This window comes from Symphalangus syndactylus, chromosome 3 (assembly GCF_028878055.3).
Source record: "Symphalangus syndactylus isolate Jambi chromosome 3, NHGRI_mSymSyn1-v2.1_pri, whole genome shotgun sequence".
NCBI lineage: Eukaryota > Metazoa > Chordata > Mammalia > Primates > Hylobatidae > Symphalangus > Symphalangus syndactylus.
Window position 1 is genome coordinate 45,528,471 of NC_072425.2, and position 260,541 is coordinate 45,789,011.

At 41.8% G+C, this 260,541-nt stretch overlaps 4 protein-coding genes and 1 long non-coding RNA gene across 21 annotated transcripts; 1 reads left to right on the top strand and 4 right to left on the bottom strand.

The window, feature by feature from the left end:
- Nucleotides 1-30,379: 30,379 nt before the first annotated feature.
- On the bottom strand, nt 30,380-32,148 carry LOC129478482 (keratin, type II cytoskeletal 8-like). Its single transcript, XM_063636635.1, is given in 3 exon segments — nt 30,380-31,841; nt 31,844-31,974; nt 32,090-32,148. Coding segments are annotated over 3 exon segments (1,569 nt in total). The 3' UTR covers nt 30,380-30,462.
- A 19,015-nt stretch (nt 32,149-51,163) lies between these two features.
- LOC129479112 (uncharacterized) lies at nt 51,164-97,003 on the bottom strand. The gene is made up of 3 exons (XR_008656562.2): nt 95,459-97,003; nt 54,175-54,249; nt 51,164-52,899 (listed from the first exon to the last, which is right to left on the bottom strand). It is a non-coding gene; the product is annotated as an uncharacterized lncRNA (long non-coding RNA).
- A 5,918-nt stretch (nt 97,004-102,921) lies between these two features.
- SEC61B (SEC61 translocon subunit beta) lies at nt 102,922-167,913 on the bottom strand. Of its 3 annotated transcripts, none has more exons than XM_063636198.1 (6): nt 167,819-167,913; nt 130,148-130,261; nt 111,358-111,622; nt 111,081-111,178; nt 105,413-105,514; nt 102,922-103,198 (listed from the first exon to the last, which is right to left on the bottom strand). In XM_063636198.1, exons 3-6 carry the CDS (start codon nt 111,358-111,360, stop codon nt 103,111-103,113), a joined length of 291 nt encoding a protein of 96 aa, XP_063492268.1. In that variant the 5' UTR covers nt 111,361-111,622; nt 130,148-130,261; nt 167,819-167,913; the 3' UTR covers nt 102,922-103,110. The 3 variants fall into 3 exon arrangements, with proteins under 3 accessions (XP_063492268.1, XP_063492269.1, XP_055127665.1); XM_063636199.1 differs by lacking the exon at nt 130,148-130,261 and adding an exon at nt 139,286-139,370; XM_055271690.2 differs by lacking the exon at nt 130,148-130,261.
- ALG2 (ALG2 alpha-1,3/1,6-mannosyltransferase) lies at nt 111,621-116,356 on the top strand. The gene is made up of 2 exons (XM_055271688.2): nt 111,621-112,174; nt 114,870-116,356. Exons 1-2 carry the CDS (start codon nt 111,827-111,829, stop codon nt 115,770-115,772), a joined length of 1,251 nt encoding a protein of 416 aa, XP_055127663.1. The 5' UTR covers nt 111,621-111,826; the 3' UTR covers nt 115,773-116,356.
- A 12,229-nt stretch (nt 167,914-180,142) lies between the features above and the next one.
- On the bottom strand, nt 180,143-226,824 carry TGFBR1 (transforming growth factor beta receptor 1). 15 transcript variants are annotated; one of them, XM_063636877.1, is made up of 10 exons: nt 214,518-214,619; nt 212,709-212,844; nt 204,712-204,957; nt 201,065-201,307; nt 195,704-195,934; nt 191,078-191,245; nt 188,889-189,045; nt 187,179-187,303; nt 186,004-186,134; nt 180,143-184,626 (listed from the first exon to the last, which is right to left on the bottom strand). In XM_063636877.1, exons 3-10 carry the CDS (start codon nt 204,845-204,847, stop codon nt 184,501-184,503), a joined length of 1,317 nt encoding a protein of 438 aa, XP_063492947.1. In that variant the 5' UTR covers nt 204,848-204,957; nt 212,709-212,844; nt 214,518-214,619; the 3' UTR covers nt 180,143-184,500. The 15 variants fall into 15 exon arrangements, with proteins under 15 accessions (XP_063492947.1, XP_055127692.1, XP_055127684.1 ...); XM_055271717.2 differs by lacking the exon at nt 214,518-214,619 and adding an exon at nt 213,121-213,231; XM_055271709.2 differs by lacking the exons at nt 212,709-212,844; nt 214,518-214,619 and adding an exon at nt 226,639-226,824 and having other exon boundaries at nt 201,065-201,295.
- Nucleotides 226,825-260,541: the final 33,717 nt, after the last annotated feature.

The window sequence follows — 260,541 nt, forward strand, 5'->3', positions numbered from 1 at the left end:
TACAGCATTGACTGAAATCTACCTTCCTTCAGTTTCTGCTACATGTCCTTGCTTAGGGCCACATGCAACCAACCCAATCCCTTCTTCCTCTAATAGCACTTCAAGGTTTGAACGGAAGCCCTCTGTCTTCCTTCTGTGTCTTTTGCAGCCTAATCATCCCTAGTTTCTTCTGCCTTTTTATCATCCATGGCTGGTTTCACTCTCTGGCTTTCAATTCTTGGGTGAAGCTGGGTCATCGGGGAATTTTGAAAGAAGTATCAACTACTGTCAGTGACATCACTGGGCATTTGTGTTGAATAAATCCTCATCCCACTCGTTGATAGACTCTACCAGGTGCTGGAGACATTTGATGATTGCGTGATTTAGAAACATTCTTGAAAAACCCGCCCAGTGACTAATGAGGTGTTTACCTGTAATTACCTCAGAACAAAGGTTAAGCACTTTGGAATATTAAAGACATTTTAGAAGATTATTTTGAAAATTTGCAAGAGGGGAAATATGAGAACATCTGTTCTTAAAATCCTTGTAAAATATTCATGTACAAATAACTTAAAAGTACGAAATACTGAATTTCTTTGGAGTCATTTGGGTATGTGAGTTCAGGAAGTCTCAGCTGGGAAGAGAGAGAAATTTTCCTAAGAGTTCTTCCTGAATCTTTTTATTTTACAATTTTCTTTATAATACTACACCTTTCCTCAGGGATTATTGCCATGATATTTAAATAGGGTTTTTTTGTAATAAGAGTTTTTAAAAATAGATTTTTCTTGGCAAGGGAGAGGAGTTCTCTTGGAACTGTTCTAGTCTTTGAGATAAACATTATGTAAAGGAGTGTTTATGCCATGAACCCAGAGATTCACCTGAAGCACTGTCATGCCCTCTACAGAGCAGTTTCACATTCATGAGTTTCATTCCAGCCACGAATATAGGCAGGCCCTCGAGAGGCCCCTGGTTCTTGGATGTTTTGCATCCTTTCTAATGCCTGTGTTACTCTCCATTTAAGGTGTCTCACAGTGACTTTTCAGTAAGGTTGAGACAGAATTCTCTCAGATACGAAAGGACCTCCAGCCTTCTTTTATATGCAATTCTGGATGGCAGTGTTTGGAAACATAGCCTGGATTCTACTGAAAGATGAATTGCTGACCTAATCTACTTTATAAAATTTATGATGTCCAAATAAGATTGCAAAAATTTAGGGTGAATTTTTCCAATTAAATTTGAATTTCAGATAAACAAGCAATCTTTAGTAAGTATGTCCCAAATAATGTATTCAATCTGGCATCCCTATGCCCAAACTCAGTGTCAACTGCCCAGTGCTCATTTCACTAATGAGCTTTAGAAAATTCTCCATTATGTGTAATAGAGATTTGGAAAAACTGCATCTATTTTTCAAATCTCTATTAAAGGCATAACAAATCATTTCTTGACAAAAGAAATAAGTGCCAATTGAGGCATATGGCCAGTCTCATCCAATGTATGTGCCTTGCACGAAATTGGAATCTGGGCTTCCACTCATTTCTTAAGAGCTGATAATTAGGGGAAACCACAAATAAGCTCAAAACAAAAAAAGATGAAAGAGTAAGGAAATGATCTCAGCACCGAAAGAATGGTAAGGAGGTCAGAGATCTTGTGTTTTAGTCACTGTTGTTTCCCCCCACATCGAACGCTGTCTCTAATACACAATAAATGCCTGTACAATAATGTATAGATGAACAAATGAATGAAAATATGCTCGAAGTCTCTTTTTTAAGCCACAGCTGCAGTATATCTAAGGGCCTTTCAGATCTCATTGATGCCTTAGGCTCTAAAATAAGAGACTAATTAGGCTTTAAAATGTGTGGCAGTATGAGTGACTGAGTTTTGATACAAAACAACTTTCTCTTTCCTAAATAGGACTCTGCTTCTTACCTGAGATAAAATAGGTAAAATAGACTGAAGTTTAAATGTGAAGCTGTATAACTGTTCCCAGTATAGGCATTCATGATGAAATAGTTTCAGAAACATTGACCACCACCAACACCCCCACCTGACATACAATTCCCTGTGAAGGAGGGATACTCCATGTGGAAATGTTAAAGTGTACAGCAGGACACCAGGGACAAGCAAATCTTAACGGAAGGAATGGAACAAAGTGGAGCGAAGCTGGGATGTGACAGTACAGGATGGTACTATGTTATACTGGTCCATCTGATCAATGTAAGAAATTGAATTGTATTGTATTTGTTTGGAAATGTATTACCTATTCATCCTTATTCAAAAATAGACAAGAAATGACATAACCAAAATACATGTGCAAGTATAATTTAAAATATTAAGAAGGGACAACCTATTAGATATTTGAAGTCAACTGACCTGTTGCCTTGAGGTCTTTTTAAGGCTAAAATATACAGCTTCTTCAACTATTCTCTGTACATCGTGGTGTCAATACACCTCTATTCTTTGTCAGTACCTTAACACACTTGTGCTTATAAATGACCCAGTTATCATGTGAAACAAAAACCTGGCCACAGAACAATGGATAACTGGAAGATCACCCTCCTTGATCTAGGCCCCATACCACTCAATGCCTCCTACTTTGTGTGGCAAAAAGGTGACACCTACTGTGTCACCTTTTGATTAGGATGGTGCAAAAGTAATCGTGGTTATCATCAGGAACTTTACAGGAAAAAGTAATGGTGAAAACCACAATTACTTTTGCATCAATCTAATAGCAAAAACTCCAGCTGTATAAAAGGTTTACTTTATGTTATTGTTGCTTATTATTGAATGAGTGTAAAAGTTAATGTGTCAAGATAACATTTTAAAGTATTTTAATGTGTTTTTTTCTCTCACTTTTTTGAACATCAAATCTATCCTTTTCAGCCAGAGGTTCATTGTCTTGAGCAGACGAAGGATTTTTAGAGCTGGAGTGCAAAGAGAAAGATGTCAGTTCAACCTTTAACTTACAAATTAGGAAATTAAAACTGTGAAAATCAAGAATTTCATTCTCAAAAACAAAGTTTTCTTGGGAGAAGAAAAGATTTATGGTATGGTGCTTTTTCATAAACTTCTGAGCAGGTAGAATGCAGGATATGAGTAAGAGCAGGAAATAAACACATTTCCTAGATAGAAGGAGAGTGTTGGGAGATGGGGAGAAGAGAACAAGAGAGTTGAGACTTGGCTGTGGTCTTTCCTTACACATCCATATATCCCAGAGCCAAGTCTACCCCTTCTTCCCCCCTCCTTAGCATGGTGTCTGGGAGTTGGGGGCCCCACATGACATCATGGTTTTAGAGGGTGGGTGCCTGGCTGTGCTTCTTCCAGATGCTCACTGGCCCTTGTGGAGGGGACTTGTCCTGTTGCTCTTTGGGTGTTGGTCTCTACCCAAACTGCGTGCACTATTGATGCTCATTGTTTGTGCCATGGTCTCCAGTTACAAGCTCACTCCTCTCACAGAGCTCTCCAACCTGACTCGAGGCCTCTTACACTCTACTGGCCTTTCCAGCATCCCTGAGTACCCCCAGAAGAGCTCAAGAGAATATCTCGACCTCCTCGGAAGCACAAGAGGTGATGCGATACTATCCTTGTACTCTGTACCTAAATACGCCACACCTGTGCATCTCCTCTACTGTGGTTGGCCCATGGAGCTCAAGACACCTACAAGGCCATGTTCCCCTAAGATTCCTGATGATCACTGGAGCAAATCTCCACACCCTTAGTTCTGGGGTTACAAACCTGTCTGGGGTTCTCTGTCAATCACCCAGGCTTTTAATTAAACAATATTAATTACCTAACTTAAGTATGATATACATTTAAGTATGGCTTAAGTGTACAGTTGGATGGATTTTCACATCCACTTAGACCAGGAAATAGACTATCACTAGAAAGCCCCTAATGCCCCTCCCATTTATTAACACACCCTTCCCAGAGCACCACTACTCTGCCTTCTGTTGCTGTAGATTAGTTTTGATTACTTTGAACTTTGTACAACATGTATTGTTTTGTGTCTGGTTTCTTTCACTTAATATTGCATTTATGTTGTTACCTGTAGCTATAGTTATTCGTTTTCATTGTTGAAGAGTATTCTATTGACTAAATATACCACAATTTCTTTATTTTCCCTACAACTGATGATGGATATTTGAGTTGTTTACAGTTTGTTTGGTTCTTTTTGACTCCTTAATATAAAATGAGAGTTTACAGTTTTTGGCTATTACAAATAATGCTGCTGTGAACATTCCTGGTGATGTTTTATGAAACCCATATGTACACATTTCTTTTAGGGTATCATAAAAGTGAAACCTAAAAGTGAAATTGCTACTGGGTCATCAGCTATGTGTATGTTCAGCTTTGGTAGTTACTGACAAACTACCAAAACAGTTGTATTACTTTGACCTTCGGAAGTTGTCATTTTTCCCATTGATTGAATATCAGTAATTTTAAATACCAGTAATTTTAAATACCAGTAATTTTAAATGGCTTAACCCCCAAATTTACATTCTACCAGCAATATTTGAAAGTTTCAGTTGTGCCATATCCTCACCAACATGTGATACATACTCTCAACGTTTTTGACTTAGCCATTCTAGTGAATATGTCACATTGTCTCTTTGTAATTTTAATATCTGTTCTCCTGATGATTGATGAATAATCGTGAGCCCTTTTTCATGTTTATTGGCCATTTGGATATCCTCTCTTCTGAAGTTTTGTTCAAGGTTTTTCACATTTTTTAAACATTGCATTGTCTATCTTTTTCTAACAGTACATGTTTCTTTAATATTCTTGACACAAGTTCATTGTCAAATACATATTTTACAAATATCTTCTCCCACTTAGTGGTTTGCTTTTCACTCTCTTAATAGTGTGTGTGATGACAGAAGTTTTTTTTTTTTTTTGAGGCAGGGTTCTGCTCTTGTTGTCCAGGCTAGAGGGCAGTGGCATGATCTTGGCTCACCACAACCTCCGCCTCCCGGGTTCAAGCGATTCTCCTGCCTCGGCCTCCCTAGTAGCTGGGATTACAGGCCCCTGCCACCACACCCGGCTAATTTTGTTCTTTTTAGTAGTGATGGAGTTTTTCCATGTTGGTCACTCTGGTCTCGAACTCCCAACCTCAGATGACCCGCCTGCCTCGGTCTCCCAAAGTGCTGGGATTACAGGCGTGAGCCACCATGCCCGGCCTCAGCAGAAGTTCTTAGTTTTAATGTAGTCCAACGTCCTAATATTCTCCTTTCTGTTCAGTGCTACTTCCACCCTAATGTTTAAGAGCACTCAGTCTACCCCAAAGTCATCACTCTATTCTCGTGTGTTATCCTCTAGAAGCTTTACAATTTTAACTGTCACATTTATAGCTATAATCCACTTGGAGTTGATTTTGCATAAGGTGTGAAGTAGATGACAAGATTCATATTTTTTCCATATGGATACCCAGTTGACCCAGAATCATTTATTAAAAAGACCAATCTTTTCTGACTATATTGCAATGTCCCCTTTGTCATAAATAAGGTGACTGTACATGTATGAGTCTATCTCTGGCCTTTCTATTCTATCCCTCTGGGTTGTCTGTCTCTCTCTGTACCAATATGATGCTCTTATAATTACTGTAGCTTTATCTGATGGTGTAAGTCTTCCAATTTTGTTCTTCAAGATTGCCTTAGGAATCTGGGCCCTCTGTGTCTCCATATAATTTTTGGAAGCAGCTTATTAATTTCCCTACACACAGACACAAATCTGCTAAAATTTTGATTAGGCTTATAATAATCTACAAATTAATTTGAGGGAAGTGATAATATGGAGTCTTCTAATCTGTGAATGTGGAATAGGCCTCCATTTGTTTAGTTTCTCTTATGAAGCAGTAAATGCTTCAAGAGGAAAAGCAATGCAGAACGCTAGGCTCATCTCAATGGATTTCCCTTCTTTCAATGATCTTGACCATTCAATCAGTAGTTTATTGATACCTTCGAATAGGTATTTTTTTCCCTAGTTTAGGGGTATTTCTTTTTGGAAAGTAATTAATCTGATACAAGTGAAGGTGAGTAAAAGATGAAAAGTAGGAGTGGAGTAAGTTAGGACTCTGGTACTCAACAGAGGTGAGTTCAGATCCAAGTTTTGCTATTTACTATATCTGTGACCTTAGCAGGCCTCAATTTCCTTTAAAAACAGCTACTCAGAGAGGCTGAGGCAGGAGAATTGCGTGAACCCAGGAGGCGGAGCTTGCAGTGAGCCGAGATCGCGCCACTGCACTCCAGCCTGGGCGACAGAGCGAGACTCCGTCTCAAAAAAAAAAAAAAAAAAAGACACAGAGGTGGCCGGGCACAGTGGCTCACGCCTGTAATCCCAGCACTTTGGGAGGCTGAGGCAGGCGCATCACGAGGTCAGGAGTTTGAGACCAGCCTGGCCAACATAGTGAAACCCTGTCGCTACTAAAAAATACAAAAAAATTAGCCGGGCATGGTGATGGGGACCTGTAATCCCAGCTACCCAGGAGGCTGAGGCAGGAGACTCGCTTGAACCTGGGAGGTGGAGGTTGCAGTGAGTCGAGATCTTGCCATTGCACTCCAGCCCAGGCAACAGTGTGAGACTAAGATTCCGTTTCAAAAAATAAAATAAAATAAAAATAAATAAAAAGCACAGAGGTGGCTAGGCACAGTGGCTCATGCCTGTAATCCTAGCACTTTGGGAAGCCAAGGCAGGTGAACTTCTTGAGGCCAGGAGTTCGAGACCAGCCTGGGTAACACAGCAAAACCCTGTCTCTACTAAAACTCTAAAAATTAGCCAGGTTTGGTGGTGTTCTATAGTCCCAGCTACTTGGGAGGCTGAGGCGTGAGAATCACTTGAACCCGGGAGGCAGAGGTTGCAGTGAGCCGAGATTGCACCACTGCACTCCAGCCTGGGCAACAGAGCAAGACTCTGCTTTTTAAAAAATACTTAAAGAAAAGCACAGAGGTGGAAGATATGGGATGTATTCAGGAATAGCTGTTTGAGCAAAGAATAATGGAAGAGAAGATGAGAAATGCAAGAAGTCCACATAATAGTGACAATTGGTTGTGTGTTCACTGGGCACGAGGCAGAGTGCTATGAGACACTGGTGTCCTCGCACCACAGATGAAGAATCTAAGAATTAAAGAGTAACATCCCAGGTTTCAGGTAATACCAAAAAGTGATGAAGGTGGGATTTCAGTCCAGGCAGCCTGATTTAGGATATTTGCTTCTAGCCAGAGACTTCAGCAGCGGACTATGAAGTTTAAACTTTATTTTACATTCACTAGAGACCTATCAGATTTCTTTAAGGTTGGAATAATATATGAATTAGGAAGGTCATACTGGCCATGCTTGAAAGGTGAATCAATCTCTCAATATACTTTTTATATTTAGATTTCTATGTCCTTGTCCAGTATTGCTTAAACAAAATAATACAAACAAAATAATATTTCTGAAACTTCTGCAATAGTAAGTTATGTATCTAAAGAGACCCAAACGTTATCCATTTTCTTGGTTTTATTTTTCTGTCTTGAATTCTGGGTTCATAATTTTTACCAAAAAAAACCCTACTGCTTCTTGAGAAACGGATATGTGTGACATATATCTTCTATATATATTTATGTTCCTTTCTGACCTATTTCCACATGTTTGAGATTGCTAATTAGCTATCTTGTTTTCATGTTTATTATTATTATTACTTTTTAATTGTTAAAAGAAAATCTCTCAATCGCATAATCTTGTCAATACTTCTGTGCCTGCTTTCTTGGCTTGGGGGATTTTAGGTGCTACAGAGTTTTTTTTTTTTTTTTGAGATGGAGTCTTGCTCAGTTGCCCAGGCAGGAGTGCAATGGCGTGATCTCGGCTCACTGCAACCTCTGCCTCCCAGGTTCAAGCAATTCTACTGTGTCAGCCTCCCAAGTAGCTGGGATTACAGGCACCTGCCATCGTGCCTGGCTAATTATTGTATTTTTAGTAGAGACGGGATTTCGCCATGTTGGCCAGGTTGGTCTTGAACTCCTGACCTCAGGTGATCTGCCCACCTCGGCTTCCGAAAGTGCTGGGATTACAGGCATGAGCCACCGCGGCTGGCCCAGATATTTTTAATGAATTATTTTAATTTCTCTGGTTGTGAAAATAGTATGCATTTTTAGCTTATTTTATGTGAACATCATCTTTTGGTGATTAATTCTTAATCTATTATTAGCTTTTTCTCTTTCCTTGTTGTTATTCCATTTGTTCTTTTCATTAAAACTTCATTGTTGTCTGCCTTTTGGCAGAGACATTTTAGCTTTGCATATTCTAAGTAGGTAATATTATCTAATGTTATTTCTTACATACTTAAATACTGCATAAATTTATTACCTCTAAAAAATTGGACCAATATTGTTATCTTCTTTTTTTTTTTTTGATACCTATTGTCTTAGGCTTGATGTTGAAACCCTCTGTTAACTTATAATGATAGTTTCACTATTTGCTACTTAATTTGCTTGCTTCTCAGAGTATTTGACTGGCTTGTGAATTTAATGGATTAGTTGCCTCTTGGGTCTATTATTAAAGTGATTTTTTTAATCGGTTGATGATGAGGATTTTCAACATGATTTTATACGCTCTACAATAATGATGATAACAACAATAATAGCAACAATAATAAATTTGAGTGTTTATTATGGTTCTGGCTCTGTGCTAAACGCTCTGCAGACATCACCTCAATTAATCTTCCTAAAATAAGTATTATTAGTCCATTTACTATATGATAATACTAAGCCAGACACTAAGTGGCAGAGTGTGATTCAAACCCAGGTCTTTCCAACTCCAAAGCCTGTGTCTGCTATATTTCACTTTAGCCTCATGTGACCCGGTGGCTTTTCAATAACACTGAAAATTTGGCTGAGCTCATCCTCTCTGGTCTTTGACTTCATTTTTTGTGACTTTCTCTTTATTCAGTTTTGCCATATAAAACCCAACATTTGCTGGGCATGGTGGCTCATGCCTGTAATCCCAGCACTTTGGGAGGCTGAGGCAGGAGGATCACTTGAGCCCAGGAGTTCAAGACCACCCTGGGCAACATAGTGAGACCCCATCTCTAAAAAAAAAAAAGAAAAAAGAAAAATAAAAAAAAGAAAACCCAACATTTCTTTCAAGCCAATAAAATAAAAAAACTAGTAGGAATCTTATGGCAAGAATTAAAATGAAAATTCAGAGTTTCCAGTTATACTTGAGCTATATTTTAAAATCCACACAATGTATTGACTTCCTTGGGTTTAAAATTATTTCGAAATTTCTTAGCATACATACTTGGCTTTGCTTTGAATGTTTCTCTGTGCTGTTTGGCATGTAGGTGCCTGTAGATGTAGTTAAACGTGGAGAGAGTTGCTGTTTGTCACTGTTTTGATGGAAGCTCTTATTCTGCCTTCTGGAAGCAAAGGAGAATGGGACAAGAACTTGATGTAACACGTGTCCCAACCCCTGGTCTTGCGCCACAAACACGACCCCAAATAAAAAAGCAATGTTTTCAGAGGACCATCTGGAAATGGTGGCCCTGCTCACCTGGGGCCTCAGTCTCCTGGGAGAGGCCACCCACATCTGCATCCACATGTTGACTGCCCCTTTGCTCCTGTGCAGCCTGCTGCTAGCCAGAGCCTGGATTTCTGTAGAGAAAGCCTCTTCCTGGTCTTCTTGGTCAACAGAGAGGCTCCCCATGGCTGAGCATTGGGCTGTTAGTTTGGCTAAATTCCATCCTCTTGGTTTAGGTCAGTTGTCCCACCCTGTCCAATAGTTTAGCCACGACTCTTTCTTTTGTTTCATCTTTGAAACTCTAACACACACTTTTTTACCTCTTCACCTAGACTTTATTTACAATCATTAACAGGTCCAAAGATGGAGTTTGGAGTCATAGAAAAATTTTCCCTGCAGGTTTACCCTGAGTAATGAACAGGTTATGGATTCAATTGTGCTTTAGAAAAAGCATCCAGCTCTCAAAAAATTATCTGGATGACTTGATGATGCCAAGATATAGAGATTTGGCAGCTCCTCTCTGCCAGTCCACAAAAACAAAAAGAAACAATATTTATTTGCTAAGGCTTAACAGAACCAGCTAACCCAGGAACCACAAGTGTGGATTCATATAGATCATCATGCCTGGTAACCGGTGCTAGAAGTTTTTCAGGATTGCTTGCGTGTCATTTAGAGAGGTGACATGGTATAGTGGAGCCACCGGAGAGAGTTTTAATTGTATTTAACTATGTCTCCACATCAACATATGTGGGTTTAATTCCTAGATCCTCACCAACTGTCATAAAGTTTTTTTATAAACCTAAGCTTCCTCTATTATAAAGTGCGGAAAATATGACTTACCTCCTAGGGTTCTTATGCACCAGATAGCTTACCCCACAGAAAGTTTACAGTGCCCAGTTTTCTGGAACTGACCCTTCATCACTTTCCATTTTTTTAATTTCTTACTTCCTTTTTTATATTGTTAAAACTTCATGTTCTTTCACTTTTCAAATGTACATGATCTTTTATAGCGTGTAGTCTTTCAGGGAGATTTAATTCTCCAATGACTCAGAATCACTGAGCCCAAATCCCTGCACTTTTCTAGTACACTAAGGTGAAATGTAATTAGTCTGGGAGACTTGAATCCACTCCTCTCTCTTCCTTGGTCTCAGGTTTCCAATCCCTTCTAATTATATTTGCCTGATCTTTTCCAGTTGACATCTTCTTCTCAAAGGAGACATTGGACACAGAATGGAAAGGAGTAGTTTTGTTGTCTCTCTTTTACCTAGAGTTGTGGACCATCTGACCTTTATGTGGTGAGCAATATTCAGCCATTTCTGGGTCTTCTGGACATGAGACACGCCAGCACCCCTTCTGGCACTTAGCTGAAGACAGCCTTTGTGGTTTTTTTCTGTTCGTTCTAGCAAATCTCAGATTCAGTAGGGTTGTATCCTCTATGGCATGACCTTCTAAATCTCTGCTGTTGTCTTATTTTTGGCTGTTTCAGAGTTTCTGCTTCCATCTGCGTCCAAAAGCCTAGTAAAATATGTGTTTGTCAAGAAAGACCTCAGGGCCACTATACTAATATTAGAGGCTACTACTATTAGAAGAGTTCAAGCAGAAAGGATCACCATCCACCATTAACCTTTAACCTTCTTGGTTTCTCTTCCCTCTGCGTGTATCTCTCAATATATCTATGTATCCCTGTGTCTGTCACTCTCTCCCATCCAACAATTCTGCTTGGACCATTTTTACCACCATTGCGTCTGGTCCTCCTAGCTCTTCCAGCTGAAGGGTAAACATTTTCTCTTTCCCTGTAATTCATATAAGACACCAGCCTTCTCACAACTCCTTCAACTCAACAAGCTCCTCCCTGCCTTGGGACCTTTACACATGCTGCTCCTCATCTGGAAACTCTCTGCGCCCTCCCTCCATCCGCAGCATCATTTCCCCAGTGCAGCCTGACTCTTCCTCTAGCTTCTCTCTCCTTGCATCCTTCAGGTCTCAGTTTGCATATCATTTCCTTAAAAGGGCTTTTCTGACCCGACCTCCCCTCCCCTAATCCAAGCTATATCCTCCATGCCCTTCTCAATCATGTCACTTCTTTTCCTTCGTACCATCAATCACATTTCTAATTATAAACATATATATGTCTGTTGGTTTCATACCTTCCTCTCCCACTTAGACTGTAAGCTCCATTAAGGGAGAGGCTTACTTGCCATTGCAACCCCATACCCAGCCCAGGGCATATAAAGCTTGCAATACGTATTTAATTGAATGGATAAATTAACGATCAAATGCTGAACATTTTAGGATCATTTTCCCTAGAAAAAAAGAAAAATAATAATAAATTTTTAAAATGCAGCACCTGAAGAATTTCAAGGATGTGAAACATGTATATTTACTAACAATTGAACCCAACTAGCTTGACTGTGTTGTCACATAGGGGAAACTAGCACTAGGGTGCCAACCATCTCAGTTTGGGACTGTCACAGATTTAGCACTGAAAGTCCTTCATCCCTGGAAACCCACAATCCCAGGCAAACCAGGATGGCTGGTCATCCTATACAACACAGCCCTTGTCTTAAGCCCACCTGGATAAGAGGATAAGAAAACTTTCCGACCTCTGAAGGTGTTCTTGCAGCACCAAGACTGATTAATTTTTGTGGATCTTGTAGCTGTGTAAAAAGTCTTGTCTTCCCTTTCCAGGTAAAGGTGTGTTTTGGCTTGAAACCAAACCTAGGGTTGGGCTCTTATTTTTGGAATAACTCAGGAACCATTCACTGCATTTTTTTCTTAGAGTGGCCGTCGCCAAATATGGTACTATTTTTATTATATTGAGACATACAGGATAGAATTTTTCTTTTTCCATATGTTAAGGTATTTTATTTACACAGGGACTTCAAGAATTTTTGGCCACTAATTATCCTGATGCAACTTTATTTGGGTTTCTCTTTGCAGGTGTTCCTGGGCTGTTTCTATGATAGTTATTCAGGAAACTTATTGTAAGAATTTTCCTTTGTTTTCTTCCTCTTTTCCTCCTATTTTCCTTTTTGCTTCCTTCAAATTTACCTATAGCTTGGAGAACATCTCTCCTCTGCCAGTCCTCAAGACTGTCTCTTGTTTCAAAGCCCAACTTATGGAATTTCTTGGCTTTGCTTGTCCTTACCCTCTCATCTGCAAGACTATTTTCTATTGCTTCCTGTTGGCTGGTAATGATTTCCAGTTTGCCAATTATTGTTTCTAATGTCCTTTTTATAATTCCTTGAAGCTTATGATTATAAAAAGGGGTTGCGTCAAAATCTCCCTGTTTCTGAATTTCTGAGAAATGCTTTGTGAACCATGTCTTTTCTCTAGTTTTCTTGTCTGCTTTAATTTTATTCCATTTTATAATGGTAATTACTAATAATACCACTCAAAGGTGTCTTCTTTCATTTTGTCACCCTTTTTTCCCTTTCTCAAATTAATGTGTTAGCTGGTCTACTATTTTCTTTCTTTAGAGGTTTGCCTGCCTTGTAACCCAGCAGTCCTCATGACCCCTCCCCTGCCTTGAGTTTTTATTGAGTTCTATTCTTACGGGGGAAAAATCCTACAAATTTGAATGCAAAGGCTCACAATTCATTCTAACCATATCTTTTCATTTTTGCCATTTAGAGTTGGGTATTGAGGCAGAGTCCACAGCAATACTATTCCCTGTGTGGCATCTTCTCTGAATTTTACACAGAGGCATTTAGGAGCATCCTTATCCTGACCTGAACTCAGAGCGATAAAGTGATATGATGTGTTATAATGTCTGGTCAGGACTTGGGAGAAAAAAAATCCCGGGGTAGTTATCTGAAATAGGAGCTGTGTGAGATAAGGTATCCAGCACTTGGCTACCACAAGGACTGTTTCCAGCTCATGAATAATCAAGTCAATATGAAAATCTTAATAATCAAAATAACTTGCAGACACAAACTCAGAGGTTTGGTGATATCTCATGATTTTTCCTTGAAACATGCCAAACACTATTTTTATTGATTTCAAGAAACAGATACACATCCAGGAAGGCTTCAGTAGTGGGAAACTTATTGAAAGGGTGCAATAGCAGCTCTGAACCAATACTTGCCTAGCTCTTCCTCTCTCTCACTCTCTCTCCCACCTCCACCCCACCCTCTCTCTCAGAGTTTCTGCTATGTCTTGATCTCTCCCGTTCAACTGCCCTAAGCAAAGTCTGATAGGGCCAGATGATTGGCACCAGGAAGGAGTTTCTCTATTAGTCAGCCTTTAGCTCCAGCTGGTCAAATCAAGACAGCAGAATTTGTCCTGCTCAAAGCATAAGGCTTTATATGTCATAAAAAAAAATGCTAAGAGGCTACTTTTCTTGGAAAAGAGCTGCGTAACTGGCACCTTTAAGGCTGTGTCAGGAAAAAAGTCAGAAAATGAACAGATGATAAAGCAAACAAACTAGAAGTTCAAACTTAGAAAATGGGGGAAAGTGACTTTCTGAATTTTTCCTGCAACATTTATTGCTGTCATATGCCTCCATGCATTTTGCTTTGATGTATGAGGTTGAACTAAGAAATAAATATTTGATCATTTTCCCTTACAAAAATGGCTATTTCACCAGTTTAGATCTACTATCTCTGACTTGAAATACTATTAGTTTCTTCTGCCTGCTTTTTGTATCCAATTCCTGCCTGTCTTTTCATGCCCAATTCAAATGCTAATCCACGATGATACCTCCCTCGAGTTGCCCAGAAGGAAACATGCTTCCCTCCCAAGTCTCTGCAAATCATCTGTTAATTTATTGTGAGCCTAACCACTGTCTCCGTGGTGTTGTAGGCATTCTCTTCCAGAGCTGATCTCAATATCTAACCATGAACTTCATCTTTGTACCCATCTCCCCACTTCCCCAGCATCTTCTAGCACTATATCTGGCACAGAGGAAGAGCTGGGAGTAGGCAGAATGATGATTAATATGTTACTTTACATGGCAAAAGGGAATTAAAATTTCAGATGCAATTAAGGTGGTTAATCAACTGACCTCAAAATAAGTGAGATTAACCCAGTGGGCCCAGTCTAATCATATGAGTCCTTAAAAGTGGAAGAAGAGGCAGAAGAGAGGGGCAAAGTGATGCAATGTGAGAAGGACTCAACCCACCATTACTGGCTTTGAAGATAGAGGAGGGGGCCATGAGCCAAGAAATGCAGGTGACCACTAGAAACTGGAAAAGGGGTGAAAATGGATTCTCCTCTAAAGCCTCCAGAAAGAATACAGCCCTATCAACACCTCGATCTTAGCCCAATGAGACCTATGTCTGACTTCTAACTTACAGAACCATCAGATAATACATTTGTGTTGTTTTAAGCCACCCTGTTTGTGGAAATTGTTACAGCAGCAATGGAAAGCAACACAAAGTTCAATAAATATTTGTTTAATTAATCTTTTGTAGTGATTTTTAACCATTTTATTTCTAAAACAGGTATTATATCAACTCAAATCTCACAGACAGTCGTATTTAGAAACATTTTGTTTATGGAGATAGAAGAAATATACATTTTCTTTCTTTTCATTCATATATACATTCAAACAATTTTTTTAAAGCTTAAAGAAGGAGAAAAGGTCATTCACAACCTCACTGAGATCTAACTACTTTCAATTTTTCTTCTTTTCCATCCCTGATTGTAGGTGCAAATAATTTTACTATTAAAGTCATAGCAGAAATATAGATGAATATTCTTTTATATTTAATATTGCATGATAAATATTTTCCATAGTTCTGTTGTTTTCATAATTGCAATTATAATCATTGCTTTATATTATTCCATTAAGTGGGGGCACCAAAATTTACTTCTGTTCCTATTCCGTGAATCAGTTGAGTTGTTTCAAGCATTTTTCCTTATACTTTAAGAAAATATTAGACCAGGCACTGTGGCTCATACCTGTAATCCCAGCACTTTGGGGACGCATTGCTTGAGGTCAGGAGTTCAAGACCAGCCTGGCCAATACGGTGAAACCCTGTCTCTACTAAAACTACAAAAATTAGCCAGGTGTGGAGGCACACACTGGCAATCCCAGATACTCAGGAGGCTAAGGCATGAGAATCCCTTGAACCCAGGAGGCAGAGGTTGCAATCAGCTGAGATTGCACCACTGCACTCCAGCCTGGGTGACAGAGTGAGACTCCATCTCAAATTAATTTTTTCTTCATTTAAACTTTTATTTCTTTTGAATTATCTGCAAAGCAGATTTCCATAATTGGAATAACTAAAAGAAAGAATCAGAGTGGCAGCTCTGGCTCTTGAAGCTCACTAAGGTAATTCCAAGAAGACTGGAGAGGAGTTTTCTAGTTTCACAATTATTTTTGTCAGCATTTGGGGTCTAGAGTAGTTGCTTATATTGCATTGCATTGATTATGATTATGAAATGTATAAATGCATTTATACGTTTGTTATTTTATTAGTTATATTTTTTAAGAAAAATATGCTTATAGCTTTTGTTCACTTACCTGTTAGAGACTTGATTATTTTCTTATAAATAACTTTTTAAATACTCTTTAAAAAATGTAAATCTCAACTTTCTGTCAAATTTATATACATGTTTTGTCATCTAGTTTGCTTTACAATTTTAGCTACATAGGTTTGCATTTATAGCTTATTTGCTAGTGTCATTTTTTTAGGAAAAATAAATCAAATCAAAATATCAAAAACAAAATGAAAATTTATGTTATCTGAACTCTATGTAGTGGATTAGGCAATTTAGAATAAATCTAAAAGTTTGAAAATATTATATGAATAACCTGTATGGTAGCTTTAAATTTTAGTCTGATAATGCATTATATAATTTATAATAAATATACATTTATTATTTGTTACAGAACCTCTGTAGCTCATTTAATTTTTGTATCTCTTGACAAAGCTATAATTTGAAAACTAGCAAAGTCTATTTTAAAATTAAATTAATTCAGGGAAAACTAACCTCTACTTTTTTTCTTAACATGTTTTTCTAATTCCAAAAGTAGTATGTGTTTATTTTACAAAAATTAAAAATGACAGAAAAGAATTTAAACATAAATAAATTTCAACCCGGTGCTCATCATACAGAAATACCTCCTGTTAACACTGAGGTGTATTCTTTCAATCTTTTTGCCAACTGTGTGTGTATAAAAATATTAATTAAATTTTGATTAGGCTATTTTGCATCATATTTTTTTACCTAATATTTTTGATGAGAGTTTTTCCGTTTTATTAAATACGTTTGAACCAATTGGATAATGCACTCTTAAAGGAAGCCTTCTCATTCCTTAGCTGAAGAGCGAGTCCATTTTTTTGCCCTGGATTCTGAGATCGAATTCATTGAGACTCCCAGGAATAGCCAACCACAGAAAGAGATGCCTGTTGTGGAGAACCAAAGCTTTCCCTACGGCAGCTCTATGTCACACACTCCACCAATTCTGTCCACCTCCCAGAAGTCCATGCACATTGTGTTCTGAGGTGCTACTTATTTTTAGGTAATGTTTTGCTCCTGCTTCTGCAGCTGTTTTTAATCGCAAGCCTTGGGCACTACATCCTAAAGAAACTCTGGCAGAGACAAAGGTGAAAAGAAGGAGGGAGAAGGACATGTCCAAACATTTTGGACATGATATTGACAGAAAAGGAACTTATCCCCATAGAATTTCACATTTATTACTGTGCCATAACAGAAGTAGTTGAGGTTGCAAGACCAGACAAGCCTTGGCTGGAGTCCGCAGTCTCCCTCTTAATTGCCAGTTGAGTGACCTCGGAGAAGCCACTTAACTGAATTCCAATCTTCTCCATATAACAGTAAATAGGCCAAGTTATAAGGGTTCAATGACTATGTAAAACTGCCTTTTAAACTATAATAACCATTCCTGTACCTTTAGTAGAGAGGAAGAGGGAGCTTCTGAGACATCCTTCTTATGTTCCTGTTATTTATTAGTTACAGTTTTACCAGTTTACAAACAACAAAATGAACAAGGTAATGCTAGCAGCTATAAGGTAATGCTAGCAGCTATAACAAATTCCCAAACTCCAGTGGTTCAATACAATAAAAGTTTTTTCATTCAGGTGAACATCCAACACAGATATTGACAGTTGGTGGGCCACCTTCTGGGAACCCAAAGTCTTTCCATCTTGTGGTTCTGTCCTTGTCTCTTAGGGCTTCAGGGTCCTCTTCATTCTGTTAGCAGACGAGGAAAATGAAAGAAGAAAGAAGACATACACTTACTTCTTAACCGCCACAGCTAGAAAGTGACATTCATCAGTTCCATTCACATTCTCCTGGAGAGAATCCGTTTCATGACACACCTTACTTCAAAAGAAGCTGGGAAACACAGCTCTAAGTTTGGTGAGAAGCTAGCCAGCCTGCCACATATACAATGTAATTAATAGAAGAAAACACAGCTAAGTCTTCTCTTAATGTCGTCTATAGGTTCTTGGAAACTGTGACTTTAAGCAAAATGACATACTGTATGCTGTAGGAATTTAACTCTTGTTTATATCAATTAGCCTATGGTAAAATTGGTTCTATTACACTGTACATCATTTTGCTTAAAGTTGAAGTTTCCAAGAACCTATCAACGACATTAAGTGAGGATTTACTGCATATGCCAAGAATAGATGCTAAGATTGAGCATTACCCATAGTTTGGGCTAAAAGTGAATTCAGTGTTTCTCTTTGTGACCTTTCCAGCATATTCTGGTAGCCTTATTTACAGGGGTCTTCAGAAGAAGACTACATTTGTTGATGCGCTTCTTCGTTGATTATTCATTCATTTGTAAAAGAATTTGTCAAGCACATTCTCTGAGCAAATAACTTATACCCAAGAAAATTGATAGATTGGGGGCTGAGAGCTCTCCCTTTGCTGTGGGGAGGATGTCGAGACCCCTTGCTTCCTCTCTCAGACATGCTGCAAGCGGCCGAGAAGAAAGCCGCTGTACTCATATGCCTCTGCTCCATTCTAACACAGAACACAGATTCTGAAGTTTAGCTGCTGGCTCAGCTCTAGCCTCTGCCTCTGATTAGCTGTGTGGCCTTGGGCAAGTTATCTATCCTCTCTGGGCCTCTGCTTTCTCATCTGTAAGATGAGAATGAATGAGGGCGAGTTTGTAAAGCTCTTTGGCACAGTGACTGGCACACATGGAGGGTCCTATGCATTAACTCTACGACCACCATCACTGCCTCCTGCCATCCACCCACACTGCACGCAGATCTCTAACAACCCCCACTTGAACGTGCAGGTTGGAGAATTGGACGAAGAATTTGTTATTCAAGTAAATAACTTTTCCTGAATCCACTAACTGTGAAATCTGCCAGTGAAGATGTGCGAAGTGTGATTATTTTGATGATGGAAAATTGGAAAGAGAATGCTCTAAATCATGGCTTGCCAATTCATTTCATAGACAAATATAATATTAATAGATATTTATTAAATGATCATTAAGCCCGCTCTTGTGAAAAGTGCTAAACTGAATTTTTTACACGTTCGCTTTCACTTAATTCCCACAGTAACCCTGTGAAATGGCCATTATTCCCTATTTTACAGAGGTGAGTAGTGATAACGACCAATATTAGGATCAAAGGGGCTTAAAATTTGTCCAAAGTCACACAGCTGGTCAATAGTCAAGTCAGGATTTGAGCCCAGGGCTGTCCAGCTCCGGGTTTTGCCCTGCTCACTGGGTGCGCTGCTTCCCGGGTTCCTTTAGTGAGGCTCTCTCTTGGGTATGGCAGAAAAGAGTCACAGTGTTCACATAACACTCTATCATTTTCAAATGCCATGCTTATGTTAAATCCTTACAGCACCCTGTGGAATAAGGGAGCTGGGATTGCTGACCACATTTGAGAATGAGGAGAAACTGAGACACAGGGAGGCCTGTCAGGTGTTTCGTGAGGGAGTGGTCAATAACAGTAACAGCAACATTTACTGAATGCTAACTACATGCCTGGCATAGCAATAAGTACTTTACGTACATTTCATATTTAGTGCCCTTAAAATCTCCATGAGACAGGTGCCTTTATTATCTCTATTTTACATATGCAGAGACTGCCACTTATATATTGGAATCCTATGCCAATCATCTAGCATACAATGAAGAAAACCAAAAAATAAAAAAAAATTTCAAACCTAAAGCAACTGAGAAATTTTGTCTTCCATGCATCTTATCTGGGTGGGGCAGGGGGGAAGCATTTATTAATACATATTTCCTGAGCATCTACTTTGTGATCTACATGCAGCAGTGCCTAGGCAGACAATTCCCCTGAGCATCGAGTGACAGCTTACTAGGAAAAAACAGATAATAACAAGGAAACAAATTGGTCAACAACATACTTTCTGATAGAAATAGTACCACAGAGGACATAAAGCAGGCCAAAGGAGCAGAGAATGACAGCAGGTGACTAGTTTAGATAAGGTGGTGATAAATTCAGGTGCCTGCGTATTAATAAGCATCCAGCCACACAAACACCTCGGGGAAGGAATTCCAGGCACAGGATACAGGAAACGTATTGGTTTTGAAGTGACAAAGCTTGACATGTTTGGAGAAGAGTAAGATGCCTAAGGTGGCCATAGATTATATTTAACAATGAAATGACATTAGAGCTGAGAACAAGGAGAATAAGAATCATCAGGGAGTGGTGGCCAATTGTCACTTGCAAACATAGAGGCAAACATCCTAAATTATAAATATTAGCAAATAAAATCCAAGAGTATATTAAAGAATACATTTTTTTTTCCAAGGAGAGCTTAGCCCAGGGATGAAAGACATTTCAACATTAGAGAAATTCATCCTGCAATTCAGCACAGAGATTAAGGAACATTAATTACCTCAATAAATACAAAAAGCATTCAATAAAGTTCAACATTCAGAATTAATTTCTTAGAATCTCAGTAAGTCAGAAATAGAATGCAAGTTCCTCAACATAAAAAATGGCTATCAGAAACCTTCAGCAGTTAAATACTTAATGGGGAATTCTTAGAAGCATTCCCACTAAAGATAAGTGTAGGACAGAATTGATTGCTGTCATAGGTACTAGTCATTCGTGTTCTGGGGGATCAAAAGATAAGAAAATTAGAGATATAAAGATTGGAAAGAAAAAAACAAACTTTTACTCTGTGCAGATGATTGCCCACTTAAAAAAAATTCAAGCCAGGTGCAGTGGCTCACGCCTGTAATCCCAGCACTTTTGGAGGGCGAGGCGGGTGGATCACGAGGTCAGGAGATCAAGGCCATCCTGGCTAACATGGTGAAACCCCATCTGTACTAAAAATACAAAAAATTAGCTGGGTGTGGTGGCGGGCACCTGTAGTCCCAGCTACTCGGGAGGCTGAGGCGGGAGAATGGCGTGAACCCGAGAGGCGGAGCTTGCAGTGAGCCGAGATCGTGCCACTGCACTCCAGCCTAGGCGACAGAGCGAGACTCAGTCTCAAAAAAAAAAAAAAAAAAAAAAAAAAAAAAAAAAAAAAAAATCAAGAGAAACAACTGAAAGCTGTTAGAATAAAAAAGTTCAAAAAACTGTGGATAAACACATCAACATAATTCATTCAATAGGCTTCCTATAAACTGGTACTAATTAATCTGATAATTTTAAGGGATTCCATTTACAACAAAAAATCTAGAAAATAAATATAATTTTTAAACTGTACAAGATCTATTTAAAGATAACTAAAAAATGTACTTAATGATGTGAACCTAAATACATGAAGTAATAAACCATATTCCTGGTTGGGAATTTCAAGACTTGATATTGAAAATACACTGATTTTTGGCCGGGCGCGGTGGCTCACGCTTGTAATCCCAGCACTTTGGGAGGCCGAGGCGGGCGGATCACGAGGTCAGGAGATCGAGACCACAGTGAAACCCCGTCTCTACTAAAAATACAAAAAATTAGCCGGGCGTGGTGGCGGGCGCCTGTAGTCCCAGCTACTCGGAGAGGCTGAGGCAGGAGAATGGCGTGAACCTGGGAGGCGGAGCTTGCAGTGAGCCGAGACTGCGCCACTGCACTCCAGCCTGGGCGACAGAGCTAGACTCCGTCTCAAAAAAAAAAAAAAAAAAAAAAAAAAAAAAAAAAAAAAAAAAAAAAAAAAAAAAAAAGAAAATACACTGATTTTTCCCACATATATCCATCAATGCAATTTTGATCAAAATTCAATAGCATTTTTGATTTTTTTTTTTGACACATAGTCTCACTCTGTAGCCTGGGCTGGAGTGCAGTGGCGCGATCTTGGTTCACTGCGGGCTCTGCCTCCCGGGTTCACGCCATTCTCCTGCCTTAGCCTTCAATGGCATTTTTAATTCGGGTCTTATCCTACCATATCCTACCAGGTGTCAAAACACATTTTATGCTATAGTAATTAAAATGGTCTATTATTGGTACAGACATTGATAAACTGATCAGTGGAACAGAATTAAAAACCTAGAAACCAACTCAAGTATATATGAAAATTAAGTATACAATAAAGATGGTAGTTGAAATTAATGGAGAAACAATAGACTAATTCACAAGCGGAAGTGAACCGATTAGCTATTCATTTGGGAAGAAATTGTATTAGATTCCTAATTCACACCATCCATCCCCAGGAAACAACTTTTAGATGAATTAAAGAGCAAAAACATAAAAATATTAGAAGAAAACATTGGTGAAGAAAACTGGTAAATATTTTTTTAACCTAGGGTGGCAAGGGTTTCTAAGCGAGAGACAAAATCCAGGAACTATAAAATAAATGTTTCCCAGCCAGGCCCAGTGGTTCGTGGCTGTAATCCCAGCACTTTGGGAGGCCGAGGTGGGAGGATCAGGAGGTCAGGAGTTCGAGATGAGCTTGGCCAACATGGTGAAACCCTGACTCCATTAAAAATACAGAAATCAGCTGGGCATGGTGGTGCACATCTGTAGCCCCAGCTACTTGGGAGGCTGAAGCAGGAGAATTGCTTGCACCTGGGAGGTGGAGGTTGCAGCGAGTTGAGATTGTGCCACTGCGCTCTAGCCTGGGCGACAGAGCAAGACTCTGTCAAAAAGAAAGAAGAAAGAAAGAGAGAGAGAAAGACAGAAAAAGAGAAAGAGAGAGAGGAGGGAGGAAGGGAGGGAGGGAGGGAAGAAGAAGGAATGATGGAGGGAAGAAAGGAAGGAAGGAAGGAAGGAAGGAAGGAAGGAAGGAAGGAGGGAGGGAGGGAGGGAGGGAGGGAGGGAGGGAGGGAGGGAGGGAAGGAAGGAAGGAAGGAAGGAAGGAAGGAAGGAAGGGAGGGAAGGAGGGAGGGAAAAATAAAGAAAGAGAGAGAGAGAAAGAAAGAGAAAGAAAGAGAGAAAGAGGAAAGAAAGAAAAAGAAAGAAAGAAAGAGAAAGAAAGAGAGAGAGAAAGGAAGGAAGGAAGGAAGGAAGGAAGGAAGGAAGGAAGGAAGGAAGGAAGGAAGGAAGGTTGGTTTCCCAAATTTAACCTCATAAAAATTGTAAAATTCTTTAATTTAAAATACACCATAGGCCGGGTGCGGTGGCTCACGCCTGTAATCCCAGCATTTTGGAAGGCCAAGGCGGATGGATCACGAGGTCAGGAGATCGAGACCACGGTGAAACCCCGTCTCTACTAAAAATACAAAAAATTAGCCGGGCGCAGTGGCGGGCGCCTGTAGTCCCAGCTACTCTGGAGGCTGAGGCAGGAGAATGGCGTGAACCCGGGAGGCGGAGCTTGCAGTGAGCCGAGGTCGCGCCACTGCACTCCAGCCTGGGCGACAGAGCGAGACTCCATCTCAAAAAAAAAAAAAAAAAAATACACCATAAGGCAGGTTTAAAAGTCTGGGAAACAATACTTGCAACATACTTAACAGGTAAATGATTAGTATATGGAGCATATAAAGAATTTCTAGGCCGGGTGCAGTGGCTCACGCCTGTAATCCCAGCACTTCGGGAGGCCAAGGAGGGTGGATCACGAGGTCAGGAGTTCAAGACCAGCCTGGCCAAAAACTACAAAAATTAGCCAGGTGCGGTGGCAGGTGCCTGTAATCCCAGCTACTCGGGAGGCTGAGGTGGGAGCATTGCTGCAACCCAGGCAGCGAAGGTTGCAGTGAGCCGAGATTGCACCACTGCACTCCAGCCTGGGAGATAGAGAGAGACTCCGTCTCAAAAAAAAAAAAAAGAGTTTCTAACAGAGGAAAAAGACAAATCCTCAGAAAAATTTGAGAAGGAAATAAACAGGCAATACACAGAAAATATACACACAATGAGCACGCAAAGCTGCATATCACAACTAGTGAGAGAAAAGAGAATTATTTGGTAAAAAGTAAAAAGATAGATGTCAATCGTTGGTGAAAATGTGAAGAAAGAGACGTTCTCAAGGCCCATTCTGTGTGTAAACTCGTGAAGCTAACCGATGAAGTCCACTTGAAAATGCCCATCAAATTTTAAATTGCACATATCAATTGACCCGACCCTTCTACTTCTAGGACTTTTTCCAAATGAAATACTTGTTTGTGTGCCCCACACAACATCCCGTACATGTATACAAGAATTTCATCACAGTATTGTGTGTAGTAGTAAAAAATTAAAATCTTCTAGCTTACTGTCAATAAGGAAGGCAATAGTTAATTATGGTATATTGATTCCATCCCAGGCACCTCTGATTCATCATTCTCACAAAAGACTTCAAGATTCTCTCCTATCATTTATGACATTGGCGTGCACACTTCCTCGTTATAGACAAGTCGATGATATAAAACAAACAAGGCCAAAGGTGTCTGGGCAGGCTTTCTGAAGGCATGTCTTCCTTACATAGTTTGCCTGGCTTACCACCCCTCCACTGACCACCCCCCCACCCCCAACCCTCCTGTAGCCTAGATGGAAAAAGAATTTAACTTGTAATACAACCTCAATACATGGCAGTCTATTCATCATTCCTTAAATAATTACAAGCCTATAGGAATCAATAGTTAAGACCCCAAAATAAAATTCAGAATTGCAATATCACTATTTCCAGTATTATTAAAATAACTAGCATACACAATATTTTGAAGTTATCAAGTACTTCCAATGTAGATTTAAATGATTTTTACAACATCCCTGTGAGTTGTACAAGACAAATTTTTATCCCATTCCATAAGTAAGGAAACTAACGTCCAGAAAAGGAATGTGATTGACCCAAATCCCATAGCTAATAATAGGCAGAGCCAAGATTGAGTGTTAGCTTTCTGACTGTGAAACATCTGCTCTTTATACATAAATCCAGCTCATGCCAATATAATTAGTAATATCCCATTTATCCAGATTCTAACCTGGTAAATTTAATGCTCAGGAACATTTACCCTCACCCAGAAATGCCCCTAATGCCCCTGTAGCAGCCCCCAGACCAACTCTCTTAAAGTGTCCCCCTGGAGCCAATTCCTTTTTTCAGGAGGCCCTGACTCAAAGGCTTTTGCCTCTAGTCCAGGAAATTGTTGCCAATCAGACTCATGGGTTTCCCTGCCCCTGAAAGATCAGAAATAGAGAATTTGAGTGGGTGGGAGTGGGGGCAGGAGGAACCTTTAAGAAGCAAGCTGTGCTATCCTCACTGTTTTTACTCAAACGTGAATCTTTGTTCTCTGATGCAAATTTTGAGAAGTTGGTGCCAATCTGCTCTGAACAAAAGAATTCTGGTCTGAACAAACAAAATTTGGGATGGGAAATCTGGCTTTCCTAGTTGCGCTTTTGACCATCTGCCTCTACCCACCACCCACCACACTGGATCTCTCCCAAAGGTAGCGGTGAGCTTTGAGGAAAACTTCCCAGCCTGCTTACCAGTAATGGAAGTCAAAGAGGTCCAAGGGTATCAAATGTCAAGGTTGCTAAAATAACGTCCTTACAATGCTTAGGAGGTTGAACCAGCTGACTCTAAGAGCCTTCCCTCCACACCTCAAAGACCTTAGTTAGAGTCCTGTGAAAGAGGGAGGCCTTGATTTCAATGGATATTTATCAAAGGCCTAATCCTCTACTTCCTCTAAATAAAATTTTCTATTTGCTTTGTGTATATAATATTGTATTAATGGTATTATTTTAAATATATTTTTTATTAAGCAAATCATTGTTTAACAAAAGTGTACCTTTTCCTTGTTCTCATCTCTCAGCCATATACCAAAAAAACTGTAAATGGATTAATTTTTTCCATAACACTACATTGAATGTTATAAGCATTTGTTCCAATTGACATAGATTTTTAAAATAATTTCAGTAGCTGCATATTTCATTCCATAGTTATACCTCAGTTTATTTAACAAGCTATTGTTGGATATTGAATTTTTTCATAATTTTAGCAAAATTATAAATAATGCCTCTATGATGATCTTTGTGAATAGGCCTTTATTTTCTATTGAATGATTTACTTACTCTAAAATTCTAGGAGGAAAAGTATTGGATTGAAGGATATATGAGTATCTTTGTAGTTCTTCCTAATTTGGGCAAACATTTAAAATGAAAGTCAGTCCACCAACCTCAGTATTGGACAGTGAGTGACTTCAATTTTGCTGCTGTTAATCACAACCATATTTGTAAGGTTTTTTCACAGTTTAATATTTTCTTCCTCTAGCCTTTGTTTAGTTGTATCTACCTTAAAACAGCTTCACTTATCTTTCTCACAATCATAAGGACAGGGGCATTTTAAAATGTGTGTGTGTGTGTATCTGATATTTATGTTCAGTTGAAAAAAATATGACCTAGCAGCTCATATGGTAAATATGAAATAAAGAAGTCAGCCAGCGTATATATCTGCCACTTTCAATAATGGATTGTTCTCTGGAGTCAAAGGAATGAACCTTTGTATCTAAATGCCTCCATCACTGATTCCAAATGCCCATATGCCTGAAGGGAGTCAGCATGGTTATTAAAAAAAAAAAAAAAATCCAACCCCGTCTCAGCCCCATTGAATCAAAATATCGAGGAGGGACATGAGTATCTGTTTGTGTAAGCTGGAGTTGGGCAGGATTCTAAGTAAGCATCCTAGGTGATATTTGTCAGCAGGGACGTTTGGAAACACCTGGTTTAAACCTTGGGACATTGGGTGAAGATCACAGGGCATCAGATTTCTAGTTACCTGAGAGAATTCCAAAGAGTCAGACCCACCTAATGGTAGGGGAGGCAACTTATTCCAGGGAGGCAACTTATTCCTGAGAGGCAACTTATTCCTGTCAATGAAGTGTTTTTTTGGAGACCAGATTACCACAACCATCTCTCAGGAAGACTCCTTTGAGTTTGGGAGCATTCTCTGACCATGGCACCAAAACTCTACAGAGCATCTCCTATAAGCAGGCAGAACTAGAGGACTTTAAGTGTCTTTTCCACCCTAGCACTGCTTGATTCTGCGATTTCAAATAATAAAACAAATAGTTCACTAATGTAGCTTCAGTATTTTCCTATTTATCTCTCCAAGAAGACATAATATAATCTTTTGATTTGTAATAGAACTGGAAAGTAAAACTATCTTTGACTCATAATACTCAGGATATTCTAGGGTTTTTTTTGCCATCCTCCCCTTTGATGTTCAAATCCCTATTACAACACCCCAGTAAGTGATCCTCCAGCCTCCAGTGAAGACTTGGTGACTTAGCGCTCCCTAACTCCATAACAATCCTTTTGTAGGACCATGAAAATCATCATCTTTACCAACAATGTACACAAAATCCCATCAATTGCATAGGGGGAGGGAAAACTGAGTCACTGGCATAACCGAGGCCAGAGTCTTGCCTCTTGATTCCTAAGTCCCTTTCTGTGGGTTCAAATGGTTATATCTGTTTGGGGTGTAAAGGAGGTCAAATCTGGGAACCTGTTCTCTAAAGAAGTAACCACCAAAGTGCTGTGTGTTGAGCCTAAACATGTATAGATTTTAACCTCCTTGAAACTCCTCTTACTTAATCATCATTGCACGAAATGTGCAGTGAACTGTGAAGATCTGTGAAACATGGGGGGAGGGAAGTGAAGAGAAGGGAGGGGATCACAACCTGTACCCACCCTCCTCAAAGCACCATCTGCACCAGCAGCAGCAGCATCCCCTGGGATGTTTGAAATGCAGAATCCCAGGCCTCCAGCCCTACAGAATCAGAGCCTGCATTTTGACAAGTTCCCCAGGTGATCTGCAGGCACAGCACACTAACATTATATGACTCACAGAGATAAAGAATGTTATTTAATATTTTTTTCTGATTATAAAAGTGGTAAAAACTCATACTAGAAAATTTGGAAAGCATCCCCCCATCCCCATTTGGGTCCTTGAGGGAAGAGGAAGGCGGCTTGCATGGAGGCATAAGCAATAAGGCTCTTACACTTGGTGATTACAACACCTCTCCTGGGTCTTTCAGTAATTAAGAGAGCAGTTATGTTAAGTCCAATATGACTGGCCTGGGGTAAGGTGGGTGGCAGAGTGGAGAGGGGAATAAAAGAATTACTAGTATAACTCCAAAAAATAACATGGAGTACTTACAACTTTGTGGGCAGGTGGTTTGTAAACCACAGCGCAGGTAGGAAAATATTTCTCTTCTTGCCCATGACTTTCATCTGGACTGATGCTAAGCCTTAGGAGAGGGGTGCTGGGAATTATCCAGATCCATTAACTCAGCGGAGCCAAGTGCTGCCGAGGAAAGGTAAGTGGGACTCCCAGGATGGTGGAGATACGAAAGGAGGTGGTTAAAGGATGATGGTGCTCTTTGAGAGATGAGGACAAGGAAGATCAGGGTCAGGAAATGGGATCTGCTTCACTTCCCTTGAAGGTAGTGTATTAAAAAAAAAAAAACGAACTGTAAAATATTTGAAGAGATTTATTTTGAGCCAAATGTGAGGACCACGACCCATGACACAGCCTCAAGAGATCCTGAGAACATGTGCCCAAGGTGATTGGGTTACAGTTTTGTTTTATACATTTTAGGGAGACATAAGACATCAATCAGTTCATGTGAGGTATACTACACATTGGTTCAACCTGGAAAGGCAGGACAACTCAAAGCAGAGGCTTACAGGTCAATGGTGGATTCAAGGATTTTCTAATGGGCATTTGGTTGAAAGAATTCAGTTACTATCTCAAGATCTGGAATCAACAGAAAGGAGTGTCTAGGTTAAGATACGGGGTTGCGGAGACCAAGGTTGTTATTATATAGATGAAATCTCAAAGGCAGCCTCCCTTAGAGGCTATAGATGGCACCTTTAACAGGTGCTAGACTCTCAGCTAATCTCTTCAGGATCAGAAAAAGACCTGGAAATGGAAAAGAATCTCTACAGAATGTAAATTTCCCCCACAAGAGATGGTTTTGCAGGTCCCTTTCAAAATATGTCAAATAAATATATTTTGGGGTAAAATAGCTTGATACTTTAAAGGGCCTGCTATCTGTCATGTGATATTATACGAGAGTCAGGTTAGAATTTGGTGCCTTATTGCTACAAAGAGTCTGTTTTGTTGGTCTTAAGATCTCTGTTTTAATATTAATGCTGGTCAGCTGTGCCTGAACTCCAAAGGGAGGCGAGCATAATGAGGCATGTCTGACCCGCTTTCCATCATGGCCTGAACTAGTTTTTCAGGTTTCTTTGGAATCCCATTGGCCAAGAGGAGGGCTCCATTGAATCCACTGTGGGGTTTTTTGTTTGTTTCTTTGTTTACAATAGGAAAAGCAGATACTGAGCAGACCTTTGAATCATTCCCTTTGGCGGGGGGTTGGGGGGACTCCACTGACTAATCTATATCCCCATGGCAGAGGCTGCAGTGAGGAGAAGCCTATAATCAGAAGAGGTTGTCTCCACACTCCAGCCTCTCCCATTTCCTCCAGTCTCTAGAGCTAAGGAAGTAGTTAGTCCAAGCTCAAATTCTTTTTGTTTTGTTTGGTTGGTTGGTTTTTGAGACAGGGTCTCTGATGCCCAGGCTGGAGTGCAGTGGTGCCATCACGCCTCACTGCAGCCTCGACCTCTGGGCTCAAGCAATCTTCCTGCCTCAACCTCCCAAGTAGCTGGGACTACACGTGCAAGCCACCAGGCTGGCTAATTTTTGTATTTTTTGTAGACAGGTCTCGTCATGTTGCCCAGGCTGGTCTTGAACTCCTGGGCTTAAGCAATTCACTGGCCTTGACCTCCCAAAGTGCTGGGATTATAGGCATGTGCCAACATACCCAGCCCACTAAGCCCAGATTCCATACACAATGTTCATAATTTATTCAATTAATCGTGTAATATTAAAATACTCCCACACAGTTAAAAGTCCCTTGAAAACATCATTTTAAAGATGGTATCATTATCATATTTTATTTAAATATTTCCCATTATTGGAGTGTTAGACAATTTCTCTTTTTCACCACATATATGATGCTGTAATAAACATCTTTATCCACATAACCAATGACTTCCTTTTTCATCTAGGCAAACTCTCTTAAAATCAAAGTGAACCATACATATGGAAAAGTGCAAAAATCAAAAGAGCACAGTTTAATGACTTTTCACAAAGTGAATACCTCACAGAACCACCATCCAGATCAAGAAACAGAATATTGCTAGAACCCAAGGCCCTTTTGTGTCTCCATCTAATCACTACACTTCCCCTCAGAGTAATACTATCCTAACATTAAGCATCATTGGATTAAATTTTCTATAAATTCAAACATACATTATGTTTTTATGATTGCTTATTTATCTTATAAGGTATAAATACAAATATAAATTATATTTATATATTTACTAATATATTTCATACTTATATATTTGTTTTAGATACATTTTAATGTATTTTATGTCATCTATATATAAATATATATTTGAATTTTATACAAATTCAAGCATAAAACTGTGCAGATTTTTTTTTCAGAGCTAGCTGAGGTGATTTTGGACAAAAAAAAAAAGCAGTTGAATTGTTTCGTAGCTGGAGGCATGGGCAAGGGGGGTGCCCAGGGAGTGAACTCCCCCGAACGTGGGCTGAGGGCGAGGGCTGAGCCTGAGGTGGATCTCCTGTTCCCTGTGCTTCCCTCACAGCGGACTCCCTCCCCGGCTCTGGGTCAGCCAGGAGGGGCAGGCTGGGAGGGGCTGCCGCAGCTGTTCACTCGGACAGGACGTCAGAGGACTCGGACTCCAGCTTGCCATCATGGGTCTCCATCTTCTTCACAACCACGGCCCTGGTGGAGCTGGTGCGGCTGAAGGAGCTGGAGCCCGAGCCAGAGCCAAAACTGGAGCCCAGGCGGTAGCTGATGCCGGGGCTTGTGAGGCCCCCATAGGCCGAGCTCAGCCCACCTGCATAGCTGCTGGTGGTCTTCGTATGGATACTCACGTTCTGCATCCCAGACTCCAGCCGGCTCTCCTCGCCCTCCAGCAGCTTCCTGTAGGTGGCGATCTCGATGTCCAGGGTAAGCCTGACGTTCATTGGCTCCTGGTACTCAAGCAGCTGCCCCGTCATGTCCTGCTTGGCCCGCTGCAGGGCGGCCTCCAGCTCGGACAGCTTGGCGTTGGCATCCTTAACAGCCAGCTCCCCACGCTGCTCAGCATCTGTGATGGCGGCCTCCAGGGAAGCCCTCTGGCCTTTGAGGCCCTCGGTCTCAGCCTGGAGCCGGCTGATGTTCTGATTCATCTCGCAGATCTCGGTCTTTGTGCGCAGTAGGTCATCCCTGTGCTTCCCAGCCAGCGTCTGCATCTCCTCATACTTGATCTGGTACATGCTCTCAGCCTCAGCCCGGCTGCAGTTGTCAATTGCCTCGTACTGCACCTTGACCTCAGGGATGATGCTGTCCATGTCCAGAGAGCAGCTGTTGTCCATGGACAGCACCATAGACATGTCGGTGATCTGGGACTGCAGCTCCCGGATCTCCTCTTCATACAGCTGCCTGAGGAAGTTGATCTTGTCAGTCAGCCCTTCCAGGAGGGACTCCAGCTCTACCTTGTTCATGTAAGCTTCATCAACATCCTTCTTGATGAGGACAAATTCATTCTCCATCTCTGTATGCTTATTGATCTCATCCTCATACTTGTTCTTGAAGTCCTCCCCCAGCCCCTGCATGTTGCCAAGCTCTGCCTCCAGCTTCAGCTTCTTCTGGCCCAGAGTCTCCAGCTGCCGCCTAAGGTTGTTGATGTAGATCTCCAACATGTTGTCCATGTTGCTCCGAGCCGTCTTCTGCTGCTGCAGGAGGCTCCACTTGGTCTCTAGCACCTTGTTCTGCTGCTCCAGGAAACGTACCTTGTCGATGAAGGAAGCAAACTTGTTGTTGAGGGTCTTGATCTGCTCCTTCTCCTGGGTGCACATGGCCTGGATGTTGGGGTCCATCGCCAGGTTAAGGGGGCTCAGCAGGCTCTGGCTGACCATGATGGCGGTGATGCCTCCCATGCCACTCGCCCCACCATAGCCTCCACCCAGGCCACCCCGAAAGCTGCTGCTCCCCACTCGGGAGCAGCTCAAGGAGCTGATGCAGACGCCAGGCCCACTCAGCAGCTACTGAAGGCCCAGGGGCCAGAGGTGGACACTTTGAAGGACTTCTGGGTCACTCTGATGGATGTGATGGAGGCAGGAGTCAAGGCAGGCAGGCCGAGCCAGGTGGAGATTCCAGAAGGAGTGGAGATGGGGCTTTTTTTATGAGATGCGGTCTCACTATGTTACCCAGGCTGGTCTTGAACTCCTGGGCTCAAGCAATCCTCCCACCTTGGCCTTCCAAAGGGCTGGGATTACAGGTGTGAGCCACCCTGCCTGGCCTAGATTTTGCATCTGGTTCCTCTGCTCAACATTGTTTGTAAGATTCATCCATGATGTTTTTCTTGTAGCAATGATTCACTTTCATTGCTGTATATTATTCCATTGGGTGAATACACACAACTTTTCTTTTGTATTTTGTTCAGTGTTTCTAGTTCTTAGCAGGAGCATTAGGCTGCTACAGGCTACTCAACCATGGCCAGAAGCAGAAGTCCACTTATTTATTTTTGTTAAATTCTAAGAAGTAGAATTCCTGGGCAAAAAGAATATTTTTTAGGCCATTGATGCACGCTGCTCATTGTTTTCCACAAAAGCTGTGACAATTTACACTCAGGAAAAAATCATGAAGTTCTTCTGAGGGATGAGCATCAAGAGTCATCCTAATAATAACAAAAAGTTTTAAATCTTACTAATAGTACTTAATAGTGTCAATATTAAGGCTGTTTCATATATAAATTATAAATATTAAAATGCTGGTATCATATTTCATAAAGTTTTTTGTGCCAATTTATTACTTAATTCTCACAAAACTCTGAGAGGTAAATTTTATTGCTGTCTCATTTTAAAGATGAAGGAACTATGGCTCAGAAAAACTGAAGTGTCCTGTCTATGTCGCCTGACTAACAGCCAACAGATAGTCTTCCTTACCCATGGCAGGCTACACCTTACCTAAATTGCTGAAGAAGCATCCCAGATTCTTCAGGCTAAAATAGGTACCAGGGAGAAGGACATGTCGCCCTTTCGTATGGAAATGAGCATCCTTCAAAGCCCAGTTCAAATGACAACCCCTTTCCCAAGGGACTCTTCCTTCCCTACCCACCCTATTGGAAGTAACACAACCACAACTTCCTTCTGGAAGCCACATCCCTATACTGGAAAGGGGCCCTTGCCTACAAGACCCTGGAATGTCATTGCTGAGATCATTTAGTCCAGGGATTACAAATAGGGAGCACATACCAGTGAGGCTCCCCGCTCCCTTGTCAATGGCAGACATAACAAATCAATCACCATCTAGCCACTGTCTCCCATGCTGAGTCCATCTGAGACCATCTCACCCTCAGGTACCACGCTGGCTTTGTCTCTGTTCCTTGTGAATGCCAAGTTCCATCCCACCTTGTGACCCACACATTGGCTGCAGCCAGATCTCCTCATGACTGAGTTTTTCTTGTCCTCTCAGGTCTCAGCTCAAATATCATCTCCTGCTGATCCCCCCCAAATCTAAGGTAGCATCACCTTCCCTGATTTGTCTTCTCTTATGATCATTTTTAAATTTAATTTATTTAGCTGTCTGTTTTTATAGTTGTTGTATCCTGAGAACTGAGCCTCTTCTAAGTTGTTCACCTATTCCCCAGTGCCTGAAAGAGTCGCTGGTACTCAGCAGTTGCTCAATTAGTAATTGCTGAATGAGTGAGTTAATCAAGATGCAATTTTCTGCAGAGTCCAGGTATGACCTGAAAAGCCTTCCCATCACAGTGTTACAGCCATTCACTACCAGGAATCAGAAGTAAAATGTGGGATAAAATATTTTTGCCATGCCTAACTTCCTTAATTCCCCATTTTACAGATGGGAAAACTGAGGCCCAGAATAAGAGACATGCCTTTCCCAAAACTACAGAACGAGAGAGGGGCAGAGCTAGGACTGACACCAGCTCCTCCCACGCCCCCATCCTTCCTGCTCCTCCCCAGCACAGGGAAATGCTGGAAGAGCTGTCATAATGGCTCAGCCGCAAAGCAGAGGATCCTGGCCAAGGAGCTCTGGAGCTTGCCTATGAATTACACACCTAATTACCAGCTGCCTTTTTTTTTCTATTCTGTGGGTAAAGGTCTGATCACATAGAAGATTCTCCCTGTGTTTCCGTGGATACCAAGCAATCTAATTTCAAACTCCCTTGCAAATGGCAAGTGAGTGAACTTAATTTTAATAAAAACAAGGAAAATCATATGTGTGAGCTTAATAAAATCTAATTTGGGCAATTTAGAGCTCAGAAAATAAAGCCTTTATGTAAAAACTAGCAATTAGCTTTATGAAACAATACAGTGAACCTTGGCATAGGGGAGAGTTGGGAACTGGAAGACTCAAGGATAAGGAAATGTGGCAATAATATAAGAAAGCTAAAGGGGCAGGGAGCCTGGTTCTTGGGGTCAGAGCGGTCAAGTTCAAGTACACAAGCTACCACTTCTTAGCTCTGTGACCCTGAGAGAGTTGCTTTTCCTCTCTAGACCCTACTGTCTAAATCCTAGTGTCTTTGTTTGTAAAATGAGGTTAATAAAACCTCCTTGACCTAGTAGAATGGTTGTAGACACTAAGAAAACAAATAGGCAAGAGCTTTGTAAAAGTGTCCAGCAATTGTTATCTCATCATTTGTGCCATCTAACATTCTTCCCAGCAAAGAGAGAAGAGAAGGCTAGTGGAGCCTATCACCTGGATTGGGGATGTAGGATGGAGTGGTGTTACTGGAAAGGGGTCCTTATCCAGACCCCAACAGAGGGTTCTTGGACCTTGCACAAGAAAGAATTTGGGGCAAGTCCAAAAAGTAAAGTGAAAGCAAATTTTAAAAAATAAAAGAATAAAAGAATGGCTACTCCATAGGCAGAGCAGTGGTGTGGGCTGTTCGACTGATTATACTTACAGTTATTTCTTGATTATATGCTAAATAAGGGGTGGATTATTCACGAGTTTTCCAGGAAAGGTGTGGGCGATTCCTGGAACTGACGGTTCCTCCCCCTTTTAGACCATATAGGGTAACTTCCTGACATTGCCATGGCATTTGTAAACCGTCATGGCACTGGTGGGAGTGTCTTTTAGCATGCTAATGCATTGTAATTAGTGTATAATGAGGAGTGAGGACGACGAGAGGTCACTTTCAACGCCATCTTGGTTTTGGTGAGTTTTGGCCAGCTTCTTTACCGCAACCTATTTTATCAACAAGGTCTTGTGACCTGTATCTTCTGCTGACCTTCTATCTCGTCTTGTGACTAAGAATGCCTAACCTCCTGGGAACGCAGCCCAGTAGGTCTCGGCCTTGTTTTACCCAGCCCCTGTTCAAGATGGAGTCGCTCTGGTTCAAATGCCTCTGACAGTGGGGGTAGAGGGCAGGTATGCAAACTTCCACATTCACCTTGCATTTAGATGTCGCAGACCTATGGCACACTGCTAGAGGTTACTCCCAGAAGTGGTTTACAGGAGCCAGAAGCAAGTCAGAGTGAGCCTGGGGGAAGACCTGAGGCTCTTGACATGTAATCGCTGTAGCCCAGCACATCTGCACCACTGACAGGTCCCATTTACATAGAGATCTCTACAGGCAGGTTGTATTATTCCCATTCTACAGAGGAGGAAAATGAACCACTGAAAGACACAGCAGCTAAACTCAGGTCACACAACTAGTTGACACAGCCAAGGCTCGAGCTAGGTTTCCTGATTCCATCCTCCAGCCCCGCTTACCAGCACCTCCCATGGTTACAAAAGCAAGTGACTGTGAGAGTGAGAACCTGCTATATCTGTTGTGTCCCTTCTTCCCCAAGGGCATGTGCAGCTTCTATCAGAGTTGCTAGGAGCCACATCCGCAAAGAGCGTGGTCTTCATCACACATCACTCCAGAAGCAGTGGCTTTTCCACTCCAGGCAGAAAGCAATTTTTTCCTAGTGCCTTCCCAGAAGCAAAGTGGATAATTAATTGCACTGAATAACACATTAAATGTACTAATAATTGGGTAGTCACAGCAAAATGATTACTTTGAAGAAATATTACCAATTCCCTGTTGTACTTAACATTTCTCCTTATTTATCATTACCATTTTAATCAATAATAGTCACAATACTAATAAATCCATCTTAATTTTAATTGTTTTCAATTTGATGTACCAGTACTTGAGTATTCTGAGCATACTTCATTATTTATATTAATTTAAGAACACTTAAAGGCAAATTACGTAGTTTGTACTTTCAAGTAGGTAGGTAATTATGACAAAGTTTCTCTAGATTCAGCATTTTCATGCACTGAGCAGTGTGAGGTGTCAGGTGTCTGCCCGTTTCTGTTAGGCTCAAGGGTCAGGGATGGAGAGGATAAAGGAAGACTCTCAAAGCCTCCACTTGAATTAGCATATTCTGGCCTTTTAGAAGAGTTTTGGGTCCCTGAAAGTATTATTAATAGCTCAATGGCTTTGCCTTTACTTATGTTGTCTAGCCATGAATACAGCATTCATCCATTCATTCACCAACGCCCAGGGCCAAATACTGCGCTAACACCAGAAACAGAAAGATAGAGTGAGAAACTTAGAAAGTGCGAGAAAGGCTGGCCGTAGTCAAGAGTTGGAAAAGGTAAATAACATGTAACTGAAGGAATCAAGGAGTGCTTCTGGGAGGCAGAGGCGTTTTCCTTGGTCTGGAAGGGTGGGTAACATTTGTTAGGGAAGTGAGGGAGTGGACTCCAGCTTTGGCAGAAAGCCAGTTAGGAGGCTCTGGCAGAATGGGGGTTTTTCAAAGTGACACTGGAGCTAATGACAGAGAAAGGTTCAGAAGGAAGAGCCACGGCCAGTGTAAAATTGACCCTTGGACCTGGCTTCGAGTGGATGATTGGGAGTTAGTGATGCCAGAATGGAGAAAGAGGGAAGCCAGGAGGAGGAAGCCAGGTGGAAGAGGTAAAAAGATGGGTTTCTTAGGCAATCACTAAGTTCTGAGGGCCACAGAGTAGCCGGGGGAGAAATCTAGCAGGTAAAGTGGAGAAGCTGACTACAGCCCAGAGGAGTAGACAGCACTGGAGAGAGGGTCTGGAAACCCTCTGGTAGAGAGTCCCATGGGTGAGAAGGGTGACAGTCACAGCTCTTGCCTCTGTGGGCTTCACTTCACAGGTATGTATAAACTGGCCACAGCCTCACAGACTTCAAGCCCCCTTGGAGGGCCCAGCCAAGAAAGTTTCTTCTCCCCTTCTCTGTCCAGCACCAGCATAAAGGGCACATCTTTTTTAATCAAATTGTACTGACTTGAAATTGCACAACTGTGTTGTCAATGGCCCTGTTTTGTGAGGACATCCTGCTGCCTGAAGGGGAGGGTGCAGGGGCTAACATGACTCAGAGAAGTCATGCTGATAATGTGGAGATTAACAGCAATGGATGGGTCTGTGTCTCCACTCTGCATGGCTGGGGAATCAAGGTCCTGGCACCAGCAATGATCTGCTAGGGTGTTGCAACTGGTGCTAATGATTTCTAGAAACCTAGAAGTTATAGGAGAGGAATTTAATGGGAAAGAGGCTCCACCTCCTGGTAATACTCAAAACCAACATTTCTTCAGCGCTTTACAGTTTATAAGCTTCTGTCAGCTTTTAAAATCTCATTTAACTCTCTATCTTGATCTGGGTGGTGGTTACCAGCTGCACATGTATGTAAAAAAAAAAATCATTGAGCTTATAGTTAAGATTCATGCACTTCAGTCTATGTTATTACTGCCATTTAAATTGTGTAAATAAATACATGGATAAATAAATAACCTCTTCTTTAATTCTTCTAACCATCCTATGAAGTTAGCAACTTTGTTATCCACAAGTGAAGGAACCTGAAGCTGAATGACTCACCCTGGATCCTGGGCTGATGAGTGAAATGACTAAGCCAGAATGGACTGGCATGGATTCCTCTGGTGCAATTTGAATAACAGGGATTATAACATCAACAGGGCTTGGACGGACTGAAGAGGGAGCAATCGTGGTGCCAAAGGGCCCTTTGGAGGTCTTTGGGGATGAGATCTGCCGTCTCCACCTGGCCCTCCCTTTCCCTGGGACACAGGTTTGACTTGGGCAGATATCTTTCTAAGTGCACATTTTCTATTGAACCACAACTCAGGGGCAGGGAAAGTTCCAGGAGTCTGCATCTCAGGAGTCCTCCACGTTGTTCCCCATTGGTCTCTCAAAGTCCCCTTGGAAATTTGCTCAAAATGAATAATACCAAGTAAAACCATCCTGGCGTTGTCATTATACTTTCCTGTTCTTTCAAAAAGGAGCCGCTAACAAGCACCAGAATCTACTTGGCCCTTGGACCTCTGAAAGGGAATAGGAAGCCTGTCCTCCTTCCTGCCTGTGGGAAACAGACTCTTAAAACTAACAAACAAAATGAAGACAATAGCATGTGACAATAGAAGAATGTGCAAAGTGGGAATCCCAAGCAGAATGTAACCAACTCCGCTGGGAGTGTCCAAGGAAGGCTTCACACACAAGGGGTGTGACTTGATTTATGCTTCTAAGCATAAATGAAAGTTTGGTGAGCGGAAAAGAGGAATATGCATTCCAGGCACCAGGAACAGCGTAAGCAAACACCCAGAGGCAAAAGCATATCAGATGAGGTTGGGGAGAAATCATGGGTAGTCAGAAGGGCCCAGGAATCTGGTTCCTTTCTTTACATACAAGAACTCCATTAAGGATACCCTTGTGCCTCACTGATTAGAGAAGCCTTGGAGTAGAAGTGCCTGTGGTCTCAGTGGACCTTTAAAAAGGTTTGCAATTCAGATGTGGCAGCCTTCTGTTCTTGTCCTTATGTCCATGAACTCCACAGGACTCAGAAATTCTTAAGTTCAACCCCACAAAATGTTAACGATTTAGCTTTCTCTTGGCTAATCCAGTTTGCAGCCTCCCCATATTCCTCTGCTTAGCAAAGCCCATGCTTAGGAACCTGACCTCCTCCAGGTTTCCAGCCCATTCTCAACTTAAAAGGAGGCAGAGTTTGGATATAGTATTTTCCCTGTGCCAAATAGCATAGTAAATTCATGCTTAACATATTTGTGTGCAACACGCATTTGAAGAATCTTCCAGAAACATGTTCTGGAAACAAGAGACTGCCAATAGCCAGGCCCTGATTTGCCACGCCCTGGAGTGGAGCTTTCTAGTAGAGCCATTCATGCAGTTGCTGGTCCTACCTTTGATATTCGGAAACTTTTTTCTTTGGTACCTGAGAAAATTAATCCACTCCATTTCTCTCCAAGTTTCCAGCATCAAGATGGGATTGAATCTCTGTCAGGTATCAGCTTTCAATGTGATGAATGGGCTCTTCGTTTCTGCCTTCATGTCTGGAAGGTCCAGATCCCCAACTGGGATGACCAATCCACCTGGGGAAATGGCATTTGACAGACCCACAGCTTCCTGGGGCCACTAGGGATAAGGTTGCAGACAGGGCTCAGGACAGAAAAAAAAAAAATTAACATCTTTTTGCTCAATCTAGATGTCATTTGAAACAATATTCTTCAAGCTCTCTACCCTGGGGATTTATTAAGTTATCAGTAAGCAACTCTGAAATAAACCACACTCATGGCTTTATGTTCTTTCCCTGCCCCACCCCCAACCCAGACTTCTCCCCCACTTAACCTGATACATTCCAGGTAGGAAAGAGGGAGGACAGGACATGTGGTCTGCAGATCAGAGTTCAAATCTCCTCTCAACCAAGTTTATTATTATGTGGTTTCAGGCAAAACTCTCTGAAGAGCCTGTTTTCTCACCTGCAAAATGGATGTGAAAGTACTTCCCCAGGGTTGATTGATTTATTCATGTATTATTCCTCTAATTCACTGTATGCTTCTGTGCCAGACCCAGTTCTACAGGCTGGGAGTACAGAGATGACTCTCACCTGCCCCCACTCTCTGAAGGTCAAATGAGAGAATGAATGCACCCATTGCTTTGTAAATCACACGCATCTTAATTATCAGTCCTACTACGGTGGTCTGACACTCAAAATGCTTGTAATAGGAAATCACGACAATGATTAAGAGTGAAGGCTTTGGCACGAGACCTGGGTCACTTACTAGCCGTGTGACTAGCATAAAATCCTTAAGCTCTCTAGCCTTGGTTTCTTCATCTACAAAATGGGAATAATAACAGTACTTTCATCAGAGGGCGGTTGGAAGGAGTAATAACGCACCTGAAATCATTTAGAGAATTGGCTGGCACTTATTAAGTGCTCGACAACTGTTAGCTATCATTGTCATACTCATTCTCATTAGGATGATAATGATGTTCATTATTTTAAGAGCTGACAGTCGAGCACAGCAGTCCAAAACCACTTTCCTCGCCCCCGGAAGGAGATGAGAGTGAAGGAGCTGGCGCATTGACGCGCGCGCCTGGGGCGCCACGTGGTGACATGGGTTTCTCCTGTTTATCCCTCGAGGCTTCCTTTCAGCGTCTTCTTCCCCAGCAGCTGCTCTGTCAACAGTCCATATGCTGCCTCGGCTACGGAGCAGCTTTCAAGAGGGGGCTGCCAACCCCGTAGGAGAACTTTGAAGACAAGTTCAGGGGCACGCGTGCTGGGGCGGCAGTCACCCCGCCCCCGCGAGCCTTGGGCCCTCCCCTCCCGCCCGGCCTCCCCGCACCCCTTCTGGTGGCGGAAGTGGAAGGGGGCGGGGGGGGGCGCAGGCAGCCGGGCCTGGTTCCGGGGAGGGTGTGCGCGTGGCAAGGAGGCCAGCTGGAGGAACAGGAGGGGACAGATGCCATGGGGGCCCGGATTTGTTCCTGCAGGAAGAGTGCAAGGAGCTAATTGTCTAATTACCCAGGAGCGGTTTCTCCGTGGCCCTGCCACGCCGTGTGGAAAGAACTCCAGTTTGTGCATGTCAAACAGTCGGTGGGCGGCTCTGGGGAGGAAAGGGAAGGCGGTCCTGAGCCTGGATTTCTTCCAGGTTTGTACTGCAGAGTCACTTCTAGCTCTGGACCCCGAAGCCTTGCAAATACTGCTTTGAAAAATTCAATCATAGGCTCTACATCCCTTCAGCTTAGCTGGCTGTTGGAGAAAATTATATCCGCTGCTTTTCTCTTCCCCCACATCACCCTCAACATAAACACACACACACACACATACACATACACACACACACACACACACACACACACCCCTTATACCCTGCCATTGGTCATTTACACTGAGCAGTAATCTAGTTTCCAATCCATTCTTTAAAATGTGAAAGTCCTTGAGTCCTGGCTTGGTTCTTTCCTATGCGGGTTCCCAGCATTTTCCTACTGTCAGGACTTTGCTATGCTGGGCACGCCATCTATGTGCCCTTTTTATGCAGCCCTTTGTAACCAGTGCCTTCTGCATCATCCTTCAGGAGCCAGTTTTGCACTCTGTAGTCCCAGCTATTTAGGAGGCTGAAGAGGGAGGATCACTTGAGCCCAGGAGTTTAAGGCTGCAGTGAGTTGTGATTGTGCCTCTGCACTCCAGCCTGGGCTACAGAGCGAGGCCCCATCTCTAAATTAAAAGAAAAAAATCCACCTTTCCTTAGGCTTTCATTATATATAATGTGATATGTACATACGTATTATGTTTCTTGTCTGTCTTTAATTTCAGACTATTTTGTATGAAAAGAAACGTAATTGGCCTCTGTGCAGCACCTTCCTTTGTTCAAGAGACTTCCACTCACACTCTTCCATCTCTACCTCCTGAGTGACAACCTGTGAAGTGGGCAGTGTCCACTTCACAATGCAATGTGGTGTTAGATAAAGTATTTACAGATCACTCCAACATGCTGTGTACATTGGGGTAGCCCTTGAAACACGGGAGTCTAGACCTTATTTAGCACTTGCAGACACATTTCTCAAGTCCTGGCAGTTGACCACTGCTGGGATCACCCTTTCCAGGCTCCTACCACCCCTTCAGAGAATTCTGGCCTCATAATCTCACACCCAATACACGTGAGTGTAACAGTAGGAACTGCATCGGTTGTATGTAAAAAAGATGCAGTTACCATGTGTTTAACCACATCTGTAGGTGCTTATTTTTTCTCACATAACAATTCTAGATTGTCACCTCATAGTTGCAAGATAACTGCTCACTTCTAGCTGCACACTCATATTCCCTAAGGAAAGGGGAAAAAAGGAAGCAACAAGATGGAAGAGGCAGCCACCCTATCAGGAAAGCAACATCACCAAAATAACCAGCAGCTTTCCAGTTATATCTCTCTGACCAGAATGTGTCATATGGCTACCCTCAGCTGCAAGGGAATCTGGGAAATGTAGTTGTTTAGTCGGGCACCTTGTCAACCCAAACAATATCAGTGTTCTATAAATAAGAAGAAAAGGGAGAAGGATACAAATGTATGGTGATCTTAAGGTGTGCCGTCCTCACAAGAGAATAGGCTGTAGGAGGTCAAGGAACATATTGGTTTATGCTCACGATTTGTGTCCCAGAGCCAAGCCCAGTGCCTGGCACACAGTGGGTGCTCCATAATATGTTTGAAATGGGGGAATGAGCCTGAGCAACATGGGGAAACCCCATCTCTACTAAAAATACAAAAATTAGCCAGGCGCGGTTGTGCATGCCTGTAGTCTTAGCTACTCGGGAGGCTGTGGCAGGAGGATCACTTAAGCCCTAGAGGTCGAAGTGCAGTAAGCTGTGATTAAGCCCCTGCACCCCAGCCTTGGTGACAAAACAAGGCCCTGTCTCAAAAAGAAAATAAAAATAATAAATGGGGGAATGAATGAATCAATGAAATGACTACTAAAGTCATCATTATTAAGGTATTTTAAGTTCTAAATTGGCTTAAATCTCAGGCCCCTAAAACCCTTCCACACATCTGGTATTTGTCAAAGTTCAAAGGCTTCTGACATTCCAGCTTCTTCCCGTGTCCTCTGTGTACTCTGTGTGTCACTTGGATAACCACTAACACCCATTATCAGGTCACAATAAATCAAATCTGCAGCATTTCATTCTGGGTTACCTGGAATATAGCCCTCATATTCATAAATTAATAGCCAATTATGGAGCATGAGATAAATAATCCCCAGCATCAATACATATCATCCATAATTACAAAGACAGGATCAGGTGTATCCATGCTTAACACTTGGCTGGAATTCCCATTTTTAATGCAGGTATTTATTGCCACATACGTATCATTTTGAGGAAAGGGTAGTTTTAAACCGTTTAATAGAAAAGACACCTACATAGATAAGAAATCCCTCTTCATAAAATGCTGTAAATTTGATAAATAAATAAAAGCATAAAATTTAGCCAGAAGTTTTCCCTTTGATGAATGGGTTTTAAAATACTTACAGTATGTTTTTAAATGACAGAAAAAAATAGGACACCCAAATCAGATCTAGAAACCCTTCAAAAGAGATTACATTTTAGGTGAACTGTTTATAGAAAAAGCTGGCTTTCATTAACTTAAACCTCCAGGAACTGGTTCTGTGGGCTCTGGGAGGAAAGATGGTCCCGGGCCATTCCAGAAGAGGTCAGGATGTTTTGATGACCTCTTCTTTCCATAATGGACAGCAGTGTCTCAGTGTCAGAGCTGGGGGATACAGGGTCAGAGTTGGAGGTTTTCTGTGTTCTTAATGGTGCCCAGCAACGGTGTTGACTAACCCATTAACTTAACCCACCAACCGTACTTCATTACAATACATTCAGAATTTCACTGAAAGACACATGGATTCTTCAGGAGATTCTTACTCCTTGAACCTCAGTTTCTTCATCTGTACAAAAAGAATAAAAGTAGCCATTCTGTGTGCCTTTTCAGTGTAGTTGTGAGGATCACATAAAGAGAACGTGAAGCAAACTATCATACCCATCATCTCACATCGTTACCCATTTGTGTGTGTGTGTGTGTGTGTGTGGCAAGAGCAGTGAAAATCTACTCATTTAGCAAGAATCCCATACATGAAAACATGGTGTAGATGGTAACATGCTGTACCAGCGAGAGAGGTTTTTAGGATGGGTAATGATTTTCACAGGAAGTATCTTAGTGGGATTGTTTGGGTTGGGGATCATACATTCCCAGCACTAAACATGGCATATCTGTTGGATATCAATGGGATGCAGGGTTGTACTCACTTACACTCGAATAAGGAAGGACCATTGTCACACTAATAGGGGCTGTGTGATGCCCAGAAGTCTAGATGTCTGAGCTCTCCTTCTGCACCTGCCACTCTCTTATCCTGTATGTTTGAGCTAGTTATTTCCATGCTGTGATTCTCAGTCTTCTCATCTGAAAAAAATGGAGGTGTCGAACTAACAAATCTCTGGGGAGCTGTTCTGGTTCTAACCTAGTAATTCTGATACTGCAGAATCCAGGATCCCAGTGTGTGGTGGGATCGGGGACCTGTTCAGATGGACATCGACTCTGAGGCCATCTGAGACCCTTTCTGGCTGCCCCTGCCCTGCTCATCAGTGTCTCTCAGAAGATCTTCTCTAGCCTCTTGGGGGTCCTCCCCGAACAGCTCAGGAACCTCGACAGCCTCTGAAACCAGCCAAGTTAAGGGTCTTAGGACAGGGCTGAAACACCACCTCTGTCTCAAGCTTGGTGCTGTCTACAAAGAGCCTGACTGGGGGACATCAAGGCAACCTTCCCTGACTTCTTCAAACAGTTCCAAAAGCCTGCAAAAAGGTGCTGGCTTTTTAAGAGAAGTAATTTCTGTGGCTCTCCACTCTAGCCACATTAGTCATTCAAGTGTTGAGGGACAATATAAATTCCTGTCATCCTACTTTATGTGACCACTAAGATTTATTCCAAGCGACAGGTCATTAACGTCTCTTCTCTTTATTTTTTTTCTCAGATTCACTGAAAATTCATATTTCTGCTTTGTTATAGACTGCTAACAGCTATGTTTTTGGTCAGAAAGTCAGCAATAAATCTGAATTTAATAAACTGACAAAAGACCACTATCCCAGAGACGGTCTGAGCCCACATTCCTCCTTTCCTGCCATACAAATGCTTTTGTACTGAGATATCTTCCACATAAAAGCTATGTTCACCATCTTAATAGTCACCTTCCCCCCACCCCCTTAGATGTTTTACAGTTTCAAGGCTGACTACATAATTATGGATTGTCAGAACCTGAAGGCCCCACAACAATCGTAGTGGGTGGGGAAAGACCTGAACTCCAGGCTCAGCCATTCCCCTGCCATGAGACCTTGGACACGTGCTGAGCCTCAGTTTCTTTATCCATAGAATGGAAATCATAGTCCTCATCCCATCTGCCTCTCAGGGGACCATGAGGATTAGATTCAAATGAGAGCAGGATGGAAATCATGAAGCTCTATGCAATTAGGGGTCAGGGATTGTGACTGCTTTTTGGTTGTAAATGTTCAGCATGTTAGAGCCAGTACGCATGTTAGAGATTCTTCACTTTACAAAAGAACACTGAGGTCACAGCAAGCGGACCTCTCCCCTCAGGGAACCAGATTCTCCTCTCGGGTATTTTTTCTATTACACAATAGTCTCCCCCAAATCTCACGTATTTGCTCTTGAAAAAGGGTTTAGAGGAGGGGTTCTCTGAAGTTTCCTGGAAAGCCTCACTCCACTACAGATTGCTTGGATAAGGAGGCTCTAAGAACTTTCTGGCTGGGACCAGAGTCATTATCATGTCTTTGTTTACCTCCAATCCGTTGTGAGCACCTTGAGGGAAATTCTTGCATAAAGTAGGCATTAGGGAATGACTATTTGAATGAATTCCAAATTAGTCCAAGGGTGCTAATGTTCTGGCTAAACTCCAGATAGCATTCTGGGTTATTGGGAGGCACCTATCCTAAGATCTGAGCATCCCTTCCAGAAGGCAGCAAAACTATCCCTTAGAAAATGGAAAGCCTAACCCCTTCCTTTCAGGGACTTTCAGATGCACTCTAAGAACTACAACTACTCCAATCCCCAAAATTGTGGACCAGAATGAGGACTTTTAGGAGATTAGCATGCAGACAAATACATCAAGCCTTCTATAAACTTCTACCTTCAAACTCTCTATAAACTTCTGTCTGGCTTTGTAAATAACAACCATATAAAAATTTTCCCAATAAACACTGGAAGCAGAAATGAATACACATTTCCAAGGACCTGTTTCTGACTAACTGAGCAAAGCTTATAAAAGTTATACTGTGTGCTTTGTCAGTTTTTTTACTATTTCATAACGTCATCCATAAACCCAGAATAATTCTTATTTACCAACTCTCTCACTGCATGATTTTGCAGTCTCCAGCCAAAACTTGATGCAAATGGTGAAAAAATTAATTCTATTGAATAAAATTAGAAAGCTCTAAAATTAGGGTGGTTTAAAAAAAAGAGAATGGGCTGCCCTGAGTAATAGCGAGTCTCCCATAACTGGAAGTATGTAAGCAGAGAATAGAAAACTATCTGCAAAATGGTCTAAAAGAGGAATTCCTAAAATTGGTGGGAAATTGGCTTAGACAACCTCCAAGTCTTTGCAAATCAGAAGTTCTGGGAATTGAAGATGTTGGTTCCCCGCAAAGCTTTTCTGCAGGCCCAGTATCTGCCAGGCTGTGTGCTGGGAAAGGATGAAGTAGACCCAGCTCCTAGTGATGCTAAGTGAAACCCCAGTGTGATGGTTAATACTGAGTGTCAACTTGATTGGCTTGAAGGATGCAAAGTATTAATCTTGGGTATGTCTGTAAGGGTATTGCCAAAGGAGATTAACATCTGAGTCAGTGGGCTGGGAAAGGCAGACCCACCCTTAATCTGGGTGGGCACCATCTAATCAGCTGCCAACACAGCTAATATAAAGCAGTTAGAAAAACGTGAAAAAGTTAGACTGGCCTAGCCTCCCAGCCTACATCTTTCTCCCGTGCTGGATGCTTCCGGCCCTCGAACGTTGGACTCCAAGTTCTACAGTTTTGGGATTTGGATTGGATCTGTCCTTGCTCCTCAACTTGCACATGGCCTGTTTTGGGACCTTGTGATCATGTGAGTTAATACTTAATAAACTCCCCTTTATATATGTATTTATTTATATATTTTTATATATATGGGAGTTTAAGTATTAATAAGATTATATAAATATATATCCTATTAGTTCTGTCCCTCTAGAGAACCCTGACTAATATAGCCAGCTTAGTGAGAAGACAGACAAGCCAGCAGCTAACTCCAGTGCAAGGCAGAATGGTGTACATGTTGGAAAGAGGTGACCAACAGCCAGCTATGAGTTTGAGGGATAGTTATGATGAAGAACCACCCAGAATTGGAGGAAGTCCCCATAGCCTGCTTCCTTGAGTTAGAGGGCTCTGGTTATGGGGAAATTGTCTATATATAATAATACTTTTTATTGAGCATTTATTAGGTGCCAGACACTTAGCCCACTTGTTAGTTAATAGGCATAACAGTCCGAGGTAGATACTACTGTTTTCCCCTATTTTACATATGAAGAAATCAAGGACAGAGAGGGCAAGTAATGTGCCCAAGGTCACATACCCTAATACGAGGTCAGCCCTGTTGTGAAGCTAGGCAGTCTACTTTCAGCCATTGCTCCTAATGAGGCTGCTATTCTCAATGCCTCTAGAAGAACGATGAAAGGTTTGGACCAGGCTGTCTGTAATGCCTGGCCTCCCGAAACACCAGGAATGTCCAGTACTACCCCTCCAGGATGGGGCTGAGAGGAAAGCAGGATTTCCTGGACCAGGTGAATCCAGCATCCATATTAACTTCATTCTCCCAAGTATGGATTCCTGAGCCTTGAACTCCACGGTATCTCTAAGAAGCCTTCTCACACACACCTTCAACTTCCTAAAGCTCCCCATGAATCCAGAACAGAAGAGGAAAGCCTCATTCTAGGATGCCCACATCCACATAGATTTTTCCGTAAACTCCCTCAACTTTCAGCTAGAATTAGATCTGGTTTCTGAAATCCAGACCATGAAGGGGTGGGGCGAAGTTCTGGGAGGGCCAATCTGGGAGTGCCTGGTACACACAGGGAAGGTGCTTCCATTGACCTGGACAGGTACTGGGACAAAGTAAGAAGACAGGTGAGCTACAAGACCATCAGGTAGCCCTCAGTACAGAGTCAATAATGAGACTGCAGCCTCACAGGGTGTGGGGGCTTTACAATATCAGTTTAGTGAAGCTGGAGTTGTGTTTCTTAGAATTCCCTTCTCTGGGTTGTGCCAGGTCAGCTTTGGCCACAAGTACATTTTGCAAGAGATTCAGAACAAGGAAAGGCAGCAGCAGCCACATTCTTGTTATGTTCAGAGGCCAAGGCAGGGCACAAGCCCTCACAGACATAGTCACATATCTTCTGGGTGGTGTGGGCCAGCATTGGGACCTGCGGCCTCCCCCAAGCCCACCAGTTCCTGCAGATGCTCTCGTTTCAGCTCCCCTGATCCCTGGGCCAGTTCAGCATTTTGCTTTTGCTCCATGAGAAAATGCATAACTTCTGTAAATCATCCCCCTCATCAAAGTTGGAGTCTTGGGCGAAGTGAGATACCAGTGTGGATTCCACCCCATTCCCTGAGTTCCAGCCGATCCAGTTTATCCTCAGTTCCCCACTTCCTGTCCATCATTTCTTCCCCACTTCTGTATCTGATGCTGACTTCAGGCCCCAGCACCAGACACAGAAATAATGGCCTTGCATAGACGAGTCCCCGCAATTATATAAGATGAAATGTCTATAGCCAACCCCTTACTGTGTCTATCTCACCAAGTGGCTCTGCTTCTCTGACTGAACCCCAGGTGATATGAAGAGGAAAACAAGGCCAAGCCTGGCAGAATGGAGGGAGGGATAGGCTCGATTCCAATTCACAGCAGAAGTAGATTTGTCTGGTGCAGGACCTGATGTAGCTCTTGGGCTTCTGAATGTGGGCTAATTAGCTGTCTTGTGAAACTATTGATCTCAGAACCTGAAGAAGACCCAACCAGTCAAGGAGCAAATGGCTTCAGTTAATGGAAGGCTGGAATTAGCTGGGGTCACCTCAGAACTTTTGTATGACTTAGATACAGCACTATAGCTGCTACAGACACCACACACACACACACACACACACACACACACACACACACAGAGAGAGAGAGAGAGACACAGCATCTATAGTCTTCCGTAGTCAAGCAGTACTTTCGGTGGCTTTCTTTTACTCCTTTCTCCCTTCTTCCCTTTTCCTTTGAGGTGATGCTTTAAGTTTCAATGACTTTCTTAAATCCTAAAAAATATTATCTGTCCAAGTAGAGGACAGCTCGTGCACCTGGAGGAGGCCACTCATGTGTGGTCCTGGGAGGGCCAGCCAAACTCTTCTGGCCTCAGAGAACCTGCAGGGGAACAGGAGTAAGGTAACTACTCTTAGTCCCCGATGTGACAAGAAGCTGCTCCTTGGACCTGTGGGCAGAAGCTTGCTCCCTCTGCTCAGAAGCAGAGTGACCATGGCCGTTTTATTCACCACTGTCCCTTAAGACCAGAATTGCCTAGGCCCTGCTGGCACTGGAAAGATCCCAGTGATTTTACCCAACAGTTGACCTGACAAAATCATGAGCAGGTTAAGGAAAAAATCTCTTTCAGCCAACACTCAATAACCAGAACAAAGGAGACACAGCAGAGTTCAACAAGCAGGGGACCCACTGGAGCAGGATGTCAGAAGACTCAGGTGAGAATATTAAACAGCAATCTAAGAGAAGCTCTCGAGGAGATGCAATTGAAGAATAAAAATCACTTTCTAGGCTGGGTGCGGTGGCCTGTAATCCCAATGCTTTGGGAGGCTGAGGAGGCCGGATCACTTGAGGCCAGGAGTTCAAGACTAGCCTGGCCAACATGGTGAAACCCCGTCTCTACTAAAAATACAAAATTTAGCTGGCATGGTGGTGGCTCATGCCTGTAGTCCCAGCTACTGGGGAGGCTGAGGTGGGAGAGTCACTTGAGCCTGGGAGGCGGAGGTTACAGTGAGCCATGCCACTGCACTCCAGCCTGGGCAACAGAGCGGAAGTCTGTCTCAAAAATAAATAAGTAAATAAATAAAAAGCACTTTTTAGGTACAAACAATACAGCATTCTCATCGAAACTTTTAATACCTAAGCTGAAAGAGAAGATAGTCATTTCTGAAAATGGACTTAGTAGCCTTTACAACAGAGCAACAAATGTAAAAAGACAAAAATCGTGAAGGGAGAAGATGCAAAACACTTGAAGACCTAAGTTGCAAGTAATAAGCATTTCTGAAGAAGAGAAGGAAACAGATGAGATGATCACAAAAACTAAACAAATAATAAAGGATTTTTTTATCTAAAGAAAGATTAATTTCAATATTAGGAGAGCTTTTTTAGTCCCATAATAGACTAATTAAAGAGAGAACTAGAAACCTTGACATAGCCTAATTTTTTTGAAAAGTCTCAAATTCCAATTTCACCACTGTTTAATCACTGTTTTTTCCCTGACAATCAACAGAAAGAAGAAATTAGTTAAAAAGAAAACAGAAACAGAAACAGACGAGCACCCAACTTTCTAATTGTAATACAGCAAGCTAGAATAACACCTATGTGGAAAAATAAAAATATTTGCAGATATGCAAGGATTCTTAGGGTGTGTCATCCATCTACCCTTGCTGAGGGACATACTTGAGAAAGTACACTAACCAAAAAAACCATTCAAGCAGGAAGATTAAGTAGATTAAGCAAAAACACTGGGGAGCAGCACTGACAAGAATGCTTAGTCACAGCGGGCATTTATTCTGATCTGATAGGTGGGTTCCTGTCAATACCGGCTGTTAAATGTTCTTAATATTGCATATATATAAAATATATATGTGATATATTATATATATGCATGCGTGTATGCATATATGAATAATATGAATGGGGACTTTTATTTAAAGTTTTAAATAAGAGGTTTTAGAATAGGGAAAAGGGAATAGCTGTGATGGTTAATTTTAGGTATAAATGTGATTGAATTAAAGGATGCCTGGATGACTGGTAGGGTGTTGTTTCTGGGGGTGTCTGTGGGGGTGTTTCAGACATGTGAGTCACTGAAAGGAAGACCTGCCCTGTGGGCCCGGTTGTAACAAGAAGATGGAAGGAGGACTCTCTCTCTGTCTGTCCCCCACCCCCCTACCCCCACCACCTCCCTTCTGGAGCTGGAGCAAACCTCTTTCTCCTCTTGCTGTCAGGCATTAGACTCCAGGTTCTTTGGCTTTGGGACTCTGGGACTTGAACGAGTAGCCTCCCTGGTCCCTCATACTGGGAGCATCCCTGGTTCTAAGGCCTCTGGAACTAGACTGAGCCAGGCTATGCGCTTCTCTGGTTCTCCAACTTGTAGATGGCCTATTGGGAGACTTCTCAACTTCTGTGATCATGTAAGCCAATTCCCCTAATAAATTCCATTTCATAGATTCTCTTGGTTCTGTATCTCTGCACAACCCTGACTAATACAATAGCCTAAACTAAATGTTTTAAACTATTTGAGCAAGAGCTGGAAAAGAAAATTAAGGGAAAGTTTGAGAGTAAAGAAATAAAGCATTTCTAATGATTTCCTTTCATTTTGCTCTTAGTACAGAGGGATAGGTAAATAAACAATTTGTTGGGAGCAAGCTGATAATTGCTGTCATAATCAGACATAAGAGATAAAATATGTTCAATGATGATTCTTGGGGCTAAAAAAGTAACCACTTGCAGAATTGAAAAGCAGAGAAATACTTCAAAATTAGCAAGAGGAAAAAAGAGGGGTTAAATGACAATTTACTCAAGCTAGTAAATTAATTAATTAAAGGAAAAAAAGGAAGCAATAACAAAGTAAAACACAGAGAAACATAAAATTACATGTAAGGATATTTACTATCCTAAATGCAGATGGTCTGAATTCCTTTACTGAAGTACAATATATTGAATTAAAAAATAAGAAATACACTTTAAAAGATAGGAAGTAAGTTAAAATAAAGGGATACCAAGCAAATTCAAACAAAATGAAAGCAAAAGTTGCAATAGCATATCACACAAAATGCATTTAAGTTCAAAACATTACAAAGGATAAAGAAAATGAAAAGTCATGAAACTTTCTTCCCCCTAAAAAGTCGCAGCTAAATATAAGGCAAAAACTCATAGAAATACATGGAGAATTTGATTTTTAAAATACAACTCCTGTGGGAGATTTTAATATGCTATTTTCAGAAAGTGATAGACCTAAGCGTAAACAAAACAACAAGAAAGGCAAGGACCTATATGATATAACCACAATTAACAATATACATCAGGCCAGGCGTGGTGTATATCTCAAGGTGCTGTAATCCCAGCACTTTGAGAGGCCAAGGAGGGTAGATCACAAGGTCAGGAGTTCGAGACCAGCCTGATCATGGTGAAATCCCGTCTCTACTAAAAATACAAAAATTAGCTGCGCATAGTGGGCTCATCTGTAATCCCAGCTACTCAGGAGCCTGAGGCAGGAGAATTGCTTGAACCTGGGAGGCGGAGGTGGCAGTGAGCCGAGATCACACTACTGCACTCCAGCCTGGGTGACAGAGCGAGACTCCATCTCAAAATAATAATAATAATAATATTTATATATATAATATATAAACATATATATATAAACAACTCATATGAATACATAGAAAATTTGTGGTTCTACAGATATAAAAAAACACATTTGCCTTTTGAGCACTGAAGTATTTATAAAAATCAATCAGAAGTTGGAGTCTGTCTAATGGTCCCTCAAGATTAGGTTTCACATTCTCAACCAGAGAACTACAAGATGCTTCTGAGTGTATTATAACTGGAGGCACATGTTGTTTTTCTGTCCTTCACTGGTGGCATTAATTTTGATCACTGATCAAAGTGTTGTCCAATTTTTCTACTGTGACTATATACAGGACTATTTGTTGTCCAATTTCTCTACTATAACTACACACAGTTCTCACTACATTTAATATCCATTGATGATTCTTGCTTGAACCAGTTTTATTATGATTTTTGCAAAATGATTATTTAACTCCAGTACTCTCTCCACATTATTAGTTGATATTAGAAAATGCCCTCATTTTTTCAGAGCTTGTTTGGAGGTTCTATCAGGGGAGTGCAGCTACTCATATGCCCTTGATTGAAGACCAGTCCTCCTCTATTGGGGATGGTCGTCCTCTTCAACCAAAGATGCGGCTTCTGGAGGGAGGAACACAGAACAGTGAGGGAGGAAGGGGACACCTGCCTAGGCAGCCAGATCAGCCAAACAACCCTGGCCATCAGTGGGGCAACAGATGTCACAGCCAGGTTGCCCTCACATCTGGAAAATGCCTTCTTTTTTTAAAAAAAAAAAATGAAGACTTAAAATGAGTACTTATCTTAAGAAACTAAAAAAAGGGAAAACAAAATAGTAAAAAAGTTTGAGGAATGAATTGATAAAGATAAAAATGAAAAATAATGAATAGAATAAAAGAGTATAAAGCATAAATAAATTCAAAATCTGGGTTTTTTTAAACCACTATATGAGGCATTTTTCTTTTTAAAAAGTATATTTTATATTTTTCAGTTCAGGGATTTCCATTTGGCTCTTCCTTAAAATGATTTCAATTTCTGTTTTAGATTCAAGGGGTGCATGTGCATGTTTACTACCTGGGTATAATGCATAATGCTGAGGTTTGGGGTATGATTGATCCTGTCACCCAGGTACTGAGCACAGTACCCAATAGTTGGTTTTTCAACCCTTGTCCACCTTCCTTCTGTAGTTCTACTGTTGCCATCTTTATGTCCATGAGTAAAAATGTGTATTTTTAAAAGACACCAACAGATCAACTGCTCACTAGCTTGATTGAGAAAAATAAAAACAGCAAAAAATACATGCAGGAAGAATGACAAAGGATATAAAGACAGAGATATCAAATTGTAAGACAATAGTATATGCAATTGTATGAAAACAAATTTGAAAATCTAAGGGGATGGATAAATTTTTGCCAAATGAAAATGACAAAAGTAGACCCAAGAATAAGTTTTTTTTAAAAAGCCCAACTTGTAAGGACCAAGACTTTAGATAACATTAGAATGTTTATTAAAATTTCTATTTTTAAAAGGCATCAGAACCAGATGGTATAGCTGAGCTCTCTCCAACCTTTAAATAATAGATAACTCTAATGTTATTTAAACTATTCCACTCAATAAAAAAGAAAAGTTCCCTAGTTCATTTTATAGTGGTAACACAACTTAAATTTTTAAAAATATAATATTTAAAATAGAATTATCAAACACTTATAAATATATATAAACATTTATAAAAAATTCTAGCAAATCTAATTCACAATCAAATATCTACTAATTTAAGAAGAAAAATATGTGATTAAGCTAGACGCTAGGAAGATATTTAATGAAAAATAATAGTATTTTACACTCTCCCAATTGAAAATAAAGTTCTAAGTAGAAAACAAATAGTAGAAGGCTATTTACCCAAAATCTACACAGTACAGCCATCCAAATCAGGAACAATACACGGGTGCCTTCTGTCACTTTTTTGTCCTCCTTCTTTGAAGAAAAAAAATTAAATCATCGGAGTGAATATTGAAAAAAATTAAATCTATAAATCATATAATTATAACCATTTTAACCCAAGAGACTCTTATAAATAACTTCTGTAATTAATTAGAGAATTTGGTAAAGTGGCTTGATTGAAGATAAATATATAAAAATTAACATATTTTCCATCTGCTAGTAGTAACCAGTTAGAAAAGAAATTGTGGGAAACATCAAATCCTTAGTAACAATAACTATAAATGTACAATATTTTGTCAGAACAGAACTAGATCTATGTGAAGAAAACCATAGAATCCTATTTAAGAACACATCACAAGAATTGAGCATACTTGTATGATGGTATTTGTGTATGTTTATGTTTACGTTTTTTCTCTTTTAATGGATTCAACTTACCAGAGATTTGTCTATTTTAAAGAAATCTGCTCTTGGATTTTCTGTTTCCTAATTTACAAATTGCTACTTTTAACTTTAACTATTCACTCTCTACCATTGAATTTAATTTAATACTTTTGGCATTACTTTAAGAAGGCATAATATTGCATTTTACCTGTGACTAAATTATTTACTTTTATATCTACAATTATTTAGAATTATAAATTTATTATTGCTCCAAATATAAGTAGCACTGAAAGGAATACCTCTGAGTAATTATTTCAGATGAGGAAGTATGTTTAAGGCTGTCTTAGTCTATTTGAGCTGCTATAACAAAATATCTTAAGACTGGGTAATTTATAGATAACATAAATGTATTTCTCACAGTTCTAGAGGCTGGAAGTTCAAGATCAAGACACCAGCAGATTTGCTGTCTGGTAAGGGCCTGTTCCTCATAGATGATGCCTTCTTGTTGTGTCTTCACGTGGTAGAAGTGGCAGACAAGATTCCCTCAAGCCCTTTCATAAGGACACTAATCCCTTTAATGAAGATGGACCCCTTATGACCTAATCACCTCCCAAAGGCCCCACCTCTAAAGCCATCATTTGTGGAGTTAGATTTCAACACATGACTTTTGGAGGGACACCAACATTCAGACCCTAGCAATGGTATACTTTCCAAGACCTTTTATTTCGTGTTTTTTTTATTTTATTTTTATTTTTTGATTGCTTCACATATGGATATCTCAACTAAGTTTAATTCTTGGGTCATATTATTTTTATTTTAAGCTCTATATGTATTAGCTCATGGGATCTAGAAAAGCATCTCTTAAAGTATGTTTGACAGAACACTGGTCTTACATTATGTTTCTGAGAAAAAGAATCTGACAGTCAAAATGTCTGGGGAGTGCTTCGTGTGTTGTGCGTAAATTTCTAATATTCAAATATTTAGCATGAACACAAAAAGTCTGAAAACCACTGACCGAGGACTTCATATCTGGTAAATCCCCACCTTTGGGTGTGCATCATACCTCCACTACCAATCTCTTCCCACCTATAAATTCATCATTTCCAGACTGTAATTAGATTAAGAGGAAGGAGATTCCAGAGAACGCCTAAGGTCTATGCTAAATGCCTTGTTTTGGAAGTTCCATTTCTCAGACCAGGGAGGTTTTTCACTGGGGAGTAATGGATACCCTGGGGAGGAAATGATGGTATAAATGCCTCGAGTTTAACATAATGACACTAATTTGGCTTATACACTTCAAATTTCAGTTTCAATGTATTAAAAGTTTCAAATATATCTCAAAAATAAATATGCCAAACTCCACTACAAGTCTGATCACTTCTTAAATTGATAGTTGGTCTTTTCTCTGGTATTTCAAAAATCGGGCAACAGGAACCTCCAAGCAAATTTCCCTTTGACAGTCAATGAACCTCACATAGAACAGAAGACCTTTGTTATCTATATTTAATTTTTCACAGAACAAAGCATATAATCATGCTTTTATCCAGTTTTTTTTAAAATAAAAATTACTCTCTTGATAGCAAAGCTGAAATCCTCTCATAAATTGCTTGTTGGTAAAGTCATCATATATCCTAAAAATTAGATGAAATTTTAAAACTTTTCCCTCTAAAAAGTCTTAATTTCGGACCCAGCATTGCTGGATCACCACCAGGACACACTAGAAATATATTTTTCCCATTCAGTTCATTGACTTTAAATAATTTTGGCACAGCATCAAAGACATCATCAACTTCAATGATGGTATCCAAGGCTTAGAAAAGCAGCACTTTTCTATTCCAATATATCTCTAACCATGTATCATGCATAAATAAATGGCTGTGCTCAATCTCTGTCCTCTGTGGATTTGTTACAACTAAAAGTAAAATGAGCAATGATTGGCTCTTTTGCAAAACTTGAAGCCTGATATCTTCAACTAACACATCAATTTGACACTTGACTATAGAACTAAACAGAAAAAAAATGTTTCCTGGTATTTTATCTCAATTTTATCTCCAAGTAATTTTTGGCAGTATTGCAAATGCGATATTTGATGAGAGTGTCTCCATTGGTGCAACATTTTAAAAAATTATTCTTTATGCTTAAAGGGGCTATTTCACATAACATTTTCACTTTTATGAAAACGATCCCATACTATGTGTCATAGGAAGACATAATTTGCACAAAAATTCACTTTTTTTAAATGAGATCAGTAAAATTGCACTTTAATATTATTCAGAGATTCTCAATGCATACTTGCCCTTTATTTTTAAACCACTGATTCTAAGGAAGTTGGACTTCTTACTTTGGAATATGTATGTACCCATATGTATTAGTTATCTGTTGCTTCGTAACAACTTCAGTTATAATTATATTGCCCTTATGAGTCCTTTGATCTTTTGTTTGGTGGTCTAAAGGATTTCTATTTATCTTTAAAGTCTCCTAGTTAATAGAATATGTTATGAAGTTGACCATATGGGTAAATTTTTCCATGTACCTAATGGACCCTCTCAGTATGTAGACTCTGGTTTTCTTTTATTTCCAGAAAGTTTTATTGAATTACAGTTTTAAATATTCATTCTGTGCCATCATTTTGTTGGCTTCGGGGACTCCAATTATATGTACACTGATTCTTCTTCGCCTGTCTGTCTACCATTTCAAACACTTTCTCTCTGACCCTTTTTGCTTCTCACTTTATCTTGTTTTTATTCTCTTGGTTCTGTTCCTACCTTTCTTCAGTTTCCCCATCCAAATTTTAATTTAGTCTATTCTCTCTTGGGTACCTTGTAGTCTTGATTCCTGATATGATTTTGTCTTTTACTTACTTGTCTAAATTTAATAAATGCTCTTTGATTTCTAATTCAGGGGTACCCTTTCATGTCCATGTATCGATGTGTAGTTTCTTTACAGAATGGCTTATTTGTGTGTGTTTTGTTTTGCTTTGTTTTGTTGAAGAAGGAATTGTCTGTCTTCTGATTTGTTGGTTATCTCTTATTTTGCAAGACTATAAAATTTCCCGTTTTCCTTCTTTTCCCCTTCACCACCAAATCTCCAAAAAGCACCCTTCCCTACCTTTTCATATTCTCTTCCCTCAGAAGCAATGCCTTTTGAAGACTGCCACCTCAAATAGCATGAATTTTTTAATTCCTTCCTTAGAGCTGTGCTCTGATCTACTAGGACTCTTTGGTAGTTTCCAACTCAGGGTAGATTTTTTCTTTCTGGCAGTGGTTTTAGATCAATCATAAGTCTGCCACCTCTTCTGTTTTCTCTTCTGCATTGCATTTCCCCTACTGTTCTTGTTATTCATGTGGCTACTGGGCAAAGCACAAAAGACAACTTGTTGGAATTTGGTATTTCTTTTACTTTCTTTCTTTTTTTTTTTTTTTTTTTGAGACCAAGTCTCGCTCTGTTGCCCAGGCTGGAGTGCAGTGGCACGATCTCGGCTCACTGCAAGCTCCACCTCCCAGGTTCATGCCATTCTCCTGCCTCAGCCTCCCGAGTAGCCGGGACTACAGGTGCCCACCACTACTCCCGGCTAATTTTTTGTATTTTTAGTAGAGATGGGGTTTCGCCATGTTAGCGAGGATGGTCTCGATCTCTTGACCTCATGATCCGCCTGCCTCGGCCTCCCAAAGTGCTGGGATTACAGGCGTGAGCCACCGTGCCCGGCCGGAATCTGGTATTTCTTTATCTACTTGTGGATCAATTTAAAACTGGGGCATTCTCTTTCTCCTGGTTCTGCTAAACTCATGTATTTTGCTTGGTTTTATTTATCCTTCTGTCGTCCTGAATTGTTTTGTGAGATTCAGATATTTGTGGCCATCATCTCAGCTAGGCCTGGGGCTAATTTAGAATGCTTTTTTACTATATTTTTGTGTGACCCTCATCAGTCATAGAGATTTGACTATCTTAAGTTCCTGTAGTTTTTACTAAGAATCTATTAGTTTGTGTTTGCCAGATATAAAATTATGTTATCATGTTTAGTATGTTTTTTCAAGCTACATACCCTGCAACCTATAGATTCTAATATTGCCCCCACCTTGTCACTCCAAGAGGCAATCTCCACTTTCCTCATTCCTTGTTTCCTGACCACTATTCTAGCTACAGCACAAATCAATATAATGTATATAATGCAGAATCTGGAAGTGGTAGGGTACAGAAGCCCTGACATGGCCAGGGGAAATCTCAGAGTGGCCGGCCCTAGAGTCAAAGGATTTCCTAAACCTCCATGATTTTAGGAAGGAAAACATGAAACTCTACAGATATGAAAAAATGAATCAGATGAAATTAATGCCCACTCTGCCCACCATCTGAGGTATTAGCCTCAGAACATAACTATTTGCATATTGTTATGAGGGAAATAAAATCAGGAATCATTTTAAAATGGAAAGTCATGAGAAAATGATGACATATGTGTAAGTCAAAAAATGCCATTTATTACTTTAGATCTCATAATCTATAACTTTAAAGTAGTATGTGTACCCATTAATAACTGGTAGAGTGTCATTTTAGACTTAGGAACAAAGAAGTTGAACAATTTTTTAAAATCCAATCTCTTTGTTGATGGAGAAACCTCTAGATCCAGTTCGGTCTCAAAAAATTCTCTCCATTTCTAAACCACCTTGTTTCCTATTTCTATACTTTTTCTTAAGATCTTTTATGATGAAATATTTTAATAAATGCTGCAGAGAAGATTAAAGGGGTGTTGCAACCCTGGGACCACAGAGTTAGAGGCTCGGCCTATAAACTATCAGGAAAAGTCTTATTTTATAACTATTTCATTTGGTTTATGCTTGTTTTCTTTATCTACCATGGAACTGAATATTATGAATAACATTTTTGGCCCCCTTTCAACCAACTCCAGGCATTAGCTGGTAGAATGGACAGTTATTCAGGTCAAAAAATCCCAACTGACAAACACTGAGGTTCTTGTTGTTATTGTTTTTGGCTTGGTTTGGGTTTGGTTTCACCTCTGACATAGATCTAAAAGCATAGTTATGGACCTAGACTTTAGGTCCTCAGGTATGTGGCTGGACAAACAAAGCACCCACCAGGACCTTGCTCTAGACTGTTACTCCGCCCCTGGTCTCCTTGTTTGTGTTCCTAACAAATAACTCTTTGTCTTCAATACCTTAGCCAGAGCAACACTGAAACACCGTTCCCACTTGAGCGATGTAATTTACCATCTGATGGAATCTGGTGCAAATTATTACGCACCAGCCCTAAATAAGACAGTTGTACTAATGAAGGGCAGCAGGGAATGATGGAAGATAAAAGCATTAGAAGGAGGTAGGAGGCTGGGACCTAGTCCCCGCTCTGCCACTGGTTCACTGTTTAACCTGGGCAAGTCTCTGTCCTACTCCCTGGGCCTCAGCTTTCCCATCTGAACTAGATGATCTTTGGGGATCCTAGTAGCTCAGGGGAACTCAGGCCTCTTCTAAAAGGGACTTTCATTATAAATTGGCCTCTAAGAGCTTTGTAGGCCTCATAGAGCAGTGCCTGCATAGGCAGGAGAAAGGGGTGGCCTCAGAGAAAGGAAAGATGAACGCTCCCCACCCCACAGCTCAGGCAGGCGACAGAGGATGAGTGAGCACTCAAAGCCATCTTGGCATCTAGTCCTTGCTGTGTCACCCATACCGAGAGGCCAACCAGTCTCTGTTTGGACACCACCACCAGTGGTGACCTCATTCCCTTTCAAATCAGCCCCTTTTGTTTTGCATGTTTAGATGCAGTAGAGATGAAGAGAAGTGGGTACGTTCAAGGGCTATTCACAGGTTAAAGTGACAAGAGGGAGGTGTCAAGGATGAAGCCTGGTCTTCTTTTTTTTTTCTTCTGCCTGCAATGTTTTCACCCCAATTTTTTTTCTTTTTTTTATTACACTTTAAGTTCTAGGGTACATGTGCACAACGTGCAGGTTTGTTACATAGGTATACATGTGCATGTGCCATATCGGTTTGCTGCACCCATGAACTCGTCATTTACATTAGGTATTTCTCCTAATGCTATCCCTCCCCCAGCCCCCCACCCCAACAGGCCCCGATGTGTGACGTTCCCCTCCCTGTGTCCAAGTGTTCTCATTGTTCAGTTCCCACCTATGAGTGAGAACATGTGGTGTTTGGTTTCCTGTCCTTGTGATAGTTTGCTGAGAATGATGGTTTCCAGCTGATGAAGCCTAGTTCTCTGACTCCTCAAAGTATATGGATGGTGATACATTCAATCAGGAACATGCTGGCGGTGGGTGGGGGAAGGTCATGAGTTCAGTCTTGGACAGATAACTTTGAGGAGCCACTGAAACATCCAAGTAAAGGCAAATGGCCAGTTGGATATTCAGATTCAGAGCTCAGAGGCGACAGCAGGCTGGGGACACAAAATTTAAAGTCATTGTTCCAAAAATTGATAGCTGTAATCATTGAGGAAGACTGTGAAATAAAAAGGAAAAAGGGGGCCTCAGACAAAAACTTGAAGAATACCAACATTGAAAGCATAAGTAGATGAGGAACTGCTTGGCCACCAGAGAGGTGGGGGAAGAACCAGGAGAGTGGCACATCAGAAACAGCCCAAGGAGGGTCTCAGGAAAGACGGAGTTGTCAATAGTGTCAGGGGCTGTTGAGGAGTCAAGGAAGATAAGCAGAGGAATGTCTATGGAATGCAGTTAGGTGGAGATGATTAGTGACTTATTAAGAATTCTTTTAGTAGAGCAGTGGGGCCAGAAGTTGGAGTGGAAGGGGCTGAGGACTGACTGGGAAGTGAGAAAATGGGGCAGCAGGTGTAGACAGCTCTGTAAAGGCATTTAGCTGTGAAAGGAGAGAGATGGGCAGTACTAGTGTGAATGGAATCCACTGATGCCTTCTTAAATAGGAAAGGGTTTGCCATGGTTATATGTTAATGTGATTATACAGTTAAGACAGAAAAGTTTCATATACAGCAGATAAAGGGCTACTGATAGTTCCTTAGAAAGCATAAGGGAATAGGTCCAAAGAACAGAGGAAGGAATAGCTTCCTAAGTGTTTCAAAATTCTCTGGGGCTGAGTTTCAGCCAGAGCACTTCATACAAGTACATAGCTGGTTTTTTGTGTTTTGTTTGTAACACTGGGTCAATTTTATAGAATTATAATTTTACGGGCCAGGCGTGGGTGGCTCACGCCTGTAATCCCAGCACTTTGGGAGGCCAAGGGGGTGGATCACCTGAGGTCAGGAGTTCGAGACCAGCCTGGCCAACATGGTGAAACCCTGTCTCTACTAAAAAAAATACAAAAATTAGCCGGGCATGGTGGCACATGCTTGTAGTGCCAGCTACTCAGGAGGCTGAGGCAGAAGAATCACTTGAACCCCAGGGGCAGAGGTTACAGTGAGCCGAGATCGCACCACTGCACTCCAGCCTGGACAACAGCCTGGGTGACAGACTCTGTCTCAAAAAAAAAGAATTTCAATTTTTACCATTTCCTTTACATGTGTATTATCCGTTCCTCCCAATCAAAGTTATTCAATTCTATGAAAATATAAGCAACATCTACAAAAGTTAAGATACCTGAAGAAATGTTATATTTTTTCAGAGAAATGAAATTCAGATATTTTAAAGAAAGAAAATCCAGAAAACTGTTTTGGTACACTTCACCAGAATATTCTCCAGCCTCATCTTCTGAGTGGCTGAAGGAAATCCAAATGGAAGATAAGACATCAAGAATTTGTGTTAATCATCAATCAATCAGCATTTTTTGTCCTCAAAGAAGAGCCAATGGGCAGAAAACCAGGGTGCTCTGGTTCTCAGTCCTTCCCCACGTGACCACCCAGCCATCTGACTCCTAACAAAACCCCTGACTGTTGGTTGTTACCCCTCCCACAGTGCCCACCCCACCCCCACATTCGCTCATGTAGATTCAGAGCCATTTTCATCACACCACAGAAGAGTGAAAGCTATCTCCATGGGGACCTTCACTCAGAAGAATGACCTCCCTTCACGGTCAAGCACCATGAAGCCACTGAAGCTCTCTCTCTTTCCCACTTGGGTATTATAACCCATTTTTCTACAGCCTGTTTATTTAGAGGTACCCACTCTATTAACATTTGCTGAGACCTTTCATGAAACACACAGAAAAAGATCACAGGAACAAGTGGATAATGAAGACAAAGCCCTTCACCAGTAAACCTTAGGCTCATAGACTCTAAGGGGATTCTAAGAGACCATGGGCTAGTGGGGTCACCCAGTTGAGTCTCTCATCCGTGGGGTCACCCAGTTGAGTCTCTCATCCATGGGGAGGTCTCCACATCAGCTTCTGTAAACGATGGCACTGCAGACTCTATTTGAACCCCTGAAGTGACAAGGAGTTCCTAACTTATGAGGCTGACACAGGAGAGGACAGGACACTATATTCGAATTTCTAAAGGATTATCTTTAGGAAGAGGGGCCTGACCCTAAGGGCAGAAATAGGAAGCTAAGGTAGAAGCTCAAAGAAGCAGATTTCAAGTTCACATGAGGGAGAAGACCTTGAGAGACAGGGCCGTCAAACAGATCCCACGGTCTCATCTTCAGTTGTTCTTCCCCCTTCCTTCTGATCCAGAGGACCCTCCTGCCTAGCCTATTATGATCCACTGTAATTGTTGAAAAAGAATTCCTACTACTGAGCCAAGACAAGTCTAGGAACTTCTACTGGTTTGTCCCTTTTAATGCTCACAGAGACAGTGGCCATCCCACCATTTTCTAAGAAGAAGCCTTCAGAATTTGATAATCAGGTAGTGTCCTACCTGAAATCATCTTAACAAGGCTAAGAAGTCCCAGATCCACCCAGGAGACAAAAGAGAGAAAGAATGTTTACTTAGACAAGAGCTCTCTCTACTGTGATTTTTTAAAAGCAGAGGATGCTGTCAAGGCACAGCGCCACCAGCAGGGCTTCTGCCCACCCTAGCAGACCCCAGCAGAGGCACACAGTTTGATTGCAGGAGTTGTATTTTTGTTTACACAAATGAGTTCGGACCTCACCTAAAGTCCTGCAAGTTGCTTTTTAAAGTAATGATTATGAACATCATTAATTTTTATTGTTACGAACATCTTTCCCTTCTGTACATGCAAATCTACCTCATTCACTTTACAAGGCATTTCATTAAGTGGGTGCACATAATTCATTCAAGTAATCTGCTCTTACTGGACATCTGAGATAGTTTCAAGTCCTTCCAAAAGCACAGTGAAAATTCTTATGCACACATTCATGCACACTTCTGTCAGTGTTCTCTAGCAAATGTGAATACCTTTTCCCCCAGTTTTTCACAACAAGCACCTAGTGCATACATCTCTGTGCATGTGTATGAGTATTTCTGAGACTATATTTTTGAAGCAGAATTGTAGAGCCAAAGGGGATAAATATCTTTAAAATGCACTGCCAAATTGCCTTCCAAAAGACCTTACCAATTTATATATCCTCACCAACGAGAAAAAGACGGCTCCTGCTTCCTTCACATCCACCAACACTCTGGTTATTTTTGACATTTTGATTTTTGCCAATTTGTTAGGTGGAAAGTAGATTTTAAAAAAAGAATTGTATTTCCCTGGACATTGATGAAGTTAAGCATATTTTATATATTTGTTGGCCATTTTTATTTATTCTTCAATGACTTGCCTGTTCACAACAACCTCCACTGATTTTTCTTTTGGGTTATTCATCTCTTCATATTGATTTGGAGGAAACTTTTATATCAGTGGTGCTTTATTAATGCTTAATCTGTTTTCTGTGCTATAAAAATTTTCTTGTGCTCCATCACTTATCTTTTAACTTTGCTTATCTTTGCTCATTTTTTAATGACTTACTCAAATTTTCTTATTGATTTGTAAAGCCTTTTTCTATCTTAAGGATATCTGTCTTTGTCATAAGTCTTGCAAATATTTTTGTTTTCCTTTTTTTTGTATTTTATTTAGGGGAGATTTTATGTTTATTTAGACACATATACCATTGTATATCATAAGTCCTTAAAAAGGTTTTCCCTACCCTGAGATGAGATACTCACCAATATTTTCTTCATGTTTTCCTAGATATGATTTTTAAATGTGTCTGGAATTTATTTTGTTGCATAGTATGCCATAGGAATCTCACTTTTTTTTCTCCCCAAAATAGTTGGTCAACTTTCCCAATATCTTTCGTCAGATTTGTCATTCTTTCCTCTCTGATTTGTAATCCCAACTTACTCAATATCTTTCTTCAGATTTGTCATTCTTTCCTCTCTGATTTGTAATCCCAACTTACTCACACGCTTAATTTTTATTTGGACTTAAAAGAGGTAAAAATGATGTTTATCAACAATCTTGACTTCATTTGCAGGGGAGAGATGAATTGTTATTTGTTTTGGATGGGAAAGGAGAGTGCGGTGTGGGATAAAATCAGGCAAAGGCATTTAAGATAGTCATGGAATTTGTTGTGAAAAAGGAAAGTCTGAGGAAGAAAGGCCAACAGAGAAAACTACTGAGTCATAAAAGGAACGTGTTATTTTAAAAAATGACTTAGGATTTGCCATAGGAAAGGAATATTTGGGGGAGTCTTAAAAAGAAGATGATGCAAACAGAACTGAATTGGTTATACTGGGCTCCCAGCTGAAGGGGAAAGGCCCACAGTCAGTCTACCTTGCCAGATAAGCCTTGAATGGTTGTCAGGAAGCCTGGCATAGACTGCATGTTATGTTGGGGGGTTTTAATTAATTAAAAAATTCAAAGAACTAACATAATTGCTATATTAAATAGCTTTAAAACATATATATGTTCATTATTAAAAATTAAAGAGAGGAGCCAGGCATGGTGGCTCACACCTGTAATCCTAGCACTTTGGGAGGCCACGGCAGAAGGATCACTTCAGTCCAGGAGTTTGAGACCAGCCTGGAAAACATAGAGATACCCTGTCTCTACAGAAAATAAAAATTAAAAATTAGCCAGGCATGGTGGCACATGCCTACCATCCCAACTACTCGGGAGGCTAAGGAAAAAAGATCATTTGGGCCTGGGAGGTTAAGGCTGCAGTGAGCCATGACTGCACCACTGCACTCCAGCCTGGGTGACAAAGCGAGACCTTGTGTCAAAAAAAAAAAGAGAGAGAGAGGAAAAATAGAGAAAAATAGAATCATGCTAGCTAACGTTTATTGAGCACCCACTATGGTCTAGCACTATATTAGCTGCTTTACACATACTTTGCTTTATAAAAAGAAAATTAAAACCCCTGTAATCCCACCGTCTGAGATTAACCACCATTAACACTCTGCTATATTTCCTTCCAGTCTTATTTTCCTGATATGTATTTTATGACAGTAGCTAATAAGTGTTGAGATCTTATTCACATGCCCAGAACTAATAAAATTATTTAAACCTTTTAAAATACTTTTTAAACCTTGTAACAATGCCATGAGATAGGCAGTATTATTACCTTAATTTTACAGATAAGGAAATTGAGACTAGAGAAGTTAAGCAATGTGCCCATTCTGTATACCCAGTTTTGTTAATTTTGTCACTTAAGCTTGTATCAGGAATGTTTTCCCACGTCATTAATTATTCCACAGAAAATATCACTTAATGGCTGCATAATAGTCCATCACATGGGCATGTCATCATTTATTAAAGTATTTCAGTGTTTCTCTTCAATTCTTAGTGATTTTTAATAGAATAAATACTGCTGTGATTAACACCCTTGTACTTAAAACTTTATGCATGTCTGAGTACTCAGATAAAAACAAATTGCCGGGTGCAGTGGCTCACACCTGTAATCCTAGCACTTTGGGAAGCCAGGGTGGGCAGATCACCTGAGGTCAAGAGTTCAAGACCAGCCTGACCAACGTGGTGAAACCCCGTCTGTACTAAAAATACAACAATTAGCTGGGCATGATGGCGGGTGCCTGTAATCCCAGCTACTCGGGAGGCTGAGACGGGAGAATCACTTGAACCTGGGAGGTGGAGGTTGCAGTGAGCCGAGATCTGGCCATTGCCCTCCAGCCTGGGCTATAGAGCAAGATTCTGTCTCAAAAAAAAAAAAGAAAGAAGGAAGGAAGGAAGGAAGGAAGGAAGGAAGGAAGGAAGGAAGGAAGGAGAAAGAAAGAAAGAAAGAAAGAAAGAAAGAAAGAAAGAAAGAAAGAAGAGAGAGAAAGAAAGAAAGAGAAAGAAAAACAGTTGATTTACTGAGTCACTTTTTTCAGGATCTTTCCACATATTGTCGGATTGCCTTCCAAAAAAATTCTACCATTTTATGATAGACCAGCAATAAATGAAAGCATCCATTTTATGCCCCAGGCAACACTAGGTATTATTAATTTTAAATCCTAGCCCATTTAAATGGGTAAACAATATACATCATAATTTTGTTTCACTTTTATTATACAGGAGAAACAGAACAGACTTTGGTTCTTCCAAAAATTTTAATGAAGCCTCTATCATACTCCCGGCACTCTTGTGGGGGCTAAGGATACAGCAATGAACAAGACAGACCCCACGTGAACCTCTTAGGGCTCACAACTTAACATAAGGGGTACATTAAACACAAAATTAATGAATTCCAATTGTATGTTCTATAATAAGCATTTGTAGTACTTAGTGTTTATTGGCACTTTTTAGGGTAAAGCACCAAGAACTTATTGAATCTTCATGACAACCTTTTAGTTAGGTAGTATTATTATTTCCCTTTTACAAATGAGGAAACTGAGTCACCAAGAGGTTAAGAAATCTGCCCCAAGTCCTAGAACCAATAAGTAGCAAAGACAAGATTCAAATCCAGACAGAGCAGCTCCAGTGCCCTTAACCACTATACCATAATGCCTTCCTTCTGCTAGAGGGAAGACGTGCGGGCTGCTGTGAGATGCTGAAAAGAGTGAAAGAAGATGTAGAAAAATGAACAAAGCAGATGTTAGCTAACAGTAAGAGGGAATAGAGATGGCAGGAGTTCACTTGGTCAGCAATATTGCCATGAAGTGCTGAATTGTATCTTTCCTCTTTTTTTCAGAGGAGTAGGTGAGGGTAACACGTGACAAAAATCAGCAGGTAGAACATTGGACAATAAATCAACCTGGAACAGTCCAAACAGGAAAGGAGTAGTCTAAATTCTGCTGCTAGGAGGCAGCAGAGGAAAGAAGGGAGAGGCCTCCACCTCCCTAGGCCTCAAGGAATCGAAAGATACATTGTTCAGTAGCAGCAGTCAAAACTGAGACGATAAGGAGAAAACGAAAACTTCTACTTTTCCAGGGCTCCTGGCCAAATACCTCCCAGTGTGGTCTGAAGCCCCCACTGGAGGCACCTGTGGTTTTGCAGACCAGCGGGCTCCATTCTGGTGGGCTGCAGCGCCATCTAGCAGGCCTGAAGCTGAACGGCGTCATAACAACTCTGACAGTCCTAGAGTCCTTGAAAAGACAAGGACCCACGTGGCTAGCACCGTGCTAAGTGTTGAGGTCACTGTAGTGAACAAACAAGTCTCTGCCCTTGAGAAGTTCACGGTCCATCTCGGGAGACAATCACAGGCTCTGGAGCAGAGACCTGTGCAAGTGTTCAGGAAACACGGAGGGGCAAGGCTGACCTTACCTGGAGTTCAGGGAAGGTTACACAGAGAATGTGCTATTCAAATCAGCTCTTCAAAGATGAGTCATTATTAAAGATGAGTACAGCAGTAGAAGACGGAAGAAACTTCCAGGCAATAAGACTGGAAGTTCAAAGGCCCAGAGGTGTGAAAGAGTGTAGTGCATTCAAGGAAGACTGGAATGTCCAAATCACAGCCGGGAGCAACTTGACAATTTAGCCTAGTCATTTTACGAATTATATTACTGAGATTTGAGCAAGAAGGGGGCTTTGTGCAAATTCATATCCTAGGCTAAGAGTGTCCACACTGGAACCCACGACTCCTGACTCTCGGTCCCATGCACCTTCCACTGAACCATGGAAATGCAAGGCCAGCCACCTCCATCCAGCTCCCTGGGAAGGGCCACATTCACATGGCAGGGACCATTAGTGAGGCTGTGTGCATAGAAGTTAGACCTTGAACTCAAGAAGAAGACACGCCTGCACTCAGTGGCTCTACCAGTAGCTATGTAACTTTCATCAAGTTACTTATTCTTTCCGAGTGTCCATTTCCTTATCAGTCAAATGGGAAAGATGACAGCCCTTAACTCGTACAGTTGTTGTGAGAGTGGAAAGAGTGAATTCACATTAAGGGCTTGGCACAATGCCCAGCACATGCTAAATGCTTGATAATGAGATATTAAAGACCATAATTTTAATATTGTCACTTTTTTATTGTACTATTATGGTTTTTTTTTTACTCAGAAGTATGATTATTGATTGTTATTTATAATTTTTACTATTTCTTATTAAGTGTTGAGAACTGGGGCCTTTCTGGCTGCATAAGAACAAACACAGAAGCCCCGGTCCTATTTTCAAAACTTGAAGGGCTGTGCTGGAAAGAGAGAGTAGAGGTGGACTGAGGTGCCCCAAGGGCCAAGCTGGGCACCATGGCTGAGAGCTGCAGGATGGAAGATTTCAGTCCAATGTAAAGAAAACCTTGGGCACTCATCAAGGGGCCTTGGGAGGAAGGTATTTATTTGTTATTGGAAATGTTCAGTCTAAGACCAGATGACCATTTATCAACGCCACCTCCTACCTTGCATAGGGCAGGAAGTCACCTAGTCCATGGCACTATCTGATGCTTTAAACATCTAATTGAGCTGCTAAACATCTCATTGAGCTCATATTCTAGGAGAATATGATTTGGTAGGTCATCGGGGAAGACGGCTGTCTGTTTATAAATTTCAGTCATAAGCAATGCTCAAAGAAGTCAGGATCCATAACACATAACCTTGTTTTTCAGAGTAATTTGTTAGATTTTAGCTAGAAGCATGAGGAAAAGGCTGAGATGCTCATGTCAGGCTAGAGACCAGGGAAATGGGCTAAAGGAAGAGAAGGCAGCTCAGCTTATCCTCAAATGCTGCCCAGAAAATGTGCTTTCATTCTGAGAAGATGTGCACGGCTGTCACAACCCTGAGAGCCATCATAGCGTAGAGGTACCTACTGTCTTAAAATAATTCAATAACAAAGCACACAAAATGCTCACTATTCAAACGTTTATACAGGGTCTGCTATGTGCAAAGCACTTGGAATATAAAAGTAAATCTAGAGCCAGGTGCGGTGGCTCATGTCTGTAATCCCAGCACTTTGGGAGGCTGAGGCGGGCGGATCCCCTGAGGTCAGGAGTTCGAGACCAGCCTGGCCAACATGGTGAAACCCCGTCTCTACTAAAAATACAAAAAATTAGCCAGGTGTTGTTGCAGGCGCCTGTAATCCCAGCTACTCTGGAGGCTGAGGCAAGAGAATCGCTTGAACCCAGGAGGTGGAGGTTGCAGTGAGCCAAGATCGTGCCACTGCACTCTGGCCTAGGTGACAAGAGTGAAACTCCATCTCAAAAAAAAAAGTAAATCTAAAAAGCAGATAGAGCTAAGAAGGTTATAGTCTAGAAGAGGCAATAAGACCTGAGTAGAAAATAACTGCAATCCAAGGTAGAAAATGCCTAGTGTTGTGAAAGAGGCACATGGGATTATATGGCTTTCACAAGAGGAAGCACTGGAGGAAGGTTTTGCAGAGGAAATGACATCTAAGCTGGGCTTTTAGTAACACAAAAGACTTGCACCCCAAATGATGGAAGGGAAAAACATCTCAGGGGAAAAAGTAGTGTGGGCAAAATTGCAGAGTTCTGAAAGCATGGGCTGAAGAATTGGAAGTACAAGTAGGTGGCACCCCCTGTGACTAGAGCACAGGGAGTGTGGAGGGGGTGGGGCAGGATGTAAGATCAGAGAAGTAATTAATCATCCAGCAATTGCACTCCTAGGTATATTACCGAGAGAATTGAAAACATACCTCCACATAAAAGACTGACACACCAATGCTTATAGCAGTTTCACTCATAATAGCCAAAATGTAGAAACAAACTACTGTCCATCAACTGACAAATGGATAAATGAAATGTGTTATATCTATACAATAAAATATTACTCAGCATTCAGTAATAGGAGGGAGTGAAGTATCAATACATGCTACAACATGGATTAACCTTGGGAGTGTTCCAAATGAAAGAAGACAATTACCGAAAATGCATACTGTATTATTCCATTTATATGAAAGGTCCAGAATAGGAAATCTACAGAGACAGAAAGTATCCTAGGACCAGCGGGGAGACAAGGGGATTAGGTGTTGATGGAAAAGGGTTTCTTTTGGGGATGGTGAAGGTGTTGATGGAAAAAGGTGTTGATGTTGAAGGGTTTCTTTTGGGATGATGAAAATGTTCTATAATTGAGCATGGTGATGGTTGTACAATTCTGTGAATATACTAAAAACCATTTAATTGTACATTTTAAATGGGTGAATTGTATGGTATGTGAATTATATCACAATAAAGATATAACCCCAAAAATGGTCTTTCCCCAGAAGCAGCAATGAGAAGCACTGGAGTAGACCACAGAGAACACTCAGTCTTACTCCCACAGTGCAGAGGGAAACATTAAGGCTCAGAGAGGGGAAAGATTTGTCCACGGTCTCACCACAGGTCAACAGTAGAGCTGCAACTAGAACACAAGACTCCATCTGTGCCCTCAGTGTCCTTCCCACTGCACGGGACTATTCCCAATATTCTTCCACTCCTAGGACCACACCCTTCAAGCAGAATTCATGATCATGGCTGTCAGAGTCTACCTAGAGAAAAAGAAGTGGAAGCAGAATATTTGTGGTTCAGTCTCAGGATTGGAAGAAAGGTCATAACTGAGGCTTATATCCCTTTTAATATTTCCATCACATGGTCATCTAGCAACCCTTGAACAACCTTGATGATGGGAAACTTGGTACCTCCAAAACGTCTCTGAACAACTTTGTGGTGCACAGAACTGCATGTCCCTCCAGCTTCCTCCTGATGACAGGAGAGGGAAGGGCCACACTGTAATCAGACCATTGTGAGAGGCCTTACAATGAACTGCAGCTGTATTTGCATTGCTTTTTCTCACTTGATTAAGTGCTTCTAAGGCAGAGGCTGTGTTTTTGTGTTTTGTTTTGTTTTGTTTTGTTTTGAGATTGAGTCTCGCTCTGTGGCCCAGCCTGGAGTGCAGTGGCGCAATCACAGCTCACTGCAACCTCCGTCTTCCGGGTTCAAGCAATTCTTCTGCCTCAGCTTCCCAAGTAGCTGGGACTACAGGCATGCAGCACCATGCCCAGCTGATTTTTGTATTTTTAGTAGAGATGGGGTTTCACCATATTGGCCAGGCTGATCTTGAACTCCTAACCTCATGATTCGCCTGCCTCAGCCTCCCAAAGTGCTGGGATTACAGGCGTGAGCCACCACGCCCAACCTTTTCTTTTTTTTGAGATGGAGTCTCGCTCTGTCACCCAGACTGGAGTACAGTGGTGTGATGATTTTGGCTCACTGCAATCTCCATCTCCCGGGTTCAAGCAATTCCCCTGCCTCAGCCTCCCAAGTAGCTGGGATTATAGGCATGCACCAACACGCCCAGCTAATTTTTGTATTTTTAGTGGAGACGAGATTTCACCATGTTGGCCAGGCTGGTCTCGAACTCCCGACCTCAGGTGATCCACCTGCCTCAGCCTCTCAAAGTGCTAGGATTATAGGTGTTAGCCACTGTGCCCGGCCTGTGTTTGATTTTATATCTCTATCTCCTGAAATATGGCCAGACTCAGAGAAGGAAGTGCTAAACATTTGCTGAAGGAATTAGAATTAGTGAACCAAATAAAGAAACTATAGGGCTTGATGATTCTAATCAAGTCCCTCCCCTGGAGAATGTCTCTTTCCTTGGTATCAGTTACATGACCCAATCTTGATGCACTGCCCATTTCTGTGGCTGCTCCACTGCCTTGACTTCTGTATTCTGCCCATAAGCACTGGCATTTCTCAAAGATTAAACACCAGCTTTTCTGGCCCTTCTCACTGTTAGAGAGTTCCTCTCTCTCCAAGCTCACTCCAGAGGTTCCCCTGCCAGACTCATTGCTCACGTGAACTTGGGTGGCAATTCTGATGCTACTGGACATCCCAATTGAACATCCTCCCATCACTACAGATGTCCAACACCAACTCATCATGCCTTTGCCAAGAGCAGCAGCCTTTCTAAGCCTTCATGCCTCTTATTAGAACTAAATATGGCAGGAAATTTTTTATTTTTTATTTTATTTTTTGAGATGGAGTCTCGTACTGTCACCCAGGCTGGAGTGCAGTGGTGCGATCTCGGCTCACTGCAACCTCTGCCTCCTGGGTTCAAGCAATTCTCCTGCCTCAGCCTCCAGAGTAGCTGGGACTACAGGTGCCCACCACACACCCAGCTAATTTTTGTTTTTTGTTTTTAGTAGAGATGGGGTTTCACCATATTGGCCAGGCTGGTCTCGAACTCCTGACCTTGTGATCTGCCTGCCATGGCCTCCCAAAGTGCTGGGATTACAGGCATGAGCCACCGCGCCCAGCCAGGAAAATATTTTTATAAGTATGAAGTACACTTTCATTCTCATATTTTTTTAAACACACAGTCCTTGTCCTACTAAAACAAAATCAGGAGGCTAACACATTCAGGACTTGCCTCTGTGCAAAGCTGGCACAGCTGAAATGTAAATAGGAAGCAAAGAATCAACTTGTGAGTTATTGAAATCCATGGCAAAAACAGTCTTGAAAGCCAGAATTCTGGTTTGGAAGAGCCTGTCTTTTTAACACAGAATAGGGATCTGAGTTCTCAAGCATGGTTTGGGGCATGGAAAACAAAGCCTGAGGAATGGGGCTTCAATTCCAGCCACGTGTGGCTCCTCCTTCTTCCTTTAAATGCATCCCTATCACATAGGCTCAGCCCCTTCCCCACCTTCACTCCTTCTCTCCTGCCCTGCTCCAGGCTGAGCCCTCACCACCCAGGCCTGGACTATTGTAACAACTCCTTACCCAGCACCTTGGCTCTGTTTCATGCCTCCCCCATCCATCTTACACAGTCTACCACAGCAATCTTTCTAAAATCCTATCTCACACGCCTCCAATGTCTCCTCTTTGCCTGCTAGAAACAATTCATATCAATTCAACAAATACTTACTGAACACCTACTAGATGCTAGATGTTGCACTAGACTGGTGTCAGCCAACAACAACCCCTAGGCCCAATCAGGCCCACCACCTGTTTTTAGAAATAAAGTTTTATTGCCAGGCCTGGTGGCTCATGCCTGTAACCCCAGCATTTCAGGAGGCTGAGGTGGGAGGATCACTTGAGCCCAGGAGTTCAAGACCAGCCTGGGCAATATAGTGAGACCTCATCTCTAAAAATAAAAAAATTAGAAAATGAGTCAGGAGGAGCACTTGAGCCCAGGAGGCTGAGGCTGCAATGAGCCGTGATGGCAGCACTGCACTCCTGCCTGGGTGACAGTGTGAGACCCTGCCTCAAAAATAAATAAATACATAAATAATGTTTAATTGGAATCCAGTTACACTTGTTCATTTACATATTTATTTACATATCATTGTCTATGGAGGTTTTCATGCCAAGAGCGCATAAATAGTTGTGACAAAGGCAGTGCAGTCCAAAAGTCTCAAATATTTACTACCAGGCCCTTTGTAGAAAATGTTTACCAACCCATGTGCTAAAATCCAGGACTACCATAGTGTGGTTCCCTGCTATCAGGGAGCTTCTAGAGCAAGGCCTTCCACCATCTAACCTTGCCCTTCTGCCCTTTCTCCTGTCACTCTCCATGAGTCCTCTGACAGTCCAATGGTTCCTAGATTTTTGGAATTTATGAATCAGTAAAAAAATTTTTTCAGTTACACAGAATGTACATAGGGTTGTCAAGTGGGTACATTTCAAAAACCAACTACCATCTAACTTCACCATTGTTTTCTAGGGAGAAAGAATCAACATTAAAAAGTTGCAAAAATATTCTTTATCTAAAAATAAAGAACATTTCCTCAAGTGACATTAGGCTTATGAGATTGAGTCTCCTGGCTGTGTTTTTCCATTTTTGCTGTGGAATGATAGCATTCTTCAGTCACCACAGGTCTGCAGTCAGGCACACAGGAATCTTTGATCTAGTCTAGGCTGACTGGTTTACTTTGTGCTCCTCAAATTTTCTGTGGATCTTCCCGTGAGATTTGACATCCAGAAAGCTCTTCCTCCTTCTTTCCTGCTCACTGTGCAGAGCCCAGCTCATCAGCAGCAGGAATGCAGGGTTCCTCCCGCAGCACCCTAAATGCAGGCTGTTCAAAGGCACATCCGGGCTGTCAGCAGCACGGCTGAGTGATGCGACTGTGGGTGTCTCTGTCAGCTGCAGAGCACGGTGACAGGATGGCCCAGAAGGCTGCCTGGCGTGTGGCCCTTCCTCTGGCATAGGCAGGTGAACCTGCTGACACCGTCACGCTGACAGCTCCGTGGCACAGATTCTACCCGAATACCGGATTCAGTGAGCACCGGCTCCTGCCAAGTCTCTCACATGACCCGGAGGCCACGAGGGCCTGGGCGGCCGTGGCCAGCTCCCAATCAGCAGACGGTGTCGACAGGCACTTAGCGAGGTCGCCTTACTGGCAGGCAGCCCCAAGATACTGGGTCCTCACTGCTCACATGAAGCTTCTGGAATCCCCTCTTACAGTCCCGAGACCTGTGGGAAATAAATCATGGCTGCACCGTGGCTGCACAGAGAAGGTAACCCCAGCAAGGCCTGGCCCCGATTTCTGGCTTTCATTTGGGGACACGCATTTTCCAAAAGCTCCTGCTTACCCAACACCTCCTCCTCCCCTGCTGTGTGTTGGGGGAGGGGAATGTGCTTATGGCCACTTGTAAAATTCACCACTGTGGGTGACAGATGACATTAAACACCATTTTTCCTTTATTTTTCACAAGGGGAGCAGGAGCTGCATTTTTCTAACAGTTTTCCATATCAGAAGTTGAGAATTTCATTACCTTTCCGAGCTGGTCTATAGCAAAGTTGTTTCACTTCTCAGTTGTTCCCGTTTAACCCATTTGTGAGACATAGGCTGGGGGCGGGGCGGGGGGCGGAGTTAAATTTCCGAGGGAAAACTAGAAACCCTGAATCAAAACTGGAAGGAAGTTTCAAGATCACCTGGCTCAATCAGCTCATACTTCTGAGGGAAACTGAGTCAAGGAGGGACAAGAGCTCAAGACTCCACTGGTAGAACTGAAACAAGAAACAAGATCTCCTTGGTTAATCTAAACCTCTTTCAACTATAGCCTGAAAAGTCCAGCATATCATTTCCTAAAATCCAGAATGAAGGTAATTTTCCTTCTAGAAAACGAGGGCGTAGGTACTAGCTCAGCTTAGGATTCGGTGAGGAAGGGGCACTGTGGTGAAGAAGGAAGACATGGAATTCAGCAGATAGTTACATGAAATACATGTACCCCTCACAGTAACACTTCCATTAAAGGCTGAAGGAATAGAGCCCCCACATTTTAAGTAATGACGCCATAAAATTTGTTCCCTAAACACCATCACATTCAGCCCAGATGGGGAAGCTAAGGCTCAGGGAAGGGACAGGAGCTGAGTGAAGGTCACACACAGTCTGGTGAAGGGTGGGATTAGGGGCTAGGCCTCAGAAGTCTGAGCCAGCTCTCTCCCTGGTGCTGGGTCAGACCATCAGCAATCCCTGTCCTGAGGCTGACGGCCAGCCTTCAACTTGGGACCTCGTCTCAGCTTTCCCCACTGAGAGTCAGCTGTTCTTTCAGGCCATTTTGGTGCCAGGCTGATATTGCATTCCTCTCCTTGGCCCCAGAGCCAGGGACATGCTCACTGCTTGGACTGGTAAGGGGACCCTTCCCACTGCCTGAGCCATTCTTCACAGAATGATTTCTATGTAGTAACTCAGAGGACAGCTGGTTTGAGGGTTGGCAGGCAAGGCTTTGAGTCAGGCCTGGCTAGTTGGTAAGGATCATCTGCCTTCCAGGAGGGCTTGGGTTTTACTGCCGTCTTGCCACGTGCCATAGAAGGACATGCTGAACTCTCCCCATGACTTGAGGGCAGGGCTTAGGCTGCCTGGGAAAGGCAGGGAGAGAACCCGAGAGCAATCCAGTCAGCGTCCCTTTCCTGGGGGTGTCATCAGGGCATGTAGCATGGAGGCAGCCATGCCAGCTCCTGTCCTCAGGCAAAGGGGAACAGGCAGTCTTGGCCTCGGAACTCCCAGTTCCAGACCCTCTTCCAGCAGGCGCTGGCTAGTGAGGCCTGTCTAGAAAAGCAGCAGACCAACTTGGCACCAGGCGAAGTTGTGGGAGATGCTCTTCCCCACAGAAAGAGTCAAAGCGTCAGAAAGTAACACCCTGCCATGGCCCAGATCCCCCAGCTTCAGGGGCCGAAGGACCCCAAAGATCTTCTCACCCACACTCCTCATTGCACAGGAGAGAAAATGGAGGCACTGAGAGAGGAAAGTGCTTGCCCAAGGTCACACAGCAACTTAGAGCAGGGCTGAAATCCAGTCCCGCTGTCTGATCCAGTTCTTATCCCACAAAATGCTTTCAAAGCATAGAGTGACACACCTCACTCAGAAGCCCAAAGTCCCATGAGGAAAACATCTCTAGGAACCACCAGGTGCCCCTAGCAGGATGAAAAATAAGGGCAGCTGTCTTTTTTTTTTTTTTTTTTTTTTTGAGACAGAGTCTCGTTCCATCACCCAGGCTGGAAGGCAATGGCACAATCTCAGTGCAACCTCCACCTCCCTGGTTCAAGCTATTCTCATGCCTCAGCCTCCCCCAAGTAGCTGGGATTACAGGCGTGCACCACCACACCCAGTTAATTTTTTTTTTTTTTTTGTATTTTTACAATATAGACACAGGTTTTCACCATGTTGGCCAGGTTGGTCTCGAACTTCTGATCTTAAGTGGTCTGCCTGGCTTGGCCTCCCAAAGTGCTGGGATTACAGGCATGAGCCTCTGCACCTGGCCAAGGGCAGCTGCCCTTTGCAGAGCCACATTACACAAAGCACTTATGCATCACCTTTTTACTTTCAAAAATCCTATAAGGTAGTGCAATTACTATCATCAGCTTACGTGAAAATAAACCCAAAAGCCCTACTGGAGCCTCGCTAGCCATTCCTTGTTCTTGTTTTACCCTTGCTCTGTCAAAACCCACCAAGGGCCTGGCAAAGCTGGCCATTTCTAGAAGACCCTTGGAGCAGAAGGTAAAAGGGCTATAAACAGAATTCCAGGTAACCAAAGTCTAGAGGGTCAGAATATGGACTCTGCAAAACACCATGTCCAAACACATAAGGGGAACGGTCTGCAAATGTCCAACACTCTCCCTACAAGTGGCTCACTCTGTAACCAGCACAGGGCCAGGTGGGCTGATCTGAACTGGAGCCTCCCAGAGAAGCAGGCCCATGGTAACCCTGCCCCTCAATTTCTGTTCCATCTCACTGCTGACTCCTCCTCCTCCTCCTCCTCCTCCTCCTCCTCCTCCTCCTCCTGCCCCTCCACTCTCCTCCTGACAGCCAATTGCGCATCTATTCAAAGAAGCCACAATCAGAGCCCTCTCCAGTCTTTCTGCCTGCCAGCCCAGCAACACCCTGTGAGGTGTGTGCCTCCCTGTCACTCAGCCTCAGCTGATGGACAAAGGGGAGTACATCTGGAAGAGGTGGCCCAATAGGGAGGGTCCTGGACTTCAAGTCCCTGGAAAAGCAGCTGAGAAGCTTGAAGGCACTGGGGTCATTCAGCCTGAGAAGAAACTCAGGGGAATGCTGTCAATATCACCACATCCCTGGAGGGTTGTTAAGGAGTGGAGAGGGCAGATTCACCCTGTGGGGCTCCAGAGGACAGAGGTAGGAGGGGGCAGGGTGGACACGACAGGCAGATTTTAATTCAAAATAAGGAAAGCTCCTTCTTGGGCAGAAGTATCCCAAGACAGCCCAGGATACGTCAGACCAAATGATGAGTACATTATGCTCAGGGCCAGGAAGCTCAAACTGGAGCCCCAACTCCTACCTGTGCCATATTGAGCAAGTTACTCAGTGTTCGTCATCCTACAATGGATAGAGTGATGTGTTTCTCACATATTCACTTGGAACTCCTTATAGCACCTCCAAAGGCAAACGTGAAATTCTGCAAAAGAAAAGAGTGCAAAGACCTCAGCTCCCACTTGTCCCAGTTTCAACCTTACCCATGTACAGAGATCATGATCTCAGCCAGGGTAGTCACAAACAGAGCTTACAAGGGCAGTGGGTACAGAGAAAAGAGTCCTGGTCAGGAGCCAGACTAGCCTCGGTTCAAGTCCCAGCTCTGCCTCTTACCATCTTCATCTTTAGCAAGATACCTTGCCTCTCTGAGCCTTAATTTTCTTATCTGTAAAATGAAGCTGTAAGCCCCTGCCCAACCTCCTCATAGGGTTGTGACAAGGATCAAATGAGGGAGAAGAACAAGCACCTTGGAGGCCATAAGCACTTTTACCTTATCCTATGGCAAGGATATGCTGAGGATTTCCAACTATAATTATTTTTACGCCAGGAAGAACATGAGTAACACAGTTACATTCCATAACAAAGGTCTATTCAACAAATGTTCACTGGACACTTACTGTGAGCCAAAAACTGTGCCAGATTCTAGAGGTGCAAGCATACATAAGACAAAATTCTGTGTCCTCTGAGACTCACTGGAAAGACAACCAGTAAATTATTCACTAAAGCAGAGTGTGGTACACAGAGGTGTGTACAAGTTACAGTGAAAGCACAGAGGAGAGTGACTAGGGCTGGAGGAGGCAAGGATGGGGGCATCAAAGGAGGCAGCATTCAAAGAGAGTCTATAAGAATGAAGAGGAACATTTACAAACCTAATAATAGACTGTTGAAATACATGAGCCAAAATGGACACAATGGAAGGGAGAAATAATACAATAACAGTCAGAAACTTCAATATCCCACCTCAGTAATGGATAGAACAACCAGACAGAAAACAGGTAAGGAACTAAAGGGCTTGAACAACCCCAGAAACAACTAGATCTAACAGACATACACAGACCACTCAACAACAGAATACACATTCTTCTTATGCACACATGGGACATTCTCCAGGATAGACCATATGTTAGGCCACAGATTAAGTCACAATAGACAACAGAGATGGAATCAACCAGAGTGTCCATCAATGGATGGATAGATAAACAAAATGTGGTATTTACATACAATGGAATGCTATTAAGCTTTAAAAAAAGAAGGGAGTTCTGACATGCAACAGCATGGATGAACTTCTAAGACTTGCTAAGTGAAAAAGTCACAAAAAGATAAATACTGTAAGATTCCACTCATACAACTTAAGGTAGTCAAATTCGTAGAGACAGAAAGTAGAATGGTAGTTGCCATGGGGTGGGGAGGGATGGAGGACTGGGGAGTTATTGCTTAGTGGGTACGGAGCTGTAGTTTTGAAAGATAAGTTCTGTGGATGGATAGTGGTGAAGGTTGCACAACGATGTGAATGTACTTAACGCCACTGAACTGAACACTCAAAAAATGATTCAAATGTTAAATTTGATGTTATGTTAATTTTACCACAATTTTTTAAAATGAATACTTTTTTAAAGAAAAGAATGAGGAGAGAGTGTTCCAAGCAGTCCAGATTGGGGAGAAAAATTTATACAAGAGAAACAGCTTATGCAAAAGCACAGAGATACAAAAGTGACTGGTGTTCTCTGGAAACAACAAAGGCATCCCCATTGTGTAAGACACACAGGGTGGCCACAGTGGGCTGGAAAAGTTCCCTGAATACCCTGCTAGGAAGTTTGGATGCCACTCTGTGGGCTCTGGGGGAATGGCATGGTCACAGCTGTGGCTTAGAACAATCAAACTAGGAGGAGAATGGGGAGGGTGGGTGGCACGAGGAGACACACAGAGCACGATACCACCTCTAGACAGACGTGAAGAGGGAAACTGCCTTCCAGACGGCCCAGCCAACCAGCCCTGTGGCCACCATCCCAGTGCTGCGGTGAGTGACTCAATCTCCTTGCCTCAAGGGGCCATCCACTGAAGGCAAGAGGGATTCCCCTGGAAACTTTGATTCTGCTGAGAGAGAGAAAGACTGAAACCAAAAGCAGGTGCGTTGGTGGGGCCTTGGGCGTGAAGTGCCTTTCTGCCGTGTCATTCTCCCCACACGGGGCCATCTGTTTGGGTGAGCCCCAAAGCCGATGGGGCCTTGTCTCCCCTGCAGGCCCACCCTGTGGTTTTCACCAACTGCAGGGAGGCAAGGTGGCTGCTCAAATGTGCATCCAGGCAGGAGGAGGGGGTGAGGGCCTCTGGAAAGTCTCTGAATCAAGTAAATGTGGGAAATCTCAGCTCTGTGACTTAGAAACAGGTGACCTTGGGCACTCCCAGGTCCCTATGTGGGCCTCAGTTTGCGTTTCTTAACGTGAGGAGCATACGAATAGAGTTATACGCTTAACTCCTAACAAGGAGTTAGACCTATACTCCTGTTGCTTTGCCCCTCCTGTAAAAGAAGGAGTTAGACCTATAACTCTGTTGGTACGCCCCTCCTCTGTAAAATGGAGGAGTTAGACCTATAACTATTAGTATGCCCATGACATTAAGAAAGGCAAGAGGTTATAGACATTACTAGACTCATTTAAGTAATTAGACAAGCAAGCATATACACACAGACACATACAGAGACACAAACAGACACACAAGCACACACACAGAGACACACACAGAGTCCAGAGGACAGGCGATATGGTTTGGGATCTGTGTCACCACCCAAATCTCATGTCACATTATAATCCCCAGTGTTGGAGGTGGGGCCTGGTGGGAGGTGACTGGATCATGGAGGTGGATCCTACATGAATGGTTATTTAGCACCATGCCCATGGTGCTGTTCTCGTGATAGAGTTCTCTCAAGATCTGGTTGTTTGAAAGTGTGTAGCACCTGCCTCCTCTCTCTCTCAGTCCTGCTCCTGCCATGTAAGATGCTTAATCCCACTTTGCCTTCCTCCATGAGTAAAAGCTCCCCGAGGCCCCCCCAGAAGCAGATGCTGCCATGCTTCCTGTACAGCCTGCGGAACCATGAGCCCATTAAACCTTTTTTCTTATAAATTACCCAGTCTCAGGTATTTCTTTTTTTGTTTGTTTGTTTTGTTTTGTTTGTTTGTTTTTCGAGACAGTCTGGCTCTGTATCCCAATCTGGAGTGCAGTGGTGCAATCTCGGCTCACTGCAAGCTCTGCCTCCTGGGTTCACACCATTCTCCTGCCTCAGCCTCCCGAGTAGCTGGGACTACAGGCACCTGCCACCACGCCCGGCTAATTTTTTGTATTTTTAGTAGAGACGGGGTTTCACCGTATCAGCCAGGATGGTCTTGACCTCCTGACCTCGTGATCCGCCCACCTCAGCCTCCCATTGTGCTGGGATTACAGGCATGAGCCACCGCGCCCAGCAGGTATTTCTTTATAGCAGTACAAGAACAGACTAATACAACAGGCAAAGCATTCTCTTTTTTAAAATTGTTATTTTAGGTTTGGGGTATATGTGTGAGTTTGGCATATAGGTAAATTGCGTGTCATGGGGGTTTGTGCACAAATTACTTCATCACCCAGGTAATAAGCACAGTTTTCTGATCCTCATCCTCCTCCCACCCTCCACTCTCCATCGCCTTGACTCTTAATAGTGGTCTACATTTCATCTCACTTTGGCAACCTTAAGTGAGTATCTCCTCTGTGGGCTCCCTTCTCTCTCTCCCTCTCTCCAGCTCCCTTGGTTCTTAACCCTTCTGCCTGCTTTCCAGGGCCCAAGTTTTCTTCCTCTTAAGAGTAGAGGGAGCACTCCAAGGGGGTTTGCAAACTGTGGATGGAAGGAGGAAAATGAAGACAAATCCTTCCCCACCTAACCTCAGGGTAAAAAAAAAAAAAAATCTACCAAATAAATACACATCTTTGAGTAAAATTAGCTGCCTCTTAGCTAAAACTGGTGCGCTATTCTACTCAAAGCACCACTTGGTTTTTCCAAAGGAAGCAAGCCAAGTACAAAAATATGTATCCTCACAGAAGAGTTTGTTGAAAATTAGATTGTCCAAAGTCAATTTACCAGAAATGTCAATTTGCCAAATGATTCACTGCATCACTGAGAATGTTTTTAACTTGATACTGTAGTTTCACCACCATGAAAGCAAAATCACTCATGTCCTAGGTAGGCAGGCTAGCCACAAGATAATGCAGCCCTGCCATCATCATCCATTGTGTTAAAGAACTGCCCTGGGGGTTGTCTTCATTACAGCCAATATCTATAATTCAGGTTTGGGATTGACAAACTTTTTTTTTTGGCGGGGGTGGGGGTGGAGTCTTGCTCTGTTGCCCAGGCTGGAGTACAGTGGCATGATCTCGGCTCACTGCAACCTCTGCCTCCCAGGTTCAAGTGATTCTCCTGCCTCAGCCTCCCAAGTAGTTGAGATTACAGGTGCCTGCAACCATGCCCATGCTAATTTTTGTATTTTTAGTACTGACTGGGTTCCACCATGTTGGTCAGGCTGGTCTTGAACTCCTGACCTTGTGATCCACCCACCTCAGCCTCCCAAAGTGCTGGGATGACAGGTGTGAGCCACCGTGCCCGGCCAACAAACTTTTTTTTATAAAGGATCAGATAGTAAATGTCTTAAGTTTTTCAGATCATACTGCCTCTGCCACAACTGCTCAACTCTCAACTCTGGCACTGTAGCAGGAAAGCAGTCCTACACCATATGAGCATGAATGAACATGGCTCGGTTCCAATAAAACTTTACTTACAAAAACAAACAGTGGCTGCCATTTGGTTCACAGATCATAGTTTATCGACCCCTAATTTAGACTAACACATTTGCCAATACTAATTTGAGAAGAAATAGAAGACCCTATTAGTGTTATACCTGAAGAAGAACTTGAATTAATAGTTTTAAATTTTTCTCACAGAGAAATTATAGGCCCCAGATGGTTTTTACAGGTGGATCCTCTAAACTTTCATAAAACAGATAATTCTAGTTATATATAAATTCTTCCATGCAAGAAATAAAAAGGAAATTCTTTAACTTGTTTTGTAAAGCTAATATAGTGTAGATAACACAACCAGCCAAGGATGATGTGAGGAGAAAATACACAAACTTCCCACCTCAAAAACATACACAAACACAAGAATTTAAAAATAGATACATAGAAAAAAAAACCAGCCAGAAAATGGACATAATTAAGCAGCGTATAGAAAGAAATACACAATGATTAAGGAAAAGAGACAGGATAATCCTCTATCTTTTCTTTTCTGTAAAAAATGGGATGCTTTAACACTAGGAATCTATTGATGTAACTAGGAAATTAAAGGGAAAAAATTACATAGTCAATCAATAGATGCAGAAAAAGAAACTTAATGAAGTCAGTCACGAATGGATATTGGTAAATAGTTTTTGCAATATAATTGGCAAACTGGTAATAGCAGGTAACCTTCTTAACCTGATAAGAAGATATCTACCAAAAAACCTACCACAAGTATCATATCTAAAAATGCAAACTTTATGATCTCTTTAAAAATCAAGAATAAGAAAATAACCCTGAATTCAACTCCTATTCAACATTATACTAGAAATAGAAATAAGAAGTTTAGGGATAGAAAGTGAAAAACAAAACTCATTATTTCTAAACAATGTTATCTTCAAAGAAAATCCAAGAGAATATATACAGCTTTTAGAACTAGTAAGAGTAATATCATATCATATCATTGTAGTAATATTATACAATAAAATAGTATATAGCAGGAAAAATGAATGAACTATATCTGTATTATTAATATGGTTAATATTAATGTAGTTAAATCTCAGGGTTAGGTAGAAAAAAAGCAAATTGAAAAAGGATAAAAGCAGTATAATACTGCTCATGAAATTTCTTTAAGACACAATACAATACCATATATTTTTGTTTACTCTTGTAAAAACACAGAAATAATTGAGACAGAGAAGTTGCTTTCTAACTTGAGAATTACTTCTGGAAAGAGAGAGAGGGGAATGGAGATGCATTTCAGCTTCACCTTTATCTGTAGTTTTACTTTCTTTCCAAAAGGATCTAAGGCAACTGTTAACATTTCTTCAATCTGGTGGTGGGTATATTTGTCCATATGACATTATTCTTCTTAATTTTCTGTAAGCTTGAAATCTTTCCTAATTAAAACCACTTTTAATAGAAAAGAAAAGGAGCCATGATGAAAACTGTCAGGTCTTTGAGTAGGTTGTGGCTGCTCCTGTGAGTACAGGAAAACACACTGAGGTCATCCTGCCCACAGTAGGGTGACACAAGCCTCTAGACCCTAAATTCTTGAGATCGCTGTGGCTTCCTGCTCTGCCACCCCACTCAGAGCTACCCTACTCTGCAGGTTCCTTGGAAGGATAAGTTTCTCTTGGGGCAGTGGACACTGTTAGAAATGAAGGCAGCCCATTCCATAGACCCCTTTCCATGGACGGGGGTCACTGTTAGAAATGAAGGCAACTCATTCCATAGACCCCTTTCCATGGACAGGGGTCACTGTTAGAAATGAAGGCAACTCATTCCATAGACCCCTTTCCATGGGCAGGGGTCACTGTTAGAAATGAAGGCATTCCATTCCATAGACCCCTTCCACGGGCAGGGGTCACTCTTAGAAATGAAGACAGTCCATTCCATAGACCCCTTCCATGGGCAGGGGTCACTCTTAGAAATGAAGACAGTCCATTCCACAGACCCTTTTCATGGGCAGGGGTCACTCTTAGAAATGAAGGCAGTCCATTCCATAGACCCCTTCTGTGGGCAGGGGTCACTCTTAGAAATGAAGGCAGTCCATTCCATAGACCCCTTCTGTGGGCAGGGGTCACTCTTAGAAATGAAGGCAGTCCATTCCATAGACCCCTTCTGTGGGCAGGGGTCACTCTTAGAAATGAAGGCAGTCCACTCCATAGACCCTTTCCATGGGCAGGAGTCACTATTAGAAATGAAGTCAGTTCATTCCATGCATGACCCCATCCTACGAACATGATCTTCCATTCCCCATCTGGTATCATCTGAAGCTAAGTTTACAATTATCTTCCATAAAACTATCATAAGAAATTTAAGACAAACAGATTTGTTTATCCTTGGGCTGAACTGCAGGCACATATAATCAAGGTGGGCATTGTCCTCTTAATCCCTTCATTTGAAGGCCAAGAAGAGTCATATCTTTACAAGAAAATTATGTTCCCCTCTGACTTCTACTATGGCTCAAGTCTTCAAACCTTCAACTACCTTTTCTAAAATACTATGAATTTGAGGCTGAGGCAGTGAAAGTACACAATGAGCTCAGCACTCGTTTTTGTAGCCCAAAGTAAGAATATGCTCAAAGAATCATGGGAACATGCCAGAAAGTCACAGGAGCCAGCATAAAGGGGTTTCCAAGTGATCATCGAAACCCATGGAATAAATCAAGTTCCATGAGACTCTAGTCACATAAATTAATAAATGAAAACATAAATAAGTGGAAGAGAGAGAAAGTCCTCCTTTGTAATAGAATGATGACTACTGAATGTCAAAAGAATGAAAAAAACAAATACCACAGAATTGGAATATGAAGGAAAAGAGCTGTGAAAGCATGGAAGGCAGAGAGTAATGGGACCCAGTGTGCACGCTGATTGAAGAACAAATATATATCCCTGCTCACAGAAAGAGAGCCTACTTCCCCAACTCCGCCTCTTCTTCCCACCTCCTGAAAAGCCCATTTTCTTATTGACTCCTCTGAGATTCAAAAGGCTCTTCTCTCTTAATGGTGCTTTCACTTGCCCCCAGATGCCCAAAGAGTAGTACCAGTGTACCCCAATGTAAACAAAAAATCGATGGCTGGACCTCCCCTTTAGGGAGAGAAAGCAACAGGGAAATGTGGGCTTCATATTTACCGAGACCGAGAAATGGAAACGGGCTTCGTGACTTTCTTGATGTGTGACCTTGAAAAGCCCACATTCTTTATACTCCGATTATCTCATCTGTACAGCTGGGATTAAAATTATTTCTCTACTTCACTGAATGGCGATCCAATTATTCACCATGTGAGAAGGTGCCTGTAAACCACAATGCCAGCAGATACTGAAGGTGTTATAGAATTCACAGAGATTCTTAAGAAAGGGCTGGGGAGAGCCAGTGTGGTCCACCTGCCCGACAGGCCAAGGTCAAAATCATTATTCTTGACATTTGAATAATACACTGAACCCTTTTGAAAAATAACACTCAGACAGCAAGCACTGACTTAAAATACTTTTATTATGATGCTTTTTCTATATGAAGAAACATAGAGCTAGGTTTTGACTTCTTATGCTGTGAGAGCATCTTTTAAAGAAGAATGTGAATAATGGCGTCTAGGAACCTCTGGATTGAGGGCCTGAGAAAAACAGTGGAAGTGGAAGAGCAGCCTCTTGAAAGGGAATGTCCAACCTCTTCCTCTTTTTCGTCTTTCCCACAGAGAATTTAACTAGCTGTGTTCGGATCAACATGATGTAAAAAAAAAAAAAAGTTTCCATCCTGGCTTACATGGTGAAACCCCGTCTCTACTAAAGTAAAAAAAATTAGCCAGGCGTGGTGGTGGGCGCCTGTGGTCCCAGCTACCCAGGAGGCTGGGGAATGGCGTGAACCCAGGAGGCGGGGCTTGCAGTGAGCGGAGATCGCGCCACTGCACTCCAGCCTGGGCGACAGAGTGAGACTCTGCCTCAAAAAAAAAAAGTTTTGATTTTTGAAAAAAATCAACTGTGTGCTTGCTTCTTCAAAAGGAAGACTATACCAGGGCAGAAGATATTCCTATAAACATTTATGACTGACATCTGTAAATATTTATAGTATTAACTTTTTGTGGACACACAGTAGGGTGGGGCAGGGGTACTGGCATCCAGGCGAAGGGTAGATGTTTTGGTTGTTTCTATCCTGTAAGGACTGTCTGATGGCTACAAGTGTTAATGAAAAGCCAAACTGTATTGATCACATTTAAAAGCTCTCTCTCCAGAGTGGGCTATGCCACACTGCAGTATATTTATACAAGGGAATACTCTATAGCTATTAAAATGGACAAAACATAGCTACATGGTACAACAGAGGTGAATCTCACCAACAGAGCAAAAAATGCAAGTCACACAGAAGACATACAGTGTGATTTCATTCATATAAAATTCACAAACAGCTAAGTCCACTCTGTCATACTGGGATGCATACATACGTCATAAAATCAAAAAGAAAAGCAAGAAAATGATTCTCACAAAAGGAAGGCTGGTGATGACCTGGGGAGGGGACATTGGGAGATTATGGGTGCTTGCAAAGCTCCCTTTCCTGGCCTGAGTGGTGGTTACACAGGGGTTTCCTTAATTATAATGTAATTTGTGTAATTACGATGCATTAAGATGTATTTTTTAAAAACATTTTCTCTTCGTATAGATCACATTACTCAAAAAAACAAGGAGGAAAGCTGAAGCAAATATGACAATATTAACTAATCTCAATACCTGAATTAATATCTGAATTAATTCAATTAATAAATTGAATATTGAATATTTCAAACTCTGCTGGGTCTATATCATTAATTATTATACTGCTATATGAAAAAAGCCAGGCCAAAAAAAAGATTACATACATTATATATGGAATTTGATATTCCATTTGTATAAAATTCCAGAAAATGCAAACTAACCTAGAGTGGGAGAAAGCAGACCAGTGGTTGCCCGGGGGCAGGGGCTTTCAAATGAGCCCAGGGAAACTGTTGGGGATGATAGATACGTTGATTATAATGATGGTTTTGCAGTGTATACTTTCATTAAAATGTATCAAGTTATACTCTTTAAATATGTGCAGTTTATTGTATGTCAGCTATACATCAGTAAAGCAGTTTAAAAAAAACTCCCCTGTGCCTTTTCATATGTTTCTCACAGTCTTCAGTATGCACAGACCGCTTTGGAAATGAGGAAGATACTTTTAAATGGTCAGAGAAACCCAAGTACCTTGAAGCTGTCTACCAGAGTTGTATGTATGCTTGTGGTCAGTCATGGGTTTCAATTATGTCAATATATTTCTGTTCTGCTTTTGATAGAAAAAAGAACTCCACGCTCTTCCTTTCTGTCTTTTCTCCTCTCTCTTCTCTTTCTTTTCCCCTCTTCTCTCTGTCCGTCTCTCTCTCCCTCCCTTCCTTCTTCCCTGTCTCCCTTCCCCTTCTCTCTCCTCCCCTTCTCACTCTATTTCCTTTCTCTATCTCTCCCTCTCTCTCTCCTCCCACCCTTTCTTATCAGTCTATTTCCTTTCTCTGTCTTTCTCTCTTTCTCTTTTTCTTTCTCTATCTCTCTTCTTCCCCCTCCTCTCTCCCTCTTGCTCTCTCCTTTTCTCTTTGGTTCTCACTCTTGCTCTCTATCAGAAAACACTTTTCTTCAACTGAGCAGGCAGCTTTGGGAGACATGACAACACTCATAATAATGACAAATGATCATTTCTGTCATTTAATAGCATTTTATAGTTCACAACATGATTTCTCATATCTGTCTTCTGATTCTCACAACAATCCTTGGAAAATAAAAAGCAACTGTAACCGCTTCTGCCTTCTAAGGAGGGTGGTAGATTTCACAACAGTGGGAAAGTAAATTTCTTTACTGCCCCTTCTACTTTCAGAGACTGTTAGTGAAGACAGCAGATGAAGGACAGAGACATTTCTTCTGCTCCAGGTCCCCACCCTTCAGCAATGGCATGGCCTCTTAGTTTTAATTAAAAAATGCATCCCTGGCTATGCAAACATACATCCAGAGCTGAATTGGGGGTTGCAGCAAACACTGCTGTTGGCCTATCCAAAATTTATTCTTTAGGGCCCTGACTTTTTGGTGAGCAGAAATGTGTCCCCACTGAAAAATTAGATTTCTTATCCTCTCTTCTAGATAAGAGCGGTCATGTGACTACCTTCAGGCTAATGGAATGAAGAAACTATTGCATAGCATTGGAAATGCTCCCTAAAAAAGTGGCTGACTCTGTTGGCAGTTCTCTTGTTGACCTTCCTTCTTCCTCTACCCGAAATATGAGGACAGTGAGCTTGTGCTAAGTACACCAAAACAGAAACACAAGAGGAGATAAGGACATTAATGAGATGGTAGCATTACCACATCAGCCCTAGAATGCTTCTGTGGTTTGGATGTGTCCCCTCACCTCAAATTCAGGCATTGCCAATGTAATATATTTAGTGTGGTTTTTTAGAGGTGGTCAGGTTATGAGGGCTTCTTCTTTGTTAGTGGAATTAAGGTCATTTTAAAAAAGCCTTCACATAGCGGGATTTGGCTAGCTTGCTCTTCATCTCTTCTGCCATGTGAGCATGCAGCGTCCTGCCCTTATGGTGGATGCAGTCTTACCAGACAATGAAACTGAACCTCTTAGTGCCTGAATATTGGACTTCAACACCTCCAAAACTATGAGGAATACATTTCCATTGTTTATACGTTACAAGTCTGTGGTATTCTATCATAGCAGCCCAAAATGGACAGGTCAAATGCCTACTTCAAGATTGCTTTTACCTGAGAGAAAAACCTTAGACCTCATTTAAGGCATATTTTATAGGTCTCTGTTGGGCCAAAATATAGTTTCTAAATGATAGAGAATTGATGAGCTTAGTGATTCTGTGTTTTGAAGTGAAGAATGGGGAATTTCTGGGATGAGCCCTGCAGAAAGGTTCTCTAAAAAGAAGAAGCAACAAGCAACACAGTGATGCAACTTCTCTTTCCTCAAGTCTTCTATAATGGCAGCTACATGTGTGTAGATGCTTTGTGTGCTTATAAGGGGAAGTCAAGGAAAAGGGGTTGCATTTCCTCAACAATGTGGTATGAGACCAGAACAGCACATGTGAGAAAGCAAATTGATTCATCCATGAAATTAATTTAAAATAAACAGGATCTCAGAGGTAGAGAGGACAAGGAAACATTAACATTCATACCCTCCCCCTTTCCTACCCAGAAAGTCTAGAGAAGCTTCTCTCACTACACTGGGGTGACTTTTGAACCAATACCATTTGCATCTCACAGGAGAGGTGCTAAAGTTAGCATTGGGATAAGAGGAAGTCAGCTCATTTTATAATGAAGGCCAGAAAGGTGAAGGGACAGCTGGATTGAAAGTCAGCTCTTCCAGCTTCTGCACAGCAAAAGAAACTATCATCAGAGTGAACAGGCAACCTACAGAATGGGAGAAAATTTTTGCTATCTACTTATCTGACAAAGGGCTAATATCCAGAATCTACAAGAACTCAAACAAATTTACAAGAAAAAAACAACCCCATCAAAAAGTGGGCAAAGGATATGAACAGACACTTCTCAAAAGAAGACATTTATGCAGCCAACAGACACGTGAAAAAATGCTCATCATCACTGGCCATCAAAGAAATGCAAATCAAAACCACAATGAGATACTATCTCACACCAGTTAGAATGGTGATCATTAAAAAGTCAGGAAACAACAGGTGCTGGAGAGGATGTGGAGAAATAGGAACACTTTTACACTGTTGGTGGGACTGTAAACTAGTTCAACCATTGTGGAAGACAGTGTGGCAATTCCTCAAGGATCCAGAACTAGAAATACCATTCGACCCAGCCATCCCATTACTGGGTATATACCCAAAGGATTATAAATCATGCTCCTATAAAGACACATGCACACGTATGTTTATTGTGGCACTGTTCACAATAGCAAAGACTTTGAACCAACACAAATGTCCAGCAATGATAGACTGGATTAAGAAAATGTGGCACATATACACCATGGAATACTATGCAGCCATAAAAAAGGATGAATTCATGTCCTGTGTTGGGACATGGATGAAGCTAGAAACCATCATTCTCAGCAAACTATCGCAAGGACAAAAAACCAAACACCACATGTTCTCACTCATAGGTGGGAATTGAACAATGAGAACACTTGGACACAGGAAGGGGAACATCACACACTGGGGCCTATCATGGGGTGGGGGTGGGGGGAAGGATAGCATTAGGAGATATACCTAATGTAAATGACGAGTTAATGGGTGCAGCACGCCAACATGGCACATGTATACATATGTAACAAACCTGCACGTTGTGCACATGTACCCTAGAACTTAAAGTATAATAAAAAAAATTAAAAAATTAAAAATAATAAAAAAAGAAAGTCAGCTCTTCCAATGTCAAGGTTTGTCTGTTTTTTATAATGCCTTAGTTACACCTGGACTCAAGAGGAAGAGGGAGAGAGGAAAGAGAACAGCAACCTAAGCAACCAGATAGGCCATGTGGGTCCTGGCGGCCAGTGACAACAGCTATCACTGCCAATTCCCTTGTCATAAGCATGTTTACGTTGCCTCCCTCTCATGGAGGTGTGTATATGAAAGCCAGGTACATATAGGTATTTTAAGGGCTTCTTATGGTAGCAAGAGCATGAAGTGTAAAAATCTAGGCTTGAATCCCAGTTCTGCCTTTACTACCTGCATGACCTTGGGCAAATTCCTTCCCCTCTCTGGGCCTCAATTTTGTCATTACTGTCAGGAAGGAATTGGCCAAATTAAGTTCTAAGGTCCAATCCTGCTCTAACCTTCCAGAAGCTTATATAAAATATATCATTAAAGTAAGATAAAATCTATTAAGCACTGAGGCCTGGCGTAGTGGCTCACGCCTATAATCCCAGCTATTCAGGAAGCTGACACATGAGAATTGCTTGAATCAGGGAGGCGGAGGTTGCAGTGAACCGAGATCGCACCACTGTGCTCCAGCCTGGGCAACAGAGGGAGACTCTGTCTCAAAAAAAAAAAAAAAAAATCTATTGCGCACTGAGAATAAACTCAGCTTTTTATAAATAGATGTGGCATAACAATCAGAAGCCATTATTTAACAAATTGCAGTTCTTAGGGGAACAGTACAGATCTATAACTAGATGAGCCACGAATGCACAGTTGCTTATTCCTATACTATCCTTAAATCACTCCATTACTATTTTGATAAATATTACAGCACATTTCTAGATCTTCACACCTAGGTACCTCGGTACCTCCTTTAAACCTTGAAAATAATTTCCTTTAAATAAAAATCAAATAGACATAATGAGAATTTAAAATATGTTCTGGTACTGGCCCAATAGCACAAGAGCATGTGACATGAAGCTATTATAGTAACATCAGCAGGGCCATGGGAGGATTTTATTAGACATATCAGATACTTTATTAAACACGCCAGAGCCTTCTCATCATAAATGCAGCCAAGCAGCCCCAGAGTGATGGAGGGAAAGCCCCTTGTGAGCTCTAATCTCTTTATTCTGGTATTTAATAAGTATGAATTAGCAGGGATGGATGGTATCGTTTACAAGTCATCATGAACCCAGGAAAAGGGTGATTTCAAAGGTTCCTTTGGGGTCGTTGAGGCCTTGTCTATAAAATGTGCCTGGATTATCTGGGTTCCTCTTCATCCACAGTACCTCATCTTCAGCTGCACTAGACTCCCAAGAACTGGGTAAAGGGAGACTCTGGAGTCTGGAACCCTCACCTGCAAGTACGTCACTGAGTTAGCTACAAAATCCTTCTCCAATTGTTCAATCTTGTTCCCTAGCAGCCTACACTATTGTGCCTGAGTAGGGAATAGGGAAATGCTTCCTGTTCCCTGCAACTGGAACGCAGTTTAAATACATCACACATGTACACAGAGCTCTTCCTTGACATTTACAGAGTGGCCCAAAGAAGGCAGGGATTCCCCAAGAGCTGTGAGCTCCCCCATCACAAAAGGTCTCCTAACAAAGTTAAAGGCTGAATAGAGGATTTCATAATCAAATTGGGAGTGGGGAGAGAAGGTTGGCCTAAGGGACTTCAGTTTCCTTTTCAGTCCTAAAAGTTGAAGATTCTATGACTGATGCAGGACCAAATGCTACTCAATGTTGATAATATTTGTTATTTAAGGCTTATGTGCCAGGACACTATGCTGAATACTTTACTTCAATTCTTTCATTTAACCATCACATGAAATAAAAGTCAGCCCCACATCCCTTTTATATTTTATATGGTTCTATATCTGATTATCCACAGACCAGGGAACTGAGGTTCAGAGGCAGCTGAGCCACAAGATCACATGGCTCATTAAGTGCCAGGCAGGGTCTGAGGCCCACCCAGAGCCTGTTCTTTCTACCTCTCATGGGTGCTTCACCCACACAGGGGCAGGGTTACACAACTGGATTGTAAAGCGAGCTTGCCAGAGCTCCAGCCTGAAATCGTTCCTCCACCTCTCATCACTGTTTGTCAAGGATCTGTACAGGAAAACAGGAGATCCAGGGGTGATAGAGGTGGGAAAATCAAGAGTTTGTGGGCTGCGAGGAAAAGACTCAAAGGTCAAAGCCTTTTAGCTACTGTACTGTGAACATGAGAAAGATGCTCAGGAGTAGGTTCATCCCCAAGAGGGACATTCCAGGGAAGGGAAATTCTAACCAAAAGTATTCCTTTTTCCTTTGAGTCACAAGCTTAGTTCCTCTGGGGGACCTTGGCCAGGCAGGATGCTTGAGGCTAGAGCCAGCTCTTGTTTCCCCTCTTCACTGTGCAAATCCCTCCTGGCAGAAAGCCACCCTCTCTCAAGCCTGGGCTGCTGTTTTTAGAGCCCCCCGCTACAATCCGTTCATGGCCTGAGCCCACCTGAGGAGCCTGAGGTTCTCTGGCTATTCACAGATGCTGAGATTAGAGTCAGTAGAAGGTGGAAGACAAATTTAAGAGGCCTGGCTTTCTCTCTCTCTCAAAAGGCAGCCCCCAGCAGTGTTTGTTCTCAGAGCAGCCCTGGGAAGAAAGATGGTCACTTTCCTTTCTCCCAAAGATAATTGAAGAGAAGTAAGAAAGTACCTGTGCTTGAAAGCAAAATGACAACAATTAATCTCTAAGCACAAGGCCTAGCCATTAAATTCTTTGGAGAAACAACTTTAGGAGTTTAATGACAATCAAGAGCATAAAATTGAATTAAGAGAAATAGTAATTAAATCAGGAAAGAAGTTTTTGCAAAGGGGATGGTAAAGGAAATTAAAACCAGTAATGCTGAAAAATGTGGTGGGCAGAGCTGGGGGAGGGGAGGGCTTGGTGGAGAAAAGCAAAGAGCCAAGCACAAAGCATACTGGGTTGGGAGATGCAGAATGTATGGCACTCAAAAAAGGAATCTGGAAATTGTTCTTGAAAGACCAGGTGTCTAGCACTTCCAATTTGTGTCTAAATATGCCCAAATCCTAATGGGGACAAGCTTTCTTTTATGAAAATAGAAGCATCCCCTTGGATAAAGTATTTTTTTTTTAAAGCTGTAGACTTAAGTAGGGTGACCAACAGTCCTGATTTGTCCAGGACTATCTCAGTTTTTGTACTCAAAGTGCCATGTCCCAGGAAACCCCTCAGTCTGGAGAAAACCCCTCAATCCAGGGCAAACCAGAATGGCCACCCTAACTGGGAGGCAGACAGCCCTGGCTCCCCTCTCTGCTATTCAGTCAGTAGCTATAGAACTTTGTGTGAGTCACTCTACCTCTGTGGGCAACAGTTTTCTCACCTGTAAAACAGGTTGTCATGAATTCCTCAAAAGAGTACGGAAGTTGCTATATGTCAAGATATCTAGAACAATGTAAATGTTGGAAAAGCTTTCAGAAAAAGTTTGATAAAGGGGAATTGAAGTTAAGAATATTGATAAAACAAAATATTAGCAAACACAATCCAGTAGCACATTAAAAATAATACATCAGGACTGCTTTGGAAGTCCCCAAGACCACCATATGTTCAATGATTTTCTAGAATCACTCAGGTTTCAATATATAATTGTCCTCACAGTTAAGGATCGTTACAGGGAAATGACATATATTAGTCTGTTTTCATGCTGCTGATAAAGATATACCTGAGACTGGGAAGAAAAAGTTTAATGAACTTACAGTTCCGCACGGCTGGGGAGGCCTCACAATCATGGCAGAAGGCAAGGAGGAACAAGTCACGTCTTACATGGATGGCAGCAGGCAAAGAGAGCTTGTTCAGGGAAACTCCTGTTTTTAAAACCATCAGATTTCATGAGACTCATTCACTATCATGAGAACAGCGCAGGAAAAGACCTGCCCCCATAATTCAATCACCTCCCACCGGGTTCCCCCATGACATTCAGGAATTGTGGGAGTTACAATTCAAGATAAAATTTGGATAGGGACACAGCCAAACCATATCAGGACACAACAGAATCACCAGAGGAAAAAGACATGGGTGGAATGGAGAAATTCATGCACAGTCTTCCTATATTCTCTCCCTTCTGTAAGGGACACTGCAAGCAAGTTCCTTTCTCCAGCAACAATCAATGCAATAATGTTTCTGCCCAGGAAGCCTGTTAGAGACTCAGCGCCCAAAGTTTTTTTGTTGGTGGCTGGCTACATGGGCCTCTTCTGCCTGGCAACTACCAAAATTCCAGACTCTCAGAGGAATTCCCTTCCTCAGAAGGAAAGCTAGTGTACTGGATAAACCACATTGTCAATCAGCCCAATCAGCCTTATCAGTTAGGGAATGATTCGAATGCCAAGTTTTCAGACACCAGCCAAGGGCCAACCTTGCAAACAGACCATTCTAGAAATAGCAGGGTCTGGCTGGCTATGATAACTCTTTTCAGCACAATGACCAAGTGGAGTTCGTTCCAGGAATGAAAGAATACACATAAGTGATCACTAGAATCTGGCTCCCTAAGCTGCTATGTATAACAGCAAATCCCAGCTGGCTGTGCCTTCGCTGGTCCAAGTTCTATACATGGTGATGTGAATGCCATCAGCTCTGCTAAGCAAACTGGTCACTACCAGATTCCCTGCTAAAAATTTACCATCAGCCAAGGTCTTCTTGGCTTCTCAAATCAGAACACTGGATTTTTCTCAGTTCACCTGGAGATGAGCAACTTGAGATGACTAGATTCAGACCAATCTAAATAGAAACAACGCTTGCCTCATGCATAAAGAGGCCAACTTTTTATTTACAATAGAGGATATATCCTTCTAGTGAGCCAAAATGCTTGTGTTTCAAATGTGGGGTACCACCTTTCTCAAGAGTAAGATATCTGGAAAGCATAATCAGTCATCAGAAAATTGCTTTAAGCCAGGCACGGTGGTTCACACCTATAATCCCAGCACTTTGAGAGGCCAAGGCAGGGGGATCACTTGAGGCCAGGAATTTGAGATCCTACCTCTACAAAAAACAAAGTTAGCCAGGCATAGTGTTCACGCCTGTACCTCACCTACTCAGGAGGCTGAGGCAGGAGGATCGCTTGAGTTCAGGTAGCATGTCTTCTGATATAGCTTGGATATCTACATAGTGTCCCCGCCCAAATCTCATATTGAAATGCAATCCCCAATATTGGAGGTGGAATCTGGTGAGAGGTGATTGGAGCATGGGGGAGGTTTCTCGCACTGCTATAAAGAAATACCTGAGACTGGCTAATGTGTAAAAAAAAAAAGTTTCATTCACTCACAGTTCCACAGGCTGTACAGGAAGCATGGCCAGAGAGGCCTCAGGAAACTTACAATCATGGCAGAAGGCAAAGGGGAAGCAGGTACTTCTTACATGGCCCGAGCAGAAGGAAGAGAGAGGTGGGGAGGTGCTATACACTTTTAAACAACCAGATCTCATGATAATTTACTACCACAAGAACACCAGAGGGGAAATCTGCCCCCAGGAGCTAATCACCTCCCACCAGACCCCACTTCCAACACTGGGGGTTACAATTTGGCATGAGATTTGGGCAGAGACACAAACCCAAACCACATCACACAGTCTCAGGTATTTCTTTATAGCAGTGCGAGAACAGCCTAATACATCCTCTATAGAAAGAGGCACTGCTATGCAAAAAAGAACAGAATGAAGGGCTCTGTGGTCTCTCAGGGCCTTCCAGCTCTACAGCTATGACTGTGCATCCCAGCATGTGCTAGTACACACACAAAAAGGTGTACTTCTCCAGACACAGTGCAGAGAACACAAAACAAATAGTACCATGGTTACAACTTCAAAGAAGAGAAAGGGGGACAAATTTAACACACCTGTTTGGGTGATGGGCCTAGAATAAAGTATAAGCCCAGTGACCCTAGCCCCACATTGTGATTTCTGCTTTGGGCTCCTGCTTTAGGGAGTGGAGACTCTCAGTTGGGTGTTCTCAAAATCTGCTATGGAGCAGCTGCAGATTCCTTCCAGGTGTGCCTGATGCATGTTAAAGTTTGGGAACCACTCATCTAAGCAGCAAGTTGCTCTATATTCTACAACCCAGACCAATTTATATAGATCCCTAGAGGAATGAGAGTGTTTTCTCACTGGCAACTGTATTATTGAGTAGAACAGGAAAGACATTAGGCGCATGCAACTACATGATTCATTATCTACGATGCGTGTGACCAGAGTCAATGGGAAGAAAAATGAGTATGCATGTTAGCAGGACTAATTTAATCTTTATGTATGTAATTCAAATTCTTCCCCTCATGTCTTCATTTGCTTTCTGAGGCATAAACTTCTAGACCTTTCCTTAAAATGGAGCAATCCAGACTTTGTATGACTACCCCTTTGATTCCGATTTAGTGCATCTGCATGTTTTATCTTATTTTAATGCCTTCAGCATGGGAAAGAGACCCAGTTGCCAGAATGACCAGGAATAGCATTTCAACTGTTTAGCCCTTACTCAAACCTTAACCCTACTTGGTCAATTTCACTGTGTTCTAGGCTCACCTAACATTTGTGGTCACAAAAATGCAAAACACTGCATTTCTGCTAGCTGCTTCTCCCTATTTTGTCTCTGTAAGTCTCATGAACTTGACTTTCTCCTAAAGTTGCTAACATAGTTGATTTTATTTTTACTAGCTAGCCTTGGTGTCTTCACTCCTTCCCCTTTGATTAACAATGCCCACTATTCAAAGCCTACCACTTAGTTTACCTACTTCCAGAGCCTACTCTCCAGAGAGGTCAACAGGATGCACAGGCTCAAAAGCGGGTTCATAGGGCAGTACTGGAAAGAAGCCCTGGTCTGGAAATAGGAAAGACTTGTTCTGGCCTCTGTTCTGCTGCAAACCTGCTGCACAATCTCAGGCAAGTCCCTTCCCCTCTCTGAGCCTGTCTCCTCTGTCATACAATGGAGAAAACCCAGTGAACTCGCAGCCCTTCCAGCTAGGGCATCTCAGGATTCTCTGCTTTTCCTGTTGGACAAGCGATCATACAGTATGGATTTCCTGGGGACAGTGCCAGTTTTGCAATCCCTGGCACCACAGCCCATGCACCATGAGCATACTAGTTCTTAAAATGTGGTCCTATTTGATTTCACCAGTGGCAGGGGGGTTTGAGAGGGCTCCCTACTGGTTTTCATAATCACATAGCCATTTCTAATTTGTAGGCCCAGATAAGAAAAGGATCCTAGTATACAAATGCCCAGTCCATTTATGCTAATGACCTTGCCAGGTCATTTCTAAAACCCCAATAAAAGGGTATGGCACACAGTGCTCAGTAAATGTCTGCTGATGCCTAAGCACTATGCTTTCTCTATAACTGCAAGAGCTCCATAGAATGAACAAAGCTCAGAAGGAGTGAAATACAAAAACCAATTCCTTCTGCAGAATCTAAAACCTCAAACTAAAGCTATTTAAGGCTTGAGTTACATCAAACAACAGTGGGGCACATTCTTGGGACTGTTATTTTTAAAGGCACTACCTTTCAAGCTCTATTGTTGTGACACCCTTCCCTCACCCCAGATACTTAAGAATCCCATCTACGTGACTCTAGTAGGTCAGTCAAAGATCTGCAGTGAAATCCCAGCTTTTCCACTTATCAGCTGAGTGGCTTAAGCTTCAGTTTCCTCCTATGTAAAATGGGGCAAAGAGCAAACTCCTCATTAGATTGCTGATTAAATAAAAAAACCGTATCTCTAAAATTGTTGCAAATAAGCACTTGTTAACTGTTAGTCAAGGAGTTAAGGATGATCTACCCCAAAATATGCCGATTTGATATACTGATTATTTAAGGAACTGTAAGCACTTAAATAACTGTAGTTGTGGAAAGGGTTATCTGACCTGTACTTTCCTACATGTAGCAAACCATAAAAGATCCTTTGAGGAGGATGCCTTCCCCATACGAAGGTGAGAAAATACCAGGCCCTGAGCATTGCTGCTGCAATGAACCTGTACAAATAAACTTATTGAAGACACCCTTATCTTCCACTATCTCTACAACCCTCAACCCCATATATCTCCTGATGACTTCCCTAGAATTTACTGCCCCCATCTCAGATTCCTTTGCCCTGTCATTTCTTCCAAATTTATTGTTCTTTGTCTAAAACCTGTAAGAGTTTTCTCCCTTGGCTATTTCCTAGGGTCTTTACTCTCTTGTGAGGGTCCCCATGTACAATGTAAAAATTAATACAATGTGCATGCTTTCCTCCTGTTAATTTGTCTTGTATCAATTTGATTCCAGACCCAGCTGAAGATCCCACTGAAGAACTAAGATGGTAGAGATGATCTTTAGCTTCCCCTACATTAGCTAGTTAACGCAGCATTCTTACAGCTTTCTCTCGTCAAATCTCTTATCTGGTGGGAATTACCACACCTATACTCATTCATGCATAAGAAAAGTGAGATCCAGAGAAGTGAGTTGCCCAAGATCACACAATTGCTTATGTTTTAGGGCCAGCAGTTGAACCCATGTCAGGAACACTTCCAATCACAGAAGATGGAGTAAAGTAGATACGCTAAGTTTAGAAGGTGCACCCAAACAATCAAACAAACTTGGTCCTGGCCCTCCTCCAGCATTCGAAGAGAGGAACAATGGCTCTGGAGCTACCAAGGGGCAGCTTTATAGGAATCAAGAGCATGGCTCTCTGCACATAGGAGCTCCACATGCTTGACAGTATTTTCTGTTGAATGAATCCAGCTTTGTAGGCATTTTCATCTATTTTAACTTGATGCCAACATTTGCATGATTTCAGAACATCCTTTTCAATTCTTTCTGTGGGGACACTGGCACCTGGAAAAAAAGACTGATGAGGACAGGTGTGGAAACAGAAGCTACAACATATTTAGCTTCTCCCAGGCACAGATGCTATCCTCATCCACTGTCTCACTGGAACATGTCTAGGGTAATATTAGGGCCCAGAGACCCTACTCTTTCTAATCCCTACTAGTTTCAGGGACTCACTGGGCCTTTTCTCTAACATATTTTTTCCCCAACGGCTTAACAGGCTCGACCCAAACCACAGTTATAATGTAACTCATTTTTCCAGTTTTCTTTAATTACTTAGAGCTTCTACTCAGCATGTGCTAGCTTATGCATCCACCAGAAATGGTTAGAATTATAGTCCATGCTCAAGGGAGACTGAGGATTTGTTGGGCCAAGGTAAAGATTTAATTAGTTAGGCTTTCAGACTTACTATAGATCCCTATCCCCTAGGGCTCAGGAAACAACAATCTAGGAATACCTATTAAAGAGAATACCTTAAAGAGAAAGGAACACAAAATGTACTATAGACACATAGTATTATTGTTCAGTCTTTAAAAAGGAAATTCTAACATATACTACAGCTTGGATCAATCTTGAGGACATTATGCTAAGTGAAACAAGCCAGTCACAAAAAGACAAATACTACGTGATCCCACTTATGTGAGGTCCACATGGGTAGGGGCAGGGAGAAGGAGTTATTGTTTAATTCGTGGAGTTTCAGTTTGGTGACGGTTGCACACTATGAATGTACTTAATATCACTGAATTATATACTTAAAACTGGTTCAGATGGTAAATTCTATGATGTGTATTTTACAATTAAACAAACAAAAAAAAGGAACAGACTGGACACGACGATTCTCAGCTATGTATGAGCACTGTATCATCAGAGCCCAAAGCAGCTACATAATACATGTTGTACATCTTTATGCCCAACCACCCATTTTCCTTCTCTTCCTTCTGCTGAATGAAGCATCTCCCTGTTCTGCCACTGAAACTAGCATCTTATAAATCACTAGCTCAGAAAATTCAGTGACTTTCAGCTAGTAGTCCACTAGAGACCATGGCTAGGCAGATGGGTGCAGCAAAGAGAATGCACCCCTCACAACCAAACAGCTCCCCCATGTGGCTGCAGCATCTCCCCCAGAGGAAAAGGCCCCTCTGGACAGAGGGACAGATTTCTTTTCCAAATTAAAGGCATAATTTTTAGCTATGATTGGTACCATCAAACTCGGTATTAGGGAAAAAATCCATTATGGGTACTATCATCTTTAATCTCTTCCGAATGAAATTGAGACATTTTTCCCTGCATTTCAAAAATGAAGACACCTGTTTCATGTAGTAAGCAACACACAGGATCCAAGAACACCAGTTTCCCATCAATTTTTTCCCAATAAAATACCATGTTAGAATTTACAAGAGCTCACTTACCGATATATTTCCCTAGGAAATCTTTTTTAAAGATACATATTCTCATCATTTAAATTTGACACTTTGAATCTAAAAGTACTTTACAGCTAGGATTTTAAAGAACATTTAAGAAACTGCTTAACCGTTCAGACTTTTTCTCAAAAATAGGCTTAGTGTATGAAAAAGATGTTTTTAAAATTATCTGTTTTTTCTTAACTATTAATAATATACCTCTTTATCATTTTGTGACTCTGTTGGACAACTAGGACACTTCCCAGGGAATGCCCTCTCTTGTCAGAAATTCTGGCGTGGAGTTCTGGCTGGAGTATGCTACCTTTGAGCAATTCTTAGTATTTCTAGGGCGTACCAGAAACTGAATATTTATACCCAATATGGCAACATAAGCTAAGTGAAACCTAAGTTTTATTTCTGGTTAGAATTATATCGACTCAGTGTAGAAATGCTAGTATCTCACTCTGATTAGGTAAGTCTTACCAAATTTTGAGAAATCCAATTTATCAAATGAGTTATCTCAAAATGGGTTTAACAATAAGAGGTAGATGAATGGAAATCCCGGTCTACACTCATAAAATTAAGAACTGAGAAAGAAGAGGCAAAATATAATCTATGGCCCTATTAAAGACAAAGAACAGACTGCACCAACATTTCATCCAAGATTTCTGGTTTCTTGTTTGATTGTTCTCCTGAGTACTAGCTTCCTTTGGACACAGATCTGTCTGATGGAGTCAGAGACACACTCCTTGATAACCACAGAATACCCAAAAGGACAATCACCAGGACAGAAATACCTAGAAGAAAACAAGCCAAGGGCAATTACAGAATCTTGGACTTGAATAACCACATGGTCATGTGAGGAACTGTCAATCCAACAGAAAACTCAATATTCACAAGACATATTTTCCACATATTTACTTACAAATCTAAAGGCAGAAAGACTAAGGGCCCTAGCAGTGAGGCATCGACGATCAGACTCAGTATAAGTGAATTAAAAAGTTTATTAGCCATAGAAAAAAACTGATTCCTCAAAATCAATTACTGATAAATCCCCTGTAAAACAGCAAGCTTACAGAAAATTTCTCTCATGAACAGATAGTCACTATACTTTTGGTCCAAGAAATGTTGGGTTTTTTCCTTCTTCTTCAGATGACAGATGGATGTAACTGAATCTATGAACGAGTGTACTTGCCCCAAATGTGCAACATAAATACAGAAGCGATGAACAGAAGACTCATAACCAATACTGGAACAGGGCCACTAGAAATAAGAAGAGAAAGCATGCTTACTTTTAGTAATAATATATTATTAGATCTGCAATACTAAAGATTGCCTAGGGGAAAAGTAGAGGTAAGGAAGGCAGCACTCGAGGTTCATCCAGAAACATTATTTATATCATTTTAAAATATTCCTAAAATTATTATTGTGGATACTTTTGAGGGTGTGATGATGGCATTGCAATTGTGTTTAAAAAGGACGAGTCCTTATCTTTTAGTAAAACATACCAAAATATATACAAATGAAATGATCTGGTGTCTTGGAGACATTAATCTAATTTCATGTATTTGTTGTCTTCTCAAATAAAAAGAAGAAAACTCTTTCAGTGCAAATGAACCAATTACCAAACTTTTTTTTTTGTTCAAATTAAGATTTATTTAAAGACAACCTTCTGAATAAGACCTAGTATTTGCTAGCACACCAAGGTGACTATAGTAAAAAATAATTTAATGGTATATTGTAAAATAACAGTATAATTGGATTGTTTATAACACAAAGGATAAATGCTTAAGGTAATGGATACCCCATGCACCCTGATATGATTATTACACATTGTATGGCTGTATCAAAATATCTCACATAACCCATAAACATATACACCTGTATACCCATACAAATTAAAAATTAAAAGACAACCTGCTTGAGAAGGGTTTAAAATGAGTGTCCTGAAGAGCAAGGGGCTTCAAATGTTCTCTCTGAGGCTGGGTACAGTGCCTCATGCCTATAATCCCAGCACTTTGAGAGGCTGACACCAGGAGTTAGAAATCAGCCTGGGCAACACAGTGAGATTCTGCTTGTACAAAAAATTAGCCAAGCATGGTAGTGCGCACTTGTAGTCCCAACTACTCAGGACTAATTAATCCAAATTTATCCAATTTTGTCTCCTGGAGTAAAGATCACTTGAGCCCAGGAATTCAAGACTACAATGAGCTATGATCATGCCATTGCACTCCAGCCTGGGCGACAGAGCAAAACCCTGTCGCTAAAGGAGAAAAAAAAAAATATCTCTGAAATACTCAAAATACCTCCACCAAAGACCAAAAGGTTGGCAGTCAGGATATCCCCACCTCACATATCCCCAACCCCAAGAATTACTTCCTAGATATATTCTCACATTATCATATAAGTCTCCAATATAAGAGAAAACAAGAATTCCAGGCAAGGCTTTGTAAACTAAATTTGTGATCCAAGTCAAGGTTCTGGTCAAATTAATTAAAACTAATCCAAATTAATTCAATTTTGTCTTTTTTTTTTTTTTTAACCAGATGGACAATATGCAAAGAGCATAGGACTTAATCAGAATATCCAGTTCCACCTCTTGTTGTGTGTCTTTGAGCATGTCACTTTGCCTCTCTGAACCTGAGGTCCTCATCTACAAAATGGTAACATCTCTCACCTCACTGGATTGCTGGGCAGATCAAACTAGACAACAGACATTGAAAGTTCTTTGCAAAGTACAAAGTGCTATGTAAATGAGAGTTGCTGTTATTATTCCGAATCCTCATCCACCAAGTTTAGTCGGGAAACAGTTGTAGGCAGTGGTGTTCTGGAATCTAACAGAAATCTGTGGGATCAGATCTGCCACACAGTACCAGAAACCCTGAGCAAGGCATGGGGACAGGGGTCCCTGGACACCCATTTCCCATCACCTAATGAGCACTCCAAGGCCTAAGAACTTGCAAAGTGGTATTATATGTTCACCCTCCTGAGTCTACTCACCACCCACCAAAGGCAAAGAGGCCAAGAACTCCTGGTAACACAGTCTAATGGGAAAACCTCCATCAGGTTGTAATAATATCAGCTTATGCCTTCAGGAGAACTTTGAAAAATCACCCAATTCCTATTCAAATGATTACTCCTATTTCTCAGTACGGGGAAAGAACACCAAATGAAGAGCAATTTCATCTAATTAAGCAGTTTTCCCTCCAGTTCTCTCTGTTCTCATTTATTTTGACATAGCTCCATGAAGAACTTCCTTTCCTTTCCCTCACTCCATGAAGAGATGTCATTCCTGGCCCTACATTGACTAATCGGTTGATAAACAGGCAAACCAAACCCAGTCCGCCTGGCACAAATGAGGCTGTTGTGTACAGTAAATCTCATCAAGGCAAACGCTACTGGTGACAGAGACAGAGTGCTGCCACTGCTGCTCTGCTGCCACTGGACAGAAACACAAGGACTGTTCCCAAGACTTACACTTTGAGCCCAGGTGAATCTTCTGTGTAGAATCGCCACATCCCCCCGGTGCCTGCCGAGGTTGTGCGGCCTGCACTCCTTGTCCCACAGCTGGCATTTTTCCTGAAAGAGAGGAAAATGTTACAAATGGCCTTTTCTGGAAATTCTTAGAATAGCGTTATAACAAGGCCAGGCGCGGTGGCTCACGCTTGTAATCCCAGCACTTTGGGAGGCCAAGGCGGGCAGATCACGAGGTCAGGAGATCGAGACCACAGTGAAACCCTGTCTCTACTAAAAATACAAAAAATTAGCCAGGCGTGGTGGCGGGCGCCTGTAGTCCCAGCTACTCGGAGAGGCTGAGGCAGGAGAATGGCGTGAACCCGGGAGGCGGAGCTTGCAGTGAGCCGAGATTGCGCCACTGCACTCCAGCCTGGGCGACAGAGCAAGACTCCGTCTCAAAAAAAAAAAAAAGAATAGCATTATAACATATGCTACCATTATTACACTGTTAAGGAACCAAAAAAAAAAAAAAACTTTCTTTGCTAGAATACACCCAAATTCCTGCTTTTACTCCTTTGATCATGATAACCACAATGAACTAAGTGCCTACCTGATGCCAATGCATACAATAACCCTGAAAAGCAGTCACGATTTTTCCATTTTATAAATGAGGCAAATTGGTCTCAGAAAAGGTTAAGCAAAATACCTAAGACCCTGCAGCCAACAGGTGGCTGAGTTGGGACGTGAACCTAGCTCTGACCCTGGAGCCCATCTGTATGCCCAAAACATCCAGCTGCCTCATGTGGACAAAGCATTTCACTTTCTCCTCATGTGCATTTTTCATGAAGCCAAATAATAAATGCCTGTTTTAAAATGCCCTAAATCCATACAGGCTGATCTTAAAATGGCTACTTTAAAAGATGTATTTTAAAATTAGTATATTTACTGCAAAGAGACAAAAACTTTAAGCTTTAATTATATCCAGGTCCCAAGATAGAGTATACACTTTATTAAAAATTATTTTGTTATGTGTTGTCACTAGTTTGTTTTTTGTTTTTGTTTGTTTGTTTGTTTGTTTTTGTGAGACGGAGTTTCACTCTGTTGCCCAGGCTAGAGTGCAGTAGTACAATTTCTGCTCACTGGAACCTCTGACTCCTGGATTCAAGTGATTCTTCTGCCTCAGCCTACTGAGTAGCTGGGATTACAGGCGTGCGCCACCACGCCTGACTAATTTTTGTATTTTTAGTAGAGACAGGGTTTCACCATACTGGCCAGGCTGGTCTTGAACTCCTGACCTCATGATCTGCCTACTCTGACCTCCCAAGGTGCTGGGATTACAGGTGCGAGCCACCGCACCTGGCCATGTTTTCACTATTTTAATATAGTGACCACAGATCTTGCAGAGAGGTAGAATATAAAAAAATGCAGGGAACACCCAACCAAAACGTGTCTCTCACAAGGGGATCAAGGCTTGTAAGATACACTATGTAATACACGCAGCCCTGGCAGACAGAAGCAGCCTAGCAACACTTAGGACTCCACTGACCAGGAACAGGCCCAAGGAATCCTTTTTCTCCTCTTTGGGAGAAGCCCTCAGTCACCAGGGAACCCCACCCAGCAACTACCCTTCCATGCAGTACTTCCCCATCCCCGGCTGCTCATCGCACCCCATATTGGAGTGGTACAATATGGGTGGTGAGTGGCATATTGGGTGGTGGTACAATATGGGTGGCAAGTGGTGAGAAGTCACAAGCAATTTTCTTCAGACCGTGTATCACCAACTCAGAAGTCCTAGTGGGGAAGAGAGGGGAAGCCTGTCTCATTGCTGCCTGTACCATTCAGCATCAAATCCCAGTATACCCTCCCTCAAAATGTCATTCCAGTATCTGTGGGCTGATGATTCTAGATTTTTGAAAAAGGGAAGGGCATATAGGGAAGAGAAGAGAAGTGAAAACCCTATCCCTACCACCTCTTCTTGCTTTCCTCCCCATTCTGGTCCTCATGCCCACTTTACCCAACCATGGTCTTTACTCCACACTCTGAATGCAGGAAGCACTGTCTACAGCACGGGGAGCCTGCCCTGCTACCTGACGGAGTGGGAGAGTGCAGCATTCATGCCAGAACTTTGAAAGCAAGCAGTGTCAAACCATGATTTGGGTCTATTGTACTACAAGGATTATATTTCAGACACATTAATTATGGGCTACGTGGTAGCCTGGGAACTTAAAACTTCATTGTGTGACCATTTCTATGGGAAAACTGATTGTAAATGGCAAAACTTAACTGTACAGGGATTTACAGAAAGATTCATACCCTTAGAAAAGGTTTCACACACACAGATATATGTCATTTCATCTGTGGGGTATGCAGCTGAAATCTTCCTTCTTGTTCATTGAAAAGGATTTTAAGCTAGAAGATAAACCCAGTGTGAACATACTATGGTAAGTCATGGACTGAGCCAGGACTTGGACCCATGCACTTCCTACTATTCCCACAATCTCCCATCTCCAGTTCCTGACTTCAAAGTTTCCTGGAATTACAGGAGCCCCAGAGGAGTCAGGCTGGCTTCTCTTAAGATTTCTTATTTCTGCTGGCACATGGAACATAGAAGAGTATTTGAAAACCAGAGCCCCTAGAAATACTAAAATGTACACAAAATACCTCCCATTCCCTAGGGGTAGCTAGGAAAAGGTTAATAAAACACACTGAATCTCTCAAATTTGTATTTGGGGGCTATTTTATCCTTTCTTTCTGGCCACTGTATAACTGCCTCTCCCTTCTATACCTCAACAAAATGGTTTTCATAACTAACCAGTTACACACTTGGTTCTAACATGGTGCTTCTGTCTGCTTCTCAAAGCCAACCTCATTGACCTCAGAATCTTCATACTTACCCATTCCTTTTGCCTAGGAGGCCTATTCATCCCCAAACCATTGTGTGATTTGCTCTCTTGCTTCTTTCAGGTATCTATACTCAGGTATTACCTACTGTGAACACCCTATGTAAAACAACTACCTACCTTCGCCCTATCCCCACCACTCTCTATCCCCCACCCAGCTTTATTTGTCTTCATAGCCCTTATCGCCTGAAATTACACTGTCTCATTTTCCTTGCTTGTGATCTCCCACGCTGGAATATAAGGTTCATGAGTACAAACCTTGCCTATCTTGTTCATAGACCCATCTTCAGAGATGAAACAGCATTTGGCATGTAGTAGACCTCAATACTTTGATGTCTATACATTGGTGGCTATTCCGCCACCTTAATATCCCTGATTCCCATTAATCCTGCTAGAACACTATGTGGCACTTCACACCTTTACAGTTTATAAAGCATTATTGCTCCTCCCGGCAAGTTCCTTTTATATTGCCTTTAGGAGAGCAAGAACACCAACTCTGGCCTGAGCTTAAATTTTATAACATTTCTCCTCCAAGGTAGTATCTATTACCTCATCAAGCATGGAGAATGCAACTCTGCAGACAACATAATCCAAAGCACTATTATAAATCATTAACTTCCAATGTTTTCTCAAAGACTTATAAAGCAAGGATATTCTTAAACAACCAATACTTACTACATTATACTCATGAAATGATACTTAATCACTACCAAAATTCTAGAAGGAAACCCTGTCAGGTCTCTCAATACATACAACCATGGTCTTTCTAGTTACACTCGCTCTATCACACTGAATCCTAAAAGATGACACCAACACCCACAACTTTAAAAATTGCATCTGTCTGTCTTCAAATGTTTAGGTTCTCCATTTCACTTATGCATCAGTTACTTCATTTTTACTATTAAATTATTTCATTATCATATGTACATTTGATAAATATGTGCTTTTCCTTTTATTTCTTCACAAATTCTCAGATGGCCAAACTTCCCTGCCACAGTATTACCAATTCTCATTAAGCAGAACCATTCCCAAGGAACCGCACCCACAGGACATGTTTTCCATGCCTGCATGAACAATCTCTAAAACCCAGGGTGGGAAAGGGACAGCATTTGAAGCCCATATAAGTTAAACCACAGCCTGATACACTCCCCTTGAACATCCCAGTGACAGGGAACTCAAAATCATTTAGGATAGTTTTATATTTCTGATGTGAAATAGTTCATGTAAGTTCAAATCATCAGTTTTAGATTTATCTATTGTAGCCAATAAATGTCACATCCCTCTTCACATCCTTCAGAAGTTTCCATGCATGTGTTCAAGATCTTTTCCTCCCCAGATAAAACTCCACTAGTTCCTTCAAAAATCCCAAAACAACATGGTTGCTTGATTCCTTCCTTCAGTCATTATTTATTGTGTCATTCCTTATGGTGGGTACTGGGGATAGAAATGACTTGAGTAGGTTCTCTGTTAAAGTCTAATGAAGGAGATAAATATGGAAACATCACTGGTCTTACAACGATATGAACAAAATGCTATGGGAGCAAAAGGGAAAACTAGTAGCTACTGCTGCTTACAGTCAGAGAAGGCCTCAAGAGGAAATAACCCCTGAGCTTAGTCTTGGAAAGTAAGCAGAAATTTGCCTTGAGATGAGGGAGAGTTTGTGAATTCAGAAAACAGTAAAGAGTTCACGAGTGCTGGATCATAGGACAGCAAAGAAAGATTAGGCTGAAGGCCGGGTGCGGTGGCTCACGCCTGTAATTCCAGCACTTTGGGAGGCAGAGACGGGAGGATCACAAGGTCAGGAGATCGAGACCATCCTGGCTAACACGGTGAAACCCCGTCTCTACTAAAAATACAAAAAAATTAGCTGGGTGTGGTGGCATGTGCCTGTAGTCCCAGCTACTAAGAAGGCTGAGGCAGGAGAATAGCTTGAACTCTGGAGGCGGAGGTTGCAGTGAGCTGAGATTGTGCCACTGCACTCCAGCCTGGGCGACAGAGTGAGACTCCGTCTCAAAAAAAAAAGAAAAAGAAAAAGAAAGGTTAGGCTGAAATGACCACTAAGAGCTTTGGTATCCCCCTGGCTTTTTTTTTTTTTTTTTTTTTTTTTTTTAAGTTCAGCAACAAGAAAGTAACAGAAACTACGCAGAAGAGTAACAGCAGAGTGAACGATGGATTGGAAAGCAAACAGCCTGAAAAGAAGGGTTAAGTAGCAAATGCAGGGCAGTAGGAAGGAGAAGGAAAGAGCTTATGAGAAGGCTTTCAAGTAGAGTTTAAAGTCTGGCATATGACTAGAGAGAGAGAGAGAGAGCATAAGAAAAATCCAAGATGACGCTGACGTTTCTGGCTCTGAGTAAATGAGTGTACAACAGTGCCATATGGAACTAAGGAGATATAATTGAGAGTGAGAGAGCTGAGCTGAAAAGAGACTAAGTTTTGTGTAGGACGAGTTATCTGTAGGACAGATTGCTTATGGGGCCTCCAGATGGAAATGTGAGTGCAAACCTCAGGTCCAGAGACACCAGTTTAATGACATCGGTTTTCTCAAAGTTATCTCTGACTCTATTCCAGTTTGTTAACTTTCCTTTTTTAAGAGTGGTGCCCTAAACTGAGCAACGAGAAAAAAATGTCGCCTTCCTCCCAAAAGGCCTTTAACTACTCGCATGGCCACGTCACTAGAAGCTCATTTTGCCCTTGTCAATCTTTATATGCTAGGGTCTCCCCCCCAGAACCAGCGAGTTCAAGGGTCCTATCTCCGAGTCTGGAAGCGAACGAACTGCAGGGTTCCTTACCTCTGCCGGACAGTGGATCCCGCCGCCCGGGCGGCCACTGCTTTGCTAGGAGAGCGCCCTGAGGATCCCACGTTAGTGCCACTGGGGGTCGGACCAGGCTGTAGAGGGAGACAAGCAGACAAACGGGTGAGCGCGGCAGGCCTGTCCCCGAACCCCGGCCTAGACACCCACACCCGAGGCTGGGGGAAGCAAGGGAGCTACAGAGGAAAAGCACGGCGCAAAGCAGGAGGAGTCAGAGCTCCTGGGAGAGGTGGGGATCATGGAAGGGCCGCCATACCATGCTGGAGATGAGGGTGGCAAGGAGCTGACGCGGACGGATAGAAAGTTGTGGAGACCCTGAAGGACCGGCAGCTAGCGAGACTGGCTCAGGCCCCGCCCCCGGACTTGCAGGCAAGGTCCTCTCTGACTCCAGGGACGTCTGGGTCGTCTCACGATATGCCTGTAGATAGTCTGCTACAGACAACTTAGTTACCAGCTCTATGGGAAGTAGAGACCTCCGGCCTCCTTCCTTTGGATCACAACGTGATCAGAGAGTCCAATCCCTACCGAAGGAAAAATATAACTGGGGTCAGACAAGCTATTTTCTCAGGCAGTTACTAGACCCTCACAGATTTGCGCTGATGTGGCCTAACTGACGCACGTACGGCAGGGCGGGGTCGGCCCGCAGTGGCCAGCTACGAGCTACGGGGACGGCGCTTGCGCAGAAGACGCCTCAGGGTGCGGGGTGCAGTTGTGGCTCCAGGGCTATGGCGGAGGAGCAGGGCCGGGAACGGGACCTGGTTCCCAAGCCGTCGGTGCTATTCCTGCACCCAGACATGGGCGTGGGCGGCGCTGAGCGGCTGGTGTTGGACGCGGCGCTGGCGCTGCAGGCGCGCGGGTGTAGCGTGAGGATCTGGACAGCGCACTACGACCCGGGCCACTGTTTCGCCGAGAGCCGCGAGCTACCGGTGCGCTGTGTCGGGGACTGGCTGCCGCGAGGCCTGGGCTGGGGCGGCCGCGGCGCCGCCGTCTGCGCCTACGTGCGGATGGTCTTCCTGGCGCTCTACGTGCTGTTCCTCGCCGACGAGGAGTTCGACGTGGTCGTGTGCGACCAGGTGAGGCGGCCGCGGGGCCGGCTGCGCGAGTGCACACCTCCCCGGGGACGGCCGCGGGCATGACACCTGAGAGACGACCTTCCCTGTCTGCGGTTCGGAAAGATCGGAACTGACCTGGAAAAGTCAGGGCTGTGAGCGAGCCTGTGGTTCTCTAACTTTAGTGTGGGCCCATTTAAAGTTGCAGATTGCTAGGGTTCCATCCTCCAGGAAGTTTTCATCCAGGAACCCTGAGGTGGGGCCCAGAAATCTGCATTTTAACTGGGTCATAGGGTGATTCGGATGCAGATAATCTTTGGGGCTCTTTCTGAGAAACGCTGGTATTCGAAGTCCACTTCAGTCACCTTTTACTAATGAGTAACTCGCGTGTTGTCTTCCCTCTTACCTGTTATTTTTGTTGACTCTCAGGCCATTTGCAGCCTACTGTCCTTGTGTTCGGAGCCAGGCCACACCGTTCTTAGCAGTGTCATGTGTTAAAAACTCCAAGCTGAATATATCATGCCCCTATTAAAACTTGTACATGACTCGCCATTGGCTTTTGGAGAAAAGTTCAAGCTTTTTACCTTGGTAAATAATGTCCACCTGGATCTGCCCTATAGCTATTCTTGACTCTTTCCTTCATGCATTTTTCCCATCCTAAAAAAGATGACTTTAAAAAGTAACATTTACTCGACTAAAAATTCAGTAGTATAGAAGGATGTAACCTAAAAGCCTCGTTCTAGTCTACTCCCTGAAGATAGCCACCGTTAAGTTTCTCTTGTATTTTTTCAGAAGTTGTGGTGACACCAGCCTGTGTCTTTTCATAGGTATATCTATATCTTCTTATTGGTACATAAGTGGTATTATGACATACCAACTATTAGGCATCTTCCTTCTTTTTCAGCAAAAATTTATTAATTTTGAGACGGAGTCTCGCTCTGTCTCCCAGGCTGGAGTGCAGTGGCGTGATCTCGGCTCACTGCAACCTCCGCCTCCGGAGTAGCTGGGATTACAGGCGCGTGCCCCACGCCCGGCTAATTTTTTTCTATTTTTAGTAGAGATGGGGTTTCACCATGTTGGCGAGGCTGGTCTCGAACTCCTGACCTAGCGATCCGCCCACCTCGGCCTCCCAAAGTGCTGGGATTACAGGCATGAGCCATCGCGCCCAGCCAGGACATTCTTATGTATCAATATTAGAGATTCACTTCATTCTTCATAGTGGCCAGAAAATCCACTTTTAAGTGTGTTGTAATTAAACATTCTCCTTAAAGGACACTAAGTTGTGACTAGTTTTTTGTGAATAGATCAGTGTTGTAATGAACATCCTTTTACTTTTTTTTTTATATTTTTGTACTTCTGCAAATATGTCCTTTGAGGAAATTCCTAAAGTTGGTGGGTCTAAGAGTTGTTCATTTTAAATATCAATAGCTACTGCCAAGTTTGTCTACCAAGGAGGCTGTGTTACTTTACTCCCCCACAATGTATGATAGAGCCTCTTACTCCATGCTTTTGTCCGCCTTGGATATTAACCATTTTAATCTTTGCCAAACTGATAGGTGCAGATGGCATCACATTTGTATTTGTGTTTCTTTAATTATGACTCCTGAGTTACTTTTGATCATCCTTGCTTGCATGGAAGCTTTCTTTTTAAGTAACGTGGACATTTACCAGACATCCTGCATGTGTCAGTAGGCATGAGGCAGCTGAGACTTTAGTGAGTAGAGGAAAAATTATTGGCTCGGAAATAGGCATCTTGGATTCAAGTTCTGTATCTACTGCTTTAATTAAGTGGCTTTGAATAAACTGCACATTATCCCTAAAGTTACCTTCTTCAGGTGTTAAGTTAGCTGAGACTAAAATGACTTGTAAAGATTACCCAACAAGAAAGTCTGTAGTAATGCCAGCATGTAGTTCATGCTAAATGATGACTAGCTTTAATATTTATTGAGCACATACTGTGTGCTAAACTCCATGTGTTTTGCATATATCAGTGCATTTAATAATCACAAAAAGTATATGGGTTTTTTGAACTGTAATTGTCACCATGTTACAAAAGAGGAAACTAAGGCCCAGAGTGGGATAAATTACTTGATCGTGGCCACATAGTTAGTAGAGCTGAGATTCAAACCCTGGCAGTCTTGAATCTAGAGCTTGTGCTCTAAACTACTATAGTTCATTCATTCAGTTCCTTAGAAGGAGAAAGATCCTAGAGCGGCACTGTTCAATATGGTAGCCACTAGCCACATGTGGCTGTTGAGCACTTGAAATGTGGCTAGTCTAAACTGAGATGTGCTAAAGTTAAAATACAAACCGATTTTGAAGATGTAATGTGAAATATATGTATATATAAAGTATCTCATTAATACTGTTTAGTATTGATTACATTTTGAAATGATAATGTTTTGGGTAAGTAATATGTTAAAATTAATTTCACCCTTAAAAACATTTTTAATATTACTAGATTTCCATTAGACAGCACTATTCAAGAGGAAACCACTGGACTTGAAGCTGTAAATGTTTAGCACACATCTAGCAAACGTCTCTAGCCTTCTGTACACCAGGCATATGGTACTGGGTGAGAGTCTTGGGGAATAAAACAGAATCAAACATTGCCCATGAGGAGCCCACAGACTAGCCAGACAGGGTGGGTGTCTGTGTTTTTGGTTTGGTTGAAGTTGAGTTGACCACTTTATCCGCTGTTGATTTTTGCTTTGGCTAGGTGTCTGCCTGTATCCCAGTGTTCAGGCTGGCTAGACGGCGGAAGAAGATCCTGTTTTACTGTCACTTCCCAGATCTGCTTCTCACCAAGAGAGAATCTTTTCTTAAACGGCTATACAGGGCCCCAATTGACTGGATAGAGGAATACACCACAGGCATGGCAGACTGCATCTTAGTCAACAGCCAGTTCACAGCTGCTGTTTTTAAGGAAACATTCAAGTCCCTGTCTCACATAGACCCTGATGTCCTCTATCCATCTCTAAATGTCACCAGCTTTGACTCAGTTGTTCCTGAAAAGCTTGATGACCTAGTCCCCAAGGGGAAAAAATTCCTGCTGCTGTCTATCAACAGATACGAAAGGAAGAAAAATCTGACTTTGGCACTGGAAGCCCTAGTACAGCTGCGTGGAAGATTGACATCCCAAGATTGGGAGCGGGTTCATCTGATCGTGGCAGGTGGTTATGACGAGAGAGTCCTGGAGAATGTGGAACATTATCAGGAATTGAAGAAAATGGTCCAACAGTCCAACCTTGGCCAGTATGTGACCTTCTTGAGGTCTTTCTCAGACAAACAGAAAATCTCCCTCCTCCACAGCTGCACATGTGTGCTTTACACACCAAGCAATGAGCACTTTGGCATTGTCCCTCTGGAAGCCATGTACATGCAGTGCCCAGTCATTGCTGTTAATTCAGGTGGACCCTTGGAGTCCATTGACCACAGTGTCACAGGGTTTCTGTGTGAGCCTGACCCAGTGCACTTCTCAGAAGCGATAGAAAAGTTCATCCGTGAACCTTCCTTAAAAGCCACCATGGGCCTGGCTGGAAGAGCCAGAGTGAAGGAAAAATTTTCTCCTGAAGCATTTACAGAACAGCTCTACCGATATGTTACCAAACTGCTGGTATAATCAGATTCTTCTTAAGATCTTTATGCTGTGTTCATTAATGTCATTTTTATGGATTGTAGACCCAGTTTTGAAAGCAAAAAAGAAATCTAGAATCGAATGCAGAAGAGATCTTTTAAAAAATAAACTTGAGTCTTGAATGTGAGCCACTTTCCCATATACCACACCTCCCTGTCCACTTTTCAGAAAAACCATGTCTTTTATGCTATAATCATTCCAAATTTTGCCAGTGTTAAGTTACAAATGTGGTGTAATTCCATGTTCAGCAGAGTATTTTAATTATATTTTCTTGGGATTATTGCTCTTCTGTCTATGAATTTTGAATGATACTGTGCCTTAATTGGTTTTGATAGTTTAAGTGTGTATCATTATCAAAGTTGATTAATTTGGCTTCATAGTATAATGAGAACAGGGCTATTGTAGTTCCTAGATTCAATCCACTGAAGTGTTCACTGTCATCTGTTAGGGAATTTTTGTTCGTCATGTCTTTGCCTGGATCCATAGCGAGAGTGCTGTGTATTTTTTTAAGATAATTTGTATTTTTGCACACTGAGATATAATAAAAGGTGTTTATCATAAAAAAGAAACAGTATTAGATTTTGGTCTCCATAATCTATTTTGGCATTATGAACATGGATATGACAACCAAACTGGAAATCAGAACACTAGGGTAAAGTGGATATTGAAATGAAGCAAGAATATTGTCACACATGTGTTGTGCATCTTGTTTAGGGTGTATTTCTTAATGTCATCTAGGCCATTAGTTTTGTTAATATTTGTGTTGTCTTGACCAAGCTCCTACTAAGTATAGCACACAAATATTTTTGTATCTTCCAAGGCCTGGCTCAAATGCCACTGCTGCAAAGCTTTCTTTGACCCTCTGGCCACCTCCCAAGCCAGAAGTGATCTTCCCCCTCCATATACTCTAGCCTTTTCATGACACTGATCTTTTCATGACACTGACTTATAGTTCACTGTTTACCTGTTGGTCTAACAGCAAATCATAAACAGTAGTTTTCAACATACTCCTAAGGCTAAATTCATTTCCAAAAGCAGCAAAGCTTACTAGCCAAAGGCTCCACATTTATCAACTCTTAAGAGCTAGGCTTGAGAGCCTAACAGCCCATATGATTTTGAGTAAATTGATCTCTATACCTCAGCTTCTTCATCTGCAAAGTGAGATAATTGTACTATTCTACTTTCCTCATAGTGCGGTTATAACAGATTATGATAATATTACAAAGTACTTAATACTTGGCATGTAGTATATATATTAGCTATTAGTATTTTGCAATTTGGGGATATTGAAAATTAGAAGTTGTATGTTAGTTCATGCTACACTACCATATTGTTCTTTTGGAGCTCCTCAATGGGTGAAATTCCATTTTACAGTTTATCATGTGCATCTGTATCACAGGAGTATTTTGGCAAAATGATTCTGTACCAGAAAGGAGTACTGTAAAATGAGGGTGCCAAATATATTGAGTCTTTTATGGGATTAAAAGTTCTGTTGCATTCCATTTTATTTGGCATCGTGAAAGCTTACCATGTAGTACAGAAGGTATGATTTGGTTCATGTGTTTCTGAGAAATGCAGCCTTTCCAGGAAGGCTGGTGGCTCTTACCATGGAGTTTAGCACGGATAGACCTGGCCACATTGTGACCTATAACATGGTGCTTACCTTACTAAGCAGCACTAAACATTTGCATATTTGACCATTTTTATGCAAATCCTTCCAAATGGACTACATGGGTTCATGGACCCTGATTTTAGCTTCACTTCATTGTCCTAAGCCCCCGTGAGTGACAATAAGATTTCACAGGTCTGGGAGGGATAGAGTCCTGCCTGCCATGAGCTTCCAGCTTCTGACCATTAGTTCCTGGTTCCTGGACCCTAGAATGGAACTTTGCCCTTAAGAAGTGTTTACAGCTTCCAAACTAAGCTGAAGTTAGGGAAAGTAGAAGCATGAAACATTGAAGGTGAATTGTTGGGGCCTTGTCCATAGTAATTCTGGTAATTGTGCAGGGCATGAAAGGAGATACATACATAGCAGATGCTGAATCCCCAACAGTTCACTGAGATGTAGGTGTTCTTCCCTTTTAGATGAATGTAGTTAAGCAACTTGCCTGCATCCCACGGCCTTGAAGCATGGATAGAATCTTAAGGCCCTCTGATTGCAAAGTCCAACCACTTTACTATTCTTCAGTCTGCCCTCACCCTAACCAAATTCTTTGTGTAATGTTTTTTCAGTACAACTCCCCCTGCAGCACTGCAATTGTAGTTGTACAGGTCTTTGGGTTTAGAAAGACTTTGCTATTTACTGTCCATTTGCCTCTTCCCATCAGTCTTCTGAGGTGAGTATGATTATCCCCCATCTTACACACAAGCTCAGAGAGGTGAAAGACATGCCTGAAGGCACACAATTGAAAAGTAACTGAGCCAGCATTTGGCCCTTAGTTACCTGAGCCATCTGGGACTTCGCACATACCAGAATTTCTCAGTCTCCTCCCCTTTGATATGCATAAATATCATTTGTCCTTCATACACACACACACACACACACACACACACACATAAAAACACGATGGGCCAATGGAAGAGGGAGTATCATGTCCATAAAGAGATCCACTCAGCTAAGGGGGAGCAGTATTGCAGTTCTTTGATCCAGTTCTTTGAACCCCTATTTGGACAGCCTTCAGAGCTTTTGCAGAGCTCATTAGAGATTGTCTCATTTGCTCTTCACAGCATCCTTCCAGGTAATTATTATAGGCATTTTTAGAGATTGAAAGTCTGAGGCTTACAGCTAGGAAGCAGTAGAGCTACAATTCAAACCCAGGTATGTCCAACTTGAGGTTAACAGTTCTTTCAGTTGTACTACAGTTGCCTCTTCTGCAAATGCTTCATGACCAGCCCAACCAACATGGAGAAACCCCGTCTCTACTAAAAATACAAAAAAATTAGTGGTATGTGGTAGTGCATGCCTGTAATCCCAGCTACTTGGGAGGCTGAGGCAGGAGAATCGCTTGAACCTGGGAGGCAGAGGTTGCGGTGAGCTGACTTCACGCCATTGCACTCTAGCCTGGGCAACAAGATCAAAACTCTATCTCAAAAAAAAGAGTAAAAATGAAGCACCAGAGCACTTCACTGCCCCACTCTGCTCACTCCATCTTTAATCATAACAATCAGCCCTTTTCTGTCCATCTTTGCCAGGTCACTAATTGTCCTGTGATCTCCTTCCTTTCCATTTCCACCTCCCAGAATCAAAGCCAGTCAAATCTGACTGGGACCCCAGAGGCCACCTAACCTAATTTGGTATTGCACAGATGGGAAAACAAGCCCAGAAAGAGGAAGGACCTGTCTGAATTCACACAGAGGGACAGTTGCAGCCCTCCTCTACTTCTACTTTTATCAAAAACCCCTTATATTCTATCACTTCCTTTGAACCCCTTACTCCATTCCTAACCTTAACCCTCTCGAACTCTGTCCCCAGTAGCCGGAGAAGGTGCCACCATCCAGACAGTGCTCTCATGCCTGCCAGCTGAGGGGAGGGGAGTCTTCCCAATGACCCACTTTCTAAACTGTCCTTGATAAAGCATCACCTCTTAGGAGATAGGGGAAGGGAGAATTTTACCATCCTGACCCCTGAGCCAAGGGGCTGCTGGAGCCAGCAGCTCTGTTTATGCCAAGAGGACTGGGGTTTTGGTGTTGGTATCACAATGAGAGTGACTGGGCCAGAAATTTTTTGTTTATGGTTTCTGATATTTCCTAAGTTAGATTTTTTCCTCAGAAAATAGAAATTTGAGCAATAAACTATAAAATAATCCTGTTGGTCATTTATGTCTACTAAGTTTACAACATAGTAGACATTTGTGTTTCCAACTAATGCCCTGTTTGAGATATATAATTTGTTCTTTATAATCCTTGTTATATATTGAGATTACTCCAGCTTTCTACTATAAGCAGTCCAGAGGAAAAACAACTGACTTTAAATTCTAAAAGCAAATATTTAAAGTTTTAAAAGGCAAATTTGAAAAGCAAAAATGAAGAAAAATCTAAAGAAAAAAAGACACGAAAGGATTGCAAAACTGCTTAGGGTACACCAAAAAAAAAAAAAAAAGCAATTATCAAAAAAAAATCACTGGTGATGTTTATTTTCAAACCAAATTATCATGTTAACCAGCTTGCTTTCAGCCAAATTATATGCTTCCTTTGCGTTATAGAACCTGGAAACCTAACAACACTTCAATTCAATAGAGTAATACACTATCATACGTTAGGTTATATGGGCAAATATTTAAAATTTTTAACCCAACCCTAGCTTAGGCAGAAAGGGAAGATTTTTAGGAAGCTACTGGGGATAGATTGTGTAATTCAAGGAAAGTTACACAATTGAATCAAGAGAAGTACAGGGATGTAGCTAGGCTAGATGTTCAAATGAAACCAGGAATTCAAATGCCACCAGAACACCATTTCTTTATATGATACTTCATTGTCTTTCATTATAGACTAACTTCTCTTTTGTAGCAGGAAACATGCTACCAGTGAAGCCAAGCCCTCCACCTTAATACTACCACCAAAGAGGAACTGGCTCTCTTGCAGAGTTTGAAAAAATAACAGAGAAGGATTAAGATGGACCTTTCCTGGTTCAGCTGCCCTTAAATTAGTGAAGCAAGGTTCAGAGGCAAGGTACTATGGGTTGCCAGATTCAGCTCAGCAATCTAATATTGAACCCATCAATTGTGGCCAAGATCTAGGATCATACAGCAGCAGGAATCATATAGCTGGGAGAAGGGAACAGAGGGTATATTGAGGAAGAAATTGGAAGCTGTTCCCAGAAGAAAGTGAGTTGGGCAGATAAAGTAAGAGATCCCTTAAAAACTTATACCTAGTTGGTGATATGAGTCCCAAGAGTATACATCAGAGAAAGGCAAAAGCCAACTAGAATAGTTCCTAAATGCTGCTTTAATCTTGTTTGCAATTATTTTGAAGGGGTGAGACCATCTGGATGAGTCCTAGTCATCCAAGAGAAAATAATTATTATTTAATAGAAACTTGGTCAGCTAAGGCAGCTTAGGGACATAAGCCTTGGAAAAAGAGACCTAGGGGAAGGCTTCAAAATGGCTGACTAGAGGCATTTGAATAGAGCATCCAAGAGAACACTAGAATTCAACAGAGAAGTGACAGGAAACAGTTGAGGCATGGAAGGAGAGGGAAATTAGGCAACTGGCTCAGCGAGGATTGGCTAGGTGCTCAGAGAGGCTAGTGTGGGGAAAGGGAGAGATCCCCAGTGGTCCACATTCCCACCACAGACTTGCAACCCTAGCCATGGGACAGCCCCTGGATCTTTATGGGCCCAGAAACCTAACATAGGGAGCTGCCTAGAGACCACGCAACAGCATTGCTCAAGGAGGAGAACTCATGCTGGGTCCCATGCACTCCCTGAGTCCTAAGCAGCTACAGCATGGCACCATTTTGCAAGCCCAGTCCACACCAGACTGCATCCTACCCTGGGGCACAATTGCCCCTGCATCTCCACATGCCTGGAGCCCCACTGATATACCTCCATGTACACCCAGAGGTCTACAGGAGCACAATACCAATTGGACCCAGCAGAACACCAGGGTTCCCAGCATTCTAACACACATAGTGTCCTACACCCTGGGGAATCAGTGGTGCAATGGACCAGGGAAGCTACCCCTGGGACAAAGGGAATCAAAAATGCATGTTCCTTAGGGCCTGATAACTGCCTACCTGGGAGAGCTACCAAAAGCAGCAACTCAACTCCCCCCAGCAGAGGAGCTGCTGTGCACATGCCCTGAGGACAGGCTCTGCCACTGTCCACTGCAGCCACTGCTGCTGCCACTGGGAAACCAAAGCATATGCCACTGGCAGTGACTCCACCTCCCAACAGCGGGGCCACTGCTACATAGTTGCATGTGCCCTAAGGACAGGCTCCCCCAACCATTGCTGCTGCTGTTGCTGCTGCTGCAGCCACCAGAACATTCCACCAGGGGTCTGGGGAGCACCCTGCCCTGCCCAACACAGCCAGCACCTGAGGACACCACCAGGAGGCCTGAAGACAGGCCTGCCTGGCCTGGTACAACCCCCACCTGCCATGCTCAAGCACACTACCTGGGGGTATGGGGATTGCCCTGCCTCATTCACCACCACTGGCATCTGTGCACTCCTCCCAGGGGCCTATGGATGGGTCTACCTAGCTTGCCCCTACTACACCAGTGGCTCTCCCACCGCCACATGCACCACCTCCCAAGCCTGTTGCAGCCACCACTAACACCAACATATGCTGTTTCAGAGTCCAAGTGTTGTGCCACCACTGCTACTGCCATTGCCTATGCCACACACATTATCCAGGGGATGACAGACTCAGCCACACACCCAGCCTACCACTGTCACTGCCAGCGCTATAGCAAGGGCCTCCTGGAGGTCCAAGAATCGGCATGTTTGGACACTCTAATGCTGGTGTTCACATACATCTTCTGGAGGCCCAAGGAAAGACACACTTGGCTCGCCACTGCCACAACTGGGGCATAAGGACTGATGACCTGGCATCCCCATCCACAGTAAAACCTCACCACAGACTCCACTAACAACTACAGCCTAAGTCACTGAGGAAATCACAGACACCACCAATGCTTTTTACACTAGAAGAAATCATATGGAGACTACACTACTGCATGCACCCAGAAGCAAAGCTAAAGTGCTCTACCCAACACCAGAGATACATCTTTAGGAAAGAGTCTCTCCCTATCAAAACCAATCAGAAAAAAATGGAAGAAGTGACTGTTAAAACAGAGGCACAGATGTCAATGTAAGGACACAAGAAACAAGAAAAAGCAAGGAAGTATGACACCTCCAAAAAAAACCCAATAATTTTCCAGTAATAGATTCCAATGAAAAACAAATTTATAAAATGCTGAAAAAAGAATTCAAAATAATAATATGAATGAAGCTCAGTGAGATACAAGAGAACACATTAACAATTACTTAATTGTATTGAGATTAACAATACAATGAAATTTCAAAAATTCAGGATATGAATAAGAAATTCACCAGAGATATAGATATCTTAAAAAAGGAACCAAACAGAAATCCAGGAACTAAAGAATTTAAGGAATGAAATTTAAAAGAATACACTTGAGAGCTTCAACAGCAGATTAGATTAAGCAGAAGAAACAATTTCAGAACTTGAAGACGGGTCTTTTGAAACAAGCTAGAAAAAAAAAAAGAGAAAGAAAGGGGAAAGGGAGAGAGAAAAGCAACAGAAAAGGAGAAGTATAAAAAAAGAAGAAAAAAGTGAGCAAATATCTGAACTGTGGGTGTTCCAGAAGATGAAGAGAAGACCAAAGTTATAGAAAACCTATTTAATGAAATAATAGTTGAAAAGTTCCCAAGTGTACCAAGTGTACATCCAGAAACAGGATACAGGAAGCTCAGAGATCCTCAAATAGATGTAACTCCACAAGTTTTCTCCGCAGAATATTCTAGTCAAGCTGTCAAAAGTCAATGACAAAGAGAGAATTCTAAAAACAGCCAGAGAAAAGTCACATATAAAGGAACCCCCATCAGACAGCCAATTTCTCAACAGAAACCCTACAGGCCAGGAAAAAATGGGATGATACATTCAAAGTGCTGAAAGAAAGAAAAAAAAAACTGGCAGCCAAGACTACTCTACCCAGCGAAGCTATCCTTCATAAATGAAAGAGAAACAGTCTTTCCCAGACAAGCAAAAACTAGACCAGCCCTACAAGAAGTGCCTAAGGGAGTTCTACACCTGGAAGCAAAAGGATGATATCTACTATCATGAAAACACACAAATCTATCAAACTCACTGGTAAAGCAAACAAACAAGGAAGAGAAGGGACTCAAATGTTATCACTATGGAAAATCACCAAACTGCAATGATAAACAAGAAAGAAAGAAACAAACAAAAATTATATAGAACAACAAGAAAACAGTTAACAAAATGACAGGAGTAAATCCTCACATATCAATAACACTCTTAAATGTAAACAGATTAGATTTTTCACTTAAGAGTGGAAAAAACTGACAGAACGGATTTTTTTTTTAATGACCCAACTATGTGCTGCCTATAAGAAATTCACTTCACCTGTAAAAGACATACAGACTAAAAGTAAAGGGATGGAAAAAGATATTCCTTTCTAATGGAAAGTACAACAAGCATAAGTAGCTGTATTTGTATCATATAAAATAGATTTCAAGTCAAAAACAGGGTGATATATCCAGATAGTTGTGGTGATGCTGGCCAAATAGTGCTCGGCAGGTGAGGATGTAAACCCAGGTTCAAGTGAAGTAATAAGAGCTTGAATGTTTTCTTTTTTTCTTTTTTCTTTTTTTTTTTTTTTTTGCAGTGGCACAATCTTGGCTCACTGCAAGCTCCACCTCCTGGGTTCACGCCATTCTCCTGCCTCAGCCTCCCGAGTAGCTTGGACTACAGGCGCCCACCACCACACCTGGCTAATTTTTTTTTTTTTTTTTGTATTTTTAGTAGAGACGGGGTTTCACCGTGTTAGCCAGGATGGTTGTGATCTCCTGACCTCGTGATCTGCCCGTCTCGGCCTCCCAAAGTGCTGGGATTACAGGCGTGAGCCACTGCACCCAGCCAAGAGTTTGAATGTTTTCATGTGCTAATGTTGCACACTTGTAAAAAAAACTTTGGAAATGGAAAATATATATTAGTGTACATTGACATGCATTTTGAGGCAAAGACATATTGTTTGGTTCCACGATTTGTCCTTAAAGTGAAAGAACATTTGAAGTTTAGAATTACCTAGCCGTAGCAATGCTGTTCTATTAACAGATAACTAGAACTTACATTCTCATTTAATTTATGTTAACTATGTAAAACCTAGTAGTGAGCATAATAATCAGTCAGTCAATGTTTGGATTCCTCTTACCCCTCAATAAGTTTATTTTTAATATATTCCTGCTTGCCTTTCTGACCCTGTTGAATCAGCCTGTGGACTAGAGTGTTACTGAAATGTTATTGCCAAAGAGATTATGAGAAAATTGGTGTATCATGTAGATATCATACAAAATCTTCTTGTAACATAAAAAATGTAGTTTTATTATTGTTTGTGCCTCAACTATTTAAGTGAATATTAAAGGGCTTAGGAAAAAAAAGTCAAAACAGGAAAAAGAGACAAAGAGTGTATTACGTAATGATAAAAGGATCAATTAAGCAAGAGGATACAACAATTCTAAATGTACATGCACTCAACACTGGAGCACCCAGGTACATTCAGTAAATTCATTCGATCTAAAGGGAGAGATAGATGCCAATGAAATAATAGTGAGGGACTTAAACACCCCACTCTCAACATTAGACAGATCGTATAAATGGAAAATTAACAAAGAAATAATGTATTTAAACTGTGATTTAGACAAAATGGACCTAACACTCATTTACAGAACATTTTCTCCAGCAGCTGCACAATACACATTATTCTCATCAGCACACAGAACATTTTCCAGGATATATAATATATTAGGCAAAACAAGTCTCAACAAATTTCTACAAATTGAAATTACATCAAGTTCTTCTCAGACCACAATGGAATAAAACTAGAAATCAATTATATGAGGTACTTTGAAAACTGTACAAATACATGGAAATTAAACAACATGCTTCTGAACACCCACTGGGTCAATGAAAAACTTAAGAAGGAAGTTTTTTAAAATTCTGGAAACAAATGAAAATGAAAACACAACATACCAAACCCTATGGGATACAGCAAAAGTAGTACTAAGAGGGAAGTTTATAGCAATAAATACCTACATCAAAAAAGTAGATTTCAGATAAATGATCTAATAATTCACCTCAAAAAACTAGAAAAACAAGAACAAACCAAACCCAAAATTAGTAGATGAAATAATAGATATCAGAACAAAATTAAATGAAATAGAGACCAAAAATACAATACAAAGGATTAATGAAAAGTTGAGTGTTTTTGAAAAGATAAAATTGATAAGCCACTAGCTAGACTAACCAAGAAAAAAAAAAGAGAGAGAAGAGCCAAATAGACAAAATCAGAAATGAAAAAGGAGACATTACAACTGATAACACAGAAATAAAAAAGAACATTAGAGACTATTATGAACAGCTATACACTGACAAACTGGAAAACCTAGAGGAAATGGATAAATTCCTAGACACGTAAACCTATCAAGATTGAATCAGGAAGAAAGAAAAACCCTGAACAGACCAAATAACAGGATTGAATCACTAATAAAAAGTCTTCCAACAAAGAAAGGCCCAGGACCAAGTGGCTTCACTGTTGGATTCTACCAAACTTATAAAGAAGAGCTAACATCAATTCCCCTGAAGCTATTCCAAAAAACTGAAGAGGAGGTCATTCTCCCTAACTCATTCTATGATGCCAGTGTTAATGCTGATACCAAAACTAGACAAGGACACAACAAAAGAAGAAAACTACAGGCCAATATCCCTCATGAAAATAGACACACAATAGTTTGTACATTTACAAAATACTAGTAAACTATATTCAGAAGCACTTCAAAAAGATAATCCACCATGATCAAGTGGAATTTATCACGGGGATACAAGAATGGTTTAATATATGCAAATCAGTCAACATCATATATCATGTAAACCAGCGGTCCCAACCTTTTTGGCATCAGGGACTGGTTTCGTGGAAGACGTTTTTTGTATGGGTTGTATGTGGGGGGCGGGGGTAGTTTCGGGATGAAACTGTTCCACCTCAGATCAGCAGGCATTAAATTCTCATAAGGAGCGCACAACCTAGATCCCACACATGCACAGTTCACAATGGGGTTCTGACTCCTGTGAGAATCTAATGCTGCCTGATCTGACAGGAGGTGGAGCTCAGGTGGTAATGCTCACTCACTGACTCATCTCCTGCTGTTCCAGGAGGGTACCTGTCTGTGGCCCAGGGTCTGGGGACCCCTGACATAAACAGAATGAAGGACAAAAGCCATAAGATCATCTCAATAGTTGTGGAAAAAGCGTTTAGTAAAATTCATCAGCCCTCATGAAAAAAAAACAAACTAGGTGCAGAAGGAACGTACCTCAATATAATAAAGCCCATATATGACAAACTCAGTGCTGACATCATCATACCGAATGAGGAAAAGCTAAAAGCCTTTCCTCTAAGAACTGGATCAAGACAATGATGCTCATTTTCACCACTTCTATTCAACATAGTAGTGGAAGTCCTAATGAGAGCAATCTAGGCAAGAGAAATAAAAAAACATCCAAATTGGAAAAGAGGTAGTCAAATTATCCCTCTTTTTTTTAATTAAAAAAAAAATTTGTAGAGATGGGGTCTCCCAATGTTGCCCAGGCTGGTCTCGAACTCCTGGACCCAAGCAGTCCTCCCTCCTCAGCCTCCCAAAGTGCTGAGATTACAGATGTGAGCCACTGTGCCTGGCCTGTTTTTCTTTGCAGATGATGTGATCTTATATGTAGAAAAACCTAGACTCCACCAAAAAAAAAACCCTCAGATTTGATAAACAAAATCAGTAAATTTGCAGGATATAAAATCAACATACAAAATCAGTAGTTTTTCTATACACCCATAGTGAACTGGCAGAAAAAGAAATCAAGAATCCAATCCCATTTACAATAGCTACCAAAAATATATAAAATACCTAAGAATAAATGTATCCAGCAAAATACTGATAAAATAAATTGAAGAGGACACAAACAAATGGAAAGATGTTCCATGCTCATAGATTGGAAGAATTAATATTGCTAAAATGACCGCACTACCCAAAGCAATCAACACATATAATGCAGTTCCTTACAGTGCAATCCCCAATGCAATACATTACAGTAACCCAAACAGCCAAGTATTGGTATTAAAAACAGACATATAGATTAGTGGAACAGAATAGAGAACCAAGAAAAAAATCCACATACTTACAGCCAATTGATTTTTGACAAAGGCACGAAGAACATACATTGGGGAAAGGACACCCTCTTCAGTAAATCGTGCTGTGAAAACTTGATATTCCTATTCAGAAGGATGAAACTAGACTCCTGCGTCTCACCATATACAAAATCCACTGAAAATTGATTAAAGACTTAAATCTAAAACTTGAAACTGTGAAACTACTGGAAGAAAACATAGGGGAAACACTTGAGGACATTGGTCTAGGCAAAGATTTTATAGCTAAGATATCAAAAGAGTAGGCAACAACGACAACAACAACAAAACAGACAAATGGGACTATATTAAACTAAAAAGCTTCTGCACAGCAACGAAAACAACAGAATGAAGAGACAACCTGTTAAAATAGGAGAACATATTTGGAAACTACCCATCTGACAAGGGACTAATATCCAGAATATACAAGGAACTCAAACAAGTCAACAGTAAAAAAAAAAAAAAAAAAAAAAATCCGACATTTCCCCAAAGAAGACATACAAATAGCCAACAGGTATATAAAAATGTGCTCAACATCACTACTCATAGCTCATTGGTGATGTTGAGCACTTAAACATCTTACCTCAGTTAGAATGACGGTTACTAAAAAGACAAAAAGAAAAAACAAATAGGCCAGGTGTGGTGGCTCACACCTGTAATCCCAGCACTTTGGGAGGCCGAGGTGGGTGGATCACAAGGTCAGAGTTCGAGACCAGCCTGGCCAACATGGCAAAACCCCATCTCTACCAAAAATACAAAAATTATCCAGGCATGGTGGCAGGCGTCTGTAATCCCAGCTACTCGGTAGGTTGAAGCAGGAGAATCACTTGAACCAGGGAGGCAGAGGTTGCAGCGAGCAGAGATCCTGCCATTGCACTCCAGCCGGGGCAACAAGAGCAAGACTCTGTCTCAAAAAAAAAAAAAGAAAGAAAAAAGAAAAAAAAGTAGATGTTGGCGAGGATGCAGAGTAAGGGAACTCATACACTGTTGGTGGGAATATAAATTAGTACAAATATTATGGAAAACAGTATGGAGATTTTTTAAAATAATAATAAAAGTAAAAATAGAGATACCATACAATCCAGCAATCCCACTACTGGCTGTTTATCCAAAGGAAAGGAAATCTGGGCCAGGCTTAGTGGCTCATGCCTGTAATCCCAGCACTTTGCGAGGCTGAGGCAGGTGGATCACCTGAGGTCAGGAGTTCAAGACCAGCCTGACCAACATGGTGAAACCCCGTCTCAACTAAAAATAAAAAAATTAGCTGGGCTTGGTGGCATGCGCTTGTAGTCCCAGCTACTCTGGAGGCTGAGACAGGAGAATCACTTGAACCCAGGAGGTGGAGGTTGCAGTGAGCCAAGATGGCTCAACTGCACTCCAGCCTGGGCAACAGATCAAGATTCTGTCCCCAGAAAGATAAGTAAATAAATAAATAAATAAATAAATAAATAAATAAATAAAGGAAAGGAACTCAGTATATCAAAGGAATACATGCACCCCCTTGTTTATTGCAGAGCTATCCATAATAGCAAAGATATGAAGTCTTTGAAACGTGTCCATTAACAGATGAATGGATGAAGAAAATGTGGTGTATATATTCAAAATGGCATACTATTCAGCCATAAAAAAGCATGAAGTCCTGTCATTTGCAGCAACATGGATGGAACTGGAAGTCATTATGTTAGGGGAAATAAGCCAGGCATAGACAGACAAAAACATTCTCACTTATATGGGGGCACTAAAAAAATTGATCTCGGCTGGGTGGGGTGGCTCACGCCTGTAATCACAGCACTTTGGGTGGTCGAGGTGGGTGGATCACCTGAGGTCACGAGTTTGAGACCAGCCTGGCCAACATAGTGAAACCCCGTCTCTACTAAAAATACAAAAAAATTAGCTGGGCGTGGTGGCGGGTGCCTGTAATCCCAGCTACTCAGGAGGCTGAGGCAAGAGAATCGCTTGAACCCGGGAGGTGGAGGTTGCAGTGAGCTGATACCCTGCCATTGCACTCCAGCCTGGGCAACAGAGCAAGACTCAGTCTCAAAAAAAAAAAGAAAACAAAACAAAACAAAACAAAATTGATCTCATGGAGATAGAGTAGAAAAATAGTTACCAGAGGCTGGGAGGGGGTCGGAGGGATGAAGTGAGGTTGGTTAATGGATACAAATATACAGTTAGATTGAAGAAATAAGTTCTAATGTTCAATAGCAGAGTAGGGTGATTATAGTTAACAACGATGTATTGTATATTTCAAAATAGCTAGAAGAGAACCTGAAATGTTCCCAACACCAAGAAATGATAAATACTCAAGATGGTGAATACCCCAAACACCCTGACTTGATCATTACACATTGTATGCATGCAACAAAATGTCATGTTACACTGTCAATATGTACAAATACTGTGTGTCAATAAATTTTTTTTAAAACTTACCCTCGAGAGGTCCTTGCAGGCAAATCATGCCTTCTCACACACCTTTCACTCGTTGCTTCCACTTCCACAATAAATCTTACTCATATATATTTAGGACCTATCCTGTGCATAGCACTGAAGATAAAGAAATGAAATTAGCAGTTTTTGACTTACATAATTCTGCATTGTTCGATACTAATACCCTCAGACCTGACTTTCTCTTTGTTCACATTAAATAATCATATTTTACCCATATTTTAATTTTAAATATTTTTTGGTTTGTCTAATAGAGAGAGAAATCTTAGATTTAGGGTTTTTTCTTGTATCTCATAGTATTGGCTTTTAATATCTTATTAAAGATTACTGAGGTTGCTTTTATTAAACCTGTGTGTGTGTTTAACATACACACACATATATACACACACACATATATATACACACCTGTATATGTGTACACTGTATGTGTGTGTATATATCTATACACACACGTGTAATACATATATACATAATATATGTGTGTGTGTGTGTATATATCCTTTCTACCATCCTTTTTTTTCTTAAAAAGGACACTTGCTTTCCCTTCCGGTTTTCTTCATTCTTCTGTTATTCATTGATGTATTTTATTATCCCATTATTTCAATATAAATAATTTCTTTCAAATATTTTAATTTTTTAATTTCAAGTTTGATAATATATTTGCTGCAGTTGTTTGGACATACTTCAATGTAATCAACTGGTCTCACTGGTTTCTACCTTAGATTCATTGTTCCCTTTCTATGGAACACATCTTTGAATAACATTCTTTTCAGAGAGAATATATGCATTTGTATAATTCCCATTGTCTTGCATATAAATAGCTTGATTATATATAAAATTCTTGAGTCACATGTTTTTCTTTCAAAACTTTGTAAATGTTTACCTTCTAGAGCTGCTTTTCCTATAGTATGTTCCAGGGAAAATAAGCTGTAAAAAATGCTTCAGGAAAAAGGGCTCCATGGTTACATAACTATAGGAAAAGTTCCATTCCTATAGGAAAGGTACATTTTCTATGGGAAATGTACCAGGGAAAGTAGCATAGTATAGGCCATGACCTATTCTGAGGTAATGAAAATGGATTAATTTTATATCCAGTGTATCCAAGCTACTTGACCACAGTAATACTGAGAGAAAGCAAATGACCAACAATAGAGTAACAGGTAACATCTCTTCAGCATGTACTATGCACTAGGCACTGTTCTAGCACTGTGTACGTTATCTGATTTAATCCTCACAATAGTTCTGGATGGGTAGTAGAATTTTTCAATCTGTTTTAACAAATGAGGAAACAGAGGCACAAAGAACTTAAGAAAATGAGCTAGAAAATGCTGAAGCTAAATTGAAACCCAAGTAGTTAGCTCCTGAACCATTATTCATATCATTAAGAGTTGGCAGGGAAGGGCAATAAAGGCAACTTCTATATCTTTCCTAAGCCTGAAAAACACAGCGAAACATCCAATGGTACCAGAAAAGAAAGGGAACTTTCCACCACCAGAAGTACACTCTGCTAGACTGTCCTAGAATTTGCTGCTGAATTATGGCACAGGCACTTTGGGGGGTAATCTGATGATCGTCCATGCAAGTGCTCAAACTCTGCTGTTGGCCAACATCCAGGACCCATCATTGAATACTCATCACTTCATCAATTCATCCTCCTCAACTGACGGGCAAAACAACATCCAAATATTCATTGCACATCTGTGCCGGGCAGATTATACATTAGCAATTCAAATCTGGCCAGTGCACTGGCCGTTCCTTCAAATGCGTCTGTTTGGGTGAGATGCCTTGTTGTCTGGGATGGATAATAAGGCAACTTGGTCTAATCTTGAAGAACAATCAACCCATCTTGCAAAGGTGACTGGCTGTGTGTGTTCTTGCCCTGGCAGCATTGGAACAATGGCCCCATAATGCACTCGACTCAGCTGGCAATGAAGTCTCATCCTGATTAGTAGCCGTGGCTGGTGTCAATCACCACAGGATGCATCATTGTCCCCTGGTTCCCAACACAGTTTATTTACAGGAAAACAAAGGCTTTGGGGGGCCATGGCTGCTTCCCAGAGATTGCAAAATAAATTGAGCTGTCAAGCACACAAAGTAGGTGAAGATTAATGAGTGTGCGGACAATAAATATGAAGAGATGACCATGAATATGCTAATGGGCATTATCCATATACACTGGAATTGCTACCAAAATTAAAAGGTGGCACGAAGAAGATGGGTCACAGGGCGACAGGGAGATAATCTTGGATGATTGAGACACTCACTCAAGATAAGGCTCTCTACAGGTTTCCTTTTTCCCCATTAAACCATCCTGAGGCATCATTATTCACAAGCTATCTGAATAAGCTCCTTTTAAACAGGGATATAAGGGGCAGGGTGAGGGTGGGAAGCTGGAAAAGTTACTTTAGGGAAAGGTGTAATTAGAATAAGAAAGGTGCTTATCAAAGGCAAGAAGTGATCAGCTGTCAGGCTCCCACTTTATCCCCAGGGGCAGAATTGATAAGAGATGTCACTTCAAACTTCAGATTCCCCACGATACAGCCACAGGGATTATTGAGAATGGTATTTAGAATACCTTTCAGGGCACAGTGGGTGATTTTTCAAAGTATTCTAATATTCTGATTTAAAAACAATAATAATAATAATAGAGAAAGTTGAAGAACTTAATGTTTCAAGGCAAATGAAATCTTGCGATCATGAATGATTTGATCTTGGAAAAGCTATGCTCTGTAGTACTGTGGCATGGCCGTGGCATGGCTGAGTCTCACCCTGCCTTGCAGTTAGTCTTCACAGTCCCCCATGTGGCAGGAAGGTGGTCTCTGTCTCCATTCAACACCTTTCTTCCTTTCCATGGGTATGTCTGTGGATGGGGGTTAAATTATCCTAATAACACACCTAAGTAATGCTATGAGAGGCCGCAAATAACAGAAAGAGAAAGAAAGGTTTTCTTGTTTCATGGGTTCTCTGTTCTGGACAATCTGCTCCCCTAGAGGTCTATGAGATGCTTCCCCGGGTTGTGGGAACACACCTTTGCTCCTTCAGGATAGAGACTAAACATGTTCCTTGGCCTACCCCAGGTGAAGGACTAACAGGATGAAACCAAAGTTTCAGGATGAAGAGCTAAGGGTGAAAAAGAGGAAGAGAAGTCAGGAAAAGGAAGGGGTTCCAGTCTGAGGCTGGACTGAAAATCTGCCTAACAGGGAAAAAAGGAAAGTTTGTACAAATGTTTGAAACAAGCTTACCGAAATGGGTGAGAGAAAAAGGTACTGAACTAAGTATAACTTTAGAAATGAGTGAGGCCTGACCAAGAGAAAGGCCAAGGGAACAGCACATAAACACTGTAGTCTAGTGACAAAGTCATTTCCCACGGGGGTATGGGCTAACAATTCTGAAACCAGCACTTACGTATACTGGAATTAAAAAATGAAGTAAATAGGTAGCAGATGGTAGAAGCCAGGTTTCTCACTGTTGGAGTGAGAGGTTACAGGTAAGCAAGGGGAAAAGGGCTACACTGATCGATGTAGTAATAGAGCAGAGTTGAAGACATCAGCAAGCACTCATGTTAATATAGATCCAGATGGCTACTCAAAGAAATATTTATGGATATATGGATATGCACAGGTTAGTGTACACACATATATTTCCTTGCTCTGTCAGCTGAGAGGGCCTAGAAGCAATGACACACCAGGGGCAATGACACCCTAGTAGCAACACGCATGCCTAGCACCTAGATCTTGGTTTCTTTTGTTTGTTTGTGTGTTTTGTGAGACGGAATTTTGCTCTTGTTGTCCAGGCTGGAGTGCAATGGCAGGATCTTGGCTCACTGCATCCTACGCCTCCCAGGTTCAAGTGATTCTCCTGCCTCAGCTTCCTGAGTAGCTGGGATCACAGGTGCCCACTACCATGCTCAGCTAATTTTTTGTATTTTTAGTAGAGACAGGATTTCACCATGTTGGCCAGGCTGGTCTCAAACTCCTGACCTCAGGTGATCCGTCTGTCTTGGCCTCCCAGTGTGCTGGGATTACAGGCGTGAGCCACTGCACCCAGCCGATCTTGGTTTCTAATCCCATTCTCCAATAAAAGGAACTAAGACGCCTTAGAGTAATGGCTGATGCTAGGATGGTGCGGGAAATATACAAGATAAGCCTGGAGCATCTTGTAATGCCAAAAAGTAGGGAAGTGCTTTTGTTTTGTTGTTTTTTTAAAGCCATATTGATGGAGAATATACCAGTGGGGCACAAGAGCACCAAAATAAAGTAGTACTAGAGTGTAACCCAAAGTGCAAAATAAATATCCATGGCATCACGCTGATATAAATAAAAGAGTGAATAAATAAACAGGAGAGAATAGATCTCTCACTTATTTATTCACTCATTTATTTATATGGGTTTGGAATAAATCTCCCTTGCAGAATTCCAAATAGTTTATGTAGGTACCCCACTCTCAAGGATGTAGAGCGTAATTCCCTACTCTAATTTTAGGATGTGTATAGTTCCTTCCTTCCAAAGAGTACAGTATCAAAAGGGGGAAAAAGAGTAACTTTACAGCAAAGAAACCTGACAACCGCTACCTCAACCAAGTGATTGAGGTCAATGTCGTATGTCATGTTGATAGGATGTGCCCTTGATCTGATGTAGCGAGAATGGCACTTCACCTCCGTGGTCTTCTTCCTCAAAACCCATAACCCCACTCTAATCATGAGGAAAACATTAGACACGTGCCAGTAGAGGGGCATGCTACAAAATGCCTTACCAGTCCTCCTCAAAATCAAAAATACAGCCTGAGAAATTGTCACAGCCAAGAGGAGACTAAGGAGAACTGACAACTACATGTAATTTGGTATTCTGTATAGGATCCTGGAACAGAAAAATGACATTAGATAAAATGGGTAAAAACTAAGGAAATCTGAATAATGTTTGGACTTTAGTTAGTATTAATGTATCAGTAATGGCTTATGAACTGTGACCACTGTACCTTACTAACATAAGATGTTAAGAATATGGGAAACTGGCTATGGAATATATGAGAACCTTTTGAACTACTCTGCACTTCTTCTGTATGTCTAAAACTATTCTGAAATCAAAAGTCCAGTTCAAAAAAAAAAGTTTGCAGCATCTTTTGTGCTCAGTAGAAAGCTTTCAATAAGACTAGTCATTTTAGTAATGGATTGTGTCTGCATGCCCTTCCAGAAGTTGTGCATATAAGAGCCAGGGTGCTTAGTTTGCAAGCAACAAACTAATTTTTCCTGATTTACACAAGAAAGGAATTTATTGTAGGATATTGGATAGCACACAGAGTATATGAGAAAGCCTAAAACCAGCCTTGGAGGCCATACAGCTGGGATGATGTTGGAAAGCAGGCTCAGAACCAGCCCTGTGGAGACTCCACTGTTGCTGTTGTGGACCTGCAGCTCGTAGTTTACAATGCCAACCCTCTGCTGTTCCATTCAGATGCAGCCACCAGATCTGCCGCCTCGGGAAACTGTTGTGGCTGCTCTGGCTGCCAACACCCTTGCTAGAATGGATCCTGCAGGGTCCCTCCTCCACTTCATTCACTTGTAATTCAGCTCAGGAGTGATGAGTCTGATTGGCTGAGCCCAGGCCACGGCTCTGCTTGGTGCAAGGGAGATTGGGATGTGTCTGGCATTTTCAGCTTCTACAGTGGGAGGAAAAGCCATGACTGGGCTGAGTTTTTCTCCAAGTTGTGAGAAGTTGGCATTTCCTTTCACTTACAGCCTACAACCAACCATAGGTAAAGCCAAGTGGGGAACTGAGTGACCTTAGTTAAGGGGGAAAATTCCACCATTGAAGAAAAGTAAGTAGCTAGAACATGAAGATCTAGATGGCTAGCTTCACTCTGCTGAGCCCAGCTTAGATGTGACCAAAACAGTTTTTTTTTTTTTTAATTAAAAAAAAAAAAACACTTTGAACAGGCTTGCAGGGGGATTATTCTGGAGATAGCGCTGCTTTTGTTTTCTTTAAGCTCATGCCATCACTTCTGGGGAATGCTGTGAAGAAAACCATCATCATTCAGAAGCCACCTACATAGAGCTGGGGTCCATGCCTGCTTGGGTGTCAGAGTTGCTCCCTCCACTGGCTGCTGTGGATGGCAGAAGGTGCAAGGGAAGAGGGGCAGGGTTCCAGCTTTGTAATTAGACAACTCACACTCTGAGTCCCTGCCCTGCCACTCTCTAGCAGGCGACATTGGGCAAGGTATGTTTTGGAAGCTTAGTCATTCACACCCTTCATCTGTGCTCACACGCCAGCTCTCCTGGCGCACTTACCACTCTGAACTGGAACCATCTGTTAATGCATCAGCGAGCCCACTGGACTGTGCCCTGCTCATCCATCTCTGGACCCCTGGTGTTCAGCCCAGGGCTGGCACACAATAAGCACTCAGAGATGTTTGAATAAATGTACATATGAGGGTGGCAAGAGAGCTGTGTGCCTTATAGAATGCCCTCAGTCTGTAAGAATTGCTTATTGAAAATTTTGTGAACTTGAAGTCAAAGAAATGTGGATTCAAGCTCTTCTTAGCACCTTGATCCTTGGAGCAAATAAGAACTCTTCTGAGTCTCAGTTTTTCTTTTGTAAAAGGAGGGCCAATTATGAGGCAGACAGTGTTAAGTGGCCACCCAAAGGAAATTCCCAAATCCCTTCTCTCTTCTCACCACTACAGAGGCTAAAAAAGCTCAACAATCAGTTTTCCAGTCTCCCTTGTGGCTAGCAGTGACCAAGTAACACATGTCAGGCCAATGAGTTGAGAGGGGAAAGATTAAAGAGAGATAAGCACAGAGTGGTCCCAGAAAATCCAGTTAATTTAGGAAGTTTATTTTGCCAAGGTTAAGGATATGCACCTGTGACGCAGCCTCAGGAAGTCCTGACAACACGTGCCCAAAGTGTTCAGGGCACAGCTTGGTTTTATACATTTTAGGGAGACATGAGACATCAATCAATATGTGTTAGTCTGAACATTGGTTCAGTCTGGAGAGGCAGGACCACTCAAAGCAAAGGCAGGAAGACTCGAAGGGGAAAGGGGGCTTCCAGGTCACAGATAGGTGAGAGATAAATGGTTGAATTCTTTTGAGTTTCTGATTCACTTTTCCAAAGGAGGCAATCAGATGTGCATTTATCTCAGTGAGCACAGGAATAACTTTGGAAATGGGAGGCAGGTTTGCCCTAAGCAGTGCCCAGCTTGAATTTTCCCTTTAGCTTAGTGATTCTGGGGGCCTGAGATATTTTCCTTTCACAACAGGAAAAGAAAGTTTCTCACAACCATAGCCTCTACTCTGCCTCCTGCCTTTGAGTGCAGATGCAGGGCTCAGTTGCCATACTGCAGACACGCAGGAATAAGCCCAATGGAGAAGAAGAGAGCAGAAGGCTGGAGGCCTTGATGCTGCCACTGGGCAGCTGAACTAAGGCCAGCATCCTCCTCCTCCATCCTGTTAAGTAAAGGATAGATATCTTGTGATTCAGGCCACTGTTAGTTGGGTTTTGTTACTTGCAGCCTAAAGCATCATAACCAATCAACTTGTCTCATAGGGTTGCTGTGAGGACTAATTAGACTCATCCATGCACCTGGCATGCAGTGAGCACTCAATAAATGGGAATTTACTATTATTAGTATGGACCACAGCCCCACCTACAGGGAGCTCTGTGTGGTTAAGAAGGCAGAGAGAAAAGGAAGGTGTGAGGAGGAAGAGCTGAGGGAAGAGGGAGTCAGAAAGGACTTATGAAGAGGTGGGGAAGAGCAGAATGGAAGGGGAATGAAAGGAGGTAGAGGGGATTAAGGGAAGTGGGTGGAGAAAGAAAGGGAAGGAGGAAGAAAGACAGGAAGGGGGACCCCAATAACAACTTAAGCAGAATGGTAAAAAAAAAAAAAAGTCATGGTAAAACAAGAACTCAAAGAGTCCAAAGTTGACTTAAAGGAAATAAAGAATAATAACATTTCTTGTATGCCCAGAGCTCTAAAAGGAGATATGTTCCCACTATATTCTGCAGAGTTTCTGTGAGTATTTAACAAGATAATTCATGTGAAAGGCCCCTACACATGGTGGACACTTAATATTTTCCAAATCAAATGATATCAATTCAAAATTGGCAGCTGCAGAAGGGGCTAAAGAACCTAATTTCTTGCACCCCATTTCATCCTACCTGAGTGAACATCAGTTGGTCCGTGAGAAGAGAGCCTAAGCTCCTCCCACGTACAGTTAGAAAGGGGAGATGAAAGGGTCCAGCTTTTTCAAGACATGGTATTTGATGTCATTTAACAGGAAGGTAGAGGGCAAGCTTAGCAGAGCCTGGTGATTTTCTTTTAAACAGGACTCTGCAATGCAAGCAAATGCCATATGGTGAACAGACATGCCACTGGCAACACTGATCAAAGGTCAATTTTATTCCTGGTGAGTAAAACAACAACAATAAAATCGGAGTAGATTAAAATAGGTATAAAACCCATTTTCGGGACATTAGAATATAGATGATATTAGATGATTTTATAGAATTATGTTTAACTTTCTTAGTAATAATAGCAGATGGTAATAAAGGAATATGTTCTTACTCTTAGGCAATCGTCTTACTCTACTTGGGCTGTGATAACAAAATACCATAGACTGAGTGGCTTAAACAACATACATTTATTTCTCACAGTTCTAGGAACTGGAGGTCCTAGGTCAGGGTGCCAGCATATTTGAACTTGGGTGAGGTCCCTGTTCCTGAAAGCTGTAGTCTCAGCTTGCAGACAGCTTTGCCTTTTTACTGTGTCCTCACACAATGGAGAGAGAAAGAGCACAAAAGCTCTCTGGTATCTCTTCTTACAAGGGCACTAATCCCATTGTGAGGGCTCCACCCTTGTGACCTCATCTAAACCTAATTACCCCCAAGTGCCCCATCTCCAAATATCACATTTGGGGTTAGGGCTTCAACGTGTGAATTTGAGGGGGACACAATTCAGTCCATAGCAGATATTTCCATTGAAATATATAGGGATGAAGAATCATGATGTCTGAAAATTACTTTCAAATTATTTTGAAAATAAAAAGAGAAACAGAGATATAAGGTAAATATGGAAAAATGTGAAAGTAGATAAGAGGCTTATGGAAACTGGTTAGCTTGATTTACTCACTTTTGTGTTTCTCTTCATCTACTCACTGCTTCCCTCCCAGATCCATTCTTTCGTCTGCCTGGCCGATGGCAGATGCTCAATATGTCTGTTGAATTAATATTAAAAATAAAGTTCTCCTTACCTGCTAATATCTGCATGACTAAGTAGAGACACGGTTTTAAGCCATTTGCAAAAAATACCCACAATGAATTACTTAAGTAAACATGATTTGCTTAAAGTCACAGTTTAACCTTGCTTTTTTCCTCCCAGAGTTAAGTATCAGATGAAAGGGCGTTGCTCTCTGTCCCCAGATGCCCCAGGCTGTCCCTCCAGACTCCAGAAGGCCCAGCTCCCTTTTTCTTTCCCTGTGTGCCTTCTGCCCTCACTCAGAGTCCCTACCGCCTCAAAACCTTGGGAGCAAACCACGTGGACAAAAGCAATTTAATGGAAGACAGTACAAATGTTGTATACTTTGAAAAATTATTTAAAAGAACTGGCAAGATAAAACATTTAATTGCAAGTAACTCGTAAAAATAAAAGTAGTAAAAACATTACCCAAAAAGCAGAGCAATGGACTGTAGCTCATTGTCTGAGAATGAATTAGACCTTTATAAAACTCCGAACATTTCCAGATTCTTTAATTGTTATAATGCACCTTTTATTACTTTTTTCTTATTCCTATTGCTATAGGTCCCTTCAGATTTTTTTCTATGATAATGGTAATAGACATTACTACTGAGTGAGTGCCTACTGTGTACCAGGCACAGTTTAGCCCTCACAAGACTATGAGGTGGGTATCCCCATTTTACAGATGAAGAAATTGAGGCTCAAAGAGGATAAATCACTTGCTCATGATCACACCACTAGAAAGGATAGAACTGGACTCAGACCTCCACATCTGCTCACCTCAAAAGCTCAAACTCTACACTACTTCCCATAAGTGTGTTCTTCTACAAAAATGAGCTTCTGTCACACAGTCCCCTATTGTTGGTTCATTATATTGCGTCCAGCTTGTATTTGTTTTTCATTGTTGCTGTAACAAATCAGCACCAATTAACACAATTAACTTTAGTGGCTTAAAACAACATGCATTCTCTTACAGTTGTGGGAGTCAGATGCCTACAATGAGTCTTCTGAGGCTGAAATCAAGGTGTCGGCAAGGATGGTTTCTTCTGAGAGAGGATCTGGAAAGAATCTGTTCCTCGTCTCTTGTGGCCCCTAGAGGCCGCCTGTATTCCTTGGCCTATGGCTACCTGACTCAGATCTCTGCTTCCATCACCTCCCTGCAACTCCTGTCTTCCTCTTATAAATACTCCTGTGATTATATTGCGCCCACCCAGATATTAATAATTCAGGATAATCTCCCCATGTCAAGATCCTTAATTTAGTTGCATCTGCAAAGTCACTTTTACCATAGAATGAAACATTCATAGGTTCCGGGGATTAGGAAATGTGCATCCTTAGGGGACCATTATTCGGTTCACCATACAGCTTTTTGACCCAAAGTGCAAAGCAGGAGTCACTGACTCTCCCTTGAGTCATTCTCACCCCACATTTCAGGCTTCCGTCAGGGACGGGCTCGTGCCTGCTCTGACACTTAACGATGATCTTGGATACTAACCAATCCCACGGCCTGCTAGTTTCCTCCAAACACAGTGGAGGCTTGTTTTTAAGCCACTAAAGTTAATTGTGTTAATTGTGGCTAATTTGTTACAGCAACAATGATGATCAATTCAGTATCAGGCTGACCTATTTCAGATTCTCCTGAATCACCCCCCAACACACACACACACACACACACACACACACACATTTTATTTCATCCTTCTCTAGAAGAGATATATTGAAAATAATCCCCCCTACCTTCTCAATGTTGTGAAACTCAAAAGTCAGCAGGAGCTTGGAGGTCTCCAGGTCCTGAGGGCCTCTCTGTTGCCATCATATTTAAGTGGAATGACTTTAACCCTAACTCCATATGTGATGGGAAAGAGAGAATCTTCCTACTATCACTGAAGATCTTCAGGGGTAAGGGATTTCCATTTTTCTTAGTCACATAAATGTTCGCTTTTCTACTTTTCAATTCCAGTAACATGCAACAACTGCCCTTTTCCCATAACTCTTCAGCCCACATTGAACACCCAATTCCTTCAACCTCCAAAGCACCATCAGTGCAAGCAGAGCATGTATAGTGGTATCTAAGTTCATTCCTGTTGCTATAACAAAATACTTTAGATGGGGTAATTTATGAAAAACAGAAATTCACTGCTCAACAATTCTGGAGGCTGGGAAGTCCAAGATCAAGGTGCCAGCAGATCTAGTGTCTGATGAGGTCCTGTTCTTCACAGATGATACCTTCTCTCTATCTTTACATGATGGAAGGGCAGAAGAGGGTAAACTCACTCCTTAAAACCCTTTTATAAGGGCACCAATCCCACCCATTAGGGCAGAGTCTTTATGATATGATCACTTCCCAAAAGCTCCATCTCTTAACACCATCACCTTAGAAATTAAGTTCCAATATATGAATTTTAGAGGGACACCAACATTCAGGTCACAGCAAGTAGAGTCAACAATTACCCACTACAACTTAGATGTTATAATAATAACTGTCTTCTCTGCAACATGTCTTATCTTGTACCCAAGCCTCTACCCTTTCTCTGATGAGGGAATTCAACCTAGGGCAGGGGCACCTTAAGCTTCTTAATTAAAGGTAACTCCATCTCTTCCCATTTAGAATAGTCTCTTTGGTATGGTTTCAGTTGATTTAAAGTTAACATCCATAAAGTCATAAGGTTTTCTCCATTCATAGGTTCTCCACTCCCCACCTCCTAATTTCTGATATGGTATCAGCATAGTGATGGGAAGAGTGACCTTGGGTGCTTATGTTCCCCTCTGGGTCCTCACTGGCCTCTACTCCTGCATCCTCATCCTGTGAGGTCCTGGGCATCCTGTGATGGGATCTCCTGGTGCGGAGGGTGATTGGTCTGGTCTGGGAGTATTAAGCAGATAACTAAAGTCCTTCCATAGCCTGAGGTCCCAAGAACCTGTGCTTTGTAGCTCCCCTGTGCTGTCCCCTAATTGATATAAGTCAAGTAGTTCTCCTAGAGATTCCTCATCCCCCACCAGGCCATGTGGGAATTCCTGGATCTCTATCCAGGAATTAGATATCCATCCAGGAGCACTGTCTCTGCCCATCTATCCAGATCTCTCCTCTCTCCAGTGCTACCACTTCCATGTTAGACACGGCCTCACACCAAAGGTCGGCTTCTCTGAGAGGCTTAGAATAGCAGCCCTGACATCTTTTAGCTCCTGTACACTTAGCTGATACTTTCTTCTGCTTACGCTTCTCTCTGAGGTTCAGCCCCAAGGTGATAATGTATTGGTCAGCTATTGCCACATGAATGCCGTGTAACAAGCCACCTCAAAACTCAGTGGCTTCCAACAACAAGCATTTTTTTTCACTTCCAGTTATGTGGTTTGCCCAGGGCAGCTCTGCCTTAGGATGCAAGTCAGCTGGAATTGGCTCCAGGTTTGGACTGGGATCAGATTTGCTCCACATGGCCTTACATTCCCCTCAGAAAATTGAAGAAGCACAAAAGAACACAAGCAGTGCACTGCCTCTTAAGGCCCTGGACTAAACAAGCCACCTAGCCAGATTCAACATCAATGAGACAGGGAACCACATTCTACTCATTCTGTGTACCACAAGGCCACAAGACTACAAGATATTCAGGGTTTACCAGAAAGTCAGAAGGGGGTTAAGCTACCTCTTCCCAGGGGACTCTGAGAAGGCTTCAGAGAGGAGATGACTTCTGAGCTGTTTTAAAAGAAGAGCAGTTTTTTTAACCAAATGGCTCTAAGAGGAAAGGCATCCTGGGCAGAGGCTGCAGGTTGTGGAAAGGGAGCAAGAAGTGAGAGAGCCTGTGCTGAGGCTCAGAAGCCACTGTGATGGGAAGCGAGCCTGGAGAGTGGCAGAGGCACATTGCAGAGGATGCTAGGAGCCAGGCTAAGGATCTGGAGGCTTGGACTTTGTTCTAGAAGCCATGGGCAGTCTGTGATGGGTTCTGGACCAAGGATGAGGCCTGAACAGGGTTAGATATGTGAGAGTCACATGACTAACAGGCGGGGAGGAGGCGAACAGGAGTCTTCCCACTCCCAAAGCCGTGCTCCTTTCATGAGGACCCCTGCCTACTTCCAGTCATGCCAGGCTCCAAGTGCCAGTGCTTACTCCTCTGCCCTCCTCCTGTTGAGAATTACCACAGCTTCCTTGCCTTCATGGGGAAGGAAGAAGGGCCAGCAGGCCCCTTTCAATGACCCCGGAAAAGGAACTCCATTTCACATGACCTACTTACAGAACTTGGACAGCTGTAGACCATCAATATAAATTCCTAGTCTCTATTCTATGTATTTTAGTTGATGACTCAGAATGTTTGAATAGCATATTCATTTATGGCCAGAAAATATTAGCTTCTAAACACTGCAACCCTGCCCCCAAATCACTTCTTTAAATTCAGATCGTTTTCTCATTCCATCATTTGCGATCAGAGTTTTCATCACAGACAGATTTTTATAAGTCAGCCCTAGACCTGGGATTTATTTATGCCCACAAACAAAATCCCAATATTAATCACAAACTATTTCTGATTCTCAGTTAACGTCCTTAAACATCTTGTGTCCCTGGGGACTCTTTGCCCTGTCATATGAAGATGATGTTTTAAGATTTGTATTTCCCCAAAGAAGCAAGTAGATCATAAAACCTAATGTATTCCGTGGTTCGGAATGATAATTTCACCAAGAGGTGAGGGAATATTTCACTGCAGATCGTTACAACACCCACGTAAGTTGTTAATATACTACTTCCTGTTAAATATTCATCCAGCTTCTGTTTATGGAATGGCTCCTACGTCCCCAGTAGGGACTGTGGGTGGGTCTTTTTTGTGGGGGGGAGGTAGTGCAGGACAAAGCTGTGGACAGCTCCCAGACTTGAGGTAAGAAGGTTGTGGATAGAAGGCACATCTATCTTGTGGAGCTAGAAAGCAAGAAGCTATGGAGGGGACACAGCCATTCATGGGCAGTGTGCTGGAGACCAATCTGGAAGACAACTTTGGCTACAAGAGGAGGCAAGAGCAGGGCCCCAGGCTGGCAATGCATGTGGCCACAAGGGTGCCTGTCCCTGGAGACCTAGCCAGAATGGAACAGAGGCATGTGCAGAGCCCAGATGCAGAGAGGTTGAAGAAAGGGGTGAGGAAAAGAGGCATGCAGGACTGGATGCTACCAGAATGCAGTGGGATTCTACTTCACCAACATTTTCTGAGAATCTCTGCCTCAGTCCTATGCTTCAATTTTTCCCACTGTAGGAACAGAGGCAGAGAGCTCTTACAAGGCAAACTGTCTTACAATGAAGACCACAGTGAGGGAACCTGGAAGCAAAGGTGTAGGAACCTTGAATTCTGTCCCTTGGGAGTAATCTCAGAAAGCTTATCAAAATGATATGGTGCCATCGTGCTGTGATTGGGGGCAGTCTTTGAAAACAGGACTCAAATTCCTGCACCTTGCTTTCCTAGCTAGGTGTCCTTGGTCCTCAGTCACGTTAGTGCCCCAGTGCTCCTACCTGTACAATGTGGGTAATATTAGGACCCCCCTCTGAAAGTGGTCAGGAGGGTGAAATGGAATAGTACGTGCACCTAGCACTTAGCAACGAGCCTGGCACAGAAGTGGTGAGAGCCTCGGGGCATTGATGCCACGCTTTATGAAAGGCAAACAGGAACCACCAATATATTTAGGTAGGAGAGTGATGGGATCTAGTCTTCCTTTCAGAAAGGAGACTGGGTTGTGGAGGAGGGGGCTTGTGCTGACGTCACAGCCAGGGAATAGGGTGGTTGGATTGTCCTGATATAAGCACAGTGGCAAAGGAAGCCTCATCTGAAACTGGGAAGATCTGTGCCTGTTGGAAGCCAAGAGGAGGGAGGTGGAAAAAATGAGATCCTGGGGGGAATGGGAGAGAGGCAGTCACAGTTATGAGTGGTGGAAGAAGTTGGAGAGAATGCGAATGAGCTGCGGATGCTATGATTTCACAATTTTACTCTCAAACTAAGTCATTGCTTCTACAACTCTACACTCAGTGATGGAGAAACTGAGAAAGAATCATTGAGAGATACATATATGTAGATGTATGTGTAGGTATAAAATTTTTTAGAAAAGAAAGAATATTCAGAATCCCTAGTATTTGTTTGCATTAGTTCCTTTACTGGAGCTATAGATCTGAAATATGGTTTGGTTATCTGTCCATCCACCCATCCACTCACTGTGTGTAGCAGCCTCTGACCATAGAAGGTACTCAACCAATATTTGCTGGGTAAATGAAGGAAAGAGTGAGTGCCAAAAAGATTTGAAGAATGTGAGATTTAATTTAAAACTCTTCATGCCAGTGCAGTATTACAGTCTCGTTTTCATTCATTTCAATGGATAATTCAGAGAGTAATTTAGAAAATAAATCCCTACCACTTTAACTCCTATTCAAACCAAATCAATAGACCTTATAGGTGAGACACTAGCTCAGGGCACTTTCTCCAGTACTGGTGGGAATGCACATTGATACGACTTGTGTAGGCAGTTTGTACACTTTCTCAAAAGGTGTATGTATTGTACACATGCCCAGGTATTTCACTTTCAGAATGTTAGCCTTTAGATAGGCTCACCCATGCGTAACATGACATCTTACAAAGATATTCACAGAGCATTGTTAATAACATTAAAAATGAGAAACAAATGTCACATAATAGTGGACCAGCTAAGTGATAGTACACCCATACAATGGGATACTATCCCGCTATTTTTAAGCAAAAGCAGCTTTAAATAATTGGTTAGGAATGATGTCCTAGATATAATGCTAAGTGAAAGTAAAGGCATGTCAGCCTGTATATGTTTTTGTATTCTTAGACTGCTCCTGTAAGAATACCTAAGAAACTGGCAAGGCGTTGCCTCCAAATTGGAAAACAAAAGTGAGAAATAGACTGACTTCCTGTATCCTCTTTTGTACCTACTTAGTCTATTTCAAAAACTAACAAACTTTAATTTCAAAAGCCAGATACTAGAGAAGGGTTTATAATGACAAAGCAAAATTCCTTTGCTCCATCCCTAGTCCCCCTCCCCAGTGGTAACCACTTTTGACAATTTTACATCTCAAATAATATGTTAATTTTGCCACTTCTTGGATTAACAATTCTGTATTACCTGTGTATTTTATGTTCTAATAGTTGAAGACTTAGCTCGCCTATAACCCTGACCACTTCCTCTCCTGTCCTTTTAGTAAAGTTATATTATGTGCTAGTTCAGGATACAGCAGGTAATGCTGCAATGACAGACAACCCCAAATCCCAATGGCTTCTATCAAAAGGTTTGTTTCTCACTCATGGGACTTGTCGATTACAGGTCCATGGGGGACAGGAAGAAGCATAATCTGTACACTGTAATTATTCAAAACCCAAGGCTGATGGAAGAGCCACCATCTCACATAATGCCAATCGCCTTCTAGAAGAAAGATTGATCCCACTGGTAATGAAATGCTAGCCCTGGAAATGATTCCCATCACTTCCGTTCACAACTTAGTTACCAGAACTAATCTCATGGCCCCATCTAACCAGAGAGGGTCAGGAATTGTCCAGAACAAAGGAGAAACAGAAATATCTTGGCAAGTGGCACTAATGACTAACATAGTTACCTTTGCAGCTAGACATAAAATAGTTAAACCTCTTTTTCTTGTTATATCAATGTTAGGCGTCATTTCTGGACTCCTCATTTTGTAAGATGCAATTGTTACTGTTACTAGCAGCTTCTTTGCCTTCTGTCTTTCCTCCAGGTTTGGTTCCTGACTTCTTTCAGTTCTACTTTTCCCCACCCCAAACATTTTTTTATTTTTTATTAGGTTTGCTAACTCTCCCATACATTTCAGTAACCGTAATTAGCTCTCTTATGCTCTGCAATTCTATGACTATATAAATATTATTTACTGCAGAGCCAAGCAATGTGCTGCAATTGTTTTTTTCTTAGTGCATCTAATGTTACAATCTCTGGTGCCACCCTAGGGAATTTTCAGATGGATTCTCCTACACTCCATAAACTTCAGTTTGCTTTGTATTTGCACTGAATTTTAAAAATCAATGGGAGCATTGGAAGATGCAGCTGAAGAAATATGGGCCACATAAAGCATCGACGGGCCATGGGAGCCACAAAAGGCCCATGTGCCACCATAGAGCTAATGCAGCCTCCATCGGCTGGAGGCTAGGACATCTGAGGCTGGACAAGGGACAGCTCCTGCAGGAACTGAAGGCAGAGCTTAGCACATGGGCCCAGGAGCCAGCACAGGGAACGCAGCCTCGTGCCTGCTCCTTACTGCCAGCCTGTGCTGGCCTCCTCTAATTGGATTGAGTGTTCTGTCATTTTCCCTCAGATGCACCGTGTGGAGAAGGGCCACATGTGCATTCACAGTAATGGTCTCCAACCACTATCTAGTTGGGACACTTTGGGGGCACTGTGGAGGTCTGAAACAGCCAAAGGGCAACATGTTTTATTTTGTTTTTAAATGGAATCAGAATCAGAAGTATTAGCACCAATATAGGCTCTGTGCCAGGCACAGTGGTGGCACCCACCTGTCATCCCAGCTACTCAGAAGGCAGGAGGATCACGTGGGCCCAGGAGTTCTGGGCTTTAGTGCACTATGCCTATTAGGTGTCTGAGCTAAGTTTGGCATTAACGTGGTGGCCTCTCTGGAGTAGGGGACCACCGGGTTTCCTAAGGGAGGGTGGGCAGGCCCAGATCGGAAATGGAGCAAGTCAGAGCTCCCGTGCTGGACAGTAGTGGGATCAGCCACTGCACTCAGACCTTGGGAACATAGTGAGACCTCGTTTCTAAAAAAAAAAAAAAAGACGAAAAAGCTCCGTGTGTGTTTATTGGGACAGAAGTGAAGGGAAGCAATGGTTAGAGATTATCTAGTCTGACCCGCCCATTCCACAGATGAGACAGTCAAGGCCCAAGGAATGGGAGGGGCATCTCCAGGTTCTCCAGCATCACAGGCTACTCCCCAGCCCTGCACCAGCTCCCCACATCAGTGACCCCTCTCTCCCTGCCAGGGACTCCCATGTCAAAACAGCTCAGAGGACGGAAAGTTGGAGATGCTGGACGTGCAGAGACCCACCACCTGCCCGCTGCACAGAGCGAGACACTCCTTAGCTTATACAGCGAGTCGCCGTCAGAACCAGGGCCAGAGGGTCGCCCTGTGAACTGAGACCAACCCTCTCCCCTGCCCTGCCTCCCTCTCGCCCTTGAGTTCTCAGATGTAGGAAGGCGGCTCTGCCCTGCTGGCCCCACAACGGCCACCGTCCATGGCCAGGAGCCAGCTACATCCTGTGTGCCCTGCTCACTCTCCGTCCGTCCCTGCAGACGGGAAGAACGCTGGCATCAAACACAGTGGGAGAAACAGTGATGGCCGTCCTTGTACCGAAGGAGCCATTCTTAAACCACGCTGCTAAAGCCACTTTAAAGGCTTTCAGAGCTCTGGGGCAGGGAGAAGTGCCATCGCCCTTCCTTAACAAAGTCACCTTTCACAACCTCCAGATTTTCCAGGCAGGTGTTTTGGCTGGCTCTTTGGGAAGAGCCTATGTGTGGGCTACCATCGCCCTCTTGTGGCCTATAAGCGAAGTGCTTTACGGTCTTGCTCAGAGAACAAAGGCCGTCAGTCTCCCTCCCTTCTTCTGTCTCTGGCACAGAAAGGGGTGCCTGGCCTTGTCAGTTTTTCATTCTGGGGGCCTTGGCCTTGGCTGTTGGAGCTTGATAGACTAATGAGATGTACATCAGCTCAGGAAACAGCTGCTGAGTGCCTGACGGAGGGGTTGAGTCAGAAGGAATGAAGTGAAAAATTGATTTATGTCAGAGGCTTTGGCAGGCATTTGTCTGAGAAATCACCGGCCACCAGCGCTGCTCCAGTGCTCATGAGGCCGCGCATGAGTGTTCACACCCCCTCAACACCCACCCCAACCACCCCGCACGTCCGCTGTCACTGAAACCTGACTTCAAGGCCCAACTCTCACGCCTCCTCCTCCAGGAAGCCCAGCTTGCTCTCTGCAGCTCCTGAGACTCCAAGAAGAGCTTGCGGCCCACCCCTCTGCTTCCGCCACTGCTCTGGTTCAGCCTCTGCCATGGTCCGAGCCAGCGGGACTGTGGCCAATGTCTGCTCGACCTTTGAATCTCTGAGGGCAGAGGCTGCATCTTGTGCTCCTAGAGTCAGGCCAGGCCCAGCCCTGAGTGGCTGAGTCTGTTGAATGAGAGAGGTCACTTCAGCCCAGTCATCACCTCCGAAACCCACATCAAGCCCAACAAGAGATTCAGGCCCCTCTGGAGAACGTGGGCTTTGTGGGTGCCCTGGCTGGCAGGGCTTTGCGACAGGTTTGAGGATGGGGCCATAGCAAGGGATAAACTGAACACTGACCCTCCCAACCCCCCCTCCAGTGCTTGTTCCTTCACTTACTTTTCCAACCTCCACTTCCCCAAGGAGTCCAGGCAATGCCTGTTCAGCTGGTCTCTCCTGGGGCAAGCCTCTGAGGAGGAAAGAGTTGGCTGGACCTGGGGTTGGCTCTGGGGCAGTTATCTTGGTCCCTCTATTTCCTCATCTACCCAATAGCAGCAAAGAATATTGATTGGCATGGTTTGGGAACATGAACAGAGATGACTGCTGAAAACCCGTGAGCACCACGGTGAGTCTTTCTGATCATTTCTGGGTTCTGAGCACTGGGTAGGCTGTTCCCACCACATAATCCATTCAACCACTGCTGCAACAGGATGGAAGAGTGGTCCAGAGCCTGGGCCCTGAAGCCAGACCGCTTGAGCCTGAATTCTTCCTCTGACCCTTATCAGCTCTGGCACTATCTGCGTAGTATCTTAAAAAAGGGAGATAACCATAGCACTCACCTCATAGAAGTATTGTGAGCAGGAAGTGAGTTAACACATCTAAAGGAATTAGAGCAGTGACTGGAGCGTGGGAAATGCTTGGGAAAGTAAGCCCTTGCTGCAGTACTGCATGGAAGCTGCTTGTCTTAAGGTCATCTCCTCCTGGAATGGTGTATCACAAAGACAGAGCTGAGTTGCATTTTACATAAAAATCGATCTTTCTAATGCACACACTTGGCATTAGCTTCTTCATTCTGAGGTCAACATGCCACTGGTGTGAGGAAAAACCTAGTGTTTTAAAGACATTTGTTGATCTAATATCTATTGAATTAATTAATTAACTAATTACTAGGTTGTATTTTTCCTACACAGATTTGCACTACGTGCATGGATGAGGAAGCATGAGGATGCAGTAACCTACAACTGAAATGTTGGGCCTGATCTCCAACCCAGGATTATGCCAAGCAGAGGCTAGTGGCAGATATGGGAGCCATATACCCACCGAGAACCCTGAAGACCTTCATGCCAAGCCAGGACCATTTAATGTTTTCATTAATGGCTTGAAGGATGGAATCGAGACCCAGCTAATCAGATTTCTGGATGATAGGAAGCTGGAAGGGATCTTAGCTACTTTGGAGGACAAGATTAAAATGCAATCCAAGCTTGACGAATTGCAGAGATAGACCTAAATCAATAAAAAGAGCAACAATAAAGATAAATGCAAGCTGCTTGGAATAGAGCTGAGAAAATTATCCAGGTACCAAATGGTGATGAGAGAAATGAGTTTTGAGGGAGCCAGGAGGAGGTACCTGGATGTAAATTGATCAGGTCACGGTGTCTGTAAAGTGGAGGCACAACTCTGTCACCTGGTGGATCCCAAACTTCAATAAGCATAACACTATAGCTCAGAGAGCTTTGAAAATGCGGATTTCCAAGCCACAGGCCTGAGACTGTGATTCAGTAGTTGTGTAATGGAGCTAAGAAGATTCTAGTGCAGGTGGCCCATGGGCAGTGCTTTGAGAAAACTGGCAGGGTAAAGACGTAGCCTCCACACCATTATTTCCTAAATGTTAACTATGTAGAATGTTTATCCCATGGGATTCTCTATAAGAAGTGAGTCCATGGTCACATATGGGAATGTTCTCTGTCCGAAATAAAAAAAAAATCATGAGCACACCAGTGACCCCAACATTTTCTGAAATCAAACTGTATAACTTGGTTCAATCCAGAGTTTCCCAAACTTTTTGTTTAGGGACTCATTTTTTCATGTAACATTCAAAAACATCTTGTGCAACACCCTTCAGAAAATTCTTAATTTTCTAAATTCAGCTGGAATTTGACAGCATTTAAAATGCTGCTCTGTCTCCTAACTACCCCGGATGTGAACTTTCCTTTAACATTTAGAAGAGAGGAAAGCAAGTTAACTACAGCTTGAGTCCTGGGCTTCTATCGCTTATTGATAGTGTCCCATGTACCCCAGATGGGTGAGGAGGGCAGTACTTTTCCTCCTCTGTTTATTGTCTTCCTGGAGCTCATGTCCAGAATCACTAGTTGCCTTCTCCTTGTCTACTCTCTCCTTTCCTTTAGTAACAGAATCCCCATATTGTTGAATGTGGTAATGTGCCCCGCTACAAAACCACATGCTGCAGCCTCCCCTGCACATGTGGTCAGTCAGTTGTACACAGAAGTCACTGGGGGGATTTCTGGGGAATTCCTTTAGAGATGCTGACGCATTTGAAAGGCACCCTTTTTGTTCTTCCCCAATTTCTTCTTCCTGCCTGTAACACAGATAGGGTAGGGGTGCTGGCAGCCATGCTGGGCCATGAGGTGACCTTACAGATGGAAGCCACTCACTAAGGATGGCAGAACAGAAAGATAGAAGGAGCTCAAGATGTTGATGGCATTGTGAAGCCACCAGAGCAGTCCTGCCCTGCCTAAGAGAAAAAATGTACCCCTATTTTGTTTAAGCCACTGTTTTTCAGGCCTCTGTTGCTAGCAGTTGAATGCAATTTTGAACTCACACAGGGTAGAGTCAGCAAAGCCTTTTTGTCATTTTTCCCAGATCTCAGCTCCTCTGGACTTCCATCCTGACCACATCCCTCGATGTTCGTGTGTGTGTGTGTGTGTGTGTGCATGTGCTTTCTTGCCCCACCCTCAGCATGAGGCACTGAGGCATGCGGCCAGCACAGTTCCGTGCAGGCTGTGTCTTCGGCTGCCTCTCTTTTGTCTCCTTTACTGGAATTAAGCACAGAATGGAATTAACTCAGAATGACATATTCAAGAGTCTCACATCCCTGTAGAATGAATCCCTTTTGGAATCTCCGTGCTTTATTTCTAAATGTCTTGTAATCTACATTCAACATAGAATTCCTGTCTGAAATCAGTGAGTGGCTCCTGAGAAGAGGCAGGTTGAATGGAAATACCATCTCAGGAATTCCCTTCATATCACCCACGACAGTTGCCGAAAGGAAGGGAAAACCAGGCCTTGCAAAGGGAAATGAGAAACAAGCACAACTGAGGACGGGAGGAAAAACACGGTCCCCTCCAGTGAATGAGATCAGAGTGCAGAGGGGCCCCTGCTGCAGGCGGTGTCCTCACTCCCCCTTGGCCACTCGCCTTGCTCTCCTGACTGGTCCAGGAGGCCTCACCCTCCACCAGAAGCCACCCCTGGCCTGGTGCAGACCCACATTCTGCCATGTAGGTGCCTGCCAATGGAGATCTATTAGAGTTTCCTTCTGTGAAGGCCCTGGTGGCCTCTGTCCTCAGAAACAGCACCAGTCTAGAATAGTCTCTAGACTTTTCTTCTCTGCTTGGACTGGAAAGTCCATTTCCAAGGAGCTTTTTCCCGAGTTCAGACCTACTAAAGTGGTTGCATTTTCTAAGAGATTCAAATGGGACATTTTCCTGGAGGAAGGAAATAGAATTCACTGAAAGCCCATCAATTGCTTCTGTACATACTCCTCAACGATTGGCCAAGTCATAGCAAACTAAGAAGAAATTAGTGCTAATCCTCACTCCTGGGAGATACCAACACTGGGCCTAGACAGATCTGTTTGCTCAAGAACGTGCTGATAAATAACAAAACCAACATATGAAACCTCAACTTGGGGCCTTGTGAAAATTGTGTAACAGAGAGAATAGGAACCAGGTATAGTAAGGTCCAAAGGAAACCTTTCCTTAAAAACACAATCACTTCCTGAAATAGAAGGAAAATTTGGGAATAGATAGGGGCATATTCTTAATGAGACACCAAAATATGTAAGTTCTATTAAATAAGAACTGAGTGAGGTAAGGAGAGAAAGTAAAGGAAAATAATTTCAAGATAAAATGCACTGAAAGCAGTAAGCAACAAATTTCTTACTTCAGATAATAAACTGATAAAATATTTATTATAATAAATTTACAAGATATATTATAATAAACTTACAAGGTGTTTCCAGAAATGGGATTAAGAAATAGAAAAGATGAAAGCGGTAACAGGGATGGCTATCAATCGTGGATCTCCAACCTATGAATAAAAGGTGCTACAGATAAAAACCGGGCTAGGTTAGCAGCAATACCAGAAGTATCATGGGAGAAAAATTCCCAGATCTGAAAAAATACCCCAAATTCTGACTTTGTTACCCTTGAATTCTGCTAAAAAGAAAAACCCAGCCTAAGATGATGGAAGACTAAGGAAGACTGGGAGGTACTGTGGGGAAGGAGCCGGCGAGGCTGAGCTCAGGGCCACGGCCCTGGAATCAAGGTCTTCTCTGTCATTCGCCATCTGGGTGGCTCAAACAAGCCACTGCCATTCTTCTGGGACTCAGTTTTCCTCCCTGTGAAGTGGGAGGGTGTCCATCTTAGTTTAGGTTTCCCAAAGAGCAGAAATGAGGCAATGACTTGGGTGCAGAGAGTTAATCGAGAAGGCAATGCCAGGCGGCAAAGCAAGAGAGTGAGGAAAATGAGAAGGAACACTGGCCTCCAGAAGCCAAGGAAGGCAGCTGTGGGCTCAGGCCCACTGGGGACCCTCTGAAATACTGAAACCAGCCTCAGAATCATCCCACAAGCTGGGGACTGCCTTTCACAGCTTCAGGAGAACTCCAGGGCCAGAGAATGTGGGACAGGGTGGCAACAGGATCTGCTGCCAACCCCCTGCAGGCCCAGCACTCTGATATAAATGAGAGGGATTCAGAGGGGGAGATTTGCTGTGACTGAGCGCTGCGGGGCTCCAGGGTGGATGCCAGGCAGGGTAGAAGTAAGACAAACGCAATTGTTCTCACACCTGTGTGCCGAGGTGGGCTGTGTTCTCCTTGGGGGAGATGGACCACGTCTGAGTTATCACGGCAGCCCTGAAGCCCAGTACAGAGCCTGGCACATGTTAGATGCTCAGTCATTGTAACCCCCAACTGCCCCAGGAGCAGAGCTTAGACCTGTGACACAGGTTTCAGCTCAACAGAAGGAAGAACTTTCTAAGAAGTGGTAAAGGGCAGGACCGGCGCCTGGGAGTTTTGGTGCCCTTTCCCCAAGCTAGGTTCATTAGCTTCTCACTCTCCTCTGGCCTGACTCCTACTCCATGCTTGAATTCCCTCAATATCACATACTCTTTCATTTCCTGTTTATAAATCTGTAGCAATGTGGTGCTCACCACCTCCTAAAGTAGCTTTTGCCGCCTTGGTGTTCTCAGAAACGCCTTGTTGCAAAGGCCGGGTCCAGGTGCAAGCCCCAGCTCCGTAAGTCATTTTACCACCCGGGGCCTCCATTTCTTCTCCTGAAAAATGAGGGTGTTCCGACAGCAGAGTTGAGAGTTACATTTGGTAAAGAATCTAGCATAGCACTCATCACATCTACTTAGTCGGTAACATTAGAAAAAATTAAATACTGGCTGGGCGCAGTGGCTTACGCCTGTAATCCCAGAACTGTAGGAGGCTGAGACTGGCAGATCACTTGAGGTCAGGAGTTCAAGACCGGCCTGGCCAACATGGCAAAACCCTGTCTCTACTAAAAATACAAAAAATTAGCTGGGCATGGTGGCAGGTGCCCGTAATCCCAGCTACTTGGGAGGCTGAAGCAGGAGAATTGCTTGAATCCAGGAGGCAAAGGTTGCAGTGAGCAGAGATCGTGCCACTGCACTCCAGCCTGGGCGACAAAGCAAGACTCCATCTCATAAAAAGTAAAAAAAAATTTTTAAAATTTAAAAGAGATTTTAAAAAGAAAAAATTAAATATATAGGTAGATGTGCTTTTATTAGGCAATACGCATTCCCTTTTCGCCTGGCAGTAGGCTTTAAGCTCATCTTATGCTTCGGAGTCACCTTAGCCTAGGCTTCTGATATAACTATTTCTCCCCTCCACCAGCTTCACCTCCTTCCTCTATTTGGTTCCTAACCTCTATGACATCTCCATATCTTCTTTGTAGGTGTGTTTATTAAACAGAATATCCACATACTTTGCAGAAGTATTTATGGTCACATCCAGCTGCCTATAAACTGAATCTGGCCCACTCACGTGTTTTGTTTGGCCTGCAGAATGCTTAATAAAAATATGAACCAAAATTTTAAAATAGAAATACTTTACCCCCCAAAGAATCTGGATTTCCGACTTTTCTTGAAAAACTGGAAAACGTGGCAGTTGTGGGCCACAGTGTTGGCAACCATTGGCTGGAGCTGAGGCAGCTGTTCCTTAGAGAAGACGTGGGCTCTTCACCCCAGTTCTCACAACTCCCTATCTCCCTGTTGTCTCCCTGACCCAACCCCTGCCTCACTAACTTGGCCTGCCTGGCCTCTGTAGCTTTTCTCATTGTGACCCCCTGTTTACATAACACAAATCCGCACGAAGCATCTATTTTCTTCCAATAATGCAGGGGCAGGTATTTTCTATATCCCCAGTGCCTCCTTGTTGACTGAATGGATAAGTGAATAAATGAATGGATGCTAAATAAATCTGAACGAATTAAATATTTAATTTTTTTTTGAGACAGGGTCTTGCTTTCCCATCCAGGCTGGAGTGCAGTGGTGCAATCCTCGCTCATTGCAGCCTCAGTCTCCGGTATTCAAGCAATCCTCCCACCTCAGCTCCTGAGTAGCTAAGACTACAGGCACATGCCACCAAGGCCGGCAAATGTTTCTACTTTTTTTGTAGAGGTGGGATCTTACTATGTTTTTCAGGCTGGTCTCAAACTCCTGGCCTCAAGGAATTCTCCCACTTCAACCTCCGAAAGTGCTGGGATTTTAGGGGTGAGCCACTGTGGCTCACCTGAACAAATTAAGTATTTATAAACATGTACAAACTGCATTGCTCTCATAGGAATGAAGTTCAAGTTTAAGGTGAATCTCACAAGGTTCCCCTCGAGGATAAGCAGAACTCTTACTCCCTGATACTTAAAATAAAATACCCCACTCTTCCGAATAGCTCCCAGACGCTATGTCGCCCTTGTAAACAGAACCGCTCCCTCCAAGCCCAGAGGTCAACTTCTCGAATATGTCATGCTGTTTCTTCATGCCGTTTCTTCACTCTCCTCCCCGGGTTGCTTATCAGATGCTCTGTGCATCATCTCCTGCATCCCGTGGCCAAATAAACCAGTCAGTGCTCAATTCTCCAATTGACTGGATGGCTCAGGGAACAAACCCTCAAATCTGATTACAGGAAAATTCATTACTTTAAGCCCTCCCTCAGGGTTCAGAGCTCATAAAAGAAACCTCCAGAGGCCCAGGCCGAGGGGAAGAGAAGCTCCTATCTGCACATCTACAGATTGCCAATAATTAACCTGAACTAATTATTGTTGAGCCCCAGGTCAGTCTTCCCAGATCAAGGCTCCCTCCTGACAACTGAGTTTTCAGAGCCAGAACTTTTCACTCAGACACAAAAGGAACATTCAGCAGATTTTAATAAAAAAGAGCATGGCCCACACAGGATCCTCTGCTAGACAGAGACCCAGCGGTTGGAGGCTCAACGGCAGGGACACGGTTCAGGGTCCCCAAGAAGACACCTGTGCGAGGACTCTTCCTGGCCCTGTTTACAACCCTCTTATGATTTTTGATCAAATAAGACCACACATCTCAACACATAAAGACAAACAGCAAGTTAGGAAAGATATGTATATTCTATTCATAATATTAAAAGCTGACATGAAAAAATAAGACAAAAATGAATATTCCAAAGGAAAAAATAGTAAATCATAAGGAAAAATAATTCACCGTGGAACCAATAGCTAATCTATATAATCAACATAGTTTTATTTCATGTTCAGTCTCACTCTAGTAATTTTTAAAAGTCAGTGAGATAGTATTTTGTTTTCTGGCCAGGCACAGTGCTTCATGCCTATAATCCCAGCATTTTGGGAGGCCAAGGTGGGCAGATCACCTGAGCTCAGGAGTTCAAGATCGGCCTGGCCAACATGGTGAAACTCCATCTCTACTACAAATACAAAAACTAGCTGGGCATGGTGGCACACGCCTGTACTCCCAGCTACTCAGGAGGCTGAGGCAGGAGAGTCACTTGAACCTGGAAGGCGGAGGTTGCAGTGAGCCGAGATCATGCCACTGCACTCTTGGCTGGGCAACAGAGCAAGACTCTATCTCAAAAAACAAAACAAAAAACCCATTTTGTTTTCTGAGATTGGTAAAATGTTTTGAGCTGGGCTTTTTTTAGTGCTAATATTTGTATTCATAAGGGTAGTGAAATTGAGCACTGTTATACACTGTTGTTTGGAGTATAAAGTGATAAATCAGTGCAATTTTGAGAAGGTAATTTGGCAATAGATAACAAAAACCTTAAAATATGCATATTCTTTAAACTTTTATCTTAAGAACTTTATCCTTAGGGCAGCGGTTCTTAAGCAGAGGCAATTGTGCTGCCCAAGGGACATTTGGCAATGTAGACATTGATCGTCAGCATGTCGGGGGAGGGGTGTTGCTGGCATCTAGGGATGCAGGCCAGGGAGGCTCTCACCCATCTCACGGTACACAGGACAGCCCCCCAGAATAAGAATTATTGTCACTCTTGAGAAACCCTGCTTTAGGAGAAAAAAGCTCAGGCAAGTTCACAGGGGTATATAGCCAAAGATATTCAGTGCAGAATTGTTTAGAAAGCTAAAAAATGAGAATCAGTGTGCATCACTAGGTTACCAATTAAATAAATCATATGCCATGCATACACTAGACCATCATAGATCCATTAAAAATTGAATACACTCCAACCTGGGAGAGAGAACGAGACTCTGCCTCAAAAAAAAAATTAAATAAATCTGTTTATTGATGGGAATATACTCATTCTATCGTGCTAATTGAGAATAACTAGTTTCAGAATCATATGCTAGTATGATCATCTTTTTGTATGTGCATATGTTTGTATAGAGAAAAATCTGAAGGTGTTTATCTACCATGTTACACCTTTAACAGTAGTTATCACTAGGTGGAAACGTTATGGAACATTTTAATTTTTTTTTTTTTTTTAGATGGAGTCTCTTGTCACTCAGGCTGGAGTGAAACAGCATGATCTCGGCTCACTGCAACCTCTGCCTCCCGGGTTCAAGTGATTCTCCTGCCTCAGCCTCCCAAGTAGCTGGGATTACAGGCATGCACCATCACACCCTGCTAATTTTTTTGTATTTTTAGTAGAGATGGGGTTTCACCATGTTGGCCAGGCTGATCTCAAACTCCTGACCTCATGTGATCCACCTGCCTCAGCCTCCCAAAGCGCTGGGATTATAGGCGTGAGCCATCACGCTCAGCCCGTTTTAATTTGTTGTGTTAGCTTTTCAGTGTTTTCTATTTTTCTTCTATTAGCATGGCTAATGAAGGCCTTCTAACGCAGAGTTGAAGATCAAGGACATTAGAATCAGACACCAAGCATTCTGGCTGGGTCCTCTCTCAGCTCTGAGAAAAGCTGCATCCTTGCATGGCAGCCATCAGCTGAAACTGCCCTTCACCCAGAGGCACCCCAATTCTCATAAAGTCACCCCATGGCAAGATGTCAGCATGTCCATTTTCTCTTCTGGAAATCATCCAAAAGCAATGATTTCTATTGAAATGTAGAGACAACCTAAACTCCAGGATGAAAATTAGTTGGAAGGGCTGCCCAAAGCAGTGGAGATAAAACAGGAGATAGAACAAGGGGAGCACGTGAGGCCGTGAGGGGCTGCAGGCCTCTGAGAGAGCCAGCAAACATAATTTTCTACACTGAGCGGTATTCCCCCAATGTGCAAAATGACTCACTTGTTCAGAACAGTGAGTTCAAAGTAGGGGTTATTGCCTAGCATAAAGAAATTTTTCTGGACATGATTTTGTTCTAAAAAACGGAGGAAAGAAAAGGTGCTATAAATGAGAGCTCACCCAAACTAGCTATATTTGCAGGCAGTAGCTTGGGGAAGCAGCAGAGGAGAAGAGTGAATTTGCATGGCTAAAACAAACAGCACTCCCCGAGAAAACAATAAAACCCAGCTTATTTCCACTGGCTTGGGAGCAGTAAAGGCTAAACAAACTCACATACAATACCTTGCATCACTTCAAAATAAAACAAAAAAACCATTGTGCTGGGGACATAGTGGTGAGGCAACTGGTTGTACTTCCTAGCCTCGCAGACCTCACAGTCTAGTTGGAGGAGCCAGATGATAGCCAAATAATTCCATGAACCACGAGCTGCAAATGCAATATGGTGAGTAAGAGCTTGGGCTTTGAAGTGAGGTAAACCCAGGCTCTAACCCCTCACTCCTCCACCTAACCTCTCAGAGACACTTTGCTCATCTGCAAAATGGGAAAGTATAACATAATAGCACCTGCCTCCGTGGGTTGCTGTGGGGTTTACAACAGATAACGTATGGAACACACTTAGCACAGCGCCCAGCACATGGTGGGTGCTCAGTAGATGTTGGCTTTGTTATTATTAATATCACTGACATGATCAGTAGCAGCAGCAGCAGTAGTTGTAATAGTATGATGAAGAAAAAGCACAAGTTGTGACAACTTATAATGTTCTTATAAGGGCCTAGAGGAGGGCATATTTAGATGGTGGTCATGGAAGCTTCTCTGGGGAAGAGCTAGAGGAAACGAAAAGAACGTAAGTCTCCAGAATTTGCCTTAAGTCACCCTGCATGGAATCTGTGCAGCCCCCTTCATGGAGACGCAATTAAATCTACCCACATTAAAGGAAAATTCCTGCCACCCACCCAACACCCTTCTTTCACAAATACTCCCATTCCAAAGATGTTTGGTTACAACTGTATATAATTTCAAATGTTTTGCATATTACAAAATGAATACAAATGTTTTCACAACATGGAAAAGAAGCCGGTCTGATTTCCACTGATGTCTCCGCAAGTGGCTACTTTGATTTTCTGCAAGTCACTTTTGAGGACTGTGCTCTCTCTTTTGTAAAGAGCAGAGCTTGGTTTAAATGATTTTAAAAGTCCCTTCAAATACAAAAATCTAGAGGATGATCTGGATTCCTCCAGTGCGTGGCAGGGGTATTCCAGCTGAGCTTAACTAGCTCTCAGGGGCCAGGAGACCCCTGCTGCCATTGGAGCCCTACCATAAAGCGGAGGGTCCCCTCCCCCTACTCTGTTCGCCTCTCCTGTCAGCAGGTGCAGCAGACTGGCAGGAGCTAATGAAATGTTTACTGAAAAGATTAGCTTGTCAGTGGAGCCTGGACAGATGGCTATTGATCCTCTGCTCATCTGTCACCCCTGTTCCATTTCAGACAAGGTGCAGGAGCAGGCTCTGTCTGATCCAGACCTCAGACAGGGGCTCAAGCCCCAGGTAGGCATCCCCAGTGGCACACAGGAAAAGAGGTTTGCAGTATGAGAAGGTCTCTTAGATCTGTGGCCTGGTCCGGCAGTCCCTGGGTCACTGGAAGCCCCCACCTCTTCTCTGTTCAATTGTTCAGCTGAGGGATCCTGGCAAGAACACTGGAAATGTCAGACCTGAGTTCAGATCCCACCTTAATTACTTTGTGAGCTTGTACCCTCTGAGACTCCATTTTTCTTACCTATAAAACAAGGACAATAACACCTACCACATAGAAGTATGACAAGACTATAATTAGGAAATTAGGATATCGTGGTTCTGAGAACCAACACCATTGAGGAAATGTTTTATTTGTTAAAATGAAAAAGTTGAGGCCAAGATTAGAACACTTGCAGAGTGCAGGAATTTTCCCAATGTGTCATGCCCCTGAGTGGTCTTGAGGAACCTGGCTTCTATGATGTTCTAAAGAGCTTGACCTTTTCTTGAGGGCAATGCCATGCCACTGAAGGGCATGACGTGATGAAATATGAGTTTAGCAAGGTAGTTCTGCCTGTAGGGAGGTAAGACTGGAATGTATCACAGCTACGGTAGTGAATATGGGAATCCAGAGGCTTGTTGGAGATATCAGAAGGTACAAGACTTGAAGAGTGATTGATTCATTGATTGAACATGAGAGGTGGTAGCAGGGATGACTCCCCTGTGCATGGCGGCACTTTCAATGGCACAGAAACCCTGAAGTAGAAGCAGTACAGGGGAAGCTAATGAGCTCGTTTTGAGTATGGCGAGCGTGAGATGCCTGCAGGACTCCCAAGTGGGAGGACTCCCAGGTGGTTGGTGGAGTCTGAGGCTCAGGAGTCAAATCTGGCCCAGTATAGAGATTTGGGAGTTGTCATTGTCATCATCTTCCTCCTCTTCCCCTTCTTCCTCATCTAGTTGGTAACGGAGCCACAGAGTGGATGAGGCCACCCATGGAGAATATGTGACCAGAAGAGAAGGGGCCAGCACAGAAAATCCTGTGGGGACCAGCGGAAAGAAACACCTGGAAAACAAAGAGTGCTATCATGGAAGTCAGGAGTTTCAGAGGGGAGGGAGGGAGTGGGCAACAGCAGAAAATCCTACAAAAAGGTCATATAAAAAAACAAAAACAGAAACCTACACAGTGTCTCCTGGATTTAGTAACAAGGAGGTTGTTTTAAACTTGAGAAAGGCAGTTTCTGTGGGGCAGTTGAGGGCCAAAGGTCAACTATGGAGAATTGAGAGTGGGTAGGAGGTGAGAAAACGCAACCTGTGGAATGTGCCTTTGGAGAAGCTCGACACCAGCTGGAGGACCATGGGGGAAGGCAGGGCTGATTTCGGAGGGGCGTCCGCTGAGAGTATGCCTTGTGCTGTGGGGAGGATGCAGGGGAAGTGAGCGAGTGGAGACCTACAGAGAGAGAATGAGCCCGAAGGAGCCTGGAGAGGCGCGAGACCAGAGTCCAGATCCAGATTGGGGGTTGAGGCCAACTCTACAACCAACTACCACCAACAAGGCAGGTCCTGTAGACAGGGCAGGCTCAGCCCCAGAGGGAGGAAGGGAAGCTAAGCAGGCCCCTCCTGGTGGGCTTGAGTTTCTCAGGGAGGGAGGTGAGGTTGTCTGATGAGGACATTAAGGCAAGTCAGGAGGCTGTGAAACAGTTGCCCTGGGGAAAGAAGGGTAATGGCCAGGGGTCCCCAGTGCTGCCAAATGAGGAGGAGACCACGAGTATGCACAGGAAAGGAAGGCTGGGCTCGAGAGATGCCCAGGGTCAAATGGGCAGGACCCTCCATTTGCTGGGCTGGGGGTACAGTTGCCACTCAACCCAGCTGCACAAGTGGGGAGGGACAATGGAAGAAGGCCTTCAGGGCTGCCTGGAGACACGGCAGCTGCTTGCCATTTGTGAGAGGGAGTCCCCCTCCTCTCCGTCCCTCCCTCTCTCCTCTTAGAAGCATCTCCCTTTCTACCCACCACCCCTCCAACTCCCACCCCTGCTCCTCGGCTTCATGCAAGTCCGCATCTTGAGTGCCTGGCATCAGGCACTGAGACCAGAGAGGACAGACAGCATGTCACACACACACACACACACACACACACACACACACACACACACACACACAGGGCAGGGTGGATAGGAGCCCTCAGCCAGGAGGCCTCCAGCTAGTGTCTGACCCTGGGACCCTGAGGCCTTTCTCAGCCTGTTTCCCCATCTACACAATAAGAAGGCTGTCCCCAGGAATGCCTAAGTCCCCTGGCCAGTGCAGACATTCTAGAGAGTGAAGATTTCTTTATGAGTGTGTTTTTCATCTGAGCTGCTGGCAAGGGAGGGGCAGGGAGGTGCGGTGCAGGGCTGAGCTCAGAAACACAGACACAGAGTTAACTGCCGAACTGTCTAAACAAGATCTGAATGGAAATGCTGCCCTGTTAATTAATGGCTGCTTTTGAGGTTATTAAGTTAGACTGGGTAGGTGTGTGGCCTTTCTTTCTACTGCCCTTCCAATTAACAGGCACTTTGCTTGGTAAATGTTAATTTAGAGTAATTGGGCGTGCAGAGGAGGGGAGTGCAGGCAGGGGAAACAACGGTCCCTCTACTGTAGGTTAATTGCTAGTAAATGTTGTTCCCGGCAGCCCTGGTCCCAGATGAGGATGATTAATGGCCATGGAGTACTGGCTGAAACCCTCAGGGGTCAGCAGAACTGTGGCAGGTTTAACCCCTCAGTGACCATGATGAGAGCCAAATCCCAGTGACTCCTACTGGGTTTATGAGCAAGAGACCTTGAGGTGTGCTCCTCACCTGTGAAAGAGGCTAATGGGGTTGCTTCTTGCAAGTAAGTTAGGAAAGTCAAGCATCAAGTTGGCAAAAAAAATGCTTCATTCCACTGATAGATGGAATAACTCGTTGCAGCCATGATTACCCTGCGTAGTATCATCTAAGGAAATAACATTGATTTCCAAAAAATAACAAAATAACAACAACAAAAAACTCCAACGCCCCCCACTTAGCCTCTGCTCTCACACAATCTGTTTCAGCCAAGTCAACCTGTGACAGTCAATTTGAGGTGTGAACTTGTGAACAGTCCCATATTCAAGCAAATGCTACTCTAGGAATTGCTATGAAAGTCTATTGTAGATGGTGTTGAAGTCAGTTGACTTTGGATAAGAAAGATTGTCTTGGATAACCAGGGTGGGCCTGATTCAATCAGTCGAGCAGGGCCGAGGCTTTCCTAAAGAAGAAATTCTGCCTGTAGACTGAGGCCACAGATCGTGTCCCAGGGCCCCAGCCTGCCTTTCCTGATGGCCTGCCCCTCGGATTCCGTAATGATGTAAGCCAATTCCTTGCAGTAAAAACTCTTAATCTATATCCCCTTCCGGTTCTTTTGGAACTCTGATTGATACACAACCCAAAAGTCACTCGGGCTGGAGACAATGCTCTGAGCCAGGCTTCTTTTCCCTGCCTGCCTCTCTCAGAAATGCAAATGAGAGGTGGCTCATCTCCCAGCTCTCAGAGCCACCTGGTAAGAAAGTTCCTGCACTCGCCTGGGTCCCAGAGCCTCCCAAGCCCAGCTGTCTTCTGGGCTAAGGATTCTACAATCACTAGGATAGTTTCTCCCCTGAAAACTTCCTCTCAGGACAAGGCCATGGATACATTTTTCTTTGGAAGAAAACTAAATTATTGTAACATGCATGGGATTGTACCTATACATGCTTTATTGTGAAAAAGCAAATGGATCAGTATTTTAAATTTATTAATTTTAAAACCTTTAGGTTATAATGGGGAAGAATAAAAGAAGAACATTGGATACTCTTTGTGTAAGAAGGGTGGGAGGAATACAAATCTATGTTCATATTTACATAAGAATCACTAGAAGGACAAATAAACTAACAAAGACAGTTGTCAATGGAGGTGGTGGGGTGGAGTGAGTTGGACAAGGGTGAGAGGCAGAATTCTCAGGGAAAGATACTCTGATTTTTTTTCTTCCAATATGATCTCAAGATGATTTTTTAATTAAGTGATTATCTATTCAAAAAATAAAATTAAAAACATATTCATTTCACAAGAATCTCCTAAGCACCTCTATGACGGACTCTAAGAGAAATGAATCAGAAACAGCCTGTGTGTGTGTGTGTGTGTGTGTGTGTGTGTGTGTGTGTGTGTGTCTGTGTTTGTGTTTGTGTGTATGAGACAGAGAAAGAAAAACAGACAGACAGACATTGCCAGCTTGGAGAGGGAGGCCATCTAGAGTGGACGGTATGAGGTTTGAGCTAGGCAGGATTCAGACAGGCAGAGGAGTAAGGACCTTTGGCAATATTATGATGGCCAAGGCCGCACAGGAGACGGTCATCTGTAGCATCTCCCAGCTCTAAGACTCACCCTATTCCCCCTCCCACACATACACCTTTTCCTTCCCCTGCCAACCTGAGTGGATTTCAGCTTTCTCCCTCCCTTTTAGAAAGAGTAGAGTTTGGTGGAGATATTGCCCAATCTCCCGTGTTTTTCTCTTACAAGATCAGTTCAGGGCACCGGACCCAGGATGGGAACGTGGCTGTGTGGGAGAAGATAAGCAGAGAGAAAAGAGGCCATCACAGAGGCCGTCAGCAATCAGCTTCATTCTTCAGTGAGACATCTACATCCAGGGCTTCCAGAGGCCACAGCAGGGCTGGGTCAAGTGGTGGGAGAGGAAGGGGATCCCCTGGGCATCTGCCTGGAGCACCAACCCCTGTCACTCAGAGACCCCAGAGAGATGCAAAACTGGGGGGAAAATGCATTGGAATTGTTTACGGGGAGGCTATTCTGTGGCTAGAACATTTCAATAAACCTATTTTTTAGGGGGGAAGGGGTAAGAAGGCGCTGAGGGTTGCACTTGAGTAATAAACTGCCTCAGAGGAAAGCGGGTTCAGTAGCTGCAGGGTTTTTGGTTTGCTAGGAGGTGGTGTATGTTTGGAGAGAGAGCTCATCTTGTCAGCAAGAAAAGGAGAAGCTGAGCTGAGGGCCGTTTCCAGCAATCCTCCTCCAAACCAAGCTTGGCCTCTTCTTTAAAGTGTAGCTGTTTGGTACAGCATCATTGATGTAAAAATGGAGAGGGGGCTATATGCATGGTTGGATATATGTGTTTATGTACATATGAAGGCATTCATGCATGCATGCCTGTATACGTTTGTTAGTTTATGCATGAAATATCCCTGGAAGAATCCAGCAATATGGTCACATTGGTTGCCTCCAGGAAGGAGAGCTGAATAGCCCAGAGATTATATCAATTAGCAGACAGACTAGGCTGTCTGTCATAAGAAGTGACCCCAAAATGCAAGGCTTAAACAAGATAGCATTTCAATTCTGTCTCACAAATGAGGGCAGGTATAATGGTGACGAAGTGTCAGGGACCCAGGATCATTCCATTGTGTGGCTCTGCCTTCACTATAGTGTTGCCTTCCTCTGCACGGAGGAGGATGGCTCACCATCACCTCTGCAATCCAGCCAATAAGATAGGGGGAGTAAAGAAAGTGAAAGGCACATCCACACCCTCTAGGAGAGCCACTGAACGTTAAGCACATGGCCTCCACTCACCTCCCACTGGCCAGAACTCAGTCACTTGGACACATCTAGGAAACGCCCTCCTTAGCTGAGCATTCATGAGTATAGCTAAAATTGGAGATTTTGTTTCTGAAGAAAGAAGGGCAGAATAAATATAAGAGGACAACCTGTAGTCTTTATCTGGGATAGGATGAAAGGGACATTTTCACTTTATATATCCTTTTAGTACCTTTAAGAATTTTTTTTCCTGTACCCTCTTGATAGACCTTTCAGTATCTTCTGAACCATGTGAATTAGGAAAAAAAATTAAGTTTGAAAAACATATTAGTTTGGAAGTCACAAATTGAGCACATGCATCCACCTCTCCACTACACCATGGATCCATGAGGGTAAAATATAAAGTATTTTTTAAAGAGTGAAATCAGATCAGTGTTGGAAAACAAGACAGGGTGCCAGCAGATGAGAAAGTCTGAGAAAATACTAGAAGCTAGAAAGTAGATGGGATTGGCCGGGTGCAGTGGCTCACACTTGTAATCCCAGCACTTTGGGAGGCTGAGGTGGGCGAATCACCTGAGGTCGGGAGTTCAAGACCAGCCTGGCCAACATGGTGAAACCCCATCTCTACGAAAAATACAAAATTAGGTGTGGTGGTGCATGCCTATAATCCCAGCTACTTCGGAGGCTGAGGCAGGAGAATTGCTTGAACCCAGGAGGCGGAGGTTGCAGTGAGCCCAGATGGTGCCACTGCACTCCAGCCTGGGCAACACAGCAAGACTCTGTCTCAAAAAAAAAAAAAAAAAAAAAAGAAAGAAAAGAAAAGAAAAAGTAGATGGGATCAGATCAACTGAGAAAGTACAAAGGTAAACCACAGCCCCAAACGCCAGGACCAAGAACTTTCCTTCTCAAGGGAGCCCTAGAGAAACCCCAAACTCAGAAACAAGAGACAGAAAGCAAGAGTAGGCCATAGGATAACCATCAGAGTAACTGAGCAAAGAGCTGCATTCACAGTGGCTGGGACATTCGGGGCCCCTCCCTTCTCCCTTCCCCTGCTCAACATATGCTCCACCCGTAAAGGAACAACTAGTGGTAATTTTGCCCTTTGGGTACCTAGGACCCAATCATTGTTCTTAAAAAATGTAGGTGATCTATCCAAGAAGGGATCCTAATATAGGTGTCTAAAGTCAAGAGAGTAGCAGAACAAGAACAGGGTTGGAAGTCTGTGTAGGCCTCCCCAACAAATATATATAGCAAGTTTGGATTGAGAGGGTATATTACTCCATTCTCACGCTGCTAATAAAGACATACCCAAGACTGGGTAACTTATAAAGAAAAGAGATTTAAATGACTCACAGTTTAGCATGGCTGGGGAGGCCTCAGGAAAGTGACAATCATGGCGGAAGGGGAAGCAAACACGTCCTTCCTCACCTGGTGGCAAGAGAAAGAATGAGTGCTAAGTGAAGGGGGAAGCCCCTGTAACCATCAGCTCTCACGAGAACTCACTCACTATCACGAGAACAGCACGGAGGGAAACCGCCCCCATGATTCAATTACCTCCCACCAGGTACCTCCCAGGACACGAGGGGATTATGGGATTACAATTCAAGATGAGATTTGGGTGGAGACATAAAGCCAAACCATATCAGAAGGCATGGAGGGGTAGTAGAAAGTCCTCTGTCCAAGAGGAAATTATAGCTAAATACTCCAGTCCATTATTTAAATACCTCCTTACCTTGGCAGGCATGGGCATCCCAGGCTGCCTGCTGCAATCTAGAGGTGAGCCTGCTGACAATATGGCCCAGCCACTCAAGGGGACCTGAATTGGCCCTCCCCTTCCAGGGAGAGGCCTCTTGTGGAAGCAGGCCACACCAGCTATCCATACAGATTAATCTAATCCTTCATTTAGGAAAGTGGGTGGAGAGCCACGGAGCCCCAAATGTTTGAGAAAAACCAATAGCACAACCAAGCTGAACAAACATGAGTAAACACAATGAGTCATCCTGGAAAAAAGACAAGATGCAGTAGGTAATGTTAAAGATAAAACCCTAATCAGTATCTCTGGAGAGATCTGAGAGACTGAAATCTCCAAAACAAGAGCCAGCTGCCGTAAAAAAGGAGCCATCGGAGAACAAGAAATAATTTCTAGAAATGTAAAATAAGGGTCAAAATTTTAAAAATTCAGCAAACAGGAATAATAGAATGGCCAAGACTAAAAGCCGGATCAGTTGTGTGGAAGTCAATGAAATCTCCAGAAATATAGAAAAAAGTCAGCATAGTAAAAACTAAAAGTCTAGAAACAGAGGAAAGATCCAGGAGGCTAACATCCATCAATTCAGTATGAGTTTCAGAAGGTAAGAAAAAAAATCAGAGCGGTGGTGGGGGATAAAGTCAAAGACATAATAGAAAGTTTCCCTGAGCTGGGAAAAAATACAAGTCCTCAGACTGAAAGAGGCCACTAAGTACCAGGCAGGAGAAATGAAAACAAAACCCATACCTAGATATTTTTAGAAATTTCAGAACCCCAAGGAGAATGAGAAGGTCTTAAAAGCTTGAATATTAGAAATGAGAATTTAATTAATTTCAGACTTCCCATCAGAAATGCTTTAAAAATCATGCCTTTAAAACTCCAGTGGAGGCTGGGTATGGTGGCTCAAGTCTGTAATCCCAGCACTTTGGGAGGCCAAGGCGGGCAGGTCACTTAATGCCAGGAGTTTGAGACCAGCCTGAGCAATATGGTGAAACCCCATCTCTACTGAAAATACAAAAATTAGCCAGGTGTGGTACCACATGCTTGTAATCCCAGCTACCCAGGAGGCTGAGGCAGAAGAATCACTTGAACCTGGGAAGTGAAGGTTGCAGTTAGCTGAGACTGCGCCACTGCACTGCAGCCTGGGTGACAGAGTGAGACTCTGTCTCAGAAAATAAAAAATTAAAAAAAACCCAATGGAATATGAATTTGAGCTGAAATTATACTCCAGCAATGCAAGGAAAGTTTATCATGTGTGCACTTGAATGTAAAAATTACTCACGGAAGTACTTGTTCAAAATAGAGGGAATGAAAGAATGAGATTTCAAAAAAATGAGACTGAAACAAATTAAAAAACAATGATACCTGAATAAAAGGGAGGAAAGTAAAAACTACATTAAAAGACCAAGATTTAAATGTTGACAGCTGTGTGGCTGGTATTAAATACATGGAATATTCTTTCTTTCTCTATAGATTTTATCACACTTTGTTCTGCAGTGATTAATATTTATATAACCACAATATGGTAAATGCTATTTTTATTTGGTTTAAGTATTCAAGCCTAGAAGACTTGACTGTAGTTCCAGAACAGAATGTAAATGTTATGGGAGGCCGAGATGGGTGGATCATTTGAGGTCAGGAGTTCAAGACCAGCCTGGCTAACATGGTGAAACCCCATCTCTACTAAAAATACAAAAATTAGCCCGGCGTGGTGGCGGGCACCTGTAATCTCAGCTACTCGGGAGGCTGAGGCAGGAGAATTGCTTGAGCCTGGAAGGCAGAGGTTGCAGTGAGCCAAGATTGCACCACTGCATTCCAGCCTGGGCAACAGAGTGAGACACTGTTTCAAAAAAGGAAAAGAAAAAAAAGAATGTAAATTTTGTTATAAGCCATGAAAGTGGGAAGAATGGTGATCACATATACTGACGTGGAAGAACAAACACTATGTAAAGAAGCAAATGTAAGATGCAGAATAACATGGTTAATATGACCTCATATATATATGTGCCATGTATATGAACATACAGATAAATAAGTTATATATAAACATACAGATATAAAACATTTACATATATAAACACACAGATGTATAACATTTATATATAAACATTCAGATATATAACATTTTTATATAGTCATATTATCCATATTGTTCTGCATTTATATATATACATAAATGTTATATATCTATATGTTTTATAACTATATGCGTTTTTATGTGCATAGCAAAACACCTGGAAAACTTTCATTCACTTTACTTTCTACACTTCTGTAGCTCTTGAAATTTTACAACCATGAATAATTGTTATAATTAAAAATGTTAAATAATAGAATACTACCTTGAAGATTTACCACAGTTTTAGCTGGCGTAGGAGATACTGCTTTTGGTAAGGCCTCAAGAAAAATAGTCTGATTGAGAACTACATTTAGTAGAACTCAATCTAAAGCTATTAGAAACCTCAACTCTTTTCTAACATGAAAACAAAACAAACCAAAACACGCCCGCAGACCAGAGACCAAAGAAAGATCAACACTGCCACCTATTGAGGATTTATTGGAGAACAGGCTGAGTTTTTTTAAAATTTTGATTTTTAAACAAATTTTGAGATATTTTGAGATCTGCACAGACCTGAAATCTGGGTTATCTTCCACCAGACACATGGATTCTTGGCCATAGAAGTGAGGAATCAGGAGCATAGTGAGGGATGCTTGGGAAGGTATGAGTAACAGTTTAAGAAACAGACTGTTCAACCTAGTAAAGAGCCCACCCAAAGGGACTCGGTCTCAGTTTCTTACTTGCTGTGCTAGAGGACAAAGGCTGGGAGTATGGGACCCTGGCAGATGAGTGGGGAGGAGATATGGGCTAACATGTCACTCTGCTAGAAACAATGTTTTAATTGTTACTTTCCAAAAATAAGATAATGTTCTGTGAAAACAGTGAATGCACCCTGCTCACTGAATATGTGTCAATAGAGATGCACTGTGACCCTCCATCCTGGAAGTTACAGAAGAACATCTGCATTTCTGAGGGAGTTAGATTACAGTTAGATTATCTGCAGGCACTCGTGTATTCAACAAATACTTATTGATGCCTACTCTATGTTAAGTACTATGCAGGGCCCCTTCCACCCAGAGTCACAGATCCCATTCGACTGGCTTTTGGAATGACTCAAACACAGCCAAGGCATGAGATAGTCCAGGAGGAATCAAGCTGTATATTTGGTGAGCCATCCTGAACCCAGCCTGTATTTGGCAAGCACCGAATGTCCGTATCAAACTTAACCATGCTTAGGGCACGTTCCTTAAAAAGGTAGGCAGTGGCCGGGCGTGGTGGCTCACGCCTGTAATCCCAGCACTTTAGGAGGCCGAGACAGGCGGATCATGAGGTCAGGAGTTCGAGACCAGCCTGGCCAACATGGTGAAACCCCATCTCTACTAAAAATACAAAAATTAGCCCGGCGTGGTGGCAGGCGCCTGTAATCCCAGCTACTCAGGAGGCTGAGGCAGGAGAATCATTTTAACCTGGAAGGCAGAAGTTGCAGTTAGCCGAGATCTCGCCACTGCACTCTAGCCTGGGTGAAAGAGTGAAACTCTGTCTCAGAAACAAACAAAAAACATAGGCCGTGCGATCTGATGAACCAAACTCTTGTTCATTTTTAAACGTTGACAATGAGACACCATCTCACACCAGTCAGAATGGCTCTTATTAAAAGTCAAAAAATAATAGATGGTGGGGAGGCTGATGAGAAAAGGGAATGCTTGCACACTGCTGCTGGAAATATAAAGTAGTTCCACCACTGTGGAAAGCAGTTTGGAGGTTTCTCAAAGAGTTTAAAACAGAACTACCATTCAACTCAGCAGTTCCATTACTCAGATACCCAAGGGAAAATACATTGTTCTATCAAAAAGACACTCACATGTTTTTTGCAGCACTATTCACAATGGCAAAGACATGGAATCAACTTAGGTGCCCATCCACGGTGGATTGCATAAAGAAAATGTGTTACATATATACCATGGAATACTATACAACCATAAAAAACCAAAATCATGTTCTTTGCGGCAACATAGATGCAGCTGGAGGCCGTTAACGTAAGCGAACTAACGCAGAAACAGAAAACCAACTACGGCATGTTCTCACTTTATAAGGATGAGCTAAACACGGGGTACACATGGACACAAAAATGGGAACAACCGACACTGGGGACTGCTGCATGGGGCAGGTAGGAGGGAACAGGGGCTGAAAAACTACCCACTGGGTCTATGCTTACTACCTGAGTGACAGAATCAATCATACCCCGAACCTCAGCATCACACGATATAACCATGTAAAAAATCTGCACATGTACACCCTGAATCTAAAATAAAAGTTGAAATGTTTTTAAAAATCACATAAAAAGGAACTTGACAGAATAAAGGTTGAAAATATGAACATCCCAATAAGATCAAAATAGATTTCATTCAATCATTGGTTAAAAAAAATGTAAGAACTACATGAGAATCACAAAATAATACAGCTGGAAAGACTTCCAAAATGATCTGTATCACTCTGCTCATAAGCTGGGCTGAGTTCTAAATTGCTGCGAATAAGAATTCTGGTTTTCATTTGGGAGAACAGTACAAGAAAAGAAATATAAAGAGATTAATAATATGTACAGGATTTATTATACAGTCAATGTGCAATAAAGAATGCAAAATTGAGAATGAGTATCAAGAATATAAAAATATTCTTTCACTTTAGGTAATTCAAATCAGAGGATCCCAAACTTCCATCTTACTAAAAGGTGCTGGGTTCTGACTAATGAGAGCTCATTGTTTTAAAAAGAATGCCATCAAATATGAGAAAAATATAAACGAATAAAAAAACAATGGAAGTAGTTGATGGAATAAATAAACAGAATAGCAAGGGGAAGCCAGAGATTGGTGGGACAGTAAGAAATCCCTTTATAAAAAAAACTTGTAGGCCTTGCATTTGGGGATCCCCAGGATGAAGGACTCTCCTTATCGATGAAGTAAATATCCATCTCCATAGCGACATTCTGTTAGATTGGTTCATATTCATTTGGGATTCCTTTAATTGAATGTTCGTTCATTCAACAAGCTCCTCTTAGTGCCTGCTCTGAGCCAAGCCCTGGCCTAGGCAAGAGCTTCACAGAAATGAATCAGACAGAGTTCCTGTTCTCCAGACATTCATAGCTAGTTGCAGCAGCAAGCCTTGGAACAACACAGAGACGTGAAATTAATACAAGGGCTTAGAGGGAAGCATGTATACGAAATGATGTGGCATTGGAAACAGAGTGTGGTGGGAGCCATTTAGGGAAGACCCCTAAAAATTTAGACAAAACACCCCAAACATGCCAGACTCCTGGAGCATCCAAGGACCCAGCAGAGTTAGCACCCAAAATAAGCACTGAAACTATTTTGTTAATTATTACGTTAGGTGCTTGGAAAGAAAAAGGCACAGAAACCGTCTGCTTCTCTCAAGGGGAAGAGAGGGAGAGCAAGAGTCCTAAACTCCCTAAGGGGATTAAAACAGGAATGAGGTGCAATGAGATGAGGCAAGTGATTTGGAAATGCAGCAGGGGATCAATGATGTGCCAGCAGGCAGGATGCGCAACAATAGTGGAGGAAATGCCTTCCGACCTGAGCCTTGGGGTTGATTCAAGTTAGCAAGGCAGAGGAGAGGGAAAAATGCAGTTCCTGCAAAGGGCGGAGCCTAGCAGAAAGGCAGGAAGCAGAGTGCATCGGGACATGCAGCATGACGGACACATGAAGTATGGTGGGTGGGAAGAATGGCAAGGTGAGACCCAGTGCAGTGGCTCATGCCTGTAATCCCAGCACTTTGGGAGGCTGATACGGACGGATCACCTGAACTCAGGAGTTCGAGACTAGCCTGGGCTACATGCTGAAACCCCGTATCTACTAAAAAATACAAAAATTAGCCTGGGGTGCTGGCGGGCACCTGTAGTCCCAGCTACTCGAGATGCTGATGGGTGAGAATCACTTGAACCCGGGGAAGTCCAGATCGCTCGGAGCTCTGATCGCACCACTACACTCCAGCCTGGGCGACAGAGAGAGTCCCTGTCTAAAGAAAAAACAAAAAACAAACAACAACAACAAAAGCTGGCAAAGGCGAGTTTTACTTTTTTTTTCTTTAACAGACTTATTGAGATATAGTTTACACACCATGAAATTTCCCCATTTCATATGCACAATGAATGACGTTTAGTAAATTTACCGAGTTCTGCATCCATCACCAAAATCAAGCTTTGAAACATTCTGTCACCAGTAGAAGGTCGTAACTTCAAGTTGTCCAGATTCCTGGCGTTTTGAACAGAGTTGAACAAAATGCTCAGCAAAGCAAAGAAAGAATGAAGCAACAAAAGAAGGAAAGTAGGGGTTTATTGAAAACAAAAGTACACTCCACAGTGTGGGAGCAGCCTGAGCAGCGGCTCAAGGGCCCCCGGTACAGAATCTTCTTTGGTCCAAATACCCCCCAGAAGTTTCCCATTGGCCACTTCATGCATACTTCATGTAAATGAAGTGGTAGCCCTCAATCAGTCTGATCGGTTGCAGAAAGCAGCCAACCAGAGGCTGAAGTTACAAAGGTCACACTCCTGTGAAACATCTGATTGGTAAAGGCAACCAATCAGAGGCTAGGGTGAAATTACAAAGTTATACTTCTGTGCAAATGAAGACTGACTCAGCCCGCAATCAGTCTGGTTGACTGTGGACGGCAACCACTCAGAGGCTGGAGTTAAGTCACAAAGTTGCAAATGAAGACTCCACTGGTACTCAGTCTGATTTGTTGCAGACAGATTTCCCATCTGCAGCCTCTGGTCCTTTTTTTACTTAGGCGTGGAAAGTTAGGGTTTTTCTTTCAATTTAGTTCTAGGAAGTCAGGGTGAAAGAGCTTTAGGTTCCCTGCCTCCAGACCCTATTCTCCTGCCTCAATTTCCATCATCCCAAAAAGTTCCCTCGTGCCTTTTTGCAACCTTTTCATCCCACTTCCTTCACTTAGCATGAGGGTTTTTAGGTCATCCTCATTACAACAAGGATCAAGCAGTCTTGTAAACCACGGTATAAATACCCTACCTCTTAAATATCAATTCATCAGATGATGGACATTTAGCTTGTTTCCATTCTTGACTATTAGGAATTATGCTGCTGTGAATATTCACCTACAAGTCTTTGTGTGGACATATGTTTTAATTTTTCTTGGATTAGAGTTGCCAGATTTAGCAAGTTAAAATACAGGAAGCCTAGTTAAATTTAAATGTCAGATAAACAATACTTTTTTTAGTATAAACATGTTCCATGCAATATTTGGGACAAACTTATACTAAAAAATTGTTTGTTTTTATCGACACACAAATTTAACTGGGCCTCCTGTATTTTATCTGGCACCTCTACTGATACCTAGAAATGATATTACCGGGTTACATAATAGGTTTCTATTTAACCTCTTAAGATACTGCAATCTGTTTTCCAAAGGGACTGTTTACATTCCAGCAATGTGTGAGATTCATCTTTTTCTCATCTTTGTTGACACTTGGCTGTCTTTTTAAAACTATAACCATTTGAGTGTGTGAGGAGTGGTTTCTCATTGTGGTTTTAATTTCATCAAGTCTTTATAAAGAATTATGTTTATTAGCCATTCATATATCTTCTTGGGAAAATGTCAAATCTTTTGACCAATTTTTATTTTTACTTTTTTTGTCACAGTCCTACACATAATTCATGGTATTTAGAACTTCACTTTATCAACTGTTGCCAAATTACCATTTAAACATTAATACCCAAATACAGAATTTAGAATTAACTCTACCATACCCAATCTCTGAGCAATGAATTTGTTCACCAATTTTTAAGTGGGCCATTTGTATTCTTATTGAATTGTAAGAGTTCTTTATATATTCTGAATACAAATCTCTTATCAGATGTATGATTTGCAAATACTTTATCCCAGTCTTTGGCTCATCTTTTCATTCCCTTGTTTTTTAAAGCCCCAAATATTTTAATTGTGGTGAAGTCCAATTTATCAACTGGTTTTTAATAAATTTTGCTTTTGAAGTCCTATTAAAATTTTTGCCTAACCTAACATCACAAAGATTTTCTCCTGTTTTCTTCTAGAAGTTGTATAGCTTTAGCTCTTACCTTTAGGCGCATAATGAGCTGAGGGTCTGATTAACTTTCTTCCTTTTTGTCCTTCCTTTTAAAATACAGATATCCAATTGTCTCAGCACCATTTATTGAAACGACTGTCTTTTCTCTTGTTGAATTATCTTTGCGCATATCTTGAAAGTCCGTTGGTCGTCTGTGAGGGTTTATTTCTGGACTCTTAATTCTGTCCCGTTGCTGTATATGATGGACTATCCTTGTGTCAATAAACAGTCTTGATTATTGTAGCTTTACAGTAAGTTTTGAAATTGGGTAAGGTAATTCCTCTAATTTTGTCCATTTCAAAATCATTCAGTGGAGCTTGCAGTGAGCCGAGATCGCGCCACTGCACTCCAGCCTGGGCGACAGAGCGAGACTCCATCTCAAAAAAAAATAAAATCATCTAGGATCTTTTAGACATTTTGTATTCCCATGTTAAGTTTTAGGATCAGCTTGTGAATTTAAAGAAAAACCTTTCTGGAATATTGCTAGGGATTGAGTTGAATCTATAGAACAATTTGGGGAGAATTGCCATCATAGCACTGTTGAATTCTCTAATCCATGAGCATGGTTTCTCATTTACTTAGATCCTTTGATTTCTCTCAGCAATATTTTTTCAATTAAATAAATGTATTATATTCTTTTTGACCCTATTCTGAGTTTACTTTTGAAGGTATTGTTCATTGCTAATATGATGTCAATTTTTAAATACTGATTGTGTATCCTAGAACCTTCCTTGCTGAATTTATTAGGTCTTGTACCTTTTAAAACAAATTTTTTTCCTGGTGGATTCTTTAGAATCTGACAGGTAATATTACTTAATAAAGACAGTTTTACTTTTTTCCCCAACCTAATGTCTTTCTAGTCTTTTTGTAGGGAGAGGGAACAGGGACTGTATAGAACCTCCATGACAACATCGAATAGAAATGATGAGAGCATGTTCTCGACTTGTTTCTGATTCAAGGAGAGAAGTATTCTGTTTCACCATCATGTATGTTGGCTGTTTTTTATCGATGCCCTTCACTAGGTTGAGGAAGTTGCCTTCTATTTCTAGTTTGCTGAGTTTTCATCACGAATGGGTGCTGAATTTTGTCAAATGTTCTTTCCTTTGGCTATTTAGTTATTATAATAATATGGGTTTTATTGTTTCTTCTATTAGTATGGTATAATACATTGATTCTTTGATGTTAAATGAAGCTTACAGTCCTAGGATATGGCCCATTTGGTCCTGGTGTATAAATCTTTTTATCTGTTGTTGGATTCAGTTTCCTAATATTGTGTTTTAAGTATTTTTGCAGCTATCCCCACTGGCTTTACTTTCAAAGTATAGGTATTTAAAAGTGTAAATTTCCCTTTAAGCAGTGCGTTAGCTGTACACTATAAATTGACATGCTGTACTTTTTCATTTGTTTAAAATTTTCTAACTTCCTTTGTGACTTCTTCAATACATGGGTTTTTTAGAAATGTGTGATTTAATTTCCGAATATTTTGGGATTTGCAATTTTCTTTCTGTTGACTTCTAATTTAAACATGGTTGGAGAACATACTTTCTACTATTTCAACCCTTTTAAATTCACCGAGACTTATTTTATGAAATAGCATGTGGTTTCCCCTGGAGAATGTTCCATGTGCACTAACAGTGTGCATTCTGTTCGTGGTGGGTGGTGGTAAATGTTAGGACAATTTGGCTGACAGCATTATTTTATATGCCTGTGATTCTCAATTGAGTCGTTCTATCAATTATTGTAGGTGTCAAAATCTCCAAGTATTATTAAATTGTCCATTTCTCTCAATTCTATCATTTTTCTCGTTATTTTGGGGTCCTGTTAGGTGCATATACGTATGTTAACTGTTATATCTGATATATTGGCTTTTTAAAGTATCCTATATTTCCAGTAATATTTCTTGTCTCAAAGCCCATTTTATTGATATAGACATTCCAGCTCTCTTACGATTACTGTTTGCATGTTATATATTTTTCCATACTTTCACTTTACAGCTATTGGTCTTTGAATCTACAGTGTGCCTCTGTGAACACCATATAGTTGATTTTTCTTTTTAAATCCATCCTGACCATCCCTACCTTTTTAGTCCATTCACATTTGATGAAATTATTGGCATGATTACTTATGGCTGTCATTTTGCTATTTGTTTTCCAAATGTTTATCATTTTGCTTCTTTCTGCCTTTTGTGTTAAATATTTCTTGATGTACCATTTTGTTTAATATATTTTTAAATTGATGCTTTAGTGGTTACTCCAGGCTCTACAGCATGCATTTCAATTTATTACAATCGTCTTCAAATTAGGACTAATTAATTCTAATAAAATACAGCTTTATCCCAATAGAGCTCCATTTCCTACCCACTCCTTTGTGTTATTAATATACACTGCACCTATATTGTAAACCCAACAGTATGGTGATATAATTACTATATAGTCTTATGCTATTGAAAGATAACTTACATTTATTTTGGTAGGCAAGTATTTCCCCAAGATTCCCATTCTCTAGTTATTTAATCAAACGCTAATCTTGGTACTGCAGTGAATGGACTTTGCAGGTAAAACTGAGGTTACTAAATAGGGCAATTATCCTGGATTATCCAGATGGGCCCTGAGTAATCACATGGCCCCTTAAAAGCAGAAGAGGGAAGCAAAAGCATTAGAGAAATGCAGTGGAAGAGACAGTGGAGAGATGAGGCAGAAGGGGAGATCAGAGAAGTGCAAGGACGATTCAACCCATTGTTGCTGGTTTTGATGATGGAGGAGGGAACCACGAGCCAAGGAATTTGAGTGGCTTCTAGAAACTGACAACCACCCCTGGCCAGCCTGTCTTACAACCATATGGAGCTGAATTCTGCCAACAACCTCAATGAGCTTGGAAGCCTATTCATCCCGAGCCTCCAGAAAAGAATGTCGCCCAGCCAATGCCTTCATTTTGACCTTTTAAAATACGGAGCAGAGAACCATCTGAACTATGTTATGCCCAGACTTCTGAATTATGGAATTCTGAGATCATAAATGGGTGTTGCTTTAAGCCAGGGCATTTGTAGTAATTTATGGCAGCTATACAATCATAGTCTTTTCTAGTTGTACACATATCCACCATTTCTGGTGCTCTTCATTTCATCCTGTGGATTCAGGTTACCATCTGGTGTCATTTATTTTGTGTGTGAAGGATTTAGTATTTCTTGTAAGGCAGATGTCCATAGGCAACAAATTGTCTTAGTATTTGTCTGGGAATGTCTTTAATTTCACTTTTTTTCCAACTTTCAACAAAAGCTTCATATCCTGGTGATGTCTTTATTATACGGAAAAAAAAATCCCTAAATCCAGCCTTCAAATTGAAGTAACTATCTCTAATGTGAGAGCAATCCTACTCACAAAGCCCCTCCCCAGAGTCAGTCAAGGGTTTGGGGACCACATCTCATCATTTTTCCAGTTCTCTTGTAAGCCAAGTTTTCATCCCCAGGAGACTAACAAATGTGCTGACCCAAAGGCAACAGAGTTCACCTGTAGACAGGTCCATCATGCCCCACTGGAAGACCCACACCCCTAAGCATGTGGAGAAAAGCCCCCAGGCACAGAGACACACCTGCAGACAGGAGGGCACTCCCCAAACATGCTATAATATTGTAACTTCCACTAGATAGGGTTAGAAAACTTCTAAAGACTCTTGTAACTCAAAGGTTCTAGTTGCCATCTACAGCAACTACATATGGCATGACTCATTCCAACATATACACTTTATTTTAAAATATGCCACTGGCACTTGGGAAAAATGTAATTTATTTGCACTGCTTCCATTCTTCTACTGTAGTGTTAGGACTTAACATAAGCATCACTCTTCTATTTCCTATTTACATTCATTTGGAATATTACTACAAATACAATATACAATTTTAAAAACTTATGGGGAAACGCAGCTTATGTTTTTTTCTCCTCTTTACAGGCTTCTCAGTATCATTCGACTTAAATGGAAATTTATATGGAATTTTCTGTACATATCTTAAAGGGCAGAGATTACACTGATAAAGCCAAAAGAATTCTGCACAAATACAATACAGAAAACAGAAAGTACAGATGATGTTATTTGGGGTACAAATATAAACAATACAGTACCATTTGAGTAACTGAGCAACATAATACCCATACTTTATAGAAATAAAACTGCAAACCTGGAGAATGCTCTGACAAATATTAAACATTATATACACAATGAGGTAAATGTACCTTGGTCTCTTGAGAGGTAATTTAAGTTTAAAGCAATTGACATTTTGAAGCATCTCCTTGACATATGAAGAAATATCAAACACCCCATTCCCTTGGCACAATGTGAAAAAGGGGTATCAAAACATGGTTCATGATATTCAGTTCACAAATCTTGTTAAAAAATAAAAACAAATTCACTGAAGTTCCTTCTAAGTTGTAATAAACAGGTTGAATGCTATTAACCATATTTTTAAAAGTTAACATTTACAAACAAGATTGCATAATGGGATTGAAAAGTTTAATGTACTGACAATCATCATAATGTTCTAGAAGTCCAGCATTCTTGAGAGAGAGGGCCCATGGGTATTCCAGTAATCCAAAACAGAGACAAGAAGCTGCAGTACATGTCCAGAGATAATCCTTAGTATCTCAAAATATCTGAGTTGGCATTTTCTGCCAAAGTGTTAAGAGAACCATTATGTGGAATCACTACCATTTGGAGCCAGAACACTGCCATGGTCAAGAAACAAACAGTTGACTTACGATTCTTCCAGTGCAAGAATAAAAATAAGCTTTTGATGATGTGTCTAACAGGATAGTGATTTTGTTGTGCACTCTAATGATCTCTTTGCCATCTTGTTTTAATCTGACAGTTCTCAGACATAGAGAAAAAAGGTAACTCATGCATGGACTACAAAATCGCCAAGTGACCACTTACAGTTTGTAATAAAAACTGAAATCTGGGATTCTTGATAGCCATGGCACTGTACACCAACTCAAGGCACTTCTTGAGCACTATCATTATTACAGCAGAATTACAGGCTCAGCTCTTCAGACCTTACCCTGTCTTATAGGGGATACAACTGGCCACTGTTACTGACACAACTCCACTGCCACAGGAGCCACCTTGCTGCCATCCCACTCCTCATCCATGGCCGAAGTCAAAGCAGGGGCATCCCAAGCCTCATCTGCTTAGTCTCCAAACTTAGAGACCCCTCCCTACCACCTCTAATGACTGAAGGAAACGGAAGTAGGTCCCACAACTTCCATCAGCCGTTTTACTCTACGTCTCCAAAGCAGCTCTTCAGTCAAAAGGCTGTGGGGGAGGCAATGGTCTCTGTGTCAGGGACCAGCACGCAGGAGAGCAGGTTGCAAGAAACAGCTGGAGACAGGATGGACCAGGGATGTCTACGCCCCACTAAGTCGTATTTCCTCCGTCCCCATTCCTCCTGGCTACTGACAAAATGAATATGGACACACAATTTACTAGAAGATGTTTTAGGCAAGTTGAATCTTGGAAGGTGAGCATCCTAGGATGGGCAGTATAAACGACTGTGTTTTTAAATGACAAAATTATTACTCTAATCAAATTTATCTGCAGTTATCGACAGTAATCATGATCCATCCCACCTTTTAAGTTACTTTCATTTTCAATATCAGCCAATTGTGGTTTATCAAACCATCCCTAGCCAAAAAAGGAATTAACTGCAGTAATATGTAGAGTCAATTTAGAACTAAACTCCAACTTTAAAAAAATTCCCTGATTCATCAGAAGTACAGTTTATCCACTTAGGTAAGAAAAGTATAATTGTAACTCAATCTTTGATTCAGTAAAAAATATCTTCAGCAAAAGTGGATAACCTTACATGAAAGTGAGAAATCATGTATTATAACTTTAAATCAGACAACTTTTGGTATATTCTTAAAATTATATAAAAATAGTTTTAGTGATAAAATGCATTGGTCCCCTGGATTTCATAAAGCAGATCTGGTAGGCTTAGAAATGGCCCAGGAAAAAAAAAAAAACAAAAAACAAAAAACCCCACAAAAAAAGTACCTGATCACAGAATTAGAGATTATTATTAAACAAGTAATACAACACAACTATAAAAACAAACCTCTCAAACCCATTCATTTGCTTCAATGAAATTATGGTATCTACAGAAAAAAACTCAACTTTGTAGTCAAAATAGTAACCTCTAAGCATTTTTCCCATGATGTTTTTAAACACATGAAATTGACACTAAATTCCTATGTAATATGTCACTCATTCTAAAATTACTTTGGTTTTAAGACCAAATAGTCTTTCAAATTTATTCTACATATAAGAGATAAGACATTATCAGAATGCAACTCATTCAGTGTAAATGGCCACTTTCTCTTCCTGACCAAAATACTGTATGGGTTACTCTGACCCTGTATCGGGGAACTGATAGCACTATGAAGTCGAAGTCTTGCCTCACAGCTATGATAGTTTTTTCTCCCCTCAGAATAAGATCACAGTGATAAAAGGACTTCGAAAACTGTAAAAGCCCTGCAGAGACTTCATAGCATTGGAAGTAAAAACCAGTTATTATAAGCTAGTTTCAACTTAATGTGAGAAGATCATGACAAGTTTGCTTTCAATATTTGACCAAAGACATCTGTAAATGGAGAAAAACCTATACTCAGAATGTTCTTTAGCTACCACCTCTCCCAAGTATCAAGGGTGCACTGAATGCATTACATAAATTACATGTAAAGTAAGCAATTGCAATGTATGCACACATAAGGAAACACTGAATTAAAAGCTGCCTTCCTCAAAGTGTAGTGAGACCTCAAAACCACACTAGCTCTAACCTCAGTTACAAAGACAGAGGATCCACCGAACGTTTACTCCTACATACATAACAAATGTGACTTTCTTGCACATCTGTTACCTATTCAAATTATTAACTACCTTTGCCTTCCTAGAAAAAGGCCTATTATTTAATATTAACCATATTCTAATTTTAAATGTAATTCATGTCTTAAAAAAATAACACTGTCTTTGAACAGATAAAGAAAAAAATGGCTTACAGAATACCACATAACTTTTCACAAGCAGCTAGACAAACTTTCCCTTTTAGAAAAATTAGTCTGTATGCTACAAATATTAAAGTACTATAAGCATCTAGAGTGCCACTTGATTTTTTAAAAGTATACTTAGACAACACAATTAAAATGCAAAAGCTTGATGTGAGAATATTCAAACATGACCATGCTAACAATTTACTAATTAATGCCACTTCATTTCTTTAGTGGCTTAAGCACATTTTGGTAGGAGAAAGGCATTTTCAAAATAGAATACCAAATGACATACCACAAAAACTCTTCCAAAAAACAAAACAGAAAAAGTTTGGGTTACCCAGATAAATAAGCTTTTTGAATTCAAACACTATAGGTTTTAACACAGAGACTTTCAGCAATTCTACTCATTTCCATTAGAAAGACACAGAAGTGGCACTTACTGGTATAGTACAATCCCATTCTGAAGGCATGTAATGTTCTGAATAAGTGAAAGAACAATAATAGTATACAAAATACTATTGCATAAATTATGTTCCTCACTACTATATGAGGTCATTTTTAGACTCAAGATAAGAGTTTTATAAGTGTTAGTTTTAAGATCCTGAAAAACTATAGAACAGTACATTCAAAGTCTGAATCAAGGAAACCCTAGTGGTTCAGAATCCTCTGAGAATGTACTAACCAGGAGTAAATCACTTTCTTCAGTAATAAGAAATGTTTCATTATAATTCAGCAATCCGACTCCTTTGCCCTTAAAGATGATCTCCAGCACAGCAGAGTTACCTAAAGTTAAGACCAGCAATCATCTTTTTAAAAAACCAGTTTTGTTAATAAAAAATAAAGGTAGACTACACAACATTTTGTAACTGTCCTGGGAAAGAAGCGTTCATAGTGCACAGAAAGGACCCACGTGGCTGTTTTCTGGGTCCAAAGAAATCCTGGGAAGTTTTTAATTGACTTTATTACACTGCTGCAAAAGGAAGCAACATCCTTCTGTTCCCTCTCAGTGAGGTAGAACAATTGACCTCCCAAATTAAAACCCAGGAGCAGATCTGAAGAAAAAAGTAGAGTTCAGGCAAAGCTGTAGAATTACATTTTGATGCCTTCCTGTTGACTGAGTTGTGATAATGTTTTCTTAATCCGCAATGCTGTAAGCCTAGCTGCTCCATTGGCATACCAACATTCTCTCATAATTTTAGCCATTACTCTCAAGGCCTACAAGAAAATATAAAAAAAAAATTAATGCATGCACCATTTTCCATTGGTCTGGATAAGAATTTTTACTGGTAAATTTTCTTTTTAAATGACATATACACTTGTTGTTTAAGCATTATTTGTAATAGCAAATGAGTAGAAATTACATAAATTTCCATCAATAGGGTACTGGTGCCAGTGCTGGAAAGCAGGTGGACAAAGAGTGACTCACTTAGCAAACCTGAAAAGGCCGAATCCTAAACCAGAGCTGGGCAAAGCAAAGAAGAAATCTGACCTCACACTGAAATTTTAAGTTTGTACTTTGAAGTATCCAGATCAAATTTTTCTTTCCCTTTTTTTTTTTTGAGACAGGGTCTCACTCTGCTGCCCAAAGTGGAATGCAATGGCATGCCCTCAGCTCACTGCAGCCTTGACCTCTCAGGCTCCAGCAATCCTCCCACTTCAGCCTCCCAAGTAGATCAAATTTCTAAAAGACAAAATCTAGCAGCACTCTCATTTGTTAAACTATGTCACATGCAAATTCCTTAAGCATGCTGAAATACATTTTATTTGGGCCTGGAGACGTGATTTTGTTGGAGGCAGCAAGCTCTCTTGCTTATCAGAGGTTCTGCTGAGTCCTACAATAGTTTAAGATGTAAAATCAACTACTGAACTGAACAGCTTTTTAAGCTACAAATCTTCAAACCTGGAGGAATATGCCCTGCTTCACCAATATTATAATAGTAACAGCTAGCAATTAAGGAGAGGTTAAATAAAATTCATCTTACGAATCTTTAAATTTACAATTACAAAAATGTTTCTAAAACTTTTTGTTAGAGCTGAGGTTGAGAAGCTCAGATACTGCTGGGAAAAAGCATTTTCCCTAAATTCCTGGTTAACGGTTATCTGGGCAATCAGATGAATAAAATGGAAAATCATTTGAAACATCTTTGTAATCACCTTATCTGAGTTCCTCACCTTACAAAGGGATATTAAGGTCCAGAGAACTAAAGTGATTTGTTCAAAGTCAAACCCTCGAAATGGTAGCCAGGCTGGTCTAGAATACAGGTCTCCTCATTCCTGTCCAGTAACTGTCTACTATTCTGGGTTGCCCTGGCTGAAGGGAGGCATTCATTTAAAAAGTATGTGCCTTAGTTCGCCCAGCAGATCTAAACTATGTTCTGATACACTAAAGGCCACTGCAAATGTTCCATGGCCCTTTCAATGTGCTTACAATTGCATATGAAAACCAAATTATTCTGTTTTTACACACTGGTTTGACTGCTATGAAAAAGAAAATTCTTAAAGAAAAGTTTTCCTTAAAGAAAAGTAGCAAACTTTTGCTTACTAAGCAGAAGCAGTTTAGAAAATTGCCTAATATCAAAAAGAAATACTCACTTCACAGCTCTGCCATCTGTTTGGGATATTTGGCCTTAACTTCTGTTCACAAACAACTTTTCTCATTTCTTCAACTGATGGGTCAGAAGGTACAAGATCATAATAAGGCAGTTGGTAATCTTCATGAATTCCTGTATCAGTTTAAAAAAAAATTAAATTTTGATCAATTTATTCAGCTAATGCCAAAGCATTAAAAAGATCACCTGAGAGACCTATTACAGTGTTTCATTACTAAAGTAGGTATGTGGAATAGAGATTACAGCTTTCTCTATCTCATCCACATCTGTATCCACAAGCCATTTCCCTGAGTTGATATTCCACCCACACCTTGAAACTAAGTATTGTCATGAGATCAATAAAGCCTATTTGAAATGACAGTAAACTATGAGCTGTGATGACCAGATTGACATTTTCCCCTAGAACCCTACTGTGCAGCAAATGAGATTCTATTTTGTAAGTGCACAGGCTCTCACTTGCACAGGGATATATATACCCTATCAGTGAGACTTGAATCCTACGAGGCAAGTTTAAGGTGCCAAGTCCCTTTCTCTACTTGCATCTGTCAATAATATATCCTATTTACTACAATACAGAGAAATACTCTGTCCCTCACTGCTTCAAAAACCTAAGGCACTAGGTCTCAGCCAAGTCTAGGTCCCCAAGCCTAAGAGACTGTTTCCTGAGTAAACATTAAAAGTACTCCATCTAAAAAGCTATAAGTTAAAACAAAGTAACTCTGGAAAACAACACAATGGTAACATAATTGTATTCTGTGTATGTAATCTATAACTATCAAGTTGGAGAAAATAACCACAATCCAAAGAAAAAAAATAAGTTTGACACCCAGGTACATGCTACAAACAGCTTCCTAGGTGAGCCTCTCAAGCAGCTGTCCATTCTAAAGAACTATATTCCAATATAACAAGGGGTTGGGTTCTGATGAGTCTCAAGATTCAAATGGAAACAGGAAGAGAACACTAGGCTAGAGCTGTGCATGTGCACACCATGGCACTGTTCCCTCCCAAAGGTTTCATCGCCTTTGTTTTCTCTGGCACTCGGTGACATCCTGTTTCAGATAATGGATTGTACATAATTTCATTCAATTAAAAAAAGAAGACAATTCTTGAACAACTTCTGCTCATGACAAACTGTTGGGGGAGAGGGGAGCAATTTACCACCAATGGAACATCGTCGAGCAATTTCCCAGAATACTAAGCCCATCGCATAGATGTCAGCACGTTTGAAGGATTCAAAATGTTTCATATTTATGGAATCATCGAGAACTTCAGGGGCCATGTACCTAAAAAAAATTTGCAAAAAGAACTTTGAAAATCATCCCCTTATTGCCACATTTGGATGAACATCCTTTCAGACATTTCTCTATACATAGACATATGCACACAATATTACATAACAAATATTAGACTCAACAAAAATATTAAATATCCACACTGGTTTGCATATTAATGATGTCAACTAAATCCCACAAAATGCTAAAATAGCAGTTTCATGCTATCTGCCTCATGATCTTGGTTTCCAATGAAAGACGTATGTAACAACTGTGACTGTTAAAGGTGTCCTAATATACACCACCTATACACGTACTAGGTAGAAACCATGCATTTTAACCTAGAAGTCTTCTCACTGAGGATGAAAGGAAGGGCACGAATATACTCCAGGGAAAAAAATGATACAAACGAATGCCAGTCCTCATACTGAAGCTTCAAAAACCTACTAAAATTATGGGTCAGGACCCACAGAGACCTACAGCAACCACTGACAAGGACCCCTTAGCTGGTTGAGAATTGAGAGTCGTCTATGGCCATACCACCCGAAACGCGCCCGATCTCATCTGATCTCAGAAGCTAAGCAGGGTCGGGTCTGGTTAGTACTTGGATGGGAAAATTGAGAGTCCCCAGGGAATCCAGAAATCTCAAAATTATACATGCAATTTGAATAGACTAATGCTGCCGGCTCTCCGGCCGTCTCCAAGGCCAAGGCAGTAGTTTGAAGAAATGCTGTGACAGCATGTGATAAAGGGTTTGGGTCAGAAATGCCCAGGTTCAAATCTCAGCTCTTTGGCTTATCATCCACATGAAGCTGGCCATATTATTTAACCTCTTCAAGGTGGTTTCCTCATCTGTGAATTAAGGGTAATAACACCTACCTAATTAAGTTCTTTTGAAGACTCATGGACTCAACAAATATCTACTGAGGATCTACCATGTATTAGGCACTGTGATAGATGCTGGGAATACAAGGCTGCTCTCAAGCAGCTTGCACCTAATAGAATATACAGGCAAATAAATAAACAGTTACAACATAATGCATGAGTGCCTCAACGGTCCCAGTTCAGTGTGCTATGACAGTCCCTGGCAGGGACTCCTAAGATTTTTGAGGACTAGAAAAAACTTCCTACAGTGGGTATGAGGCTGAGAAACAGTAGGGTAAAGTATGCTCCAGGAGACAGCATGTGCAAAAGTTCTAAGAAAGCAAGAAAGTCATATTTTTAGGAACTGAAATATGAAAATAGCAGGACTAGCTACTGCACAGTATTTGAGAAGGGATTAAATGAGGTAATATATGTAAAAGACCTATTAGACGACTGGCACATAGTAGGTGCCCTATAAACGTTAGTTACTACTGTTATTATAATTAACATGCCTAATGAAATTTTCTGGAAGGGCAACCTTTCATCAGCAGGCATCTTTTTAAGTCAGGTAACTTTGGCTTCAGAGCAGGCAAGACCATGAGATCTTCTTGCCTGTTGGCAATCTAATAAAGTGCAAATTTAAGCTGAGTTTCAGCAACGATATGTATATATGAAAGAGAAGGGGAAAAAGGTGATTTCAGAAGATATTAAATATAGTTGTTCAAAAGTATACCTTTTTGTTCCCACTCTGTGGTTTGGAGCAATATCAATGGTATCTGTGGCTGAATCATGTCTTACTGCCAGTCCTAAGTCTGCAATACAGCAAGTTCCATTCTTCTTTACCAAGATATTCTTTGATTTCAAATCTCTATGAGCAATGGCTGGCTTTCCTAAAGAATCAAAAATTAAACATGACTGCTTAAAAGGTAATACCAATCACGACTCACATCTTTAGGTTCAAAAGTCTCTTCTCCTAACCCAAATTATCAAAGCATTTCAGCCCACATGACCTACAATACTTATGGCATTATTAAACTCAAGTGAATCACTACACCAAAAGTCAATGAAATTATATTTCTTTAAAGAAAATGTGGACAATAACATGCTTTAAAAGATGAACAACTCAAAGACTGGGGCAAAAAAAAGTTATCAGTTTATCTGTTGGTGCCTTATGAATTCTTTTTAAGAAACTCAGCCATAGACTGATATTCCAGCAGCCCAGGAACCAAGCATGTAGATCATCACTTCCCTATCAACTGCAATGTATTCAGTATTAAGTATATTATCTTTGATGCTAACCACTAGAAAATGTTATTAAAAAATAATAATTATAACTTGGAAAACTTGGAACCTTCATACACTGCTGGCAGGAATGTAAAATGGTTCAGGCACTTTAAGAAAACAGTATGGCAGTTCTTCAAACCATTAAATAGAGTTATCATATGATACAGTAATTCAGCTCCTAGGTATATACCCAAGGTAACTGAAAACATGAAATTACATACAACTTGTACACAAATGTTCACTGCAGCATTAGCTACAATGGCCAAAAGAAGAAGCAAACCAAATGTCCATCAATGAATGGATACATGACATATGGCATATCCATACACTGAAGTATTCTCTTAGCCATCAAAATGACTGAAGTACTCATACATGCTACAACATAAATGAACCTTGAAAACATGCTAAGTGAAAGCAGCTAGTCACAAAAGACCACATATTGTATGATTCATTTATATAAAATGTGCAGAATAAGCAAATCTATAGACAAAAAGGAGCAGTTGTTGCCTAGGGCTAAGGAGTTTGGGAGGAAAAGGGAGTGACTGCTAGTGGCTATAGGGTTTCTCTTTGGAGTGAAGATATTCCAAAATTGACTGTAGTGTTTGTTGGCTGTACAACTCTGAGTATTCTAAAAACCACTGAATTTTACACTTTAAGTGGGTGAACTGTATGATGTGAATTATAACTCAATAAAACTGTTACAATCAATAATAATAATAATTACAAAGATGGAGCAAAGATGTGAACTAGCACTTATGCTGTATGTAAAGTGGGGAGTGGCGGAGCCATTGGGTTGCAAGTGGACAACTGCTAGAGCAGAGAGATATACTGGCATCTGAAATCCTACATGGCACAAAATCTATAGCACACAAATGTCATAACTAAAACTGAGTATTTAATTTTTCAACTGTAAAACCATCTCATGCAGTCTCCTTATCTCAAATATAGTTATTAGATGGCCAGATAACAGTTACATAGCATGCTGATGTTTACAAAGCACTTTCACACTTCATTTGATACTATACATAAAAATATATTCACTTGGACCTGAATTCTGAAACTGAGATCCTCAAAAATCATAAGATTGAATGCTACTTTTGAGAACTCAAAAAAAAAAAAATCAGTTTTGTTACAATGATTAGAGAATCTCTAAACAAATTTCCAGATTCCTAGCTCTACTTGAAATTTTGAACTGAAAGATAAAATGTTCTCATCTAAAAAATTTGTTTTAAATATCTCCAGTTAGGCTACCCACTGTTTTCTTTCTTTTTCTTTTTTTTTCTGAGACGGGGTCTCACTCTATTACCCAGGTGGGAGTGCAGTGGCATGATGTCTGCTCACTGCAGCTTCTACCTCCCAGGCTCAGGTAATCCTCCTACCTCAGCCCCCTGAGTAGCTGGGACTACAGGTGCACGCCACCATACCCGACTAATTTTTTGTATGTTGGTAGAGATGGGGTTTTGTCATGTTGCCCAGGCTGGCCATGAACTCCTGAGATCAGGCGCTCTGCCCACCTCAGCCTCCCAAAGTGCTGGGATTATAAGCGTGAGCCACCAGGCCTGGCCTCCACCTTCTATTTTCATAGACATTATTTATGAAAATTTAAAGCTTAAATAATAGAACTGCTTATAGAATTACCTTGGGTACCAACAATCTCCATGTGAAGATGGGCAAGACCGCTTGCCGTGGACAGAGCAAGTTTTATCATTCCTTCCACAGTAACTGTGTATCTGTTTAAGTAATCAAAAAGGGATCCATGCTCATGATAATCTGACACCAACCAGAGTTGAGTCCAAGTACCATTGTCTGTAAAACAGAATTAACATTTCAGTTGGGCTGCAGACCATTTATGATTTATTTGTTCAAAGGTTATTACTTTTCACTCTCAATCCTGAGTCACACACTGCAATATAATGCCACCGTAAGTCTGTATGTATTTCCTTCACATTTTCTTCTACATTCAGTTTGTTTTATACTTTTATGTACACATCCTTTAGTTCCTCAGAGTAAGCCCCTCTTGAGATAAGGCAAGTATAATTAATCCCATTTAAGAGACAAAGTTGGTGACTTTCTTGAGTCTTCACAGATAATTAGTATCAGAGCTGGCACTCTTAAGTGCCTAGAAAAATCTCTGGGTCGGGTTGGGTGCTCGGTGGCTGTTCCTGGAAGGAGAGAAGGTTAAAAAAAGGAGGGGAACAGAGAGGGAAGGAAGGAGGTGAGAAGTCTTTGGAGCCCAGTGTGGCCACCGTGGGAATGGAAGAGTATGGGACAAAACTGAAAGTGAGTTTCAACGAAAAATGACAAGCTTTAGTGACAGATTGTGTACACAGTTCACAAAGACGCAAGACAAGATGATTATGATTCCAAGGTTGCTAGCTTAGAAAAACAGAAATAGTGATACCTCTAACACATGGGGAAGCTGAAATAGGAACTGAAATGTCAGGAGAAAAACTGGAAAAGCTGGGACTAAACTCAAACAACTAGGAACATGGGTTCCAAAATTTCCTCTGTAAGCCAAAACACGAGTTTAAAACATGTTTTCTCATAGGAATAATGGTAAAGATACTAGCTAGGCTCCTAAGCTAGACTGGTCCACGACAATCTAATTTAACCTAGAAGTAGCTGGAAAACCACATACTTAATTAAGCCATGAAGAAAAAAAGCACTACAACATTAGGAGACAGCACAATCCCAGTAAAAGATGGACGCTTAGAGTCATTCTGACCTGGTTTGAATCCATGGCCTGCCTGTTACTGACACTTTCTTAGCCAAGGAGCCTCTGTTTCTCCTTTTGTACAAGAATAACATCTTACTTTGTAAGACTGTTAAGATTTAAAAAACAGAATACTAGATTCTTTAGGTAAGAAGTACATAAACTGCACTCTTTCTTTCCCTGCTGGTTGTAAAACAAAAGAAAAAATCCATATTGACATGAAACAGCTTCTATTTTGAAGGTATTTGGCTGAAGAAGAAAACCAACTCTGATTAGAAGAGATTAAGAAAGGAATAGAAACTTTTCAGAAGATTCTGAAGGAGATTTCTGGGTACATTTAAAAGGACTTAGTATTAATTTGTTCTTCATGAACTTTATAAACTGATTCTGTCCAAACTAGCACCCTTGCTTTTCCTTGATATAGGCACATCACTAGCTTATTTGCATGCTTCTTAACCATTACTGAATTTTGAAAAGCTCACAAATACAAGAAACAAAGTGGAAGACAGGCAGATGGAAGAAAGTTAAACCGCAGGTTACGGACAAGGCAGAAGGAAGGTTATATGTAAGGGGCCATACATATAAAGGGCTGCCAGGGGTGGAATTAACTAAATCAGGAGAAGATAAAGGAACTGGGGTGGAGGGGCTAGGCTCAGAGAAAGTACATTAACCCCTGACAAAGAAGAAGGAAGGGGAGTAGGGAAGAGCCAGTAGGGTCAGCTAGTTCTCATAGTGACCACCAGATGACAGCATCAGCCTGGTTAGAAGTTCAGGGCACAGACTCACCAACATTTTGTGCTGCTGTGTTTGTAACTTGGAATGTGACAAAATCCAGACCCTGCGTGAGGTTTAAGCTTTCAAATGGAGATTTGAGTTGCCAACATGGTAGAGTTTGAAACCATGAATGTGGCTATGTTCTTAAGGAAGAAATTACCACTTATAAAATCAGTACCTTCATATGAATCAGCAAGAAGAGTAAAGAGTTGAGAAAACAAAGACAACTATGAAGAAGTAAGAAGGAACAAGGAAAGTCTAGGGTCATCAAACTTAGTAAATAAAGAAAAGGTTGTTTTAAGAGTTGGGCGAGGAAATAAGTGGTGTTAGAGGCAGAAACGAAAATGAGAACTAAGGATTCGGTCAGACTGATTACTATTTTTTGTTGTTGTTGTTGTTGTTGTTTTTTGAGACGGAGTCTCCCTGTGTCGCCCAGGCTGGAGTGCAGTGGTGTGATCTCGGCTGATTGCAACCTCCACCTCCCGGGTTCAAGCAATACTCTGCCTTAGCTTCCCGAGTAGCTGGGATTACAGGCACCTGCCACCGTGCCTGGCGAATTTTTTTGTATTTTTAGTAGAGATGGGGTTTCATCATCTTGGCCAGGCTGCTCTTGAACTCTTGACCTCGTGATCCACCCACCTTGGCTTCCCAAAATGCTGGGATTACAGGCGTGAGCCACTGTGCCCGGCCTGTTTTGTTTTGAACTTAAGAGGTATTGCATTGTCAGGTGCCACTGATAATCGCTACCTACATCCATCATATACATCACTGCCCCGTCTTAATCAAACACTATATACCTCCACATATGATGCAATAGGATGTATATAATATCCTTAGTATGTATTTCGAGAAAACCAATAAAACTCCAATTAGGTTTAGCTTCTAAATCTAACTACCAGTTTTTAGAAAAGATAGAAGAACAAGTTAAGAGACACTATGGAAATGCAATTAGCAAAATCCAGAATGTGATAGGCCCTTCAGGACAAACAATCCCATTTCTTCAACAAATAAACTGCGAGAGGAGAAAAAAGATGAAGGGGGGACCTAAAGATTTTAAGACACATAAGAGAAATATCAACTAAATATAATGTGTGGACTTAGAATCATAATTTGAATAAATAATTTTTTTAATAGGAGACAATTATAAAATTGAACCTAACTGGATATTTGATAACATTTAAAAAATTGACAATGGTAGTGTGGTTGTTTCATAAAAAATTTCCTCATCATTTGAAGATACAAATTACATTTTGTAAGTGTTTACGGATGAAAACATATTGTCTGGGACCAGCTTCAAATAACACAGTTAGGGCAGAGTAGGCGGGATCAGACATCAATTATGATTGGCAGTGACCTGACAACTGTTGAAGCTGGACGATGAGGGATCACTGTAACTACTCCGCTTTTCTACATATTGGAAATTTTCTACAAATAAGTCAACAACAACAACAAAAAAGCAGTACATGCTTGTAAATAAATTTGAAAACCCAGAGAAGCTAAAAGAAAAATCATAAAAATCACCCATAATTACCAACTGAGGTTAAACACTGTTAATATTTGAATAAATAAATATTGCTGAAGTAAACGGAAGGTGGGAGAAGGAAAAAGATGACTACAGGTCTGGCCAAGCTAAGAGATAATGACAGCATTTTTTTTTTTTAATAGGAAAGCTGGGAAATACATTTGATTCAGGGGTAGGGATGACAAGAGTGGAGCTAAAACACAAGTCTCTGACAGAGGCAGTAAAAAAAGGAATCATGGGGGCTGGGCACAGTGGCTTACGCCTGTAATCCCAGCACTTTGGGAGGGCGAGGTGGGTGGATCATGAGGTCAAGAGATGGAGACCATCCTGGCCCACATGGTGAAACCCCATCTCTACTAAAAATACAAACATTAGCTGGGCATGGTGGTGCATGCCTGTAGTCCCAGCTACTTGGGAGGCTAAGGCAGGAGAACCACTTGAACCCAGGAGGCGGAGGCTCCAGTGAGCCGAGATTGCACCACTGTACTCCAGCCTGGCTACAGAGCGAGATTCCATCTCAAAAAAATATATAAAAAAGTAGGAATCGTGGGCATAAAGGTATTAGCGGAAGCTAAGAAAGTGGCAGCAGCACAGTCTAAGATCACTGCTTGCAGTCCCCACTCATTCTGACTCCCTGCTGACAGGCTTCCTTCCTTCTTCAGCATCTGACCTGACGCTGGGCCTCAGGCACCAGCATGATAGGCAAAAAAGTGTCCGTACGGTTACCAATGGCAGGGTGGTTGAAGAAACAATTTATCTCTGAGTTTGCCAGAAGATTCATCTATTTGGTCCTTGGCAACTCAGAACACTGACAAGTTATTTTTACTCTCCCCATAAATAAGGTCAATAGTCTATATTGAAACATCCTACTGGTCAGGAAGAGATTAAAAGGAAACGCCTATCTGAGCCCTATTCTCAAAATTTTGAGCAAGTTAATATATCTTTTCCATATCATGAGTACTCTCAATAACTAACTGCCCTAAACTAAACCAACAAAGTACATGGCTTTTTAAAATAGCTCTTTTATATTTTATAAAACAATAAGAGATTTTAGGAATGCTATCAAGAGTCAAGAAAATCTTTAAGAAGTTCCTAGTTCTAAAAGTTACTGATATATTGTATTTGACTTAATGGGTCTAATCTACATGACAGACATCTATGTCTCATCTACTTTGATGATGGTTAGTCACCATATCTGTAAAGACTTAAAGAGATCTTGTTACACATAACATAAGGAAAAGAAAATGTTACAGACCTTTATTGTCTGCTGCTATAAATCCCAGGATGTTTTCATGACGTAACATTACAGTTTGATAAATCTCTGCCTCACGGAACCACGAACGTTCTTCTCTAGAGGAGAATATCTTAACAGCAACTTCTTCTCCCCGCCACTTTCCTCTCCAAACTTCTCCAAATCGACCTTTGCCAATGCTTTCTTGTAACACAATAGTTCTCGCAATTGTTCTCTGAACAAGCAATGGTAAACCTAAAGGTAAAAATAAATAGTACTCAACACAATCAACAATATTACATGTTTCAAACATCATGATAGGCACTAATGAGTGACCCAGAAAACTGACACTTTAAGCTATCCCTTTAGGAATTTATCTCACCGAGGAGATATGTATTATATTTGCAATAAAATAACTAATTAAAAAAGGAAAATAAGATAATAAATATAATAAAAGAATCCAAAAACTCCTGCTACAGGGTCAAGGTAGGCTTTGTAAAAGTAAGTTGAATTTTGACTACCCCTTAAATACGGTGGTTAGGCAGGAAGAATGTGCAGGCAAAGGTAGAGGGAAATGAATGACACATTTTTAGGCAAGCAGCTTGGGCAATCAGAGAGAGGATATATGTGGCAAAGCAGTGAAAGAGAAAGTAAGCTGTCACCAGAAGATAAAGAGTACTGAATACCAAGCTCAAAATAACCAATGAGAGCTTTAGGTAAAAGAGGAAACTTTGAAGATTTCTGAGAAAAAGGGCCATGGCTGGAAGCAAGATAATTTTAAAATCTTATATTAGAAAGATGAATCTCGTAACAGTTTCACTGATGGGAGGAAAAAAGGATGTGAACGCAGAAACACAGAAGTACATTCTGGCTTTTTAATAAATCAGTAAAAATCACCACAGAAACTATTTCAAGGAAAGCTATTTACTTGCTAACAACTGGCCACACAGGCAACACCAGTATCTTGAAGAACAAAGCTAAGTAACTTACCTTGGTAATGGAGCACTGTTTTTCCACTAATGGAACCTGGCTTTCTCCAAAATATGTATTTTTAAGTATTGCCATTTACTTCATTTAAAAAGGTTGACTAACTTACCTGCAACATTTAAGTTGCACTATATGTGAGACAATCACTTAATATCCTATCCCCCATCCGTAAGTGTCATTTTAAATTACATTGACACTAACAAAGAAAATGCCAGTGTAAATCATGTTCCTCACTAGTATCTTATTTATACAATCTATATACACATAAATCGGTGTCATTTATAATCTATACTCAAAGCTGCTTACTAGATCAAATTAACCCAATGACAGTAAATGAAATGATCTGCTCTCTTTGGTTCCCTGATGTGAAATGCTTATAAATCCAAACGTTGAATCTTTAAAGCGATCAGAAGCTCTTCTTAAGTTTCTCAAACAGGTCCTTTCTTCCTCTTGCTCTACCCTCCCCACCTCCTGTAAAGTAGTTAGCAGTCTAACTATAAATAACTGTTTGTGTTTATAAGGAGGCTGCTAGTTAGAAACAGATATGTCAGAAATCCTTATTTAAATCATAGAGCTCTTTCGCACTATGAATAATCAATTCTAATTATGTTGTTTAGTGTAGATACTAATTTATTACATTTTATGAAAGCCTTGCAGAGGGCCACACCACAGACTTAAAAGTACACTTAGGAGTTAATTTCAGGAGACTAATCTGGAAATTGCAAAGACAAGTAATAAAAAAGAAAAAGGAATCACAAACACAAATTCTGAAAACACCTGACAGGTTCAGGACTTGTGTGAATGGTATGGTCAAGAAAGGCCAACAGGACGAGGAAAGTTTTTGTCTTCCCCTTTATCACTGGATTCTAGATGTCAATTAAAATTAAAAAGCAAATCTTGATCCATTGTATTATCTATATTGGGTTACTTCACATGAATAGTTCAGCATTTTTAAAAAGTTAACAATTGGCCAGGCACAGTGACTCACACCTCTAATCTCAGCACTTTGGGAGGCCGAGGTGATTGGATCACTAGAGATCAGGAGTTCAAAACCAGCCTGGCCAACATGGTGAAACCTGGTCTCTACTAAATATACAAAAATTAGCTGGGCATGGTGGTGCACACCTGTAATCCCAGCTAGTCAGGAGGCTGAGGCAGGAGAATTGCTTGAACTCAGGAGGTGAAGGCTGCAGAGAGCTGAGATCCCGCCACTGCACTCCAGCCTGGGCAACAGAGTGAAACTCCGTCTCCAAAAAAAAAAACAAAAAAAAAAAGTAACGATTTTCTTCTAAAGATAAAACTGAATAGGCCTAATTTAGATCTCTATATTCTCTGCTTTACTCTTCTATACCTTTAGAACTGTTTGAGAGAAAACTTCAAAAGGGAAACAGGGACTCCACAGCCTCACATGCAGTGAACAGGAAATAAGACCTGAACAACATGCATATATTACAAGAGCTCATAAGCTGCACAAGCCCTAACAAACACTGGCCTAGAAGACTCACTTTCAAAAGCTGGCACATATGCACATGTGCACACTCACACACTTGGCGTACAGCTGCCAGAACCCAGCTCTTCATTGTATTCTCTGAAGTTCCCAAGTTAAAAGCACAGTCTTTAGAGGTAGAGATAGGGCCTTTCCTTAATTATGGTCATGGTACTAAGTAATAAACGTATGAATTCAGAATGTGAAATGCTTATACCCTTTCCTCAATTAATGAAAGAACTAAAAACAGAGTATTATAAACACATATTTACTTATTCACAGGCACTAGTCTCATGCCTAAGGTGGTATTAAGGATTTATAATGAATAGAAGGGAAACAGATGGCATTTTCTGCTATTATTCACCAGAAGATGGCTTCTGCCTGGATAGGTTTGGAGGGAATTCAGTACACAATGAACTATGACAGGCAAAGGAGGCCTTAAACTAAGTTTTGTACAATGTGGTCAACTGTTACCGTATGTTAGATTTTTCCTCCAAGTATGTTTTCAATAAGAGTAACACTTGTCATTTGGACATAACTTTACAATTTACCAAGCGCTGTCATGCAAACATTTTGTCTGGCTTGAACTCACAACAATCCAATGATGTGCACAGAGTCCATCACTTTCATTTTAAAGATGAAATAACTCAAGCATGAGACATTGGTTAACTGCCCAAAGCCACAGAGCTAGCAAGCAATGCAGACAAGTTTTTGCGGGGTAAGGCATAAAAGGAGGGAGAGAAGCTTTCAAAGAACAGAGAGCTATGGTCCCTCATAGATCTAGAAATATATATATATATATATATATATATATATATATATATATATATATATATATATATATATAACGGAAACAGAATTATTCCATTGTTTTTCATGTTTATATCTAAAAGGTTAATGAAGATACGCTTATTCAGTAATCAACTGCCACCCACACACCAATTCCTTTAATCAGTTAGGTGGGCTTATTCCACTGTGGCAAGTGGCATGAGCGCTGTGTCTTTCTGGAGTATAAGTTTAGAAACAAGAGAACAGGTCTGAGGGATTAATTCCAAATATCTGTAGCCATCCTGATTTTCTTTGACTCTGGTCCTTGATTATCACAGTTTTGAGCAGGATGACTTCTAGAATGAGCAAAATCTTTTTGAAGATCTGAACTGAGAATAAATGGGAAGTCCCAGGAAAGCTCTAAAATAACCTCTGTCCACCACTCCTGCCCAAAGACTATCACACCTTCAGTACTAAGACTGCTTCATCTAAGTCCAAACTCTCATGTCTTCCTTGCACAACTGTTTCAGGAATCCCTAAGCTTGCCTTCTGGGACCTGAGCTCCAGTGCGAGCCTGTGTGTGTCCTAGTAGCCAAGGAGAGAGCTCTCTTACTGAATACATATGGCCAAATTCTATAGAAGAATAATTCAGGTAATAAAATCAGTTTCTTCATTCTTAAATGAATGGATATACACACACCAATATATATTCATTTCCTTAAAATAAATAGACATTTGTCATTATATGAGCTTTCTGCAACATTAGATGTGATTTTATGCTTCAGAATTATATTCTTACCCAGTCACAACTTCTGCTTTAATATTCCTTTAATATCACTCAATTATAAAATTAGTGAAAATTTTTTTTTTTTTTTTTTGAGATGGAGTCTCACTCTATTGACCAGGCTGGAGTGTAGTGGTGCAATCTCAGCTAACTGCAACCTCCACCTCCCAGGTTCAGGCGATTCTGTCTCGGCCTCCCAAGTAGCTGGGACTACAGGCGCATGCCACTATGCCTGGCTAACTTTTTTGTATTTTTAATAGAGATGGGGTTTCACCAAAATTAGTGAAATTTTCATTATATACGCTTTCCAAATTTTCACTTTATTCATGAATTTAGTCCTTATTTGAAGATGACTCATACTTTTCAAAGGATAGTACATCTCATTTAAAAGTCTTAACAAACCACTTGAAGTGTTTTTTATCAACAGTATGGGTTCCATATTTTTGATGAGGAAACAGAAGCCCAAAGAGGAAACATGTTGTAACCAAGGTTATACAGCCAATCAATGACAAAGCTTGCCCTGAAACCTAGATCTATTTATTCTTAGCCAACTGTCAAATTCTAAAAACATAGGGGATAGGAATGTTCCTCTCTTAATATTTTTCCAAATCACATGCAAGAAAAAGTAAAAGATAACCCCCTTTCAGTTTAAACATGAAGCACTGCTATGCCAAAATCCACCTTGGGATGACTCTGACAATTAGCTCATCTACTTCTGATGCCACAAATATCAACAAATAGAACTGAGAAAAGAAAACCTCATTAGGGGCCAAAACCACATTAAATAAGAAGGTGGTTAGACATTTTTCTCAAGTGAGAAAATGACATAAGAGTTCATTAGTTTAATTTTAAAAAACCAGGCCTGTACGAAAGACAATTTCATATAATGTTTAAAAAGCAAATAACCTTCACAATTCTGAAAACATTTCTGTCATGCCTGTTTTCAAATTTAAACATCAAGCTGCTAAACAATCCTGAATAGAATGGGTTAGCTGCAGATCATTTGAACATCTTTGACCTTCAGCTTCAACTATATGAGAATAATTGTTCTTATCCTTTCTACCTCACAGTGATGAAAAACATATTAAATTATACAAGTGAGAACGCTTTGAAATTTATACCACCACGGAGCTGACTTACTGACTTGCTTTGTAATCGTTAAATTAGTAAGTTCTAATCTATTTTAAACCAGCCACAGTCATATATACATCAAGCTTAAAGATTTTTATTAGGTTCAAACCTGCAATATTATTTATACTATCTCACATTCTAGCAAGTTGGCTTATTAGCAAACTAATAAAATAAGTATCGCTTAATTTTAAAAAGACGTCTTAGGAAAAAGAAGAAACAATTACATTACCTGAGCCAGAACCTGACGTTGTCATATCATAAATTAAGTCTTTCAACGTAGTACCCTCTGAAATAAAGGGGCGATCTAATGAAGGGTCCTCTTCATTTGGCACTCGATGGTGAATGACAGTGCGGTTGTGGCAGATATAGACCATCAACATGAGTGAGATGCAGACGAAGCACACTGGTCCAGCAATGACAGCTGCCAGTTCCACGGGACCAAGGCCAGGTGATGACTTTACTGAAAAAGGGCCTTGAGTGAAATAAACATCAACAACAACAAAAACACTGTAGGTGGCAACCCCCATTTTCCTAATCCTACACAATTCCTGCAGCTGGCGACTGCCACCACTTAGCCAAAGAGCCTCATTACAGCAGTTTATAGGGCTCAAACCCAGAAGAAGTGAATCATTCAGTCTTCTCCCACTAGGCCTCCTTTTATGCACACCAGCTCTGTCAGCACCCACTTACTCCTTCTGTATTCTTCAGCCATCATTACAAGGCCAGCTGCCGCCAATATCATAGGACCTTCCCCAGTTATCACATCAGGTCACTAATACCAATAACCTGTAACAATACCCATTAACATCTCCTTAAAAATCATATATTTTTTTAAAGTATGTTTGGCTTGTCTTCTTGTTCCAAGGCCAGTACATGCTCATAGCAAGAAAAACAACAAGAAACAATAACAAAATATCAAAACAAACGAAAAAAAAAACCACACATACATCTTCATCACTTCCAAACAACTCACATTTCAGTATATATATCTCTCTACCAATTTTTTTTTTTTTTTTTTTTTTTTTTGAGACGGATTTTCACTCTTGTTGCCCAGGCTGGAGTTGGCTCACTGCAACCTCCGCCTCCCGGGTTCAAGCGATTCTCCTGCCTGAGCCTCCCAAGTAGCTGGGATTACAAACATATGCCACCATATCTGGCTAATTTTTGTATCTCAGTAGAGACGGGGTTTCACCATGCTGCTCAGGCTGGTCTCGAACTCCTGACCTGAAGTGATCCACCCACCTTGGCTTCCCAAAGTGCTGGGATTACAGGCATGAGCCGTGCCCGGCCAATAGCTCCACCAATTTTTTAAAGCCAGAACACATCTTTTGCTTTTTTTTTTTTTTTTTAACAGAGTTTGCATATATATACTTTTTATACTATCTTAACCTCCTGGACTTTTAAGTCCAGATCATTTTCTTGTAACTTCTATTAATAATTAAGATTTTCTGGTTGTTTCGGAAAATTACAATTATTTTGACATTCATCCTGAGTCTTACTGGTTTACTGCTTACCACTATTTCTTTCATATCACATCTTTCCCATTCCTAAGATCTTCAGTGGATTAATCTCTTAACATACAGAATCCTATTTCTAGTAATTTCTTTCAGCAGAGTCCATGCGTCCTTGTACACTGAACTTAGCTGTGGCAAGAAGGCTGTTGCCTTTGCATATGAAAAATCTTGGCCTATTTCAAGAATTTTAGGTGACTGCAAAAATGTTCCATTTGCCCTTTGATATTTAAGCAGAAAATCTGAACCTTTTTTTTTTTTTTTTACCTTTTATAGGTAACCAATGTTTATGTGTGTTAAATGCTTATATAATTCTTTTATTCTTGAAATTGATATTTTTTATTATGTGTGTTTGGATTAATATTTTTTCACTAATTTTGCCTAGTATTCTGTCTTCTTTCTGGTCTCATGCCTTTTTCTGGAATTCTGATAATAAGCATATTGGATCATATAAATCTGTTCCCTATATCTCTTAATATGCTCACCAACTGTCTTTTCTCTGAATTGTAACACAGTTTCTTAAGCTTGTCCCAAACTTGACTATAAAATTATGGCATCCAGTCTGTTGTTCGCTCTCAATAGTGCATTTTTAAAAACATTCATCAGTTGGGCTTTTCTTCTGAAAGCAACCTTTAACAACTGTGAAATGTTCTCATTTCATAGTGAATAACTGAAAATAGACCCTGGACTGTTTGAAAGTTCTTCCCTATCATGTGGTAAACCTATTTCATAGGATGACATCTAGTCTATCTAGTTCAGACTACTTCTTTTGAATTCCTAACTTTTCATTAGTAATTTTTTGCTGTTTGCTTATCCTAGAGCTGGAAATGAGAAGCTTATATATGTTCATTAGAAACATGAGAAATGAGGTGACTTCTTCACAAGGTTTTGTAAATATTTATTCAGATATTTCAAGCTCGGATGAAGGAAATGGGAAATTCTGGAATTATCCTTTTCTTTGCCACATTATAACTGCAGATGCTTTCATCAAAGTCACAAAGATATTGCAGTCCGACCAACCCTTACCACGGGGGAGCTGCATTATCATGCTGAACAGGGGGAGGACTGGCCTTTTCCTTCTGCGCTACAGCAGTGCTTCCTCCTTTAATTAGCACAATGCCTGGACCAACTTGAGTGGAAAGTGAGCAACTGTGTCTGCTCCTCTGAGCACTGAAGCCAGGTGCTTCCTAAAAGGGAACTGAGAGTTTGCCCCTGTACCCTAACCTCACCCCCAATCCCTTGTCTAAGTTACTGGTTGGACTTTTCTATGACTAACCTTTCTTATATGGCTAGTCAATTCTTTACTAGTCTGGTGTCATCTGTACTGTAAATTGCAGAAGTTCCTCACAAGTGCTGGCATGTGGGTGGCATTCTACCATTAATCCCACTAGCATTAATACAGGTTGCCCTCATTTTTATATTCCTTTGGGATCTGGGGAAAGAGGTAAGAGTTAAATACATGTGCTCAGACTTCCATATTAAACCGGAATCTTAAAATTAAAAAGTTTATGAAGCCTTCAAACTGCTGGTTCTGCCAGGAAATTTTATTTATTTATTATCTTTTTTTTGAGACAGAGCCTCACTCTGTCACCCAGGCTGGAGTGCAGTGGCACAATCTCGGCTCACTGCAACCTCTGCCTCCCAGGTTCAAAGATTCTTGTGCCTCAGCCACCCAAGTAGCTGGGATTACAAGCATGTGCCACCATGCCCAGCTAATTTTTGTTATTTTAGTAGAGATAGGGTTTTGCCATGTTGGCCAGGCTGGTCTCGAACTTCTGGCCTCAAGTGATCTGCCCACCTCAGGCCTTCTTAGGTGCTGGGATTACAGGCATGAGCCACCACACCCAGCCCCAGGAAATTTTAAATGTAAACTACAGGTGAAGGACCAAAACTCTAGAAATCATGTATAATTAATTTATGCAAAAGATCGTAAAACAAGCTGAAATTACAAAATGAAAACATCTAGACTGTTTAGTGCTGCTCTGAATCCCCACTCATTAAAAGACTGTGATTGCTTTAAAAGATAGGAGCATTATATAAGGAAGAAGAAATTCACTCTGAGAACAAAGTAGAGACAATCTGAAGATGTTGTTGTGGGCTTTGTCAGAGTTTGCTTTTATCTATCCTTTTAGGTATAACCGACCTCAGAGGAAGTCCACCCTGGAACCACCTTCTTAAACAACACATACCCAGGAGGCAGGATCTTGGCTACTCTTATAGGTCTATAACAATGGACAAGTCACTTCTTGCCTCTAAACGGAATGAGTTGGATTAGACAATTTCTATGATCCCTTCCAGTTCTAAAATCACAGAGTATGAGGAGTTTGTCTTGTAGTATCTAGGAAAAAAATTTTATACAACTTACCAGTAGTTGGAAGTTCTATTTTATTGCAATGGTCCTGATTGCAGCAATATGTTGTAGTCACAGACCCAGTTTTTGAAGAGGGCGCACATACAAACGGCCTATCTCGAGGAATTAAGTCAATTTCAGCTATACACATGCTGTTGTGTATAACTTTGTCTGTGGTCTCTGTGACAGAGACAAAGCAGAGCCCATCTGTCACACAAGTAAAATTGTCTTTTGTACAGAGGTGGCAGAAACACTGTAACGCTGGAAAAAGAGAAAGATTCAATTAGAAAAAAATCTCAAGGTTAACAGTTTGAAATTATCCAATATTCACTCTAATAATACATTCTTGATCCTATTATCACACAATTTCTATGCACTGTTCAAAAAACAACTATTTGTTGCTCTTAGAAGTTTCAAATTATATTAAGAACCACATACACATAGAAGCCCAAGGAAATGTAGTAACACTTGGACCCAGGTTTTTTCCTGAAGTTTTTTGCTTCCAAGTATAGAAAAATTTTGTTATGCTCAATTTCATCAAAGCAAGGCAAGCATTTGCCTTCCCATTAGAAACAAAGTACATTTAAATTTGTAATGGTTATACTTTTTTTTTTTTTTTTTTTACCAGCCCCAAACTAAACATTCACATACTCCTCCTTTGAGAAGCAATGTGTGACAACACCACCACCCATTAACTGTAGGCTAATGCCATTTCAGTGGCTTTCTGGATAATGGAGTAACGGAAACAGATTTGTACTGAGCCAGACACTCTCTATTCCTCTTGGTGCAAACCCTAAAAAAGACATGTATATTCTGGCCAGGACTGGGGCATTCTCTTAGGGAAGCCAAGCAGACTACACCCGTAACAATACATACATGCTCCAACCACAGAAGCAACCTAATTACAGAAATGACTGGCGGCAAAACATTAGCTTCATGCCCACTTGTATCTACTTGATCTTTATGGCTCAACCTCAGGAGTGACCTCCTTAGGGAAGCCTTCTAATTATTACCAACACCTTCTCATACACACAGATACACCTTCAACCATGCTCTCTGATGAAGTGCGCTCCAAAACGCACATTGCTTACCAGAATTACTAGTTTTGTTTTTCTTTCTCCTATGAAACTGTAAACTCCTTGAGGCCAGATACCCGTATTAGTCATTTCTGTCAGTCTGCCATCTAACACCATGCCTCATGCACAGCAGCATTCAAAAAATACTTGTTGAATCACAATGATAGAATGTGTGCATAATTTCACCATGGTCGCATGAAATTGCAAAGCACAGGCATGTTCTTAAATCCAAACATTCCAATTACTTGTTGGCAAGGGAATAAAAAGGAGTCTAGGTACATGGAATGGCCATCTATGACGAGAGCAGCGAGGTCTACTCTATCTAGAAAAGGAGTGGCTAGGCAGACAGGGGCAGGATAGACAGAGCTAACTCCCTGAACAGCTAACTTGCTGTACAAGAAAGGGTTAACTCAGCAGGACTGAGTTGCTCAAACCCTGCATATTCCTAAGAAAGACTTGTCTTCAAAACTGGCCTTGGCTAGCTCCTGGTAGATGAGCTCTGAACCTTTGGAATATTCTCCCTGATAAGAATATTTCTGTATGCCTGAGGCCTTGGGTCCCATGGTACCAATTTTGTCAGACAGCTTATTCTAACAATGTGATTTACAGTGAACACCTATTACTGCTGGGGGGCCAGGCAGAAGTCTGAGGGGCTGATGCCTGTCATGCAGGTGCTGCAAGCCTAAGTGACTGACCATCAATAAAAACCCTGGACACCAAGGCTCAAGTGAACTTCCCTGGTTGACAACTTCTTGCATGTTGTCACACATTGTAGTTGAGAGAATTAAGGCCATCTATGCTATGCCACTGGAATGGGACACCTGGAAACTTGTGTCTGATTTCTCCTAGACTTCACCCCGGGTGCCTTTTCCTTTTGCTGATGTTAACTGTATGGTTTTGCTGTAATACACTATAACCATGACTGTAATAGCTTTTCTGAGTCCTGTGAGTCCTTCTAGCAAATGAAGTCAGAGGGTGGCCCTGCAGACTCCCAACTCACTTGCTCAACTCAAATTCAGGAATGTCAGGTTCTCCTCAAGTAGCTGTTTCTTGGTTGCTGGCTTAATTCACATACTTGTCTATTATCTTTACAGACCAGTAAAGTTTTACCTTAATCATTATTAAAAATGCTTTCTTTATTCATAGACAGGTCAGCTATTTGCTTCCTAAGTATGAAAGAAACTCAAGGAAATTACAAGGAAGAGACACAATCATAATAAAGACTGCTAAAAGAGACAGTAAATTATTCATGACAAGGTGTGATGGTGATGGCTGTCTGGGTATAATTTCCTAAGGAGGAATTCTGAACCAGGAATTCATGGACTGGCTTCAGAGGTACATGAATCCCATAAAACTATAAGCCAAATGTTATACGTATTTACATTTTCAAGGAAAAGTTTTCAAAGTCACTCACAAAGGAGTCTGTGACCCACAAAGCATTAAAACTACCACCATAGGAGATTGTCATAATTCTCTCCTAAATCCTCTTTACTCATGATTAGTCATTCGACCCATGTTTTCTAAGCATTACTTTTATCAGTTACTCTACCAAAAGCTTAGTACACAAAGATCAATAACTAATGGTCACAGCACTTGAAGAGCTCCAATGACAAGTGAAGGAGAACACTGTAATACAATGTGGTAACTGCTATACATAAAAAATATTGCCCTGAATACTCTCCTAGTTCTCAGATCACCATGGCTCCCCTATGCTGATGAGATAAGGGACCTAGTCTAACAAGACTTTTAGTTTGGGGTTCCAATTTACTTCTCACATGGCAAATGCTATCTAGGGCCACACACCTCTCACCTTTATAATAATCATGTCTTTCATGACCTTGGTCTTTACACATACCATCTCTCTGTCTAGTTTAAACCTATCTTCTTATCTGACTCATCCTTTAAGACCCTATTTCAACAGGATCTTTGCCATTATGTGCTCTAAACCTCACCCTTACCTTCACAGTAATTCGTAGCTCCTTTCAATAAGTTCCATAGTGCTCTTTGCATACCTTTAGAACAGCGCAAATCAATCCATTTATAGCTTGCTGTTAAAGGGTCTTTCATTGCCTTAGGAAGGGCCAAGCTTGTTTTGTTTTTCACATCTCTGAATCCTGGCTCCTTAGATAGTGATCAGAAAAATATTTGCTAAACAATGTTTCCCAAATATGCTGGGAGAAAAAAGGCTGTATAAATTGGGTACAAGGTTTGAGAACATATTTTCATTTCAAAGATATCTAAAAACAAGGATAAACATTCAAGATCATGAGTAGCCACTGTCTCAACACTGGCACTAGGCTTTCACTGCTGCTTCTTCAGTTGTGTGAAGATCCTCTTCAGGCCAAATGTCCTTGTGGCACACTACACACAGCATAAGTTTCATGGTCATTGTAAAGGAAAGAGTAAAAAATAAAGGGAATTTGAATCGAGCATATGGCAATACAGGCATGGCATGCATATTCAAAAGCCAATAGCCTAACAGCCAATACCATATATGTACTTTATTATATGCAAGTGTTATATGGGTCCTACATGTGTAGTACAATTTGCAAACATTTGTTAGCAGTAAATATAATTGTAGGTATGCAATGTTTTTCCATTCTCATTTCCAGCAATAACTGGTTTAGAAAATCATTTAATGAAGATTTCGATAATGTCAAAATATTAACCTTATCTTCCAATGAACAAAATGGATGATATCTCAGTAAAACTTATAAACCTGTATTTGAGGAATGCTTGCTGTCAAGTGTTTTGGTTAGGTATGATGTCTCATCCTGAACTTACCAACAAGGCCTTGAAGTCATTAATACCCTCCTGCATAACATTACTGATGAGAAGAGGCACTACTCACAGCTTTTATTATCACTGAAGTTAAAATACAGAAACAGATTTAAAATGGAATTAGACCTAAAGCTATTTTTTTCTACTGCAAAACCTAAACATCATCTGTCACATGGAATAATGGTATTCATTTGAATTTTGTTTTTTTTGTAGTTGTCTTTGTATTTAATTTGCAGATTTGGTTTATAGTGGTGTATGAGCCAAGAACATAAGGGTTTTATATCTAGTTTCATGTCTACAGAATTTAAGTAACATTATGAAAAATACACTCTGTACTTCTCCTTTCAAAGAGGTCATTACATTACGGTAAATTTGAAAAAGTCAGTGCTAAAGGGTTTTTCTTAACTACTCTTTCAATAAGAAGTCACTAGACAAATAAAAACATGAAGATAACACAAAGCTTAACTAGGTAAAGATTTCTCTCTCCAGGGAATTAAAAAATTCCATTTCACCACTTGAAGCCAGTCTTGATTGACTACAAGACTGCTGTTATGTGATACGGCAAGATCATTTAGGGAAAAACTAAAACAGGAACTTAATTTTCTCCATGAACATGAGTTTTAATTGCCATTTAAAAAAAAATTCAAATTTACTTTATTAATAGATTTGGCCCCTGGTTACCGCCCCCCCCCCCGCCCCCGCCTTTTATTCAACTAGATTTTAAATTTTTAAACACATATACATGGCAAAATTTCAATCTAAAAAATGTATACGATGACACCACCTTCTGCCAGCCCAAAGCCCAAGTTCTCCTCACTCCGCAACACATCACCTTGACTCTTTCATTTAATTCTGCAATTATTCACTAAGCATCTCTATATGCCAGGTACAGTGTGGGCTACGAGGTGCAGAAATGAGTAAGACAAGGTATTTGAACTTGAGTAGTTCACTAGGGTGGAAGGGAAAGGCATTAAACAGATAATTAAAATCCTGAGTCCTGAGGAGAATGATCAAAGTGTTTCTACTCTGCTGCGGTAGAAGAGATTATCAAGAAAAGCTTCACCAGCATTCAAGTCAGAACTTGGAGAATATGTACAATTTGTTAGATAGATAAGGGTGAGAAAGCTTTCCTGACGGGGTTTTCTTTCTCAGTGGCAGGATTTCATCCTTAGTGGCTGGCATACCAAGTAAGATGATCAAATTTAAATTGTTCAAGATGCTAACCACCATGTTGTATTTCATCAGGAAAATAAACATAATATCTCTCTGACCTATTTCATCATCAGATTGAGCTAATCAAATGAGATACTGTACATTATTAACACATTTGGAAACTAACATAAATGATTATATAAACACACAGAATTATCCCATATGATAAACGGCATTGTGCCAACGTGGTTTTTATTCGTAGGCCACCAAAGGTAAACTTCTTCCCAAAAGCGGTGACAAAATTCCACTGTAGAATCCCAGACTAACAGAACCACATGAAACTCTGAATATCATCTAGGCAATTCAGTTCTGTCATTTTATTAATGAAGAAACCAAAACTTAAGAAAACCAAAACGATTAAAAAAATTTTAAAAAGAAAACCAAAAAACCAAAATGATTCACATAAATATTCTACCCAGATTACAGGTGGATGTGAATCCTCACTATATTATCACCAGCCCATGAGTAAAATCTATGCAACTATTTGCTATACCACTATCCCCATGCTAAGTAACCCTAAACTTTAAAGACTCCCAGGTGGACCTGATTTGGTTTAGACTCCTACAGTTTTGACTCTTCTGCTTGATAGCAAAAATAAGAACCAAATCCCCTGTTTAGGACCTTTCTACTACACTGTCCAACTTTGTTTCCATGCTCCAATCTTTAACAGTGGGCATAGCTTTCTTAATTTTGAGATGCACATTTCTCTAAGCTTTACATTTCTAAAATCTGAATACAATTTACAATCAAAGTAAAAAGAAAACTCCGGCCTCCAGACTGAAAGGTTAAGACACGATGGGTTGTTGTAACCTATGTATGTGCAAACTTGGCTATACATAGAAAATATTACAAGTTGAGTATACCTCATGCAAAATGCTCAGGACCCGAAGTGTTTTGGATTTGGGATTTTTTTCAGATTTTGGAATATTTGCATATACATAATGAGACATCTTGGGAATGGGACCCAAGTCTAAATATAAAATTCATTCACGTTTCATATATGCTTTATATAGATAGCCCGAAGGTAATTTAATATAATATTTGAAATAATTTTCAGCATGAAACAAAGTTCGTGTTAAGTACTTATGTGCACAGTTTTCCACTTGTGGCATCATGTTGGTGTGCTCAAAACGTTTTGAATTTCAGATTGGGATGTTTGACTTGTATTCATTTCACCATCACTGTAATTATTTGTCTTGATAGCTCCCTTGCAACTATACTTTAACTCAGGTTAAACAAGGATTTCAGTATGATTCAGCACTAAAAGGAAAAGCTCCCTTAGATTCGAAATAAATCACACAAGTACAGCATAAAGATCTGGTTAGCAGACCTGAGGAGTTTAACAACACATTTTAAGAGTCAGAGCCTTTAAAAAGTATCTTTTAATCCATTAATTCTACTACTTAGAGTTGTCTGAGGAAACAATAGGTGAGAGCAAAAATCTAAACTTGCAGATGTTCATTACAGTTTTTTATGATTGAAAATAACCTATGTGAATGACAAGACAATGACAGAATGAGTCCTTATACAATCATGAATGAAAGACTATATAGCCATTAAAACTGGTATTTTAGAAGCATGCTTAAGGACAAGGAAATGGTCCTACTACTAAAGGGCAGGAAGTAAAGCTGTATAGTGTGATTACAATTATAGTCCTGTCAAGTGACCTTGTTTTTGTTCCACTTCAATGAGTTGAGGGGATATTTTAATATACAGAGCAGATGTGTGCACTTTGCCTTACCGCAGGCCCTTAAAAGAAATGGAGAAACTTCTATGTCTAATGGTGAGTGCTAAAACAATAACCGAATTTCTCATTTCCTCTCAATCTAAGTAAGCTTTTACAGTTTCTTATTAGATTTTAATTTGACTAGTGGGTAGGTATTATAAGGATACGGTAGTTAAGTTGATGGAACTCAGAGACAGAAAGACTTAAGTTAAAATCCTATCTTTGCCAGTTAGGCACTGAGTAATCCTGAGGAAGTCACGTAACTTATTTGAACCTAAATTTCTTCAACTTACTTCCTAAATTTATAACATACTAACAAACAGTACCAATCTCAGAAGGTTTGAGGGTTAATGAAATAGCATACATAGAATACTTAGCACAGTGCCCAGCACATAATAAAATGTTCAAAAATTAGTTTATGCACTTTTTCAACAAGTATTTCTTTAGAGCTCCTATCACGTGCCACTCTCTGGTCTAGATGCTAGACAGAGAATCAGAGCTAATGTTGAGACAGCTCTGGTAGGCAATACTGACACAGAACACAATATAAACCATATGCACATAAAACAGTTAATGTTCATGGTACCTATCATCTCTTTCTCCTTCATAAATATTCATGCAGTTTTTCAACAATATGACTGAACAGACCCGGCTCAAGAACTTCACTATAGTAGCATTAGGCACACACAGAAAGTATATTTTCAGTTCCAACCCAAATTAACAGTGTAGGGACACATCCAGTGTGTATATGTAATATCCCTAATAAATAAGTTAATATCTAATTAGCCATAAAACGTTCATGCTGGAAGGAATGTGAACAGAAATATCAGATCCCAGCTCCTTTAGAGATGAAGAAACAGAAATGTCCTAACAGTTACATCAACATAATCTAGATTTATTCCAAAAGTACACAAAGGAAAAAAGGATTACTTGATAATCTACAGTGATTTCCACCCCTACTCCCCACAACCCCTCACGTAGGACAAAATGAAAAATTTCAACCATTCCCTTTGGAAAGCACGAGTGGCTGTAGGAGAGACTGGCTTGGCTGCACAGATTATAAGGCGTAATAATGAATGTAAATGAAAGTGACTGATCATCCTGGGCTAGGGGAATGACATACAAAACAGAACTGTGGTAGAGAAGGAACTGTGGTAAGAGAAGGAAGTGGTAACCACTCCCAGCTGCCATTGACTCGGGGCAGAGGAGAGCAATACCTGGGCCAGCAAACAGCGAAAGATTTGTTGGAGCCACAGTTGAAGAAATGAACTGATGGTCCTGGGCAGTTAGTAATTTTAGAAGCAGAAAGCAAGGCCTGAACACCTTTTCTCAGAACACAACAGTCAATGTAACCTGTGTAGGAAGAAAGAAAAAACCTTTAGGAGGATAGAGATAATTAGGATGAGATTCCTGCCCTCAAGTTCACAATGCAGAGAACACGCCACTGATAAATGATGATGCAAAGTGCACAGAGGACAGAAAAGGGAGATTTCTCTGAAATATGACACCTAAACTAAGACTTAAAGAAAGCTAGTGAAGAAAGGAAAGTCATTTTAGGTAGAGGATATACAGAAACATTGTACAAAAGATGCCAAAATAAAAGTTTGAGCCAGGCGTGGTGGCACGCACCTGTAGTCCCAGCTACTTGTGAGGCTGGGGCAGAAGGATCACTTGAGCCCCAGGAGTTTGAGGCTGCAGTGAGCCATGATCAGGCCATAGCACTCCAGCCTGGGCAACAGAGTGAGATCCTGTCTCAAAAAAAAAAAAAAAAAAAGAGAAAAAGAAAATAGTAAGGGAGTTTGGCAGTTTAGATGATGTAAACAAAACCAAAAAACTGATAAAATTCAACAGCTATTCATGATTTTTAAAAATCTTAGCAAACTGATAAAATTCAACAGCTCTTCATGATTTTTAGAAATCTCAGTAAACTGCAGAATTTTAAAAAGATTCTGAAATAATCAGATTAAATAAAAGGCATAAAAGCAGGCATTACATTTAATGTTGCATGACTGTCATTTTCCCTTGAAATCACAAGTAAGAAAGGGATATCCATCACTACTTCTCAACATTGTATTAGAGGTCTGAGTGTAATAAGTCAGAAATAAACAAAAGGAAGATAGACTGGAAAGACACAGAACTATCATTACTTGCAGAGGACAACTATGTACATGGAAAATCCAAAAGTGACCTACAGATCAACTATTAGAATTAATTAGTAAATCTAGCAAGGTCACTAATACAAGGTTATTCACTATTCCAAAAAAAAATTACATTAAAAAATCATTCTTAAACCAGCAATAAATAGAAAACATTTTTTAAAAATCTAAAAACTAGGAATAAACCTAACAAAAGACAGGTAAGACCTCTGCAGAGAAAGCTTAAAAAATATTACTCATTGATAGAAATTACAAAGGAGATAAAATAAAATTTTAAAATGTATTTATAAATGGAGAAAAGTGACAAATTCCTAACTGGAAGATTCAATACTGTAAAGAGGTCAATACTCCATAAAGTGATCTGTAGATTCAATAAAATCAAATCAGAATCCCCACAGGGTTTTTTTATTCAGTGGGAACTGACAAGTTGATTCTGAAATTTATATGGAAAAACAACATCGCAAGAATAACCAAAGTAATCTTTGGAAGACTTACACTACTAGATATCAAGACTCCTAAAATCATAATAATTAAGACAGTATGGTAATGGCACAAGGACAAATGGGCAAACAAAACAAGAGATTACAGAGAAACAGACCCTCACATATACAATCTCTTGATTTATGATGAAGGTGATCTTATTGTACACTGGGGGAAAAAAGGTTTTACCAGTAAATGGTTCCGAGTCAACTAGATATCCATATTTAAAAAATAATAAAAATCTCATACCATAATAAATAAGCAACTCCAGATGGACTATACATCTCAATGTGAAAGGTAAAACCAATCTTTTAAATGAAAACACAGGAAAACATTTTTAAAACATTTGGGTCAGAAAAAGTAAGCAAACAGGATTCAAAAAGCACTTACCCTTAAAGAAAAAAATTGAAGGCCGGGCACGGTGGCTCATGCTGTAATCCCAGTACTTTGGGAGGCCGAGGCAGGTGGATCACCTGAGGTCAGGAATTCGACCAGCCTGGCCAACACGGTGAAACCCCGTCTCTACTAAAAGTACAAAAAAAAAATTAGCCAGGTGTGGTAGCGGATGCCTGTAATCCCAGCTACACGGGAAGCTGAGACAGGAGAATCTCTTGAACCCAGGAGGCAAAGGTTGCAGTGAGCCAAGATCGCGCCACTGCACTCCAGCCTGGGTGACACAGTGAGACTCCGTCTCATCTGAAATGTTCATCTCCCTTGTCAAACAAAATACCAAAGCAAAGCAGTTAAATTGTGGTTGCAGTCTCCTAGAAGAACACAGCTGAATTAAACCAAGCAAGGAGAGAACAGCCCGCCAAAATGAAGGAGCTTTTGTATAATTTCTATATTTGCATTTTTATAATATTTTTAATCATTAAATTTTGGACTCCCTTGGAGCCTAAAGATATAAGCATCTAGTGTTGACTGAACTCCTTTCAGGGAAACATTTGCCCTCTGAGACTAAACTACGTGTATATGAAAACTTAGGCTTGAGATGTACCGTAAGAAAGCTAATAAAGTTTTCAGACCTCAAAATCTACATGCCGAGACTTGGCATTAGGAATATGGGTTTCCAATTGCTGGTAGCATTGATACAGTAGCATCTTGGCTACTGAAGAAAGTGGTGGGTTGGTTACTAAAAGGATCTATCAGAGGCATAAGGGTCTTGATGTTATTTATCCCTTGGATAACTGATGATACAACACAGAAGACTATCTTGCAGAATTATGAAATCTATATACAAGTCAATAATCACTAGGCTCTAGATAATAGTTTAGAATGGTTCACAGGTGATTATACTCATTTCTTCCACGAGATTTTCCTTTTTCCCAGTTACAGAGACTAAGCTAAATCAGACGGAAGCACCCAATTGCTTAGGGCAACTACACTATCTCCTCAGGGACACACCATCTGTTTGCAGTGCACAGCTAATTCTGAGCCTGTTGGTCCTTGCAGTTTCCCTTAAGACTTCTGCCTGATGCCTAAAATCCCTTAAAACTCCTCCCTCCTTTCCCTTCTCCCATGGTAAGGCAAGAGCAGGCTGGATCTGACAAAACTTAAATGATAGATGAAATCTCGATAAAATACTTACGTGGCCTTATTTTTTTTTTTTTTTTAAGAATAAAGTGAAGAAACAATTATGATCATGGGGAGAAAGAATGTGAGAGCAGAAAGGCTCAAGTTTATATATGCATCGAAATAAGAAGGAAGAAAACAAAAGGAAAATGCACCATGGAAAGAAGGAAAGCAAAATAATGGAAAGGGAGAAAAAAGGAGCATCTCTTCCTAGGAAAGTAATCTACAATGCTGTGTTAATCTGCCAATGCTTTGGTGGCACTGGCAATCAGAAATTGTCTTTCCTCATTGACAAACATGACCAGACTCTGGCCCCTGGTTTGTAATTTTTTTCCTAAGTGTAAAATGAGACAAAACAACTAAAACTACTTTAACTTGTTTATTTTGATAAAATAATTATATATAATTATTGTTGAAGGAAATCTACAATACACAATCTTGCGTGTTTTTAATCTATTGCAAGTTGAATAACAAAATTAAAATGTCAGTTTTTCAATTGGATAAAGTACTCAAATCAACAACCATGTGCTGAACAAAGAGACCCAATTAGAGCACATTATAGTTTGATTTGGAAATGAATACATCAAGCAAAAAATAAAAAACCCATACATATATCGTGTACATGCATACAAATGAAAGGGCAGTTGCTGCTTTTCTATCTCTGTGTGTCTCTTCAAGTTTAACTCTATCCTCCATATTCAGTGCTCCTAAATATCTATATTAGTCCTAGTTTCTTGCAGAAAAAGCCATTTGTTTTTGCCTTCTCCCTGGGGACCTATTTGTAATTCAATGCATATTTAAGGATCTTATAATGTAGAAATGTAACAGGATGCCTGAACAAGGTGTCCTAGAACTATAAATATACACTATTATGTAATCAGTGAGGTTTACACCTAGGAAATCTAGATGGAACGGTTTTCCTGAAGCAAATGAACAAAAATAAGGAGGTTCAGTCTTGGTGGTGAGAACAAGGAAACACTGGAACAGACCTGAAGTAGCACAGCAACTGCAGAAAAAAGGAAAAGTGAATCCTTACAAATCATGAGAGTGATAAACCTGAATTGTTCACTTTATTTTTCAATGGCCCATGTACAAAGACTTCTATAAAAGCTTTTGCTCAAGAACAGAGAGAAGCTTGTTTTTCCCAATGAAATCAGAACGCTTCTAACCAAAGAATGCCCTCATGCTAATGTACGTGCCTATCTTTTCCATGAATACTGGGATTACTGTGAGACCAGTACAGTAGGGCCACACTCTCAGAATCTAAGTGTGGTCTCTCCTAAAGTAATCATTCCCAACATCCATTACTCAGAAATGAAGCAGTTCTTCAAACAAGAAACCCAAGCAAAGACACTCTGGATCTTACTGACTTGCACCTGTTTGAAGGTAAATGTCTGGCTCTGCCTTTGGTGGCAGTACTCAGATGAAGTGTATCAAATGGAGACACACCAAAAGATAAGGGCATGAGAAAAATGTCTTTGTAAGCCAGACTGAATAGTTTCATGTTGCTCTCTATTCATTATCCTCTAGCTTTTAGCAAAGCTTGATTTAAATGTCCTAGTCTTACATCAGCTGTTCCACTGGCATTAGAGAAAGACTAATGTGTTCATACTTGGATCAGAGACTTAAACTGGAGAAGATGGAGGCAGCAGCACTAAATTGAACCCTCAATACGTGTTAAAGGGGGAAGCCTCAGAACAAGAATCAGATTACTGCCAGATCCAACAATAAACCCTTACCACTTGGAGATTCTCCCTGTATTATAATCTTGGCGTTTGGGGCTCCACTTTATTAAGGAAGGTGGCAGCCTCCTCATGAATTCTCGATAGGTGATGAGATCTATGCAAATTATCAGTCTTCCTTACTTGCCTTGGTTACCAGAGAACTCAGAGCTAAGTACTGTGTTCAACTTTTAAAGCTTTCCTCAGCTAAACTTACAGATAATTGTTCTCTTTTTCTTTTGCTTTTTGACTTACTGATTCTTATCTTTTGTGGTCAGTAGATTTGGTCTTACTGAATTTGCTATTATTTCACGCTTCCAAAATCCTTTTTTGGAAAATGACCAGAATACAAGCCAATCAATGGATAAACTAACTTTTCTCGTATAATACAGGAGCTACAAGATACTGCTCATCTTGAAGCCATGAATCCTAGGGATATTTAGACTATATTTGGCTAAAATCGGTAAGCAAGGAAGCTTGAATTATGCCCAAAAGTACAGAATTCTAGAGGAGAAACAGAGCTTACAGATAAACAAGTCCCACCTCCCACCTAATGTAAGAAATTCCTTCTACAATTTCTCAGACAGAAGCCTATCTAGCCTCTGCCTGAATAGTTCCAGTGTGACAGGGAACATACTACCTTACAATGTTCCATTTTGACAGCTATGGTAGAGAGTCATTCCTTACACTGAGCTGAATTCTGCCTTTCAGTCTACCAATTAATTCTAGTTCTTCATTACACAGACATGTATTTCTTCTTTCAGAAGACATTCTTTCACTTATTTAAATATATAATAATTCCCCTTTATTGAACACCTACTGGTGTCAGGCTATGTACTAAGTGTAAATACTACTGTACACTATTTTCACAATGATCAGGTAAATTAGGAACTATCCTCTTTTGAAAAGTGAGTCACAGATACACTGATTAGACTCTAATTACAGCCAGATATGTTGGGGCTTATATACTACTCCTATAAACAAAGATTTCATTAAATTTCTGACAACCGAGTCACATGAATTTAATCTGCCTTCAAAACTGAAAGAAAAACTTAAGTTAGATCAATCCAAATAGAAAAAGAGAGATGGTCTAGGGATACAACTGCACCAGTGTTTGGTTCATTGAGAAAAACAACAGGAAAAGCATTTAAAAGGATAGCCATCAGGGAGCTCCAGGAGATAATAAAGCTGACACCTGTAACATCAGCAACCATGACCTGAGGCCTAGGCCGCAAGCAGGAAACTTCCTCTCTTTTATCTCAGCCAAGAACCACACTCCCAAGAGATCAAACGCATTACTGCAGAGAAAGCAGCACTGTCTGAAGGTTAATTTCAATACAACCAGAAGATCACAAGTAATTCTGAATATATACATCTTTACTAAGAGAGGTAGGGGAAAAATAGAAAGCATGAACCTGAAAAACAGGAGAGAACCATATCCCAGCAAAGGGACCGGGACTCCAGATACAAGCTAGGACTTCAAGGTCTAAATAAAAACTCCATTTAAGGTAGCGTTTTAGGACACTAGAATCCTCCTACCCCTAAAAGAGAAAGAGAAAGAGAGAGAGAGAGAGAGAGAGAGAATATGAGGTGAATGCTAGATGCTAGTAGCCATTTCTTTGCTTAAGGTTCTCTCCCATTTCCAACTAGGTTCCATTTTTTTTATCTTTGCTGACTACTAAGCAATTTTATTTGGCTACCTTCACCTCAAACTCAACATGCTTAAACCAGAATTCGTCTCCCCTTAATCCTCGTGCCAAATTACTCACTAAGTTAAAGGCATTATCCAGCCTAAAAAAGCTTGGGAGTCATTCTTTTTTTCTTTCATGGAGTCACTCTTAATTTCTGTACTCCACCTCTTTACAGCTAAGACCTACTGCCACTCAACAAATATTTGGTGAGTGCCTAGGATGCACCAGGCACTTTCTATACACTTGAGATACATTAGTGAACAAAACAAAGACATCCACTTTCACAAAGCTTAGAATGATAGGAAGGAGACAATAAACAGTATCAATAAATAAGTATCAATAAATAAGTATATGTGATAAGTAAATAAATACAATATGTTAGAAGATATTGTTACAGAGAGGGAAAGCACTGTAGGATGATGACAATATTTTAAAAGGTGGCAGGATAAGCCTCACAGAGAAAAAGGTGTCATCTGAGCAAAGACTTGCAGGAGGTGAGGGAGGAAGCCATGCAGGTATGTGAGGGAAGAGCACACAAGCAAGGGAACAGCCACACACAGGCCCCTACTACTAATTCTTCTGATTTCTTTGTTTCAAATGTCATACAGTCACCATTTCACCCTGTTTCTCAATGCCATCAAACCAACTCCAAAATTTCCCTGGGTAGCCACCCTGATCCATTCCCTCTGTGGCACAATTAGACATTCTTTTTCCACATTAAAACCTCTCACCTGATTTTCAAGGCCCATAATTCTCTGAGCCCACCCTTTACACCATGAACTTCCATTTCTCCCCTTAGAAATCCTGAAACTTAGAATGCTCTTTCTCCACACATGCCATCCTCTCCAGCCAAGGAGTGCCTCCTTTCCACCACACATCCACTCAAAGCCCTACCCTCCTGCAAGGCAGAGAGATCAAGTCCTACCTCCTCTGTAAAGCAGTCGCTGTGGTTGGTAGTACTGAGTCTGTAGTCGTATTTCCTCAGCATCAATTTTTTGAAAAGCAAGACTGCCTCTTACTTTTCCTATATTTCTCATCATGTTGATCACTACTAAATATTTGCTAAGAATAGATGAGCCATTTCCGCTGTAAACTGAAGCTCTTTCCTCTGTAAACTGAAGCTCTTTGTCAATTTAAACACTTCCATTAGCTTTCATAAACTGCTGAAATAGAATGATTAAAGAATGGTTTGTTGCTTTTTTTTTTTTTTTTTGAGATGGAGTTTCACTCTGTTGCCCGGGATGGAGTGCAGTGGCACGATCTTGGCTCACTGCAAACTCCGCCTCCCGCGTTCAAGTGATTCTCCTGCCTCAGCCTCCAAGTAGCTGGGATTACAGGTGCCTGCCACTACGTCCAGCTAATTTTTTGTATTTTTAGTAGAGACAGGGTTTCATCATGTTGGCCAGGCTGGTCTCGAACACCTGACCTCGTGATTCACCCACTTTGGCCTCCCAAAGTGCTGGGATTACAGGTGTGAGCCACCATGCCCAGCCCAAGAATGGTTTTTTATACTCAAAAAAAAAAAAAAAAAAAAAAAAAAGCATGGGTGCAGGATATTCCAAAATGTTAATAATGGCTGGTGATGGCTTTTTTCTTTTCTCTAATACAAATTTTCAGTCCTGTGCTTATGTTACTTTTAGAAGAAAAGAATTTGCTATGAATATATGTATAAATCAATACAAATAGTAAGTGATCAACTATCACTGGACACATCAGGGAGATTCAAATTACCTAAAAATATGATGTTAAAGAAAGACTGTTAGTATCTGAATAGCCTGCAGTTGCAAAGAAACAGTAAAACTGTAATCAAGACAATCTGAAGCAAGTTCTCATGGTTTGCAAAAAAGAGAAAAACTTTCCTGCTGAAGTGGCTCTAACAATGTATTTACTCTATATGAAAGTAGCATGGACGTATGTGACCCCACCATAAGTAGAGGAGCATCTGTATAGGAAAAGAGCACATATCCTGGAGTGCTCAAATGCAGGCTCCACCTTTCATTAACAGCGCATCTTCAGTTTCCTGGTCTATAAAATGGAAACAAAGAGGGTCTTCTTTCATAGATATGAACTAGGTTCCAATCTGAGCAAAATTGTGTCAATTCTGCCTACCCAGGCAGATGGGGTTTATGGTAATAAAAAAGCATTTGAGTCTCAGTGGTTGAACTACTGTTAGTCTACATCTGTGCCATTCAAAGCAGTGTCTTTCTTTTATATATGTATTTACGATTAGAGGATGAAAAAATACTAACACCTTTAGATAATGTTTAGAGTTGAAAAGAATCTTGGGGTAGAGCTGATGTTATCAAAACCTACAGTTATCTTCTGAGCACTGGCCACCTGTATCTGGGAACAAATGGACTTAAGAGTTTGGAAATTAACCAGCAAATAAGTAAGAAGTTTTGGTACTCTATACAACTACCATTCAAGGTTGGTTATGAGAATTAAATGATGGCATATTAGCCATGGTCAAAGAAAAAAAAGAGAGAATTAAACGAGACAAGACAGGTAGAATATGTAGCATATTCTTGTAACCCTTCAAGAAATTTCAAAGCAACCTGTGTGTATACTCTGCAAGTCAATTTTTTTTAAAGTTAGATTAGAAATCGTTGAGGGAGCAGCTTTACAAAAGATTTGATCTGATCTATAAAATTGGACCATAAAACCAACTGGACTTAGTCCACTAGTATTTAAGAAAGTGATGTCTGAGATGAATAATTACAAGTCTACCAACCAATTTTCTTCATGATGAAGAAGGGTAGCCACAAGAAACTTACCTGGAAAGCAAACAAAACACAAAAAATTGGATCTAATTCAAAGTGGTAAACAATTTTAATGTTTATGGAGACTGCCTGGATTTGACATTGAGAAAATTCAGTTAAGAATGGCATTAAATATTATCCTAAGTATCGGAGTTAGGTTGGGTCAGAACAGACCATACATTTTGAGAAGACTCCAAAACTTTCCTCAAGCTAGTTCTATGGGACAAAGCATTAAAAAATCCCTGAGAAATATGCCAGCATCTGCCCTCAATTCCAGAAGCAGGAAGCAAAGATGTGACCCAATCACATGATATTAAACCACAGTCCATCTGTTCAGAGAACTCTGTGTTACGTAAGCCATGACCAAGGAGAACTGCAAAAGGCAAGAGGTTTGTCGACATTTGTAAGGGGCTCTGTGGTTTGAAGAGACACGTTCTCACATCAGAAGGGCCATCCATAGGATAACAGCATTTTCAAAATTCCATTTATTACACAGGAACATATTTGGTGCAATAAAATGACACTACAAGAATGGTGTTGAGTCCCTGTAACTGCTCAACTAAGGCCTAGAACCTTTCAACAGGGGTCTTCCCTACATAAGTGGCCCTCCTCACAGGAACAAGATTTATCTTCCTCTTATTTGTATGTCAACTCCTCTCTTAATTTCAACAACAAAGCGGATCATCTAATATTCTAAACCAAGGCCTTTAATTACACCCCAATTCAATTAACCGTACTTACTCAAGACCATCTTCCAAACTACTATAGGCCTGCTTTTCTCAATCAATAAGTTTATACTAGGTCCTTTTATCAGCAATTAAAAAAAAAATTGACCTTTCCCTTGAGGACTTAAAGGCTTTAATCATTCCCCCTCCCTTCCACCTTTAGAATTTACTTTTCATGAATTCTGTGAAGTTCAAGGCCTACTTCACTTAAGTAAGTCACTCACCCCTTCGTGGATGCCAACCACCTATCCCAACCCTGTCCCACCCCCACCTCCGAGTCCTTCACATTTTAAAGCACCATATAGGGCACGAGATGTGGAATCAGAAAATCAAAGTTCCTGTCTCTATTCTGCCCCTGTGCCACCCTAAGAAATTCACCTGAGTCATTTTTTCATCTGTAAACTGAAGTGATAATATACTTAGGACTTTCACCATTTGAATGCCCAGCCCTACTGGGCATCCCATAATGTTATTCTCCCTCATTCATTCCACTTTGATTACTTTTATGTTTTATTTCCAGCTATGTACTATAGCTTTTAGGATTGGGGAAAAAATGATAGAGGTTAATACATCCAAATTCCACAGTACAGAATAAGGAACCTAATTCTGAAGAGTAACTTGTCAGTCAGTCAGTAAAAGCCTTGTTTCCTCCCTTGGAGTAGGCCCCAGGACAGTTGGGGACACAACTTTAAAAGAACTTTCACACTCATCAAATCCCACTCTGAATTCTACCCACCCTTCAAAGTCAGTTTAAGTCCTAAAGTGTCCAGGAAGCCTCCCACAATCATTCCAGCTTACGCTAATCATTTCCCTTTTTGAATACTAATGCCTCCCTATAGAGATGATATTAAAAATATTTAACAACTGGCACTACAAGGGTACCAACCAATCAGAAAGGATGTTTAACCAAAACACACATGGCCCAGTGGGAACTGCTTATTGAACATCAGTCCTGCTCATTAGTAACAACACAGAATAGCAACCTCAAACTCAAATACCACTTTCTCATGTGATCTTCACAATCTCATGAATTAGGCAAAAGTAGGTATTGCCCCTGTTTTCTGCATAACTGCTGGTGAAGGTGGGACAAATAACCAATTGCTTTCAACACACCATACAACTTTTCCTGATTATTTATACGGAATTATAAGTTAATATTGCATAAACTGGACTTACATAAAACAGTATAAATATTAAAGGAATGCTCAAATAGAAATCAACAAGCATTTATGTGGAATAGAATATAAAACACAGTGCTAAGTTCTGAGGCCATAAAAGAAAGAAATGGCATGAATCTTGTCCTCTGGGTACCATAACACATTCAAATAGAGTTAAGTAGCAGCACAGGCAGTAGAAATGGACAACACAAACTGTTAAGTGTTGCAGAGTTCTGGAAGACAAAGAATTCAAGAACTAAACCAGCACAGCAAGTCAGGGCTGAGAACTTCTCACACTCCCAAAAAAGGGGCAAAACTAAATGTGTAGTGAAAAGGCTGAACAGTCAGGAGTCAGTGAGAAAGAGAAATTGCTTGAAAGTCTGCAGTAACGGGAAATGAGATCCCTGGTAGGATACTCAGAGATGGCCCCAATCATAAGCTGCTAAGTGTTGTTGTAAGTGCTGAATACAAATGGGAAATCTTACAAACCTTCGTGGGGATGGCTGAGGAAGATTAGCTTGGCAGCAGCCATAGAAAGCCCAGATGAGAGAAACATGGGAAAGCAACTAGATTTGGAGGATAACAGGCAGGATTAAGCTGAAGGCTGCATACCAAGAAAGGAGGAGACATTCAAGAAGCATTCATAGAAGAGTTGGATTGGGGGCATGTTTTCAAAGAAAAAAAGTTATGAAATGGCAGAAAGGAAGCAAATAGCATTCTCAGATGCGATATACATATAGACATAGTGGTACTAAAACTGTGTACTAGGGACAAGGAATCAATTTCCCTACAGAAACCTATGTTGGAGAAAGAAGTTGGGCAGAGAACAATAAAACATACTCAGAACATAAAAAGGTGCAAGTCTTTAAAAGGGAAGCCAAGTTATAGAGGAAATAAAAAGCATTTGACCTTTTTCAGAATGTCTTTTAAGAGTGGACTGAGGCATCATCATAACCAACAGGGAAGGCAGACAAGCTGAGGCAGTCTGGACTTAGAGTAATAAGAGGACAGCTTTGTATTTTGTGCATATCATGGAGACTGTAAACTCCTCCAGGACATGGACTGAGCAATGTTCTGTATCTTCAACTAAGTCCACTGCTGTTACTTGAATACATGAACGCTTCTTATGCTACTTCTGGTGGAAAAGAGTGCACTCTGTTATTCAAGTTAATAGTGGTGTGGAAATGTTACCTGTGTTTCATGCCTAACTATACTGATTCTCCCAAATGTCCACACAGTTACCTTGCCTTCCTCCCTAGGCCAATGTCAAAAATCCATTGTTTCCTCTAATGCAGGCCCACGTGAAGGGACTCAGGAATGTGCTAAGAGTCGGAATGAAGCCTATGTGATATTCAAATCATGAGGAAAGAATCCAAAGTGAATAATAAAGACCAATTGCTCATGAGACGACTGAAGAAGAAAAATGGGCTACGCCAGATAGTATGATGTATACATATTTATATATATATATATTACATATATATATGACATACAGGTTTTGGAAACTGAGATGAGTGAAAATCCTAGCTTTAGCACTTAAGTTATTGGGTACTTAACGTGTCTGCACCCCACTTTTCACATCTGTAAAGTGGGGCAAATGCCACTACTCCCGAGAGTTTACTTGTGGTGATTAAATAATGTACTTATACAATAGGGTACTTTATGCATTTACATCGTAGTAATGCATAATACATGGACGGTAGCTATTAGGACTAATTATAATCGTCATCGTCAGTCTTGATTTTTAAAACAAATTTCAACATCTTTTGTCCAGTTTCAGAAACAGAAATGTACTTTCACTGCATTTTAGTTGCTAACACTGAGGCTGTGTATTTTAGCTTCTAGTGACTCAGTTCTGCTACTAACGAAGTTTCTCACTCATCCCTTCGTGGATGCCAACCACCTACCCCAACCTGATTTACTATTTTGAAAAATCCAGCGAACATTTTTCCTTGAAAACCAGCTATACAGATGTCTGATTCAAACTATCAACTGTCACTCAAGAAAAGGAACATCGCGAGTGATGTTCCTTCGAGGAAATAAAAAGCGTTTAATCAATTCACAGTCATTCCCAAAATTTCCAAAACCCGCAGAATGAGCAAACGTTCAAGTTTCCACTACGAAAACAATCCGTAGCCTTCTGGTTACTGGACTCACTTCAACACTCCCCAGACGCACGAAAGAAGAAACATTCCGCGCATCTCCGCGCTTCCTTCTTCTCACACAAAGCCCCCCTGGCTGAAGAAGCAGCCCCTTCCAGCAGGGTCGGGTCGGGTCGAGCCGGGCGGGAGTCAGGGCGGCCTGCGGACCCGGGGGTCTCACCACACGTCGCCCCCGACTCCCACTGGACGAAGCCCTAGCGGCTTGGAGCTCACATCTCGCCCGGGAGCCGCCTTCCACACCAACCTCAAACCCCGCCCCGGGCCCGGCAGCCTCGGGCACGGATCCTCTTGAGGCGGGGGTCCCCTGAACAAGGTCACGCCGTGCCCAGGGGGCGGCGGCGGGCAGCCACGGCTCTGCCAGTCCCCGCCGGCCTCGCACTCTCCGCCCCTGGCCCTCGCCCACTCACACCCCAGAGGGCAGCCCCGGACCTCGGACGACTCCGCCCGACTCCACCTCCCCGGGGAGTCCCGAGCGGGGCGGCCTCGGGCAGCCGGACACGTCCGCCCGCGCCCGGACACACGCCCCTGCCCCGCCTCCCCTCCCCGCTTGCGGTTCGCCCGGCGGCCGCCGAGCCGCGCGGGGCCACGAGTGCCCGGCCCGGGCCCCGGCGCCGCCACCTGCGCCCCCGGCCCCGCGCCATGTTTGAGAAAGAGCAGGAGCGAGCCAGAGGCCGGGCCCGGCCCGCACGCCCCGCAGTCGCCCGCCCACCGCGCCGCCGCTCACCCGCCGCCCCCGGGAGCAGCGCCGCCGCCGCCGCCGCCGCCGCTGCCAGCACGAGGAGGAGCAGCCGGGGACGCGGAGCAGCGGCTGCCGCCTCCATGGTCCCGCCGCCACCGCCTGTGGCCCGGCCCGGCCCGGCCGCCGCCTCACCCCAGCAAGCCTCGCCTCGCCCCACCTCCCCCGCCGCCGCGGCGGCCTCGCTCCGGCCCTTTGTAACTGCTCGGGGGACGCGCGCCCATTGGCTGCCGGGCTCCCGCCGGCCCCGCCTCCCCGCCGCCGCGAGCGGCCAAGCTGGACCCAGCCGGGAGCCCCGCCTGCGGGCCCGCCCGGCAGCCAATCCGCAGCCGCGAGCGCCGGTTTCTGGCCACGCCCCACGCTCCCCGGGGGCCGGGCCGCCAGACCCCAGCCCCGGCCCGATCGGCTCCCGGCTCAGAGAGGCCGCGTGGGGGCGGGGTCTGCCAGCCTGAGCACCGTTGAGCCGCTAGCCCTGGAGGGCCGGGTAGAGCGATGGGTGTGTCAGTGTGAGTCTCTTTCGGAAAAAGGCTGTGGCCGTTCGACGCTCTTTTCTTCTAACCTCCTCTAGGCGCGGAAGATCTGGTGCTGCCTCAGCCCCACCCTGACCCCATTCACAGCCCCGCACCGGCAGTCCCAGCACATGCCACCCAGATCCGCTGCAGCGCCAGGCCCCTGCATCCACTTCAACTTCCCCTCTCCAAGTCCACGCATCAACTTCAGCATTCCCCCGAAGATCCCTCCTCAGTGCACTTCACATGAGACTCACTCTCCTATTTCCTCCTGCTCCCAGCGGTCACCCCAAACCCATCTCCCCCACCCAGTTCCAAACCTAGAAAGTCCTCAGATCCCAGCGTCAGACCCAGATCCTGAGCCCAAACACACCCTCAAATAGCCTCCCGACCCCCTGCAGAACAGATCCAGGATGGGGATCCAAGCCGCACTCCTCTCAAACCCGTTCCCGATCCAGGTTGGAAAGGGAGGATCCCCACCCCAACCCCTCAGAGGGGTTCCCCCTTCTTAGCACCCAGCTCCCGCGGGGCGGAGGGGGAGCAGTCATCATTACTTTGAGCTGTGTCTGACACTGCTGTATAATAATCCTGAGGTGTCACTAAAAATCCAAATAAACTCTACGTTTTCATTCTGAATTCCTAATTTACTGCGAGACGCTCCACCCACCTTCCCTCTGCGACGCCAAAATGAGCTCCAGATTTGTAATTCTTCCTGTCAGACTAGTCCTTTCTTCAGACACAAACACAGCCAAGGAGGCTGTTACGTAGAACAGAGAATATTTTTCCGCAGAACCTTTTAAGAAGGAAGTTTTATTTTCTGTGTCATTTGAGCTTGGAATTAGATAAACCTTGATAGCGGGAATCAGAACCAGCCTCTAATGCCAATTTTTGCACTACTTTAGAGTCACTGGGTGAGCATTTTCCCCACCTGTGAAGGCTTCCTTCCGGGAGGTGAAAAGGGAAAAGGCGTGGATATTGGAGCTGGGATCTGAGACCCGCGCGCTTTCTCCCTCCTGTCTAGGACACTTAACTTAAGCAAGTCAGCTAACCTTTCGGAACCTGCAACTTGCTCTAGACCGCAGCTCCAGCAACCTCAGCATCAAACTCCCCTCTTGCTTAGGCTGAGGATTCCAGAGAGACGGCTTCTGGCAGGCTCCAGTCCCAATTTGCCCTCTCAGTTCCAGTTTCTTCTATGGAGATTTGGTGGACTTCGTGCCACCTGAGGTGCCTAGACTGCGTTTTTGCTGCTCTATTTGCAATGTCTTGCATAAGATAAGAGCTAATGAGATTTTTATTGTATGAATGAATGAATGATCTCAGAAAGTGACTGCTTTTCTCTGGCCATTAGCTTCCTCATCTCTAAAATGTAAATAATAATAGTACCTACCCCGTTTATAAATAAAAGGGATTGAATCACTTGTCTTGGGCCCCTTAAATGACGTAATGTGTCTGGTACAGTGTCTGGAACATAGTAAATATTTAGCTAATGCCATTTCTTTGCCCATCCCCTTCCAGCTCTGTATGATTCTAATCAGCATGTATATTCATGTTAGTCTGTGCCTTTGACGTATGGAGCCTAGATTAATCAGTGTTAATCACACCTCCAGTTCCTTAACATTTTCCAGGGAATTGAGTAGATTCAACAGGAAGGAAAAACAGACTATTTTTAAGTTGTATCTTCCTGATACTGGGAGGAAATTTCCACGAGCGACAGATCCATAAATAAACTACACTAGAATGGAACACTAAATTATTAGTTTAAAATCATGGTTCCTAAATTGTAAAGTCTCTCCAATTACCTGGAGAGCTTGTAATAATACAGATTCCTGGGTCTCCCTCGGCCCTAGCAAGTCTGCTTCAGTTCATCTGGAGAAGGTTCAGGAATCTGCATTCGTAATAGACATCCCAGGTGATTCTGCTGCAAGTGGCACTGGGCCTGCTTCAAAAGACACTACTTTACTTAAAATTCAGTAAATAAAAATGCATGACCTTATTTGCCTTTTGAGAAAGGTTGGATGGGCAGTAGAAAGAAGCCTCTGGCTTTGGAGGCCTACAGACCCTACTTGAAATTCTGGCTCTGCCACTCACTAGATGTGGGTCTGGGAACACTATTTGACTGCTTTGAGATTTAGCATCCCCCAGGGTAAAGGGAGATATTGTTGTGAGGTCTAAATGAGCTATTGCACATTAAGGAATCTGTCATAAATGTTAATTCCCTTCAGTCTTTACAGACTTACTTGGTGTTTAAAAGGCTTACATGTTATTTACTCCAATGTCTTGATTTGAAGGGGAAGAAACCGAGGATCAGTTCCCCAGCAAGTCAGCTGCAGAGCTAGGACTAGGAGTCTCACTCCAGTGCCTTGTACCCTGTGTAATGTTGTCTCTTAATCTTTATGCCAAGGACATTGTTTGCTTTTCCTTTTGGATTATTTCCTTAAGTAAGAGAATTTCTCCAAAATAGAGAGCAGAGACTGCTAGTCATCTAAACTACACCCATTCTTACATTTGCTTTATAACCGAGTCCTGATTTTCTTTGGGAAAGCAGTTCACCTAGAAAAAATATATATATTAATTTCCCAGGCTCCTTGTACCTAGGTATGGCCATGTGACAAGAGTTCTGGCCAGTGACATGTAAACAGAAATCTACTTTCCACAAGGTGGAGCCTGTACAAAAGATACTTCCTAGTTAAAAAAAAGAAGAGACTCATCATATTCTCTCTTTCTCTCTGGAACACGGTTGCAATGCCTGGAGGTACAGCAGCCATTTTGTAAACATAAAGGCAATAGCCCAAACTGAGGACTGTAGAGAGAAAAAATGGAGAGAGTCTAGGTTTTTGATAAATTTCCTGAACAGCTGCACCAGCTCTATAATGCTTATTTCTTATTATATGAGAAAAATTAATCTATTTTTTATTCACCTTAGAACGCTTCTATTCTGCTTATTTGCCCATCCTATTTATTGTTGCATATTTTATTTCTATCTTATTTTCTAACCTACAAGACATTATTGACTTCTGCCATTATTAGCTATTGCTAATTCTTGGTGCTCCTAACTGAAAAACAAACCACCTCAAAATTTAGTGGCTTAGAATAATAACCATATATCATCTTTCATGAGACCGTAGGTAGGCTGGACAGTTTTTCAGGTTTCCGCCAATTTATGCTGATTTCTGCTGAGCTCACTAATGAGTTGGCTGTCAGGTGGAAGGGGATGGAAGAGGGTAATGAGCTAGATCAGCTCCTCCATGTGGTTTTTCATCCTCTAGCAGGCTAGCCTAGGCTTGTTAACATGACAGTTCAGAGGTCCAAGATAATGAATGAAAGTCTGCAAGAGCCTTGAGTCTAGGTTTAGAACTGGCACCAGCCAGGCATGGTGGCCCATGCCTGTAATCCCAGCACTTTGGGAGGCCAAGGTGGGGCGGTGGCTTGAGCCCAGGAGTTTGAGGCCGGCCTGGGTAACATGGCAAAACCTCTTATCTACAAAAAATACAAAAATTAGCCAGGCATGGTGGTTCACACCTGTAGTCCCAGCTACAGGAAGCTGAGAGGTTGGAGGATCACTGGAGCCAGAAAGTCAACGCTACAGTGAGCCATGATTACACCACTGCACTCTAGCCTGGGTGACAGAGTGAAACCCTGTCTCAAAAACAAAACAAAATAAAAAAACACCCACTGGCACAACATCACTTCTACCATATCCCATTGGTTTGGGCATGAACTGGGGCTGAGCCCAAATTCAAAGGGTGGAGAAAAAGACTCCATTTTTTTGATAAAAAAGGAACTGAAAAATCACATTGCAAAGAGGCAAGGATATCAAGAGAAAATAAGTGTGTACATGTTTACAAACACTTTTTTTTCCACCCCCATGACCCATACACCTTCTGCCAGGCCCACCTCCAACAGTGGAGGTCACATTTCTTTCTTTTTTTAAAAATTATACTTTAAGTTCTGGAGTACATGGGCAGAACATGCAGGTTTGTTACATAGGTATACACGTGCCATGGTGATTTGCTGCATCCATCAACCCATCATCTACATTAGGTATTTCTCCTAATGCTATCCCTCCCCTAGCTCCCCACCCCCGACAGGCCCCTGTGTGTGATGATTCCCTCCCTGTGTCCATATGTTCTCATTGTTCAAGTCCCATTTATGAGTGAGAACACATGATATTTGGTTTTCTGTTCTTGTGTTAGTTCTGAGAATGATGGTTTTCAGCATCATCCATGTCCCTGCAAAGGACATGAACTCATCCTTTTTTATGGCTGCATAGTATTCCATGGTGTATATGTGCCACATTTTCTTTATCCAATCTATCATTGGTGGGCATTTGGGTTGGTTCCAAGTCTTTGCTATTGTGAGCGGTGCCACAATGAATATACAGGTGCATGTGTCTTTATGGTAGAATGATTTATAATCCTTTGGGTATATACCCTATAATGGGATTGCTGGGTCAAATGGTATTTCTAATTCTAGATCCTTGAGGAATCGCCACACACACATTGTGTCTTCCACAATGGTTGAACTAATTTACACTCCCACCAACAGTGTAAAAGCATTCCTTTTTCTCCACATCCTCTCCAGCATCTGTTGTTTCCTGAGTTTTTAATGATCACCATTCTAACTGGCATGAGATGGTATCTCATTGTGGTTTTGATTTGCATTTCTGTAATGAACAGTGATGATGAGCTTTTTTCATATGTACACTTTTTAACCACTTTCTCTGATCTTTGTTTCTTTTTACCTCTCAGATTTTCTACTTCAAATCACTGTTATTATTCCTGAAGTTTGTATTTTAAAATTTCTTTTAGCAAGAGTCTACCAGTGGCAAATAATCTTAGTTGTTGTTCGACTGAAAATGTTTTTATTTAACCCTCATTTTTCAACAATGTTTTCACTGAACATAGCATTCTAGGTTGATAATTGTTTTCTCTCCACAATGGAATGTATCCTTTCACTGTCTCTGCCTTCCATTGTTGTTTATGTGAAATTAGATGGTAGTCTAATGGTTTCTCCTTTGTAAGTAATCTGTCTTTTCTGTCTCTTTTTTTTTTATAGACTTCATTTTTTAAAGCAGTTTTAGGTTCACAGCAAAATTGATGTGAAATTACATAGAGTTCTCATATATTCCCTGACTTCACTCACACTCACAGCCTCTCCCACTGTCAACATCTCCTACCAGAGAGGTATGTTTGTTACAATCAATGAACCTACACTGTCACATCATTACCACCCAAAGTCAGTAGTTCACCTTTGGATTCACTGTTATTGTCTATGGGTTTTGATGAATATACAGTGAGATTATCATGCAGAATATTTTTACTGCCCCACCCTCAATCACAAAGATTTCCTCCTATATGTTCTTCTTCTAGTTATTTTATAGTTTTAGCTGCTTCATCTAAGTCTTTAAGCTATCTTGAATTAAATCTTATGTATGATGTGAGGTATGAATCAAAGTTCAGTTTGTTCTATACTGACATCCAGTTGATCCAGGATAATTTGTTAAGATTTGTTAAGAAAATTTCCCCAATGAACTGCATTGGTGACTTTGTCAAAAATCATTTGTATATTTGTGGATCTATTTATGGACTCTCTTTTTTCCCCATTGGTCTGTTTATTTTAATGCCAACATCACTGACTTGATTACTGTACTTTATGGTAAGTCTCAAAATCAGGTAGAACAAGTTCTCCAGCTTCGTTCTTCTTCAATACTGTTTTGCCTATGCTAAGATATTTATAGTTCCAAGTAAATTTTAGTGCTAGTTTGTCAATATCTACAAAAACCCTGCTATGCTTTTTATTGGAATTGCACTGAACTATAAATCAATTTGTGGAGAATTAACATCTTTACAATATGAGTCTTCTCATCCATGAGTATGGTATATTTCTTCATCTATTTCAATCTTTAATTTTTCTCAACAATGTTTTGTAGTTTTTATTGCTAGGGGTCTTTCATAACATTTGTTAAATTTATTTCTAAGTAAGTTTTATCAAGGATTTGCATTTATTTTTGCCACCTGGACCACTACCAGTCTTTTATTACTCTAAATTATTGACTTGACTTGTGTTGTTGTTGTTGCTGTTGCTGTTGTTGTTGTTGTTGTTTGAGACAGAGTCTCACTATGTCCCCCTGGTTGGAGTGCAGTGGCACTATCTCGGCACACTGCAACCTCTGCCTCCCGAGTTCAAGCAATTCTCATGTCTCGGCCTCCTGAGTAGCTGGGATTACAGTCGTGAGCCACCACGCCCAGCTAATTTTTGTTTGTTTCTTTTTTTAGTAGAGATGGGGTTTCACCATGTTAGCCAGGCTGGTCTTGAACTCCTGACCTGAAGTGATCCACCCGCCTCGGCCTCCCAGACTTGAGTTTTTTAATTTGTTTATTGTTTGGACCATATAGGTAACATGAATTTGGGCTTTAAGCACCATGAGAGACAGAGAGCTTGTGGTTCCAAATTCTCGCTGATGACATTATTTCTCCTTTTCTGCTAGGCACCTAAGTTTTTACACCCTCCCAGCAGTTGAAGATTAGTAGTTGTTTCTGGTTCACCCTTTCATTGGAAGTGTAAACCTTGGGGGGTCTCATCTTTATGGGGGAAGTGTCCAGGGGCCTTGGATGGCCCCGATCTTTGTCTCCCATTTCCTGTGCCCTGTGATACCAGACAACAGAAACTCAAGTTCATCTAGTTCAGTAAATGCCATAAGAACAACAGCCAGTTGCAGTGCTCCTGAGTTCTTTCTTTCACTTAGAATTTTGGCCTGAGTGTCTCCTATTTTCTTGCCGTCTCATAAACGCATTTAGGAAGATACATTTCCCTGTATTTTTACTTTTCGTCTATGGAAAGGTCGATCAACTAATGACCAGGAACAAAACTACTACTACCTAACCTCCTCCATTACACAGATAAACTTAAAAATCACTACCAAGTTCTCTGCTATAGCAGAATACAATTGTAACTGGCATCAGGTATCAAAGAGGATCGAAACAAAAGCTATTTTGCCAATACAGTACCAGAGAAATTCAACTTCTGGCATTGTCTCTGCAGCTTCTCAAACATTAAAAATATGCTCACAGGCTGTCTATCCCCATCCCTGTCTTTCAAGCTGGTTTCCCCAAATGCTTGGGTTACTTTAGGAAAATGTTTTGTTTTATTTTGTTTTGTGTTTTGTTTTCACACAGATTTTTGTTGTGAATATCTAATTTTAAATATGCTATGGATATAGAATTTGACCTGTGGATAAATACTGTTTTTTTTTTTTGGCTTTGGGAAGTATATTTCTTATTTTAGGATTAATTTTTATAAATGTCCTATGGATACTAGAAAACAGAAGTGGACTCTATTTTTTGTGTACATTAACATGTGTGTGTTTGTATATTTAATTTGTGTGTGAATGTGTATGTGTGTGTTTATTTAATCCTAGTAGCTAATCCTTTTTAATTTTTTGACTGCTTGATCTGCCAAAGATGGAAAGAGGTGCATTAAGCTCTCCCAACTCCCCACTGCTTTACCTGTTTCCCTGGAGACACATCCTCTGACCTTCAGCACCCTCCCTTCCTCATCAGAGAACTAAAATGGGATTCAGACTTCCTGGACCGTGAGTTAGGGCTGTGGGCCAGCAGGCTTGAGCATCTTCTCTCTTGTCCTGCACAGCTACAGGCTGTGGCTCCATCTGTAGCAGTTCTCAGCACTAGTCCTGTCCTCAGACACCTGGACATTAAACAGTCTCTTCCTGCCTTCCTGAGACACAGCCTCCACTAGGCTTCTGCCTGTGTCCTACACTTCTGCTGTGATCCCTTGTGTTATCCACAATTCCGCAAGTTTGGCCCAACCTCCCTCTTACCATTCCTGCTCCAAGACTGGAATCCCAGGCTCAAATTGTGCCCAGTATGGGAGTTTTTGCTCCATGCAGACCAACCTCCCTCATGTGCTTTTCAAGTACCCACTGCCACTCTCTTTTTGTCTGTTGAAACATCGTGCTTTCTTGGTAGAGTTTCAGAGCTGACAGCCTACATGTCCTATGTCAATCTGCCCTTGTCTGCTGCCTGCCTGGCTAGGTGCAACTCTTCCTCCCTGTCAGTCGGCCCTATTCAGTTGCATTGTCTCAGGGAGAGCCTGGCTTTTCCCTTGGTCAGTCAGCAAGATTCCCTTGTGGTCAAGACAAATTGAAGATTTTCAATAGGTTGCCACTACCCCTTCCTCTTGGCTCAAATTTCTGTTTAATCACATGTTCTGAAAAAGTGTAAAGAAAGAAAACAAAAACATAAAAACAAGGCCATAAGACATGGGGCACATGGCCATGTGGCCTCTTTGTAGGAGACCTAAACAAGTTTAATTCTACAAACATACACACACATATTCACTTGCACATTTAAAACTGTACATCCAAACAACAGCATTCACGTCGGATGAGAGAATTCAACAGAAGCACAGCAGTACTGCAAAGAGCTTAATACAACTCTGTTTGGCAACTCAAGCACTAAAAAAGCAAGAATAACTACCAAGATTAAATGTACACACACATATACACAACTCTTCACACACAAATTCACATGCACAAAAAAACAGAATCTTCTTCCTTTTTCCAGTATCCATGGGACACTTACAAAATTGATCATAAATTAAGAAACCTCAAGAAGTCCCTCTGAGGCAGAAAATAGAGGATAAATCCATGGTTCCTAGTGCATTGAAAGTTGGACATTCATAACAAAAGTTCAAGTGAAAACAAAGCAAAACAAAATATTCAAAAACACTAAAAAAATTTCCTGCAGGAACCCAAGCATTCAGAGAAATCAACTGAAAGAGGGGAGAGGAAAGAGAGCCTGTGAGCGTATTTTGGAATTTAGAGACGGGGAGATAATGTCAGAAGCTGAATTTCTTTGTACTGTGTTGTCGAATAGCTTTAGTTTGAATCCCTTCCATACCTACAACAATTAAGACTTTATTCTGCTGCAACAAATGCCTGACAGTGACTTTTGTCTGTGTAATGGGGAGGGGGAAGGCAGGCAGGGCTGGTGAATAGTGGGCATGCCAGAGGATCCAGGAGCTCTGACAGTTCAGTATCAGAAAAGCACTTAAAGGTGAGCAGGTTCCCTGCTTTCTGCAGCACGGCCTCCCCTCTATCTAAGTCAGGCAAGTACCAGCCTTGCATACATCCTTCCAACTTAATGGTAAGGGCAGAAGATCCCATCTTCATCTAATTATAGAGTCCTGGCCATCGGGACTAGCCTGGCCAACATGGCGGGAAACCTCGTCTCTATTAAAAATACAAAAAAAAAGCCGGGCATCATGGCACACACCTGTAATCCCAGCTACTCGGGAGGCTGAGGCAGGAGAATTGCTCAAACCTGGGAGGCAGAGGTTGCAGTGTGCCAAGACCGCACCACTGCACTCCAGCCTGAGCAGCAGAGTGAGACTCCGTCTCCAAAAAAATAAATAGAGTCCTGGCCACAAGGCACTGCTAAGAATGCTCTGGGCCAAAGAGGGATGCCAACTATCTCCTGATGGTCTTCTGTGGAGGAAATGGGAGGTCTCAGAGAGCAGTTTCACTGCCTCACCTGGAAAACCCAGGAGAAGGAGGGTGAACCGCAGCAGGCTTGAGATTCCCTGCCCTTTAGTTTGAGCATCCTGTGTTCCCAGTTTCATCTGAATATCCCACTTTTTAAGCCAAATCAACAGGATCTGGGCAGCAGTGGTGGCTCCAACCAGCTTGAAAGTTCCCAGTGGACCCAGACAAAGTTTCCTTTTGTGTATCTTCCCCTGAATGCCAAATGGGGTATTAACGACATAGTTACACCCCAACCCCGATGACAGGAGCTTACATTTGATTTTATTAAACAAGAGTAGCGCATTTGTTCCAAGCTCTGAGGCAAGAGACCTGACTTCCAATATGATTCCTGCCACTAGTTTGCTGTGTAATCCTTCCCTGGAGCTGTTTCCTGCTTGTAGACAGTGTGGAGGGAGGTTTGGGAGAATATAGAGAGCTGAAGCTGCCTTCTAAAATTTGTATTTCCTACATCCATCACCAGAGAGAAGGAACATTGCTTCCTGAAGGCTCAGAATTATTAGAATTCTTTAAAAAAAAATTTGAAGTGTATTTTTAAAAATTTCGAGACAAGATCTCTCTCCGTCATCCAGACTGGAGTGCAGTGGCACAGTCACAGCTCACTGCAGCCTCAACCTCCCGTGCTCAAGCCATCCTCCCACGTAAGCCTCCCAAGTAGCTGAGTACAGGTGCATGCCACCACATCCAGCTATTTTTTTTTTGTATTCTTTGTAGAGACGGGGTTTCACCGTCTTGCCCAGGCTGGTCTCGAACTCCTGGGCTCAAGTGATCTGCCCACCTTGGCCTCCCAAATTGCAGGGATTACAGGTGTGAGACATCACACCCAGCCATGGGACTGGATTAATCCATTCTTTGGGTTGCAAGAGAAAGGAACCTGACTCGAAAGAGAAAAAAAAAATGTTTTGGCTGTCATAACAGAAAAGGACAAGGGCAGATGATATCACTGGCTGTCTCACACTCTCATCTCCATCTCTCATATCAGCCTTTCTCCGTGTTGGCCTTGTTCTCTCCTTCAGACATCTTCTTGTGTGCATTACAGAATAGAGGGAAGGGCCAAGGTGCTTCAGGCTCATCTTGAGCTAGGGAACCCAGAGAAAGAGGCCTTTTCTTGCCAGACATTCTTAGACAAAACCTAAGGGATAGACTTGGGTCCAGTTGGGACCAGGGCCCCATCCTTTAGGTGAGGGTTTTTCAACAAAGTATATTGGCCTTTGGAATAGGACAATTCTTTGTTACAAGACACTGTCCTGGGTGCTGCTGATGTTTGGCACCCTGGCCACTAAATGTCAGACATGCTCCCCAATCTAATAACAACAAAAATAAAACTGCCACCCTGCTTTTCAAGCACCAGAGGTATGGGGTTCAGTACAGCCTTATGTTGCGAAGCACTGCCTTGTATCAATCACCGAAGCAAGGGTCATGAGGCACTGTGATTGGCTGAACCTGGGTCATCTGTTCTCTACCATGGTGGAAGTCAGGTTGGACATGATACTGTGTTTGGCAGCCCCACCAGACCCATATGGCATGGGTGGTTGGGGTGGAGTCATTTTTCAAAGGAACCCTCATTCCCAGAAGGGATGCTACACAAAGACCAGCAGCTGTTGATTGCCCCATCCCAGAGGGGAAAAGTGAGTGCTCCCACTGGGAGGAAGGGATGATCACTCTCCTCTTACCAGATTTCCTGCATGCCTCAGCCACTCCACATGCCAAATCCTGGAACTCCAGCTCAAAACCATATCTCCTTATTGAGGCATTTGAGGCCCTTCTGATTGCTTTTGTTTTTGACCCCTCCACATGTTCCGTGGTCTATAATCTCCAAGAGGGTTGAGGCCCACTATGTCTCTAGTGCTCAACACCAGGGGTAGGGTGGCAGGGGGGTCAGCTCAGAAATGCTGGAACAAACGAGAGCCAGAAGGGAGGTTCTGTGGACTCATCACATCCAAGGCAAGTGTCATTTTCCATGTGAGCCCATCAGATCTAGGCCATATGGTATTTCCAGGAAAGACAGGAGAGGCCCAGAGCCCCGGACATCTCTGCATTCTGAGAAAAGAAGGCGGGGTTTCTTCTTGAAAAGCCCCAGTGTCTTCCTGGCACCACAGCTGAGTTAAGCTGAACCAAGCTGGGGAGGAATGTGGCTACAGGACTGGGACTCTGGGAAACAACTCACCCAAGTCAAAAGCAGAGGCCAAGATGAATTTTTAGGAGAGATTTCAGAAAGCCTGGGCATATGCTGAGCACTGCTCAGATGAGGCAGACCATGCCAGCAACTCCAACTCTGCCCCGGAGTCATATACCCAGCCCCTTAAAGCACAGCTCCTGACTCCTCCTTCATGCCCCAGAATGAAACCAGAACCCCTTCCTCATTTCTGATAAGACAGTGAGACAATGAGGTACTTTCCAAAGGAACTTCACGGTGAAGCTAAGGGAAATGAAAGAAGAAAATGCTGGGACTCCACCATCCTTATAGAATGTGTGTCTGAGCTCCTGGAAGGTTCTGCTCCACACCTGATCTTAGCGTTCCATTTACAGAGGACTCCATGTTATTTGAGGTGGGCTCCTGCCTCTCGATTCTACAGGCCCTGGGGCTGCCCTGTTGTCTCTCTCCCAACCCTTCTACATAGGGTTAGGTGGGAAGAGCAGGTGCCCCTGGAGGGACTGGACTAAATAAAGCAGGAGATCTTTCCACTCATCCTTTCTTCCTTCCTCCCTCAAGCATTGCTAGATCCCCTGCTCTCAGCTCTACTCTTTTTTTTTCTTTCTAGCGCTCACAGTTTAATGAGGGAGATGGCTACCTACAATTAATTACCTATTCTAGCATTGTATTAATAACTCCAGTATAGCTGATCACCCCAAGCCTTCTCATGTTTCATCAAAAGAAAGAACAGTCTAACTCCTCCCCCCACACACTAAAAAGTCACTTAAGTTTTTATTGAAAATAACATTATTTTTATTATTATTTTTTTGATACGGAGTCTCACTCTTTCACCCAGGCTGGAGTGCAGTGGCGAGATCTCAGCTCACTGCAACCTCTGCCTTCTGGGTTCAAGCGATTCTCCTGTCTCAGCCTCCCAACTAGCTGGAACTATAGGCGCACACCACCAGGCCCAGCTAATTTTTGTATTTTTAGTAGAGATGGGGTTTCACCATATTGGCCAGGCTGGTCCTTGAACTCCTGACCTTAGGTGATCCACCGGCCTCGGCCTCCCAAAGTGCTGGAATTACGGGTGTGAGCCACCATGCCCGGCTGAAAAGAACATTTTTAATGATGCCAGGGGGTTTACATTTAAACCTTCTTTCAAAATGTGGTTTATGCCACCCATCCTCTTTCCTGTATGTCTTCTTTCCTTCAAGAGGTCATCTGCCCATTAGAAAGTGTATCCAGTTTGCCTTCTCCCTCCACTTCTCCCACTGCCCAGAACTCCAACGCCAGGGCCCTGGAAGTCTGGCAGGCCAGCGTAGACCAGGTCTTGGTAGACTAACAGAGGGGAACAAGAGGGAACACTGTTTTCATCTGTGTCCACCACGCTGCAACAGGACAAGCACTGTAGTATCTGTCTTATCTCTGACCAATTTTTTCTTCATCCACTCCAGGCACTATTGCTCCCCAGGGTCTGCCCCAGCTCTTCTCCCTTTGGCTAGAATCTCTCCCTGGACAGCCTCGAATGTGCCCCTGGCCTTCCCTGGCATGGACATGCCGATGATTCTCAAATCTGTTTCCTTAGGCATTCAGCCTCCTAAGTACCCAGTCTTTTCCATGTGTAAACTACTCCTTGAGGGAACCCAGGGCTTGAGAAGGACTTGTGGTCACCTACAAAGCTCTCTTTAAGGTAGCAAAACCATGACTTTTATAAGTAGGTTATTAATGGTGTCACTTAAAATTATCCTGTGTCTTATTTGTTTGTTTTTTGGTCTTTTCTTCTCCCTCCCCAGCAGGCTCTGGTCTGAGGGTGGGGTGGGATGGACAGTGAATAGCTTTTTTGTGTTTCAGACAAGACACGGCCACTCCAAAGCATGTCTTTGTAAGATTTCCAGGCCCATCAAAGGATGTGGTTGGATTTCCTGGAAGATGGATCCCTGGATTAATTGGGTCATGTGTCCCTTGACTGTGGCCAGGGAATGACATGTCCTAGTTGGTCTAGGCATTGGATTGCTGACCCTGAACTGATCCTGGTAGCAACTGGGTTTAAATTATGGTAATTTGTTCAGGCTGTTCATGGCCACTCCTACAGCCCATCCAAACCACAGAATTATTCTACCATAGGGAGAGGTGGAATAGGGGGTAGATGAGCAAGCAACCAATGTCTCTGGCAAGGTTCCTCTTGACGAGTGGCTTAAAAACATTTTTTGAACATAATTTACAGAAAGAAATACATTTTACATTGTGATCCAGGACACACACACACACACACACATTTTTCACAAAATAACATTTATGCCTTGCTACCTTGCTACTGGGAGCACATTCTGATCTTTTTGTAATCCTGGCTGCCTGATGAGGTAATGCCCAGTTCTATTTCATTTTTTAAAAATCCTGGTCTGAACCCACTAAGTTGGCTTTACAATTCATTAATGGGTCATGACCTACAGTTTGAAAAATGTCATTCTTAAGACTTGTACAAACTGCTTGCATTGTTGAAATGATTGTTAAAATGTGGCATAAACGCTCCAAGAATTTGACAGGGAAATGTGTAAGGAAATGGAAATTAGGTTAGTGGTAGATCATTAAGGGTGAGGGGGATGGGGTGCTTGTCACCAGAGACTCAGAAGCAAGGGCCAGAAAGAAAAGATTTTTGAGCTCCACAAGTAAGGCAGTCACTAGGACTCCCCTCTGAATCGATGTGACTTGTGGCTACAAAGTAAAACTGCCTTTGTAAAAATCATGACAGCAAGAGAAGTCTAGCATGGCCAACTCCATCTTGCTTCTAGCCTCACAACCTGGCTGTTCTCACTCATTCCTGGGTGTAGGTCAAGCTAACCATGGGAATAATTGATTTCTAGTTTAACTTGGAAACAAAGAATGATAATGCTTCCTCCCTAAAACTAACTTCCTGCTTGCTCAGGGACCAAAGCTACTTTTGTAAAACGAATGAAAGGCCATGAGATTAGGATTATGGGAGGGGCCTGAATTCTGCTAAAAAGTAGGTGTAGCTTCTACAATCCCTTACTGCTCAGGAGTCATAAGGCCAGAAGTCACAAGATATGTGACTTCCAAACTTGCCCCTATAGGTAACATCCCTATTGTAGAAACTAAAATTGGTGTTTTGAGGTGATTTTTAGACTTTTTCATTCTGGCAACCAACTGATCCCTCCTTGACCTGTGACTCATAAGTAAACTGGTCCTATGGCCCCCACCCAGAGGAGGATTCCATGCATGAGGATTGTTTTTCATTCCCCTAGGATTTCAACCCCAACCAATCAGCAGCACCCATTCCCCAGCCCCCTGCCCACAAAATTATCCATGAAAACCTTTACTGCAATAATGCTCTCTCCATGAACTGGCTTTATCTGTGCAGCAGGCAAGAAGAACCTGTTGAACAATTACAAAAGGACTCCACTGGAGTAGCAGCATGGGCATGCATTGTAGCTAGGTGCTCCAAGATGCTGTGTTCCCATGATTTTTTTCCCCCAGAACCCAATGCCAAACTTTGACCAGACTTCTTCAAGCCCTTGGAAATGATAGTGGGCAGTCAGTTGCTTTCTGGTCATGCTAGAGCCAGGCCAGGCCAAGGACCTACTGTGTGTAGGACAGTGTGTGTGTACATGGAGGGTGTGTGGGGAGAGAGGATGGTGGTGAGGATAAATAAACCACTTACCCATTTATTTAAACTACATACACAATTGAATAATATAGATACATTCATATAATAAAGATTAAATTCAGAATAGTGGTTGGAGGTCAAGATATAGGGAAGGGGCACAGAGAAGCCTTGGACAGTACTAGTAAAATTCTATTTCCTAATCTAATTGGTGGATACATGACTGGTTGTTTTGGTATTCAGTAAACATTAAAGATGCATTGTATACACACATATACACATGCACACATTTGTTGGAATGTAGGACAAAAAATATAAGTCATGGACTCTATGTTTAACAAGCTCACAGACTCAAGTGGAAGGTAGACATAATCAGAACGAATATATTACACAATAAGGTCATATGAAATCTAAAGAGGCAACTCATTCTGAGTTGTTATATTACCTTGGGTAAGTCATTTTCTTTCTTGAAGTCTTGTACTTCTGACACATTATATAGAGAGATACAAAAATTTTATATATGTTAAATATGTATATTATATATAATAGGCACACATGTATATATACATATGTATAACAGATTTATTGTGAGAATTAACTGATATATAATACATGAGAAAATGACAAACTGTGAAGCACTTTGAAAAAATGTGAGATAATATGAACACTTTGGGCATCTTTGCAACTATTTCTTCTGTGAAACTGCCATCCCACACAGTTTTGGGCTCAAGTGGCAGTCTGTAGCAAGCAGGTTGTAAGTGACTGTAAACTACTCTTAAGCTAACATATTTTGCGTCTAGCACAATGAGGGATAGAAATAAAGAAGACACTGGCTATTATTGAATAGCTTGCGATTGTCAGAACAGGGACTTGGAGCTTAAGAGACCCATGGGATGGCTCAGCTAGGGGGTGTAGGAGTTTGAACCAGTGGGCTATTTGCAGGGGGCGGGGTAGTGGTTAATACTGAGAGGAGAGTACTGTGCTTCACCTTCCCTGGGGGCTCTCTCAGTCCAGTTAGCAGAGCCTCACTGCCATCATCATGCTGGGCTCTGGCAGGTGCTCCACTCCTAGTGCTCTGGCCTAAGCACGGACACAAATCCCTCCCCCTAGTTCTCATCAGCCCAAAGGTAAGGAACGCTCTGGCTTCCAACATTGCCAGAGTGGGCTCTCTCTCAAGATCTCCAGACCCCCTCTTGTTGTCCCTCTGCTATATGAGACACCTAATGTCATCCCAGACAGCCAGCACAGCTCTGCAGCCTCGTCACTCAAGGTCCTGATTTCCTGGCCTCATGCCATCTCCATGTGAGAGGTTCTACTGTAAGTTCTTGGGGGCTTGTTCTCAGGAGGAAGGTGAGAATTTGCAATTCAGACTCAGGAGTTCAGGTTCAAGGAACTTGCAGACACACTGACTCCTGAAAGTAGTCTCCAAAGATTCTCCCTGTTGGGATAGAATATGTTCCAGAGACTGGGGGAGATGGAGTCTCAGGTTGGAGTCAGGTAGTATATCAGTCAGAGTCCCAGATGAACAGGTGGCACACTCAAATGGGGTAACTTCAGGTGAGTTTAATAAAGGGATTATTTTTAAAAGGGATAGTAGGGTATGGGGAAACCACAAAAGCTAATGCAGAACCCCAAAGGGCTCATCAAAGCCTGAGTAACAGCAGGTGCTGTTACCTGCCCAGGCCTGAACAGGCGAGTGGAAGGAGAGCTACTGGTACCAGGAGAGGGAGTCCCATGATGGGAGGAGCCACTTGGTGGGAGCTGAGGTTTTTAATGGAGGGATGCAGCCAGCCCTTGGAAATCCCACAAAGAGGGAACCAGGCAATAAGCACCTCAACCTTACCCTCGCCCTCTTCTTTTCCACGTCTGGTCAGTTGGCTGAACCCAACTGCAAGCTGCAGGGTTATATTCCAGACAGCCCAGGTTGCAGGGCACAGAGCAAGGGGGGTGTGGAGGAGAAAATGGCCCCACACAGCCTTGCTGTGATGAGGAAGGTCCACGGGGATCAGACTTGAGCAGCATAGCCTGACCATCAAGATGGGAAACCGGGAAGGTACCAGAGATGACAAAAACATGGTCAGGTAATCTCCTCAGTAAGACAAACTTCAGACCATGGAATTCAGAGACCAAAAAGGCCACTGGAAGGCAAAGGCACTATGAGCAAAGCCATGACCTTGATGTCTGAATCCGGTTGCCCACAGTGTTTAATCCAAGACAAATTCATATCTTTGTAGAGATATTTTTGGCATGCAAGAATCAAATTCATTTAGCAATTTCACTTGCAGCACCAGGTTGAATTTTCCAATCAACTGCTTTCAAGGACATTTAGAAGCAAATCTGTAGCAGACACTCCGTTATTTACTTTATTAAGCATCCTTGAATGAGTTAATGGAAACATCCTTGTGCAGGGATTTAAAAAACCTCAGTATTAGGCTTTGCAGTTCCTCTAACTCACTGGGTCCTTTAAGTCACTCCATTTTCCTCTTTGGGTCTCAATTTCCTTCTCTGCAGTGTGAGAGGGTTGGCTGTGATCTCTTCTGATCCCTTCTGATTCTGGCATGGTAAGATTCTAACAGACACTGTTCAGAACAAGTCATGATATTTCAGCACAGACGACTTGGTGGTCGCTACATGATCCAATTTTTTTGTAAATTACAATATTGTTTCTTTGAAATCCCTCTTTAAAATTGCTCCATTTCTCTGATGCAGCAAAGAAACAAGAGAAAATAATTGCTTTCCCGTGGACTCATGCCCATGAAAATAAACCCAAGTGTACTGCTACTAAAAAGAATTCGTCTGCCACACTTCCTATTTATTTGGCTTTGGAGAATTGGACAGAGCAGAACTGAGGGAGGCATGATCCACCACACTGAGTCATCACCTGCAATGGCTTCCCTCTCCAAGAGCCTCCAAGAGCCCAGCGAACAAATGTAGGGCCTGCTCTTACAACCTCCTGCCTTAGTACACTTCTCCACAAAGGAAGAAATGCTCACTTCCTCATTACGATTCCTGCCCACCAACTATGTTTCTTGTTTAAGTTAGGAAAGAAAACAAAAACAAGCCTTTGAATGCTCGCTCTTTTTTTAGGTCCTGGCATTAAATCTGACTCACCGTAAGAGGGATCTGTTGTCTTTGCCTGAGCAGCTTCTCTCTCCTTTCTTAATGAGGGCAACCGTCCTCCCCTTCTTCCCTTAGATATCTGCTCCTCCCCGAGTCCAACCATGGGGTTGATTCTGGTGGGAGTGCCAATCACAGATTCTTAGCACCTGGCCACAAAGACTATCACCTGACCTAGGCGTGACCATCCCCCAGCCACTGAGATTGAATGAGGAAACTGATCAAAGCTGGGATAATCAGCTGGAACTTATGTCCAGTAAAGCATGGGGAGAAGACAGAAGCCCTCTTCTTGCTTTGGCAGAGCTGAGCTACATAACATGAACCAGGAGATTAAGCCCTGCCCTTGCCAAGATGAAGCCATCTGCAGTCAGATAAAATGAAGCCCAAGCACAAAGAAAAGTTGAGACCAGTTATGGAAGGAAAGGGATGGGAGAAGGGAGGAGAAAGACTTGACAATATTATCTGTTTATCTGGACGCAATGATCCAGATTCCAGACTCATCTGGCTTTTTTTACAAGAGCCATTACTTGTGCTTTATTAGTTAAGCTAATTTTACTTGAATTTTTGTTCCATAACTAAAGAGGTCTGAATAATACAGAAACTGATATCTGCAATTGAGGACTTTTAGGTAATGGTCCCTGAAATGTGGAACTGTCTGAGGCAAGGTAGTGAGGAGCTGCTTCAAGAGATCTAAGATCAAAAGATGTCAAAATGGGTTGACTATTTCTTATGCCCTTTAATGAGGCACTGCCAAAAAGGATGTTTCCATCCAAGCTGGGTTGTTTGAAAGCAGAAGAGGAAGAGCAGGCAGATAAAAGAAAGGCTCCTTCTACTTGCAGCAAGATTCCAAGACTGCAGAGAGTTTGATGGTCTTTTTCCTTAAAGAATTGCAAAAGCAAATTCTGTAACTGGGAATAGGGATCCCTGAGGGAGCTGGAGTAAAGAGGCAGCACCTCATCTTGAAGCAACATTAACAGCAACACTGCTCAGGCCTGTGTTCATCACTCAGCTCTCCCTCATCACTCAGAGCATCAAGGCAGCTGAGGCCAGGAAGCTGAGTCCCTGGAGAATGAACACTTCTCTAGGCCTGTGCTGAGGAGCAGAAATCCTTCTAGAATGGTGGCTATTTTACTGCTGCCCTTAGAGAACCCCAAGTTCTCTAAGGGGTAGGACCCCTAGGAGGGCAGAAAGAACTTGCTCCTCCGGCAGCAAAGTAAGTCTGTACTGTCCCTATCCAGAAGGATGGGACATAGGTTCTTAACTGATGGCAACTGGAATTGCTTCCCCATTCCTCCTTATTTTATTTTATTTTATATTTTTTGAGAAAGAGTTTTGCCCTTGTTGCCCAGGCTGGAGTGCAATGGCACAATCTTGGCTCACTGCAACCTTCACCTCCCAGGGTCAAGCGATGTTCCTGCCTCAGCCTCCCAAGTGGCTGGGATTACAGGCATGCACTACCATGCCCAGCTAATTTTTTGTATTTAGTAGAAACGGGGTTTCACCATGCTGGTCAGGCTGGTCTTGAACTCCTGACTTCAGGTGATCCACCACCCTCAGCCTCCCAAAGCGCTGGGATTACAGGCGTGAGCCACTGCGCCCAGACCATTCTTCCTTTTTAAGTGGAAATCTTGCAAACATATATAGGTGTCCCTCAACATACACTGGGGTTATGTCCTGATAAACCCATTGCAAGTTGAATATATCATGTCAAAAGTGTGTTTAATACCTAACCTAACATAACCTAACATGGCTTAGCCTAGCCTACCTTAAATGTGTTCAGAATGCTTCCATTAGCCTACAGTTGAGCAAAATCATCTAATACAAAGCTTATTTTAGAATAAAGTATAAAATATTTCATGGTGGTTTGCCATTGTGATTGTGTGGCTGACTGGGAGCTGCGCCTACCACAGCTGCCCAGCATCACAAGAGAGTATCATACTGCACATCACTAGCCTGAGGAAAGGTCAAAATTCAAAATTTGAAATACATTTTCTACTTAATGTGTGTCAGGTCAACACCATCATAAAGTCAAAAATCATAACTTGAACCATCCTAAGTTGGGACCATCTGTATAGCGTGGTTACATGCATCATTTAGTCCTAGGTGGCAAGAGCATGAGTATAGGCTTCTCAATGATTACCTGATCCAACGATTGCTTTTGCATTTATTCAACACATATTTGTGGGGTACCTACAAGGTGGCAGACACTCTTATAGACTCTGGGGCTATAATCATGAAGAAAAAAAGCACCACAACTATAAATGAATCTTGCCTTAACGGAGTCATTCTCATCCCAGGAGGGAGCATCATTCTCCAGGCAGTCGGCCAGCCAGGTCCAAATCCCAGGAATCATTATTTCATAACTGAGACCTTTCAGCAAGGCTCCTCCTCCTAAATTCATCCCAAATCTGCCCACTTCTCACCACCTCCACCGCTTCAACCAGCGCCCAGGACATGATCATCTCTCAGCTGAATCACTGCATCAGTTTATTAACTGGTCTACTTGCCTGTAGCATTGTCCCCACAGTCTACTCCACACACAGAACAGTCACAGTGGTCTCTCCAAAACAATGATCAGTTCATACACTATTAACGTAATAGATCTGTGGAGAGCAAAGCTCTAGATCATTGTATCCATCTCAACAATAAAATGAATGCTAGCCAGAAGAGGTGAATATGCCTTCGTCAGACTCTCTTTGTGTATGTAGTCAATGTTGGTTTTATTTTTTCTGACAGTGGAAAATGTCGTAATGATCCATCCACTTACAGAATCTGCTGCCTTGAAAAAGTAAAATCGGTCCAATTATATAAGCTACATCCAGTAGCTTCTCAGAGCAACCAGACATAAAATCTAAGCCCCTTACCTTAGTCTACAAAAACCTAGGTATCCGCAGCTGCCTACCCATCCTCCCTTATTTTTCTGTCTCCTCCCACAGATACTCTTGCTCCAGCTTCTACCAGCGCCCTTCTGCCCCTCAGCCGCAGCAAGCTACTTTGCATTCAAGGCTTTTACATTTGCTGTTCCTCCTTCTCGGGACCCTCTTCCCCTAGATCTTTGCAAGCTCACCTCCTTTCCATTGTTCAAATGCAACAGGATGTTTGATGAGGCTTTTCCTGTTTGGGAATTCCAGCTAAAGCCCAGATGTGACAACAAAGAGGCTCTAAGCATGCCACCTTCTCAAGACAGCTGCCCATCCTGGCGCCAGATTCCTCTCCCAGGGCTTATCATGGGAGGTGGCTATCCTTACCAGATCTATCCCTACCAGACTTCCCCCAGCCTTCCTTCCCAATCTTCATGAGATGACTGTAAAGGGGGAAGGAGGGGAGTTAGTGTCAGAAGCATCTGTCTTGTGGAAAGTGCAGTGTTTGTGATAAGAAGTGACTCCTCCCTGCTAAGCTAACTATTGGGAAGACTCCAGAGAACCAGGCATAAAGCAAGAGATCCCTAAAAGAAGGGGCAATGGGTATGCTCTTCCCTTCAAGTTGGGTATTATTTTCTAAACTGCCCTTGGATTTATCTGGTTAAGTAGGAGATAACTGGAATTATTTCAAGGTGAAAACAGGGCAGAAGGGGAGCTGCCTCTACATAGCCCTACAGTTGCCCTGGCTCAGGAAACGTTGCAGAAGGTGGTTGGGCTTGGACCCATGAGTCCTCCAGAGGACTGATCAGCATTTGAATGCCTGCCACAGTGAGGGTATCAGTGGCCAGCATTAGACAGAGAAGCAGCAACAGCCAACCCAGAAAGAACTACAGCCATGGCCAGATGAGTAAGACTTTTTTCCAGTTTCTTCTCCTTCGGCCCACCTCAAATACACAGGAAGGGCTGGGCCTTGAAGAAGGAAGGGGAGCGGATATCTCAGACCTAGATCATACCCCTTTTCCACTTTCTTTTCTAGAAGTCAATATCCCAGCTCAAGAGTGCTCCATGTGAGGGCAAGAGAAGGGAAAAAAGATTTAAGTGGAGTTTGAGATTGAAGCCTTAAAGAAGACTGGACTTTTAATAATCAGAAAGTTATGGAATCCTCCTTTGTCTGCCCCGGACCTGTTTGCCCTCACCCTTTCCCACCCCTGCTATGTACTGGGGCTGGGACCTCATCCCTGTAGGCTGTGCTTCCCTGGGTCAGTTACTTTTGGTTATGTGGTCAAAGTCAGGCACAGGTGAGGGACTGGAAAACAGGAGGAAGGAAAATAATCAAGATATTCATTGTCCACTCTCTCTGTCTCCAGTGGAGTTTCTGACTGTGGGCTTTTCCTCTTGTATGACTCTAGGCCTCACACACTCTAGCTTTCACTCTTTTTTCACAGTTTCTGGGCTCTGGTCACACATCCTCCTCCATTTGCCCCTCTTCTGATAATATCTGGGTAGTTTTACTGTCCTCTGTTCAGTTTCTCACCTTTTCCATCACCCATGTAACTAGTTGTCTGCATCAAATTCTGTCTGTTTCAGATACTTTTTTTTTCCTTATGCACAGGGTCTCATTCTGTCACCCAGGTTGGAGTGCAGTGGTGCCATCATAGCTTATTGCAGCCTTGAGCTCCTGTGCTCAAGCAAACCTCCTGCCTGAGCCTCCTGAGCAGCTGGGACTACAGGCACGTGCCTCCACACCCAGTTAATTAAAAAAAAATTTTTTTTAAATTTTTTTTGTAGAGATGCAGGTCTCACAATGTTGCCCAGACTGGTCTTGAACTCCTAGCTTCAAGCGATCCCCTTCTTCAGCCCCCCAAAATGCTGGGATTACAGGTGTGAGCTACTGTGCCCAGCCCCATTTCAAATACTGATAGTGCTATTTGTCTTTTGGATGGACCTTAACTCATATACTTCACCAGAGTCTATAAAAGTCTATGCTCTGAGGGACTATGCTATAGGGATAGCATAGTTGGGATAGCAATGGCAAGAAATCAAATGATTTCATATTTATACCTCAATCAAGACATCTTAATAAACCAATGACAAACATCTCAACCCAAGTGTCATCTCTTCAGATGAGATGACACTTTTGCTCTTCACGTGAGCAAAGACAGCACATCCATCTCCCAGTCACATTCAGCCCCATTACCTTTATCTTCTTTTGGCAGTTTTTAGTACCTGAATTCATCTTACCTATTTATTTGTTTGCGTGTTTACTATCTGTCTCCTCCCATTAGAATATAAGATATTTGAGGACAGTTACACGTCCTTTTCTGTACTCTTATGTCCTCAATACATAATTACTAACTGACCAGCATCAGGGTCTGATTGAATGGAATGTATCTCACCCAGCGACCCTCGACTTGCAGCTGGATATGATAGTTGGATGTTGCTTTGGTTGTCAACCCTTAAGGACAAGGTGAGTGCATTGTATTATGTTTGCCTTCTTGCAATTGTATACGTGGAAGAGTGTATGTGGTGTTGTCTGTTTTACTCAAAGGGTGGAATGCAATGAGCATCATTTATTTTCACTTTCCTGTTACTATTTCTTTCTTCTGTAGCATTCTCCTTTCCTTCAGGAACTGTTCCTGTCCCACCCATGAAACTATCTAAGAATGCAAAATTTGGGGAAGTGAGCAGATTTTCCATAGTCTTTTAAATTTTGTTTGTGGTTAGTAAGCAATTCAGATATTTTCTTTATTTTTTTTTGCATTGGTTTTTGTCATTACATTTTCATAGCACATTATCTATTGTATCTATATTTTAAAATTCATGTTAGTAAATTGTATAAGTCTCTTGTAATTTTTAAAACATCTTCTGTGTCAGTGGTTTCTAGCTTTTTCATTACAGTTTTGTATATCTGTGTTTTTCTTTCTTTTGCCAGAAGTCTGCTTCTCAGACTTGCCAGAGGTTTCCTTATTTTTTGTTTTCAAATAACCAAATTTATCTCTTTTTAAAGTTCACCAGGTTTACTGTGTTTTATACACTTTGGTTAATTCATTGTTGCTTTTTCTCTTGCTGACAGAGGATCAAATATGTTAAAACATGTCATATCTACTGTCATTGCTCTAACGGGAGCCAAAAAGCGATATAGAACTATGTGGAAGATGGGGCCATGATTGAAACTGATGATGAGGCGTGGGAAGGCTGGACTGCTAAGTGGGATTGTAGTTGTTGCCTCTTGTGTCTGTGTCACACTCATTTAGCCCATCTCTGATTTCATTCATACCTGTGATAGACTGTCTGACTCACCTTCTGCTGCTGGTGCTCTACCTCAAGACTCACACCTCTTGTCTGTCTTCATTCTGTGCTAGGGCCTTCTCCTAATGCCAAGAAGCTTTCCAGGCTGGCCCAGCTCAGAAGTGCCAAGGAATTCATACCCTATGGGCAACGCTCAACCAATGCACAATGTTGGCCAATGAACAAATGCTCCATCCTCCTCTCCATCGGGTAGACACTTGTGGGGAATATTCTGCACACTTCTCAGAGGTCCTGGTGGAACTGAGCTCTTGTTGCTGACAATAGTGACCTCACAGTGTGTCTGTTGATGGACTTTTCCTCTTTCTCTGTTTTACTCTCCCTATCTCCTTGCTCCTACTTCCTGGGATCGCCTGCACTAAGTCCTTGTCTCGGGCTCTGCTTTGCGGGACACCGAAACACTCATCACCACAGTCTGGGAAATGTTTGAGGTGAACACAGAATAGGATGAATTGTAGAACTTCTAAGCCAGCTTCCCTCCTGCTTGGGGAGATGTCTTGAAGAAAACTACAGTGCATAGATGAACAGAAAATGCTGTGCTATTTAAGAGCTGTAACACTGAGACCAGGCGGTTTTACTGTGGGCATCTTAAATAAGCACAGCACTGTGAGAAGAGGCAAACATTCTTGAACTACAAGAAAGCACTGTGGAATCGATTGGCAGAGAACTGTATCAGTGGCAGCTGGCATGGTTTTGGTGACAGGACCACCAGAACATCTCTTCAAGATCACCATGACTTCAGCGGAGTGCCCCAAAATACCAGCTGGGCACTTACTGCCAATGGAGTGTTGACACCAGGGAAGTGAATCTAGCCACAGGGGACATCCTGGAATTCCCTTCTCCCAGAAGTCACCCACAGATAAACAATGAGCTGAACTAATTCCTGGGCAAATAGAAGCAAGCCTAGAATATTTGAAGGAATAATTTTTGAAGAATATTTGAGAAAGAAGAAAATGACTTTGTGCTAATTTTGTACCTAGGGATCAGCCCTGTAATTTAAGTTGTAGAAGAAACACAAACCTGTTTTATCATCACAGTTGGGTGAAGTCTGGAATGTATTTTACAACCACGTTATTGACAATTATTCAGCTCAACATTTCCAAAAATTCAGTCAGTTGTCTATCACCTACACTACGATGTATCATTTGTGCTATTAGTTACCTAATACTTTCCTTTCAACCAGCCCACTTTTTAAAACTTAAATATTACTTTATATTAAATACAAATAAATGTGAAATTATGGATTTAGTATCTACCTCTATTTTTCTAACAGCTATTGAAATAAATATATAACTGTTAAAGTAAAAACCATCTGAACCCGTATGTGGTAAAAACACTACACTTTGGGAAAATTGATTTGGATATAATCATAAATTATCCTGACTTTGTTTCTCATTAAATTTCTATCATCACATCCTCTGCTTTGTGAAATACTAATTCTCAGTTAATTTCCATTTGGTTATAATCCTTCCACAAAGTCTGTTTTTCAGAAAAGGCACCTGGATGCTATAATTTTGAGTTTTGACACTTCCGAAAATGTCTCTCTTTGTTCCCATACATGAAAGTTTGGTTGGCTGTGAAATTTTAATATAATTCTTAATCCACAGGATTGTTTACACTTTACCCCATTGTCTTGTAATTTTCAATATTGCAAATAAGAACTCCAGTGCCAATCTGAATTGCTCTCTATATAGAAGTGTGTAGGATTTTATGTTATTACTGAAATGCATAAACTTTACCAGAAATGTACACAGGTGGATATTTTGCAACAATTCTGCCCAGGACTCAGTGAATCATTTCAATCTATAGATTATGCTCCTTCTTTAGCTCAGGAAATTTTCTTTCATTTATTTATATTTACATTTTGATGGGGATAGTGTCTCATTATGTTGCTCCACTGGTCTTGAACTTCCAGGCTTAAGATATCCTCCTGCCTCAGCCTCTCAAGTAGCTGGGACTACAGGCTCCAGCCACCGCACCCAAATTCTTTTGTTCACTGATACTTCTCTTCCACCTAATATTCTCTTTTATTCTGTTACTCCTGTTATATAAATGTTGAAACATTATGTCTATCTCCTTCCCTCATCTTTTATTTCGTGAATTTATCTTTTTGTCTGTGTCCTCTGAGAAATTATATTAATTCTTTTGATCTAACAATTCATTAAATCAGGTTTCGGTAGCATATATGCTGTAGTTCTATTTTATTCTGGTGATACGGTCGTTCTTTTATTTTCAAGGACTGTTTCTTATTCTCTCAGTATTTCATTTCATGCTTCTTTTACTCTCTGAAATTTTACTGAGAATACCAATTTGCTTTTTTTATCTTCCTTGTTTCCAGTGGAGTTGGATGAAAATACAAATTTGAATCTTTAAAAGTTAGCTCCTGTTTTCTGTAATCATTCTTTTGAAATAGAAGCCATTGGCTCTGATTGACTGTTGATTCCCTTTTGGAGGCTGCCAGATCTCCTCAAATGACTAATTGGTGTTTGTTGTTCTGTACTGATGTTCATAAATATGAAAGCCCACATCGAAAGGACTGATAGGTCTTCCGGATGTTGTCAGCAACTGCACAAGTCTCTGTGAGCTTCCCCCCAGCCTTTTCCCAGCTTATTTCTGTTTCCAGCCTCTGCTGGCACTTTCCTGTGGCTATCAGCCTCAGGAGGGACTTGAACACAGGCCCTGCCTTTGCTGCTGTGGTTATAGGATAGCCAATCATAGTGGGTTTCTATCTTCCAGAAAGTCCTCAAAGTTTCTGCCAGGTTGATATAGTTCTTCCTTTTTTAACAAGGGGGGTTGCAGGTCTTTTTTTGTTTTTTGTTTTTCTCTGTTGTTTTTATCATTTCAATAAGGTTTGAGGAAAGTATTGTAAGCTCACAGTGTTATCTTGAAGTAAACCCTGAGTGACTTCCTGCTAGAATGGGCCTGATACTGCATCCTCTTGGGTACCCCGCCCATAAACCTCCAAATTCCCACAGCCAGCATCCACGTGTCTGCCTGAGAGCGTTCTGTGGCAGCTGAGCCCACTCTGCCTGTGTGCAGCAGGCCAGAAGTCCTGGAATCTCATCCAGTGTCTCACCCTCCTGCTTTTCAAAGACTGAGAGGGGTTGGTGTATGAAGACCATAACATCCTTGTCCCTTTGGTTGGAAACTCCGAGGTGCCAGACTGCACTGGCTCTCAGAACCCTTAAGAGGACAGTGTGATCTAGTCACTCACAGTGGGAACTAGATGCACCCTTTAAAATCTTCCTTCCCGTCCCTGCCTCATTTCTCTGCTCTCTTACCTTGTTTCTTAGGATCGCCTTGCAGAGAAATTAATGAATCCTCCTCTAAAGGGAAACTCAAATCAAAACTCTGACTGAGTATGGCAGGCTTTCTAGAAAGCTCTCTCCTCTGGTGTGGAGAGTGAACTGGAGGAGATGGAACTGTGGAGGCCAGGAGAGGTGAGCAACAGTCCTAGGGAAGATAAGAAAAGAGCCAGTACCACATTGCCTCAAGGGAAGACCACCACATGCAGCGCTTTGAAAGGCCGAGGCAGGAGAATTTTGTGAGGCCAGGAGTTCAAGATCAGCCTGAGCAACATTGCAAGACCTTGTCGCTACAAAAATATATATGTACTAAACATACATATATTAGTACACATACATATATGTGTACTAAACATACATATATTAGTGCACATACATATATGTGTACTAAACATACATATATTAGTGCACATACAGATATGTGTACTAAACATACATATATTAGTGCACATACATATATGTGTACTAAACATACATATATTAGTACACATACATATATGTGTACTAAACATACATATATTAGTGCACATACAGATATGTGTACTAAACATACATATATTAGTGCACATACAGATATGTGTACTAAACATACATATATTAGTGCACATACAGATATGTGTACTAAACACACACATATTAGCACATATACATATATGTGTACTAAACATACATATGTTAGTACATATACATATATACATACATATACATATATAATACATGTATACATGTACACATATATATACATATATACATACATACATATATTAGTACATATACATATATATATATGTATATGTACTAAAAATTAGCCAGGCCTGGTGGCACAAACCTGTAGTCCCAGCTACTCAGGAGGCTGAGGTGGGAGAATCACTTGAGCCCAGGAATTAAGGCTGCAATGAGCCATGATCACACCACTGTACTCTAGCCTGGGTTAAAGAGTGAGATCCTGTCTCAAAAAAAAAAAAAAAAATCAAAGTAGTCATCATAAAAATATCCCAACTCTGCAGAGCTTCCTAGCACTTATTTTATGGTTTATTGTTGTTGTTATCTTTATTACTAAGGAGACACTTAGTCAATATTGTTGAATAAATAAACGATTCCTAGGCCACTGGCTGGATGGTGGAGCCACGCACTGAGAGAAGGACCAGAGGAAAAGGCACAAGTTTGGAAGGAGAGGAGAGGGAGGAGATTTCCTCCCACAAACATATCAGATAACAGGGTGCTCTGGGTCCTTCTTGGAACTCAGGGTCCCCGGCAGGCTCGTGCAGGAGGATGATGAGACAACAGTCGCTGTGGCACGTGTGCCTGTCTATCAGAAGGAATTCAGCCCTCTTGTCAGCAGCCCCTCGTGAGCCAGGTGACAACATTTTAGTTGTTGGATTACGAAGGGCAGGAGCAGAGGGGCAGGACAGTCAAGACATTTGGGGTCGTGGGACAATGGATATTTACCGACAGCAGGCAGAGCTGTACTGCTATGTAGACATTGAGTCCCAGCCCTGTGCCTGAAGACAGGCAGAGAAGCCAGGCAGATTGGAAGACACCAGCTAGGATGACTGAAGGAGAGACCCCCCCCCCCCACTCCCCCACAGCTCCTACCGAGAGACAACTGGAACAGGCCAAAGATAGCAAACACTGATTGGACACTTACACGGGGCCAGAATGCTGTTCCCAGTGCTTCCTGTAAATTAACTGAAAGGAGAATAGTTTCTATGAATATCCCCCTTTTACAGACGAAGAAACTGAGCTGCAGGGAAGGATTGAGTGTGGAGGATTATTTTCAGTAACTTGGAGGTTTTCAGTAGCTTGGCTATGATTACACGGTTAGTAGGTGGCAGGACCAAAATTCAGACACAGACAAAGGCATCTCTCTACTTACCTGCCCTATAAATTGGAGTACAAGGTGGAAAGCAAAAGGAGAAAATCAGCTAGTGGCTATCAAAGAGGTCTGAGGAGGCTCAGTGGTGTTTTGATGGACCAGGAGCTCAAGGGGTAACCAGAAAAGTACTTCTCCAGCTGTTAGGATAGACAAGCACTGCATGCATGTCCTTGTCCCCCACTGGTAGGGTTTCTGAGGAGTTGGGGAGCAGGCGGCAGGAAATATACAGGAGATTTGAAACAGTCTGTGGCATTAGAATGGACTTAGTAGACCTGAAAAGTGGGGGCATCATTTATCTTTGTACTCCCAAGTCCGAACATAATCCTGGGTACAAATTATTATTCAAGAAATATTTCTGAATGAGTGCACGAATAAACAAAAACCCTGCTTGATCTTTCTCAAACATGGATCCAATACCATTCTTATCTCATTTAAATATTCCCAAGGTGCCCTACCCGTTGTGAAGTAGCATCATTGTCTCAGGTAAATACCCGGAGTTTGTCATCTTCCACCAAGAAAATTAAGGACAGGGACACATGTGGGTGGGTCAAAGAACGGAAAGTTTAATAGGCAACAGAAAGGCGAGAGGAGAGCAGCCTTCTCTCTCATGAGGGAGAGGTGACTGAAAGGGAAAAACTGCAGCAGATTTTATACGCAGGCAGGCTTGAGGAGGCGGTGTCTGACTTAAGTAGGGCCCACACATTGGTTTGACCAGGTGTGATGTTTACATAGTACATGGGGAAGGCTGGTCACCCCACCCTAATCTTATTCTGCAAATAGGCCTTCCACTTGGCCAGCGCCATCTTGTCTGCTCCTTACTGTACACGTGGCTGGCAAAGAGAAGGGAATAAGGAGCCATCATTTTGATCATGCCTAGTCCCAGGTAGCCTTTTCCTATTGGCACAACTGCCAGCATTCACCCGTGCAAGCTTCCAGCTTGCTTGTCTATGTCTGCAGCTCAATTTTACAGGCTGCTCTTTGTTAGAAAAGAACATGATGGGCTGGGTGCAGTGGCTCAAACCTGTAATCCCAACATTTTGGGAGGCCAAGGCGGGCAGATCATGAGGTCAGGAGATCGAGACCATCCTGGCCAACATGATGAAACCCTGTCTCTACTAAAAATACAAAAATTACCTGGGCATGGTGTCGTGCTCCTGTAGTCCCAGCTACTCAGGAGGCTGAGGCAGGAGAAACGCTTGAACCTGGGAGGTGGAGGTTGTAGTGAGCTGAGATTGTGCCACTGCACTCCAGCCTAGTGACAGAGTGAGACTCCACCTCAAAAAAAAGAAAAAAAAGAAAAAAAAGAAAAAAAAAGAACTTGATTTTGGGGCTGCTTTTCATTAAAAGGAAAACCTTACTGAGGATTGCTGTACCCTCACTATCTGCCTAAGTACTTTCTTCTTAACTACTACATCAGTTGCAGGATAAAGTCTAAATGCCTCATCCTGGATTTCAAGGCCAACATGATCTCACCTCTGTCTATTATTTCACTGCGACGTCCCCCACACTTGATCTTCCCTGCTGCTGTGTGTGGTAGAATCTATTTTGTTGGCCCTCATAACCTTCTATCCCTCATTTTCAGGTCATTGCAAACCCCCATGCATTCTGGATGGTGGAATTATTACTTCTGCCCAACTCATTTCTGGGGTGGGGGCTGCCAAACACAGTCATGGGCATGTGACACAACTGGAACCAATCAGAGTCCTTTCCAGGAATTCATATCATCCCAGTGGGAGAGGAAGTCTTCTCTTTCCTCTGGAGCCACTCTCTGGGGTGGTGGAATAATATAAGCCTAGAGCTGTTTGCAGACATCTCTGCCACATGAATCTTGTCCTCACTTGGAGGGAAGGAGCCATATTCACAGAAAAAGAGAAGCAAGACAGACAGACACAGACTCACACACACACACACACACACACACACACATACACACATGGAGAGAGAGAACAGGGTGAGTGACCACATTGTCATGCCACGTTGCTTGAGTCTCTGCATCCCCCGTCCTACCTGGTTTCATGAGCCAATACATTTCTTTAAAAAACACACACAAAAAACTTGTGAATTTGAGTTGTGTTCCCTTTATGGACTAATAGAAAGTGTCTTGACTGCTATTCAGCTGTACTGGATTGCTGATGGTTCCCAGAATCCCACGCTGTCTCTGACTTACACCTTTTATGGGTTCAAGAGACACCATGCTAGCCACATGAAGTCCAGGAGGATATAGGAAATGCAAGGATGGCTCCTGCAGCCCATTCTCCTTGTTCCCTGGGTTTTTCTTCAGACTACTCTATGTGGCCACGTCCAGGTTGCCAGGGGGATTCTCCTGGACCACCTCTTTCGTGCTCTCCCCCTGTACCTGCTCAGACCCTCTGCTCCTTTGCACCCTCCAGAGTCTGCCACCTTATGGAGCCTGGGCCCTGACATGGGCTGGCAGCTGTTTCTATCCCTCTGGTTCTGTTGCTGGGTAGGGGCTTTGGCTGCTGCAGGCTTCAGACCCTGAGGGTGTGCAGTATGGACTCACAGCAAGTCTCTAAAAGACCTCTAGCACGATAAAGATGAATTACTCGTGACAATTCTTCCCTCCCTTATCATGCCTGAGACTGTTAATTGGCTCAGCATTCAGGCACATTTGAGACATTCAGGCGTGGGATAGAGTGAAGTCTTAGAGGCCCTTCCGCCATTGTGTTTCAACTGTGTAACAAGACTCGGATGCTACACATGTCAGGTGTTCAGAGGAGGAAGTATGAGGAAAGGCAGGCAGGTTTGGGAGCTGGGGGATATCACAGATGTGCTGGCCATTGGCAGAAGGGCCAGGCTAGGCCTGGAGTGTTTAAGGCTTTCCCGAGATGGGGTGGGGCTCCGATGACACAGCCTGCAGAGGAGCCTCTGTGGCTTGCCTGAGTGACCTTGAGGATACCGGGTTGACGGTTTTCAACGTGTGACGGGAAAGCTTGGGCAAGGGCTGGTGTTTAGTGAATGTCAGGCCCAGGATTTTGATACTCATTCTCCTAGTCTGAATGGGGCTGGGGCTCTTTCTGGGTCAGCCAGTTATACCTCCTCTGGTACATGGAGAGGCCTGAATGGCAATGCCATAAGCCTCAATACTCTTTCCAGGGTTAGCAAATGAGGTATCCCTGACTTTGGGCTCCTCCCCAAAACCCCAACCCACATTGCCTCTTCTGTAACCCTGGGCCAGGTGGGCTGTGACAGAAATGGACGGTGTCTGCGCTTTGTGGCCTCGGGAGCCTCCTGCCCGCCTTCTCCTTGCAATTCCTGTCCATGCCAAGCACCCCCAGCCCTCATCACTCAACGGATGGGCTGGTCCTCAACAAGCCACCTCTGGGGTTTTCCAGCCTCAAACTGTCTTCATTCTGTGACTCATTAGGAAGATTCTCACTACTCATGTATTTATGAAGCCCCTACATGGAGATTCTGGGCTGCCTTTTTTTCTTTGTTTTTCCTCTTTGATTTCCTTCCTACTTCAAGGACTCTGAGGGCGGATTCATTTTGCTGAGCCTCTGGGCCAGCCCAGCTGAATGGGAGGAAATATCCCAGCATACTTCTTGCCTGGTGATTATGTTTCTCCTAGAGGGTCAGACCAA

Excerpts from the sequence above, each read along its gene's own strand:
- SEC61B (XM_055271690.2), bottom strand. Across the intron at positions 105,515-111,080 it reads GGATCCACTGTCCGGCAGAG|GAAAAATGCCAGCTGTGGGA; the intron begins GTAAGGAACCCT and ends CCTCTCTTTCAG. Across the intron at positions 103,199-105,412 it reads GATTCACCTGGGCTCAAAGT|TGGCCCTGTTCCAGTATTGG; the intron begins GTAAGTCTTGGG and ends TCTTATTTCTAG.
- ALG2 (XM_055271688.2), top strand. The coding sequence starts at position 111,827 with ATGGCGGAGGAGCAGGGCCGGGAACGGGACCTGGTTCCCAAGCCGTCG. Across the intron at positions 112,175-114,869 it reads ACGTGGTCGTGTGCGACCAG|GTGTCTGCCTGTATCCCAGT; the intron begins GTGAGGCGGCCG and ends TGCTTTGGCTAG.
- TGFBR1 (XM_055271706.2), bottom strand. The coding sequence starts at position 207,839 with ATGAAAGACCCTTTAACAGCAAGCTATAAATGGATTGATTTGCGCTGT. Across the intron at positions 201,308-204,711 it reads AATAGAACTTCCAACTACTG|GCCCTTTTTCAGTAAAGTCA; the intron begins GTAAGTTGTATA and ends ATTTCACTCAAG. Across the intron at positions 189,046-191,077 it reads GGAGATTGTTGGTACCCAAG|GAAAGCCAGCCATTGCTCAT; the intron begins GTAATTCTATAA and ends TTGATTCTTTAG.